This window comes from Venturia canescens, chromosome 7 (genome assembly GCF_019457755.1).
Source record: "Venturia canescens isolate UGA chromosome 7, ASM1945775v1, whole genome shotgun sequence".
Classification (NCBI taxonomy): domain Eukaryota; kingdom Metazoa; phylum Arthropoda; class Insecta; order Hymenoptera; family Ichneumonidae; genus Venturia; species Venturia canescens.
In genome coordinates, this window is record NC_057427.1 from 505439 (window position 1) to 784752 (window position 279314).

At 40.0% G+C, this 279314-nt stretch overlaps 31 protein-coding genes, 3 long non-coding RNA genes and 1 pseudogene across 73 annotated transcripts in view; 24 read left to right on the forward strand and 11 right to left on the reverse strand.

Annotated features, from left to right (window-relative positions):
- The first annotated feature begins 349 nt into the window (after positions 1 to 349).
- On the forward strand, positions 350 to 2576 carry LOC122413914 (uncharacterized). Its single transcript, XR_006261658.1, has 2 exons — positions 350 to 1137; positions 1289 to 2576. It is a non-coding gene; the product is annotated as an uncharacterized lncRNA (long non-coding RNA).
- Positions 2577 to 4960: 2384 nt separating this feature from the next.
- Positions 4961 to 33105, forward strand: ckn (CRK like proto-oncogene, adaptor protein). Of its 4 annotated transcripts, XM_043424586.1 has the most exons (8): positions 4961 to 6187; positions 6375 to 6503; positions 27418 to 27711; positions 27912 to 28238; positions 28421 to 28758; positions 28853 to 29248; positions 29393 to 29833; positions 30184 to 33105. In XM_043424586.1, exons 2-8 carry the CDS (start codon positions 6488 to 6490, stop codon positions 30484 to 30486), a joined length of 2115 nt encoding a protein of 704 aa, XP_043280521.1. In that variant the 5' UTR covers positions 4961 to 6187; positions 6375 to 6487; the 3' UTR covers positions 30487 to 33105. The 4 variants fall into 4 exon arrangements, with proteins under 4 accessions (XP_043280521.1, XP_043280520.1, XP_043280518.1 ...); XM_043424585.1 differs by having other exon boundaries at positions 4961 to 6503; XM_043424583.1 differs by lacking the exons at positions 4961 to 6187; positions 6375 to 6503 and adding an exon at positions 21086 to 21813.
- An 823-nt stretch (positions 33106 to 33928) lies between these two features.
- LOC122413913 (uncharacterized) lies at positions 33929 to 51616 on the forward strand. Of its 7 annotated transcripts, none has more exons than XM_043424597.1 (5): positions 33929 to 33945; positions 37085 to 38201; positions 43134 to 43297; positions 48055 to 48242; positions 48373 to 51616. In XM_043424597.1, the coding sequence occupies exons 2-5, from the start codon at positions 37495 to 37497 to the stop codon at positions 48670 to 48672; spliced, it is 1359 nt and encodes a 452-aa protein (XP_043280532.1). In that variant the 5' UTR covers positions 33929 to 33945; positions 37085 to 37494; the 3' UTR covers positions 48673 to 51616. The 7 variants fall into 7 exon arrangements, with proteins under 7 accessions (XP_043280532.1, XP_043280529.1, XP_043280526.1 ...); XM_043424594.1 differs by lacking the exon at positions 33929 to 33945 and adding an exon at positions 33994 to 34119; XM_043424591.1 differs by lacking the exon at positions 33929 to 33945 and adding an exon at positions 34007 to 34614.
- Positions 36050 to 39115, reverse strand: LOC122413916 (uncharacterized). Its single transcript, XR_006261659.1, has 3 exons — positions 38926 to 39115; positions 36269 to 36451; positions 36050 to 36159 (listed from the first exon to the last, which is right to left on the reverse strand). It is a non-coding gene; the product is annotated as an uncharacterized lncRNA (long non-coding RNA).
- A 78-nt stretch (positions 51617 to 51694) lies between the features above and the next one.
- Positions 51695 to 55760, reverse strand: Drp1 (dynamin related protein 1). Its single transcript, XM_043424587.1, has 7 exons — positions 55293 to 55760; positions 54544 to 55108; positions 54209 to 54456; positions 53134 to 53853; positions 52661 to 52988; positions 52334 to 52545; positions 51695 to 52042 (listed from the first exon to the last, which is right to left on the reverse strand). The coding sequence occupies exons 1-7, from the start codon at positions 55392 to 55394 to the stop codon at positions 51986 to 51988; spliced, it is 2232 nt and encodes a 743-aa protein (XP_043280522.1). The 5' UTR covers positions 55395 to 55760; the 3' UTR covers positions 51695 to 51985.
- A 4787-nt stretch (positions 55761 to 60547) lies between these two features.
- On the forward strand, positions 60548 to 65262 carry sstn (stepping stone). The gene is made up of 4 exons (XM_043423560.1): positions 60548 to 61091; positions 61369 to 61643; positions 61743 to 62049; positions 62184 to 65262. The coding sequence occupies exons 1-4, from the start codon at positions 61088 to 61090 to the stop codon at positions 64349 to 64351; spliced, it is 2754 nt and encodes a 917-aa protein (XP_043279495.1). The 5' UTR covers positions 60548 to 61087; the 3' UTR covers positions 64352 to 65262.
- A 7-nt stretch (positions 65263 to 65269) lies between these two features.
- LOC122413301 (probable E3 ubiquitin-protein ligase makorin-1) lies at positions 65270 to 69766 on the reverse strand. Of its 2 annotated transcripts, none has more exons than XM_043423570.1 (5): positions 69099 to 69766; positions 68609 to 68914; positions 68153 to 68465; positions 67437 to 67916; positions 65270 to 67167 (listed from the first exon to the last, which is right to left on the reverse strand). In XM_043423570.1, exons 1-5 carry the CDS (start codon positions 69131 to 69133, stop codon positions 67051 to 67053), a joined length of 1251 nt encoding a protein of 416 aa, XP_043279505.1. In that variant the 5' UTR covers positions 69134 to 69766; the 3' UTR covers positions 65270 to 67050. The 2 variants fall into 2 exon arrangements, with proteins under 2 accessions (XP_043279505.1, XP_043279504.1); XM_043423569.1 differs by having other exon boundaries at positions 65270 to 67170; positions 69099 to 69764.
- A 733-nt stretch (positions 69767 to 70499) lies between these two features.
- On the forward strand, positions 70500 to 76264 carry RASSF8 (ras association domain-containing protein 8). Its single transcript, XM_043423562.1, has 10 exons — positions 70500 to 71060; positions 71774 to 71884; positions 72131 to 72433; positions 72526 to 72646; positions 73322 to 73557; positions 73796 to 73954; positions 74132 to 74248; positions 74330 to 74469; positions 74550 to 74857; positions 74946 to 76264. Exons 1-10 carry the CDS (start codon positions 70989 to 70991, stop codon positions 75044 to 75046), a joined length of 1668 nt encoding a protein of 555 aa, XP_043279497.1. The 5' UTR covers positions 70500 to 70988; the 3' UTR covers positions 75047 to 76264.
- Positions 76265 to 76797: 533 nt separating this feature from the next.
- On the forward strand, positions 76798 to 78881 carry LOC122413316 (tax1-binding protein 3 homolog). The gene is made up of 3 exons (XM_043423589.1): positions 76798 to 77240; positions 77429 to 77557; positions 78050 to 78881. Exons 1-3 carry the CDS (start codon positions 77184 to 77186, stop codon positions 78236 to 78238), a joined length of 375 nt encoding a protein of 124 aa, XP_043279524.1. The 5' UTR covers positions 76798 to 77183; the 3' UTR covers positions 78239 to 78881.
- A 2289-nt stretch (positions 78882 to 81170) lies between these two features.
- LOC122413315 (basic helix-loop-helix transcription factor scleraxis-like) lies at positions 81171 to 84392 on the forward strand. The gene is made up of 3 exons (XM_043423588.1): positions 81171 to 81333; positions 81402 to 81690; positions 82840 to 84392. The coding sequence occupies exons 1-3, from the start codon at positions 81257 to 81259 to the stop codon at positions 82861 to 82863; spliced, it is 390 nt and encodes a 129-aa protein (XP_043279523.1). The 5' UTR covers positions 81171 to 81256; the 3' UTR covers positions 82864 to 84392.
- On the reverse strand, positions 81696 to 96534 carry Gug (Grunge). The gene is made up of 8 exons (XM_043423596.1): positions 96008 to 96534; positions 94505 to 94640; positions 90891 to 91250; positions 90229 to 90309; positions 86833 to 90132; positions 85659 to 86571; positions 85250 to 85448; positions 81696 to 84951 (listed from the first exon to the last, which is right to left on the reverse strand). Exons 2-8 carry the CDS (start codon positions 94550 to 94552, stop codon positions 84885 to 84887), a joined length of 4968 nt encoding a protein of 1655 aa, XP_043279531.1. The 5' UTR covers positions 94553 to 94640; positions 96008 to 96534; the 3' UTR covers positions 81696 to 84884.
- Positions 96535 to 97173: 639 nt separating this feature from the next.
- LOC122413314 (60S ribosomal protein L22-like) lies at positions 97174 to 98951 on the forward strand. The gene is made up of 4 exons (XM_043423587.1): positions 97174 to 97313; positions 97610 to 97750; positions 98258 to 98379; positions 98707 to 98951. Exons 1-4 carry the CDS (start codon positions 97305 to 97307, stop codon positions 98852 to 98854), a joined length of 420 nt encoding a protein of 139 aa, XP_043279522.1. The 5' UTR covers positions 97174 to 97304; the 3' UTR covers positions 98855 to 98951.
- A 418-nt stretch (positions 98952 to 99369) lies between these two features.
- On the forward strand, positions 99370 to 102437 carry LOC122413317 (gamma-aminobutyric acid receptor-associated protein). 5 transcript variants are annotated; one of them, XM_043423592.1, is made up of 4 exons: positions 99370 to 99738; positions 99822 to 99932; positions 101030 to 101227; positions 101435 to 102437. In XM_043423592.1, exons 2-4 carry the CDS (start codon positions 99843 to 99845, stop codon positions 101498 to 101500), a joined length of 354 nt encoding a protein of 117 aa, XP_043279527.1. In that variant the 5' UTR covers positions 99370 to 99738; positions 99822 to 99842; the 3' UTR covers positions 101501 to 102437. The 5 variants fall into 5 exon arrangements, with proteins under 5 accessions (XP_043279527.1, XP_043279528.1, XP_043279529.1 ...); XM_043423593.1 differs by having other exon boundaries at positions 99370 to 99665; XM_043423594.1 differs by having other exon boundaries at positions 99370 to 99546; positions 99790 to 99932.
- Positions 102438 to 102578: 141 nt separating this feature from the next.
- LOC122413300 (probable RNA-binding protein 46) lies at positions 102579 to 106475 on the forward strand. The gene is made up of 4 exons (XM_043423568.1): positions 102579 to 104444; positions 105071 to 105245; positions 105328 to 105647; positions 106029 to 106475. Exons 1-4 carry the CDS (start codon positions 103755 to 103757, stop codon positions 106224 to 106226), a joined length of 1383 nt encoding a protein of 460 aa, XP_043279503.1. The 5' UTR covers positions 102579 to 103754; the 3' UTR covers positions 106227 to 106475.
- On the reverse strand, positions 106462 to 108310 carry LOC122413310 (transmembrane protein 177). 2 transcript variants are annotated; one of them, XM_043423581.1, is made up of 3 exons: positions 108205 to 108310; positions 107596 to 107770; positions 106462 to 107342 (listed from the first exon to the last, which is right to left on the reverse strand). In XM_043423581.1, the coding sequence occupies exons 2-3, from the start codon at positions 107745 to 107747 to the stop codon at positions 106535 to 106537; spliced, it is 960 nt and encodes a 319-aa protein (XP_043279516.1). In that variant the 5' UTR covers positions 107748 to 107770; positions 108205 to 108310; the 3' UTR covers positions 106462 to 106534. The 2 variants fall into 2 exon arrangements, with proteins under 2 accessions (XP_043279516.1, XP_043279515.1); XM_043423580.1 differs by having other exon boundaries at positions 107953 to 108248.
- Positions 108311 to 108397: 87 nt separating this feature from the next.
- LOC122413313 (pleckstrin homology domain-containing family J member 1-like) lies at positions 108398 to 109765 on the forward strand. The gene is made up of 2 exons (XM_043423586.1): positions 108398 to 108638; positions 108864 to 109765. The coding sequence occupies exons 1-2, from the start codon at positions 108548 to 108550 to the stop codon at positions 109325 to 109327; spliced, it is 555 nt and encodes a 184-aa protein (XP_043279521.1). The 5' UTR covers positions 108398 to 108547; the 3' UTR covers positions 109328 to 109765.
- Positions 109766 to 110283: 518 nt separating this feature from the next.
- Positions 110284 to 113447, forward strand: shrb (charged multivesicular body protein shrub). 2 transcript variants are annotated; one of them, XM_043423584.1, is made up of 5 exons: positions 110284 to 110441; positions 110517 to 110722; positions 111695 to 111872; positions 112101 to 112357; positions 112444 to 113447. In XM_043423584.1, exons 2-5 carry the CDS (start codon positions 110542 to 110544, stop codon positions 112500 to 112502), a joined length of 675 nt encoding a protein of 224 aa, XP_043279519.1. In that variant the 5' UTR covers positions 110284 to 110441; positions 110517 to 110541; the 3' UTR covers positions 112503 to 113447. The 2 variants fall into 2 exon arrangements, with proteins under 2 accessions (XP_043279519.1, XP_043279520.1); XM_043423585.1 differs by having other exon boundaries at positions 110296 to 110441; positions 110503 to 110722.
- A 138-nt stretch (positions 113448 to 113585) lies between these two features.
- On the forward strand, positions 113586 to 117871 carry LOC122413309 (uncharacterized). The gene is made up of 7 exons (XM_043423579.1): positions 113586 to 114018; positions 114535 to 115026; positions 115804 to 116050; positions 116156 to 116258; positions 116378 to 116630; positions 116972 to 117131; positions 117418 to 117871. Exons 2-7 carry the CDS (start codon positions 115015 to 115017, stop codon positions 117642 to 117644), a joined length of 1002 nt encoding a protein of 333 aa, XP_043279514.1. The 5' UTR covers positions 113586 to 114018; positions 114535 to 115014; the 3' UTR covers positions 117645 to 117871.
- Positions 117872 to 118827: 956 nt separating this feature from the next.
- On the reverse strand, positions 118828 to 130707 carry LOC122413299 (splicing factor-like protein 1). Of its 4 annotated transcripts, XM_043423564.1 has the most exons (9): positions 129740 to 130583; positions 129315 to 129394; positions 128900 to 129040; positions 128108 to 128390; positions 127852 to 127987; positions 127576 to 127695; positions 127227 to 127330; positions 123595 to 124089; positions 118828 to 123371 (listed from the first exon to the last, which is right to left on the reverse strand). In XM_043423564.1, the coding sequence occupies exons 4-9, from the start codon at positions 128318 to 128320 to the stop codon at positions 122943 to 122945; spliced, it is 1497 nt and encodes a 498-aa protein (XP_043279499.1). In that variant the 5' UTR covers positions 128321 to 128390; positions 128900 to 129040; positions 129315 to 129394; positions 129740 to 130583; the 3' UTR covers positions 118828 to 122942. The 4 variants fall into 4 exon arrangements, with proteins under 4 accessions (XP_043279499.1, XP_043279500.1, XP_043279498.1 ...); XM_043423565.1 differs by lacking the exons at positions 129315 to 129394; positions 129740 to 130583 and adding an exon at positions 130599 to 130707; XM_043423563.1 differs by having other exon boundaries at positions 129315 to 130583.
- A 70-nt stretch (positions 130708 to 130777) lies between these two features.
- MED24 (mediator complex subunit 24) lies at positions 130778 to 136435 on the forward strand. Of its 5 annotated transcripts, none has more exons than XM_043423553.1 (13): positions 130778 to 131055; positions 131392 to 131598; positions 131809 to 131934; positions 132040 to 132376; positions 132713 to 133138; positions 133298 to 133484; positions 133554 to 133926; positions 134050 to 134498; positions 134598 to 134690; positions 134878 to 135168; positions 135388 to 135835; positions 135954 to 136102; positions 136215 to 136435. In XM_043423553.1, exons 2-12 carry the CDS (start codon positions 131485 to 131487, stop codon positions 136098 to 136100), a joined length of 2991 nt encoding a protein of 996 aa, XP_043279488.1. In that variant the 5' UTR covers positions 130778 to 131055; positions 131392 to 131484; the 3' UTR covers positions 136101 to 136102; positions 136215 to 136435. The 5 variants fall into 5 exon arrangements, with proteins under 5 accessions (XP_043279488.1, XP_043279487.1, XP_043279485.1 ...); XM_043423552.1 differs by having other exon boundaries at positions 130778 to 131025; XM_043423550.1 differs by having other exon boundaries at positions 130778 to 131016.
- Positions 134286 to 140003, reverse strand: LOC122413320 (uncharacterized). The gene is made up of 3 exons (XR_006261536.1): positions 139795 to 140003; positions 138917 to 138991; positions 134286 to 134418 (listed from the first exon to the last, which is right to left on the reverse strand). It is a non-coding gene; the product is annotated as an uncharacterized lncRNA (long non-coding RNA).
- P5CDh1 (delta-1-Pyrroline-5-carboxylate dehydrogenase 1) lies at positions 136694 to 146780 on the forward strand. Its single transcript, XM_043423561.1, has 7 exons — positions 136694 to 137514; positions 140416 to 140629; positions 142421 to 142855; positions 143043 to 143453; positions 143568 to 143746; positions 143827 to 144015; positions 144144 to 146780. Exons 1-7 carry the CDS (start codon positions 137471 to 137473, stop codon positions 144376 to 144378), a joined length of 1707 nt encoding a protein of 568 aa, XP_043279496.1. The 5' UTR covers positions 136694 to 137470; the 3' UTR covers positions 144379 to 146780.
- A 1302-nt stretch (positions 146781 to 148082) lies between these two features.
- On the forward strand, positions 148083 to 150992 carry LOC122413303 (odorant receptor 4-like). 2 transcript variants are annotated; one of them, XR_006261535.1, is made up of 5 exons: positions 148083 to 148409; positions 148764 to 149366; positions 150025 to 150223; positions 150359 to 150511; positions 150698 to 150992. XR_006261535.1 is itself a non-coding variant. In XM_043423572.1 (5 exons), exons 1-5 carry the CDS (start codon positions 148164 to 148166, stop codon positions 150764 to 150766), a joined length of 1170 nt encoding a protein of 389 aa, XP_043279507.1. In that variant the 5' UTR covers positions 148083 to 148163; the 3' UTR covers positions 150767 to 150992. The 2 variants fall into 2 exon arrangements, 1 of the variants encoding a protein (XP_043279507.1); XM_043423572.1 differs by having other exon boundaries at positions 150125 to 150223.
- A 3286-nt stretch (positions 150993 to 154278) lies between these two features.
- LOC122413304 (uncharacterized) lies at positions 154279 to 156853 on the forward strand. The gene is made up of 5 exons (XM_043423573.1): positions 154279 to 154524; positions 154913 to 155515; positions 156020 to 156118; positions 156200 to 156352; positions 156671 to 156853. Exons 1-5 carry the CDS (start codon positions 154279 to 154281, stop codon positions 156737 to 156739), a joined length of 1170 nt encoding a protein of 389 aa, XP_043279508.1. The 3' UTR covers positions 156740 to 156853.
- A 3326-nt stretch (positions 156854 to 160179) lies between these two features.
- LOC122413305 (odorant receptor 4-like) lies at positions 160180 to 163090 on the forward strand. Of its 2 annotated transcripts, XM_043423574.1 has the most exons (5): positions 160180 to 160461; positions 160846 to 161448; positions 162368 to 162466; positions 162614 to 162766; positions 162953 to 163090. In XM_043423574.1, the coding sequence occupies exons 1-5, from the start codon at positions 160216 to 160218 to the stop codon at positions 163019 to 163021; spliced, it is 1170 nt and encodes a 389-aa protein (XP_043279509.1). In that variant the 5' UTR covers positions 160180 to 160215; the 3' UTR covers positions 163022 to 163090. The 2 variants fall into 2 exon arrangements, with proteins under 2 accessions (XP_043279509.1, XP_043279511.1); XM_043423576.1 differs by lacking the exon at positions 162368 to 162466.
- Positions 163036 to 189704, reverse strand: LOC122413292 (uncharacterized). 7 transcript variants are annotated; one of them, XM_043423548.1, is made up of 12 exons: positions 189532 to 189704; positions 189233 to 189363; positions 186498 to 189161; positions 186087 to 186247; positions 185735 to 185939; positions 185531 to 185665; positions 185215 to 185437; positions 184258 to 184437; positions 182771 to 184148; positions 182310 to 182479; positions 168905 to 169172; positions 168328 to 168575 (listed from the first exon to the last, which is right to left on the reverse strand). In XM_043423548.1, the coding sequence occupies exons 2-7, from the start codon at positions 189361 to 189363 to the stop codon at positions 185308 to 185310; spliced, it is 3426 nt and encodes a 1141-aa protein (XP_043279483.1). In that variant the 5' UTR covers positions 189532 to 189704; the 3' UTR covers positions 168328 to 168575; positions 168905 to 169172; positions 182310 to 182479; positions 182771 to 184148; positions 184258 to 184437; positions 185215 to 185307. The 7 variants fall into 7 exon arrangements, with proteins under 7 accessions (XP_043279484.1, XP_043279483.1, XP_043279482.1 ...); XM_043423547.1 differs by lacking the exon at positions 168328 to 168575 and adding an exon at positions 170153 to 170348 and having other exon boundaries at positions 168616 to 169172; XM_043423549.1 differs by lacking the exons at positions 168328 to 168575; positions 168905 to 169172 and adding an exon at positions 163036 to 163590.
- Positions 165699 to 169405, forward strand: LOC122413308 (odorant receptor 4-like; annotated as a pseudogene).
- On the forward strand, positions 170112 to 172059 carry LOC122413319 (odorant receptor 13a-like). Its single transcript, XM_043423597.1, has 5 exons — positions 170112 to 170357; positions 170650 to 171252; positions 171324 to 171422; positions 171559 to 171711; positions 171859 to 172059. The coding sequence occupies exons 1-5, from the start codon at positions 170112 to 170114 to the stop codon at positions 171925 to 171927; spliced, it is 1170 nt and encodes a 389-aa protein (XP_043279532.1). The 3' UTR covers positions 171928 to 172059.
- LOC122413307 (uncharacterized) lies at positions 173539 to 177220 on the forward strand. Its single transcript, XM_043423578.1, has 5 exons — positions 173539 to 173784; positions 174583 to 175182; positions 176526 to 176624; positions 176733 to 176885; positions 177033 to 177220. The coding sequence occupies exons 1-5, from the start codon at positions 173539 to 173541 to the stop codon at positions 177099 to 177101; spliced, it is 1167 nt and encodes a 388-aa protein (XP_043279513.1). The 3' UTR covers positions 177102 to 177220.
- On the forward strand, positions 178709 to 182316 carry LOC122413306 (uncharacterized). The gene is made up of 5 exons (XM_043423577.1): positions 178709 to 178954; positions 180762 to 181361; positions 181494 to 181592; positions 181701 to 181853; positions 181989 to 182316. Exons 1-5 carry the CDS (start codon positions 178709 to 178711, stop codon positions 182055 to 182057), a joined length of 1167 nt encoding a protein of 388 aa, XP_043279512.1. The 3' UTR covers positions 182058 to 182316.
- A 124-nt stretch (positions 189705 to 189828) lies between the features above and the next one.
- Positions 189829 to 191615, reverse strand: LOC122413311 (protein dj-1beta-like). Its single transcript, XM_043423583.1, has 4 exons — positions 191095 to 191615; positions 190622 to 190783; positions 190353 to 190542; positions 189829 to 190274 (listed from the first exon to the last, which is right to left on the reverse strand). The coding sequence occupies exons 1-4, from the start codon at positions 191431 to 191433 to the stop codon at positions 190147 to 190149; spliced, it is 819 nt and encodes a 272-aa protein (XP_043279518.1). The 5' UTR covers positions 191434 to 191615; the 3' UTR covers positions 189829 to 190146.
- A 489-nt stretch (positions 191616 to 192104) lies between these two features.
- On the reverse strand, positions 192105 to 195582 carry Herp (Homocysteine-induced endoplasmic reticulum protein). The gene is made up of 4 exons (XM_043423571.1): positions 194950 to 195582; positions 193951 to 194288; positions 193499 to 193873; positions 192105 to 193104 (listed from the first exon to the last, which is right to left on the reverse strand). The coding sequence occupies exons 1-4, from the start codon at positions 195106 to 195108 to the stop codon at positions 192807 to 192809; spliced, it is 1170 nt and encodes a 389-aa protein (XP_043279506.1). The 5' UTR covers positions 195109 to 195582; the 3' UTR covers positions 192105 to 192806.
- Positions 195583 to 196426: 844 nt separating this feature from the next.
- Positions 196427 to 202029, forward strand: AGO3 (Argonaute 3). Of its 4 annotated transcripts, none has more exons than XM_043423556.1 (9): positions 196427 to 196703; positions 197670 to 197998; positions 198082 to 198264; positions 198635 to 198833; positions 198988 to 200165; positions 200266 to 200416; positions 200616 to 200816; positions 200962 to 201153; positions 201443 to 202029. In XM_043423556.1, the coding sequence occupies exons 1-9, from the start codon at positions 196656 to 196658 to the stop codon at positions 201770 to 201772; spliced, it is 2811 nt and encodes a 936-aa protein (XP_043279491.1). In that variant the 5' UTR covers positions 196427 to 196655; the 3' UTR covers positions 201773 to 202029. The 4 variants fall into 4 exon arrangements, with proteins under 4 accessions (XP_043279491.1, XP_043279490.1, XP_043279492.1 ...); XM_043423555.1 differs by having other exon boundaries at positions 196428 to 196703; positions 198079 to 198264; XM_043423557.1 differs by lacking the exon at positions 196427 to 196703 and adding an exon at positions 196710 to 196867 and having other exon boundaries at positions 198079 to 198264.
- A 4111-nt stretch (positions 202030 to 206140) lies between these two features.
- chico (insulin receptor substrate 1 chico) lies at positions 206141 to 219915 on the forward strand. Of its 6 annotated transcripts, XM_043423537.1 has the most exons (10): positions 206141 to 206430; positions 206974 to 209802; positions 210060 to 210199; positions 210741 to 211068; positions 211866 to 211982; positions 213228 to 213590; positions 214966 to 215381; positions 215710 to 216633; positions 216732 to 217059; positions 217517 to 219915. In XM_043423537.1, exons 2-10 carry the CDS (start codon positions 209418 to 209420, stop codon positions 219037 to 219039), a joined length of 4524 nt encoding a protein of 1507 aa, XP_043279472.1. In that variant the 5' UTR covers positions 206141 to 206430; positions 206974 to 209417; the 3' UTR covers positions 219040 to 219915. The 6 variants fall into 6 exon arrangements, with proteins under 6 accessions (XP_043279472.1, XP_043279471.1, XP_043279473.1 ...); XM_043423536.1 differs by having other exon boundaries at positions 206141 to 209802; XM_043423538.1 differs by having other exon boundaries at positions 206141 to 209802; positions 215713 to 216633.
- A 56144-nt stretch (positions 219916 to 276059) lies between these two features.
- LOC122413395 (protein sister of odd and bowel-like) overlaps positions 276060 to 279314 on the reverse strand; it is a 3330-nt gene continuing 75 nt past the window's right edge. Inside the window, exons 1-2 of the mRNA XM_043423712.1 lie at positions 277871 to 279314; positions 276060 to 277046 (exon numbers count right to left, since the gene is read on the reverse strand). The exon at positions 277871 to 279314 is cut by the window's right edge and continues 75 nt beyond it. Coding sequence (XP_043279647.1) covers positions 276686 to 277046; positions 277871 to 278907 — 1398 coding nt within the window. The 5' untranslated portion in view covers positions 278908 to 279314 and the 3' untranslated portion in view covers positions 276060 to 276685. The remainder of the gene's footprint in view (positions 277047 to 277870) is intronic.

The window sequence follows — 279314 nt, forward strand, 5'->3', positions numbered from 1 at the left end:
CATGTAATTGAATAAAAGAATCTCGTTGCTGCACTCGCATATCATTAAACAAAGCGGGTGCTGAGTATGTCGTGTACTATGCATTTTTTTAGCGACGAGTGTTTTTTCAAATTTTTCAATTCTTTCGTCGCAAGAAAAAATGACGTGTACCGTGACGCGACGCAACGTACGCAATTATAACGCACGCAACTGTATATACAATCAATATTTCGAGACCCTTGGTTTGCAGGATTCATAGTGGCCGCCGCGCGGTAAGCAAAAATATGGACCGGGACGCAAACGCAGGAGGAAAGGTGTGTACCGCTGCTCCTCAGGTAAATCAAAATGAGAGGTTTGTGTGTTTGTTTCTGCGTGAGTGGTAGTACGTCGCGTTCGCGTACGGTGCGAGCGCGACGTTCCGATCCCTCCGTCCTGTAGTAACGAATAGAATTAAACATATTTTTTAACTGTTATACATCAAAGATATCGAGACCGAAAAAGACTTTTTTTTTTTGTATAGCTGAAAATTATGATGACGAAAAATTCGAAGGAGAAAAATCTGAAAAAACCGGCAAAATTATGACAGTTCTACGATGCCATAACTAAGAACCTAGCCTTCAATACTCGTACGTCGCGCGAAGGGTGAACGAGTGGAAGTCCGGCAGCAATTGGGTTTTCTTTTTTTCTGAGGGTCGGTGTTGTTGGACGCGACGACGACGAGGAACCGCGGACGCCGTCGTCGTCGTCGTCACTATTAACAAAATAAAAACGCGATATTAGTGTTTCTTCTGTCGGGGCGGAGAACCGCCGGGCCGCATATCGTGTAGTGGCGGCCGGTGTTACATATTTCTCTCGTTATATATTCTTTCGATCGCTCAATTGCCGCAAAAAGTATAAGAATTCATGATTCGAACAAACGAATGATGAATGGGCGAAAAAGCAATCTTGAGAAAAGTCACGAATAATAGAAAATGAAACGTATTCTGAATTTATGAGACTGGTGGTTTGTAATTATCGTTGCGTCGTTTGCGCTGAGAGTGCTGAGACCGGACCACGGCTATTTGGTGCGGCGATAACCAACCATCATAACTGCAAGATCTCGGGATTGTATAGTCGTCGTCGTCGTCCTCGTGTGTTTCACGAATCTTGTAGATAGCGGTGAGTGTGCTGCAAACGTATTTGTGCTGTAAAACCAAGCAAGGAGGGGATTGATCGAACGGAGGGGAAGAATTAAAGAATACGCTCTTCAGTTTTGTAAATACAGTCGAAACTATAGGATAGCATCAAAGTTTCTTTCACCCGTTTATAGGATCGCTGTTCGGCTTCGCGGCTATTGTACCGGAGTACCGGCGCTTACTCCCACTCCCACTCACTCCTAGTCCACGAAGCCGTCGTTTCTTTCAATTTGATAATGCGACGTCGGCGTAGATCGCGCTGCGATCGCGTTATACCTGCCGCTCCGTCGATGAACCAAATTAAAATAAAAACCACATAAAAACTGACTAAAGAAGATTTTTCTATTAAAATTCGAGTAAAGAAAAGATTGAAGTTTTCCTATCACAAGTATATAACAAAGAGCAAAACGTCCAGCACAAACTTGTTCACTTAGCAGTACGAAAGGACCCCTTTCGTACAGAGTTTACACTGCGTATACACCAAAATCGGAAACTACAGCGATATGTATATAAATATATATATATATGCGTGTACATGTTACACGTACACGATTTTATCGGTAGCGGGGCAAGTGAGTGGGAGGTTGGAAGGAAAAGTCTACGAGGTCTGTTGCCATGGTGACACCCCTAAACAGCATTCGTCGACAGTTTCCCCTCATCCGCCTGATCCGCCTTCGGTCTTCGGTGCTCTTTCACTCTGCTTTTGCTGCGTGCTTTTTCTCCGTATATATAAACACCACAGTATACAGGAGGAGGACGCATTTTGTCATCCATCTTTGGTGTACGACGCGGGGACGCGCCAAGTCCTTTGCAACGTGCCTCCTGCGTTTGATATTATACTTGACTCTTGCCAGTCGAATGGCTATGCGACTTGAAAACGGTCGAGTATAGTAAGAGTAGTACGTACGACGGAGCAGTGACAAGAAGCCGCGAGGACGATATTATAATGCACGAGACAACGAGTCAATATATATATATATATTATACGAAGAGTTAAGGCTGGAGAGGGGAGAGACAGAGTATAACATTTTTTTGTTTTTTAAATGAAAGAACGAGAGAGATGCAATTATTTTTGTAAACTGTGAAACAGCATCCTTGTTCGGTAGTTCATTTTCACGGTCTTCGCTCCATAGTTTTTTTGTTTTTGGTTTTAATTTCATCAGTTTTTTGAATCTGCAGTCACGAGGCAAGCTGTGTACCCTCGAGGGAAACAATTTACCGAGAAACATGGTACAAGTAATGAATTATAATAGGATGTTGGTAGCGTGGGTAGTGAATGGGGGATAAGAGAGGATTTTCGAAGGGGACATGTGGGTAGAACCGATTTTCAACTCTTAGCGAGATATCCTCGACGGTGCCGATCCTGCTTGGACGTATGAATATACACAAAATTAAAAAAAAAAAAAACCATATTTAACGGCAGTGGATTGTCGCATTTTCTTTTATACCGATGAATCCAAGAAGGCTCCCGAGGATTAATAAACGGTTTGAAATTATTTTTATTTTTAATACCGTGAAGAAAAGTAGACAAATCAACTGCGTATACGACCCTACGCAATCACAAAAATATTTCTGCGAATAATGAATTACATCGCAGTAATCCCAATAACGATTTCCAACTTCCGAGCCGAGAGGTCATAACCCCCGAAACATGCAAATCACTGTTGCGCGCCATGTTTATATATTGCCGAAATAACATCGAGAAAGCTGTGGAGACAATGAGAACATTGTGTTGCACAATTTACTCTGCTGCTCATGGGTTATACATGCGAACGGTCTACATAGCTTGGTAATACTCTCTGCTCCAGGAGGAAATTGATGTTAATTAGTCCTATTATTCGAGCAAACCCTCGTCGACGCTGTTCAATCTCTTTCCCCCTCTTCTCCTATAACGTTCTCTCTATTTACAAAACACGTAGCATCAAATTATATCGTTCGCGTGATCACATCTTCGGAAACATTCACGGCTATCATTCCATTTTAATAATTGTCACTTCTCCTTATCAGTATTATCATTATTTTCATCGTCATCATCATCATCATCATCATGCTTTAAATGTCATAGTTTTAGGGGAAACATTAATTGCGTCGTATCATACCGGCGACGGTGCGAAAAGTATTCTTCAAGTTTATCATATCGCAAGGTCTTCGTCGAATTGAAAAAAAAAATCAAAAACATACACACGTACATGTATAAAGTACGAAAAAATAAATGAACAATACATATTATAGTCACGGACACGCGTATAGGACGTCGTCTCTTATCTAATCGCTGTCCCCGAGTTACACGGGTATCACCAGTCAAAAGAAAAGAAAAAGTTGACAAAAAGATAACAGGTGTGCGTGGGATAGCGAGAAAGAGGGGAAAATTATGGAAAAGAACGCAGTGAGAAGATGATTCAGAGGGTCCTTCGTGCGAGAGGTAAACGCTGAAAATATTCCATATGGCGATATAATTGCAGGAAAATCGGATAATAAGTGTAAGAATAAGCTACGATTAGTTTTTCATGAAAGAAAAATCGAAATTTTCAGTTGTAATCCGTTCAACCGGGGTTCGCGTTCATTATATCGTTCGTAAATCGAGAGGAAACGAAATCCATCAATATTTTTTCAACTTTGCATTTCAATTCTTATCGTGTATCAAAGCTTGGATTATTTCGTTCCACACGTGTATCGCCTCTCTCTTCGAGTCACAGCAGGTTGAGGTTATGATGACAATTCTGCGCACGCCCTCTATATATATTATCGAATATTTACTGCATAGTAGATCCACACAGATTTTTGAAAATAACAAAAAAAAAAAAAATACTGGACAAACGAAATGTGTCGCGTCAGTAATCTACGAACACGCCCAAAAAGCGTATTTTCTAAAAAATCTATTTTCGATGGTAACAACGATTTTTAGTGGGCAAACGTATCTCGTCGGGGGTGCGCGAAAAAATAATTTGAAATCGTGAAAATTGTAAAATTCAAAAACAAACCATAACTTCAAACGAACGCGCTCTGATGATTTTTTTATCTATACGAAAAAAACGGTTCTCTTATTATCCCGAGCTATCTGATAGAAATACGGTCGCGTCATCTCGCGCCATTTTTCAGAACATCGAAGCCACTGGAAAAAAGATGAAATCATGAGAGAGAGGGAGGGTGTATTCGTCGTATACGTGAAAAAAATTACGACTGCAACAACTGGCAAAAAAATTTTTTAAATCTCTCCGGTCGGTAACAATAAGTTAATGCGATGTCAGAAAAATAATGGCATAACAGCAGTTATAATTACGAGCGACATTTACATTTCGAATTGAACCGGGGAATATAAAACTCGATTGATATGACAGGTGAAAGAAAAAAATAACGAAACGAATGGAGTCGAGAGATCAATTTGGTGATAATATTGTGGCGCATTGTGTTTTTTGAGACACACGTTTTTCGTTCTATCCAGTGTCGCAATTCGATGCAGCTTTCCTTTGTTACATATCATTTCGCAATGTCTGTTATATGTATATGCATATTGTGCATATATCGCGCGTTTTCACTGCACGTTTACAAAGATGATAAAATTATGCAGTAAAAGTTAATCGAAGGCGATGGATTTGCATGGGTGGTAGATTTTGTCAATTTTTTTTGTACACCCGGTAGAACAACCGAGAGCTTTGCCCGCTAGACGACGAGGATGTGAGCAGACGAAACTGACGAGTGTAGAAAGTAGGAGGAGGAGGAGGAGGAGGATACTTATGGAGGGGGAAATGGCCTGAGCGTCAACGTCGAGGACGTCGAGGAAGGAGTAAAGTGTTACTATAGCTCCATCGTAGTATTAGAGCGTAGTATACATGTAGTATAGCTCGTAAAGCAAGGGGAATTGCGTTTGGTAGAAGGGATATCGATTCGTGAGAAAGAAAAGGGCGCAACTTGTCTGCGTTATCGAGTGAAGCTAAGGAATTCGCGCGCCATTTTGTTTGTTATCGGTCGATTCATGCGTACGTGTACGCGCGAGTTCAGGAGAGAGGAAGATAAGGCCGAGAGAGAGAGAGAGAGAGAGAGAGAGAGAGAGAGAGAGAGCGGACAATGGAACCGCCCGAGCGCTCTAGCGGCCACTAACCGAACTAATCAGTGCTGCCCGAGAGATCGGCCGTGAAGTAAAATCGCGTCCTCCGCTTTTGCTTTAACTCACACAAAACACCCGTATATTGTGTGATATATCTCGACATCCTTCAAACTTCAGCTTCGGTAATTCGAGCTTGAGTCGAACAAAATTTGATATAAATTTTCTCACAATCGTGACGAAACAGCGGTTTATTTTACTCTACTACGGTGAAACCCGGTTTTTTACGATTGTCCGCGCAGCAGTGATTACGGAGCACGAGTTTTTGCTGTGTACATATACAAGGAGACGGTTGAGTTGAACTATGCACATAAAAATGCGTACGATATAAAATCTGCGGGGTTTTCAATCTTCGAGAATGTCAGTTGCGATTTTTTTTTAAAAACGTGCAATTGTTTGAACCAAAAAAAAAACGAAATGGAATAAAAATGAGTGAGATTTGAATCGATAGAATTATTTTCGAAGGTTTCGCGTGATTTACGGTTTAACTGAGGTACGAAAAAGGTGCGTAAAACATTGCGAGATTTAAGAGCCCGCAGGAAGGAAGAAAGGGGCTTTTTTCTTCTTTTTTTTTTATATACACATAGACGGGCGCGTCGGTTTTCTCTCGTTCGCGGCTCGATCGTCCGCCGTACAGGCGGCGTTTATACATCGTACATGATACTTCGGTTCGTTCGGCTTTGCCAGCAGTCGACGTCGGGACACACGCTGTGGACGGTTGGGTGTAGGAGCGAGTTTTGAACAAAAAATGTGTGATTAGCTACGAAAGCGACAAACAAAGCGAAACACCTTCGTGCCGTTACTTTAGTTTAAACGGCCGGATGAAACGCGGGGAGAGGGCGAAATAGAAAAGCCCCAAAAAGCGCGAGTGCAAAATGGCGCGGTGGACTCGTGCGTACGCGCTTCAAACTGATTTAACTCGATTACACAGGTGATAATTTGCTACATGATCGCAATACTGTACCATAAAAACACGTAAAGTTCAACATATCGTTTCGTACGGGCAATCGCAGGTGGTTCTTTTTAATATATTTATTTTTATTGTTGTTGTTCTTGTGTTATGGTGCGTGTTACGCGTGGTTTTCTATTCCGATCGTGAACATCGTAAAAAATAATAGAGAGAGAGAGAGAGAGAGGGGGGAGGAAAAAATAATATTCGGACTTTCGATACACATAATACGTGTGAGGGTGGAACATTTTGGAACCTGGACAACCATCGGGAATATAAGAGATGAGGAGGATTAGTGGTACGTTATTCGCACTTTCATTTTTATAACCTGTACCGCTCGCTCCCATTACTATTCATTTTTTTCTTTGTACACTCGCCTGACAGCAGAAAAATTCGACTAGGTTGGAAAAAAAATAATCACCCTCTAATTTTCAATTATTTGAGACTTTATAATTAAAAATACACTCGCCGTCGATGCTCAAGTATTTTCAACCTCACTGTATTTTCATGATTTGTGATAACATCATATATTTATTCGACAATTTTCAAATCGAATTTGCCGTAAAGTTTGCACAGTTTCACACCTTCACTGTCGGAAACGAAAATAAAACTCGACTTTTGTACTCATTTGTATCTTTCCGACATTATTATTGAATTTTCGGTTTTTCTTTATTACGATAATATTTCTGTTTACTATTAACATTTTGTTGATAATAATAAATTGGTTGGAACGAATAATTCCGCAATGCACATTGTCGTTTGGCGCATGCTGGCAGCTGTTGTGTTGGGATTATATATATATATCGGGGTAAACAAACGCCGGCTAGCCGAGCCAGAATCGTGACACCCCCTCGAACTCGGAATTGCGACGAACTGTACAGTGTTTATATATATGTATAGATATTCATACATGTATGTATTTATGTATGTGGGTTGGACGACGCTGCGATGCAGCACATTGTTAGTCAGTTTGTTGGACTCGAATCGATGTTGCTTGTTACTTCCTCCATACAAAACCTATGACGAGTAGAAAGCGCGTAATTCACATCTGTACACATTGCATCTGTCGGAGAAATTTCGTTTTATCTAAATATTTACAAATTTTTTCGATGCTCGAGGTGGTTTTTTTTATTTTTTAAATTTTGACACTTTCGAAAGTTAATAGGCTGATGTGGGCGAAAAGAAAATATTCTTCGTCGGGAGTTTCGAATTTGGAAACGGTGAGGATTTCGGTACATTTCATCGAAAATGAAATATTCTTTGAATTTTGAGACATAAGATTGATTCGAGTAATAAATAGGAGTGATGGACGTTTGAAATAAAAGATTGGCTGTCACGAGGTAACGCAAATCGTTTTATGATTACTTGGCACAAGCCGGATTCGAATTTTTCGAGTACCAATAAAAGGAGTTTCGATAATTTTCGAGAGTGGCTGATTCTCGAAATTGACAGAATTTCGAGAACTCGAAACGAATCTGCATAACTCGGTAGGTTTCTTGGTGAAAAATAAAATAAAATTAGTGCCTAACTCGAGCACAGGTTTAAGAAATAATGACGAGAGGAGAAATAAAAAAACGTGTGCGTATATGTGTTTTGCATGGTCTTTACGACTCTCGAGAGTTTCGGGTGTCTCTCGCTGACGGGTTTTGGCTCCGAGCGAATTTGTTTTTTTTCCCCTCCTTTCTTTCTTTCTTTCTTTCTTTTTCCCTCACCCTCGAGCCCTCGTGTGTCTGTGTGGTGCGTGTGCGTGTGTTTGTAACATAACGATACAGTTGGCTTGGCCGCCCGAGGGTCAAGAAAGACAGACAGGGGATATAGTATGGAAAAGCGTCATTTATTAGGGGGGACACCAGAGGCGAAGTCAAGAACTGACGCTTTTGACGCGACTACTGACTTTGACGAGCTTCCGATGTTGGTCGTTATTTCTTCTCATTCTTCTCGTTTCATCCATTCGTGACTAATGCCAAAAGCTCGTAGCTCTTTTACGACCTTTCCTCATTTTCTAACTCAAACGACATTATATATATATTCGTCAAATATTCGTCACACGAATAAATTTGGAGAGAAAAATAGTATGTCCGTCCGATGAGACCCTCCCTCCGATGAACGAATTTCAATAAATCCTTTGCAGACAGATACGTTATATGACGAAGCGTCGTGAGATTCAGATCGTATCGAATTTCGTCAAGTCCTTTATCGAGTAACTGTCAAAAAAAAAAAAGGTATACGCGCGAATATTCGTGAAAAAGTGGAAAATTGCCATCATCCATGACGCGAAGAATCTTCTCGATGAGGCTGTATTTTTTCTTATAAACAAATGGAAATTTTATCATTCGATACGTTACTTTTTTCCTCAATTTGACTTGATTTTAATGAAAAAAATAAATAATTACGACAAAACAGTTTGTCGTATTTATCGTATAACGTAGATACAGATTTTAAATGATTTACAAGTATTGAAAATTTTATAAGAAATAGACGATTTGCTACAAGTTCGGATTGACAGGCGCCTTGATTTGAATATCAGTATCAGTGAAAACGCAACGTTACAAGCTGAGAATCACGTGTGTGCGCGCGCGTTCTAGTATAATATAGATCGTTCCGTGTCGCGTTTTCCCTAGCGACAGATCGAATGATAAAAGAAGACCCTGGGGGTGGATTTGGAAATCTGAGAATCTTGGCGTGCTCTTCTCTACACTCTTGGCGGAGTCCCTACCTTGCTATATAACTCGGCTCTCGGTGCAGTCGAGTGAAATAGTGTACGAGGCGAAGAGAGCGGCCGGGTGGGGGGGAAGAAAAAGGAGAAACAATGAGAGAGAGAGCGACCTCGTCGAGAATAAAAGATGTACGTATAAGCAAAAAGGAAATGGTAAAAGGAGAGATGAGGAGACGACAACGAACTCGCAGAGTTTTCAGCGAAACTAACGGTGAGAGTTCTTCTCCCTCGATCTCGTCGTCTCTCTCTCTCTTCTTTTATTATTCCTTTTCTCTCGCCTCTTCTCTTTCTCTTCTCTCCGTCTTCTTTCGATTTTTACATACATGGACGCGCGGCGGTGGCGGTGGCGGTGGCGGTGGCGGCGGCGGCGGCGGCGGCGGGATTCTCACAGGACAGGTATAAACACACTCGACTCGACGCCATCGGAGCCGCCTCGGGGAGCCGTAGAGCAGCGCCTCTCTCGGCCTCCTCCGAACACCGAACATCCTGAAGATAGCCTGATTCGTTGAGAGCCTGTCAGAATCCGTTGCGAACGATCGAAAGCCGAATTATTGTGTGCGAGCTCCCCCGGTCTCTCGTAATATTTTTCTTTCATTTACCAAACAATTAATAAGGATTAAAAGCATCATTTGTCGAGAATAAATGGCGGGAAAGTGTCTTGCCGGTTATTGTCGTCGAAGAATCCTAACCTCCGAAACCCATCGAGAGCTATCTTCGAAATTCATACATTCCTTTTCTCACCTTTTTATTAATCTCCGCAAATATCTATGTACGTACACGCGTACGTATTTCGCCTATTTACTCAACCATACAGAATATAGCAACGCGCAAACCTGGCGAGGCTATATAAACTTGAAAGCGTCGTTGCGTAAAGAGGCTTCGTCGTAAATTAAACCAGATCTCTTGCTCTTGACGCAAAGATCATCTATATACGTATAGCTTACCTACGTAAATATATATCATATTAATGTACAAGAATATATATATATTTATACATACATAGAGTTGTTGGTGGAGGTTCGCTTCGATGCTAACTCTCTGTTTGCCGGCCAAGTAATTACTAGAGCTGTATCTCGACACTCGTGTGCACTCCACCCTTTGCGCCAAACCGAGCTTTTATCCATAATACTACGATGTACGCGTATATACCGATATAAATATTTATAGTCTTTTGCATAATACGAATATAACTATATAAACGCAGACTCGAGCAGTCTGTGCCAGTGCCTGATTATTTATACAAGCTCTAGAGTCATTAATTCCCACTGGAATTTATCGAATTGCGCAATTATTATTATTAATTATATCCTCGCGTTTTAATCGCTGATTTCAATATTACATTTAACCACGAATTTTCCTTACCACCCCGAGTTTTCCTTACCGTAATTATTCTTCTATTTTTTTCCGATTACCAGGCTCTCCTATTATGAAACTACATTCGGGATTGATGATTCTCATTTCATTATACTTTTAGAGCGACCTCCTGCTCCATATATCTGACACTCGCACGATCGATGCTGAAATCGACACCAAAGAGTAAAAATGAATATCGATCCTCGTATAATTATAAAATTATTGGAAAACAAATTGAATCGTGATTCGTCCACTGATGCGCGTCAAATATAAAATGCTCTGAGAAAAAGCAAATTTTGACACTTCTCGTTGGGTAGCCAGTGACGAAATTGTAAAATTTTGTTCGGTGGTATTTTTCACAGCGTGTCCAGGATGTAATATCACACGTGTTTCTCGCTCGCGGCGAGCGTACACGTATAAAGAGTAAAGAGAGTAAAGAGTCGCCTCTGTCTGCTGCTGCTGCTGCTGCTGCTGCTGCTGGCTTCTCCCGTCGATGTGTCGCGCTGCTTCGTGCTGATTTCGCTATCTCTTTTACTTCGTGCGAGCTCGTCGTGCTGGCCATTTAAAGAGAGCGAACCAGCACGAGATCCGTGTACATATATATAGATCGTGTGTGCCCGTTTCACGGGGTTTCCAACTCGGATCTGTGAAAGATCGAGCCAAAGCGAACCGATATCCGGAGCCGTGAGACCGGTGAGAGGCTTTCCAAATGAGACAAGCACGTATACGAGAAGAACAGAGACGAAAAATGCCAATAAAAAAATCGGCAAGAGATTGCGTTTACGTGCTGCTGGGTTTGTGGTCAACCCTTGTGGACACGGCGACGACGCCGCTACCTCTGCATGCCCAAACTTTTAACATGCAAGTGAGGAATACAATTTGGAATAGAATTCAATCGCTTCCTGTTATTATGTAAGAAAGAATCATCTCTCGACGATAATTGGAAAAAAATTATCGTCTTTCGTTTTTTCTCGCTTCCGTGTACATTGGAGTAATCGATGCGGAAATATATCGTCGCGTTGTACACAACCGTAGGAATCCAGGGGCGCGCGTTCAACGGCATATATTTTTCCAACGCACATCAAATGTTGGCGATATGAGGAAACCGAGGATTGCTTCTGAGAGAAGTTTTTTATTTCATCAATATTTCATAATTCAGTCATCGAGTCAAAGAGAACGCAGCGTTCCTCAAGATTAAAAAAACGTCGCATTTCATTTCTGTCCTGTTGTTCCGTATCTTCTTCGACCTCGGGGGGAATGCGCGTAACCCGAACGATCGCGCCCAGCGAGTTTGTAGAAAAATCGAATTTTCGCAGAGTGCCAAGAAAATATTTTCGCCGAGCCTGTTGAGCTGGAAAGCAAAAAGGATGAAAAAGAAAAAAAGGTTAAAAAGCCCTTCGAGAAAGGAGAGAGGAGTGGCGGAGCCATTTGCAGCGGTGAAACGATACATTGTGCAAGCGTTTGAGTGCGCGAAAACGAAAACCGGTGTCTACTAAACAGGATATTATACGCAGGACGATTCAAAAGACGCGGACGTGGTATAAAACCGCGAAATCAATTGGATCTTCAAATTCGAGAAGGGCAAGTCCTCGTCGGTTTTTTTCAGCCGTTGCCGTGGTGTATCGCGATGATCGAGTTGCAGCCAATGCGAGGGGTTCGCCACGCCCACTTCTCTGTTGCTACTTCGAACGGTGCTTCGTATATGCGAATATCCCCAATGACTTATTTTCTTCTCGAAATGGCCCAATCCACGGATTCACAAATTTTCTTCAGTCTTACTTTTGCATTTTTGCAACGCTCTGTAGAACAACAAATTTAACTTTGGACCGGTTCGTTCGCTCTCCTCGTCGCTCTCGCTCGATCCCCCTAATGCAACAACCCTTTTTTTCTCCCCTTCTATACATCCCCGCTGATATACATAAATGATATACACACATATGTACGTGCGTAATAGGTTGTATCGTCCTTGAAACGACCTCGCACACGATCTTTGTCTCTTCTCGATCTCTCTCCGCACTACGCTCGGCTCCTTCGAGATTTGACAAAGCGCCACACTGAAGCATTCGAAGGTCGTAAACTATACTCGCATATATTGTCCGTCGCACACATACGCATCGAAAGATATTCATTTTCATTATTATGATTATTATCTTATACATTCGCTGAGCACGAACGTAAAAAATATTCGATGAGTCTTCCACTCGGCGGATATTCCTCCGTTTCGTTACTCGCTCGTCTCTCGTCGTTCATCATGTGGTAGGAATACGAGCGAGCGAGCGAGCGAGCGAGCGAGCGCGCGCCCAACACACGAGCACGCCAAACCCGTCCGCGCATAAATGTGCCCTCACAGCCGGTAGGAAAACGGCCTTAAGAGGCCTTGTGTGCAGTTCTCCGATCCGAGAACAGTGGAGAACCAGTGGAGAATGGCCTACGTGACTGCCCCTTTTATATATGTATAGGATACATTGTCGCTGCCATATGCAACCAATCGGAGTGTATTCTACCGATATTTAAATAGTATTTCTTTTATCACTCCTCTAATTATCGATTCCAATAGTATTTCAATCGTTCGACGGCGATGAGGAAAATTCCGATGCGCCGTTAAAATGCGTTTTTTCTTCTTTGTTCAGTCGCACCTCGTTGCGGAAGAAGAGCTTGGCACGAAAATTGCTCAATTTTTAATGGGTTTTTAAAATAAATTTTTGTCCTCTTGTCGCTCACTGTATTCGGGGTTTCCGAGGCATTTTCGTGGGATTTTTTTTGGGACGAAAATTGCTCGACGTTCGACACAAACTGTTTCGTGAAAAATGTGCTTGAATTTTGTGGGTGAATGCAAAGTTGAGAATAAGGTTGGTCCGGAACGGAGGGAAAAATAAAAAGGTATTGGATGTTCCAGGCAAGTTTGAATCTGCATCTTGTTACATTACGTTATATTATATACGAATGGTAACCCGGACTATGCGGAATTGAGTGGTTTTAGCTCGAAGCTATTGAAACGGGGAACTCGCTCCGGTGCGGAGACGAGAGTCCGCGAGAGAGAGAGAGACTCGCCGAGTTCTCTCCTCGTACGTATATAACCGTGCGCGCACACTGACGTCACTACTCCTCTCCTGGCACGATCCTAAGTGCACATTCGTTTCTGCTCCCACAGCCTTCGAGAATATTTCCATTTCCTCGATACTAAACACCGTGTAAAAACGTCCAGACTCACATTTACTATCGCTCTGCGTACACGTGGTTTAACGATGTAGCGCGCGCGTAGATACGAAAGTGGCATATGAAAATCATGAAAAGTCGTTTTTTTTTGTCGTTTTTAGTTGAGAAAGGAGAAAAAGAGCGAAGCAATTTTGATCGTTTCGTTAGACAATTTTCTCGATCGACGAGAAGACGATTCTTCACGCAGACCGAATGATGTGTGGAAAAATTTCATTTTCAATATTTGCAGCCATCTCTCTCTCGCACTCACGGTTGCCAAATTTCACTCAATTTTTTCTCATCCTTTCTCTTGTTGTGCTTTTCGTGAGAATATATATATATACTGACTCGAAGATTGCTCCAGACGACTCGCAGCCGTTCTTAGACACACGTCGAAAATACGACGTGTGTCTATAAGTACGAGTTTTTGTCCTCCGCAAAGATGCCCGCACACTTTGGTGCGCCAAGCGGCGACCAATTGACGGCCAACATTCGTCCCGAAAGTAAATTTCGAGTGAGATTTTCACGCCCGTGCACCAAACTCGCGGAGAAGTCGAGCTCGTAAAGCGTAACGCGCAATCTTGGCACTCGAATTTTCCTCACTTGGTCTCTCTTCGGCCCTCCACGAAAGAGGAGGAAATACGAGGCGAAAAAGAGAAGGAAAAACGGTGCTGCTCTCCTCCTCGCTAGCGACCAACGGTCTCCCTCTCGGATTCTAAACTTGTCAAGTTTCCAGCATTACGCGGATCTACGAAGTTACGGAGATGCTGCATATGCACGCGAATTTTATTTCACTTTTATATTTTTGCCTCGATTCGTCGTTCGCCGCCAATTCCGGAGATTTGAGACGTAATAGTCACGAAACACCGGGAGTCACCGTACCTGCCCGGTATCATACTATATACATGCCGTGCAATATTTTTTTCTAAAAAACGTAACCATCATCGCTTGAAAATTAGTAGCCGAATTAAGTATTCCAACCGGAAATCTTCCGCCGAAAGCCCATTTTTATGAGACTGGAATCCCTTTCGAAATACTAGCGTGTTTGATTCATTGGTTTTGTCGATCTTTCAAACTTGGTTTCTCCTCGTACCGATTTATAAATATGCTTAAGATTAATCAACTAACCTAATTTATGGCCAAATCTTGGTAGTTTTTGTCAGAATTTTCTTCCAAATTTGAATAATCTTTCCGAGGTAATGATTATAAGGAAATTAACATAAAATTCATTATCCAATGGTACTGACATTTTTCGTTTTCCGCTGTCTCGCGCCTTCGCGTCGTCTACTCGGCGGAGAATCCCTGATCCGGTGCTCCTTCCGGAGTAACTTTGATTTCTGCGAGAAAACATTGGTCCTTGATCCTTTGCCGGTAGTTTAATAGTAGCCCGCAGTCCGCTCGCAGCTCGCCGCAGCAACGTTGCACGCGTTGGTAAAACTTGGTGCGCATATATAAACAGACTTGGATCGCGCGATAACGCCGATAATGAAGCGGGGCCGGGGAATGACTCGTTGCCAAGAATTTGAGCTCCGACACACCGAGCCGATTGTGCGCATTTGCTTTCGCCCTCGCTCCTATACACCATATATATGCCATATCAAGATATTTATTCTTGAAACTTCAATATCCCAGCAGCGCCTTTAAAGCCTCATGAATTATAAAGCAATATAGGCATGCGGTTGGGAGGGATGCGAAAACTCGATTACTCCCCAGCTGAAGCATGAAAAGTTTCGGTCGGTAGGGGGAAAGGAGTTGACTCGAATGCTCAAATAAAACGCGAAACTTGCGCCTTTATTTTTTTCTCCTTTCGTCTGCTGCTCTTATTTCTAATCATGGTCGTTCATGTGTAGTATACGCATTGACTAAAAATAAATATAAAATAAACACGCCTTTTTGGAGAGGAGTTTCTTAATGGAAAAGGGAAATCGCGGGGGGCAGCGCTTTCGGTATTTCCAGCTGTATCTCATCTTGACTTTGGTACGCGCTCGGAAAAGCGTCAGTCTGCGAAGCGCAAAGCTACAGCGGGTTACTCTCTACGGATAGCCCATTATAAATGTCTATTTATAGAAATGAGAAGCGGTAAGAAGAAGAGAGGAGGAGGCGCGCAAGGAAGGAAGGAAGAAAAAGGAGGCGAGAGCTGTAGGGCGAGAATAAAAAAGAATCCCGAGAGGAGGGTATGGACGCGGGCGGCACGTGTGAGCGCGTCTTTTTTCTTTTCTTTTCTTTTTTCATTTACTCGGAGAAGCGAGAAGCCGGAAGCTGCTTCTCTACTTTTCCTCCTTTAATGCTAGTAGCCCCCTCCTCTTTTGGCATTGAACGGGAGTGAATACAATTTTGATCCATTCGTCGAATCCACGTTGAGAAATAACGCTTCTAGTATGCTCGAATGCGCGCGCGCGAAAAGATTCCGCGAAATAAAAAGCTCCGCGGCGGTCAAGCCCGCCGGATGAAACTCTCTTCCGCCTTACTTTCGTCGAGTAAGACCGAATCTTTGAATAACTTTGAAGATCAATATTCTCTTTAATCGTCCCGCTTTCTCTATACGTGCCAAGTGAAAAAAACGCTTTTCTCCGCGCTGAATCTTTGTGTGTCAGCAACCAGCCCTTTTCTCGCACAGGCGCGCAGGATTACGTGTTGTAATAATGAGAGGATGCCTGCTCGATCGCTTCTCGGCCACCCACGCACGCGACACTGCAAATTCATTAAAAGTCATGATGGTTATACTGTGACAAACACCCAGACACGCTTTTTCATTATTACGAGAGCTCTCGTGCCTGCCCAACTTCTATATGTACGTTCGCGTCGATACGGGGTGTCGTTTTTTAATCGCTCGAGCTTCTACGTTATTTCGACGAAAATTATGTCCGCGCAACCATCGCTCGATCGAATTTTTCTTTATCTTACGGCAACTCGATTCGAGTGTTGGCAACCGGAATCAGAAATTCAAAAAATGTAAACAAAAATGAACTCGAAACGATCGGAAGACCATCGAACGGGGGATGAACTTGAAATAAGACTCTCGTTACTTTTCGGACACCCTTTGGGTGCAAAAAAAAAAGTGTTGGCCTCGGTACTGGGTCGTTGCGCTACCATTCTTTCACTCCATTTTGTATGCGGTATAAACGCGTAAATAATATTACTGTATCAGGAGGGCGGCGCGAGCATCTGGTGATTCTGACAAGCAGAATCGTTCATCATTCCAGATACAGTGAGCGCGTCCTCGACGAGTCCGCCGGATCAACATTTACCTCGCACGTTATAAAACCGTCCGTATTGTATTCGCACATGCGAGGCGACCATAAAATCATCATAAAAAATCCTGCATCTCGTTAATAAGCACCGTTATGATCCAATATTGCGTCTTACGAAATTAGCTATTTTCGGTAGGAACTTTGACGAGCACGGGCTTGCCAACTCTTTTCATTTTTCTCTTTTATTTTCGATCCTGATGATGCATCCAATTTGCAACGAGAAGGAACGTCAGCTCCTCGAAAAATGAAAAATCCCGTGCAATCCGATCGGCGATTAGTGGTTCTCCGAACCAATTGCCACAGAGGTTTGATGCAGCTTCTTGTTTCGTAGAATATCCGATAAGACGATAAGACTTTCTATAGACTAAGAAATAGAGCGATGGAAACATCAATGGTATGAAACTGTTTGTAAAATAACTGTTGTTTAACTTGAAAATGCTGAGACAACGGGCAGACTGTTAGAGCTTGAGCTATTGTATTAAGGGCGAGGGAGCAGAGAAAGATCGAATTCTCTGGAGGTTCGAAGTCACGGATGTGAGGCGGATGATGTTACTGTTTGCCTGTCTCACACTGTCTTGATGCAGCAACATTGAGATAGAAGTTGAGGGCTAGTCAAGGGATGGGATGCTCAAACGCCCCGTGGGTTTTATGTATATAATCCCAAATAGCACGAGGATAGACACGCGCCAGTTATAAATAGATTGACGAGAGACGCAAGCGGATGAGATTGTATATGCGGCAAAATTTATACTTATTCCCGTGAAATTTATCCAATTTCATTCTGATAAAAAACACATGCGGCTTGTTCAATGAAAACATAAGAAAATTGGATAAATTCGCGAAGAAAAATCGGTCCGATATGTTGATCGGTGTGATATTGTAAATAATTAAAAAAAAGTCTCGTAATACTTTGCCCCGGTTGCACAGAGATTCGAATGGGGGAAAAAAAAGCCTTATCGAAATATAATAATAAAATTGGAAAAATGTCGGCGTCGACCTCGATGCACCGACTACACGATTTATTCCCCGCACTCGAGGTTCTCGTGCATGAATGTGCAACTCGGATACACGTGTGTTACGTACGTGGTGGAAGAAAATTATTGGGGAAGAATGAGAAAGGCCGAAGCGAGTGTAGGCGAGACGTCGCTCGTACGGTTCGATGTGCGAGTAGGTATACGTGTCAGCCTATGCAATATAAGGGATGAAGGAACTAACAAGTGGAAATTGAAACGTTAAGAGGGAGATAAAAAGCAGACATTGTGATCGCGTATATATATGTAGATCGATCGAGAGTCTCCGGGGCGGGCGAGAGAGAAAGACTTCTAGAGACTTCATTCGCAGCGGCGCTATTCTTCCTCGCTTTGTTTGTTCCTCTTCGTTTTTCATATTCCTTCATTACCTGCTGCTTGTTTTTTTCCTCCTAGTTTTTATATTTCTTTCATTTTCCTCTTGCCTCGTATTGTTTTATCCGCTTGTTTACTTTTTTTTGCTATAATAGACTGATTGTGAGCCAGCGGGTCGTAGCTCATTGGCCATATTTCACTTGGCGTTCGCGTCGTCAAAAGCTCGTCGAGCTTTTCCTCCTGTCTTCCGACCTCGTCTAATACGCTCCTCCTTGTTTATTTATTCTACCAGGCTCTTAAATCACCTCGAGCTCTTTCATACATTCGAACGCCATTCTCGAGAACGATTATCTTATTCTTTTTTTTTCTTTTAAGCTCACACATTTTTTCTCAACTTATTTATAATCCGTGATTCGACGTGTTCGCGTACACTCGACACATATTTTTCGCTTCCTTCCGTCGCGGTCCGCCTCTTTTACCGGAAGTTTTCCCGGCGAAAAAACAGATTTTTCAGATCCTCGCGGTAGCTAACACAGTAGCTACGAGTACGAGAGCCGATTGACCATTCGCGATTGGAAACGTTTAACGCACTCGTCGGAATAACTTAATTACGGATATACTTGTCGATTCGTTGATTAACCGAGCCAGAAACAGTCTAATCAATTGATTGATTGATAACACGCCGCGAACTAATTACTAATCAATCATGCGCGTATCCTCGTTCATTTATGATTTATTATCCGCGGGAGATCTGAATGGATACGGAAAATAAATCAATAAATAGGATCGATTGAATAACGAATCGGGCGGGTGATATAACACGAGGGAACTGCTCTGGTATATATCGTTGAAAATTCCATTGACAAGCGTTTACTTGCCGTCCCGGGGTCTTAATCATTTTCGCTCTTAAGAGAAAGACCGCGAGGGAGAGAGAACGGAGCTCTATAAATGTAAGGACGCGAATGATTTTCTTCGCGGTCGTTCAATCGAGCGTAAAGAGACGCGGGTCACGCATACCTCGTCATACAAGCGCCCGACAAATATATGCGTACGTACCGCCTATTCGCCCCGATCTATTCCTTTTTCACATACTTTTCCCTCCTCTTTTTCAACTCTCGTTGCGAAAGCCCGTCGCGGCGCCGTCGCGTCGTTTTATCAATGAAACTTGGCGGCGTGTGCCACTCGCTTTTAACCCCCCCTCCTTTCCCCGGGTCATGCACCCCTACTATACCTTTTTTCCTCTGCTCGTACACGCATCTGCCGTGCATTTTTATTTTAAACTCTCCAGATCGAAAGACTCTCGACCCATTTTTCTCGTTGTTCGATCCTCTCACACGCCCTCTCGCTCTTTTTTATTTCATCAACACCTCGATGAACAAATTCATAAATATCTTATACTCGAGTTCGCGACGTCCTTTTTTTTTTCGTTGCTTACATCAATAACGAAACTGATTCGCGGACTCGAAAACCTATGTCTTTTAAAGTGTTATCCGCGTGTTATATTTTTTAACAATAATGCTTTTCACGACTCGCGGATATAATAATTCGTTGTAATTCGTCTTTCGTTCGAAAGGCAGGAGAAAGGAACTGCGGCGCGATTCAGCTACGTGCTGGAATAATGAATTTTCATTTGGTTCGATCATGCAATTAAACTCCGTTCGCGCGATTGAATAATTCATATGCCGATTGATGAATCAACCCGCGATTCTAATGAAATCCAGGATTTTAATAATCCATTGAAAAATGAATAACGATTCGGGATAAAATAATCAGGGTCGTCCCGAAGCAGGAATACGGGCGCATGGGCCCGTTTAGTTATTCCAATTGGAATTCATTTATGTTTGAGTCTCTCCATTCGAGAGCATAGAATCTCATTTTTTTTTTTTTTTTTACGATTCTATTAAACTTCCTTTTTTCCGGACTGCCAATCGCTGTCGAATTTTTAAACTGCATGGCTGTTTTCTACTCGGCGCGCTCGCAGCTGACGAAAGAGTTTTTTCGCCTGAAATCCTACACGCGACCACGCGCGCGCATATCGAACATTTTCTTGTTGGGGGGAGTTAACCCACGCATTTCACCGACTCGTTTCACCCACCTTCGTCCTCGTCATGGCGTTTGCTCCACACTTTTTATCGTACGTTTTTTTTCAATCTCCTCCGGGGTAGGGAGATTTGGGTGGAGAATGAAAAGAAGAGAGAGAGAGAGAGAGAGAGAGAGAAAGAGGCAACATTTTATGAATGTACGTACAGACATATCTATAGACTTTATTGCCATCTCCATGCCGCTGGACCGCGAGCATAGAGGCCTGCGAAATCTGGCTGTATATATGCCTGTTTATTTTGTTTTTTCTTCTCCGTATACATTCCCAACGAGCCTCTCGCACAACGGGCGTATCATTCGATCGGCTCTTTCTCGACCGATGTCCTCCGCACTTTCCGTCAGTTCTTACCGGTCCACCGCCGTAGCATTTTCAATCGGTGCTTCTTTCGGGCGGCGACGAAACATCGATCGAGCTCGCTTGCTTTGCTTTCTAGCGCGAAAACACCTTTGAATATCGCTTAAAATTAGGAAAATCGATTTCGCTGTACGAAAGGCGAAATAATTAGTTTGAAACTACTCACGAGTTTCACAACACCCGCAACGTTCTTCTTTCTCTTCAAAATTTCTTTTCATTTCGAGGCTTTGGAAGGTTGCGTTGGAAAAAAATGGAAAAAATTATTCTTTCCAAGAGCCGCGCGTCGCCCACGAGTGAGGAATCGCGATCGTTCGATACATAACCACACACGGACGAAATAAAGAACGAGCGAGGGGGGAGGGAGGAGAGAGTTCTTTCCAAGATAAGTGAGCGACGAAGAGACGAAGGTGCAGCTCTCCGGCATGACTGTATAAGGAGCCCCTGATACTTCGGTTCGCAGCTGGCACGTGTATGCATACATGTTTTTACATACATAAATATGAGTGTACGAGAAAAAAAAACTAGTGAAAATTGAAAAAGGAACATTAGAAAAAATCATTTAATAGTAATAATGATATTTATCAAGCGACGAAAAAGTGTTTGTCGAGCAACGATAAAGTGAATTCGAAGAAGAAAGTGAACGCTATTTTACGGTACATTCGTTCGAATTGAAAAACGACGAGGCAGTGTTTGTTTTTATTTTCGGAAGATGGCAATCGTGAGCGCGGTTCCGAATTGCTTGCTTGGTCCCCCGCCCCTGCCACCCGGCAAGCGTTTTCTCTGTAAAACAACAACAACAACAAACGGCGCGAGCGTCGCAAGCGGCTCAGGTGCAGCTCGAAAAAATCAAGCGAGCATGCAGTCATCGACGTACTTGAGTTTCCGCGATCCAGCGGTCGAGTCTTGGATACCGATGGGCATCGTTGTCGCCTATCCCCGTGAAGTAATCAACAAACCACCGATAAACAACAAAAAATTAGGGAAAACCGAAAGAGCGCCAAACGGCGGGTTGATAAAAACGGCCTCGACCTCGCAAAGTCGGGGCAAAAACCGTGCTTCAAATACGTGGCGAACCAATGGCTCGTTGTCACGAGACCTCGAGGTTTCCGATTGCGACGAGATCGACGGAGCTCGCGTGATCGAAACGAATTTGTTTCGCAGCCACTCCGAAGGGAATTTACACACCTTGAGAAACAATAGAAATCGCAGACGTGCCAATAACGATCCGGTCTTTTCAACGCCTTTGGATAAATGTATCAAGAGGATTTACGGTAGCTGGAAAAATCTGCTGCAACGTAAGATTTTCAAATTTTTTTAAAAGGCATCCGATTTTTCTGTATCTCAACAAAAATTCTCAATCTCCTCTCCGTTTCTTCATTCGCAATATCGCGCGACTTTCCGAAAGGATGATCCAATTCCATTTACAATTATCGAGCACCACGACTGATTGATCGGTACGCGGAGAATTTTCTCACACCGAGAGATCGTATACAACCAAATTTGTCTGAGAGATGCTGCAATAACAGTATACATATAGTCTCGATGAATTTGGTATGGTCGTGTGCCAGATCCTCGTTAGCCAGTCGTTCATCATGGATATACCAATATATTCTCATTAATAGATACAGATATAGAGGAATAGGTAAATGGATGTTCCAAATACGTCGAATGTTCATCGGTCTATGGTCTGTGGACGAGAGAGTCGCGGTCTTAAGGAGCAGCACACATCGAGTCGTGTGTATGAGGAGAATGGATAATTAACACGCTTGGCGAGTCCGAGGTGCACGACCCTCAATCCCCGATGTACATATATATACGTAGGTGAGACCAAGCCGAAGGAGGCAGGGACATGTAGTCGGCAGAGATGTCACAGAGAGATACACGCCGAGCAGTTCTCTTTTCAATCCGAGCCCCACTATTATTTACTTGTAGACGTATATATTATTTGTATGGGAATGCGTGTGTGGTAAACCGCGCGAGCTGAGTCGCGGATACAAAGTTCCATTCGGCCGTATACACACCGCGTGTGCCAATATACAAAGAAACATCGATTCATTTTCATTTGTTTCGCGACGATTTTTTGCCTCGTTGCTCCTATTTGCTCTCCGCGAATATTCGAAACCGTGAAACGAAATTTGACACGTCGGCGATAATAGTCGAAGAGAACCGTTCGAGTTCGAATCTCCTTTTTTTTTTCTCCTTTTCCTTCTCAGCACGCGGCGCGCCAGCAGCGCGGGGACAAACCCGTTTTACCGGCGTGCCACGAAAGAGCTCTTTTTATCGTTCGACGACCGCGTAAACCACCGAGAGGAGGAGAGGAGGCCATTTTATGCTTTACGGGAGAGAGCAGAGATGCAGGGACGAGTATATTGAGAAACGAAGAAAAAAAAGGGTCAAGAGACTTACTCGTCACGAACGAGAGTATATCCCCATATATACATCATGTATATGTATAAATGGATTGGTAAATATAAGAGTCTCACTGGTCGGTCGGACTCTTTCTCTCTCTTTTTCCTTGACTCGAACCGTTTAGGCCAAGTGGCTAATTCAAACGATACGTATGAAGAAAAAGAGCTAGCGAGAGAGGGGTCTCATAAATAAGGAACTCGTCGATTCAAATGCCGGACAATTTACTGTACTTATATAATTGGTCACTTTTCTTTCATCGCGCTCGCTCCTTGTAAGAGATCTTATCTCTCTCCGAGTCTGTATCGGTGAGTCATTGAGCTCACGTGAGTTAATCGTTATGTCATGTAAACAATCTTATTTTCGACTAATTGAGGAGAAACAAATTTTTTAACATGCTCATCGCTTTAATTCATTTCCACTTGTTAGCTCGCAGTCCATCGACGACTCCGCGCGAGTAGAATTTTTTTTATGGACTCCGAAGTAGCAACGGGAATCGAATTTTTATTTGTAACACTCGAATGTTGTAATTGATTATTACTTGAAAAATAGTGGCATAGCAAATAAATGAACAACGAAATATTCCATTTGGGGCTCGAACGTTCATTTTTCGTCGCAATCATTTATTTGCGTCACCGCGTCGAGAATCGAAGTCGCGTATACTCAAGCTTTTTTTTACTCGCTAAGCACGCTGCTTCGTTAAGCCAGTAGGCTAACTCGAGTTACGTGCCCAACCGCTTGACCCAGCTCCGTTCTTAGTTTTTTCTCTTCCCTCTTGCTGCGCGTTTTTTATTTTTTACTCTTCAAATTCTTTTCTTTTTCACCCAAGCAGTTCTTTAATTTGTACCGCCGCGCGAATGCTTCATAATGTTTTTTGTCTCGCTGTCACGATGACAGTTATTATTGTTGTTACTGTCGTCGCTCTTTCTCTCGTCCTCGGGGGTACACTTTTACTACAAATTCTCACGTATTCTTACGTCACTCACTCGGACAACCCGAGCTTTTGCCTATTAAAAAAAACAACGCGTCCGATGCATCTCTTTTTCCAGTGGAAAATAATTATATGACAATGAGGAGTTGATAATTGAAAAAATATATATATATAATCAGTATCGTTGCTACAGTTCGATTCGTCGTTGTTCAGCAAATCTCATCGAATTACTGCATTTCTAGTGCCGAGCTCGGTTCCATCGATTAATCAACGAAAGTATTTGGAATTTAGATTAATCAAAGTATTTGTTATATTCGCTCGATCAAGGGGACACATCAAAGGGAACACATATTTTTATAGTCGTATACATACAAAATTTTTTGAGATATTCATCGGTGTAGAAAAAAGCCAGCGGTGGCGTAGTCACGCGAGGAAATTCGTTGAAAGGTTGTATACAAACCCTTCGTGCACTCTGATAGCCTGTTACATGTTAATACCACATTATTACACCGCAATCGTTATACTACTACATTTTTTTAACGTACTCAGAGTATCGTGTATAAGAAAAATCAACAACCTGTTGATTTCATATAACACCGCGTGAACCAAAGATGCGGACACACGAAGCAGCGAGGTCAATGAAATTGGAACTGCATGGGATCTACACGGGCCTCTGCGGGGAACGTTTCAATGCGGATCGATCGATTTTCATGCACGTTTATTCGTTCTCACTAATCGAAGCATTCGTCTCCGCAAACGTAATTCGAAACTGAATATTTTCATTTCAATGACAGTTAATTTCAGTGAAAAATCTTGACTCGTCGTTTTGAGATGACTCAAGAGAGAAAAACGAGTGATTTTATTTTCCAAACTATTTGTAGTTTCGATGGAAAATTGGAAAAATTATCAGATAAGATGATAAGGGGAAAGCTATAAATCGTAGATAAGTGCCCCGGTAGAAAAGCCAGATGGTTATTTAACGTGTCGAGTGTTTTGGCCTGTTCCATTGCACACGTATACCGTCAAATTCGACGTACTTGAGCGTTCAGCTTTATATTCACCGTTGATCCTTTGATCGGTGGAGACACACACACACACGCGCGTGATCATTCTTCCTTAATTGAGGATTGTCCCAACAGAAGAGAGCACGTGCCTTCGTATTTTCTCGACACGTTTTATTTCAGCGTATACACGCTTTTTCAAAGCGCATTTTTTATCCTTTCCTCGTCACACGTGTCCAGTTAAATTCTTCTTCGTTTGTCTCGCTACTCGTGGGGATCACGGCTTCTGCTGAGAGATAGAGAGAGAGAGTGAGTGAGTGAGTGAGTGAGTGAGTGAGTGAGTGGTGGTACACCGACGTGCATATGTTGGCAGATGTTAAGAGAGGAAACACGTGCTATGCGCGTTTTGTGTATATTTAATTTTGCTTATACACAAACGTCGAGTCTCTCTCTCTCTCTCTCGAAATTCGATTTTCCGCTGCAGGTTCGGTCATAACGAAATTCTAGAAATTCTATTGAAAAAAAAAAGAGGAAACAGAATCCGATGAATATACATAAATTATAATTTTCCTTAAGCACATGCATACGTTCGACGATACAGCTATGAATATAAAACTATTTTCCAGTGAAAGACTTTGGAATGGAAATGAAAAAATGTGGGTGTCCATAATCTCTTGAACAATCAAGATTCTTTGATGCCGCAGAAGTATCGAGCGGTCTGGAATCGAAGATCCCTCGCGGGATCGCTCACGCTTCATTTCGAGTATAATTAAAATTGAGCCAAATGCACCGCGGAGCCTCAAAATCAAACCGCGAATGCGGGCTGCAAGTGTTAATGAATCGCTGGAAAGCGTATCGGCTAGTTCGATCACGTCGATTAATTAATTCTTTCGTCTTTGGCAAATGGCTTATGACCGATGGGCTCAATAATTTTTCTTGTCTTTTTACCTATTTTCATTCGCGAGTAATGAATTTCATAATTTCTTCCACGTGTACGTTTTTGTGTTTCCGCAATGTTTTTTCTCGACACCGTACATAATAAATTGTACCCGGGAAATGCAAAAATATACTTAAAATCAGCGAATAGAAAGAAGATGCGACGCGAGAGAACGTTTTTATTAAAATATAATTAATCGGAAAAGAATTTGGGAAACTCTGGCCTGCGTATACGACTGAAGCATCGCGGGGACGTCTCTTATTCCTCGGAGTTGCTTCATATATACCCGTTCGAAAAGCTTTTGAATCGATTCGACCAAGTCTACGCCCATGAAAACCTGTTTACCCGAGTACGTAGGTATACGCTGCACTCGAGGAATAACCGGCGGTGTGTGCGTATCGTCCGTGTATAGTATACGCGCTCGTGTGTATACGTGGAACGGGGCTCGAACGCTATCTCTCCTTCTTTCGCTTCCCGCCACTTGGATACGAAGAGGACCAGAGCTTAGCTACTCGAATGCTGCTTCCTCCCCGCCGCTGCTCCGCGTGCAGCTATCTCTTTTACCTTTCTACCTCTTTTTCTTCTCTCTTTTCCTCTCCGGCGCCCTCTATCACATTTCTCTTTCTCTTCCACAATCCCACTCGCTTCTCTTCCTTTCCTTTTTTATATCTTTGTCTCCCTCTCTGGGTTGTCCCGGGCCGCGAGCAAAGTCGTCGCAAAAGCCGCGATCAAACCCGAGCCCGATATTGTTACACCGAGCGCAGTGTTCCGGTTCTCTCTTCTCCATTCTCGATTCTATATATTTAAATCGTTATGAGCTAAACGAGAAACGCTTTTTTTTTTTTTATCGAACGCGGTAAAAGGTGTGCCATCACCGCATCGTTCCAAATTCCCGTTGTGATTTGTGATCCGCGCAGGAACGAATATTTTGGAATAATAATAATAAAAAAAAAATAAAAAAAACAAACAAAGAAAGGGGAAAATATTTTTCATTCGGCTTGGGCGGGGTGGTGGTATACGTGTATATCGATGCATCGATTCGCGTAACCATATAAACTGCTGGCAGCATGCATCAGCTACGGCACCGCTGCTTCTGCGATCCCACAACTTGCTGGCTTCTCAACGATCGCGTGTAACTCACGTTCTTATTTTATATCTCGTTATATTTATTTTGTCCATTTTCGTTTTTCGATACTCTCTTCGTAGTATATTTATCGAGGAGGCGGCTCGTCGAGATGAAATCTGCCGTCGCGCGCTCGTTTCAAGGTCATTACTTGACGACGGAACGGTATATAAAGGCGATCTTAAATAATCGTTTACTTTTGGGATGTAAAAACTTTGGAAACCTCCATTTTCGTAGCTTCCCGCAATTATTTCTCGAAGCTCCGATGGAAGTAAACTGAAAAAATGCGATCGCATATTCGCCGTTCCATCGATTATTTCAATCACTTTCCTTCGCGTTTCGATCGGAAAAATGATGGTAATTCGCAGGAAGAGGAACGAACTTTCGTTGCTTCTTCGCATCTAATAACAAACGTGGGTGTGACAAACGTGAGGTCTATTTTCTCGATGAAAAACACCCCCTCGACCGGAAGAGTTTCAATTTTTATTTGCTTTGTTACAGTTGGCGGCATGAGCCGACCATCGAAAGCCGTTACTCAGGTGAAGAAGGTGGCACCACCCGCAGTGCCCGATGTATTTCGTCACTCGGGCTCGTCTTTCGGATCGGCCGGGTATGCCAGCAGCGAGGACGGCGGTTTTCTATCGAGCGGGGGTGGTAGCGCGATCGGCGCTGGATCCGCCGGTGACGATGGATCCTACGGCATGCCTTCCGGCAAAAGTCCCGGCCCAATATTCACCCACCCGGGCTTCGCCTTTCCACCTGTTGTTGGAAAATACGCGCATGCCGAGGACCAAGGTATTTTTCATTTTTTATTTCGATATTGTGCTCGAACCGTCCGTTCGTATATCGTAGAAATCGAAAAAAAATTGTTTCGATTAAAACTCAACTACGCAGGCAGCAGCATCGTTTCATTTTTACAACACACCTGAGCCTAAAAAAAAATTGTTATCGAAAAAAAAAAAAAAGTGGACCAAAGGATGATGGAACATTTGCAGGTATCGACATGACGCAGAGTCCCGGGCGCGACAGTCCCGGAAGTTCGGGTTCCGGATCTGGCTCGAGACACTCGACGGCTTCCCTCGATTCTGGGAGAGCTTCGGGCTACCATTTGGGTGGGCCGCGAGGACCCGGAGCACTCGCTTCGTCGCCCAGATGCTCGATCAGCTCATTGGGCAGCCATCCGGACAGACCGGCGGATCTCGATGTCGTACACGCTTGGCTCACGGAATTACAGTTCGACGAGTATTTTCCACTTTTTGCTTCCGCCGGCTACGATCTCGCTACCATTACTCGCATGACTCCTGAGGATTTGACAGCAATAGGTAAACCACTTGCTGTTTCTTATTGACGAGCGCAGTCAACTTTTCAAATTATAATTTCGATTTGAGCACAAGAATGACTTTTGAATGTATAATAGTAGAACGAGAAGAGAGCTGAGCAGCAGCAGCAGCAGCAATTTCGAGTATTAATCAATGTTCCATCTCCGTTTTGACAAATTTCAAAGGAATCAAAAAGCCCAATCATAGAAAGCGATTGAAAGCGGAGATCGACAATTTAAACGTCGGGGATGGATTGCCCGAGCACGTGCCAGGCTCTCTCGAGGAGTGGCTAAGATTATTGAGACTGGAAGAATATCTCGGTGCTCTTCATCAGCAAGGAATGAGGTCGGTCGAAGATGTGACGACGCTGACTTGGGAAGATCTTGAGGACATTGGTATCGTTCGTCTCGGTCATCAGAAGAAATTGCTTCTCGCTATTAAACGAGTTAAGGACATAAGAGCTGGAAAAAGAATTCAACCGTTGGATCTTGCGCGACTTCCACCTCACCCTGGTCACACGCAGGTACGTTTTTCATATAATTTCAAGTTTTTTCCGTTTATATATACATAAATATTTATTTATCATCACAACTCTTTGGGTTCGTTTTAATTCGCAGGATGTTGTGATTCAACGCGGCGGTCCGGACTTGCCGTCTCCGGATGAAGATTGTTCTTCTCCAGTTTTAAGGTCGTTTCAACGGGTCGGAAACGAGGCTACCTCAACATGGAGAAGTATGTACGCAGCTCTTCCAGGAGGTTTGGAATACAGTACTATAAATCGAGGGAGCGCTGGTTCCCGAGGTAAATCACTCGAGAGCCTCGAGGACGCTCCTCTCGTTTATCCTCCCTCGCCGGCGCCGACGTCACACGCCGATCCAATCGGTTGGCGACCGAGGTGTTTCGAGGACGGTGATTTGACGCCGACGAATGAAGCAGCGACGAGTGTCGATGCCGGGGGCGGAACTTTGCCGAGGCCGAGACATTGCCTTGTTCGTCCACGGCCCGTTGCAAAGGTAAAATAAAACCTTTCGAACTTTCGCAAATTTTCGACTCATTCGTTGAATAATCGAGTGCACAAACTTTTGATTGGCGTACATCGATTTCTTGAAATTTAAAACTGGAATGCCTGAAGACGAAATTACAATAAAAAAATGCAGTGGTTCAATCAGGTCACGGCGACACCAGGACAGTTCAAATCATTGCCACGTGACTTTGACAACAAGTATCAGTTGACTTACGGCCTCGAGAGCAGTCCGCATCTGTCAAAGAGGAGACCACCCTCCCCGCCGAGACGTCAGAGCTCGAGGGAACTCGTTGCCCCGGGTGCTAATGTAAATCCGAGCGGTGACGTTGTCATTGACTGCAGCGGTCCCGTTCCAACTGCCACCTGCGATGATCATCACATACATCATCATCTTCATCATCCTCCTCCACCGGCACCTGCCCCTGCGATGCCATCGACTCCGCAAATGAATCGACCACCCTCTTCGACGATGTCTCGCTCGTGGGGAAGCGTCAGCGTCAATGTTAACGAGGAACACGAACTTATAGCTACGCTCGCCCTTCAACATCGCAACGGTTCTGACGCCAGTTTCAAGGTAACTTTTTTTTTTCTTTTCTAAACTCACCCGATTCACCGTTAATTACAAAATTTCGTATCCAAAAACATCGGATGGGAAACGCGAATGATTTTGCCTTTATCACTTTTCGTACTCTAAACAATTGATTGGTGTTCGATGTATCATATTTTGAGCACACGGACCTACGCCAATAAATCAGTTGGGACGAAAAGACAATTTGCCGAACAATTTGTTTTGCGTTTCTTTAAAAAAACTCGTACCTATCTTTTCAATGATAAAAATGTTGAATCTATCGTTAAAAGTACGATTAGGAAAGTATAAAATATGGAAGTGAATGTATTATTATCATGTTGTTGGTTTGTCAACAGTCAAGTTCGAGCACAGAGTCGGATTCACTCCCGTTTGCAAATGAAAATGCAGGCACGATCAAGCAACGAGCCGCCCGAGTACAAGAATATGCGGGCAGTCCGGGTGGGCTTGGTTCTCACGTGATGGGTGGACATCACATGGGCGGTGGTCACAACAACGTAAATAACGGGAATAATAACGGCGAAGGTGGGGGTGGTGAGCCAGCAGACGTCCTTAATGATATTGGTAACATGCTGGCTAATTTGACAGACGAGCTTGACGCGATGCTCGAAGAGGAGAAACGCCAAGGTCTAAATTCATAATCTTCACTGCCATTTTATTATTATGAGAATCCTCGATGAAATTATTCTTCCTAGTTATCTTCCTTTTCATCGTTGATTTTCGCGCCACATTGCCATAATTTAATAATGAAGAAACGAACTGAATAGAAAAAAACGAATGAAAATAACGATAAAGGGAGTTTATCCGCATTCACGATTGGACCGCTAATCAAGAATCATGAGTTGATAAACATTCCGTCATTTTGTGACTATTATCGTGCATTAATGGATGATGAAAAAACGAAAAAACAATTACCCGGAAGAAAACCACCAATCGATCAATTTTTGTCGTTCATTACCTCCAAACAGAGTTCGTACAGTCATTACCGTTTCTTCTTCTTCTTCTCTTAACATTGGTGCACCAACTTTGCCGGAACCAATTTTTTTTTTTCCTCAAAGTCTCAAAACATACAAATGAAAAATGTGAAAAAGTTGTTAAGAGTTCGAACGTCCTTCCGACACTCGTCACGAATAATCGTATATAATATTTTATTTATAATTATCGTCGTTCATACTTTGCATTTTGTTCGCTGCTTCCCATTTTATTTGTTGTTAGTGATTTTTTTTTTTTTTTTTTTTTTTTTTTTACCAGATAAAAGACGGAAATGACCGCGCGCGCGTGATTCACGTTAGGATCACGAAACTTTTTACACAGGGTCCGCTGCACAAACGAGAGGGTGTGTGTAGCTTTAGAAAGAAAAAAAATGTTTTTTCACACGATCCGATAAACGTGTTGCTACAATTTCTGCCCTAACGAAACGGCGAAGCTATTTATAGCCCTGCGAGATGGGCTTTTTTCCAAGTCTTTTTGTATTTCTCGAACGCAGAAGCACTGTTTGCGCAATAATAAAAACTATCTTCTTTTTCTATCGAGCTTATTTTTCGACATATTTATACGTCGAATATTCGTACGATAAAGGGATGTCTCGGTTCTCCGATGTCGAAAATTCCATCGTTAATCAACGGTCAAAATTTATCATCACGAAAACTTGCGATTAAATATTTTCTAATACACCGATTTTTTTAAATTCAAATATTGCGAAAGAACATTTTGTTGCTTGCAAACTTCTATGGATTTTCAAAAGCGGTATTCTCGTTTATCGTGTTATATCGATAGTGTCGATAGAGAAAGGCTATTTCCCCGGTTTTTTGCCGAGCACAGAGACGAGACACTAAACAGACATTCCAATAAGCAACAATTTATGGAAAAAATCCATGTCATAATATTTAGTAACGCGTTCCTTCTTCCACACGTGTCCTTCGTCTTATTGAAGTCGTTAGAAAGACGGCGGAATGCAATAAATTCCAGACACAATTGTTCAACGCAGAAACATATTTCGAAATGCCAATTGCAGAGATTTTTCGTACAATAAGGAATATTTATTGATCACGCATAGGCAATTTTTACACACGATTTAATGATCCCTTTGGTTTTTTTTTTAAATATATATATCGAGGAGAAAGGAGAAAAGAGGAATTTTGTAACGATCCGGCGCGAGTTTTTTTACAGGGACTCGGTCGATCAAAATTCTTTTTTACGTTTATAAAAGAATTAAAGGACGATAAAAAAAAAGTGAGGTTTTTTAGCTCCGCTCTTTATACGTCACCGTTTCATTACGAAGTTGTCGATACGACCGCAAAAAATTTTAACTTGCGGTAGATGAGTCATTCGAAGATAACAAATTGTCATGAAAAAATTTGAAAACTCCGAAGGAGAGAATGTTTGTACATGTCCCCGCCCCCTGCCTCATAGAGGAGGAGAAACAATAAATGAAATCGATCGCGAATCGCCCCGAGACGAATAATTGAAGAAAAGAAAACGACAACCCACTACTTAAAAGTGAAGAAAAAAAAAACGATTAAAGAAATCAACTTAACGTTTAAGATTAATCTATTAAAGGATGAGAAGAGAAAAGAAAGAATAATGAAAAATTAATGAAAATACAATTTGGCTCGATTATTTCGAAGTCAGCAGACTTGTCTTGTTAACTATTGTAGGTGTATAGTTATAAATAGATGTCATGAGACAGCAGTGAATTTAGGAAGAGTGTCGATACTTGTTTTTACTTTATCGATTTTCGTTTATTTCTTTCAATGACTCTACTAATCGTAGTGTAACAAATTTTCCATTTGCACATTGTACTTACATATTTTTTGAGCTCATTTGCCCATTTTCATTCGGGCTTCCGTTCGGACCCATTGAAATTGTCAAATACACGAATGATTATAATTTTTAATGTAATTTTATTGATCCGCGACGAATCAATACGATTCAGCAGCTAATAGACATCGCCTGAAATCATTGCTTCTACATGGTGTATAAATATATATATTTATATATATAAATATATATATGTATACATATTATACTGATTATAGTTTTTGTACAAAGGTATTTTCTCCTCTCCCCTCTTCCAGCGGCGATCTCGCCTATCGAGTATCAAAATACTCGCATAAATTGTATTGTATACCGCCATCCATCGATTCTCCCCCATCCTTTCCTTCATGTTGGTTTTAATATGCATTATATTATATTATTTGGTTTAACGATTGTAAAAGAATATTATTACGATCTTGGAATAAAGCCGATTGATGCAGATACGAATGTTTATTTTGTCTGAAATTCATACTCACGGTGTACCCATTTATTGGTAACCTCAGTAGCAACTGTGGTCTCGAAAATGCACATTCTGAAATTCATATCTCTACTTTTTCACATTAACTTACTTTTGTGGCCCTCAACCTTCATTATCTTTTCAGCCGTAAGAACGTTCCTGCTCGTGTGCCATATGATGAGGCTGAATATTCACCAGGGATTTTTTTGTTTTTCCACAACGCTGAGGATGGTGCATGGATAAAATCACATTCCGTGAATATTTTTCAACGAAAAATCCGTAACACAAAGAAGCTTGAAAACAATGCCTGCCATACGTTTTTTACGGATAGATCTTGTGACGATAGAATTTTAAATAACCTGGTATTTCCTTTCTATCTGCTCTCCTCTCTCGTAGTGTAAAGTTGTGACTTTGACTACCTGCTTTGATCACCTAACATTACTATCAACAGTGTCATGCGCTGCATCACTTATTCACAGCAAAAACGATACATTCGTTATTGCACCACAAAACGCGACGGCATGCATGCTTTTTATTGTTATATTGATTATGGTTTCAACGAAATACATACAGTGAATCTGTTATATATATAGATGTTGTACGTTGTACCGTACGCCGTGCGTTCGTAGGTTTGTTTCAGCAGCGAGGTATCGACTGTTGATAATGTAGAAATTCAATCGTGTGACATAGTTTTCTAATATTTAATTCAGTAGTCCGAGGGCGTCCGAGTCGCGTACACAATAAGAGCACCGCTGCGTGTGGTGGTACTGCTCGCTTGAGAAAGAGAGTAGAGCAAGGAAAAGAGAAAGAAAACAAAGTACAAAGTGTAGGTATAGTACATAGAGAAACTCTCTCGATTCCCCCCAGTGTCAGTGTTCTATGTACTATCGTTGGACGCAGACGAGTCCACCTGTTCAGTTTCAACTCAAAATAAAAAAAATCAAAACATATCTACACTGAGAACTTGTATCGTAATCAGTTGAAAAAAAAAACCAAATTAGTAAGAAAGAATACTTTCTCTAAAGTATATCGAAGTGTTTGTTTCTGTGTGACTTATTTCCCGTTATTTTTTATCGTTTATCATTGATCTTATGGATACAAGCATGGGATACAGGATGATTTTTTCGTCCTTACGTGCGTCGCGTCGTTTTCGCATGTTGTTCCGTTGTCAGGAAAGTTTACAAGTGTAGTTGACACCACACATATATACCGGTTGAGGAAGTTATATACGGGCTTTCAAGAAAATGTGTCGCATCCTTCCTGTCAGTGTTATTTGTGCGCGCATCGGTGCATCAAGGGCTAAAAACCCAACTCGTGCATCGCCCAAAGTTTCTCTTTGATGATTTTCGTAAATTACAGGATAAAACGTGCGTGTTTTGTTTCTCTTATGGGTTTTCAGTCGTCTTTTTTACGTAAATCAAATATACGCGTGTGACAGTATATACGATAGCCAGCAAAGATATAAATCCACGAATGAGTATGGAATGATTTATAGGTAGGACATTTACAATAAAGTTGGGATTGGAGAATTCTCGAGTGTCGAGAAAAGAGCGTCGCAGTGGCTTGGCCCAGACTGCTGGACCCGCTATCTTGACACGGAGCTCTTTTTTCTCTTTCTCTCTCTTTATCCCAGTTGAGCCCGCGCGCGGTCGATTCACACAGCAGCTTCTCTATTATCTCGGATCAATCTAACGTTTATCGAATTTCTCATGATTAATGAGGGTCAAATTTTAGTTTTCATTTATTCTTATTATTTTTTTTTTCGACGTGTACCAATCGTGAGGCCTCGAACAAACCGTAGCTGGTGGTCTAAATTCTTCCAACACTATAAATTGAAACAGCAATTCTTGGATCGATTAATTTAATGTGTTTGAGTCGTGAACATACAATAAATTAACGACATAAAAATTACTTCCTAATTGCAATTTTTGATAAACGTTTTTCAATTTAACTTTTACTTTCACATATTAATTTCAATCTGCTATAGACTACGAAAGTGTCAAAAATTCATGAAATAATTTGTATTTGTACCGAAGAATGCGCACATTAGATAAATGAAAGCTCTCGATGAGAAAATTCATCAAAATTTTTTCGCGGCAGCGAAAAAATCTCAAAGAAAAATCAAATCCGTTAAAGAATAAATGAAGTCATGGAAATTTTGAAATTCGTCAAATATTCATTGCAGTCGATCGGAAAGGTGGGTTAAAACGGTTCGATCGACAAAATTCATGTGCAATCTTTACCAATACTGTAAGTTGTGTAGTTTTTTGTCCCATAATCGCCTTTTCGCTCGTACAGCTCTCTTCAGCAACTTGGTGAATTAATTCCGTGACACAGAAACGGGAGAGCATGTTCGATCCTCGTGTTTCAGACGCTTTTGCGTCTACATATACTACATACAATAGCACCGGATTCGGTGCATGTGTAGTTCCGATCGAAATTTCTGGCATCTCAACCAAAATATATGCCGTCGGTGATAATGGCATGTTGGGAGCATAAGCATCGGTGAATAACGAGAATGCGGATCGATTGATTATATCCAACAAATGTAAACATTTGTTTACCACTGTCAATCGGTAACTTTTGTGCATGGCTCTCTCTCTCTCTCCCCCTCTCTCCCACGGTCTATATTTTCAAAAGTACAATATCGAAGTTTTCTTCCGCTCGTTTGATCTCGCCCATGATCGTTTTTCATTGCAATACACCCGTTGAATTTCGGATTCTTTTAACCTGCGTACTCGCGAGGCCAAGATGCAGTTATATAGAACGTTGCAATATATACGGTTGAGCATGATGCGCGGAGAAGAGAGCGAGTAAACTCGCAATTTCTTCGACGGCCCGGGTCGGGTCTCTCTTATACTCGTAACTTTACAGTTATACGAGCAACCAAATGTACCACACTCACGGACTCGTAACGCAGTGTTCCTTTCTTCCATTTCTTTCCTTCTCTTCTTTTCACTATGTTTCATTTCATTTTTCGAAAAAAATGATTTCTCAATTTATCTCCAGTACGAACGAACCGCGCGGCTGCGGACAATTTCTGGAATTTTATTTTCAATCGCTATGTATTTTCATATATTTACTTATAAAGTTGTATGAAAAATCACTCTTGCGTAATGATGAGTAAAATGAGATTGCAGTAAACGTACGAGTCTGTTTCGACATTTTAATTCTTGCCTTCGGGACTTCTGGGATTCATTCTGATACCGACTCTACACGACGAATTTTCTCTGTCTCACGGAAATCATTCCAAAACTGAGCTTTACTTTTTACGTCACTACTGCTGCGAACTCGACTCACATCAGCGATTCTTCGGTAGCTCACAGTAGATGCTAAAAAAGAAGAAATAAAAGATGTGACAAAAAAACTTGTAAAAGCCCAGATTCATCGGCCTGCCCGAAAATCCGATTAATCTGCTCTCAAAAAACCATAAAAATACACTCGAACCGGAGAATATCGACACTCGTCTCTCGTGCAACCTCCACGGAGGGGAGCAGGTACGAATGTGAATTAAATGTGAGCGAGGAAAATCCCGGTTGAAAAAAAGTCGACGGAAAAGCGCATAAATTTTTAATTCTCATCGATTATACCCAAAGTCAAATGATTATAAAACACTCGAGAACGTTGAAAGCAGCATCGTAGCGGAGGTAATCAGGAATTAACGTCGAGCGAGTCGTAAAATTGTGCGGAAACAAAGTATATATAAAAAGTGTGTTTAGTCGTTGACGTCCCAGCAATTTTGAAAGCGGATAATTTGCTTCGTATTTTCAACTTTCATAAAATATTACCCGATGGTTTTCTTTCAAGCTTATGAATAAAAATGAAGATTCTATGTAAACATGAAATAGCGTTTCCTCGAAAACGCATTATTTCGCAAGTCATTCCCGTTCATTCTGGTATTCGTCGTACCTGTGATTCTGTGGTGGCGCGATTAAATACAAAATTGCAATACTTTTTTTTTACAGGTTCTTTATAAAAGAAACAAGCGCGATTCTCCGCGTGGAAGTGAAAGAGATTGTGACCAAGATATTCTCATAGAATCTTCAACAATGAGGGTATATTGACTGGTCCGAGGTCTTTCAAGTGGAAATAAAAAAAAAAAAAAAAAGGATGAAGAGGAGCGGCCGCACAGCGAGCGGTCCATACGTAGAAAAACAAGGAATACGCAACACCCTCGTTAAATGAACCGAACCTGTTTTTATTTGGAATAAAATAATTTTAGTATATGATTGAAAAGAAGAGATTAACGAAAAAGTGAAAAAGAAAAGAGGTCAAAGGAAAAGAGAATAATAGCGAGCGAGGAAGGAAAGAAGTGGGATCGTATCGGTGCGCGAAAAGAACCATCTCGATGCGTTGATGTAGTGGTTTAAGTAAAATGGCCGGGGCTTTGTCCGAGAACGCCCCGAGGCCTGTAAGCGTCGTGACCGTAGACGGTGCAAGTGTCCAGCCCCATTCGACACCGAGACACCAGAATCGTATCGATACGAGCGGGAATCATCAACAGCAAGATTTATTGAGCGAGTTGAGCGAGCTCCATCAGGCGGCTCGGAGCGATGAGAATCAGCCGGTAAGTCAAAGCGTTCTCGGGAACTGTCAGCCTCAAGATCAACAGGTTGACTCGAGGATTACTCAGAGATCTTTCGCCTCGACCGAAGCGCAGACCGAACTCGCGGTCGGCTCGCGCCTCCTCGAGAATCCCGGATTATTTAATCATCACCATCATCATCATCATCACCATCACTCTCAAAACAATAACAGCCAAAATACGAACGATAATCATGCCCACTCGAGCGAGGAACAACTCCGCGATGCCCGACGAAGGGAACGCAGGGTACGTCGCCATCATCGCCGCGCCATGCGGAGCTGCTCCGTGCCACCGACTTATCAAGGCGTCGTCACTTCCGGTGCCTGCATCGGCAGCGTCGCCGGCGCTAACCCCATCGCTGCTGGACACGCCGGCGGTCTCCCTCTTGTACCCCCCGTTGGTGGCTTCTTACATCCACCTCCGCCTCATCTCGGCCTCAGGGGACTCAGCCTCGGCTTACCTTTTCCGGTTCCCGCTAGTGTTTCCGCTTTCGGCAGGTCAGTTCAACCTTTTACCGTCCATTTATTTTCTGCCTCCGTTTTGTTATTGCCTTGCCTTCTCCCGACCATCCCGATTTTTCAAATATTTTTCCATCCGACAAGTACAACTATTTTTTTTATATATACTCGAAAGATTCGAATTTTTATAAGTGACGCGATACAATTTTTTTCAACATTTTTTAACTTTTCGTCGTAAAAAAAGTCGAATCTTTGGAGAGAAACAAAGAGCGACGATGCGTATTTCATCGTCACGTTTGAAATTTTCTTTTCACTTTACACTCGAACTTGAGCTCATCGGGTTGTTTTACGATACAGGCCGAAACTATAATTATTTTCGAGGAAATCTCGAGAGTCGTTCGATCGAAAGTCACTTCAGGAGTTAGGCGAGCACGATGAACAAAAACCATCGATTTCTGACCGATTATTTTCAAATAACTGAAAATATGATGAAAAAAAAAATGTAAATATAGAAGAAACAATGATTCAACGATTGCGCTAACGTTGGAGCGGCAGACGAGATTCGATCGAACGATTTCTCACGGGTTTACAACGTACGAGATCGCGCAACTCTGCTCCCGCCGCCGCGTCATTAATTCCGCGTTCCAATTATCCTCCCTCCCTGCGGGATCGTTCGCGAGACGAGTCTCACGCTATATTTATTCTACCTGCGGATCAAACGTCTTTTCTTTTACTGTTTATTGCTATTAGCATTGCTACTTACCGGACCACTCAACATTATAGTATTTCCGGACTTTGAGCGCTCCCTTCTTTCGCGATTATATTCCACACGAAGATAAATTGACAAAGATATCGATCGAATAAATGAAAACAACATAAAAAACCAAACTTCTTCAATCGACGGAAAAGACACTTTTTTATTTTTATTCGGGATTCAATATTTCTACTGGCACAAAAACATTTGTAATCAAACTGTTGCGCGATTCTTCCTTCGCTGTGTTTTATTTTGTTAAAATTTACGAAACAATAATGAATTCTATGATTGTATTTATTCGTAGAAAAAAATGATTGGCAACGGTTGTCGTCCTTGGAAAAGCTGAACAATTGAAAAAGTTTCGAGCGGCATGATACCTGAACCGAAAAGAATATCCAAGAAAAACGTTACTCAATTCCTCGTTTAATCGTCAAAGTTACTAATGACTCGCCACTGAAATTTATCATTATAATAATTTACAATAGATTACCCACCTGTGTGTTGCCACTCTGTGAAAAGAGCGTTCTCGACAAAGATCCTCGCGGCTGGATAAAGCTCGTGTGTGTTGGCTCTCGAGGATTTTCTCGATGCTCGCGCGCCACAATGCGAAGAAATAAAAATGTGTTGCTTGATTGAAGAAGGATGCGATGCGGTGAAGCAGGAGCTCGGAGCTACGTGTACACGAGATTTCCCACGTATAACTCAGATCCTAGAACTTTGTAATTTGGTACATGCATAGCTAAACATTTTCCGGGATAAAAGAGAAATATCTTATAAGCGAGTGCACATCTTACGAGTTGATTGCACACTCCCCCCCGTACCGTTCCCATTTTATATTGCGTCGTTAACCCATTTTTCAAATATCTCAAAGATTAATATCACTCGCATCCTCCGTTTCATTTCCATTTTCATTATTATATATTTATATTATTCGCAAACAAATGAATTATTATTTTCCCACATTGCACTTTCAACTGTGCCAAGTAAGCATTGTACGATATTGCGCTCACGTCTTTGCTGACATATTTTTCGCTTAATTCGTCAGTCTCTTCCCCTCTGAGTTACATGAAAAAATGTTAACAATATTATATTAGAATTTATTCATTACAATCTCGTTTTCGCGATGAAAATAAGGCGCACGAAGCTCCGTATCGGGGAGGAAAAATAGCGCTGGAAAAACGAAGGAAAACGAGTTTCCTTTAAACTCGCGCGTTTTTACCGAAATGAAAAATTGAAAAAAAAAGGAAAAGTTTTGGTCAATGAAGCGCAGGTCGGGAGCAAAGAAATAGAAGAGAAATATAAAACAAAGGTGAGGAGGAGGAGAAACGTATATTTACTTGGGGGGGAAAAGTAGTGAGAGCAAAACTTATTTCACCGAGATAAAAATAAGTGCAAAAGCTTCCTACTATTCTTCTTTCGTCCCATTCGAGGGCACATATATATAACAAACAGAGAGACCGAGAAGGTAGCAGCGCTATTCAGATTACTGGGTTATACTCCCCGAATACTCGTTTCTCGTTCTCCCCCGCATGCAGTCGTCGTTAAAGTCACGTGGCAGCTGGCATCTCCCCCGTACGAGTTGATCAGCCTTCTCAAAACAATTGAGTACAGTAATTGGCCACTTGGACGTCGAAAATAACACGCTCAAAACCGGTGCTCTTGAATCTTTTGGGAAGAGACGCGCGCACTTCCATTGGGAGTCTAAAATCGGTTTTGGCTTTTCGATATATAGAAATCGCGTCCGAATCGCGTTGCGTCGAAAATTAATAATGCTGGGAAAATGGGACGAAAATTCGAAGGAGGATCTCGTCGGTGACCAACCACTGTACCCCGAGCGCTCTCACTTTGGTTCTTCCATTCGTCATAAAAGCTTTGAGCGCGGGGAAGACGAAGAAAGAACCAAGGGAGCATAGACTCGGTGTCCCCTCGTGCGGGATTACGTTTGCCCTTACGCATACGAGGGTTGAAAAAAAAGTGTCGTCAACCCTGCTGAGGGTAAAGAAAGGGGACAGGAGAGGGAGGAAACGAGCGCATTAACAAGACTGAACTCGAACGTAGCGAAGAGCTCTTTTCTTCAGTCATCGATGGGGAGGGAGCGGAGCCTCAAACTCCGTTGCTTCCTCAACGTAATCGCTTTTCTTCTCCCCCTCCGGTCGGCGAGGCGTCGAGCCAGTACAGCCAACTTTATTTTCGTGAATCATCGGATCACGTCTGCCTGCCTATACGAGCTGGGCCAGAAGCTAAGCCTCCCCGAGGAAAGCGAGGCCAATGGCCTGGATCGATGAGCCACGAAAAATAAAATAAAATAATAATAAAAAGGGATAGGAAAGTATACGCGCGTGGCGACGGCGGCGGGTTTCCGACTGAGAATCCAGCATCTAAGCGAGACGATCTATTGCTACTCACGGATAAATCTTTTTAGGAAAAAATCATGGAAACGGAACTCGAAAGAAAGATTTTTTCAAGTCGTTGAGAAAATAGACTTTTTTCGTGAATGAAAACCTGCTTCCTGCTCGTATTGGAACGTATCGAATGAATGGTAAATGTTTCGGGGCGAGAACAGATTGAGACAAAATTCGTTCAAAAGTTTGAAACGCGTCGATAGAATAAACATTGAAGAAATACCAGCACGCTTTTATTTCGATTTGTCAAATTTTCTTCATTAGGCAACGGAGAATCGTCAACAAAAACTGAGCGTTCTTTCAAAGTGGCCAATCGCTATCCAGTTTAATGAATAACTACTTTTAATTATAGTGATTTGAGCTCGTCTCTTCCGACACATTTTTTTTCTTTCACTTTCTTCCTCTTTACGTATAGCCGGGCCCATTAGTGGTGAAACTCGTTTCTCTCGTAAATACATGACACAGCGTACAGGCACCAAGGAACTGACCCACCTTGAGGATTGCACTACCGTTTGATTAATCACTTGCCAAATTATTCGAGAGCATTTCGATTGATTTCGTCTTGCACCGAGCCTTCCAAGTTGTGACCTTCAACGAAACACCCGGGAATAAAAATTATTGTGTATCTCGACCATCTTTCATTCGGTTATTTCGATCTTTTCTTCACTCCTCGAGTATCACTATTTTTCTTCTGGACCTAATTTCGACGCTATGAAAAATAAATAAATAAAAATAAAAGTTTTGGTCACGGACTTGGCAAATTTTCGGACGCTCGCTTTGAGATACTCCTCACAACTTATCTATTATCTTGGAATGATAATAAGTATATATTAAAACGTTCTCACTATTGTGTGAAAGTTTCGTTGACGGTCTCGTTGAAGCCGCGCATATATGCGATGTACAAATGATTGTCTCGTACGTATTTATTTATGAATGTACGTATACAAATGAAGAATCCGAAGTCAAAGTGGCGTACTTTCTATTCCATTCGTCATCGTGTTTCACGCGTTCTCCTCGTTTTTTATTATTATTATTTTTTGTTTTGTATAACTACTCTCGACGACATTTATTGAAAATGTCTCAAAACTTGCTGTTCGAATTCTCGTTAAAAATAATAAATTCGTGACACAAATTACAATCCTCGTTGGATCGAAAAATTTTCTTCGTTTCAAAGTACAAATTTGGTGCATGCGACCACAATATTATCCTCTCGTTCTCTCAATTTACTCGCCGCAAGTCTCCTCCCTTCTTCGGGAACGGCATCGTCGTCGTCGTCGGCTTGAGACTCGCAGCCCGCGAAAAGAGTCCGTGTCAGTGGGTCATTTTCTTTCTTTTTATTTCCTCCTCTGTATATACATATATATATATGCATATACAGCAAATTAATGACGAGTAATTCAAGTTGGAGAAATTTAATTTCACTCGTTAAATATCTCGCATTTGCATCTCGCGATTAGTTTCATTTTGAGAAGATCGTCGCGATGTTACGATTTTCATAAAATTTTAATTTCTTTCGAAATCATGACGACTACTACTCACCTTTGTAACGATCAATGCGAAGCGATCCATATATGCTGCGAAGCTGCATGCGTCGTCGTAGTAAAATCATAACTGTGAATTGAGATTTTTAACTAGATCGAGCGTTCGTAAAAATGTAATACAAAATTTATAATGTGAATTTTTTCCGTCGTTCCTTTACCCGTCAAATATAAAATTGTTTCTTGATATTTGGTGTAATTTATTACAAGATTATATTGAACTATGTGGGGATATAGCTCGACTCAAGAGAACGTTTGTTTGTTTTTTTGTTGGCAGGGATGCTGTGCCGAAGCAATGCTGCGGCCTGGGATCGCCACCGGTTCGCTGGTCGATTCTCGGTGTCGGAATAGTTGGTCTCGTCTGCGCCGCAGCCGGAGCACTTCTCGGTGCCCTCAGGGCTACTGGCCGAGATCATATTGCCGTGTCCCTCCTCATGATCGGTAAGATAATTATGTCTAGTCGAGCAACAAAAATTTATATATTTTTAAGAGCGCGTCAAAGATAAAAGTACACCCATTACGTGTACGGATGTTCGAAAGATGCGATCGTTCCGTCGTCGAAAAGTCATAAAAAATAAATATTATTCAAAAGAGGCAAAAAAACGGGTGGGATTCAATATGTCGAATAACTGAATTGTAGAACGGTCGATATTTCGAAATTTTTAAAGTTGTGACATCAGTTTGGAGAAAAATAAGTAATTCGAAGTTCTTATTCCCGATTGACTATTCAGCAGATTGCGCGTTTAATCAAAAATTCCTTCTTTGAATTCGTATTTACCCGAAAATATATATTTCAATAGTTTTCATTTCGAATGCAATTTTAACAGACCATCCGAATGTCAAAAGTTCATATTTTCGAATTCAAAATAGAGAGTAATTGTTTTACTGACAGACCAGAATTATAGAGTAGCAAAAAATCAAAAGTGAATTTTTCGAGCCTACAAAACTTATGCGGAATAGCGATGGCTCGAAAAGGCCAAAGTCAAAATGGCGATGTTTAAAATTCGAGATCACCGGTCTGAGTGAATAAGTGAGCGAGTGAGACGCGTGTATTTGGAGCTCCACTGCATTTCTTCATTTTAATCGATCGACTTTCTAACGTTTCGCTATTTTGACTGTTCGACTTTTTGGTGTTTCAGTATTTCAACCTCAGTAATATTTGGTCTTTCGTTATTATATTTTCAAAATTGTGAATTTTCACAATATCGCTGACTGTAGTAATTTATGAATCGAAAGAGTGATAGTCGAATTTTCGAAAAATCGATATTTTAGTCATCGTCCTATGGGCGATTGTTACATTCTATTTTCGTTGTAAACGTGCTTCGAACCTTGCAGTTTCTACCTTTTATTTATTTTCGACATTCAAAGCTCTAGTCGAATTCATCTGTCTCCAAATTATCATTCGAAGTTTATAAACTCGAGATTTTAGCTGTTCGAAATTTTAGTCATTCCAACATTCGATCCCCACCCAAAAAAACAAACAGGGAAGTGTCGTTTTTCTCGTAACAATTAGTCCGATGTTTGCTCAATTATTCATCGTTATGCTAAAATTATTCCGAGTTTATTTTATAAGAAGAAACTTTTATTCTTTCCGTTGAAATAATGAACTACAATTATTTTATCGTAAAACTATTACGAGCTGATTTTCTTTCATTGCATCATTTGTTGCGAGCTTCCACGCAAATGAGGCCGCCGTTCGAACGAACAAATTTTCCGTATCCTGCCTCTCAAAGCTTATAAATACCGCATGCGAAAAGCGATTTTCATATTTATTCAAGAATTTATTGACACATTATCGATCGAAGGTTTCCAGTGTACAATTGACCATGGCACACAGAAAACTGGAACATTTGTACCAAACGGATTTGTCAGTTATCCCTGTTGAATCACCTTTCGTCACCTTAGTATCGACGTGTGTGTACGTCGATACTAAGTGGGGGGAACAAATACGGTTAGGCCTTGTTCTCACCATAGTCAACGAAACACGCTTCGTGAGGCAAATCATTGAAAGAGTTAAAAATCTCGAAAAAAAAAACTCAATAGGTTTGTTCAACAGTGAGTAGCGAGTCACTCTCGAATAGTTTTGTTATGAAAAACATTGACGAGCTCTCAGTCGATGATCGTCGATGAGAACGCGCAGGGACACTTTCACGAAGTGCGCATACTGCATTATCACGAGTCATATACGAATTTCGAAAGGATAGCATCAATTAACCACACGTAATTATTCTATGACACGTTTATGAAAAATCCAACAAACAAATTAAAAAAAAAAAAAAAAAAAAAAAAAAAAAAAAAACGAGTTTGATTTCTCCATTCGGAAAAGCGACGATTCATTGTGAAACATTTCTGCTATAACGCGATTAATTTGTATTCCACGAGGGAGTATAAAAACGACACCGAATGCGCGCAAACCTTCTTTGTGACGCGCACATACGCATTTGCTAGCTCTAGAGCCAGCTGATTTTTACGTACGACACGTGTGTTTTTATTGCGTTACTTATTACGTGAGAATTCGCTCTCTCTCTCTCTCTCTCACGCAAGTACGCGCACACACTGTTGTTCATGCTCTACGTTCCATCTTATACGTCTCCCCCGAGCGAAATTCAGCCTCGCTCAAGTTGAGTTTACCATACGAGATGGAATACGGGTACACTTGATTGTTTTAGGCATCGCTACAGCTTAGAGACCGCGACGTCATTAAGTATTTATGTGACAATCTCAAGGTGACGAATCATCAGCATTTTTTTTGTTTTCTGTCTTTAATTTCATTTTTTTATGCGGTTCTTACTACCGTGTGACTCGGGACGAGAAACTATAAAATAAACGACTCTTCGTAACGCCTGGATATTGCAATTCTTTCGTAACCGTGACAATATTATCTGAGGAAATATCGCGCGAGGGATTCTGCAAAGATTCACAGCAGTAAATGTTTTTTTCGTGCCTCTTCGTTTTTTGTTTACTCGTACTATTCACGGCCTGGTGTTTCCGAGAGGCGATCCTCTTTTTTTCCTCTCTTTCTCTGTTCATGTTTATCGACTGTGCCAAGATTTCCCCCTTGGGACGGACGGAAAGAAAACACATCGAGCTCTCGCTCGTTGCTCGTTCTTCCATGAAATTACAGAAAAGTTTTAGGAGGATCTACGACTCTTGTCTTTTTCGTTTTTATTTAATTTTCTCTGGGAATATTCTTTTAATACGCAAAACAACTGTACAATATCGCGGAACAATGATTTTTTCGAAATAACTCATTGCGCCCTCGTTGTTTATTGGATTCTTCTTATGCATTTTAATATAGGATCACACGCTTCGTCCGTTTAGAAATTTCTAAAGCATCGTAACATCCTTTCCCAAAGGCTCGACTCATCCGAATTGAATTAAATTGTAGCCCAGCGCAATTATTTTGGAAATCCAACGAATCATTTACTTTAAAATCATAAAAATAAAACTGTTTCGACTTCCACCGCTATTTTTCTCCTGAGACCCTTGTCACATTTTTGTTAATGGCTTCAGTAGAGCTTCAATAGTTGACGTGAGTTTTTTTCTCATATTTTTTGTTCGTCACGACTTCCGGAGCTCGGAAAAAAAAAAACATTTTAGACATCGGAATCGAATCGCTTCGAGTTTGCAGAAAAAAATGGCGGATCCGTAATGAACATCCTTCAATATGCCAAAGCGGTAAATAAGAAGCGAGCGAGCCTTATTTATCATCGGCTAGCACAAAAATCTATATACCAACTTCAATCTCTGTATCCTGCAATGTGTACAGCGAAGGAGAGCAAAGGAGATCGTTCTCTCGGTTGAAGCAGCGAAAGAAAGATAAAGAAGAAGAAAAAAGGAAGGAAAAAATGAGAGTCAGGCAGGCGGGCTTGCGGTCGTTTTGTACGTTACTTTCTAAACGCTAAACTCGAGCCCGAAGTTGTAGCTCGTAACCTGCGACCCGGAGAATGCGCTGCCGTTCACAATGGACACAGTCGGTGATCGCGCCTCCAGTTGCTTCGAATCGGCTTCTCTGGTGCTGCCTCCTTTTTTTTCTCTCTTTTTCCATGTATATTTTCTTTCCTTTTGTACTCCCCACCACCTTTAATCTCTCGACATATATCTCGAGACGTTGGGTTCACTGCAGCGTTGCCAATCCGTAATATGATTTTCTTACATTTACGATTATATGTGCCTCGTATGGATATCGTTTATTATGGCAACACTAATCCATACAGATTCGTACTGCCGTTGCTCTGCTTACGTTCCTTTCTCGCGAGAATGGCCAAAAGCTTGGTGAATTTTATTTTACGTGTATTATTATTTTAATTATATTTATCCCTATCTCTAATCGTTGTTCGGCGTTATAAATTTTCTTTGTTCCTTCGATCATTCGATTGACATGAGACGCGGGAGTTGATAGTCGTTTCTTAAACACCGATGAAAGAATTTTGTTCGATTTTGATCGTCGAAGATCGTCGAACACACCGAGAGCGCTCCTGAAAAAGTTTGCTCTAGACTCTCGGAAAAAACTAAAATACTGGAAATGTAAGTTCTTGAGCCGAAACAAGGTCAAGTGATTCCTTGAGCGAATTAGTTACACGCTTTTTTTCCCGCCAATCCCAAGTTTATTGTGTGGTTAAAAAGAAGGAGAAAGTCGAAAGGAAATATTATTCTATTGAGAATTCATGATTTTGAGCAAGTTTACGGTTGCCTTTCAATTTGGCCGATTAAAATTACGTTGGTAACGTTTTACGTTTACAATAAAGTCGACGAAAGTACGTATGTGTTCGGTCGCGCCTTGTGGTCGCGACTCGAATCCATGTAGATGATAGATATATACGCAGTAGAATAAAATATGATGTGTTTGGAGGAACGTACATATATTGGTATGGGTGTTCACGAAAGAGAGTGAACAGGGAGGGGGGAGGGGGGTCTCGTACAAATGTCTCAAAGCTTGGGTACACATAAGAGTACTTTGAGCCAAGTGCAAGGCGGCTCTCGTTTCTTTCACTTTGAAGGTTTTTCTCGACGATATAAAGAGTTCGTAATTACAGCGCCGAGAGAGTGGATCCTCTCCTACTCTGTCTACACTATATCTACCATTTTCTCTTAGTTTTTCACTTGTTAAAAATTTTTTGTGATTCTTTCTCACGTTTTTTACGACCGCTTGCTCGTAATGTTCTTATGTACTTTTATTTTTTTATTTTTTCACTCAGGCATAGGAGTAGTTTTGGTGACCGTCAGCGCTGTCGCATGGCGCGTTACGAGTCGAGAAAATTGTAACAGCTTCTTCGGTTTCGCGGGTATCGCAGGTCGGATACCACCTGCAGCAAGACCCATGCATCCTTACGCCGCCATGATTTATCCGGAGTTTCAGTTCAGGACGCCGCCACCCAGTTACCAGGTGAGTCATCTCGTTGTGCCATTTTTAATTATGATTTTATATTTATATCGATCAACGTTGGAGAAAATATCGAAAGAAATCGAGTTTAATATGCGCAATAAATATTTATTTTTTCTTTTAATGATTGTAGGCAAGTATGCAGGAATACAGGTTACGATTATTGTTGCTGGATCGACTGCAGCCAACATCATCGCCACCGCCAACGTACAGATCGAACGCTCCCAGTATAGTAACTCCGGCGTGTACGACGAGGGAAAGCCGACCGCCGAGTTATTGCGGTCGTGTTAACGTCACACCCACAGCGACCCTGGCAACCTCGAAGAAGGACGCAAATCTCGTAAGAATCGTACAGACTGAATCGGAACCGGTGATTTTGAGCGGCGATCAAACCCCACCGATCGCTGCTGTTGAAGTTTTGGCTCATTTGTAAACAAAAAAAAAGGAAAGAAATGGGAGAAACTTTGAGCACGAAGAGAGCACAGGAGAACGTTTGGGAGAAAAAGAAAAAATAGTCCAAGTTGACAGCCAGCGATTCTGATGGTATCAAATATGCAAACAACGTTTTTTTCCTTTTCTTTTAGCACTTTTTATCGAATAATTTGTGTAAAAAATGTTGGAAAACGTATTTTTGCCGAAGTTTGGCTGCGTTACAAGAGTCAACCGTATTTTCACCAGCAAGAGCTCTCAATAGTACTTTCTATGGCTACAAAAAATCGGGCCAATCGCATTATACCATTGAATTGGAACCGCTCGACGTATGACAGCTTGCGATAATAAATGTCCCGTCAATTTATCGACTTTTACGTAGCACAATAAAGTAAGCTCCAAGTTCGTTCACGTGCATGAATTCATGTGCAATGTTCTCATGATCGAAACGAGAAACTTTCAACACTGATCAGTTCACCGGAAACGTTATCGACCACTGGACGATTTTTTTTTTTTTTTGCTACATTGTCCATGTGTGGAAGAAGGAGGAATATTGGGAGTTTCGAAAAATAATGTTCGAAGCTCTCATAAACAATTCGCCAAAAGCTCAAGAATATCGAGAAAATTGGATAAACAAATTTCTTCCGGTACACGACAGTTTTGCACATTTCTCTTATTAATGAGACATTTGCAGGACTGCAAAAATTGCTAGACCGCGACAGTGTCATTTGTGCAATAATATTGAATCCGTTGTAATTGGAAAGCGTTTTTTCTTACTTCACGGAGGAGGAAAAAAGTAGTGTGAATTTACCGAAAGAATGTTCATTCTTCTTCTCTTTCTGACGCGTCTTCCAAGCGTGTAGAATCTGCCGAGACACGTTTCGTTAGCCATACTACTATGCTATATTTTATAGCTTATAGATAAGAGATTAATTTTTTCAGATTGAATATACTAGCCACGAATAATGTAAATATACGATAAAAGATTAGTATATTCATTTGGAGGTTAGTTAACTGAACGCGTGAAAATCCTCGAGAACAAATTGTAAACTTACAACGCGAGAGAATATTCGTTACAAATATGCATTGTGCGTGTGCGCGTGTGTGTGTAAAATATATTTTTCAAATTGAAAAGCTTGGCAATTGGTTGAAATTCGCGAAAAATCTATCCAGTTTTCTCTCTACTTATACATATATCTCTCTTTTGCCTGTCGTACATCGCGTAATTAAAAAGCGTGAATAACCGTCGCCTTCGTGCTCTCTTGTGTTCAGCGTAAAATAATACTTATCGGCCGCCGCCGGGGCGTAAACCGTGCAGTAACAACGTATAAAATTCATATTAAAACCGTATACTCTCGTTCTCGTCTCATTCATGCGAAAACGCCACTTTCAATCTTCAGATTGTATTCCCCTTTTTTTGCCGACTGACGAAAGCGAATTTTATTTACGAGATATTTAGCCATGAAATAAAAAAAAATTATTTTCAAACACTTTTGGTTTGCTTGAGATTCCTTCTCAGATATTTGAATTTTGATTCAAAAGATTCGAATCGATGAGCCATGGAACGAATCTCTTCTTTCGCTACTATTGTACTCCGCTCTCACTCTTCAAAATGCGTTTTTTCAACGGCTCTGACAAAAGAATAATTTTTTTTAGTGCTATAATAAGACGGTACACGGAGATCACTGCCCTATTTCGCTGATATCGTAAATGTACTGGTGTTTTAGAATCTAATATTCCCCTGCACCAATTTGTGTTCAATAAAATTCGTTCAAGCTATCAATTCAGTGCGAACGAACCGATGACATTTATTTTTTCGAATTCAGCTCCAACGATCAACCCTCCACTTTTTTTTTTATAGTGCAAAACACGAGTAAGGATACAATTTCGATGCTTATGGAAAATTATTTGGACAAAAACGTATGAAAAGCACGCTCGATTATGGGAACAGTAGCTTTAGGCAGGCAAAATAAAAAGGTCGAACGCCTTTTTTGGATTTATGAAAACGATGAGTGTCGAAATCGAAAATTTTTGCGATCTCTGTTACCGATAAACGTACAACGTTGATGAATAGCCACGAAAATTGTTCGAACTTGAGTAAAGTGTTATTATTATCGTATTGCATTCCGTAGAAAAATGTTCAATTGTGTTTTTTTTTCTAAGAAAAAAAAAAAATACGTAGGAAATTCTTGGCGAAGAATTCATTGCACGATTCATAAAAATGTGGAACGAAGATAAGCTTCGGGGAAATAATTTTCCCAAGCGTCACCGTTACGACAACCCCGGGAAAATTTTTCTTTGTCTCGTTTACGATTTATGTAAATTTACAACGACAATTTCAGCAGGACAATACGAAAAAAGTAGGAAAAAAGTAGGAGAGATGGGAAAATTGCGCTTCTCGTCGAAGAGATTGATATTCGAGATTTTCGCTCGTTTCTTGCAGAAACAGCATATATATATATAGACCGTGCATAAACTGCTAAAATTTGTAGATAAACAATGCCAATTTAACGCAAAGAAGTTTTATAGTGGTCGATTAACCATGACACTACGTCTCGTACAACAGCCAAGAATATTTGTGCGAGACAAAATAAAAATGATAAGTTATTTTTATAAAGTACCGATTGGGACCACACGGACGAATAACTCTCGAAAAACAAATCACTCTTTACAAAGTTTTTCGAGAAACAAAAACGAATAAGTCCCGTCTGGAACTTTGAAAAAGATCCCGGTATATTATCGAAATAAAAAAAAATAAATTATTGCAGAATGAGTAAATGAATGATGAAAACGAGAGAGAATAAACCAAACTCGCAATGTTTCGTGATACGAGAATGATTTGTCGTTACTTAAGTGATCGATCGAATAAAAGTAGTTCCTTAATATTCGTAGGACAAAAGAAACTTGTATATTGATGGAGAAATAAATTTGAAATTTTATTTCCCCAATGATTTTTGGATTATTTTTCACTCTCGCCACATCCATAAAAAAAGGAAGGAAGGAAGGAAGGAGCCAACTAATTCATCTTCATTCCGAAACATCAATGCTTTAATATTATTTTTCTCATCGTGTAGGTTGGCGCATGGAAAAAAAAAATATACAAGAGAAAAATAAAATGATAAAGCATAAGATTATGTACACTGGTCCGATGTACGTGAATCAAATGACGTGCCCGTTCAATCGTTAAAAAAGAATGAAAACGAATAAAAAGTATTTGTAACGGGTGGTGCATTGATTGGGATGGGGAAAAATTTTCAATTTATATCTAGCCTTTGACTAGCCTCCGATTGTGAGCTTCCTCGTGATCGTTGCTGCGTTCACCACATGTGCGTTTCTCGAATTTCACTGATTATATGACCAGCTTGCGTCAATGCCTGAAAAAAGTGCGATTTTAATAAAAACACAAATTTATTGACTGATTGATATGATCGAAGTCAATTATTTATTTGGTTCAATAAATTCGGTTTTGGTCGAATTCATAAAATTAATTTCTTTTCGTTTGGATACGAAGATTACTAAAAAAAAAATGAACTCGTACAATTCACAATCGATTTGTAAACTATTTTTTTTAACTCATCGCGACTATTCATATTAAACTCAGCTCGTTATTAGTTATGGGTTTGCTAGTAATAAGAAAATCGTAAAAAGTGAACGAGAATACTTACTTTGAGCATATCACCAGCTTCTTTACGTCTAACGGCAATGTGCTCGCTTTCATTGAGCAAAGCTTCGGCATGATCGGATTTGTACAGATGAGTAACAAGCTCGCTCTGCAAATTATCCTTAACAAAATTAACAAGAAAATGCATAACTGCTTTAGGCACGCTGTCCTGGATTGATTTACGAACGATGTAGAAGTAAGATTTGATCAGTCGCTCTGAAAATAAATACAAATCCATTTTCAAAATACTCTTTTTGTTGTTCAGTGATTTTTTACTGGTAGAAAAAATGGATGGATTGGGGCTCGGGAGAAGGTTCATTTTTTTTCTTACCAATAACGTCGCAATCGCGTTGTTCTCGTTCGCTCAACTTTCGTGACGTCTGCATCGGTACCTCGGGCAAAAGATTAACGGGTTTTTGCTGCGGCGAGCCTTTTTGCAACATGTCGACGGGTATGCTGTTTCCTCCTGGATAAGGCGAAACCGCACCATCACGATTCCTTACAGGTGAATTGTCGGCGGTATTGACGCTCTCGGAACGTCCTTGCGGCAAAAGATTGCTCAGGAGCCAATGGTTCTGTTGTACTTGCTGCTGCAATTGTTGCTGTTCTTTTTTTTCATCAGAAATAATTTCGTCACGACCGTTTGTCTGTTTTGCATTCTGTAGTAGAAAAGTCGGATAAGAGAAGCAATCGATCGAGTGTAAAAACCAATAATGACAGAGTTATGCTAAAAGTATGTTTACTCGAGTGAAGACAGTCAAAAAATAAGTAATCATCATGAGTAAGAGTACATAAAACACTTACATTATCATTTTGTCCAGAACTTTGTCCGGGCAAAGGCCCATTGGCATTTACCATGTGACGTCGACTTTGATGTTTCGGCAACTCGTTTTCAGCGCATTTTAGCAACGATGATACGAGAGCAGCGTCTTTGTGAAAATCGGGATGTTTAGTATTTATGTACGCCAATTCAATGGCAACGAGATTTTCAACCATTGCATTGGTCGTTGGTAAGCGACGTCGCAAAAGATGTGTTACGGTGTCGACGATCCGTTCGTGAAGTTTTGGAAATCGCAACATTTCTTGTTGCACTTCGGTGCCGCAATGTTGTATAATACGTTGCATTTCCTCGTGAACGAGCTCGACGCAACGTAATGAAGGTTCTTCGAGACGACGGATCTGACGTTTAACAAGCAATTCGAAGGAAACCTCTGGTACGAAAAGGGCGGGTCTCGGACCCGTTGCGTTTCTTATCGCCGTGAGAATGTCCATTTTCGTCAGTCCTGCCAACGGATGTATCGAATCCAAAGTTCTTCCAAATGTCTCGTGGAATATGTAACATATTCTTGCGCCACCACATAATTCTGTTGTCTCGATGTTCCTTGCTGTGCCTTCGATCGTTGAGCAATAGCTGCTCGCAAATTTCGTTATTATTTGCAACAACGTTTGGCTCTTATCCGAGACATCGTCTCCGTAAGAACTCAACAGGGTTTGAAATTGCGAGACCATTACATTCACGCGAGTCTAATGACACAAAAAATCATTCGCGTGATGTGAAATATTATTTTTATTATCGACCTTTGATCTCTACTACAAGGTCCAATACCACCCTCAATTTTCGAGTAAAAATCTTTATTTTGCCATCTTGAAACATTCCAATCCATCAAAGTTTTCATCAATCATTGTTCAGAGAATACGATTATAATACCCAACACCGTTCCTTTCGTCTTTGAAAAATCAATAAAAAGAAAAAATGGAGTACAATAAAATGTTATTATGTAGCACATAGGTTGTTTTAGACCCCGTTGTAGCATTTACGTACGCTTGATAGATTGTTGTAATTGTCCAGCATGAAAGAAAAAAAATGTCACAACAGTACCTTAAGGTCTGGAAGGCAATCTCGAATATGATGCATAAGCAGACGATTGAGAGTTTTAGCAAGATAGGGAGTCCCATTTCTGTTGGCAAGCGTAGGATATTTTCGTTGAAGAAATGCTGCCTCGTCCTTTAACGCGTCCTGTATTGTCTTATTGTTCATTATATCTTGTTGAGAACGATTCACTACTCCGATAATACCAAGTTTTACGGGTATTACACGTCCGCATAGAATATCGATTGCATCGGTTCCTGAATAATGCAAAAATTGATTATTTTTTCTTGTTAATTTAGTGCTGACTCATTTAAGTACTACCAACAATAAATTTTTTAATCTACCTGCATCCATGAGATCAAGTTTAGTTACTACAGCAAGAGTGCGTCTACCATCGGGATCAACGTCTTTGCTCAATTTTAAGCTTTCGCTGCAGGCCATGTCGGTGTTAGCAGTGACAACAGCCAGTATGATAGAATTAGGATTACAAATATATTTGAGGACCAATTGTCGAATTTGTTGTTCAATGTCCTCGGGTTGATCGCCCACAGGGACTTTGGTGATACCAGGAAGATCGATGAGTGTCAAGTTGACAACAGAGGCAGAATATATTTTGAGATTTATAGGTTCGGGACAAATGCCTTTATTGTCACCTGCCATGCGATCGGTTTCAGCATCAATTTCCCTGCGTATGTCATTGAAATCTTTATAAATACGATTTTTAGTGTGGAGAAAAGTTCCCCATTCAGCAACGTCTAAAGTTCCATCTTCGGCGCTACGATGTTCTCTGTCTTCTTTTGGCGTGTAAACTAATTGAAGAACAAGGGGTCGTCGAGTAACTATACCAGTTCCTCGAGGTAGAAAAGATCTACCAACTAGACTTTCAATGACCGAGGATTTTCCGGAACTCTGATAGACAAAAATTATTATGCAAACAGTCAAACAGACAGTCAGAGTACGTAAACATTGATGACTTAAAATTGAAATATTTTATGGTAATAAAAAATCACAAACAGCCTGCAAGTTCTATCGACATCTATTAGAATATTTCATTTGATGATAATAATATTGGCAGAGAAAATAACGAACTAACCTGAGTTCCAAGTACAACAATTTGAGGCAATTGTATAGCATCGGCACCCACAGTATTGAACACATCTTGGAGTTTGTTTATTACGGGAATAAGTGCCTCCATTGTTCTCACAGGTCAATTATTAATCGAAACGAAGGAAAAAAAATATTTTCCCTCCCCCCGTTTCGCGTCCTCACTTCTTCAACAACGATGATTTATTCGCCACTTCACTCGTTCTCTCCCCACCCTCCGTTACTTTTGCTCACACGCTCACGGTATTCTGTAGCCGAGGCAAAATTTTTCGAAACGCAAAAATTCAAAAGGTTGGTGTTGTTATACGATTTCAAATGATAGGAAAAACACAATTTGACTGGCGATATTCACTGGTGTACAGTTTAATGACCATTGAAAAAAAAGAATGTATCAAGGGGTGCGTGTGCCATGCGTGAATTCGCGACGATCCGCGCGCAAACTCAACAGGATCGCACCCCGCGCGAAAGTTCGTTTGTACATTTATTTTTTTTTTTCTTCACCTATATATATATTATACTTCTATTCCTTATTCTTATTATGTCATCCTCCTTCTGCCCTGCCGGCTGTGCTGCACACTCTAATTTAAAAATACAACGCTAGGAGGCGTTTTTAATGGTTTTCATTGCACACCAACGGTTTATGCACCATATGACAGAAATTTCGGGTAGGACGGAGATTTTCCTAAAATGGCGGAAAAATTACTAGGGCTTAAGAACATAGCCTAACGTCAGGATGTAGTTCCGGACGATAAGCAGAGATGTCACTATGGTCGTTTTTATCGGTAAAAAAGATTCAGCGGCCGACAGACGACACGGGTTCTCAACTTTGTTTAATCGGCAATTTCATAAAATTTACGGTGTGCAATTATGTTGTTATTGTATTTTTATTGAATTTTCAATATTTCATTTTCAAGAACGGGCTTATTATTTATCGTCCGTTTATTTCTTAAATTCTCTTCTTTCACTTACCTTTACAACGGTTTTCGCACTAAAAATATAATCACGAAACTAATAAGTCCTTTATTCGACTATCAATAAAGTTGAGAACCCGTGTTGCCTGTCGGCCGCTGAATCTTTTTTACCGACAAAAACGACCGTGGTGACATCTCTGTTTACCGCCCGGAACTACGGTTAGGTGGTTCTTGAGCCCTAGTGATTTTTCTTCCGCCATTTAAGGATTGAGGACAATCTCCACTACCCGAACCTGGGAAAAACACGGGCACCAGAAGAAATTGATAAAGCGGTTTTTCTTTTATAAAAATTATTCCATCATCGTGGATGCGCTGCAGATGCTTAAGATAGATAAAACTAGGATTCATTTTCAACACATGCGTCATCCATTACACCCTATTGTCTTATCATAAAAACTTTTCAACACTGAGGGCGGGTTGTTCCAACTTCTAGGTAAGCCTATCGGACAGTTAAAGATCTACAAGTCAATGCTTTTACTCGCCAGATAAGCTACCTAAAAGTTGAAACAACCCGCCCTGAATAACTCTTTCTGATTATATAATCACTGAATTTTTGGGTATGGCGCATATTACCCACCGTGCATATTCCCCATTGAAATTTTGCATTGGCTTCACTGGGCTTGAACACGAAGATTCATAGAGAGGCATGATACTAATAGAAAATATTTTTCTGTTTTATCATTCGTTATAAGTATTAATGAATATGTAGTATACAGATAGAGCGTCGGGTTGTATTTTTTTGGAGTCAGCAGCGCTGATCACTCGCTAATTCAAATATTGAAGTGCTGCATGAGCACTTGAAGAAAAAAGATACGACGACAGAGATTCTTAACTTTGTTGACAGTCGAGTAAAGACACATTTACATCTTTACCAGAAAAATTTTAACGAAAATTTGCACAACTACCACCATGTATCAACTCTGCAAAACATTCTATTCGTAAATCTATAAATCGTAACGACTGTATCATGAAAATAAATAATATGAAAATATTATATCTAACGGTTCATTATTTGAAAAAAATACTTCCATGAAATATCCAAACGTCATCCTGACGTTCACGTGTTTTGATCATTCAATCGGCAGAATGTCTACATTTGTAACATGAAAATCGTCTTTCATATTTCGCGCATTCGTATTTAAAAAAAAAAATCGTTGGTGTATGGTGTAGTTACTCACGGTTACAGGAACGAGCCTCGATCTTCTTCCTACCTTTTTCTCTCGCGATCCTTGCGATCTCCGTTTTCCTCGACGATCCTCTCCCTCTCCGTCTTCCTCCACGATCCTTTTGCTTTCCCGCCTCTGCCTCTACGACGATTCTCTTATCCTGCTCCGTGGTTCTGATCATAAAGAACTTTCCACATATTTTCAACACACTTCTCTTCCAATGTTTTTTCGTCCTCCCATGTTGCAATTTATCATTTCACCTTTAACTTTTTTTATCACTTCACCGTATCGCAGAAAATCGTAATCGCGATTCATTATCACAAAGTTATATTTCCGCTGGTCTTTTTTTCGAGAACGAACATGGGTTTTTATTCACCAAAAGTTTAACTTTATACCGACGCGAGAGAAAAAATTCGTTATTTAATTGTACGACCGATTGAATACGAAAATTAACATAAACGAAAAAAAATATCCCCATTTTCAGGGAGGGCTCTTCTTTACCTACTCTTCCCTAGGTTTTTTCCCCAGAAAACCATTTTTGCGCAAATGGATAAGCCAATATGTCGAGTAACAGCAGAAACAATTGTAGTGACAAAGACAAAACCTGTACCACCGTTTCATAGAGAATCGAGTGTGCCCGCGTGCGTGCACGCGTGGTCAGTTGCTCGCGTCCTATTGTTAGCATTTGACTAGTAAAAACTATTCGTAATGCTATACATAGCTGCGGTTATACGCGTTGCGTGCATTGCTTAGCGTGCAGCGTTTGCAACTCCGACTTATCTGCATGGAATCTTGCCTGCGCGACTTCAAAGTGATACAGAAACTGTATCGAGCTCGGAACTGTGTCAAACTATCCACTATGGAGTAGATTTACTGACTGTCCGTCTTCGCTTGCCGACAACCCCATGGCATGCATGGCTTTAGGACCGTGCGTTAGGTGCTTTGCTTTGCGTTGCGTTGCTCGGGGTATGCTTGCATCTTAGCTCGCTTGCGGACACGCGCGCGTGCGAGCATACACAAGACTCTCGAAGCTATATTACAGGCGTCACAAAACTCTTTCTGTTACTGGCCCTTGCCTCGATACTATTTTTCACGAATTACCAAAATTTTATAAATACTCATTCATGTGCAAATTTTGTAATAATAATAACATCGAGTTCGAGGACTTCCCTATCGGCTTATTTATATAGTTGCGTCAAAAAAAGGAATCTCAGAAATTAAAGAAAAAAAATGTATATTGACAAGGAGCGAATCATTATTTTTTTATTAAATTTCAACTTTAATATTCGTTACGTTGTGTTTTCGTGTCTTTTATCGATTCGCACGATCTTAAGTTCTTTTATTTTGTACTTTAGATGACCGATCAGTTGCTTCAGCGAGATTGAATTTACTGTTAAAATTATGAAATAACTGTTAAAGCTACAATAATTGATAAAATTATGACCGCTACCAATTTTTATTGGTTTCTATTTTATTTGTTTATCGATTGATTGAAAAAAATTAAATCGTAAAAAAACGATTATTTTAGTCATTCAGGATAAAGTAGGATTCCATGTGTCGTATTTCGTGCCCCGTTTTCTCAATGCACTGGAATGTACAATGCGTAGCGATAACGGCACGCTCACGTTCCGCGCCAGTCCCCACCCTACGCCTACGGGCGGTGAGTGAAGCGAAAAGCGAAACGTGTTGTGCCTCTCTCCCGGACGGAGCTCCCCCTTCCTGTGCGTGCCGAGCGGGCCGAGCGACGTCGTGAGTGAAGCGAATCATGTTGCGCCTGCGCCTCTCCCCTGTCTCGAGCTCCGCCCGGTGTCCGCCCCCCGTCTCCCCTCTCTCCCACTGGCTGACCGAACGCCTCTATACCCACTCTGCTCTGCTACTACTGCTACGCTATAGCCGCTATAGCGAATAGTCCAAACACGACCAAGCGTAACGCGTGAAAACGTAAACACGTGAAGAACGAAAACAAACTGAACGAATTATCCAAAATCCATTCGTAAAAATTCACCGATTAATTGCCATAATTATCAATGCACAAAATTGTATGTACCGAACCGTTGAATACGTTGAATAAATTATGATCATCCATTAAAATTATACATTATTTGTGGCACTCTAATATTTATATATTAAGGTATTTTTATCAAATTTTAATTAATATTTTTTTATTTGCGACATGGCGATTAGGAATTTGCGCCGTGCAAATTCCCCATCGCCATGTCTATATTATTTTGACGATTGTTTTTCCATTGATTTCTATATATTTTTTTGTCGATTGGGAATTTGGACGGCGCAAATTCCCCATAGTTCATCTTTTGTTGTTCACAGAGAGATTAATAACAACTTTTATCGTTTTGAATCTCGGCGTACACATTCGTTGAACAGAGACGCGATATCATATAGTTAAACGCAAAATTCGTGCTTCACTAGACAAAAATTCCGACAGATATACATATAATGTTATATTATATATACATGGATGTACATATGTTCAAAAATGTTTCTTGATAAACAAAAGTGAATATAAATATATTCGATTCATCAAGTCACATGCTAGTGCATAACTGATGTACGTATATGTGAATATTTATTATTCCCGTAATAAAAATCCAACGTGATTTTCTTTAATCGTACTAATTCATAATCAAGTGCTCATGCAGCACTTCAATATTTGAATTAGCGAGTGATATCAGCACTGCTGACTCCAAAAAATACAACCCGACGCTCTATCTGTACTAAATTCATTAATACTTATAACGAATGGTAAAACAGAAACATATTTTCTATCAGTATCATGCCTCTCTATGAATCTTCGTGTTCAAGCCCAGTGATGCCAATGCAAAACTTCAATGGGGAATATGCACGGTGGGTAACATGCGCCATCCCGAATTTTTGTTACATTTTATATTTCGTTTGTTTTGGAGGAGTTGTTGAAAAAAGTGGTGATGATGGTTGCTTTTTCACTTGATGAAAAAACACCTTAATTCCCTATATCCTCTTTTACGAAATTGATGATGATGGTGGTGCATGGGCCTCTACATCTCTCTCTCTCTCTCACTGCATGCGTATATGTACACAAGAGGAATGGTCAATGTGAAGATTTCCGATGGTACACTAGGGCGCTATTGTACATTTGTGTATATATTTACGGTTACGCTGAGACCGCTGAGAGCTCAAAACTTTACGAGTGTATTACTTCGTGTGTAGTACTCATAAAATATCCGTTGCTCATTTTATATATATATATACTTTTTTGTAACAAAACGTTTTAACAATAACGACGATTGTCTTTACGAGCTATATTCGTGAAGTTCCCAACGAAGTACCAGTGTTTTTTGTTGTGTATGAAATAGTGAATGAAGGAACCAAATTATCAGTTTTAACGAAACGAATAAGAGGAATTACAGTGGTCTATGGGTGGTGACGAAAAATCGCGTCAGATCTAACTCGATATATTCGTTGTGAATACATAGTAGATACAATACATATATATATATATATATTTATGTGATAAATATATAATTTTATTACACAATCATGGATCTCGCTGGACTCTATGAATCTCGCTGGATTCTATAAATGTAGAATATTTTACACATGAGACACGAGGGATACAGAGTCAGGATACTCTGACAAAACGAGCTTGTAATATGGGTAAGAAATTAATGTATACGTTCAATGTATTTTTTAGATTACAAACTGATTGCTGGAAAAAAAGAGTATAGAATTACCGTATTATAAACTCTAATATTTTTCAATTACACTATTGTTAAAAAAGTAAGAAATGCATCAATTCAACCTCAAATTATTCAAATTTCATCTACAAAAATACGTACTGCAGATGAAGAAATATTAGATTATATATTGAAAATATTACGAGGCTTAAAGAATTAAATTTTAATACAAAACAATGCTTTCTGATGGAAATTAGTGATGGCCGGTACAGCACCAAGTCCAGCAACGGATGTATCCTTATCAGCAAGGTTACAATGGCTACAACAGCGAAGAGAGCAGCTCCAAGAAAAGCTTGCTTTAAAGAACAGCGAGCTCAAAAACTTATGCCTCAGTGAGGCTGAACTGACAGGTGTATTGCCACCTGAAATACCATTAGAACCAGGAGAGAGTCCGCCAGCTTTCCGCAAAAGAGTTGGCACATGCTTAACTTATCCCCAGAATCTTATCAACAGGCTCAAGACTAATGAGGCGGTAAGTTAGATATCTAATCCACAATAGTACACTGATCATTCTCATAAAGTTGAACAGAATATTAATTAGATAATCATTACAAATTTGTAAAAATCATAGGAGGAGTCAGCGCTGGAATTGGAGCGTCAGGTCCAGGTTGACATTGCTGAAACATCACTCAGGAAATTGAATGATCTTTCGGAGAGTAAAACGGTGCGTCGTAAACATCGCTCCATATATCAACAAAGCCAGAGAAGACTGAGAGAGCTTGATGCTCGTTTGAGCTTCATACGTCAAGCTTACGGTCGTATCCAAAGACAATCGAGTACGACTCCACTCGAATCCTCCTCTTATTCCTGTGTCGACGGTGCTCAATTGAATGCTAAACACCGGACAAAAAAGCCCCGGCCACCGCTAGATAGTCCAGGTAATTCGGCGCAATGAATATTAGCCAAATTGGGCAAATATTTGATTCACAGAGGAACTTGAACTATTATCAGCTTCCAGTTCTATTCAAATGTTTTGCCAATCTGAAATAATTGTATTGATTTTTTATTCAAGGATACGACCCAAATGGTGCAAAAACGTTATCTCCTCGAAATATTCTTCAAGAGAGTGGCGTAAGTTTAAGTCCATTAGGAATAGAGACTCAGTTACAAAATCAGACATATCGACAGAATGCTTGGAGCCCGCGTAGTTACCGCACAGGATTGGTCGATGACGATTCCCCGACATTAAATTTGGCGTCAGACATTAGAAATTTCAATCACACACTGGTGGGGTCAAATTTAGATCCTCTCATCGATCGCACTCGTCGTAGAAACGTCAAATATCCAGAAAACGATTTAAACGATAATCACGATGTTTACATATTGCCAGAGCGTTATCGGCAACGGACGTATTCGCAGGGTAATAACGGGCCAATTAATCCGGTCGGCCCGAAATATTGTCAAGACACGGAGAGAACATATCGTACGATACCAAACACTTATACCGAGGAGGAACGACAAATGCGTTATCGTCAAATGCAACAAAAAAGGCATCTTGATGCACAAAATTCACGACAAAATATACCGGAACAGCAACACACAGTGCTGCTACACCAAAAGCCGCCGTTGCACCAAAGTTATTCGTCGAATTATCAACACCAACCGTATCTTGATAATCAACCTGCTTATTATCAATCGGACGAATATGTAAATCGTTTACAAAATCGTTACGCGACAATGCCGGACGAACAGAGAGCATCGCAACGTAAAAATTCGTCGCAGAGTCAAACACGTGCTAGAGACAGGAGGGAAACAGCTGCGACGCCTTTGAACAGACTGTCAAAGACAAGTTTGCAAGAATCAACAAGATCGGAGGGTCAACTCGCAGCTGGTTATTGGATACGTGAGAATGATGAGATAGTTTGGTGTCCGGAGGAACCTCGCAGCACTTCTAACGATAGATTCGGCAGTCTTGATCGTCGGAAGTACAGCGCTCAATGCAGTGCTCCTTACAATCTATTGTTACAAACAAAGGATCGTGGTGGGAGCCAAGAGGATAGAGAGAATTACGGGAGTCAGCACAATCATAATATTACAGGCACGAGAGATTATGTTTTAGGTTTGGCTGGTCCATCGAAATTTTCATCAGCATCAGCGGTAACGTCGCGTCATCCAAATTACAATTCACAGGTACATCAACAACAAATCGGTCCAAGCACGACGTCTTGCTACGAAACTATTTCACCGTCGCCACCACCACCACCAAGGGCCCTTCTAAGAACTCAATCTCTGGGAAGCGTCGAGACTTGGCAGCAACAACAGCAGAGCATCATGGGCAGCAACCCGGATGGTCTTCACCCTCGAGACATTTTACAAACGAGCAGCAGAGACGATACGATGACGCGTTCTCGTGTAAAAGAGAAAGAATGGTACGAGACCTCGATGGACTCGAGCTATTCGGCAAGTGGAACGATTCCAGCGGCTTACGAATACGTGACCGATCCGTCTCATCGAGAAATCGGACAATCACGAAAAATTATTCAACCTCCCTCCCCGCATCATGTCAAACCAATTATCGGTTCAACTCCTCCTCCAATTCCACCTCCGCTTCCTTCACCTCCATTACCATTGTCGAATTCCAGAGACATGGTCATTGGTCCGTTGGAACCTCGACCACAAAGACTTTATCCCCAACAACCACAACAACAACAGCAACCCCAGCGTCATCCTGTCTCTCCCAAAAGTCTGGAAATCCCCGCAGAGTCCAAACGACGAAACGTTCACGCTGTCGTAGACGAACAAATGATAAACACGAGCAACACGAGTGATCGCTCTCCTGACATTTGTACTATTGTACAAGCGGGTAAATATCAACCTTATCGCGAAGTTACTAAACCTTTTGAAATGTCAGATTTTTATAAATACTCAACAAAATATCGAAAAAGAAATGAAACCGCTACAACAAACAATCAAACCAGTGTTCCACCATCGAATGTCGAACCTGACGACGACGATGATGTTGCTTCGAGACGTCGTAACGAAACCGTTATCAGGGACGAAGATACTACTAATTTACTTCTTAATCCGGTACAACGTAGAATTTATGAACCTGTACAGAGAATGACTTGTCAACCTTACGGTAATTTAACGAGAAGACAGCCTATGGAAAATAATGAAGATAATGAGTGGCGAGGAACTACCATTAATCGTTCTTCTGCTGAAGATTCCACAGTTGTATAAATTAACAACAAAATCAAAAATCTTTTTTTTTTCAGTATGGGAGAGACAAATTTTGAATTTGAATGAATAGGATATGTTTTGATGATGCATCTTTAAATGCTTTGACGAGTTTTTTTTTAAGATCATACATTTCTTGCAAAATTACTATCAATAATTAGATTCCAATATAGGCGGTTCATTATTGCCGTGATAACACTGATAATCACGTTTATTAATACCAAATATGAAATTTCTTTTGATTTCAAGGTTGACAAATCTGACTTTTTTCCTCTCTCTAATTCACCACAGGATGACATCTATCTTTCTGCCTTATAAATATGTATTAATTAATTTCAACCGAGGTATCTATTAACGTGTACAATACTTACCGCTTTCTTTTGAGCCGATTTTTTCGACTCTAACATTTTTATTCAAAACGTGAATGGAAAAGAAAAGACACGTTGCCACGAAAAAGAGGCTATTTCGCGCGATTAATATATGAAAATACGTGATGACAAAAGATAGAAATTTTGGGAAAAATCATTTTCATTACGGCAACATTTTATTAAATTAAAAAAAAAAACCTTATGAACAGCCAATTCGGTGCCTTTTGATATTTTGTAGAACAGAAAAGCGTTACAAAAAAATTATTTACGTTTATGGCTAATCCCGCGTTATCATCCATAATGGATGAATAAACAATGAATTTTAGCGACTATAAATAAATATCGGACTATACATTTAAGTATATAAAAATAACATATAATTCATTCGCGAATCGAAGTGCCTTCGTTCTATGATAGACTCGTTAGAAGTGCTATGTCGTCGAAGACTGAATATTATTTCGAATGTACAAAAACCATTGTTAGAGAAACTTTTTGTCTAACGAATTTCGAAGGATATAAAATAAAGAAAACAAATGAAAAATTGTATACTGGATTTTTTTTTTTTTTTTTTTTTTTTTTAAGTTTAATACACGTCTATTCCAATAACAAAAATATATTGTTGTACGAAATGAAATCGAAGCCGGACATCGTCGAGTGGTGTGAGGTGATGAAACTTCGGGTTATTCGACCGTCGCGCTTATTCTACGTGATATAATATTGTAACAAATACACGCGAGATGACGAAAAACGAAGATTCTATTTGTATGTTGTATTACACGTAAAATTTTTGCGAAAATCTCAAATAGCCCGATTTGTGATTCAAGCAGGACACAATTGACTCTGCGGAAGCTCCTGAGTCTTCATTATTTTTTCTCTCTCGCTTTTTTCGCTTTTTTACAGTATTTCTTTTTTTTTTAACAATTAATATAAACTGGTTAACGATAAGACCGCTCCTATAATTATTCTATAAACGTCTATCGTCTTTGTCGTGGACCCTTTTTTGGGCTTTGTATCTTTTTTCTCTCAGTTTTCTTAGTAACTATTATATTTTCGCTTTTTGTATTATTTTTGGAATTTGAAAATTATCCTCACTTTTTTTTGGAACAAGACTTTTATTACTACGTTTTCCAGACGAATGAATAAATTAACGAGAAAAATAACGAAAAAAATGTCCGCAGGATACATTGCCAAATTTTTACTCTTCCCCCTTTCTTTCTGTTTCTCGCTTTTACTTTGCAGAGTGTAGCTAATGACAATAAATTGCGTGAGTGTATATTTGATAGTTAATATCGAAGTTCCTATAACATTCAAGTTGAAAGTTGACTTGTAAGTAAATTTGAGGGAAAAAAACAAGAGTTTACATTGGCCAAACTTAAACAATAATGCCGATGACTCGAAAAAATTTCATCTTTCGTTTGCTGTCTCTTTTTTTGCTAAGAGGGTTGTAAGAGTCTGTGGTTTATCGCGGCAGAAAACGACAAAAAAGCCGCGGAGCGCTCTCTATCGAACATGTAATATTGGTATTTGTTTTGTTTGGTTTTTTTTATCTTTTATAAAACTCTTACGGAGCACGATTGAGCGTTTTACAATCAGCTAGCGTGTTATAGCTAATTCTAGACGTTACAAATAGCAATTTCTTTTTTGTTGTTTTTTTCAAACTTTTTCTTTACTCTTACGAAATGCGACGGATTGCCCATTCATTTTCGGTGTTCTCTTTATTTTCACTATTCGCCCTTCTGTCCAAAAAGCGAGTTGTTTGACTGCTTTTTCTTTAATTTTTGTCAAACCCGAGATAATCATTTCCGTTTGAAAGTTTGAAGAGACGGAAGAAGAAATTATTAATGCTTATCACGCCTCATTGGCGTCTTTCCCCGAACGTGCAAAGAACTTGCCTACATTCATATAAATACCCTTCTTATTCCCGAAGAAAAACCCCTGTTGTATGGGAGGCAAAACCGCAATTAATAATCACTTGTTAACTGTGTATGTGTGTGTGTGGGCGCGCGCATTTCACGGGTGCGTGAGTGCGTTGGCTACGCGTGTTCGTATTTACGAATAAACAAGACTGCAAGCCAATATTTCCACGATTTTCAAGACTGATCAATGATCTGCCTTGCTTGTTCGATTTTCAATCCATTTGCGGCGAAAAAACTCCCAAAAAGTCAGAGCGCTTATCAATATTTTATCGCAAAGATATTTTATGATTTCTCGTTACTTAGATGAACAAGATTTTTTGTGGGTTTTGCTGCCTTTTTTGGTGGCGAATTGCATTACTCTTTTTATTTTCATTCATTTTTCAACACTTTCTAGTTTTTCCTTCTCATTTTGCCAACCTTATCCAGACCAGTCCGAATCTTCCGAGTCTGAGAACACAAAGACCACTTCATCACGGTCGTCCATCATGACCCATTGATTATCACGCACCTCCAAGAAATTCCACAACAAGATGTGCTGCTGTAAGATATTTTTTCGTCGTCATTAAAAAAATATTCAAGATAAAATTCGTAATTTGTAAAACTGTTGCAAAATCAGCCATGGTCAGATGGAATATAAAATTTTTACAATTAAAAGATTTTTATAACAATTGGAAAACGACATATTCGATTAAATACTGATATTTCAACATCAAGCTCTTTCACTTCTGAAGAAATGATTTCAATGAAACCAGGCCAAAGTTGCCACATATTATCAAGGCAATCGAGATTGGAAGCAACGTGTACCTCGTAAAAGTCCCAATCATCATCAGAGGGTGGATCTTGTCGAACTGGTGGACCAACGTCAGTTTTGGTGCCATCCGGTAGAGCATGAAGATAAAAACATTTGTTGCCAAAGGGACATTTGCCACGACCTTTGTTGAAATATTTGCAGTCCTTGAGGCTCAACGCTTCTTTGTACTCGACAATAAGTTTTTCTTTTTCCTCTTTTGTATCGACCCAATACGTACTAGGACATACAAAGTCTGATGGTACACGACACTCGGGACAGGAACGTATGATTTTATTTTCGAATTGCGTTGCTTGTCGCCATTTTCTTATGCAACCGAGACAAAAACAATGATTGCAATTCGGCAGTATACCAAATCTCTGTTCCGCCGTTGATTTCTCCATTATCACTTCAAAACAAACGCCGCAAGATTTGTCACGACTTCGTTGTATTGCGAACGAGAGCTCCATGTCTGCTTCGTGCTGTTTTATACACGCCTATCATACAAATTTAAAATACATTAATTTTGGTTCTCCCGATATATTTTATCAATTAATGTAGAAAAACAATGATAACATTGATGAAAAAAATAAAATTTTTCACAAAGTAATTACAGCTTTTTCAATATGATAAGCATGTACTGAAAATTGAATGGTTGATTGATGTAGTTTAAAGAACGGTATTGTATACAATTGAAAAAAAGTAATGAAACAGTATTTGAGGTGATATTCACATTCGTATGTTGTTGCCGCAACTCATCGTTAAACGGATGAAGCGCAGCTCTGCCACACATTTCACACATGATACCATGAAGATAAGGGCAGTCAATTTTTTTGCATATTCCACTTGCTTCCGCATAAGGACACAAAGGCTCAGAAGCTGGATTTGACGTCTGTCCCGAACTGCAAACAGCCCTGGCATAAGAAGTTGGTGCTCCTGTTTTTGACGTTGATTCTTCAGCACTAACATTCAACCCACTTGTTCCAAAAGAGGGTACGAATTCCGGTGCTTTTACCCAATCTTCGGCAAGACGTGTTCCTTCCTTACTGCAAACGCATTTATGCATTTTTATTTATAAGAAAAGCTTTTTAGCCCTTGGTAGGTTATTTTTGAATGTGCGAGATTATTCTTGAAGCACAAAATTATTATATGAACGAACCATCAATGGTAAATAAATGAAAAATCTTACGTCTTGTCTAGAACGGATTCAGAAGAGGAAGAACTTGTAGAGGCACAGTCCGAGGTACCAACAGAAGATTCACCTCTGTTCAACTTTGAATTTGTTTTGGTGGTGTCTTCCTTGGCACCGTGTGCAAAGCGACAATTTGCACCAAATTTGCAACTGCCCCATTTAAAAAATCGACAAGTGGTCGATGGGCCAGTAGTTCGAGGCGGCGTATCGTTAGTATTGCCAACAAGAGTGTCATTCGAGGCTACTCTTGCATGATTGTATCGACAATTGTCACCTTCGCGACATATGCCATTTTTGTAATATCTGAAATACGATTTTGATTTGAAAATTCATGAAGTTTCCCAATTAATAACTATTTTTGTGACGAAAATGGCCACAGTAATGGTCTGATATCTAAATCCATTTTTCAAGGTGGTTAACAAAGGAAGATCCTATAGTATCATTAATATTATCGTATGGTTGAGTGAGCACGAAAAAAAATACAAACCGGCAAATAATGCTCTGTGTCCAATTGTCGGCCATTTGTGGAAGCACCAGAGCTCACGATTTGTTGATCCTCTTCCTCTCTCGAGGACGTTTCGTGAATCGTGAGTCTTCCGATTAGCAGGATCACAGTTTGTTTTGTCGTCGTTTTTATCAAGTTTTCGCAGAAATGCAAACGGCAATGAAACACACGAGGCTCCTCGTCAGAGATCCCTTGTCACGAAAAAAAGAATTCTCGTTTCGAGGGATCTCCGAAACTCTTCGTGTGCTCTTTATCAACTTCGATGGAAATTCTTATTCTCTCCCTTCTTCGTCTTCGAATAAAAAAACGGAACTTTCCAAGATCAGATGAAATTCTTGAGGATAAGAAGCTTGAATACAATAGTAATAACGAAATCTTGATTCTTTCTTTCACCGTTTATAAATTTGGGTTTGTTTTCCCAATAATAATAAAAGGCTTTTCTTTTCTCAATCACTCTCGCAGTTCGGTTTCTCTGTTTGTTGTGTCGTCTAATAAGCGCGCGCGCACACACCACGCAACTTTTTTCCCGAGCACATACACGAGTTTCATGAATGTATACACGAATACAAACACCAGAGAGAAAGACAGAAAATGTCAGACACGAGCTCAGCACGAGCTGTTACGAAGAGCCTTGTGGCATTATTATGTACTAACTCTTACTATAGTCACTATAGTATATATAGTGGAGACTTGGTGGAGACACGGTGGACGGTGGAGACACATGGGTAGCATGGGTGGCATGGGCTCAGTCGTGTCATCGTTAAAAAAAAAAGGCCGAAGCAAGCTCTCTAGGCATATTTACTTGTAGCACTTGTAGTATGTTTCACCGATTACAAGTGATTAATTTAGATATTTAAAAATTCAAATATCAAATTATCAGCGAAGGGACGCATAATAGTCTCAATTATCAGAGTATCAACAAAGTTTAGATTCAAGTTTGATGTTGCTTCCTGCTAATAGCTATACAGGCGAGAATTGGCTCGAGTGATTTATGTATTATTTATGCTCTTCTAGACGTCACGTAAAATCATTGAGCATTGTGAAAAATGTTTGAATAATGAAATAGTATAACGCAAAGTATCAAAGAGTAACAATTAGGTAGTAGCGTGGGAATGAATAAATTTGCAGGCAACTGTCAGTTTCAGTTCGGCTGCGGCGCTCTGTGTATACCTATATACTCATCTGTGTATACCCAAAGCAACCCAAAGTAACCGTTACGAAAAAGCATTTTGTGAATTTGCGGACAATTCATATTTTTCTGAGACAACTTCATACTGTATGAAGTAATTCATTCATTGTCCGTCGCTGCCTTTCAAGGCGCCACTTATCAGAATAGCAGCATATATGTGTATATATAATCATAATTGTAAAGTACATCGAACACAATGAAACAACCGTGTCTGACAAAACCACTCAGCATTGATGCAAAACCCGATACACTACATAAAAAAAAAAAATGACAAAGAATATTTGAGTCCCCAGCTAAATTGAAATAAATTTTTTGATCGAGAAATGATGAACCAATAAACTCACTTTCCAACGAAACGAGCATTCGCTAAAAAATACTATCCACTAAAAAAGATAAGTAAAAAATATAAAGTGTTAATCTAAAAGAGCCAACTTTACGCGATTGTCAATGTGTCACTTTGACTAATGTCACCCTATGCTAATCCCCGTGCTTCGAACGCTATTTGTTTACAAAAATGTATTTCCCTTCTGTTTTTGGTTAATCACAGCATTTGTGAGTGTCAAACCCCCAACAAGTTTGTGCAATATGATACAGTGAATAAGAAAACCATTTCCGAACTTTGTTGGAAAATCAATCATGCTAATAAGTAACCAGTTACAAGGAACACATTGTTAAATAACGTAATGGAACTTAAAGTGTGGGTGGAGGGTATTCAACGAATCGTATGCGGTGTCACCGAATTAACGACCTGCCAGGTACGCCATTTTTTTCTACAATAAAAATGCGATTAACCATTTTTTCAATTTGACTCTCCATAGTTTGGAACAAATAACGAGTCTTCATATTTTTTGTCGTTTAACGTTCCTTTTTTAATCATATCGTTTTATCATTGTTCTTGTGGAACACAATCGTTTTTGGTTCAAATGCAATCAACTTGAGATAATAATATTTATTCAAAGAAATTTTTAACTACCTCTCAACTCAGAAAACACTGAAGGAATGTTATTTGCTGTAATCACAGACCTAAAATCTCTAGTTAGCATAACCGGCTATAACACATTCAAATTCATCAACTATCAATTTAACTAAAGAAAATCATATATATTTGGGAAAATATTCTTCTGTATTTTCATAGAATAGCTAAACTTTCTTTGTCAAGCATGCATCCATAAATTCTGGACGAATAGTGAAGAAATACATGGGGCAATACAATGCTATCATAATAGAATTTGAGACCTTATTCTGTTATGCAAACATTAAATATAAGGTCAACACCTTATGAGATTCATGCATATATTTTTCAAGATTTGCTAAATGTTTTTCCAAGTTTTAAGTATGACGAACAAAAGTTCAGAGCTGGAACACTTCATACTTAGTACCATGAAATCTATTTTTTTTTTTTAATGACTTGTCAGAGTGGTACGAGTCTTTCAAATACTAATTCTTCATGAGATACTATCGTTTTCAGGATGTTGTTTATGCTCTTGCCCATGCTACGGCTCAAACTGGTCGATTCACATTGATCGAACGTTGGCGTTCCAATGAACGACTGCTGGCACCCCATGAGAACCCAGTCACAGTGAGCACGATTTTTATTAGTTTTCTTTTTATTATTTATCATTATAAAATTGGAACAGAAACTATTTTTAGATAAAAAGATATCAATTGCATTCAAGGATTTCCATGCTGCCAGGACATAATGAAGAGAATGTAAAAATTTAATCTCTCGATCCTTTGAATTCTCAATGATTTTTAAATTACTCCAACAAAATTCGTGTTTATACATGTTATGAATAGTGAATAATGAGATCTAATCTTTGTTTAGATATTGATCAAATGGGGAGAATATGCATCCGAAGTCCAGTTCATACTCCGTCGATCTTCTCCACACAGCAACAAGACGCAGAATAGCTCAGTAGTCGAAGGTACTCAGGGCAACCGATTTAGTGGAATGTCCGTACATTCGATTCAAGCTTCGACAGCTGGTCACTTGCACGATGACGCAAAATCTACCACACCAGTGGTGAATGTAGATGCTGGCCAGGGTATTCAAGAACGTAACTGTGACATTCGAAAATCTTTGACTTTTAATGGACTGCATGGTAATAATGCTGATAGTAATGTTAAGGTAATGTTACTCACATGGCTACTTACAGCTGCATATAAATGTATTTTAACCTTCCAAATTATATTTGTACTATAGTTTGATTTTGATTTCAGACTCAGGTTGAAAATATCGCCATTATTCAACCTACTTTGCAATCAAAAGCTAGAGTTTCTAGCATACGAAAATCTGCTCATAAAAATGTTCCATCACCAACAGGTATCCTCTCAAATGACGGTGAGTTTCTGAGATCAAATCCCCAAATTTGAATTGGCGATCCACACTAAGCATGCGACGCCTCGCGGATTTTTCTTGAACTGCTGTTGGAGTGCAAAGCAGGTGATCTGTCACATAATATATTAATGTCGTTAAGTGGTTTTTGGAGCAGTTATCAGAAAAAATGTACACATTCGTAAATTTGTCGAAGTTTTAAGTGCGACTGGTCCATGTTTCCAATGCTAAACCATGTACAGCTGTCAAAATTATATTCCAATAGCGTTATTTTTTCGAGGAACACGAGCGCCGCCGCCATCGGTAGTGTGGATCGCCAATATTTAGTATATTACACACCTAGGGAGGGAAAGTAGACTACTTCAAACCGCGGGCAGAATTGTCACCCGAGCCGAAGGCGAGGGTGATAAGCACGCGGTTTGAGGTGGTCTAATTTCACTCCCGTGGAGTGTATACGATTTTTCTGTCCGACGCAGGCGGAAAGTGGCAACTTTCGGCCCGCTGCGCTGCGGAGGGCTGAAAATAGATTTTTTTACTAGAAGTTTTTCACTCCAAAAATCGGGGTCATAAGTCGAGTAAAAATACTGACTCATGTTGAGATCATAAAGACAGTTTGTTATAAAAATTAAATACTGGAATTTTTTCAAGCAGAATTTAGGAACCATGTTTTGTTTTCAACAGGAAACGTATACTTTTCACGCAAAAAAGTTCGAGAGTTGCCTCCTTACAGAGATCCTCCAGGTCCAACATCTCCGGTGAGGACCCTGCCACCATATCGAGAGCCACCACCACCTTCTTCAAACAGTCCCAGTCGATTACAGTATCAAGGAGAGACGAATAATTCCAGTTCACCTCATCATAAAAATAATCAATCATCACCCAGAAATTCAATGAAAATAAAGCGAAATCTCAACCAGGTATATCTTGCAGCGTACACCAATAAGTTTTCGAGAAAAACGAAAATTATAATCTGTTTTTCTTTCATCACAGAATAAAGTGCTGCTTTTTTTTCCTTGAAATATCAAACGTCTCCGATATTAAAATATGATTCTGCTTATTAGTTATTTCTCTCACATTCGTCCCACTGATGGAGCAGCGCCGTGAAGAGCAAAACATGTTGATAATTGTTAATTGTTGATATACACTTTTCTGTAGGAACTTCAAGAAACTAACGATTCTTCGCAGTCGAGTTATCCAGCTGATCAACAAACGTGTATGGTGACGGTAGCCTATACACAACGATACGTTGAACTCATTCGACTAGTCAACAGGCAACGTGATACGATCAACGCTCAGCAAGCAGATCTTACCAAGGTGATGAGCATATGGTTTCTGTTTCATGAAAAGAGTTGCTGAACAAAAATGTATTTTTGAGAATGCATTTTTAAGTCATGGCGATAGATATTGACAACATTTTTTATAGTAGTTATTCACGATAGCTTTCGATACGAAATAATGATGGATTCTTCCGATTTTATAAAAAAATTTTAGTTCGATGCGGAAATTCTATACTGGGAAACTAAAAGCCGTGAGCAGTCTCACCAGATGGATTTTATTTCACAAGAAGTAAACCGGATGGAAACAAGTGGTCGTATGATCGAGGAACATGTACGAATGAGAATTTTTCATTGATGATTCGAAATCTTTTGTTGACGATTCGTGACGGTTCGAAAACTTTGCTTCTTACAGTTAAAAGAATTGGCACACACGGAAGAGGAAAGTGAAATAGTTCGACAACAAGAAAAAACTTTGAAATCCGAAATTACACTTTTACGATCGAAGCTTGCCAACTGTGAAACCGAGTTGCTACAATGCAAGAATAAGATGAGGTAGAGAGACACTCGACTCGTTGGTCTATTTAAATGATCAGTTATGATGACGGTCTCTAAAAAAATGTTCTCTCTGTCAGGCTCGTTATAGAAGAATTGGCGTTGGAGCAACACGATGTGAATCGCGAATTGGATGAACGACAAATTATGGAACGCAAGATGATAGGGGAATTAGAACGGCTACAGGAAGAGGTCGAGCATGCTAAACAATCGGCAGAATTATCGAGTCAGTGCGCAGAAGTATTAAAGTTCGAAGTCAGTAGTCTCGAGGTTATTATCAGTGAAAAGAAAATGCAAGTTGAGCGTTTGGTAGCCGATATGAAAGAAGCCAATTTGCAAAGTCTTGCTGCTGCATCCCAAGATGATCCAGCCAAATATTTACTGGAAGGTGAAATTCAATAAGACCATAGTAAAACGTTAGAAATGCATGATTGTAGGTTGTTCTCCATTCACATGATATTTTATTTTTATTTTAGGTATACAAAAACCGGGCAGTATGCGAAAAATCATCGGCTCTCCAAGACAATTGGAGACAGCGGTTCCAACGAGCAAAAATCCGCATGGTGTCTGGGTTTAAATTCAGAGTGATCTGTCACTCACCCTAACAATCGTGGCAATCGTTTTATCGCGTTGTACTGTTACGAAAATACCCAAACTCGCCATAATAATCAGCAGTAATGTTTCATCACTTAAAAATAATAGAGAATATTTGTTTTAATTTAAAGGATATACGATTTTATATGAGTTCACTAATAAATACTGCAAAAAGTCAACATGTCGATTGCTATTGTTGATGTTAGCTTTATGAATGTTCAAAATATCAGTTTAGACGGCACTTGGATCGTAATTTTGAAGTATTCACAAATTACCGACGTTTCACGAAAATTTCAGTGATTTATGGACTCTCGGTGACTCTCCGTTATATTTTTAGCATCCTTCGTTGTTCCTGACATGAATATTCAAGATCCGGTAGACTTTGCGTAGCTCTTTATATAATTTCAAACGAAAATGTTACTAATGTGAAGTTTATTGTGCACATTTATGTAATTTTTTCAAATACCCGTGTCAGCAACGTTCGATGTTAGTAATCGATTAAGTATAATTCGTTAAAAATGCTTCTTCACATTGGATTGTTACGTTCCATAGCTCGATTGTTTATTTACACCGTGTACGTGCACATATACCTTTGATCTAAGTGTGATATGTAGAGTAGAATTTAAACAAAAATTGTAAATATTTATTTACATTTGTGTTCACTGAGCTAGGATTCATTGCTTTTTATGATATAAAATCAAAATTTTAATTAATATTTAATGAAATCTGGTCACCAAACTCGATTTGTGAGAGTTCGCAGATTCAATACTTTACAGGTAATTTTGGATTAAAAATAAATAAAAAAAACGTCATTTTGTTTGCATTTACAGCGGAGTGTCAATTTTTTTCGAGAATTTAATGAACACTTCGATCATTATATTCACTCTCAATGTCTCTTCGGAACGTCTGTCATGTTTTCGTAAAATGTACAATATCTTTTAACGACATTGGGATTACACACCCGAATACTTTATATTTGTTGCAATAGATAAAACTTTGTAATACGTACCATGACATTTATATAAACCAAAAAAACGGATGTTTTCTATAGATTCATAAACTGGATGACCAACGGAATTGATAGTACATAAACGAAATGAGAAATAAATACGCAGGGACACGTTTCTACTATATTATTTATTTGCAAACTTCAATACTTCTGTACGTGTATATTTTCAATAAAAAAATGAAGATACAATTATATCCTACGGTTTCAAGAATTCCAACAGCGCTTCGAATTTCAGAATCAGACAAAACTTTACATTCTATTTCCATTATATTCTAGCTAGTGAATTCTTTTTGTATTTATTTTCGTTCGAATTGAACATCGATATATAAGATAGTAACAATTAGATAAAAGTTCTGGAAAAAATTTCAAAATACAAGAGAATCAAAAAATTCGTTCCTATAATTATGATAGAGAAGAACGTAAAAAATTTATATAATAATACAATGTTCACACAATAGATCAAGGCGAATACTGAATAATCTTTTGAAGCTTTTTCTAAACCTCTATAGTCATTGAAATTTTTATGCAATAATATATACTGTTGGAAAAATCTGTTCCGTTTTTTTCTTTATGTTCATTATTTTATTATAACGCATTATATAATAATAATAATAATAATAATAATAATAATACATATATTATTAAAACGCAGTATATTAATAAAAATATACATAAAGAAAACGCGCAATTTATTTACCGACCGAGATCAGCTGTTTTGTGTGTGTGTCATTTTTCCTGTGTGTCATACAGCTGAAACACGCGGTGTTGAGTTTTTGAATGAAACAACATTGAGTTGCTGATTCGAACCAGAACGATTCGAATAATATAATATAACCGTGTATACGCGTATGACAGTGACGTATCTCTCTTGATAGCTACATATCTCAGACTTGATTTTTCACGCCCCGAATGACTGGAGTTTCTTTTCCATTGTATTGTTACTTATTCAACACATAACCTCTTTTTTAAATACGTAAATACACAATTACCGTGTTCAGGTGTTCACAGTGATATTTAGTGACGTTTTAGTATAATCCACGTTTGAAGACTCAAAATATATAGTATTTCATTTCATTTTGAGTACTTTGATAGACTACCAATATTATTCAAGATGTGTGCAAAAATGGCATTTCAGCACCAGGCGGGCACTGTCATGGAGTGCCTGAGTGTAAGTTGACATTCTTTTTATAAATTGAATTCTCAGACATTCCAATGATATGCATTTCCACAGTAAATTCTTTGACATACATGAGTATTTAGGATTCTTAGAGAATACTTAGCACATAAAGATCAATAGCATGTGTTAACTGAATCTTTTCACAACTTTTATACTGGCACTTTTGTCTCTAATTGCAGATACCCATAACATTACACAAAGAGAGTGAATTTAACACAAATGGTGAAGAAGTGATGAAGTGTGGTTTCAAAATTGGTGGTGGTATCGACCAAGACTTCAGAAAAAGTCCACAAGGATATACAGATAACGTACTAAAATTTTTCAGAACTTCTGTCTATATTTCCTCAGTTCAGAATGAACTGATAAAAAAAAAATACAAATTCGTAATGTCTGAATGAACAAAAATGATTTATGGAATAAGTAACTATGCGATTTACTTCTCAGCAGTTCTGCTATGAAAATTCAATAATCTTGTCTATTTATAGAAGTTTTATTTCTAGAATATCAAATGGAGTGCTTGAAAATCATTGATTCACAAATTATATCCAAAAATACTCGAAAAATTATTTTAAAATAGTTTTTAAACTCACCCAAGATTCTCAAAAATGATCCTGAATGCATTGGTTGACTGGGTCTCTTTAGGATTTACTCAAAATTCATAATTATTGAAATTTTAACTGAATTTTTGTATCATGTTTGTGGTAAATGTGACTGCTATAATTAGTTTATAAAAAAAACAAAATCGAACAAAAATTTTTGCCCTCCCTCACACCCTTAAATTTAGTAGTTCAATTTTCCAGGGGATATACGTAACAGAGGTACACGAGGGTTCTCCTGCAGCAAAGAGTGGATTGAGAATGCACGACAAGATTTTACAATGTAACGGATATGATTTTACAATGGTGACCCATAAAAAAGCTGTTGGTTACATACGCAAACATCCTGTGTTAAATCTACTAGTCGCACGTAAAGGTGTAACAAGTACTTAAAGAGCATGTTTTTGGAACATTGCTGGAATGTTGTACTGAGCGAAGTGAAAACAAAAAATCCACCGAGTGGACCTTAAACTATGAATACCGTTTATAAGCAATTGTAATTGTTCCGATTTGTCGGCTGTACATTTACAGTATTAACCAACTGTTACGGCACAATCGGCCATTTTTTCGTTTACAACAAATTATTATATAAAACCAACTGTAGTTACCTTTAAGCGTAAAACTATCGATTTTTATTCTCGGAATTCATTGTACAATAATGCACAATTGTCTATACAACACCAAATTGATTAGCATTTGATTATCCTTAACGGAGCCGAAATAATTGAACTACTACCAAAAATTTATCAACGATAAGCTGTATCGTTGTCAAAGTGTATTTTGGTTTAGATTCTGACAAGATGGGCATATCTTGAGGCATATTTATTTGATAATATAACATTTTTTTCACAATATCTGATTGTATGATAAATTATAAGTTTGCCGCTTGAATATTATTGCATCAAAGTAAGATAAGTCCCTTACTTTTAAGTAAACAAATAACATGCTTCATTTATGAACTACTCCTCATTTTCCTCTTCCAAACTTGTGGAGCGTGTGATAAACCATTTCAAATATACTCAATTATTTATCGTTATACCGATCATTACATTAATTTGCTTATTATTGATTCATCTGATAATTACATATTTCACAATTGACCACAATCGATCATAAAATTAAACATTAAGCCTATTTATAAGTTGAGTATCCATAGCTGGTTCTAAACGTTTTTTGAGCACATGAATTTTCTTATTAGACAAACATATGATGTAACAGTGGTCCGAATAAGTGATAGATATCTTGTGGAAAACTTCATTTGGACGGAACGCTTGAAAATCAATTTTATCAGTCATTGTTATTAAACCAGCTACTACATTAGCAATCCTTTCGTTGTTTTCAAGCTCACCGCCAGACTGCAATCATAGTAATTTCAGAATTCAAGATCAATTTCATTTTCAATCAAGATAGTGAACAAATATAAATCTTATTTTTCATTGTTAAGGTCTAAGCAGTTTTTATTTTTTCAAAAATAATTACATAAATTTAGAAACATTAAAAGTAGTATTTTGGATTTTCATAAATCTGGTACAGAGCAGTATCACAGATTTTTTTACAGAATGTTGTTCATCAGTTTATTAGTTTTTGTTTCAAAACCAAAAATTAGTGTTGCAGAAATCTAATTCATCCTTAAAGTTTATCATGTTAAAAATAAAATTTCTTATGATCCATGGTGATACAAAAAGTATCAGAGTTTCGTTTAATATGCCATTTATTTTTCTCTCAATTGATTTTTCACATTTAATGTTTCAAATGTAGATATCTTTACAAGTGTTTTTTTTTGTGCCTTACCGTTAATACTGCACCATCTTCTGTGAGTATCAGATATCCTAATTGATTCGGTATTTTTTCCATTGACAACATTTTTTTAAGTGTAGAATCCAAAGAATTCAGCTCAATATCTCTATGTAATAAACAGAAATTGTTAAAAATATTATCAACACAAATTTCGGTGAAGAGGTTATTATCTGACAGAAACAATTGATATTTTTATTTCTATTATCTCAAGTATCGGGTTGCGGGCTTACTATTTTTTTTATTAGCGCACCATTCGATAATATCGTTGTAGACTGGTTGTAGAATTCAATATCAATGTATTTCTGACGTTTCCGTAGCAGCAGTTTTGGTTTCACTTTACGATGATTGACGTGTGGGTCGCTGATAAAGAATCCAGTATCCAGTTGAACCGTTGAACAAAAAAACTGCGTTTATGTGATTGTTTCTACTACGTCGGTGGTTTCTATACCTATACCACCTACTGAAACTTGGCTTGAAGAAGAGTCAGTCATCGGCGGCTCGATGGCTCTCACGTGACCAGCTCACCATCGAAGTCAACACCTCTCGTGGTCGAATCTTGCAAAATTCGAATTACTCCCGCGCGGCACTAATTTTTCGTTCGAACTGCTGTCTCGTCTTTTACACATTTTTTTTGTCGTGTTTTGTTTGATTCTCGATATATTGATGCACCAACGATTTTCCAACTCAAAACGATTCTTGGGCGAGGTTCAACATTCTTCGACTGCTTCGTTTGCTCCGAAAATTCGATCTGTTGAACAATCTGGAAAGTAGTTTAGCAGCTTTTGTCCCTCGAAAAAGATTTTTCAAGCCAACCAAGAAGACAACTTCAATTATTTTTTTTCCAGTGACTTCGATAATTACAATGGCATTTTTTGTCTATATAATGTCAGTGTGTTTCGTCTGCTGCATTTTTTTTCTGTATAAGCCAGGAGTCATGATTTCCCACTAACAGAGGTTATTCCTAAGAACTCCATAGAGACTTGAAGGAAAAAATATGAAAAATACATCGGATCCACGATTGTCGCTATAGTAAACTTTAATGAGGACAAACCGAGCCCCATAGAGCTTTGATTTACATTATGAGTTGATGATTCACGATGTTCATATTTCAAGTAGTTTCTTGTAACACCAACTCGTTAGCAGATCATTTCGTTTCTCGTCATCTTCCACAGCCATCAGAGTCGTTACACTCGAAAAGTTTCGTTCATATTATATAGAGCTGATGAGATCATGTTTATGATTCATATGTGGGAGACGCAAATTGTGGGCAAGTCTGCGTGGATCGTTCGTAAAGAATTTCACAATTTAATTTCGTTACAATACGTTTTCCACTTTCAATAAGTAACAGTATTTGTTTTATTCGTCGATCTGATCACCATTGAGAGGCTTTTTTTGCGTTTGGAAAAGGAACATTTTCGGAAAATAATTGAACGTTACACAATTTTAATTGTTTTATAATTCTTCAGCATTATCATTGTTGTTGAAAGAATCTAAAAATCGAAATGGACTTTCATTTACACTATTAGTTTTTTTTTTTTTTTTTCGATGAAAAACAGAATTACTGCCATGCTTAACTGTTGATGTGCAAGAACTCTAATTGGAAATCTCATTACGATGATGGAATCTTGCAAGGCTGACAGTAGGAACCAACGTTTTGTAACGAATGCTCGTGAAAGGGATCGCAATCTGAGGTACATTCGTTATCCATCAATATTTATCACCAATTTCAAAGTACGTGTGTTAATTGTTATGAAAAAAGGAAACTTTCGTTATGCAGCGTGAATACAGCGTACACGACCCTGAGGACATTAATACCTACGGAGCCTGTCGATAGAAAACTATCGAAAATTGAAACGTTGAGATTGGCGACCGGTTACATAAGCCATTTGCATGCCATTCTCGTTGCCGAGTGCACAGAGCAACCGTGTTCGAAATTGAAAAAAAGTAGCTTCACCATTCATGAAACCAGGAACAACGACTGGACACAGTCGACGAAACAACTGAGGACTGAAGTTTGTATCTTTTGTCTCGCCATGAACAAAAAATACGTGAGTAATCAAATACTTTTAAAATTTATTGCCAAGCCATTTTTTTGATGATATAATTCGTGTCTCGAGAAATAACTTTCAAGTCATCGTTGTCTCAATTGTTTCTAATCATCCAATCGTAATTCTTCGATAAAAGGAATTTCTGAAATTTGACCATTTGAGAATGAATTATTAGTTGTCATTTTTTTCCTCGTATATTATCATTGGTCATACATTACTTGAAATAAACAAAAAAAAAATTGATCATGTTAGGTACGTTTCATTTAGACATATAGGTGTGGAATAATTTACAATTGCCTAAAAGCGTCTTGCATCCCATAAAAGAGATAACGCATTACAAACGTCTTTCATACAATTCGTAATAATCGTTCACGTTAATGTTTTATATGTTCATGGGATCATTCATAAAATAATATGTCATTCATACCTCTCGTTTAAAGTACAAATAAGATAAGATTATAAAATTTATATCTATTGTTGAAAAATAATATAAATTGAATATATACATGTATAGTTAAGTACTATTTTTTAATTAATGAAACGCAGAATAGGCACACTCGATCGATCGGAATATAACGTCTATAAATGTGCCCACGCATAAATTTCAGAGTGTGTAGATTATTCGTATTAATCATAATGAAATTCACTTGAATTCGACTTGTCAGAAAATTAAAGAATTAACATTGCCTGTTGTTAAGTCTAAATTTGACTAAAAAGTTTAGTCTTTATACAGTTTTACTACTGCACAATCCACGTACTTTCACAATGGGTGTGACTGGGGGAAAAAAAAAAAAAAAAAAAAAAAAAATTAGAAACTCAGTAAAACTGGTGATAATTGATTTTGCAAAAACAGGCTATATGTATTTGACGTTATTGACTTTATACACGTGCATATATAAAATGAAAACTAAGCTTTGACCTTATCAAACGTCGCGTTGCGTTGATACTTTTGATGAATTAAAATTCGTAACACTGCTACAATAACTATTTTAATTGGTTGACTTATTATGATAAATTACAACCTGTATACGACGTCGTTCATGAACTTTTCTTTTTTTTTCCATTATTTCATGTTGAACGAATAAAATAAGATTCATTTTAATAATAATCCACATGTAAAAATATTTTTGACACAGTGATTTGTTGCAGGCATCAACGTTGCCGAGTGTATGAAGCATGGGATTAAATGTCAGCTTTAAAAAAACTTGCAAGTACCGTTCTTCGAAATCTTCTACAAAAATTGAAAGGTGGATTTTACAAAGCACCATTCGAAAGAATTGGTCTTCGAAATTGCTTTTTCTTCGTAATTTTGGATACAATCACGCGTACTGGGGATTCTCAACATAGCCAAAAGTACAAGTGCAATCGCTTACAATTTCAGCTTCAGTTAAAAGTAGGTCATTAACCATAAACTGAGGGTAAAAAATTATATACTCCTAATTAATTTTTTATGTTGGAACAATTCTCGGGAAAAAAATTTACTTAAAAAAATGAGATGTTGCGTAAATGAGAAAATTTCGATGCTTAATATAACGCAATTATTGATAACACATAAAATGAACATTAAAATTTGGCATTTGTTTACGGATATTAAAAAGGATGGAAGATTTTTTACAAACACCTTCCAGTTTTCTTGTCAATTCATATTCGCAGAGAATAACATAAGAAGCCTCATTCAAAACGAACGAATAAATTTCCTGTCTCTGAAAGACGAGCATTTAAAAGTTAAGTGTTTCCCCATGAATTATAGTTTATTCTATTTTATCCTTATATAGAAAAAATTGGAACGGAAAAAAATTATCCTTGAGAAAAACATTTACAAACTTTTCAAGTAAAATTCCATTTGTAATTGATTTATCCAACGGGCTAATACAAATAGCCTCTTCATCTTTTCAAATATATTTCGAGTGCCTGTCGTGGTTGCTTCCAAATATGAGTCTGCGATGATGATAATAGTAAACAAAAATAAAAATAAATGAGCAACTGCTCAAATATTAACGAAGCATTTTTTATGCAGTTTTTTTTCTTTTTACGTTCGAGACAAAATCGCACACGTAACAGCAGCTGCAAACCGTCGTCCATCTTCCTCTTTTCGAATTATCTCTTAGAATATTAGTATTTCATATAAGTAATGAGAAATACATCATTTTTTCTTAGTCGAACACAACGCGTTTTCTTTCTTTCACAATGAAGATATGATTTAGAAAAATATTTGAAACAACGAAAGAAACAAGTGTTTGTAATCACGACTGCAGATACGATGTAAGATTTTGCCTGAGGTACGAGCAGTTCCGAGTATGAGAAAACTTCAAGATATCAAACAATTGCCAAAGCAGAAAAGTAAAAACTCTATTTTTTCTACTCAATATTGAAAAGATAGATAAAAAAATGCGTAATCGAAATTTCGAGGAAGCAGTACGCGGACCGTATGAAAAAGCAAATTTGTCGATTCACAAATTTTTACATTTTTACAATGAGGGCTATGTTATTTCTGCAAGATGGATTAATTGAAACACAATTTTATGTTTTCTTGTTTTGATTCTATAGTTACACCGCTATAAAATGTTTAATACCTAATCGAAAATAATCCGCTATGCCGTTGCGAATTTTTTTTCACATTGTTGCACGCCATTTTACACACGCATCGAAGACTACTCTCAAAACGCTTACTTCCCTTCAACTCTGACTATATACAATAATGTTCTGTTTCGTGAGAATCGCGTAACGTCTCAAGCAAAAATTCGGAATTCCGTCTTCATCGCCTGTCGCAATCTTTTTTTCGATAAAAACTCATAGAAAGCTACAAAAAGTCGATATGTTTTTTGTCTTGTCTCTAACGGCGATATAAAACAAAATTGAATTGTAAACGAGCACAAAATTCGTAAGAACTCTTGTCAATGTAATTGCAGCGATAAAATAGAAATGTTTGCGCTTAAATTTCATAGGGTCGTCACAAAGAGCTTTCGAGAAAGGCGTAAATGCATGTACTAGTCTTTGAAAATGACAAATAAAAAGGAAATAAAGGTTGGAACTTACGAGATGATTTGATAAGGGACGAAGGAATTAAAAATACTGATCTCAAAAAGTGAAGCCTGATCGGACACGCATCGTGACCAGCCGGCAACGACGAATTATCTATATAAATATATAATATTAGTAATAATATTTCTATAAATTAGTAATTAAGGTCGTGCTTAAGGTCGGGTCCCACGTGCCGCTTCTTCCAGTGCTCGGACCTTAAGCTCACGATCGCGTTGTTGTCTAAAAATAAAAGAAACGAATGGTTTTTCAGCAACATTTCAAGCGCTGTCTAGTAACTCGTGTTTTGTGTTTTTTTTTTTTTTAAATCCCGACATCGGAGAACCTTGCGCCACTTTTTTAGCATGTACTTTTTCTTTTCTTTTTGTTTTAATTCAAAAGAATTTGTTTTTACGAACGAAGACGGAGCAAAGTCAAAACGGTGACAGAAAAACGTCATACTTGGTTTTCTTTTTCGTCGACGTTTCGAGGTTTAGAAAAATGTGTAAATGTACGAAAAAAATGTAATTACAAATAGCACCTCAGATATTCTTCGTGCTGAGCAACTAAAGAAGCGTGAGGCGGAAACCGCTCTCGTTCCATGATCAAGTGACGTTGGAGCTGTTCGTGGTGTGCGGCCATGTCCGCGTAAGGACGTCCAAGAAGCTCCGCGGGATGAAGCGCGAGTGTCGGGTCCCTCGGCATCATACCTGGTCTAGGATAATTGGCCCCAGCTGCCGCTGTATGATAAACATTAATAAATTGTAGGTGGAAATACGTGCACATATTGAAGGGGATGCTTCGCGTGAACATACGATATTTAAAAATGAAAACAGATTGAAGGTTGATGTGAGACAAAGTGCGAATCGAATTGGCTCGATGCTAAGGTCGAATTAAGGTGTATCAAGGACGGATAAATATGAATTAAGCAATAATAACATAAAGATTACCTAATCGTTCAAGGCGGTCCCGATCAAGTTGACTGGGTCCGGGGGGAGCGCCGTAAAGCCCAAATTGATGAAGGCCTTGTGGGGGTCCTGAAGGGCCGGGGGTGAGGCCGGCAGCGGCATATCGTCTATGAATTTCGAGCCAATGTGGATCGACGGGAGTGGCCATGGGTCTGGGGGTGCCTTTGAGTAATTCCTCTTTGAGTCTGTCATTCAGTTCTCGCTCTCGGAGTTCTCTGATTTCTCGTTCTCTTTTCTCTCTTTCCAAATGTTCCAGTTCGAGTCGTTCGCGAGCACCAGGTCCATACATGTAGTGAAGCATAGGATCGGGAGGTGCCGAATGTCGTGCAGGAGAAAAGGCCGCGTGCGGCCTAGCATATTCTGAAAGTTGTCTCAACGCCGGAGTATCGGCATAAGAACCAGACCTGGCAGTGGCGTATCGATCGTAAGGTGAAACGACAGGCTCGAGGGGTCCTCTGCTGGGAGGTTTACAGCTTTCCATTTGTTTTTCAGGAGTCGTCATTTTCCTTGCTTGTTGAGTAGCGGCAGCGACACGATCACGTTCTTCTCTTTCTCTCTCGGCCTGTTTTCTTAACCTCTCCTCGCGCTTTCTTGCCAGTTTTGAATCCGGTACAGGTTTGAAGGTCAGATCAGTTCTCGTGCAAGAATTATTTTCCCCTCTATTCCAATGTCGAAGGAAAATAGCGGATTGTGATCTGTGGCATTCGCAGTCCTCGATTCTGGGTTCAGGGGATGGGCCGCGAGGGCTCGGAGTCTCTTCGGGTTCGGGTTCGATGATTTCTTGTTCCATTTTCAATTCAGGAACTTGAATAGTTTGTTGCTGCAATTGCTGAGGTGGTGGCGGTGGTGGCGGTGGTGGTTGTTGATGATGATGAGATTGTTGGTGATGGTGATGCTGTTGTTGTAATTGCTGTTGTTGTTGCAGTTGCTGTTGTTGGTGTTGCTGATGTTGTTGCTGATGTTGCTGTTGTTGCTGCTGCTGCTGTTGTTGTTGTTGTTGTTGCTGCTGCTGCTGCTGCTGCTGTTGTTGTTGCTGCTGTTGTTGTTGTTGCTGCTGCTGCTGTTGTTGTTGTTGTTGTTGTTGCTGCTGCTGCTGCTGTTGTTGCTGCTGCTGCTGCTGCTGTTGATGGGGACGATGCTGGTGATGATGCAATACGGAACTCGTAGACATCAAGCACGAGGAAACGAGGGGTTTTCTTTGAGAACTCGAATGAACGGTCGACGAATGACCGTGGGAACTGTGCGACGAAATAGTCATCAATTTATCATGGTGGAGGGTAGCGGCTTGATGCATGGACGATTGATGGTGATGCGTCGCTACCAAATTTTCACCCTCGTCCCGAGAAGTCGAAACGCTCGATGAGCTTGTACTCGAATGATGGGCCGCCATCATCGTCGTACTATCTTGACTTCGTTGCGACGAAGGCGGTGGTATAGCGTGTGGCACAGGCCCGTACGGATACGGTGTAAATGAAGGGTAACCGGCGACCGGAGGATAACCGGGATAAGCGTGCGGATGGTAAGGATGCATCGCTGCAAATAGGGAATGATGCATCAATGTGTGGTGGGGATGGAAAGGATGCGTCATGTGAGGACTCGGCTGTTGCGACGGGTGCATTACCGGCTGGGGAATAGAAGTTGGGGGAGGCGGCAAACCCGGCTGTGGGGACGCGGCGACTGATTGAACTTGAGCAACTTGTTGATTTTGCTGTTGGTGATGATGATGCTGCATCGATTGCTGCGATTGAGAATTCGAGTGCGAATGCTTGCTGGGAGTCGGAGGTTTACCCGCGTCCGGATCTTTCTTAATGTTATCGAGTGTGGGGCCTGGGTAACTACCTTGGAAACCCGGGACTTTGACTTCTTTGAGACTCTGTAGCGGATCCGGCTCGGAGAGGACTGATTCTTGTTTGATTTTCAAATTCTGGGGCTCCATGGGCGGCGTTCCCGGCATCGAGTACAACGGTCCGATTGCTTTTTCAGAGTTCAACGAGGCAGGGACTCCCGGCGACGGGGGAATCGGTTGGAACATATTGACCGGTGGCTCCGACCTCTCCAAACGAGCTTCGTCGGAACTGTTGTTCAATGAGTTATCCATCACGCGATCCGACATGACTCGCTCGTTGTGTCTACCGTCGACTATTATCCTTGAGTCACGCATTCGATCGACGTTCTGATGCATCGATCGCACATCTTCCTCGCGCATTCTCTCCGACAATCGATTGTTCTGTTGTTGATGCTGTTGAGAAACGACTGCGAGCGGCACCGGCTGGGGGGATACCGAAGATAATTGCGATATGTTGGTTGATAGGTTCTGGGCTATGTTCAAATTCAAGGCTGGAACGGAAATCGCAGCAGCTGGGTTCAAACCATTTGTTATTGCGTCCCCGTGATTCGTAAGATTTTGAGGTGTTAAAATGTTGTTTGCGTGATCGCGCACCGGTGGTCCTAATATCGTAGGAGGTCCTAATACAGGCCCTAAGCTACTCGAAATTTGCATGTTATGGGGTAAGTCTCGCGACGACAAACCTTGCGGATTTTGTGGCTGCAAGCCGGGATATTGCATATTAAGTTGATGCATTTGAGGGCCCTGAGGTGGTAACTGTATCTGTTGCGGTACACTATTCGGTTGACTAATTTGAGGTCCGCTTATCAATCCGGAAGTTAATGGCTGCGATATGGGAAGCGGATTCGGTGGGCAGTTGCCAGGATTCGTAATAAGCGGTTGCTGATTTACACTACGTGGTATCGCTTGGGTAAGATCGCTAACTGTCATCGACGTTGCTATTGGAATGCCCAAATTTTGGGGCGGCATTTGTTGGATATTTGGTTGTGCGTGGTCCACTAATTCTTTCGAATCTTCTTGCTCCGGAGACATCTCAGGCTCGAGAGGAGCAGGCTCCATTTTCAAGTGAATTGGTTCTTGTTGTTCTCGCATTGAAACGATTACCGCTGATGAGGAAGACGTTTCTTCATTTTCAACTTTGATTTTCGGTGAGGGAGTAGGCGCATTTCCTACAATGTCGTTATGAGAGGAGTTTGGATCCAAAGAAATAATGACAGTGGAATTGGCAGGATGATTCTGGATCGTTGGAGGCGCGGGCGTTGACACCGGCGTAGGTTCAGAAGGTTCTTCTTCAGCTGCGGCAGCAGCCACGGGGCTTACCGGTTCCTCCGGTATAATGCATGATCCGGGCGGTGCTAGTGGTATTTCGGGATTCGTCGTCACTAGATTCTCGCCGGTTTCGGGTTCAGTCTCGCGCTCACCCTCGTCCATGAGGGAATTGCTATCCGTCGTCAAAGATTCGGCTGGACTTTCTGGCCTGTCACCAGTGGCGCCACCGGTTGTACCTCTCTTTCGTTTTTGAGGATCTTTCTCCTCGTCGAGATCTTCTGCTGGCATTCTCTTTTGTCCTTTTTTCGGTGTCTCGTGCTTTGTCGAATTAGGACCATTGGCCACGGTGCCGGTGCCGGTGCCGGTACCGCTGCCACCACCGCTGCCGCCGCCGCCGCCGCCGCTGCTGCTGCTGCTGCTGCTACTACTGCCCGATTTCACTTTTTTCGTTTTATCCGCAGATTGTGTGCTCAAAGAGTCGCGCAGTGGCTGCGATTCTCGGGTTTGAGAATCACGCTGCTGGGCCTGTTGTTGCTGTTCGCTGCTGCGCGATTTTTGATCGTTCTCCGGTGTTTCGGTACCACCGCCTAACCGTCTCGGTCTAGATGACCTCGGTGATTCTTTCACCTTATTGTTCCGTGTTCTCATTCTACTAGGACTGTCAGGCGATTCCGCTGGGACCGGCCTGAATATATACGGCGGTACTGGCGGCAATTCCCCAGTCTTTTTCGAATGCGCGCGGCATTCTGCGCACAACAATAATCTATCTTTACCCGATACTTGATAATCCTTCGAGTTGGTTGAAAAACAATGCTGACACGATGGCAAGCCCGGACCGTTCGTATTTGTGTCACGCGAATCGCTGTCCTCCTCGGAATTGTCGTCCTCTGTCACGGAACTTATCTCGCCCCCGGGATTGCTGTTGCTGTTATTGTTGTTACCGTTTGCGTTGCTGTTACTATTTGAATTATTTGTGTTTGTAGCGCCTGAGTTATTTCCACCCGTGGAAACACTTCCGCTGGTCGGCGTCGTTTCGGACTCTGAGACTGCCGCCTCTTTGGTTTCACGATTGCCACGAGCCTCTCCGCTACTCGCTCTTGTTTCGCCGTTTCCAACACCCGTGGATGTACTATCTTTACCCGAAACCGTAGATTGTTGTTGTTGTTGCTGCTGCTGCTGCTGCTGCTGTGACGTTGAAACCTCTTCTTTTGGCGTGCCAGCTCGTGAATTGCGCGTATTACGGATTCGCCGCAAGGAGCCTTGGCGACGACGACGGTGGGGACGATTGTTGTTCGCACCTGGAGTCTTTTTCCAAAGATAATAGAACTCGACGAGTTCCGGCTGTTTCACAATAGAATCGTAGTAGAGAGTATTTTTTGGAGTTTCTTTCTTTGTATTTTACTAAAAAAAAAATAACTTCAAGCAAAGCATATTCACCGTGTCTTTGTGGGGCAACAGATCTTTTCTAATTCGCGAAAAGTTTTTTCCAAACTGACGTAAACCTTTGACGAAACGTTTCTGCAAAATAAATTAATTGATTAAAATTTGTAGAGTACCAACTGAAATAAAAAAACGAGATAAATAATTGCTACTGAACGTAACTATCCAAGACCGGATCTGTCTACACATGATCAAAAAATCGGCTTCCATATATATTAAAGAGTGAAATTATATCTCAAGTTTTATCGACACAAGTAGATTGAGGTATAAATCGATACTCGATAAGGTGAGCGCTTAGCTAAACTCGCGTATCATCATCATCATCATCATCATCATCATCGTCATCGTCATCGTCATCATCATCATCATCATCATCATCGTCATCATCATCATCATCATCGTCATCATCATCATCATCATCATTACCATCATTACCATTATCATCATCATCATTACTATTATTATCATCATTATTATCATCATCATCATCATCATCATCATCACCACCATCACCATCACCATCACCATCACCATCACCATCACCATCATCATCATCATCATCATCATCATCATCATCATCATCATCATCATCATCATCATCATCATAAGCAGTATGATAAGAGCCCCTGGGTTAAACATGAATGAAAAGATCGACTCACAGTCTCTTCCTCGGACCATTTCTTATCGATGCCTTTGGGTACTGGACACTTGACAAGGGCTTGTAATGCTCTGCCTGGATCATATCCAGAATCGTGGAGTATGTCAAGAGCGTTAATGGTTGTATCGTCTCGAGATGCGGCAACACAGCCATCGTCCGGTGAGCCTCCATCACACATACCAGCGAACGCGGCCATTGATCGAGCCGCCCTTAGATACATTAGAAGATCGCCATCCAATGACATTGCCGGAATCCATCTTAATTCCTCGCGCTCCTTGGAGAACTCAGGATCGGGCAGCAGGTCAGCGGTCGGCACGCCCGGCCGATAGTCAGGCAAACGGGCCTGACAAGAAACCAATTCCTGTACACCAGAATTATCCAAATTCCGCCCCGTTAACACCAACTCTTAATTGCACTAAGAAACTATCGTAACAAGTTTCTTCCTTTAAATTACATTTTTGAATATTCTCTTAGACCTTCAGATGTTTGAGCACTTTTTTCATTGAGTATATTCACGCGTTATTTCTTCATCTATTCGAATATCCTAAATAAATGGTGGTCCCCTAGGACCCCGCGCTTTTCTATTACAACCTTAATCACATTCCATTTCATTAGCAATGTTTCATTCAATGAATAATCACACAGATTGTAATGATTCCTGTATATTCAGCATGAACTATTAAATTAAATTCTCGATTATCTACTTTCTATTTTGAGTGATATATTTCACACGTTTTCGAAAATATTTATCGCTAATGTTGATTTACTTGCTCTTCCTCTATTATTGAGCATAATAAAACACGATAGTTCGGCATGCGTCTACTGAAAAAGCTGTAAAAAGCATGGCGTGCATGAGGAAATGAATTAATGATTCCGAGTCGAGTTTCATGCTTCTGTTTAATGATTCTTTGACGAATGATATTTAAAATTGACTGGGTAATTAATTTAAGAAAATAGGGTATTACACCTTTTTTGAAAACTGTTTTAAAATAATCCTGTGATCGTAATAAACCAGTAGAATTTTTATTTCAATTTTATAAGACCGAAAACTGTCTTGAAAACTATTTTTTATTTATAATTTTCAATTTTCGCGCGGAAACGCTAGCCGCCATGTTTTTTCGGTTTGTGACGTCACTCCGTTAGTAAACAATACAATTGCGAAAGACCAAGTAATAAGATTTGTAAAAATAATGAGTTATAGTGGTATATCATTGGTGTCTCGTGCCTGAATGCAATAATACAAGTGTAAAAATGCCACAAAAATTGTGTATTCATCGCCACCATCGACATATTTATCATTGGTAGATTTGTTCTATCTGCTTTCACAAAACCGTTTTCCATAATGCGATTTTAATCAAATGAATGATAAAAGTCCACAAACTTGCATAATAGCTTGTAAAATTTCAAAATAACACAGAGCGCACAATAAGAATCTAGATTGTTTACTATCGGAGTGACGTCACGTTGGAATCCAATATGGCGGATGGCGTTTTCGACATTTGAAAAACAGTTGAAAAAAGACGATTTTTAAAATTGAATTATAAAATTTACATTGCATTTTTATGAATAAATATTGACGTTTCTCGTTTACTTTTTACGAAATCTATCATAATCATGCATTTTTATATATTTTTTTACATAGTGTAAAATACCCTATTCGTTCGAGTTTCGCCTTAACTGAAATTCAAAAGAATCTACAAAAAAAAAGTAACGGTTGATGAACACACTTGACGTACGAAAAAAAAAGTATTTTTGATTAAATAATCGTTTGCATGGATAAATGAGAATTTTTGGATTCTATCTCAACAAAGAAGCTTTGTGCCACTTGTATAAACTCTCTCTCCTCTAGCCATGACGCAATATTATTCGAATACCTACGTTGCCACCAGTATTTTTGATCGAAAAAAACCGAGGCAACGCCCAAAGTGCCACATTTTCGTCACAACAATTGATTATGAAGTCAAAGTTATTTTTAATAGCAAGACATTTGGTCGACGAAACCTATCAAAACCTAAAGAACCAGAATTATTTTTTAATTCGTTATCGAGGCGAAGTCGTTTCGAGTCGATTGATCATCAAATTTCACGATTGAAAGGTCCTATTTTTTAAATAGCTATGTTAAGTATAATTAAAAATTAGAATTTTTTATTTTTTGTTTGTTTCAACTCACTTTCGGCACTCGAACTTAAACTTTGGCACGACCAAGCGTTGAATTCTTGACCTCGATTATCTTAAAAAAAAACCATGATCTATGGTACACACGAGATACATGTTGTTAAATATGAAAGGTCAAAAGTGAAAAACACGACGTGACGTTTTGAAAAAAACTTCCGCAGCAAAGTGCATGCGAGCCACGTTATTTTTACCTTCATAGCCCTTTTTATAGTCTACAAGTTTTACGAGGATTTTTTATGCTTTCAGAAATTATCACCCGAAATTCAATTACTAGTTTATTAAACCGTTGCAAGGCTCGTTGCAAAGCTTATGTACGATTCATTACTTTGAAAAGTAAAAAAAAAAAAAAAACCCAAGCACCTCGAAAATAACAGTTTGCAGAAAAATCATTTTTTCTCACTTTGCTCCTTTTGTTAAATCATTCGTTCGTCTGTTTCAACGTAAATGGAGTACTAAATCAAATTATGAAGAATTATGTGAGCAAACCTATTGGCACTCGTTTATTCCCGATTATAAATTCGCTTATACCGCGTCATGGCTGGACTGACAAACTTTGGAAACACTGCGTGAACTTTCCAATCAATTCTGCTGCTTGTCGAATATATGTCGAAACTGGACTAAGATGATTTTTGAAGAAATATTATGGGGCACTTCTAGAACATTCTTAGCTCTTAAGTCTTTAACTAATGAATTCCATCTCCCAGAGCTACGGAGAATTGCGATCGACAATTAATTGTTGACTATTTGATTTAAAGTCGTGGCTATAAAAATATAGCAGTGTAATAACATCTTTGTTTGTTGTTAGGACCGAGGATTCGCCTAGTTTCGAATCCTCTCCAACCAACGTAACAAACAGTAAATTATTTTTCAATCATATCTAACTCGTTAAGCAAGCTCTTGTAGCCTGAGGGAAACACCACTGTGACCGTTCAAGATAATTTGGAACCTTCTTGACACATTCTTATGTGTGCACCTACAAGAAGTAGCGCTATTTTATTCGCTACTGCGGTACATTCCTGACATGTCCGAATAGAAGTGGAAAACGGCTGAATGGTTTAATCATAAATTAAGGATACCAAAGATTTGTTCCAACTATAAGAAATTGTGACCAAATTCTGCTCTGTTTAAATGCAGTTTCTTAGTGTAAATATTGGAGCTGTAACATTGCGTGAAAATTTTAAAAGAAACAAACAATTTCAAGACAAGGAGGGAAAGATGATTTCTAGATAAGTACATGCACAAATGGTTGAAAATTTTCCTAATCACAAACGATTGAAAAAGAGAATTTAGCCCATAGTATGACAAACCGTGCGGTACATTCACTTTTTGAGCCCAGTCACAAAAACTTTCTTTTCTTTTTATTTTTTACTGTCGTTGTTGTTTTGATTTGGAAGGTTGCATCCATACATATGATGTTTGTTTCAAGAAAAATTGGCAAACCTGGTGCGATGAACCGATCCGAATCTCCCCCTGAGTGCCGGTGGACATCTCCCCCTCCTCCGAAGCTCCACCGTCTTTCTCCAGCGTATTGACTGGCTGCGATCTTCAGTTCCCAGTAAAATCCTACCATCCACCCCTGAACCATATAGTCACTCTATCAGAACTGATATTATTCAAAATGTTTCATTTTGCTCATTATAACAATGACAATAATACAGTAGAACTTGGATTATCCAGCCTTGCTACGCATCTCAGTGTTACATATAAGTGTCATAAACTATCATCAAACAACTCCTATTGCTGTGAGAAAAAGTACCAAGTTTCAGGAAACGAAGGAATTAGCATCCGATACTAGACTCGCTTCAGTGCAGATTTTGTCTACAAATATTTTCAATTTGCTAATATTTTCCGCCGAGTTAGATAATCGAGTTTCTACTGTAAACGCAAATATTGAAATGGAATCAAAAAAATTACGAGAAAAATGTAACAATAATGATGATAATAACGATAATAATGCTGCTGATGACGATGAAGATTATGAGGAGCAATTGATTGAAATCGAAAACAACAATGGTGGTAATAGAGATATAAACATCTCTGTTCAAAAACCCACACTATATCAATCAACACGATTGTTGACTCATTTACTAAAGTGTTTCCTATAGACAGAAACAAAATTTTTTTTTCCCCATTTCATTTCAGAGCAATGTTTCTCAAAGAGACCTGTACAAAACAATCGTGAAAACTCATGATAATTGGCAAACTAAACTGCTGAGCATATCAAGATATGCGTCGAACACATTTGACATTTGCTGATTCGAAAAGCTTGAATCATCCGTATTCGGAGAATGTCAAATGTCTCTAGAGTATGAATGGAAATCCCTTAAGAAGATACAGAGATTTTGCTTTTTCCATTTTTCAAGTTACAACGTCACAATGATGTTTCCCTCGATATACAACGGCTAAAACGATTCAAACGTTCAACGGTTCAAAAGACCCAGAGAAAGATACTTTGCTTTAGACTTCGTCGATACTACAATGTTGCTTTTTTCCTGCCGATATGAACTTGCGCAACTTTTACATGCCACAATTTTCTTCATGAACAAGAACAAAATTCTAAAGTTATAGTTATATTCAGAACTGAAGTTAATAAGAATAGTTGAATGCTCGTTACATCTCAAGTGTCCAAATAATTTTTTTTCCATACAAAATATCTAGCTAAAGTGTATAATGAAAAAAAAAAAAAAAAAAAAAAAAAAAAAAAAAAAAAAAAAAAAAACTGGTTAACGTCGTGATCCCGGTACAAGAATAGTTCTGCCAGGTTGAAATGCTCGATCAACAAATAAAGGATGTGCTGAACACTACTGTTTTTTTAATGGTTACCATAGGCAATGGAAATATAGAAATTATGAAAATGTTAGTATAAAATGGTAACTAAACAAGAAAAAAAATGAAAAAATGTTGAAAAACCAAGAAATATATAGTTTAATGTTCATTACTCACCACAACCTCAATTTTATTTCAGCGTTGTAAGCGAGGCATTTGTAATGTTTATTTGTTTGTATAATTCGAGCCACCTCTCACCTCACCCCTTAACTCGTGTTAATTGCTTTAAACTGAGCTTCTTTTGCCCTTTTCACAGTTTTATTAACCAAGTGTATATTCCCTAATCCCGCGTATTCGCGTCACCTTTTTCCACTCGATGATTATAGATACTCGTGAGAATTCTATCCACTTGGCCGCCGCCGCATGTAACCATTTATTATATAGTCCGAAATCTTTTAAACCCTTAACTTCTAAACGAACACTTTTAGATAATTTTGATAAATTAACTATGAATTATTTGTCTATATGGCTTTTTTATCTTTGCCTTGACAGCCTTTGTTGCTATTATTTGGTAAGCGCGGATTCATCAGCAGCCACAACACCCATACGCAGCCATCTTGTAGTCTACCTTCTGCTTTACTTTGTTTTGTGTGGGTGCGGTTCGTGTTCCACACGTTCCACAACTTTATTGTTGGTGCGAACTATATGAAAACAACTTAAAAATATATCGCTTTTATTATTGCATGATAATATTTTTGCATTTGTTTAGGTTTGATACAATAATTTTTGCATAAATTGATCACCATGTTCAATCATGCTTTGCTCGCATAAGCGCGCATATATACATAACATTTGCATTGCGTATCAAAACTTATTTCCTCGAGAAACTTGCATTCGTGATAATACTCGGTAAATATTCATTAGCGAACATGATTCTTTCACAGTTTCTGAAAACTGTTATACGAAAGTTTTAACCGATCAGGTCAATTTGAGATGAGTTTCTATTTTTTGCATCGCGCACACCAACTCACAGGATATGTATATTTTTTCAAAACAATTGTTTCAAATCCCATGAAAAAATGATAAATAATTATCGCTCCGATGAATTAAAATTTTTTTAAGAAATATCAGCAAAAACAACACAAAAACATTACAATTCAAAGTCAAGTGACTAAGTTCACATGAGTATAAGAATGTGTTAATAACTACGTTTACACGGCCCTCTTATTCCGGTTTAGTTATATCAATATAGATATACAAAATACATATCTATTAATATATATAAATATACCCGTCCATATATACAAAACCGGAATAAAAGCACCGTGTAAACGTAGTCAGCGTTATCAGCGCGTCGGAAGCCTTCTATTGGCGAGCGAATACCCAATCAGCTGAGAGTAAACTGGCGTGCAGTGTCGCCCTCAAGTAGTCATTTCTTTCTTTTATCTTTCACCGCGAGTCGGCGATACGCAACATGGCTCCTGTAAGTTTGTTATTTTGCGAAAAAGTGAAAAATATTTATATAATTGTTTATTTGCGCAAAATGAAACTATCACAGTGGTTCCCGCATACTTTATTCACCACTTTGAACTAATGCGACGAGTGTAAATTTGATGATGTTAGAGATACGAATGGCTCCTCGGAGGCATTGATTGAGGAGCATTTTTGTGGTGTACGAACGATCCCGCATGGGTCTCGAGTCAACCTAAATTGTGGAATAACAATAATATAAAAAATCCATATTCGCAATGTTTGTTACTTGGATAATGTTTTGTGCAGGTACCAGCGAAAAGGGCAAAAGGTACGATGGGCAAAAAACAGCACCTCCGAGGTAAGGGCCAGAAAAAAAAGGTTGCCCTTAAATTTACCATCGACTGTACCCATCCAGTTGAAGACAACATTATGGATGTTGCCAATTTCGTAAGTATTCCTCATATTCATTCAGACCGATAATCTACAAATTTTAAATCATTCAATAAGCTTGTTCTAAAAGTGTATTCTGCTGAATGATTTCTGTAATATTTTGTTGTGCAGACTAAAATCTCTACAGGAGCAATTCGTTTAAACTATATAAAAAGATGGTTCAACTAGACTCGAATACTGAATTTCAATGACACTTTTTTTTATTACCGCTAAGGAGAAATATTGTATTTAAGTAAATTATTCATTGAAACTCGATTGCTAACACAAAAAAATTTTTTAATCACTGTAATAATTGTAAATTAAATTCCATTGCACAGCCATTAGCTGTTTTTGGCTGGTTTTTATTAGTTATTATAAAGTAGTGTACAATATGGAGGGTTGAACATTTTTCAAATGTTTCCTATACTTCTGCTGTTCAATGTAACTGAACTAGGACAGGTTGAGCGATAGATTGACAAACTTAGTTTTTCCTTATCAAAATACATACGATTTTTCTATTAATAGGAAAAATACCTTCAAGAGAGAATTAAGGTCAATGGCAAAACTGGCAACTTTGGAAACAATGTTACCTTGGAACGCAACAAGATGAAATTGTCTGTCAACAGTGATGTCGACTTTTCCAAAAGGTAAGTATTAATTTTAGTCACCCAGCATAATTGAATTTTACGAGAATAGATGGAAAGAGATTGAACATACGGTTGATATTAGGTAAAAAGGAACTTCTAATTCATTGATTTTTTTACTGCAACCGCGACGATACTAAATTCACGATTTTTACTATTCATCTATTTCTTTGGCACCATTGAATATTGTAATCGTGTAATACTAGAATGAATATCTATCAAAGTAGTATCTGAATTGAAGAAAACTTTGATATTCTGAAATGATAATTTTCCTATATACCAAGTACTCTGGAAGTAATGTCGTCATTCTAACAAGAACATTTTTTTTAGGTACCTCAAGTATTTGACGAAAAAATACTTGAAGAAGAACAAGTTGCGTGATTGGCTCAGAGTGGTCTCTAAGGACAGAGATACCTATGAACTCAGGTACTTCCAAATAACAAGTCAGGAAGATGACGATGAAGAAGATGCAGAATAAGTGATTTTCACTTTCACTACGTTTATTAGCTCGATGCTAACTGAAGCTATTTTCTGTGAAATACGTGAATTAATAAATGACATCTCTTATACTGTTAGATTCAGTTTTTTTTTTAGCTTTTTCATTGAGCACAAATTTTACAGATCTTTCATCCCATAGGTCCTTTTTTCCTACCTCCAACACGAATCGTTTAAATAAATTTATAAATGTCTGAAGTTTTAAGGACTCAACCCCGATATTTTATTTTCAATATATATTTGTCGAGTTTTTTTTTATGTAGTTTCTTATATTGTTGAAAAATTTCGTTTATCGATTTAAAAATTTAGGTGCATAGCGAGCAGAATTTAATTTTTCCAAAAGTCTCACTAAAATTTTATGGTTCTGTTTAAAGAAGAATCTAATAGCTGATATGACGAGTAGTTAGATTATCTTCAAAAGTTAACCACTCCCACCACGTAGATGATTGTGGCTAGTTTCCCGACCTGTATATAAGTGTTAGTCCCATGGCCACCCACTAACAGTTTTCGACGACCGAAAGGAGAAGAAGCAGCTACTATCAGCGAAGTTGCTAACGCGCAAGCGCGTTCGTGCACGGAGATTGTTGTGACAGACGCGAATAGTCTGACAAACAAGGAACAAAACGTTACTGTATCCGATTTCGTACTGCTGAGTCAAGCCATCCTAACGACGCAGTTGGTATCATTCAAAATAAAAGTGGAGTAGAGAGTTTACCTTGATTTGCAATAAAACAGAGTGAAGAAGCGTTACGATTCAGATTCGTGGAAAAATACGAAACAAAATAATCTAAGTGGTACGAAGTGTAGTAGACATTGCTTTTCGATTCGTCGAAATTTCATTATTATAAAAACAGAAAAAAAACGAAGGTGTGACAACGAAATAAAAGAACGTATATTCATTTATTTATCCGTTGACAGATACCAAATTTTTCTTTTTCTCATTCGAAAAGATCATCTCCGCGACTAACACTATGAAGTTCCAATACAAAGAAGAACATCCGTTCGAGAAGCGAAAGGCAGAAGGCGAAAAAATACGTCGAAAGTATCCTGATCGAGTGCCAGTGAGTATCAATATATGGGGTTAATGATGATAACACATTACTATTGCTTGCGTAATTTTTAAAGGACTTATAAAACTTATCGTCTAAATATTAGAAAGATGATGGGAATTTGTAGAGTCGTCCATTCGCTTACCTGATCAACTGATAACAATTTTTTTATCGGATCATTGAAAAACTCTGAATTCGCGACTATCTTTCTTCAAGATATATATTTTATATGCATTTTTTCATAAACCATTACGATCATGATCGGTAAAACAGCAGAAAAATATATTATACGAAGAGGGCTTGTTATAATTTCAATCTTTCCTGTATATTCGGTACATAAAGAAAACTTGATCAAAGTATGGATCATTTGTTATAGGCAAAATACATTGAGACAAAACTAAAATTATCATAAATCAACCACCTCAAAATTATTTCACCAAACTGCGAAAGAGGCTGAGTTTGCAGACTCCGTTCCTGGCGCACCTTCTTATTTGTTTCTCATCTAAAGTTTGCTGGAACCCAGAGAAACCTAAATATAAAATGTCATGAAAAAATTATCAATGTCCAGCAACATTATGTAAATTGTTGAAAAAAACTCAAATTAATAATTTTAAAACTTCATGTCAACTTATATTTCATGTTTTACAGAATTTTTATGCAATTCTAACCTTTTTATGTACACAAAATTGAGGCTTTTAACATTTCAATTTTTTCCATAAATATCACCTAAAAATATTGAGCAATATTTATAGAAATTATTGTGTTCGTAAATTTGTAAATTCTATACTGATAGATAATTAACATTTTGCTGACGTGTGTAGCAACTAATAGCATATTATTTTCATTCTTTCTCGACTTGGAATATTTCATGGTTTTTTCATAGGTGAGAAGTAAATGAGTTGTAAATTAATCAAAATAACATCTGTTCAAAATTAATCAAAACAACACATAATTTGAAATTTTGCAAAAAATCCGTTAACAGCTGGAATATTTTATTAGAACATAGATTCATTGATAAATTTACCACTCACTGCAGGAGAAAAAAAAAATGAGTAATAATTGGCTATCCTGAGATGATTTTGGTAAAAAATATTTCAAAATTATTCCAGGTAATTGTTGAAAAAGCACCGAAAGCGAAAATCAGTGATCTCGACAAACAAAAATATCTCGTTCCATCGGATTTGACGGTTGGACAATTTTATTTCCTCATCCGAAAACGAATCCACCTTCGTCCCGAAGATGCATTGTTCTTCTTCGTTAACAACATTATCCCTCCCACGAGTGCAACCATGGGTTCTCTCTATCAGGTATGTTAAAAAACGATATTGATGTTGTGATAAACAAAATGTTGAGAGTAAAATGTGATCCTCATATTTTAATCTCTAAAAATCTATTCTACTATTTAAGAAATTATTGCATTTGTAGTAGGTTTTTCAAGAAAAAGAGAGACAAAATTCTTGCACATATATTTTCTCGGACACAATAGAGAAAATCTGAAATGTTAATAATTTCAGGAACACCATGAGGAAGACTTCTTCCTGTACATTGCTTATAGTGACGAGAACGTGTATGGGCGCTAGAAAAAAAATGCCTCGCGGAAGAGTATGAACCTCCCTGGAAAAAATATGAGCAACATAAAAAACGATTAAACATATGAGAAAGAAATAGCAGACGATATAAAATCCTCGAATCATTCGCAGCAACGGCACCATTTATAAATTAGGCTGAACACGTGCATAAATCTATGAATGAGAAGTGAAAGCTATGATTGCTCATTCAATGTAATCCGCAAATTTAGTAAAAAAAGGGAAGAGTAAGAGGGATCTCGGTTGAAGTAATTTTTTGTCGATTATCTGAATAAAACTTAAAACAGGCATAATCTTTCGAATTTAATCAGGTTTATATTAATATTGTTGCTGGACAAAAAGATATTCCTCATTTATTTTATTATTTCGTTCCTTAATTATGTTCAATAAGTACTGGCATCACTGTAAATTTTTACATATGGTTATGAAATGAGGGATTTTGTCATATTTGACAGAGCATTTATGCTGTCGATTGGAATGGGTTCTCCAGTTAATCGAATTTAAAAATAAATTCATATTCTTGCTTCAAGATTGTGAATTGTTTCTTGATACTAACCGTCAAATCTTCAATAAAATTAATGAAAACAACACAAGTAGTATCACATAGAATAATGGAAATGAATTTATCCGTCTCTGAACACTGTTCGATGAGTTTAAAAAGACAGTAACTATTTATGTTGATCTTTTCTTTCATTTACATATTTTCTTGTCAGATTTTCAAAATACAGACGATAATTTTTCTGGAAAAATTCTTTCAACATTTGACAACTCTTCACACATTTTTCGATCAAATTCGAAGCTAATAAGTTCGAAATTATTATTGGAATCGTGCTAAATTGAATCTTCGAGTCACAACGTTTTAAACATGTTACATAAAGATATCTGTAACGTTGGATGTGAGTTCGTCAATAAAAATATAATATAGAACTGATGACCGTACTTAAAATAAACAATTTGTCCTGTCCTTTTTTTATTATCATACATTTTAGGATCGATCCCAATGTCATTGTACTTTAGTCGATAAGGTTTGATTGGCTAATCGTAAAAGTGAAGGGAAATCAAAATTACATAACAAATATGAACATGAACTGCTTCGCTGTTTCGTCAAGTTGATTATTTCGTGCTACTTTTCAAGGTTTTTTTTAATAAAACATGACAAGAAATAGTTTCCATTCGTCAGCAGAGTGTCTCTCCAGGTTCAACTGTAAACAGTGGAGTTTTCTCAATCAGACCTTTTAGTCTATGCCAAGGTTTCCATGACAAGATCTAAATAAAATTTTATTTTCATGAAAATTTAATGAAAAACTTTCTCCATTGATGATCTAACAAAAATCGTCAAGATTTCAAAAACCTTTGAAAATACTGTTATTAAAATATAAGGATGAAAAATAGGAGCAGCCAGCATTTTTTTCTCAATTTTCGCAATCGATTCGACCACTATTTTATTCAAGCTTGGTCTGACAATAAAAAATTGAAATAAATTTTAAGAATTGTTCTACTCTTTGTTATGATATTCATTTTTGAATAATGAAAATATTTTAAAAAATTAGCTATTTTCGAAACATGATTTCGAGTGTATAAGCATGAATAAAAATATGACAAGATCTTCAATACCTTACGAGGTTTTGCACTAGAATTTTTTTATTCTGTTCTTTTTCTGTGAAGACTGCACACTTTCCGAGAACTGCCGCTTGAAAAATTTGATGTGTTTGTTTATATTGAAGTTTTTTTCAAGTCCGCCCTATTGAAAATAAACTAAAATATCTTTAAGTTGATAATCGATCCGTGTCGAGATGTTATACCTCAAAATCGAAAAATGTGGAAAAAGAAATTAGTTGTGGGGGGAAATTTCTGGATTTTGCATCATTCCGTTTTCAATTCGTGGATTGAGATCGAATTCTTGGATTTCGAACACCTAGATGCCAAGCCAAAAGCAGTACAATACCCTTCCACTTTTCGCCGAATTAGGCACGCCTACTGATACCCCGCTCTCCCTCTACTTCACGATGTATACAAACTTCACCACTTCGTTTTCGAACTTCAAGCGGTCAAGTGGACAGAGTTCTGTTGATGCAAACACAAGCGTTTTTTTTACTATATATAATAATAATAATAATTTAAGAGTTCGAATATTGGTTTCGTTGACATTTATTTCGTGCAATTCTGACTTAAACTATAGGCAATTATAAATATATAATAAACGAAAAGAATAGATCGAGGTGCTGGTATAAAAAATAAATTGAGAAAAATGTCATCGGCAAGTGGATCCGGAAATCTTCACGAGTCTCAACTAACAAAGAGGCTTCTTGACTTGACACGAGCGACTAATTACGAACTTGTCCAAGAGAATGGACAACGGCGTTTGACAGCCCCGGAGTTTACCATCGAGATGAAAGAGAAATTGAAAGGTTCCGAAATATTCATCGGTCGTTTACCGCGCGATTGTTACGAGGACGAGATCATGCCGATTTTGCAAAACATTGGTCGACTCCTAGAGCTTCGATTAATGCTTGATTTTTCGGGCTCGACGAGGGGATATGCTTTCGCACTTTTTGAGAGTCCGGCAATCGCTCGTCAAGCTTGCCGAGCCCTCGATGGCTACGAGATACGTCCGGGTCGTAAAATCGGGGTTGTTACATCGATCGATAATTGCCGTTTATTTTTTGGCGGAGTTCCCAAGGACAAAACCAAAGAAGATTTTCTCAATGAACTTGGAAAGCTACTGGATGGTATTACGAACATCTATGTGTATCCTAATTCTCAGGATAAAACGCAGAACAGAGGATTTATCTTTGTGGAATTCAAAGATCATCGGGCCGCCGCTATGGCACGACGCAAACTCATACCTGGTAGAGTGATTTTGTGGAACCACGAAATCGCAGTTGATTGGGCTGATCCTGAGCCGGGAGAACCTATTGATAATTACCTTATGGAAACGGTGAGTTCGCATCTACGGATTATATATATACGAGACGATTGTTTATAGGTTGTTTGATCTTTAAAATGGCAGGTTTCGCCAAAAAATTGATATTTTCAATTTTCGCACGCAATTCCAGACTATATACGTAAATAAGTATATAAAAATATTTAACAATGATAATTAATTCCGTCTTTCAATTTCCTTGTTCCATATTGTTTTTATTTTTTTATTTTTACCAAAAATTTCTCCGTGTTTGAACGTTTTTCGTTGATTTTCATTTCTGTACTGAGTTTTTCCACTGAGATACTTTTATATGGATACATCATCGAAGAGCACGGGGAATCCGTGGGGCAAAAATCCGGTATAAGATTTTTCTTTCAACCGAGATATCGAAAAAACTACGGGAAATTATATTCATGCGTCCCCACTTCCAATTCCCTTCAATAAATTCAATCTTTTTAACCGATTATTAAAATGAAAGAGTCAAAAGAGTACTTTTGAGAAGTGATTATTTTAAGGTTTCCTCACAACGTATTTAGTTCAAAAACAAATCATTATTGGTGTATCTCGATTGAAATAATTATAAAACAAGAATATTTGAAAATATTATATCTGTACGCGAGTGTCATATTTATTGATCATAGATTTCTGCACTGTTTGTTCGCAATCTCGCGTTGGATGCTCACCATCATCGCATCCGAGAAATTTTTCAAAAAGCTACGAACATACCGATATTGAAAGTGAAGAAAATAAATCACTTCGCTTTTGTACACTACGAAAATCGTCAGCAGGCTCAAAGCGTCCTCGACACGATGACAAGTAAGTAGCAACGTACATTTTCGATTAAACTGATTTTTCAAAGTGATTATCCAATTAACGACATTTATATGCTTTTATATAGAACCAGGTGGAATCGCTGAACAAAATCAGTGGGAGATTCGCTGGGCTAAGCCATTAAATTCGTACAAATCGACCGAACGTCGAAATTTTACGAATGTTGCGATCACTGGTGGGAATGCCGATGCGCCAAAACGCTCAATATTTGGCTCTAAAATAATAGATCACAAAAAATCTCTTAGAAAAATAAATCAAGAAAAAATTGCAATGGATTTTATCAGATATGCCAATTATCCACTACTTTTGACGAAATTCGTCGCTGAGAAGTTCAATGCGGTGTGTTCTTTCCAATGTTACCCTAACCAGGATGGGTTTATTTGCAAGGTCAGTCCAATCTGCGTAGAGCATCAGCATTTGAACGAAAATCGCAAATTCACGTTTGCTATGTGAATTATTTTGGTTTCTTTACTCGTGAAATTTCAGAAGAATCTAACAGTTTTTCAAATGGTTTTTGCTTTTAAAATTGTTTGATGTTTCAAAATATAGAAAAATCGTAGAAAAACCAAAGCAATTCACCTGAGAAAACACCTATGTTTTTCTAACTCATTTTCCTTTTCCAAATTAAATGCAAATAATTGTTTTGGTTTTCTCATCTCAAAAACTGAAAATTCTATCAGTTTTTGAGATAATTCCTTAAAGAGAGTTCTCAGTAAAACCGATACTAGCGCATTTGGAACAACGAATGAACTGATCATCATTTTTCAGGTGACCGGTACAAGAGGATCGGAGGTTATTTTTGTGTTTGAAAGTCAAAGATTCCCATCTGAAAAAATGGCATTTGAGTACGGTGCCTTCGATATATTTCATCACATGAATGATGCTGTTGAAAACTTCAAGCTGCAACCACTCACCGAATGCAATGAAAGGGGTCCACTTTACAAATTCGAGGCATGTCGAAGCTAAACATCGTATTTACATACTTTTGTCTTTCTATGAAAATTTTTGAATTCTGCTATCCCTCAAAAATTCTTTTTGATTGAATTTTTTATTTTATTTCTAGCCTCTGAGATTAGCATTGTTTTTATAAAATGTTTGTGATTGAACCACGCAACTTTTTTTTTACTGATGACCTAAAATTTCATTGTAAATTAATGTAATGATACAAAAACGTCAATTTGATAATAATACTAAGCCAAAATTTTATAATCGTAATGGAATCTTTATTAAATTCCTTACCGACTTCATCAAACATATCACAATTAATTACATGGTTACGTATTATTGTTGGTCAACACCTCCTTCTTCTGTTTAATTTCAACGAGTTTATTCTCGAAGAAAGATTTTCTCTCTTGAAGAGACATTCTTGGCTGTCTGAATAGGAAATTTTCATTACCAGATCTGGTAAAGGTGCTCGGACCCTCAGTGCCAAGGAGTGATCGTAGGGCAATATTCCTGCTCATAGTTTTCGTATAAAATTCAATTGCTCCTTTTGTGTATCGCTCGTCTAGTTGAGCGAGGTACTCATCAGCATCTTTTTCTCGTTGTACGTTCAATATATCGATTTGTGCTGCCCAAATGCCGAAGCTGAAGAAACAGCACAGGAAATAGCAAAATCCTCGTACAAATAAAGGACGATCGAATAGTTTGAAATTCTCATTGACTTTTTGACTCAAAAGATAATTCGTGGAAACCACAAACGCTGTGATTCCCGAATTGATCAAGGGCGTGTTTTTTCTTAACATCAACATTTCTCTCGCGATAGCGTATCGTTTAGCATCTTCCGAAAGTACCAAAGTTTCGAGCAAGTCACGCGCATCCTGACGATTCCAATTAACGGGCTCGTTATTCACGAGAATCGGTGTTGGATCTAATGTCGAAACGGACTCGTAAGTGAAATTTATTGGGATACCAACTATTGCACCATATTTCGAGCGCACGGTACCCGCGTGAAACAAATCGAAACCAAAAACCATGAATGGCTCCAAATATTTGGTTTGGTAATCGGGTAAACTTAGATCTGTTATTGCTTCGTTCCAAACTTTCATTATACGCTCGGGTACAGGAACCATTTTGCCAGATCTGAAATTTTTTAGAATTCCTCGACATTGAAATTTTTCTCATTCGACTAATTTAGCATAATAATGTTTTTAAAAATTCCTCTATAGAAAAACTATTATTACGCCAAATGAAAAGAATTTGTTAACATTTCATATTATGACAGAAATAAGAATATTTACATGAATAGTGGTTGCTTTGGGAACTAGTTTTGCTAAATGAGAACAGAATCTGAAAGTTTGTACTGATAAAAAAAGTATAATTTAAAGATACTCACTGATACATCGCTACAATTTCCTTGTATTTATATAACAAATAAGTATGCGGACAATATTGCAAACCAAAGGCTGTGATTGCGGTTGCACTCATAAAACCAAGAGAAAATTTTCGGCCTGTGCTCGTCGCAAACCATGCCAGCCGACTTGTCATTTTCCAAAGAAGCTTTTTGTTAACTGAAAAGTATTTTCAATGAAAATTTGTGAAGGATTTTAAAGTAAATGATAAAAAGATAAAAATAATGTCAAGTATGACTAACATTAATTAATGTTAAGAAGGATTATATGCTATAACGAAAAAGAGTTCATCAATCATTTTTTTAATTATTTTAATTTATGTTTGTGAGTTTCTCTCTTACATTATTGCGAGAAAAAAACTGACTCCTATTGATTTGCAGAATTATATTACGGTTGCTGAACGAAGGTTAGGTTTTTGAAAACTTATTCAGATTTTCATTTCATTTGTTATAAATAATAACACGTCTGTATGATTTCATTATATAGGACGTGGAAGAATTTCAACAAATAAATGCGTGAAATGTATTTGTTCGGCGACCTCTTTTTCTAATCTTCCAACACACGTGTGAAATCGAAGAACATTTATTTATTACATGAATCAACCAGGAATCAACAATGGGTGTGCACTCTCTCTCTCTCTCTCTCTCTCTCTCTCTCTCTCTCTCTCTCTCTCTCAATAGAGTTCGGGGGGGTCCAGCGGTTCTTTATCTTTCTTGAGTTATTTTAGTACGGACCTCACTCACAATAAGCGCTGCTTGCACGAGGAGATTACTACTCCAACTCCAAATCGATTACCCTTTCTCCGAGTCAGAGTTCTCAGTTTTCATGTTATTATGCTGTATGTATATTATTATTTTGGTGCCGCCGTGTCGTCGTTGGTGATAAGTTAGGAGGTGTCATTGAAAATTATAGATCAAATTAAATAATGATTCGATTATGAAATTCAATGAGAAACAATTAGCGAATGCAGGACAAGGGCCGGCTGATATCGAAGGCCGTTTAAATCATAGACGTGCTCACAAATCTGGTTAGTATATTTGTTCAGTTTCATTTTTTTAGGTTGTAATTTGCGCAAGTGTCAAAAATATAAAATTATTGAATGCCAAAGAAAGCGATAGTTTGCGCCCAAAGTCTAAATTTTGAAATTCAAAAATATAAATCATCTTGCTGTATAGAAATCGGTACGTCGAACCTATAGAAAATTCCTTCAAGGTCTGCATTGAAACATTACTGAATATCATTTTCATTACAGTTTTCAAAGAACGATGGTTCAAATTGAGATGCAATCTTCTCTTCTATTTCAACATCAACGAATTAGGCCAGATTGAAACCAAGCCGAGTGGAATGATAATTTTGGAAAACTATACAGTCAAAACGGATGGAGCAATGGAAGGAGAATTTGCGTTCAGTATTATTTTTCGTGGTGAGCATGAAAAGCGGCATATTCTTACGGGTCGTTCGGAGATGCAAGTCGACGAATGGGTGGCGGCATTGAGATGCGCCAGTTACGAATTCTGGCGATCTAAATTAGTTGTTTTACAAAAGAATTTGTGCATTAAGACCGGGAAAGATCCACTTTTGATGGTTCCGAGAAATCAAGGTTCTGTAAGAGATGGAATTTGGGAAACTCCGAGCTTTCGTTCTCATGTTGGGTTTACACAATTTACTGAAAATAAGGAACCCAGTCAAGAAGTTGACCTTATAGATTTTTCGTGAAGACAATATTCAATGAATGATTAGAGTGCGACCATCGTTTGGTTATTTTATAACAAAAATGAGAAATAAATTTGAGAGATGGTACTTTTGTTCCGTGTCTATGAACTGATTGCTGCTAGAAACAAATTGTATATTGAAGGAGATTTTGTACTCTGTACAACTGTTATAATTGTAAAAGAAAAATATATTTATACACAGATAAACTTTGAGAAATCAAGCCAGCTGTCAATGAGATTGATGTTCCAAAGGAACTCTTTGAATCTCTTGAATCACATCACATAACACCAAAAAGCTGATTCATAATTATTTTTAAAAGAGGGTATGGGAATTCATTGTGACTTTCATGAATGTTCCTGGAGTCATGCAACTCATATGGTATTAAATCATCAGATTATGTAACTTTACACGCTAATAAAAAGAGATGTATTTTAACTGAAATCTAGTAACAAAGTCTTGTTGTTTCTGACTACTCGAATAATTTATCGAAATTGAAATCGTGGAAAGGTTAACCATGATAATTTTAGCTGCGATTTTTCATCATTTTTGCTGAACCCGTTCAGTCAATTTTTTTGAAGAATTTTGATCAGTTTATTTAATACTTCATTCTTTTTCAAGTAATTTTATCAAAATTAACTTTCATCTAAAAAATGAATATTATAGATGGTTTCAAAGTAAAAAAATACAAATAGATAATAATTATATCATTGGCAGATTTTTTACTTACCCACCGAAAGGTGGTAAATTTGGATGAACCGTCGGTAATCTCGCGATCGATGCCTATAAACCCGCTGGTCAATTAATGTGTCGATTAGATTCGAGCCAATTCGAGCACACCGATGATATATCGACCTATCGAACAGCGCTACGGTGGCTGGGGTCAGCACTAAGCGGACCTCAGTACTAAGTGGCCCAGCTTTGTGTTTCCATGCCCAACCTGTAAATCTATGTTCTCTGGTATGATGTCTGGATGTCTGCTTCGAATCTAATACTGGTGAAGTTCATGTTCTTGTCGTTTTATTAGTCATTCGCAATAATACTCCTGTCATTTGGCTCGGGAAAGTAGTGAGACACAACGAATTTTTGCAAATACTTGGTAGTCCATTGTATCCACTAAGTGAGTTTGCTTTAAAATAAACAAACGTGTATGGATAATAAAGAACGTATGAAATAAATAGTTTATCGTAAATAGGGGATTCTCGGGGACGATAGGAACAATGAATTTCTTCAGTAAAGTATTCGGCGGTAAGGAGAAGGTCTCGGCACCAACGACTGCCGAGGCGATCCAAAAATTACGCGAGACCGAAGATATGCTCGGTAAAAAACAGGCCTTTCTTGAAGGTAAAATCGAACAGGAAATCGTTATTGCGAGAAAAAATGGCACTAAAAATAAACGAGGTAAGAGATTGGTCCGAATACTTATCAAAACCACAAGTCCTCTTTGCACTCATTAATTTCGATCAATTTCAATCATCGTTATTCTTAAATTCCTACGTCAGATTGACACTTATCATTCGCTTTTATTCATGCCGTTAACAATTTGTGTTATACTCGTGTCTCTTTTGCTGCAATCGCAGCGTCATTTAAAAACTTTTGTTTTGAGGAAAATGTAATAGTAAACGCACTTGATCTTTAAATGTAGGGTTGGTGAAACTTTCGTTTATTCAATAAAGTTTTAGTTCATTTTTTACGTATTAACAAAAAATAGATTAATCCTCTGACTTCAGAAATTTCCCATATCCATGGAGGTATCAAAATGATTTATGGTTAAAAACACAATAAATTTGCACAAAATTAATAAGTTTAGAGAGAAATTGTAAAGTTGCTGAGTATCTATTTCCTGAATTGTACTGTTTCCATACCAAAGTTACCACATCTGACTCAAGGTCATTGCGGCTGTAAACAAGAAAAGTAATTCCTGGCATTTTGCAATATTTGTAAACCATTGAATTGTTTTGTTGTTAACGATTAATAGTAGGAATAACAAAGAGAGTATCAGGAAATATAGATTTTATTTTCTTTTCTTAAATAAATTACCATACCATTTCAAACCTGTTGAGATTTAGCAATATGTTCTCAATAGTTTTTAATTTACTACCATACTCGTGTCCATTCAAAAATTGTAGTAAGGTATACTTATTTATAAGCAAGGTTTAGAATAAATAGAAAAATATACATTATTTATTGAACAGTTATTGTCCTCTTGACTCTTGTCATTGCTGCTTGGATCCTAATTGTAAAATATAATGTATTTGTTGCTTTGAAAAAATAATTATAATCGATGATTTGAACTTTGTAGCTTTCCTTATGCGGTTTGTTTTCTGCTGATTTCACTCGTACACAGACAAAATTAATTCTCAAACATTTCAGCTGCTATACAGGCTCTCAAAAGAAAAAAGCGATATGAAAAGCAGTTGGCGCAAATCGATGGGACATTGTCGACAATTGAGTTGCAAAGAGAAGCTTTGGAAAGCGCAAACACAAACACCGCTGTTCTTTCAAACATGAAAACCGCGGCTGATGCGCTCAAAGTAGCTCATCAATACATGTACGTTTTCAAATGGTTTACATGCAATCAAATAATGAGCAACGAAAGCAACTTCAATGTCAAAGGCAATTAATCGATTCGAAGATGAATTGAACAAAAAAATAACCATATGTCTCCCTTGATACAAATGAACATAATTTCTCAAGTAGTTTCAAAGCTTTACCAATCCTTTCCTGGATTTTTTGTTTGCATCCATTTTGAAACATTATGTTTTTTTTTTTTGAACAGGGATGTGGATCAGGTACACGACATGATGGACGACATAGCGGAACAACAAGTTGTGGCGAAAGAAATATCGGATGCGATATCAAATCCTGACGCATTTGGCCAGGATGTGGATGAGGATGAACTGGAGAGAGAGCTCGAGATGCTCGAACAGGAGCAACTGGATAAGGAATTGTTGGGTATTGAAAGTACAGGTGAAGAGTTACCAGCGGTTCCTCCCACATCTGTGCCCGAAGCTCCCGTCGCGAAAGCCCGATCAAGTGAGTTGAATAATTAAAAAATTTGGACATAAAAAGTGATTGAAATCGTCAGCTATATTGATGAATAAACGAAAATTCCGTTTCAGAACCAAAACCCGTGGACGAAGATCCCGACCTGAAAGAATTGGAAGCGTGGGCTTCGTAATTCGTTAAATAATTGTTCGTTAAAACAAAACAAAAAGCTAATATTATCCGTACATCAAATTTGCATAATTGGTTACTCACGACACCGAGGTGAAAATAATTCGGTCGCAACGTTTTAGCGCCTCTTCAAAGGGCTTCATAGATATTTCCATGAACTTTGAAGATCGTGCAGAAATATTAGGCTTATTGTAAAAAAACATACCCTCGGTAATAACCGTACAATCAACGTAACTAAAAAAATAAATTTGTTATCATTGAATTCTTTATTAACGACGTGAAAAGTACGCTGTATGATGACACAAAAAAATGGTTCTGGGCACTTTTTTTTTGTCAGATTTCAACAAAAAGCATAATTAAGCAGGACAAATCCAATGCGAATGCCTGACGTGTAGTTTCTTACATTGTATACTATCCTTTACGCTTTTCAAAATGTCTATTTTATAATAATATAACATTAGCATTGAATTCTTATTAAAATAGTTCTACTTTCTAATGGATTTCGACAATATCCCGGACCTGCGAGGAATTTATGAAATCTTGTTTACCAAAAACGGTTCAGACGGTTTCGTTCGGGTGATAAAATCATACCGTTGAATGAAATGAAGCTCGAGTTTGTGCTTTCTTTGAATTTATTCCTTCTCCTGTCATACAATAACTGTATTCTTCAAAGGGATTCCCAGTTTTCCCAGATTACCAATAGATAGAAAAATAATCATAAGAAGCAGCGTTGATTAATATTTTTTCTATCGTAAGATTCTAACTCGTGGTGCTATTTCAATTGTACACTATCAGGAGCCTGATGTATGCCATTCTATTTTTTTTGCCCTTACCTGTATCTGTCTTACTCTCATTGAAATTATTGAAAATGTTGACGTCTCCTTATTCTATGAGGATTTTGAGACTTTGTTGCATTCCTGAAAAATAAATATATCGCAAGTAACGTGTATTGAGAGTGTTAGCGATTCTGGCTATCCTTCCGGAAGCTGACAATCGAATTTCGAGCTGAAATTTGGCACGCAGCTTTGTTTTCATATTAAAAAGTCCCTCCGAAGTCAATATTTTCCGAGCCAACGAATTTTAAATCCCACTTTTTAGCAAGACAGAGTTTGGTGTCCCACGCGTCAAATATTCCTTTGCTCCCACAATGATGGATGTTCCGGACCCGCCAACGATTCCACACACGTCGGAAGATGTTCCAGACTCACCCAATCATTTTTACGTGTTAAAGATCCCGCTGTAAATGCGCGCGCGCGTGTGCGGTCAAAGGGTAAAGTAGAAAGAATATGATCCCATATATAGATATACTTGATGATGTTAAAAAGCGATTTTCAAAATCCGATATCTCGGAAAATATTCAGCCGCATTAAAAATCCTTTGAAGTAAAGTCTTAAGTATATCAAAAGGGTTCGGACAATGTAGCAAAAAATAGACGACCGTTGAATCTGTCCTGAGTCTTGAGTCTTGGAGATAGCAAGAGAGCAAAATTTTTTGGTGATGTACAAAAGGATTGACGAAAAGTAAGTAAGCAGGGACAAATAAATTGGCTTTAGTTATTCATCTGTTATGGTTCATTCTTTGATGAATTTTATAAATAAAATTGACAAAAATTTCTTTCGAAGGTTTCCATTTATCTGCAATTTTTTTTTCAGAACAAGTGGATTCAACAACTCAGTCGTTTTTTTTTTGTTTGTCATGATTTTTTTTCGAGATCGCAAAGCGTTTCATTTGAAATGGAAATACTTTAGATTTTGAAGAAAAGAGAATTGAATTTAAGAAAAAAAAAACATTTGCTTCTCTATTGTTGTAGTAGAATCAATCGTCTTGATTTCGGTTCGTAATGGCGGATTTAATATTCAAATATAATTATTTTGGAGCTTAAAAGTTTTAAATCGAACAATTCGACGAAAAAATAAAAAAAAACGTAATTACGATCTATGTAAAATTCAGTTAATTCAGTAAAAAGTCAGTTAATTGTGGAAAGGCGACATAGTTGAAAAATTTTTAATATGATTTGTGAACGATTTTTTTTCCAGGATACAACGCACTGCGTCAGCGCCAAAATGCGTTCAATATTTGCGCGCTTGCGCCCCGCGCAGTGTCCAGTACAAGTAGCTGTCGTGAGCCGCTTAGTACTTAGTTTCCAGTATTAAAAGAAGTTTTTCGAAAAATTACGCGACGCGGTTTGTCGTCGTCATATAGATCTCTTTGCAACAAGCGAGCTCAACGAGAACATTCGAACTATTCGAATTGTGACAGCTCGTATGAATAGATAATAAAATTGCATTGCGATCGCATATAAACAGTGCGTGATCGTAATGGCGATTTCTGTAAACATTTGAGCTGGTGCATTATTCAAAAATAAATGTTCGCAATAAAGTTTGACGCAATTATTCGATGTTAGAAATCTTCAAATAAGAAGTGAACCGATAGTCCCGAGAGCTTGATTGATTTTGATGGATTGACACTTCCTTCAAACTTATCGAGTTGTACAACCGCCTCCATTCGAATACACCATGTCCCTGCATGTAAGTATAGCCCACGGCTTGTTGGATGATTGACTAAAACAGATAAATGCAATTGATTCCTGAATTTAACTTTTATTGGAGTATCTTTCCCCCGTGAGGGGGAGGATAATGGAGGATGGATGACAAAGTTATATCCGCTCGCGAAGCAGCACTTTACGCCTCGGACGGGCGGCCCTCAAAAACCGGGTAGTTTTTCTTGGCGCTCAGATCCAAACTACACTAGCGATTTAAATTTACAGCAGACGACTTTTGCAGCAGGAAAATTCTATTCTTTCGCATTCTAGCTGTCTCAAATGTTTAGCAAAAAGTCGCCCTTACATTTGGCTCTTAATATGATTCGCCCAGGAGTCAAAGAACTTATTCTTCTATGCTCGAAAGAGAAAAAAAAATTTGTAGAAAGATGCAAGATCCTTCAGGAATCATAAGCGTTCGAGTTGTACTTTTGGGGTTACTCCGAAAGCACACGTGAAATTTTAATATTAAATATATCGATAGTAAACTCTGATTATTGATGTCGATTATAATCGAAATCGAAGTATATGGGACTGGATAACACTGAAGCTACACCTCACGAAGAACTCACGAAAACGCGTTGGATTGTTTTTTCATTCGTTTAAAATTTTTATTCGTTATTTTCTTAATGGATGTATTCTGAAGGGAACGCTTAATTATGCAATAACGCGGGGGCTGTGAGCAAAAAATAAAAAAGTGATGGGTTTTCGGACTATATATATATATATATATATATATTGAAATGTTGGTGCATGCATTTTTCAGACTGCTGGCATCGATATAGTAGCGTCCGTTGTGAACGAGAGCTGCTTTCGTTGTGGTTCAGGGCCACCGCCGAATTCAATTTTGCACATTCCACCACCACCGATACCAACGTTTTTACAATATGGATCGAACGTGTATTCGAACGCAGGAGTGCTCATAAATTTGGCTTACTTGAACAACAGCCTGTGCAAGCACTCCTGTAACTGGCGAACCGAGGGTGTTCAATACGTTGAAATGCCACACAAAGGTAAATTGAAATAATTCATTTGAATTCGATACTCATCTTATTGTTATCAACCGCATCGTAAACAGCGATCTCCAGCGATTTTATTTTCGGAATCGGTTGTTTCAGGAACACTTCTCGACGACACTTGGCTCCCCATACTCATATCCTCTTGCGTCGGTGTTATATTTGTCGGTTTAGTCTTAGCAGCCTTCGTATTGAGATACAAATTGTGAGTCGATTTTCAGAGGCATTTTCCACGGTTCCTAGACACAATTGAAACAATAGAAAAAGTTTGCATGGAGCAACAACTATTTTGCATCTAATAATAATTTACGATCGAAATTTTAGCAGTGGGAGCGTGAAGAACAGCTCGATGTCAATAACCCCGCCAACATCGTGCACCGAATCAAAAAATGGACGAATGCAAAGTGAAACGATCCTTTATCCCTGCGCTGTGGATAACATCCAAGACAGCCGTTTAATGTGGGCGACTCTGACACCTCGCGGGACAATGCGACATTATCTCGAAGAGCACACGTACGAAACAATCGCCAACGGATCATCCCATAAGCATAACTACTCGCCGGCTTCGACCGAACATGTAAAGCTGCGGGCACTTTAATATATCAAAAGTATCGTGTCACGCGGCATCGAAATCATGATATTCGACAAGAAATCGTGGCCGCGATTAACAGTAAATTGACGAACAACTCACGTAGTAGTATCGATTAACTAATAATGTACTCGGATCAAAAGAATTTAAGCAAAAAAAAAACGATTATATATATTCACGTTTTCAACTTTCTTTCGTCTAATGTTTTTAAATAATATGTTAAATTTAATAAGAACGATCTTTTATAGGCAGCATATTACATGCAATCGTACATTCGATTTTCCATCCGAATCAAAAAGCATATATCATCGTTATTATTTCTCGTTTAGATGTACACCCAGCCATCTAGCTTGCAGCCAGTTCACCGACGTTCCAAAGCAGAGGACAAATCCTTCGATAATACAGCATTCATCGATTACGAGGAACCCTTATCGTTGAATTCCGAGAATTATCAGCCTACCGATGACGATAGAGAATCGGTTGAAGCAGGTACACATATCCATAAATAATCAATATTTTATAAACAGCTCGCCGTGTCTCGAAATTTTGGCCCAATCACGGATGAGGAGCCCACGTTGAACTCTCCCCAATATGTCGTTTCTATTCCCTATAGAAAAAGAAAAAAAAATCCTAGTCGGTCGATCGTTGAATCGATTGAAAATACAAAAAAGTCATCGAACGCCGGTCATTCGAATAGATGAATTTCTGCAAGGACGCCAAATTTTTCGTTTGATATATATATATATAGAATTTTTGTGATGTTGCGTTGTTGCAGAGCTGAATGGAACACAAAAGTCGTCTACTTTACGTCCACGAGTAAGCTCTCCAACGAGAATTGAGCATCCGAATTTACCCCCGCTAAACTTATATCCAAAGAAGTACGGATCGTTCAAGCCTCCTGGGAACCATCAACAAACGTCAGATACATTATTCAAGGGCAACGGCGTGCACGCAGCGAAATCTTCACCGACCGGTGAATCGCACAAACAAGTTACGTTTTAATAATGAAATTAATCGAAAAATACATGCTACCGTGTCATTATCATGGCAAGCGTTTCGCGTACTACAAAAAAAAAGTACTGATCTCAAGTACGGAGAAACTCTCGTACGTAACATTATCGTCATAGGATTTCAGTAAGCTTTCATAATCATTATACAAAAAGTGATAAAGCTATATGTATAGGTGTCATGTGCAATTTAAATACAAAAATATCATATGCTACCCACAAGAATGTGTTATTTTTTATATCGACCAAAGCGACTCTGTGTTGTAATGACTCCCAAAAAAATTCAAATTTTCGCACAAACTTCTCGATAAACGATTATTTATCAATAAGACTGTAGACGAAAGTGGAAAAAAATACAGGTCTGCGGCATAAACTTTTTTTCTTCTCTTTCAATAATTATATTATTCTTTTGAATATCTATGTATATAAAATTAAAATACAGCTTCGTTTGTTTTCTAGCACATCGAGATTTATTTGTATTGATGACACGCGTGTTTTAGAATTTTTTAACAATTTTAACGAAAAACAAAAATTAATGAATTCAAAATTAAATATTGAATTGGAAAACCTACAGTATTAGTTAAAAAAACAATCGTTTGTATGATTTTGCGGTTCCATCCACCAAGCCATTGGAGTTTTCAAAATAAAAGAATGTTTTTCCCCCCGTGACCATTTACGTAGTTCACGAACACAAGTTCAACACATTTTATGCAGCACCCATTTCTTGTTATACAACAAAAGTTATCAAGAGAATTAACACATTTGCGAGAAACCATTTGTCTTATTTATTACCACACAAAAATCACCAAAATATCGTACCACAATCATTAAATCGTAAAATGATTTTAATCACGACGAACAACAATGACTAATGAGGGTAGATGAATATTTAAATATCATCAGTTCGGTATCGTTAGCGTGCACTATTCTCGAAGAAAATGAACGTTAACGTAATGGATTTAAAAAAATTCTTTCGCAGCTTAGTACCTAATATATCTACGAAAATTGCTAATTAGTTTTTTAAGGGGAAAACCATCGCGGACCTGTGAAATTAATTCAGCAGAAAGTGGTAGTTTTTACCTGGTTCAAAACGATCCAATATGCGGTAACTCGATCACAATCGGAATGTATACGTACTGGACTCTCGCATGTGTGTACACACGTAAGAAAAACAGTAGTCCATATTTATAGTGGAATTTATTTGACGGAGGAACAAATCAGATCATACATTTTCGTACAGCTGCTTTTTCACAAATAATTATACGTGAAAACGGTTTTCATTTGTTTTTTCGCTTTTTTTTTTATTCTTTTTCAACAATCTTATCAAGCATGCTTCGCATTCTTTATTATTGTGAAGATCTTTCGATTCAGCTATGTTTTCGCAATGCGATATGAGCAGTTACACCGCAATTTATTAGATATTTTGTCTATTCACTTTTCGGTTGTCACTTTTTTTGTTTCGTACACATTTCTTGGTTTTTTTAAATATATTCGACAGTTATAAATATCTTTGAATATGAGTTAATAGATATATATATATATATATATATATATATATATGTATGTATATATATTCAGTAAAGGGAAATTGGTGGCTCGAAAATTACCGACGAGGCTAACCGTACATTCGGTAAACAACAATGGTAGCTCTCTTTTTTTGCTTCGTATTTCTCTTTCGTCTATTCTAAATTTATTCATCAACAATGTATAAGTAACCGGTATTCGAGAATTTCCATCGTCTACATATTATTTTACAATTTTATTATCAAGAGACTTCATCATTTTCTCTCGTGTAAAAGTATTATTTTAAACGCATGATTTTCGTGGCATTCGGAGTTTGATCTCAACAGTGGACTTGAGATTAAGAAAAAATACGAGTTGTTAGTTTATTTCATCTTCGTTTGTTGCTCGAAATAATTATAATTGAAATAATAATATTCTCTTCCCCATAACATATTTTAAACGAGAAATCGTTTTTGTTTGCAGAACATCTAACCTCTTAGGCACAGAATTTTGAATCAGAATTTATTTTTAATATGATTTTTCGAGTTCCTCTCCCTGGGAACTCTAGAAATATATTAAAAACAATACCCAATATTGAACACGTACGTATCGCTTAAAAGAATATTTCGTAGGTCTCATTGTCATCATTGGGGGCCATTGTTCGTTTAATCTTTTCCATTAAAACTTTAAACGCTTCGTCATCGTAACATTCTCCCATTACCCTATTCATTCCTTCTAATTTTGTTTCCAGTAACCCTTTGTAGGCTCTTGAAACCATAACTCAACAAATTTTCATAAATTCAACAATGAAAACAAATAGAAGGCACTCTTATAATATATATAACTCTTTCCTCCTCTCGTTTATCTATTTATTCCAGCTATTATATCGTCCACTCCTGTTTCTCTGTTTTTCTTTTTTTTATCCTTCATCTTTTTTAATATCTCACATCATAAATAAAACAACATTACTTATTCCAGTCGATGAATCAACAACGCCCTAAGTGACTAGCAACAATCTATGTGACGTTTCTTTCATTATTTTTAGAGAGAACGTGTTTTGTCTTTTCCCTGCTTTTTCTCGTACTCTCCGGCATTCTCATCTAATTTTCGACTTTGTTTATTATTTATTTGAAACAATATTTTCTCGTTTTTCGTCTACTTCTTTCACATCCATATAATTTTGTTCATTCAAAGAAAATGAAGAAAATAAATTGTGTGCGCCGCCGATAATGGATACATTTTGTTTTTCTTTCCGATACAGAAAGGTAAGGAATGATTCAACAATTTCTTTTTTTTTCAATTATATCAACAGTTTTACATCTACAATTATTGTAGTTGGTATCTCGTATTTTTTTTTTTTCCTTATAAACCTCTTATATGTATATGCATGCACAATATTTGTTTATTTTAATTATTATAATATTCTTCCCTCGTTATCTAATTTTTGTCTTTTTCGTTCCATGCAGCACGAGGCTTAATCTTGTGCTCATGATATTTATTAATGAATTAGTTATTGTTATTTGCTTGGAAGCTCACAGCCGACACTTTTTTCTCTTTTTTTTTTATAATTCATTATTATATTAATGCGTCTGCTCTTTCGTGATTATATATATGTAGGTGTATGTGTGTATATATATATATATATATATATATATATATATTTATATGCGTGTATTTTTAAATATATTCTAATTTTTATTTCTCCTTATTGCTAACATTCCCCGTATTCATTTATTCAAACTTCACTCAAACTTTTAGATCTATTTTTCTAAACCTTCTAAAACGAATCAACGACTTTGAGAATTTATAGAAGGATCGATACATACAAAAAACAATATTTTAACTTGAGACTGACTCGTTTTTACCCCGTTTATTATTGGAAATGACAGTTTTGATGCGAACGATTGAAAGGTGGCCACGTGATATTGACACACGTACTGAAAGAACGTGAAACATTGAAATAAGGCAATTGCGTAGTGACTTGAAGATAAACTTGGAATAAATGAAGCTCGGGCACCCCAATTACCGTGTCGTATAACTGATCGAATCATTATTGATGGCGAAACGAGATATCATTTGACAATCAAGATGAAACAATACGAGGAGTTAACGATAAAAAAAAAAAAAAAAACAGTTGTGGCAGTGCCTTGATCTTCCGTACAATAATGACAATTGTAAATTCACTCAGATGTTTCAAATAATCTCACAATAATCGCACATATTATCAATATCACATATAAGTCTCTCTTATCTACTGTCACTTCGAGTGTCAATTGAGTACAGTCATGAATTTCTTTAAATGCAGGTCATCATAACAATAAACTCAACTTTTAACCCGTAACTGTTTTCTTTTCTCAGAAGGATCTTAATTCTAAACATCAATTTAAATATATTATAGTTTTTTCTTCTTTCCTTTTCAATACGCTGAAAATCTACTCAAGGGTTTTTCCTAGAACTATTCAATATTAGAGCAATCCAATAATCATTCAATATATCGTTTCAAAAACTGTCTTCCGTCGTATTTTCTCCTACAGTGCCTTCCTGCATTTCTTTCTTTAGTCATTTCTTCTTTCAAAAATTCTTGTAATACACATAAATATCGTTGATATAGTTTATATTATTAACAATTTTTTGTTTTTGTTATACGATGAGATATTCGTTTCTTGTTGTTTTTGTGTCTGTTCACAATATACCTTAATTCACTATCGGTTTATACGTCGATCCGAACATCTTTTTCCTCAAAAAGTTTCACCCAAGTTATATTATTTATAATATTAAATTTTTGTCTTATCCTCGGTATTTTTATTTTTTATTTATCCTCAAAGGTCGTTCGCTCTTGTTTCACACCCAATCACACTCGGGTTTTCTAAGTTTTTCTATATCGGAATCGATGCCATCGAATCTCATATGTATTTTTTCCGGCGGTATCTAGTTTGCACAAACCATGCGTTGGCATGGTTAGAAATTAAGTATCCTTGGGTTTTGGCGTATGGACTTAATGACAGCTCCGAGTAAGACAGTTTTTTATTTTCTCTTTACTCGTAATCGTAATTGCTAATTAAACGATTTCTAGGTCCATCAATAATTGTATGTATCGTTGGGTCGAATTTCATCAACTCAGTGTGTGTGTGCTACAATTGTTTGGAGATTGGTAATTAATTGTAATTTTTCTCTACTCCGTTCGAATAAGGTTGATTTTTTGAACGTTTATACTGATATTATCTTTGCGTGAATTGCATGCGATTACGATTTCAAATACACGTTCCATCGACACAAGACCGATTCAGATCTGATAGGTTATGAAAATTTCACCGAAATTATTCAATTTCAAATAATTCGTTTTTAAGCTCCAATATTATTCACATATTCGTTTCGGCTCTATATCAGTACCAAGTCTGTGTACTATAAATATTAAAAATAAGATATTTCTTTGTTTCATATTAAAGCGTCAAGTTGTAACGATAACGTACAAACAATACGAGTAAACACGATTATTAGTTGTCACTTAAAGAATGACGAATGAACAGAAATAAGGATTTTATTTTTTTTATTTCGAAACAAATAATCGTGGTGATAATTGAAACAAAAGAGTTTCATAGTACGATGAGAAAGCTAATTTTTTTACCGCGGTTGCTGACTCTTATGTATCTGTGATGGATCGATTCGTATTTCATTTCATTCGAATTAAAGGACAATTCATCGATGTGTATTAATCTGCGGTGAATCAATTCACGATATTATTTATATAACATATTTCACTGGATTTGTTGTGTGTAATGTAAGATTAGATTTATAAGACCAAAGCCTGCATCTGATGGCACGCATCGTTAATCGGTTTAGTATTGCCGTTGATAGAGTTGTTAACACTATCGACGATTTTCACACTACGAGTTCTAGGAGTAGCTGGTGGAGTGATTGGCAACATAGTTACCATGTTCGAGCCAGCCGCGTCACCTCCACCTCCCAGACAATGCTCATCTTGCATTTTACAGACGACTCCTCCCTGCGCGATGACCTTTACTTTGACCTTGGGTCTTCGCAAATTCTCACTGGAGGCTTGTCCAGTTTGTGTACCGCATCCGGGAAGTTTCCTGCCGGGAGTAATCGCTTGCCCTACTCCCGGAAGTCGTCGATGTCTCACGAGTTGCTGCTGTTGATGAAACATTTGTTGCTGATGGTATTGGGACTGAATTTGCAGTCCCGAAGAGTAAATCTGGACCTGAGAAATGGGAGGAAAAATATTAAGAGCAGGATTTATAATTTTTAACCGTAGAGCCTGGCATCGTTACTGTTAATTTTTATAACTTTTCGTATGGCCAACGCCATTGTGAGCAATCGATTTTATGATTTTATAATTAAACTAATTGACATAATTCTTTTCTTTGTGATCACAAAACCGTAGGAAAATGGGAAAAAATGTTATATACGAAAAATCATGTTACCTCTTGACCGGGAGCCTGATTATCAGAGACGGAAACTAAGTGCTGACAGCTGGAAGGATCGGTCGTATATAAAAGAAGTTGTTGATCACCGATCGTTTGATGTTGTGACTGCGGTGGTGGAATTTGAGGTGGGCCAGGTGCCGCGAGTGAATAATATATATTATCCATCTGTGGTGGAGGTGGCAAAGAGTTGGATGCCATCGGTGGATGATGATGATGGTGAAGATGACGGGACGGCGGTATCGGAGCACTGTGAGTATAAAAGTGATTCGATGGTGGGAGTGATGAACCGAGATTCAACGGGCTGGAAGTGCTCGTCGCGCTCCCTCCACCGATTCCAGTATTACTTCCACCGTTATTTCCACTGACGCAGCCATTGCTTTGCCCTTGTTGGGACTGTTGTTGATCGTGCGAATTTGTGCTGTTGTTGGGTGTTGGGTACAACGAATATGGTGATGGACCACCTCCGGCAACTGCTGCGTAATATGGCTCGTACTGAAAACAATAAAATCAAAGATTAGTTGTCATTGCGGCTCGTATACCAACCTCAGCAATGTTTGTCAAACATCCAGCGTAATGTACAATGCAGCGCCTGCAAAATGTCAAGTATTTACTTGACGACCTCGTCAATGGGTTGACTTTCCACTCGAAGCATCCACCAAATATCTCATCCAATTATTTATTAATTTTATTGTTAATTTATCGTTTGAGCTGGGTTTAAATGATATTGCGAAATTGCGTCGTCCGGCAGTATTCTGCAAGTCCTCACTGGAGACTGAAAGCTCTACGATCGACTGCAGTCGTCGGAATATAAACAATTAGTACACAAATCAGTTATCGTGAAATTTTTTTTTCTACGCAAATTTGCAAAACTCAGCTTATACATTTTTGATGAAATCATCTTTCGAATTCAATGCATTTTCTTGCGAAAACTTTACAATTTTTTATGCTGAAATTTTCAGCGTTTCCCATTTTCTAAGGAATTTTTCACATTTCTCGTTATAAATTTGAAACTTGTCTACAGATTTTTGTTCCAAAAATTCTCAATTACGGGGGGAGCGATGTGACACGAAGTTTGTTGTACAAAAACTGATTCTGTGTGTTCAGTTTCGAAGCTACGGCGGTAGTAAATTAAAGTGTTAATTACTAAAACTCTAAACTGCGTAAATTTTTGTTGTCAAAGATTTTTTCGAATGTTCGAACATGGGTAATCTTTTGAGCATCATTGGAGGGAGACAATTATTTTTTTTATCGATGCTTTGTTAGGGGAGATTTTATTATTAGGAAATAGTGTGAACGTCACCGCGATATGCGTGGTGAAATAATGAAACGTTGATTTTGGGGACGACAGGTGAGCCTAACACTTTATAAAACGAAATCTTCTCGAACCAGAGTGCCGCACTCGTTCGAATCCGTATCAGAGCCTCGTCTACAACAAGAATGGTAAACCTTCTGCATAAAAAGTGTAATTCGTTGCAAAAGCGATGAAAAGTGTGTCCAGCTAGCTGCAGCCGTAACGAATGATTGAGAAGCTGTCAATGCCGCTTGGCAATGACGTTATTTCTGATTCCAGCCAATAGTCATAACGAAAAAAATATACTTTGAATACCGTGAAAACTCAATCGCTCAACTCATCTCTGCTTTGCAGCAGAGAACCTTTATTTAAAATATTCGTGAAACCGAAAACCTTGGTGAAGATGTTGCTGAAAAAATAGCTGCACGACTAAACCCAAACCAACATCCTCGTTCTCAGAACAGCTTGCAAAACGATCCAGCCAACGAAGAACAACAATTTTCATCATGCAAATAATGAAATCATGCGCCAGGATAGAACAAATAATTGAAAATAGCAACACGCATGAACGGTAATTAGAAGACAGCATGATTGTACCTTCAGATCTCAATACTGTATGCCATCGAGAAGCACGTAAGTAGGCATTTGTTGAGGATTGGGTAGAAGCACCGGTGGTGTTACTTCCCCCATTAGACCGTTTGTCTGCCAAAAATCCCAACCGACACATTGATACAAACATTTTTTGTACATTTCGAATCCATTCGTTGGTTTTGAATCATTAGCATGTGCAATTACATTCATTTAATCGATTCGACGAAATATATTTAAAACAGCGATCACAAAATCAAATCTCAAGTGAACATAAAGAATAAGGGAAACACTAAGAACATCGAGTCTGTGAATAAAGATAAATGATGCCATAGAATTAATAGCCTCAAAAATAAGGTATTACCAAATACTCTACATATCTTTCAAAACTATTGGCCAATACTTATTTTCGTACACATCAATCGTCTACTTTCGAAGGAACGATTTTTAAAACAAGTGCTGCGGATATGAGGGAAATAACATTTCGTAAACGTCATTTACGCCACTAAAGCTTCAATTATCGTAATCATTTTCATCCACGATTCATTCTACGACAAAATCCGACAGAGTTACAAGGAACCTGACACTGGATTCTTTCAATACCTCAATAGCCATGCCTCAATGTTGCGTACAATAATCCGAAAATATATTTAAGTAATTTATTCTGAAAATAATTGGTCCTAGCGATTGAATGAATTACTGGAGTAGATTTTCGAAAGGATTTTCGGACCCAAATTTCTGATGTTTCGAATTGGAAAAATTTTTGAAAATATTTAGTAATTTTTCAAGTTTTACCCACATTGATTTTCAGTAATTGTTGTGTTTTCTCTAGAAACAGTCAGAGAGAGAGAGAGAGAGAGAGAGGAATGAAAAATTCCCTAAAAATTTTCCCGATTTTCAAGTGCGTAAGGTCGTTTATACACTAACATCAGAATCCATGAGTTTTCGTAGCAAAAATAATCTAACGAGAGTTTTCTAATTCCGAATCATATTATGGGTCTCAAACGAATAGAGACTGCAGGATAAAACCTAACAATCTGTTTATTTTCAATGTACCACTTTTCCTCAACTTGCCCAAATTCTGTCAAATTTTTTTCTGTCAATGACGAACTCTACCAGACACATCGCTACCCGTCCTGAATCAGTCAATCAATCAACACTTGAAATTCCGTCAATTTCGTATCGTTGATTGATTCCTTGGGATTCGTCTTTGGTTGAGATGGATCTTACCAGATGTTCCTGATAGAGTTCGTTCTTGATAGAGTTGTCAGGTGTCGGGAAAATTGCTGAGTAATGAAAAAAATGCGCATTCGTAATATCCAAAATATTTTTTCCCGGGAACCTGGTAAGTTGGAATTCTCTAGTATCGTTAAAAATACGAATGTACCGATAATCTGAGATCATGAAGAAAACAAAATGTATAATACACATTCGAAAACGTTTGCAACCCTGAAGTGTTGTTTGTCAGTAAATGAAAAGGAATCAGAGTATTTGGTCAAGCGAGACGTGTATAAAAATGACGAATGTTTTTTTTGCAGCATCACAGTTATTAAGACTCAACGTTCTTAGTACCTCGAATGTGATTGATGGTTTATTCAATGCTTACTTTAGTGCGTGGTAATCACTTTTACTGCATCCCCCCTATATTTACGTTTTACATTTACTCAGTCATTAAAGCACTGATTCAAAAGCTAACAATTTAGCAATCATCACAAAATCATTGCAATAGTGGGTGGAAAAAAATGCTTACCGTTACCGGAGGATACGGAAACTGTTGTGGCATGTAGAGCGATGGTGTGGGACACGAATACATTATCGGTGACAAAGGTTGATGACCGGAAGTAGCTTGTGGACCTATATTGATAGAAATCAGTGTGTAAATAAAGAAAAAAACAAAAGAAATACCTTGAGAGCAAATAATTCATAACGTTTCAACCGAAGGAAGAGTATTTTCGTGACCCAATCTTCATTCTTCACAAAAATTTTCAATAAATAATGCATCAATTTGAATTCATACATTTTTCGATAAACGCAAATCGAAAGAAAAGAATGATTGCTAGAATTGTAATCGATCAACGATTAAATAAAGATTAACTAACCGAAAATTCCGGCGGTTTGATAAATCGTAGTTGAATCAGTCGGTGTAGCTATAGGAGTACCGGGCGCCGCAGCTCCGGTATTGTAGAATGTCAATCCCCCCTGATACGTCAGTCCCAATCCTTAATGAGCAAACGAATTTTCAATTTTTATGCGATCAGTGTTATTATAAGTGATTTGAATTTTTTTTTTATGTGCATTCAGACACGTGTTCAAAGAAATAGGGGCTGTTTTAATGGCTGCAAAGTAATAAACTGAAATGTTGCAATTTCACTCACCGTTTGTGTAATAGTAGGCATTGTTGGGTACGGTAGATGGCAAATCTGAAGCGCCGTCAAACAGTCGATTAAACGGTTGTTTTTTTATTGCTGGTGCAATATTTAGTTTTCTTTCTCTCAGGATTATACATTCGGACTGCAATTATTTGAAAATCAGACGTATGAATTACAAAATAAATTTAATCAATTCTATGAAATGTTGAGTAGTCGAGATATTAAATTTTCGGTATCCCAATGAGAAATATGAATTTTTTACCTCTTGTTGAAGTCTTCGTGCTTCCTCATCAGTTTCAAAAGTAACGAATCCATAACCTTTTGAAACCCCAGCTCTGTCGGAAATTATTTTTGTGGCTTTGACATTACCATAGGCCGAAAAGAGTTGAGTAAGTTCAGCTTCGCTTGTGCTCGCTGATATTCCACCAACAAATATACGATTCGGTACTAAGGTCCCAAACTTTGGAGCCGCCATTCCGGAGACGAATGCTGAAGTTGTACTTTATTGTCGAATAAACCACACTGCGGTTGTTTAGAATTCCAATCTATTTTCAAGCAATGAAACAAAGTTTGATATTCAATAAAGAAATGAAATTGGAATAATTAATTGATCAACAGATTTGAATATTATAAATGAAGCGTTCAACAATGTTCTATCATTATTGTTGATATATATTATTAGTATTGAACTTTATGTTTATAATTACTTGTATTATTATTCATTAAAGGAAATCTTTCAAAATAAAAAGATGAGAAATTGAAGTTAATTTTCTTTTGAATGTCAGAAATTTTGAGCTTTTATCATTTTCAAAGAATTCATTCAAACTGATTGGGTTTTTCTGTTACAAAAAATGAGAAAGTGCCACCATTTTTTAAGAACAATTTATGAAGCAAGAAATACTGGGATGTGACAGTTGTGAAATAATAGATTTGTTCTGTTCAAGGATAGACGGTATTATAGACAAACTCAATGAGTCAAGGCAAAGTTTATAATTGGTAAATAACTATCTGAAAAAAAAATGTTAATGAAATCACTAGATGATTGTCGGCACACCTTCAACAAGGAATCTTGGAGTTATTTGGCAAAGCGGAGAGAAGAGACCATGTGCTTGAGCTTACAGGTTGAGTTTCGTATACAGCGTTGCTAGGGACAAAAAACATAATCCAAGCAAACACAACACTGGACCTGGGAAATCTGAAAAAAAAAAAATAAATAAAAACAAGTGCAAGGAACTCAAATTTTTTATTGGAAAAAAAGCACCAGTCACTCCAAGCTATATACATAAAAAAAAGTTTTTTACAACAAAAGAAATGCTAGTCATAATGTTGGAGGGAATGATGAAATTTTTTAAATTGAATAAAAACATTAGCAACCACATGGTAATAGTGAAGATCATAATGACAAAAATGAAAACATTCGGAATGCATTATTTGGTTCACCAATGTCAAAAACGATTTCGTATATGTACCTATGATTGTGTCACTCCTCGAAAAATCTATCATTCAGAAACGTCTAAGATCGATCACTTCAGCACAAAATACCTAACCACTATAATGATTTGAAAAATCTAAATTCCCGAAGGTCCCGAAGTCAGAAAAAATAATTGTATATTCTTCTACTTCTTTATCCAATTTGGCAGGGACCGCCATGAGCCGCGAGGAAGCACAGAGGTGGAGAGCAGGAAGGGGCGACCTTGTGGTTCCTGGCAACTGGGACGCTAGTTTGTTAACTTCCCCTCCTCTTCCCATATCTTTTTTATGATTTTTTGTTGCGAATGGTTTGTTACGATTGTCAGATTGTATCGAAGGTGTGTCAAAAAAAATTACAAAAATTACATAAAATCGAAATGTATCGAATATTCGCTTGACAGTTTTTATTTTTTATTTTATTTACGTTTGTGAGAGCAGGCTCAATCCCACGCGCATGACTTTTGTCACTGTCCGTATATGTGATGGTCGTTATATTATGATGGAGAATTTAACAGATACGCATTCTTTTCACACATTTTTTTTTTTCATTATAAAATGACAGTCTAACAGTCCTGGATGAGGTTTCGTGTACAAAAAAGTTTTCTTGTTTGAGATTCTGAGATATCGATGTACAAAACATATAATGCAATAATGAAAAGGTGTCGTTCTGGAGGAAAACGCCTCGATATTATATCCCGAGCAAGTTATTCTAGATGTCGCAAATGATAACAAAATTCGTATTCTACAATATTTATTACTGTCGATGTCTTCTCATATGTATACAAGGAAAATAAACATTTTTCCCGAATTATGTAGATACTTATAGTGCTCATTGCCTTATAACAGCTCGAACTATGGCAGAAACTCAATTTTATATTATGTAGTAATTTTGTTTTTGCAATTTTTCAAAGTTTTTTTATAATCAACAGTTTTCTTATACATATTTTCAATGAATGTTTTTGGAATTTTTTGAACGTATACCGCGATATTTGCGGTTAGGTTCACTGCGAAAGTGACATCACAGAGGCAGACACGATGTGGTTCGACTACAAACTAAATTTTCGAGACCCACTATACATATGAGCTTGGGCGAATGCATGCAGAAAATGGACCATGTATATAGAGGTTTCGTTATTGTTTGATGTTCTGTCCTTCTTTATATTATATATTTTGCCGTTGCGGCCGTTGCTGCGGGCTGCGGGCGGCGTACAGACTATATAGCTGCTGGCTGGACCGTACCGACCGTACCAACAACCCTACCGTAAAAATATGTTATCGTCTACCTTCGTGAACTTGGCCAATTGAGTTTGGATTTTTGACTTTTTTTTAATGAAAATTTGATGGATGTTCTTATGATGACGACTATGGCTGTGTTCCGATATTGACTGTGAGTACTGCGAGTACGTGCTAGGGTTTACAGCAGTACTCGCACAGTCAATATCGAAACACACGGCTCACAATAGCGGTCTTTTTATCAGCGGCCAGGCTAGCTTCACGGATTTTCACGTGACGCCAGCACGCTAGCCAAATTGGAAGTAGAAGAAGAAGAAGACAGACAGCGTCAATCGTTGACTTTGCAGACTTTGACTTTTAACTACGTTCTACGTCAGTAGCGTTAGTAGCAACTGGTAGCAACACAAGCAACACAAGCAACGAGAACCTGAAATTGGAAAAAAGATTATCGGGGGTGCCGGTATTCATGTATGGACTGTAATTGATCGAAAATAATTTTATTTACGAGTGCGAATGAGTCCATTTGTTATTTTTAATCGATGGAAAAATAAACAAATTTCAGAATTCCTCTCTACATTACAATTGGAGCCAATATTCTGAAACACATTTAACCTCACTCAAGTCAATTTTTCACTCAAGTTTATGTAAAAATTATGAATTTACATTGAAATTATCTTACACGTTTATGTTATAAAAGAACTCCCACTTATTAAAAATAATTTCAATGGCTTTCAACAGGGTAGTTGAATATTCTATGGTATAATGAAATTTCCATAAACGAGACATTAAGAAAGCTAGTTACTGATAAATCCATATATGGCTTTATTCATTACCTTTTTGCAGGTGTACGAGAAATATGGAAACCAAATAAAATGTGTGATGTGTCAGGACCAAACAATTATGCTGAGGTTAGATAAATAAATATATTTCAGTTCGATGTCCACCATGGAGACGAAAGTAACAAGTAAGACTAGCAGTTTGAAAGCTTTATTACTGCGGGCATGGCGAGAACGATGGAGTGATTTACAATGGGGGATTAACATCAAAACTGTGAGTAAAAGTTATTCTCAATTGAAGTTTAAATGTTATTCTTACACAAGTGAATTTATAAATATCAGTTTTTAGACACTTTTAGTATTTTCATGTAATTTTTGGCAAAATATTATTCCGAAGGTTCTATCACTACCTAGCAGAACCTACATCCTGTTTCTAACAACAATTAAAGAATACCATGATTAATTTATATAAACAAATTGCTAGATATTACCAAGGGGTGTCAGCGGAGATGTTTACAACTTGGCAGATTGTATACTGCAGCAAGCTCTAGTCGGTCCGGGGCCAAATCATTTGGTCTTGTCGTATTTGAAGCACTCGCTGAGCTCTCAGGTTGGTGAAATTATTAATTTCCTTTATTAATTAAAATGCTGTAGTGTTCATAGAAAATAGTAGTCTGAAAGAATGAAAATGTATTTTATGGTTTTTGCTCTGCAGTTAGTGTCTTACGCTGCTGTTCTTCAGAGGATAAGCAAATACGATGCTTTTCACAAACCGCATTGCGTAGTATGTCTTCTCGAATTCTTAGAAACGATTCAAGAAGGAATAACATGTCGTGGAAAACCAGAAGAGGATTTGCTTGCAGCATCAGTACTTTCTATAGTACATTGGTTGCTCCAGTGTTACTTGCACACTTTAACCAAAATGCCACAGGCGAACTCTGTACCAGCACACACATTTGAGCTGATCAACAAGCCGGCTAGTATCCTCAAACAAATGCTCAGCTCGGATTTCATCTATGCTATGATGTATTTAGCAAAACACGATGATAGAGGTGACAATTATTTTAATTTAACACCGATTATAAACAGAAATCACACATGGAGTTATAGTTATTTTTCCAGTTTAAAATGGAAATTCCAGTAAAAAATTAATCCAAATTGAAGTGAAAAATGTTAACGAAAAAAAATTGGAAATCTTAGTAGCGTTCATGCTCTAGGACTGTTCGGTACAATTAAGAATAGGAGTGTTGTTCTCAAATCATCTCATCGAATAGTCAAAGCCAAAAATGATTATAAATATTAACGACTTTTGGTACAAAAATAAGATGTTGATTATAAGAGAAGTGCACAAAATAAATTTTTAACAATATAATTTTCTGTCATTGCAGACCTCTATTTCGACGTAGTGAAAAAGTGTCAAGATATCGAAGCACTGCACAAGACAAACAACAATTTAAAACCAACACCCCCGATCGAAGATTCCTTGAAAAAATTGTTGAATCTCGAAATTGACAGCATGTATTCAAGTTCTGCAAGCGTTCCGATGGAACCGATAACATATTGCCTTCAGCCGTTGTTAGCTGTACAAGTGCTTCTCAATCCTAGTACCGAGACGGCAGTATTCGTGAATCAGTTGCTTATGATCCAACGATTGAAGGGCTACACGAATGCAAGACTGTACAGTGAAGTTATGAGAGCGTGTTTAATGTGCCTTCACAATGTCACTGGAACGGTTAAAGAATCGCAATGGGGTGCTGTGACTTTTCTCAAAGTTCCTTTCATATTAAAAGAACTTCATCAAACGACGTTGAGTGGTTTGTTTTCCATGTTTATACTTTTGTTGATTGATTCAAAACTGCAATACAGACAAACGACATTTTCCGAAAAACAAATTAGTCCAGACTAATCCTTGTTGAATTATCGCCAACGAGTGATTTCTCCAAATTTGATACATTGTATTCGTGGTTTTGCAGCCGCTGATGAAAAGTACGAGTATTCGCAAGACATGATTGATGCTTTTGAGCTCCTTTTACAATTCAAACCCCTCCTAGACATCATGGATGCTACTTGTTCTTGTAATAGTGTTGAGTGTCTTTTGAACGAATTTCAAAAAGTGAATCTCGTTACTGAGAAGCACGTTAAGCAGCTGAGCAGTAGAAGGTAATTGAAAAAGTTCCTAGAGAGAACGTAGCTTAATAAGTTGTATTTATTTATTTTATTATTTTACAGAGAGGGGGTTGCAGCAGTATTACAGAAATTAGAATCGTCGAGTTCACCGACTTCATCAATAATGAAAGTAATTGTTAGAGCAGAGCCAACTTTAGCTGGTATTCTTAAAACTCTAGACGCCGATTATGTTAAAATTCAGGAAGCTCTCCTGAGCATGTTGTGTCAAGTATTGAATGGCAAAAGTTTGGACCTTATGCTCGCGGTCGCTACTGTTGAGGGTCAACTTAAAAATTTCGTTATGAAACTCATCAAATTTAACGAGTGTAGCAAAATGAACGAACCGGTACCTGGAAAGAATGCAGCTATACCGGCGATGCTTTTCGACATATCATTTCTCATTTTATGTTCGATCGTGCAGAATTATGGATCGGATGTGAGTTATTCGTAAACAATCGTAAACATTCATTATTTTTTTCTTCATGAAACTTGTACTGTTCCCAACTGATTTCTGTCGTAATATATAAACGTAAATAATAAAAATATAAATATTTTACAGATTGTTTTGGACGAAGGTGGTGACTCTTTTTTCGAACAATGGGCTCGTGAATGTATGCCAGAACGAGACAAGCCAAAATCGCCTCAAAAGATGTTGCAGGTGGTCGATCCGTCGCGGGTAGATGCTCTTCTCAGTCAAATCAATTCTGGTGATCCAGACGGCAAGTTGAGTAACGTCGAGTGGCACATGACTTGCCAAAGTGCAATGGGAGTAGTGAAAGAATTGCTCTGCGCCTGGGAGAGCGGAGTTGTTGGAGCATGCGATGTAAAGTGTGCTTTGGACGGCTTACGATCGACAGCTTGCTGTTTACCAGTTTGCGCAGCTGCTTGGCTCTGTGCCCATATGAGTATCACGCATCAGGATGCTCTCCTGAAACCCATGAACATGGTTCAACAGTTCGTTACGCCGTTAGCGACCGATGAAATGCAAGATAATTTCAAACATGACACGTTAGTATATTTAACATTGTGCTGGATTTTAAGACATTTTTACAAAGAAAATCTTTAGTTTTGGTAAAACGATACGATGTAGACTATATTTCTTTTCAGGTCCAGTTTGATGTTTCAAATAATACGGAAAATGCAGTACGATGTTCACCCACCAACTCAATCAAAAACGAAAGCCCTTTCAATGGCTCACAAGTAATCAAATTTTCAATAAATATGCGAAACCCATTCTCAAGATATCAAGAGACTCGGTAGTAATATATTCTATATGGATTTTCACACCGATCGAAATACTTTTGAAAAATGCATAGTTTTTTTTTAAATAACACTTATCCCCAACATAAAATTTTTGGTCTGCCTACTTATAAAATTTTTTCTTCAGCATTATATCTCGGCAGCCGATATTAGAACAATTGAAAAGTGTCTGGCTGGACATTCAACAACGAGGATGGGTCAACATTCAATCGACTCAAGCTCTTGAGTCTTTGCTCAACACAGGTGGATCCGCGTGGTTCGTCTCAAACCTCGTTAAGGAAGGTCTCAAATACAGATATCAAGAAGAATTGAATCAGGCGGTAGACTTGATATTTGCAATATTTCATCTTGACATTGAAAATTGTACGCTCGATCTTCTCAATCACGTAGTACCTCGATACCTATACAATTCTGTACAGTAAGTTGATTCGTTAGTCTGTTATTGTATTATTCCATAATCATATACTGCAAGAAATTTCCATTAAAAAAAAATCACATTTGCTTATAACTTTGGGTAATAATATTTTGTATGACTTTGAGCTAACGATTTATAAAAGCCTCAATTATTCCGAACTCTGGAATTCATCATAGAAAACAAAAAAATTACAAAAATCATTCGATCTTCCTTATTTTACAGAAGCGAAGAACTGATAGAGCCTCAGTCATCGGAACTTGCCAAGCTCTGTGTCTACTGTATCCTTTCGAGTCTCGAGTACAGTAATTCCATTCCACCACGAAGTAACAGCAGAAAACGAACGCGCGGTGAACTCGAGGCCGAAGAGCTAGAAACTCTGTGTGGTCCAGCGAACAAAATTTTACGATTAAACGAATCGGGCGACACAAATCCCATATTCAGCGCAAATTCACCTCAGGCCCAAACTCCAACGAATAATCAACGATCCATTGTTCTTCGTGAACCTCTTTCGACAGCTCTCAACGAACTTTTCAAATCTTTCACTTTCCTGGCTGGAAGAGATGGGGATGTTTCTCAACAGACTCATTTCATTCTTCAATTTTTGCAACTTATGGTGCAATGTGGGAAGGATAGGACCAGAGTTGTTCTTGAGGGAATGCCACAGACTTTGGTAAATACTTTGTTCATTTCTTTTACTCATGAATTAATTTTTTTTCATCTCTTGGGTTTTAGTGACCCAGCGCGCGCGGATAGAAAATCGCTAAATCATTCATATTTTTCAATTACAGGTACCTTGTTTACTAAAAGCACTGCCTGAACTATTCACGACTGAGTTATTACTTAAGTTATACGACATCCAAACATTACCTGGTCGCAAAGCTACAGCTCGAGATCTTTGCATGTTAAGAAATATCAACCTTAAACCGACAAAATAACGGTGAGAATACAACAGACGATTGAATGAATTCCACGTTGTTACCTGGCTCCTGATTCATAAATTTTCGAGGTACCATGGCGATAAATCATAATTTTGTTTTAATATATTGCAGGTTTCCTCGGTGAAGATACGAGTGATCATTCGGTGACAATATTTTAGAAATTGGAGTTTCGATTGAATGTACAGTCTTCAAAATTGCAAAACAATGTTAAGAGCTATATATAGTTTAGAGATAAATAAACATATTTTATGTGATACGTCGAACAGCAACGGAGCATGAAGATAGTGAAGGCATCAGCAAGAACAAAATAAAAAAAGATTTGAACTTTGCAACTTTTTTAAAATCTAGTTTCATTTTTTTTACAATTTGTTCTGCTGTTCCATATTACAGATTGAATAAATTTCAACGTTTTTTTTTCTTCGTATCGTACAATTTCAATTTAAGGCAATTCTTTTTGCACAAGTTAAACAAACGTTCGAGCACTATTGCTAGATTTTACATTTTATTTAGCGTTAAAGCGATACCGTAAACGCGCGTCATCGGCGGTCATGAGTAAAAATGAAATTTCTGGTAATATATAAATACGTCAAAATGGTAAGAAAACAAAAGACATTTAATTCAGAAGAGAGTAGTATATAAATAAAGTTGCTTATGACAGTATTGATATTATACATTCGAAATTTCATGTGGGTTGTTTCAAACAGCTGATCGTCATGAACCGTTATTTTTTTATTCAAGCGCCAGTTGCTGCTAAAGAAAACCCAAGTCAAAAGAATTTCATTTTCCCGTTATTTTTATACCATGCATATACGTATACCTAAGAATCAGAAAATAGAGTATTTTTGTATAGCGTTTATTATTCACAGAATTTGGCTGTGGTAGTGACATATGCTCCCAGTAGTCCTACGTGCATAGCGTAAAAATATAACAGACACAAAACCGCACATGCTCGATTGGATCGCAGGTATTATTCGCGACCTTATACGACATTGGTAAAAAAAAGGAGAAAAAAAGATTGAACCGGCGCGCAGGCGCAGAGGGAAAAACATAATTCCACCATTGCTACGGTTTGGCTACGGTGGTCGGTGGTGGCTGATCGCTGTCGTTTCTTCCGGCACGTCAAAACGACAATCGTTTAGTTCAACCGAGTTCTTCGAATTCGCGATTATTCATTCAATTCGTCCGTTTACGAAAATAAAAAGAAAAAACCAAACAGGTTTTCGAGCGTTCGATCACGTTGTCAAGTTAAAAATAAGCATTAGCTACGGATAACCGAACGTGTAACGTGAAATCAAAAGTGTCGATAATAATTGAAAATAAAACAGATCCAGTGAATTTGAGCGGACAATTCTTTTAATAATTTCGACATGTTGAGTTTTTGTCGACAGGCCTTTCTCGTCAACAGTCAAAAGTAAGTATAATGAGGATATTTTGAACTCCATTATCACACGCTCAGTAAGCACGGCCTTGTGCTACACTACTTTTTTTTTCCCTTTTACCATAATGGCTCTGTTGCCTATTGTAGACCAAATTAATGAATCAAGAGTTATTGCTACGAAGGGGAAAATTTACTGTCGCGGCGAAATTGTTATAATTTGGGGAATTTATAGGTACCACCGTTTTATTATAGACTTATTATATACATCGATCGAAAATACTTCTGAACCAATCAATAATTCAAAATATCTTAGAAATTAGGCTATCACTTGAGTTTTCGCTCGAAAGATTCATTCGAGAACCTATTTTGAAGTTTTCTTTCATTTTAGTAATTCGTCAACAGTTGCATCAGTCAATGAACTCACAGACCACTGGATGAGCTAACCAAACCGACCTATTTTTCAGTTTTACACATTTGCATGCATAGACACATATATATACTTACCTGTCTGCCAAACAGAATATCCATTACAAGGACAGACTTAACTTTTACCAACCACCCACTTAAACGAGTATTTAGCATCTATATGTGAAATTGATTGAAAAAACTGCTCTCTCAATTTGTTAATGTAAATATGTTGGAGAACATTTTTTCCTCTTAAAAATATTACATCGATCATTTACGGACAGTGGAGACATTGACGCTTCAATCAATTTATCATGAAACCCATTCTTTTTTAATTTCCAGACAGCTATTCTCATATGGTTATCTAAAGTATGTACCGAAGACCGTCTGAAAGCCATTCAGTGGTTTAATAAATGTTCTTTGAAAGCTTATCAGCTGAAAAAATTATTAGGGAAATAATTTTTATACATTTTGTAACTTTTTCTTTTATCCTTTATATCTTACCAAGGCCTTTTGTCGATTATTGTTAGGACATGTATGTTGTTACAACGGACGACGCTGAAGTTTCCAACGTTGGAGTCCAACGAAATAAACGAAAAAAACGTTTGTAATTCACCAATTTTTTATTTCACGAATCGTTGGTGCAGCTTGAAAAACTACGAATCGCAAATTTGGCGCAAATAGGAGAATTACTGGAATTATTGGAGAGTTTTTTTCAATCATTTCGTTGGACTCCAACGTTGGAAACTTCAGCATCATTTACAACGGATATGTTCGACAATTTAATTGTAGTAGTAATATTTCTTAACTATGATAACATTTTTTAATTAAATATTTTTATACCGTTAACAACATAGAAAAAAAACTTTTTAGAATTCCAATAATGTTCGGCTGTACTTTTGACAACTTATGTGAAGAATTTCTTGAAAAATTGCTGTACAGTTGGTACGACACCCAGAATTGTCTTTTAAGAAAAATTGTTTGTTTTTACATTTATCATTTCTTCGGTGTCAACATTATTTTTACTTACTCAACCAGGCAGTTTGTAACAGAGTCCCACAATAAGTTGGCATAGTATTCGCATAGCTTGTATTTTTAAGAAACTCTGAAAGTCACAGGAAAAAAAAATTTGGCTAAAATCCAACGGTGCAAGCACTAACGTCATAAGTCATTGTCGACAGACAGGAGAACTCAATTTGCACAACGTTTCTATAAAATAATTACACGTAACAGAAAAAAAATGCAATCGATCAAGTAGTGTCTCAATATTATAAATAAAAGTATGAAAATAGATAAAAAATTTTTGGTCAATAGAGAAAATTGACAAGCTCACTCGAGGGAAAGAGTAAAAAATTCTTTTTCACAATGGTAATTTACACATTTGTTTGGAAAATTGTGATTCAGAATCTCTTTAGTGAAATAATAAACAGTTTCTTAAATTGGCTGCTATGGAAATGTATATTTGTTGCAAAGGTTATGATACCGCATTCTTGAGCAGATTTTTCAAAGACATTTGGAATGAACGTTGCAACGTTTGCTTCTTCAAATTATGAGATTACATGAATACCATGACCATCATTTTTTAGGAGCCTATCAATAAGCATCTCATGTGTAATAATTTACAGATCCACCATTACCGATGCTTATAAAAGTGCTCTCTGAGCTTGTCTGTGTTACTCGTATTGAGAAAAATGATTAAATAACTCAACATAAATCTGTACCGTGTCATTTGAACTACTTGATTGGTGGTATACTTCAGTCTCTTGGGTGATTTCAGAAGAAAGGTCAATTTCGTTTTTAAATAATTTTCAATCATTTTTAAAATGAAATATTGAAATTTTGTTACATGGTTCATCAATTGTACACGATGAATGTATATTTCAAGCAAAGATCATTTTTATCACTTACCATACGTAGATTCGATGATAGAAAACCTCAATAATCACGAGGTGCACGATTGTGGATCAATAAACAGAAAATAGCATCGAAAATGATCGAAACTTACGTAATAATTACGATTTCGAAATTTAAACAACACGTTAATGCAAATTCGTATATGCGAGGATCCGCTCGATAAGAACTGATTTAAAATTTATGTAACCACGAAGAACGTGATAGGCTGGTTAATGCGGAGTGTGAATGATTTTGAGCTCAAGCAGCTCATCATCACGGAACATGCAGCGGTGGAATAGGGCTGATAACGGTTGATAAGACGGGAGATTCGAAATACTCCTGTCGATAAAGCTGTGAAAAGGAACATGGAAAGAGAAAAATCAGAATTTCTCTTGTGCCTAAACATTTTTTTCCATTATCCATAAAGTTATTTTTTAAAATATTTTATCATCACTTTCGAGGAACCGGTTATTTGAAAAAGAAGGAGCAGGAACATTTGAGAAATAGTGTAATTTCAAGAATTTTAGTTCCTCTCATATTTCTTTAATTTCTGACAGTTTTAATTTTACCAACATATCCCTTCAAAAAGAGATAAATCGAAAATTTAAAATGACCGTTTTTTTTTTTTCGAAACAGAATCGGAGCAAGATGCTTGGGGAGCATCGTACCACTTTCGAAGCCCCCGGACATCCCGTTGGAAAACGAGCCAGTTTTGTCGTACAAAAAAGGGAGCAAGGAACGGGCTGACCTCCAAAAAGTTTTGGACAAAATGTCAAACGAGTGTGAAGAAGTGCCTTTAGTTATTGGAGGCGAGGAGATCTGTACCGGAGACGTCAAGTATCAAGTCATGGTGAGCAATGTTGTGTACAAGTTCAGGAGTCTTGAAGCATTAAAAAATTTCAAACGAAGAATTTTTCGTCACGGTTCCATGAATCGGCATTATATCGTGGTAAAAAATGAAAATACTTGGAATGATCGACGTTATAAATAAAATAAATTTGTCGGAAAAAATGTATCGTAAGAATTCTGTAATTATGCTCCACGAATAGGCGCGTCCCATTGATGAATTCATGTTGCTTTTAGTTTTTTATTTTTCTTAAAAATTTTGAAGAATGTCTGCTATGCGCATGTTGTTTTTCTTCTTTTATTTAACGACGCAACAACTTTTGTTCCCCCAGTGAGAACCGAACTGCTTTGGGGGTAAATCGCATTTATGGAAGATACTGTTGTTATTGGTGTCGATAACAGTCGATCCACTCAATTCGCGTCGCAGGTGTCGCGATATGTGCTTGGAGCCACGTGGAATCAAAATATTTATTCGCGAGCGAGACGATGCTGTTTGAGCTTCCGGGACCTTCCAATCCATTGCTTTGAGGGTATATTCTACTGTGACTGCTCTTAAATTAATCTCTGAGTAATCGTTTTCTTTTCAGGAAGATGTTCAATTCAATTTTACTTGACTACAGTTTCACACGATTTATTGGCTTCCAAAGACACCGATTAACGTCCTTGAAAACACTGGAAAATTTTCTAATCCATTTGCGAAGCTTGTATTCTTTCCAGGAACAATACAAATTTCGACAAAGTACATACGCTTCTCTCAAAATGGTGAATTACGATTGTATTTTCAAACAGGCCTTATTACAGTTAATAAACTGTTATCTCAAAACTCTATTGTCAATAACGAAAAAGAGTTCAATTGAATTCAATACTATTCCACAGTAGAATATGCGCCCAAAGTCCACTGCTTTTTTTTTTTTTCTACAATCGATGGAAAACCCTGCACTCATTTTTGAATTTAGGAGACGATAATATGACGATGGTTTTGTTTGGGAAACTATTCATATCGATTATTTGCCAAGTATCGACGATTTTCGACGATTTTGAGTGTACCTTTCGTGACTAATCCCGCATTTCAGAGAATTCCAAATGACACGGGAAACTTGTTAACTTTTCGTATCGTTGACGTCATCACGTTTGTCATTCAGCGATTGCAGCATTTCTCTTTCATGCTCAATACTGTGAAAAATGCACATTTAGCAGGTCATATGAATGAATCGCTGACGGGTATCGGTGAATTGAATGATTCGGGACTGAACAATTATGAATTTCTCATGTTGTAGGAGTCAATAGATTAACTGGTTTCCATAGGGATCAATCGAAATTTCACTTTAATGAAGCCGAGGCTCGGAAGGAAACAACTTTATTATCAGCTGTTGAACAAATGCTTTTGAGGAGAGTTTTCTATTAGAAGCAAATAGATAAAAGCAGTCGCGTTTATCTGTATTGTGTACAAAACAAATATAAAATATACGACCTTGAACGCAATGCCCGGAAACGAGTGAAAAATATTTTTCTTTTAGATAAGCTTTGTGAAGAGTCCGAATCTCTACTACCAGATTGCAACGAAGCATATGAAAGAAATATGCCCCATGACAACGATTCGTGATTTTTTGAAAATTTATCATTCAAGCCCTCCTCAAAGTATATTAACCAGCGTTAAATTCAATGGACTCGATGTGCTAAATCATGTCGCGTTTTCAGGCGTTGTCTGAATCGGTTGTCCATTTATGTAAATATCTGTGATTACCGTGAGTTTAGAAAGAAATTACTGAGAAAAAAATGTTGAATATCGTTTTAGCCCCACGACCACAAAGCTAAAGTGGCAAAATATCATTGGGCATCGCCAAAGCTTATAAAAAAGGCAATCGACGTTGCGACCAAGGCTCAACGAGATTGGGAAAAGGTTCCAATTGAGAAACGTTTGGAAATATGGCTCAGGGCTGCGGATCTCATGGCTAACAAATATCGACAACATCTTAATGCAGCAACGATGCTGGGACAAAGTAAAACTGTAATACAGGCTGAAATCGACAGTGCAGCCGAACTCGTCGATTTCTTCAAGATTCACTCGTATTTTGTCAAAGAGGCGCTCAAATACCAACCCATTTCACCAAACTCAAAAGAAACACTCAATTCCATGAGGTATCGTGGCATGGACGGTTTCGTTGCTGCCGTCTCACCTTTCAACTTTACCGCAATCGGCGGTAATCTCAGTTATACACCAGCCCTGATGGTTCGCATTATTACTTTTTCTACATTTGTCTAAATCTCGATCTCACGAATTCTATCATCAAAATTTTACCGAGAATTTGATTTTTCAATTATTATTCATTTCGCAGTAATTTTCGAATGTTCAATGCGAGTCACGAAAAAAATTCGTAAAGTGTGAATTTGATCATGATTTGTTTGTTTATTTGTAGGGTAACGGAGTCCTATGGAAACCTTCGGACACCGCGATACTTTCAAACTGGTGGATATTCAAGATTTGTCGAGAGGCCGGAGTGCCACCGGGCGTGGTGAATTTTGTGCCAGCCCACGGGCCCGATTTCGGTGACACAATTACCGCCTCACCTTATTTATCTGGTATTAATTTTACTGGCTCAGTACCAACCTTCAACCGCCTCTGGAGTCAAGTTGGAAAAAATATCAACAACTACAAGAATTATCCAAAATTGATCGGCGAGTGCGGTGGCAAGAACTTTCACTTTGTCCATCCGAGTGCCGATCCCGATAGCGTCATTGTTAGTACAATAAAAAGTGCATTCGAATTCAATGGACAAAAGTGTTCTGCCTGCAGTAGAATGTATTGTCCAGAATCTTTGTGGCCTCAGGTAAAAATATTATCAAAATTTTTCTTCGTTCCATGTGTTCCTTTACATTTTAATACCTTCTTCATTCAAGTTTTATGCAGTGTCAATATATTTTTTTTTCATTATCTTTTCCAGATCAAAGAAGGCCTGTTGAAGATTCGGGATCAACTAAAGATTGGTGACGTCAAAGACTTTACGGTTTTCACGGGAGCGGTGATCGATGCTGTGGCTTTCAAAAGGATTACTGGTTACATTGAGCATGCAAAGAAATCATCCAATCTCGAAATCATCGGCGGTGGTGGCTACGATGATTCGTACGTCTTAATTCAATTATACTAGTAGCAAATATAAAATGTAAGGGAATATGTCCAATAATTGAATGGTTCTCCAACAGTTGTGGCTACTTCATCGAACCGACGATCGTCCAGAGTAAAGATCCGGTAGACAAAATCATGACGGAGGAAATCTTTGGACCTGTATTGACGATTTATGTTTACAAAGATTCGAAGTTAAACGACACGATGAAGCTAGTTGAGAGTTCGACACCTTACGCCCTCACTGGAGCTATATTCGCTCAGGATTTGTAAGTTTTGCAGCCCACGTAATTTTTCATGATGTGAGAAATATCGATTCAAGATCGATTTCGGAGATCTAGCATATTTCAAGTTTGACATATATTTAAAAAAAAAAACTATATTCTTTGTTTGCTAGGAATTGGGCAAAAATTGCTCTGGAAGAGTTCAAATACACCGCAGGCAATTTTTACGTAAACGATAAGTCTACTGGTTCGGTTGTTGGGCAGCAACCGTTTGGTGGAAGTAGAATGTCGGGCACAAACGATAAAGCCGGTGGTCCTCATTATGCTCTGCGTTGGGCATCGCCACAATCGATAAAAGAAACGTTCGTACCCATACAGGGTTGGAAATATGAGTACATGAGTTCCTGAATGCATTTACTTTTGATGACTCGTACATGAGGATGTAAAACAAGAATTGGTAGATACAATTGAATAGCAAACCAGGAGAAAAAATATCGAATGAACAGAAAATTATCACGGATTTCAGAAATCTGATGAACAAAAAAACATACTATACGACTTGTAAAAGTCTGCGCCGCTTTGTCCTGTCAATTATCATTTGCATTACTCGTCAATTCATCATTTACCCGATATAAAAATCGTTTATTTCGATATACTATTCAATTCTGTATGTTTTACAAAGCAGAAATATATTAACCGTGTATAAGATGTAAAGACAGTTTAACGAATTCGCAGCTTGCTGGCTGAGTATGCAAATAGTAGATTTAAACATTCATACTTTTGTTAAAAAGCAAAAATACGATAGAAACCAAAGCCGCAGTTGAAAAATATGTCGAGCACTAGAATGTTCGAGTCGACATAAACTTCGGTTTGCATGAACAATAGATTATTTCGTCCATCTTTTCGTCAATCAAACACGGTAAAACGGTATTGAAAGAAAAACAGATTTGCATGATTTGGTTGAAAAATCATACGAAGAACAGGAGACTCGTAACTCGTTATTCATATTGATTTCTGTATCGGTTTCTACAGTTAATTAGATTTAAGCCTTGCGCCATTTTATTTTTTTGATCCTTTTCTTAAGTATTAGTATCTTGAATTCCTCAAAAGGTTTGTTCCTCAGAGGCCTACTATTTGTCACTGCCTGCGCATGATCGTTCTCGACAGACAGTTGTGAAATACAGATTAAATTATCTCCAGATGTCCGATGGGAAGAGTTTTTGTTTAGGAAAGAGGAAGAGATGGGTAAAGAATTGACGAGTCGGTCGTTGAAAATTGAAAAATTCCGTTTAAATTTAAAAAAAGGTTTCAAACTCAGGATAAAAAGATTTTTGGCTTTTCCTTACTATGTTTTACCCTCTGGTGTGATGAAGTCTCTTGAAACTTCCGGGCTTTGTATACATATTTTGAATTAACGCTGCTCATTATTTCTACAACCGAATGAATAATATTATCTTTACAAAATACTACGTTAAGTTAAATATTTTACGTTTGTTATAATATATTTCATCGAAGATGATCACAAAAAATTTGCGTAGGAAAAAAATGCAAATCCCATTCTTTAACGAATTGGCGAAAAACCCGATGCAGACAATTTATTTAAAACGTCATAGATATTTTTCTCTCATTGACCTGTTAACAGACAATACGCTACGTCGAAAGCTCTGGGGGGCTGGAGGCGTAAAAAGAAACGAAGAAATAAACAGAACTGGAAAACATTTCGAAAAGAGTTCTGTCGAAAATGCATTTTCACTACATTTTTATTTTTTAATCCTCTTTCAGGAACACTTGTTATTACGAGCTTGTTAGAGCTTATTATTTGCGTTTTTTTTTTCTACAACGCTTCGAATTTCTCGAAAACGGTGTACTGACGTGAATAGCATGTACGTCGTACTATAGTTCAAGAAAAAAAATGAGGAAATGTTTTTTTTTTTTTTTTTTATTATTTACTTTTATATAGAGGATTTAGTGCTCGTGAAAAGAAGCAAACGAGAGTAATCGAAGCGGAATTGTAATTAAATTTGAAAATCATTGAAATTCCCAGAAAGAAGAATATTTAAAGCCTTGGGAAATTTTCGTTGTAAAATAACTCGAATATTCTGGGCTTTTTTTTCGATTTCCTGTTAAACTATTACAAAGGTTTAGTTTGGTTTCAAAATGGAATCTGAAACGAGATAAAAAAAATGAGTCGAACGGGTTCGTTCCTTGTCGATGTGAAAATTTGCTCCGTTCTGCATTTGTTTCTTTCATTTTATCATTATCATTTGAAATGTCTATAATCGACAGCATCGTATAACTAAATGTATGAAAAATGATGAATTATTGTGACCGCGGTTGATGCAAACAAGTTAACCGATTGTGTAAATACGATCGTAATGTTTTCCGCTTTAAAGCAATGCGCCATTTGTACAATTGTGCATAAGAAATATCAAGCTCAAGGATTATTAGATTTTTAGATGAGCCATGGTAAAAATGCGAGAAATTTCATGAGATACCGGTAGACAAAAACGAGAAAAGGATCGAATGGAAAACACGCACGGGGGTCACGGATCATCGAAGAAACGAAAAAGAGAACGAGAGATCACAGAATTTGAAAACGTTAGAACAATGTGGCATTATGCTGTTTTCCATCTATTCATTTTCAGGTTCTGTGAACAGCTGTCCAGCTGTGATCAGAAATCTCAGCAAGTATGAGAGAACTATAACCGGTTTTATCGCATAAACAATTATAGTGTGACCCCATTATTTATTTATATCAATAGTATTTATTTAATTGTATAATAGCAATAAAATAATACGTGTATCCTGTGTTTTCGTCTTTTTGATTCTCATAGTATGTCAGTAGAGTGCTTTTCTCGTTTGTATATATAAATAAATTTTGCTCTATACTTGTGAACACGACGCTGGACCGTAACTTATTACTACAGAAAAGTTGAAGCGTGCGTAAAAATTGTTATTTTGAAGGAGCTACAAATTTTATCTTACTCCGACGCTCGATATTGATTTTAGTATCATCTCAACCGTGCTTACGCATAAGACAATAATTTGTGTGGTTGAAACATGAAAAATGGGATCTATCTTAATGGGTACAAAAATATGATAAATGTTCGTAAGGGAAATAAACGTTTAAAATCAATTTCAAAGTACACGTCGATTCAATGCACCGATATATTTTTTTCCACGTTTCCCCAGCACAACTTCATTGGACTCAGAAATTATTTTAGTATTCCGTAAAAGAAAACAACATGCCTCGGGCGGTTTGGGAAAAAAATTGAAAATAATTGTGTTTCAACGGTGACGACGACAATGAATCTTTTCGCGAATGACGAAAACTGAAAATTTCACAGATCTTACCTAATCGGCTGGGGAATGCTTCGAGAAACGTCGAACGTGTCACTCGAAAAAAAGCTTTTCGGAGCTGCTTATACACGCGCGATGATCGGGACAGTAAGAATGCTTGTGTTGTTTCGACGGTGGTTCGAATGAAAATGAAAATTCAGCTCGATAAAGAACGAAGCGGGCAACGAACTCGTTGACAATAAAAGCAACGCGCGGGTTCGATGCCTCCCTGCAAAATTGCCAACAATTGCTACCCCCTTTGAAAATTCACTTAAAAACGTTCGCGGTGAAGAGCGATAACAATGAGAAGCGAGGGGAAAAGGCGCAGAATACTTGATACATTAATGACGATCGAATAATGTTCCGAACTGCGAGTGCTGGCTACCGATTAAATCCATTTATGGAGATGAATTATAAAAATAATTGGACGTCGAGGGCGCGGGTCTGTTGCTTCACGTTGGGAAAGGTTTATTAAAAAAATTGTTACCTACTGTGTAATCGCTCGAGGTTCGTTTTGAAAAAGAGGTAAAGAAAGGCGAAATTGCAACTTCACTGGAAAATGTTGGAGGAAAAGCGTAAACGTTAATCGATATAATCCGAAAGCAGGTATCGAAACTTGCATCGTTGTTCATCGAGTTCAAGAGAATTATTATTGCGCGCATTATCTCGTTAATAATGAACGACAGAGGGGAAATTCCCGGTTATACGACAAATTTTTTGCGGCAAGCAATTTCAGTCACAGTAGTTTGTCTCGTTGCGCGAATTAACTGCTTGTTTTTTGTTTCCTGCGGTCTTAGCAGTCTCCGAGGATAAACTGCGGGAATAAAAATACTTTTATATAGAAGCGGTTGAATATGTCGGAGCAATTTGACAAGTATCATTTGTACGCCGGTGTCATAAAACGACTATTACTCTTCACAGGACTGTTGCCAACCAGGAAGCCGAGTACGCTTTATCGACTGGTCACCTTCGTCCACGGTTCGGCTTTGTTCCTAGTCTGTTGTGCTATCCTCAATTTTTGCTATCAACACATTGCCCATCTCCATCTCTTCTTGAAAGGACTCAGTTGGGCTCTGAGTTTTTTAACTAGTTTACAAAAAGTAATGAGAGTTTTTTAGCGTAATGCGTACGGGGGTGTTGGTAGTACGCGAAGTAAATTAAGACTATGGATCAGTCGACGACTAACCTCACCTGGAATTTTCAAAATCGAAATTCTTTGACACAGTTTGACCGATTAAAAAAAGGCTCTGTCAGCCTACGCGGGACCGATGGCAAAAATCGGCAAAGAATTTCGATTTTGAAAATTCCAGGAGAGGTTAGTCGACTACTGATTCATCCTCTTAATACATCTCGTTTGCTCGAGCGTGCTGACGCGTTCCCTAGGCATCAAATTAGAACCAGATATAATCAGCTCAGTTGCAAATTTCGAATGCGCTTTAATAATATTCGCGAAGATGTCTTGTTTTTTGCTTTACCGAGGCCATCTGGTCGAGCTTCATGCCGAGCTCGCGATGACATTCGAATTGGATTTGTACGACGTTGAGCTGCGTCCGATTCTGTTATCGTCTCTGCAATCGTTCTATTTGCCTTCGTTGTCCCTGTCAACGATGACGGGTGTGGTGGTAGGCTTGCAATTGATTACGCCAATACTCTTGATAATAATTCAAGTGGCTCATGGAGCGGACGTGCTCAAGCTCATCCAACCATTTCCGTCCTCGTATCCCTGGCAGCCAAGCGCCAATACCTGGCTCTACTTGAGTCACTACACCTTCGAAATCTACGCGGGAGTGTCCCTCTACATTTTCACCTCGTTGATCGACGGGCTTTTTGGTTATTACATTTTTCAAATTACTGGACAACTCCGCACGTTGGCGCATCGCATAAGGAATTTCAACTGTAGTGACAATTATCGGAAAGTCATTAGCGAGTGCATAAAAAGACATTACATTCTTACGAAATGTCAAAAACATCTCGAACAAATATATGTACCCATGGTCCTCTGGATGCTCGTCGCTAATGCGTTAGTCATGTGCGCTCTCATGTATCAAGCTACTCAGGTAAGTCCCATCTATTTACCTGGACACGCACCCGAGAATAAATATTCGAACAGCGGTAAAAAGAATTGTTTTATTTCTCCCAGCAAAAAGACCAATACCCATACTTTTTACTCAAAACACTCAAAAGTTTTTTTCACAATAAGAACAGTAAAAAATGTTAAAAAAAAAAAACGATATTTATGGTAAAATGTCACACGTATTCGGTAGTATACATTGGTGCCTTTATCTATGCATTATGACAGTCTATACTGTACTGACGGTAAACATTTGTCATTTACAATAAATTTTCATTTATCAGTAAATGCTAGTCTGACATGATAGTTAACACTCGAAAATAAAACGAAATATAGTTCTCACGTGCATCACTTTTTGCTTTAAAGGACGAAAAATTCAAAAAAATACTATGCTCTTTGTAATCGATGCCTAAGTACTTTGAAAATTGTTAAAAAATAAAATATATTCCTTACTACTAGATAAAACGAATCCGTTTTCTCCGTGTAATTTTGTATCCCCGAAAGGTGCAAGTACTTCATTCAAGTTCCGCGTTACGTTGATGTTTTTTTAATTATTGCGTCACTTCCATCATTACGATTGCAAAAGTTTATCGTTTATTTCGTACAGTTGTTTTTCATCCTGCTGTTTGATATTTCTGTGATAGGACAAAATAATTTATGACCAAGTCTTGATTCTGAAACTCAGCTGTTGCGCCATTCAATCCGAATATGATTTTTTTGTGCTCGTACTCGAATTGTGTTCAGGTGCCTCCATCCAAGATGGCGCTGATCGTGGGTTACGTGATTATGAAATCAATGCAAACTTTGGTTTATGGATGGTTTGGAACATCTTTAGAAATCGAGGTACTTTTTAATCAATTGCGACGAATGTAAAAAGAAAGTGGGAAAGTGAAATAAAAGATATGCTAGAAAATCAGTCGTATCTGATAATATGAATAAGGCAAGTCCTGTAAGGATTATTTTTTCTCATTCTATCAGAACGACATGTTTCGAGAATCGATATACGCGAGCGATTGGCCAGGTTCTGGAGAAAAACGTCTTATGACCGATGTCCTAATCATGATGTCGTATAAGCCGCTCGTACTCAAGGCATGCTCTCTGTCAAACATATCCATCGACATGTTCGTTGCTGTAAGGCCCATACGCGAGAATAGCATTAGACGAAATAATACTAAAAAATCTTTAATCAATTTGTCAACCCATTTTTAACAAATACGTTACGTATTCATTCAAAAATTTTCATTACCGCGGCATCGGCGGTTCTATATCAACGTTTTGCGTTTATAAATTTCTGTGCACACTCCTTTGTTTTTTTAGGTTTCCAACACTGCTATCTCGTACTTCTTTCTTCTACGGACGTTGGAGGACAAGGACAACGATTCTTAGAGGCTTGAGTCTCGTACCATTTCCGATTTTTTCTCGTGGCAAACGGAAAAATTTACAAATTTCATAAATGTACAAATTAAGTCACTTCTTTAACTTTATTTCGTACATCAAGAAGTTTTCTTTCAATGTTGCGCACGTTTCACATGCTGCATTACAAAAAAAAATGCTTCAAAATAATGTTTTTTGGAGGCTTTTTTCAAGTAATAAATTATTGTTATTTCATCCTCATTCTCATTTCGTCAAATTCATCAACTTATAGAAAAATTTCTATTGAGTATGAGTCAAGAGTGGAGTGAGTGTTTTATTCCGCAAATGACGTCAACGAGGGGTGAAAAAGTTGCACGGCGGGTCTCACCTGATCAGACGAGAACATACATCCTCAAATATCGTTCTTGTTATCGCGGGAGCATAGTTCGATAGAAAATGGAATTTCTCGGCTCGACACCGAGCGAAGAGGACGGTGAACCCGCGCTCGAAAAACCACACACTGACAATTCGATGCCGTTCGAACGAGTTGGCGACAATCGGACACCACTTCAAAATTTTTTGTACATTTTCGTAGCAAAAAGAAACTACGAAATAGAAAATAAGACAAAAACACGTAAAAGACTCTGCGCATGCGATACTGCGTACTAAATTATTCTTGAAACCGAATAGCGACGGGTTGGAAGGCTTTTGCGGGAGTGTAAGAAAAATGTTGGAGGTATGGAAGTAAAATTATTGCATAGTGCATAAGAATTCGGTGCATACGGTACCGAATTGTACAAGAAGAAGAAAGAAAATGAAAAGGGGAAAAAATGCTACGAGAGCACACACGTTGAATTATTCCTCTGACCGAATGGTTATATCTTCGACGTCTCTTTTGCGGAAGAATTATCAAAGACAAAAGTTGGAAGTAGGGTAGCCGCGAATAATTGCACACCACATTGTATTTCTCTTAGACATGGTGGCTCGTGGGTGAAAAACTACAAAAGAAAGAGACGAATGCACGAGCCTAAATAACCCTTGGTGATAGTACGCGATGAATTATTCTCCACACCGAATGACTACGCGATCCGAGTCTATTTAAAAATGGAGTAATTTCGTATGTGATCAGGTGTAGACTTGCAGATATGAAGCTTTCAACCCAAAATGCCAATCGCAAACATGGCGTGGAAATATCAAGTCAAGAGACGCGGTAGCGGCTCGACGCCAAGTATTAAAAGAAAAACTGCAGCGCAAAAGAAAAGCCAGCGCGAGCCCTGCCGCTACTCTTATATACGCGAATATGCCGGTTTTATGACGTCACAGAATTTTCAAACGGCTCTCACAAACAAACCATTTTATGAAAGAAACTGAATGAAAGAAGAAGGTGATGATTTTTTTTTTATTTTTCCCTTTCCATTGGTGTTTATTGCCAGTAAATCCGTCCAGTCGATCCTGAGATATGTAACGTTAGTGATTTCCACCATGTCGGGAACTTTAATTTCTTAGAGACAGACGGGCGTAAGTTAAGCATGCTTACATTTGGACTTAAGTCCTTTGCACGATTTCTTACGTTTTGACACACGCTACGTCACGCACTACGCTGAACGCGGCTACCCCCTCTCCTTATGTGTCGCTGAGCGAGAGAGACAGAGAATGTGCGCACAGCGGGGGCAATACTAGCTCCTGGTTTGCGGCATAACATATGTATATATTTATATTATATATACTACATATATATATATATTATATTATACAATATATAGTATAAAATAATAATAATATAAAAAAATAAAAAAATATAAAATCCTGGTCGACGCCGCTGAATTTTTCGAGGATGTCTAGGGCACGGTCTTACATACAGGTCTGGAAACTCTGCCCAAATTTTGGTGGTGGGGGTAGGTCTCTTACGCATGAAAATTTTTGTCAAAAATCGACACCACGCGCCGTTGAGATCTTGCCTACCGGATAATCATAACCTTAAAATCTAACTGAACGTGACGTATAAACAAACACGAATTATTTATATCGCATTAAATCGTTGAAAGAAAAAAAATGTCGATTGTTTGCGTCATTGTGTATTGTTATTTATTTACCCATAAATATTAACGTATAACATCGGCCAATAAATTTATTGCAAAAAAATATCTATTCAATAACTTATTCGAACTTTTTACATTGATTGCTATTCAACTATATAGTATAGGCTCTTGTGAAAAAGCATTTCAAAATTGAATTAAATTATCACAATATTGGAAAGAATGAATAGTACTGTCAACAGATTTTAATTAAATAAAAATGAATCAGCATCACGTTTCAAAAATTGGGGTTGAATGTGACGGATATAGGCAGATGTGGGATTGCGGTTACTAGTGCTGTCTTTGTTCAACACCTTCATTACCCCCGCACCGCCCCGCGCCGTCGTGATTAATAAGATAGCTGCGCCTCTAGCGGTCAATGTAGTAAAAAAATTTCGTCAATAAGAGACCCTCCGAATCTGGCCGAGTTTCCAGACCTGTACGTAAGACCGTGGTCTAGGGCGATAGCTCATGGGTTTTGGAGGACTAGGTTTAGGTACATTCTATCGCGATTTTCGATTTCTAGGTCGACGACCCCATAGTTTTTTATGTGCATATTGGAAATAATTTTGTTCCAACGGTGACGACGACAATGAATCTTTTCGCGAATGACGAAAACTGAAAATTTCACAGATCTTACCTAATCGGCTGGGGAATGCTTCGAGAAACGTCGAATGTGTCACTCGAAAAAAAAACTTTTCGAAGCTGTTTACACCCGCGATGATCGGGACAGTAAGAATAATACTCGCGTTGTTTGGACGGTGGTTCGAATGAAAATGAAAATTCAGCTCGATAAAGAACGAAGCGGGCAACGAACTCGTTGACAATAAAAGCAACGCGCGGGTTCGATGCCCCCCCTGCAAAATTGCCAACAAATGCTACTTCCTTTGAAAATTCATTTAAAAACGTTCGCGGTGAAGAGCGATAACAATGAGAAGCGAGGGGAAAAGGCGCAGAATACTTGACACAATAATGACGATCGAATAACATTCCGAACTGCGAGTGCTGGCTACCGATTAAATCCATTTATGGAGATGAATTATAAAAGTAATTGGACGTCGAGGTCGCGGGTCTGTTGCTTCACGTTGGGAAAGGTCTATTAAAAAAATTCTTACCTTCTGTGTAATCGCTCGACGTCCGTTTTGAAAAAGAGGTGAAATTGCAACTTCACTGGAAAATGTTGGAGGAAAAGCGTAAACGATAATCGATATAATCCGAAAGCAGGTACCGAAACTTGCATCGTTGTTCATCGAGTCCAAGAGAATTATTATTGCGCGCATTATCTCGTTAATAATGAACGACAGAGAGGAAATTCCCGGTTATACGACAAATTTTTTGCGGGAAGTAATTTCAGTTACAGTAGTTTGTCTCGTTGCGCGAATTAACTGCTTGTTTTTTGTTCCCTGCGTTCTTAGCAGTCTCCGAGGATAAACTGGGAATAAAAATACTTTTATATAGAAGCGGTTGAATATGTTGGAGCAATTTGACAAGTATCATTTGTACGCCGGTGTCATAAAACGACTATTACTCGTCTCAGGACTGTTGCCGAGCAGGAAGCCGAGTACGCTTTATCGACTAGTCACCTTCGTCCACGGTTCGGCTTCGTTCTACGTCTGTTGTGCTATCCTAAATTTTTGCTATCAACACATCGACCAACTCCATCTCTTCTTGAAAGGACTCAGTTGGGCTCTGAGTTTTTTAACTGGTTTACTAAAAGTAATGAGATTTTTTTAGCGTAGTGCGTACGGTGGTGTTGGTAGTGGTATTTTTATCTCTCCACTTTGTCATATGTTCCTTTACGCCAAGTAAATTAAGACTATGGATCAGTCGACTAACCTCACCTGGAATTTTCAAAATCGAAATTCTTTGACACAGTTTGACCGATTAAAAAAGGCTGTCAGACTACGCGGGACCGATGGCAAAAATCGGCAAAGAATTTCGATTTTGAAAATTCCAGATGAGGTTAGTCGACTACTGGTCCATCCTCTTAATACATCTCGTTTGCTCGAGCGTGCTGACGCGTTCCTTAGGCATCAAATCAGAACCATATAGAATCAGCTCATCAGTTGCAAATTTCGAATGCCCTTTAATAATTTTCGCGAAGATGTCTTGTTTTTTGCTTTACCGAGGCCGTCTGGTCGAGCTTCATGCCGAGCTCGCGAGGACATTCGAATTAGATTTGTACGACGTTGAGCTGCGTCCGATTCTGTTATCGTCTCTGCAATCGTTCTATTCGCCTTCGTTGACCCTGTCAATGGTGACGGGTACGGTGATAGGCCGGCAATTGATTACGCCAATACTCTTGATAATAATTCAACTGGCTCATGGAGTGGACGTGCTCCAGCTCATCCAACCATTTCCGACCTCTTATCCTTGGCGGCCAAGCGCCAATACCTGGCTCTACTTGAGTCACTACACCATCGAATCTTACGCGGGAATGTGCCTCTACCTTTTCACCTCGTTGATCGACGCGCTTTTTGGTTATTACATTTTCCAAATTGTTGGACAACTCCGCACGTTGGCGCAACGCATAAGGAATTTCAACTGTAGTGACAATTATCGCAGAGTCATTAGCGAGTGCATCAAAAGACATTACATTCTTATGAAATGTCAAAAACATCTCGAACAAATATATGGACCCATAGTCCTCTGGATGCTCGTCACTAATGCGATGGTCATGTGCGCCCTCATCTATCAAGTTGCTCACGTAAGCCCCATTTTTTCTTGCACACACATCCGAGAATAAATAATTGTCCAATCGACCATATACGGCTTCATAAAATACGTTCGACGGAAGCATATTTTATTGCGCCGATTCAATTGAATTCATTCGGTTGATTTATTTCGTGTAGAAAAAATCTCGTGGGCATATTTCGTTCGGGTTCGTCGATTTTTATTTCTTTACTTTTTTTCACACAGACACACTCGCGATGTCACGTTTTATTTTACTTTTGAATACGCGGTGCCAAGACGCTGCGACGTTTTTAGATAAATATACTTTAAGCAATTGGACAGTTAGCGAGAATGAACGGAATATTTTATTCGACGTGTGTTTTACGAAGTTGTTCAAAACCCACAACTTTTAATCTAAAGTGCAGCTTTAACTATTTTGTCAAAAACCTTTAAATTGCGCAGACTTTGACGGTGACTCGTGAAATCTTCATTTAAACATATAGCTTTTTTGTATCCTTGCGTACAACTTTTTATTCAGGCTAGTCCGAAAAAAGCTGCGTTTATCGCACTGTATATAGTCCTCAAATCTGTACAAACCTTGGCCTACGGATGGTTCGGAACATTTCTAGAAAACGAGGTACTTTTATCCGTTCGTGAACTAAAGATTATATCTGGAATACGAAATACAAGAGTATAATTCCATTTTCTATTCTGACAGAATAACATGTTCCGGGAAGCGATATACGCGAGTGGTTGGCCAGGCTCCGGAGAAAAGTGTTTGATGACCGATGTGCTCATTATGATGACGTATAAGCCGTTCGTTCTCAGGGCGTGTTCACTCTCAAACATTTCCATCGACATGTTTGTTACTGTAAGTCGCAATCAAAAATCGGGTCGAGCTCGAAAACGAACAAAAAATTTAACGGAATTCTTAATCCACCGGTCGGAAGGACTCGGTACGCAAACATCAGACTATTTCAGTGGCAATTTTTCATTCAGAAAAATAATAAATTCACAGCCCTTCCTATCGTGTTTCGAGCTGAGGTGTTCTTTTATTTTCGGAACATTCCGCCTTTGTTCAAACGTGCTCTGAGAAAGATATATTTATAATCATAATTCGCTACTGGAACAATTATTATGAATAATTCCTCCTTCAAATGTAAGAAATGACTTGAACCTTTTTTGACAGGTTTCGAATACCGCTATCTCGTATTACTTCATGTTACGGACGCTGGAGGAGCAGAACGGAAATTCTTGAAGGCAGCAAGCACGCGTGCACGATGTCTAATTCTTCTTTGTGCTATAATCGATAAGAATTGAAAAACGTAATGACAAATTTCCAAATATACCTTTGCAAACTTGGTTCAAAATATCACCGGGGTTTCTCTCAGTCTCTTCTCCCCCTGACACGGACCCAGAAAGAGACTGATCAAAATCAGAGATGAAACCTGCTTAGGCGGTGCAGATTTCTAAGAACTTTTCTTTCAAGCTTCCTTTCAAGGCTTGACGGTATGTGCCAAAGAAGGTGCGTTTATGAGTGCTGGTGAACTGCACAGATCTGATCTTTTCGAGGATAGATAGAATGAGTCTGCTCTGGGAGTCTCGAAAACGAAATCCGGTCAGGTCAAAGGGCCACGCGGTGTTACCGGTAGCGAGGTTCGAAGGCGATTGAAAATTTGCAGTTCGAGATAAAAAAAGTTCATAACAAGTATGGAATAGTGGCGACTAGATGGCGATTTGTTAAATTGGCCAGTTAAAAGCGGAGCACTGCTTCATAAAACCAGGATGCAAATCTAAGCAGTGGAAAAGCTACAAAGTGACGTGCGTCGGGAGCCGGGGCGCTAGGGATTGTTGTTGAAACATCTATCGAATGCCGAGCGAGTAGCTACGATTAGAGTTCTATATCAACGTTTTGCGTTTATAATTTTTTGTGCACACACTCCTTTGTGTTTTTAGGTTTCCAACACTGCTATCTCGTACTTCCTTCTTCTACGGACGTTGGAGGACAAGGACAACGATTCTTAGAGGCTTGAGTCTCGTACCATTTCCGATTTTTTCTTGTGGCAAACGAAAAAATTTACAAATTTCATAAATGTACAAATGAAGTCACTTCGTTAACTTTATTTCGTACATCAAGAAGTTTTCTTTCAATGTTGCGCACGTTTCACATATGCTGCATTACAAAAAAAATTCTTCAAAATAATGTTTTTTTGGAGGTTTTTTTCAAGTGATAAATTATTGTTATTTCATCCTCATTCTCAATTCGTCAAATTCATCAACTTATAGAAAAATTTCTGATGAGTATGAGTCAAGAGTGGAGTGAGTGCTTTATTCCGCAAATAATGTCAACGAGGGGTGAAAAAGTTGTACGGCGGGTCTCACCTGATCAGACGAGAACATAGATCCTCAAATATCGTTCTTGTTATCGCGGGAGCATAGTTCGATAGAAAATGGAATTTCTCGGCTCGACACCGAGCGAAGAGGACGGTGAACCTGCGCTCGAAAAACAGCACACTGACAATTCGATGCCGTTCAAACGAGTTGGCGACAATCGGACACCACTTGAAAATTTTTTGTACATTTTCGTAGCAAAAAGAAAATACGAAATAGAAAATAAGACAAAAACACGTAAAAGACTCTGCGCATGCGATACTGCGTACTAAATTATTCTTGAAACCGAATGGCGACGCGTTGGAAGGCTTTTGCGAGAGTGTAAGAAAATGTTGGAGGTATGAAAGTAAAATTATTGCATAGTGCATAAGAATTCGGTGCATTCGGTATTGTACAAGAAGAAGAAAGAAAATGAAAAGGGGAAAAATGCTACGAGAGCACACACGTTGAATTATTCCTCTCACCGAATGGTTATATTTTCGACGTCTCTTTTGGGGAAGAATTATCAAAGACAAAAGTTGGAAGTAGGGTGGCCGCGAATAATTGCACACCACATTGTGTTTCTCTTAGACATGGTGGCTCGTGGGTGAAAAACTACAAAAGAAAGAGACGAATGCACGAGCCTAAATAACCCTTGGTGATAGTACGCGATGAATTATTCTCCACACCGAATGACTACGCGATCCGAGCCTATTTAAAAATGGAGTAATTTCGTATGTCTCGATGGTTACACGCAGACAAAATATTTGATCACATTCAAAAATGATCAGGTGTAGACTTGCAGATATGAAGCTTTCAACCCAAAATGCCAATCGCAAACATGGCGTGGAAATATCAAGTCAAGAGACGCGGTAGCGGCTCGACGCCAAGTATTAGACTGGGCTAACTCTGGGGTTTTTTTCTTTTAAATTTCATCTCCCCGGCGCGAAGCGCCTCGCTATATCTTTGAAAAAAGGCTATATCTCTGAAACTATAAAAGACTCCCACTTATAATTACCCATAAAATTGCTCGGGAGAACGCCCAGAATAACATATAAAATAATTGGCACGATCGGAGGTGAGGCCTGTATTCTGAATATTTACCAAGAAAAAATTAGGGGTAAGACGTACTGGAAATAAAAGCACTAGCGGAGTGAGGAGTGGGGATACCGACCGAGCGAAACAAGAGATATAGATATACTTGCTCGGGTTAAAATAGCAACTTAAAAATTCAATTTCTCAATAAATATTGCCAGTCGCCAAAAGTCCTTTTAGGGTAAGTCTTATATTGTTATAAAGAAGCGGTATGCAAAATTTCAGCTCAAAATTCGGTTTCCGCTTTTCGGAAGCTTATCCCGATAGCTGATGGGTTTTGGAGGACTAGGTTTAGGTACATTCTATCGCGATTTTCGATTTCTAGGTCGACGACCCCATAGTTTTTTATGTCCATATTGGAAATAATTTTGTTCCAACGGTGACGACGACAATGAATCTTTTCGCGAATGACGAAAACTGAAAATTTATTTCACAGATCTTACCTAATCGGCTGGGGAATGCTTCGAGAAACGTCGAATGTGTCACTCGAAAAAAAACTTTTCGAAGCTGTTTACACCCGCGATGATCGGGACAGTAAGAATACTCGTGTTGTTTGGACGATGGTTCGAATGAAAATGAAAATCCAGCTCGATAAAGAACGAAGCGGGCAACGAACTCGTTGACAATAAAAGCAACGCGCGGGTTCGATGCCCCCCTGCAAAATTGCCAACAATTGCTACACCCCCTTTGAAAATTCATTTAAAAACGTTCGCGGTGAAGAGCGATAACAATGAGAAGCGAGGGGAAAAGGCGCAGAATACTTGATACATTAATGACGATCGAATAACATTCCGAACTGCGAGTGCTGGCTACCGATTAAATCCATTTATGGAGATGAATTATAAAAGTAATTGGACGTCGAGGTCGCGGGTCTGTTGCTTCACGTTGGGAAAGGTCTATTAAAAAATTATTACCTTCTGTGTAATCGCTCGACGTCCGTTTTGAAAAAGAGGTGAAATTGCAACTTCACTGGAAAATGTTGGAGGAAAAGCGTAAACGACAATCGATATAATCCGAAAGCAGGTACCGAAACTTGCATCGTTGTTCATCGAGTCCAAGAGAATTATTATTGCGCGCATTATCTCGTTAATAATGAACGACAGAGAGGAAATTCCCGGTTATACGACAAATTTTTTGCAGGAAGCAATTCCAGTCACAGTAGTTTGTCTCATTGCGCGAATTAACTGCTTGTTTTTTATTCTCTGCGTTCTTAGCAGTCTCCGAGGATAAACTGGGAATAAAAATACTTTTATATAGAAGCGGTTGAATATGTCGGAGCAATTTGACAAGTATCATTTCTACGCCGGTGTCATAAAACGACTATTACTCTTCACAGGACTGTTGCCAACCAGGAAGCCGAGTACGCTTTATCGACTAGTCACCTTCGTCCACGGTTCGGTTTCGTTCCTCGTCTGTAGTGCTATCCTAAATTTTTGCTATCAACACATCACCCATCTCCATCTCTTCTTGAAAGGACTCAGTTGGGCTCTGAGTTTTTTAACTGGTTTACAAAAAGTAATGAGATTTTTTTAGCGTAGTGCGTACGGGGGTGTTGGTAGTGGTATTTTTATCTCTCCACTTTGTCATATTTACGCCAAGTAAATTAAGACTATGGATCAGTCGACTAACCTCACTTGGAATTTTCAAAATCGAAATTCTTTGACACAGTTTGACCGATTAAAAAAGGATCTGTCAGCCTACGCGGGACCGATGGCAAAAAGCGGCAAAGAATTTCGATTTTGAAAATTCCAGGTGAGGTTAGTCGATTACTGATCCATCCACTTAATATATCTCGCTTTCTCGAGCATGCTGACGCGTTCCCTAGGCATCAAATCAGAACCAGATAGAATCAGCTCATCAGTAGCAAATTTCGGATGCGCTTTAATAATATTCGCGAAGATGTCTTGTTTTTTGCTTTACCGAGGCCGTCTGGTCGAGCTTCATGCCGAGCTCGCGATGACATTCGAATTGGATTTGTACGACGTTGAGCTGCGTCCGATTCTGTTATCGTCTCTGCAATCGTTCTATTTGCCTTCGTTGTCTCTGTCAACGATGACGGGTGCGGTGATAGCCTTGCAATTGATTACGCCAATACTCTTGATAATAATTCAACTGGCTCATGGATCGGATGTACTCAAGCTCATCCTACCATTTCCGGCCTCTTATCCCTGGCGGCCAAGCGCCAATACCTGGCTCTACTTGAGTCACTACACCATCGAAATTTACGCGGGAGTGTGCCTCTACCTTTTCACCTCGTTGATCGACGCGCTTTTTGGTTATTACATTTTCCAAATTACTGGACAACTCCGCGCGTTGGCGCATCGCATAAGGAATTTCAACTGTAGTGACAATTATCGGAAAGTCATTAGCGAGTGCATCAAAAGACATTACATTCTTACGAAATGTCAAAAACATCTCGGACGAATATATGGACCCATAGTCCTCTGGATGCTCGTCGCTAATGCGTTAGTCATGTGCGCTCTCATGTATCAAGCTACTCAGGTAAGTCCCATTTATATTTACCTGGACACGCACCCGAGAATAAATATTCGAACAGCGGTAAAAAGAATTGTTTTATTTCTCATAGCGGGGCGGGGTTGAAATTCCGAACGGTGATAAATCAGAAGGCTCAAAAGTCCGACAACCGCGCTAGTGCGATATATCTATATATTTCGAGTCCCAGCTAGATTTTCGGACTTTTGAGCCTTCTGATTTCTCACCGTTCGGAATTTCAACTCCGCCCCCTCATAGCAAAAAGACCAATACCCATACTTTTTACTCAAAACACTCAAAAGTTTTTTTCACTATAAGAACAGTAAAAAATGTTAAAAAAAAAACGATATTTATGGTAAAAAGTCACACGTATTCGGTAGTATACATTGGTGCATTTATCTATGCATTATGACAGTCTATACTGTTCTGACGGTAAACATTTGTCATTTACAATAAATTTTCATTTACCAGTAAATGCTAGTCTGACATATGATAAATAACACTCGAAAACTAAACAAAATATAGTTCTCACGTGCATCACTTTTTGCTTTAAAGGACGAAAAATTCAAAAAAATACTATGCTCTTTGTAATCGATGCCTAAGTACTTTGATAATTGTTGAAAAATAAAATATATTCCTTACTACTAGATAAAACGAATCCGTTTTCTCCGTGTAATTTTGTATCCCCGAAAGGTGCAAGCACTTCATTCAAGTTCCGCGTTACGTTAATGCTTTTTATTGCGTCACTTCCATCATGACGATTGCAAAAGTTTATCGTTTATTTCGTACAGTTGTTTTTCATCCTGTTGCTTGCTATTTCTGCGACAGGACAAAATAATTTATGACCAAGTCTTGATTTTGAAACTCAGCTGTTGCGCCATTCAATCCGAATATGATTTTTTTGTGCTCGTACTCGAATTGTGTTCAGGTGCCTCCATCCAAGATGGCGGTGATCGTGGTTTACGTGATTATGAAATCAATGCAAACTTTGGTTTATGGATGGTTTGGAACATCTTTAGAAATCGAGGTACTTTTTAATCAATTGCGACGAATGTAAAAAGAAAATGGGAAAGTGAAATAAAAGATATGCTAGAAAAACAGTCGTGTCTGATAATATGAAATTGTGAGACAATAAGGCAAGTCCTGTAAGGATTATTTTTTCTCATTCTATCAGAAGGACATGTTTCGGGAATCGATATACGCGAGCGATTGGCCAGGTTCTGGAGAAAAGCGTCTTATGACCGATGTCCTAATCATGATGTCGTATAAGCCGCTCGTACTCAAGGCATGCTCTCTGTCAAACATATCCATCGACATGTTCGTTGCTGTAAGGCCCATACGTGAGAATAGCATTAGACGAAATAATACTAAAAAATCTTTAATCAATTTTTCAACACATTTTTAACAAATACGTTATGTATTCATTCAAAATTTTTCATTATCTCGGCATGGGCGGTTCTATATCAATGTTTTGCGTTTATAAATTTCTGTGCACACTCCTTTGTTTTTTTAGGTTTCCAACACTGCTATCTCGTACTTCTTTCTTCTACGGACGTTGGAGGACAAGGACAACGATTCATAGAGGCTTGAGTCTCGTACCATTTCCGATTTTTTCTTGTGGCAAACGGAAAAATTTACAAATTTCATAAATGTACAAATGGAGTCACTTCGTTAACTTTATTTCGTACATCAAGAAGTTTTCTTTCAATGTTGCGCACGATTCACATGCTGCAATACAAAAAAAATTCGTCAAAATAATGTTTTTTGGAGGCTTTTTTCAAGTGATAAATTATTGTTATTTCATCCTCATTCTCATTTCGTCAAATTCATCAACTTATAGAAAAATTTCTATTGAGTATGAGTCAAGAGTGGAGTGAGTGTTTTATTCCGCAAATGACGTCAACGAGGGGTGAAAAAGTTGTACGGCGGGTCTCACCTGATCAGACGAGAACATACATCCTCAAATATCGTTCTTGTTATCGCGGGAGCATAGTTCGATAGAAAATGGAATTTCTCGGCTCGATACCGAGCGAAGAGGACGGTGAACCCGCTCGAAAAACCACACACTGATAATTGGATGCCGTCCGAACGAGTTGGCGACAATCGGACACCACTTCAAAATTTTTTGTACATTTTCGTAGCAAAAAGAAACTACAAAATAGAAAATAAGACAAAAACACGTAAAAGACTCTGCGCATGCGATACTGCGTACTAAATTATTCTTGAAACCGAATGGCGACGGGTCGGAAGGCTTTTGCGGGAGTGTAAGAAAATGTTGGAGGTATGGAAGTAAAATTATTGCAAAGTGCATAAGAATTCGGTGCATACGGTATTGTACAAGAAGAAGAAAGAAAATGAAAAGGGAAAAAAATGCTACAAGAGCACACACGTTGAATTATTCCTCTCACCGAATGGTTATATCTTCGACGTCTCTTTTGGGGGAGAATTATCAAAGACAAAAGTTGGAAGTAGGGTTGCCGCAAATACTTGCACACCACATTGTGTTTCTCTTAGACATGGTGGCTCGTGAGTGAAAAACTACAAAAGAAAGAGACGAATGCACGAGCCTAAATAACCCTTGGTGATAGTACGCGATCAATTATTCTCCACACCGAATGACTACGCGATCCGAGCCTATTTAAAAATGGAGTAATTTCGTATGTCTCGATGGTTATACGCAGACAAAATATTTGATCGCATTCAAAAATGATCAGGTGTAGACTTGCAGATATGAAGTTTTCAACTCAAAATTTCAATCGCAAACATGGCGTGGAAATATTCATAATATACATGTCGCTACGTCACATTGTCAAACTTTAGAGGTGTCCATTGCATTTCGAAGATACAAATTTTGATATCATGAGAAACAAAGCACCCAATGACTTATTGAAATAAATTTCCAAATTCTTTATGTAACTACTCAAGTGAATACGTATGTACGGATACTGCCGTACAATTTCGTTCTTTTATGATTGATTTTTATTTGAAGGAAAAATTTCAATGAAAAGTAATGGGCCGGACAAGTACATTTAACACATATTTAAACATAATTTGTACATATCTGTACGCTTTATATGATTTTTTTGACACTTTAAAAAATAATAACAGATTTGTATTCTTTTTAAATATGATGTTTTTTCATGATTTGTAAAACTCTTTTCGAATTGGTGTGTTGAAATTATTTACAGTTGGTTTCATCATTTTTTTTTTCGAATTTTGTTTTTACATTTTTCGTGCTATGATCAGGAAACACGAGACCATCAATGTACTTGCCCCAATCTTTTTTCCCTAGGGCTTTAATATTCCGTAAAAGAAAACATGCCTCGGGCGGTTGGCAAAAAAATTGGAAATAATTTTGTTCCAACGGTGACGACGACAATGAATCTTTTCGCGAATGACGAAAACTGAAAATTTCACAGATCTTACCTATTCGGCTGGGGAATGCTTCGAGAAACGTCGAATGTGTCACTCGAAAAAAAGCTTTTCGAAGCAGCTTACACGCGCGATGATCGGGACAGTACAATGCTCGTGTTGTTTGGACGGTGGTTCGAATGAAAATGAAAATTCAGCTCGATAAAGAACGAAGCGGGCAACGAACTCGTTGACAATAAAAACAACGCGCGGGTTCGATGCCCCCCTGCAAAATTGCCAACAATTGCTATCCCCTTTGAAAATTCACTTAAAAACGTTCGCGGTGAAGAGCGATAACAATGAGAAGCGAGGAGAAAAGGCGCAGAATACTTGACACAATAATGACGATCGAATAACATTCCGAACTGCGAGTGCTGACTATCGATTAAATCCATTTATGGAGATGAATTATAAAAACAATTGGACGTCGAGGTCGTGGGTCTGTTGCTTCATGTTGGGAAAGGTCTATTAAAAAAATTATTACCTACTGTGAATCGATCGAGGTCCGTTTTGAAAAAGAGGTAGAGAAAGGCGAAATTGCAGCTTCACTGGAAAATGTTGGAGGAAAAGCGTAAACGATAATCGATATAATCCGAAAGCAGGTACCGAAACTTGCATCGTTGTTCATCGAGTCCAAGAGAATTATTATTGCGCGCATTATCTCGTTAATAATGAACGACAGAGAGGAAATTCCCGGTTATACGACAAATTTTTTGCGGGAAGCAATTTCAGTCACAGTAATTTTTCTCGTTGCGCGAATTAACTGCTTGTTTTCTGTTCCCTGCATTCTTAGCAGTCCCCGAGGATAAACTGGGAATAAAAATAATTTTATATAGAAGCGGTTGAATATGTCGGAGCAATTTGACAAGTATCATTTGTACGCCGGTGTCATAAAACGACTATTACTCTTCACAGGACTGTTGCCAAGCAGAAAGCCGAGTACGCTTTATCGACTGGTCACCTTCGTCCACGGTTCGGCTACGTTCCTCCTCTGTTGTGCTATCCTAAATTTTTGCTATCAACACATCGCCCATCTCCATCTCTTCTTGAAAGGACTCAGTTGGGCTCTGAGTTTTTTAACTGGTTTACAAAAAGTAATGAGAGTTTTTTAGCGTAGTGCGTACGGGGGTGTTGGTAGTGGTATTTTTATCTCTCCACTTTGTTGTATGTTCCTTACGCCAAGTAAATTAAGAGGATGGATCAGTAGTCGACTAACCTCACCTGGAATTTTCAAAATCGAAATTCTTTGACACAGTTTGACCGATTGAAAAAAGGCTCTGTCAGCCTACGCGGGACCAATGGCAAAAATCAGCAAAGAATTTCGATTTTGAAAATTCCAGGTGAGGTTAGTCGACTACTGATCCATCTTCTTAATATATCTCATTCGTGTTACGAACTTTGCTCCTCGGACAAAATATCCGCGACAAAAGAACCGCGACAAAATAACCGTAGCTAAAATAACCGCGGATAAAATAACCATGCATAAAAATCCCGCACACACATTGAAAGTGCTCTGCACCCACCCAACGATCCCGCACACACATCGAAAGTGCTCTGCATCCACCCAACGATCCCGCACACACATCGAATGGAAGGTAGCGGATATTTTATACATGGTTATTTTATCTAAGGTTATTTTACCCGCAGTTATTTTTTCTGCGGTTATTTTGTCGTGGATATTTTGTCCGAGGAGCAAACATTACGGAACCATCTCGTTTGCTCGAGCAGCGTGGTGACGCATGCCCTAGGCATCAAATCAGAACCAGATAGAATCAGCTCAGTAGCAAATTTCGAATGCGCTTTAATAATATTCGCGAAGATGTCTTGTTTTTTGCTTTACCGAGGCCGTCTGGTCGAGCTTCATGCCGAGCTCGCGATGACATTCGAATTGGATTTGTACGACGTTGAACTGCGTCCGGTTCTGTTATCGTCTCTGCAATCGATCTATTCACCTTCGTTGTCCCTGTCAACGATGACGGGTGCGGTAGTAGGCTTGCAATTGATTACGCCAATACTCTTGATAATAATTCAACTATCTCATGGAGCGGACGTGCTCAAGCTCATCCAACCATTTCCGTCCTCGTATCCCTGGCAGCCAAGCGCTAATACCTGACTCTACTTGAGTCACTACACCTTCGAAATCTACGCGGGAGTGTCCCTTTACCTTTTCACCACGTTGATCGACGCGCTTTTTGGTTATTACATTTTCCAAATTACTGGACAACTCCGCACGTTGTCGCATCGCGTAAGGAAATTAAACTGTAGTGACAATTATCGCAGAGTCATTAGCGAGTGCATCAAAAGACATTACATTCTTACGAAATGTCAAAAACATCTCGGACAAATATATGGACCCATAGTCCTCTGGATGCTCGTCGCTAATGCGTTAGTCATATGCGCTCTCATGTATCAAGCTACTCAGGTAAGTCCCATTTATATTTACCTGGACACGCACCTGAGAATAAATATTCGCAGAGCAGTAAAAAGAATTGTTTTATTTCTCATAGCAAAAAGACCAATACCCATACTTTTTATTCAAAAGACTCAAAAGTTTTTTTCACTATAAGAACAGTAAAAAATGTTAAAAAAAAACGATATTTATTGTAAAATGATAAATAACACTCGAAAACAAAACAAAATATAGTTCTCACGTGCATCACTTTTTGCTTTAAGGGACGAAAAATTAAAAAAAAAATACTATGCTCGTTGTAATCGATGCCTAAATACTTTGAAAATTGTTGAAAAATAAAATATATTCCTTACTAGATAAAACGAATCCGCTTTCTCCGTGTAATTTTGTATCCCCGAAAGGTGCAAGTACTTCATTCAAGTTCCGCGTTACGTTAATGCTTTTTGCGTCACTTCCATCATTACGATTGCAAAAGTTTATCATTTATTTCGTACAGTTGTTTTTCATCCTGTTGCTTGATATTTCTGCGACAGGACAAAATAATTTATGACCAAGTCTTGATTTTCAAACTCAGCAGTTACGCCATTTAATCCGAATATGATTTTTTTGTGCTTGTACTCGATTTGTGTTCAGGTGCCTCCATCCAAGATGGCGCTGATCGTGGTTTACGTAGTTATGAAATCAATGCAAACTTTGGCTTATGGATGGTTTGGAACATATTTAGAAATCGAGGTACTTTTTAATCAATTGCGACGAATGTAAAAAGAAAATGGGAAAGTGAAATAAAAGATATGCTAGAAAAACAGCCCTGTCTGATAATATGAAAGTGTGAGACAATAAAGCAAGTCCTGTAAGGATTATTTTTTCTCATTCTATCAGAACGACATGTTTCGGGAATCGATATACGCGAGCGATTGGCCAGGTTCTGGAGAAAAGCGTCTTATGACCGATGTCCTAATCATGATGTCGTATAAGCCGCTCATACTCAAGGCATGCTCTCTGTCAAACATATCCATCGACATGTTCGTTGCTGTAAGGCCCATACGTGAGAATAGCATTAGACGAAATAATACTAAAAAATCTTTAATTCATTTTTCAACACATTTTTAACAAATACGTTACGTATTCATTCAAAAATTTTCATTATCGCGGCATCGGCGGTTCTATATCAACGTTTTGCGTTTATAAATTTCTGTGCACACTCTTTTGTTTTTTTAGGTTTCCAACACTGCTATCTCGTACTTCTTTCTTCTACGGACGTTGGAGGACAAGGACAACGATTCTTAGAGGCTTGAGTCTCGTACCATTTCCGATTCTTTCTTGTGGCAAACAAAAAAATTTACAAATTTCATAAATGTACAAATGGAGTCACTTCGTTAACTTTATTTCATACATCAAGAAGTTTTCTTTCAATGTTGCGCACGTTTCACATATGCTGCATTACAAAAAAAATTCTTCAAAATAATGTTTTTTTGAAGGTTTTTTTCATGGGATAAATTATTGTTATTTTATCCTCATTCTCGTTTCGTCGAATTCATCAACTTATAGAAAAATTTCTGTTGACCAAGAGTCAAGGGTGGAGCAAGTGCTTCATTCCGCAAATGACGTCAACGAGGGGTAAGAAAGTTGTACGGCGGGTCTCACCTGATCGGACGAGAACATAGATCCTCAAATATCAGTCTTGATGTTTACACTTTGATTTAGTCATACAGGCCTGACTGCGGAGCATCCGTGATGTTATCGGGAGCGTAGTTCGATAGAAAATGGAATTTCTCGTCTCGACACCGAGCGAAGAGGACGGTGAACCCGCTCGAAAAACAGCACACTGACAATTGGATGCCGTTCGAACGAGTTGGCGACAATCGGACACCACTTGAAAATTTCTTGTACATCTTCGTAGCAAAAAAAGAAACTACGAAATAGAAAATAAGACAAAAACACGTAAAAGACTCTGCGCATGCAATATTGCGTGCTAAATTATTCTTGAAACCGAATGGCGGCGCGTTGGAAGGCTTTTACGGGAGTGTAAGAAAATGTTGGAGGTATGGAAGTAGAATAATTACAAAGTGCATAAGAATTCGGTGCATACGGTATTGTACAAAAAGAACAAAGAAAATGGAAAGCGAGAAAAACGCTACGAAAGCACACGCGTAGAATTATTCCTGTGACCGAACGGTTATACCTTCGAAGCCTTTTTTTGGGAGAGAATTATCAAAGACATAAGTTGGAGGTAGGGTGGTCGCGAATAATTGCCACCACTTTGTATTTCTCTTAGGGCAGGGTATCACCTGGCGGCCCGTGAGTGAAAAACTACGAAAGAAATGCACGAGCCTAAATAACCCTTCGCGTAGCGGGCAGAAAGGTTGAAGACCTTTTGCTGAACAATTGAGAATAAAAAATTTGCGTGCAACCACTCGAATTTTAGAGCCCTCACTTTCAGCAAGGGTATTTTTTTATGACCATGCTGTTTTCATAATTATGCGACGACGAACTCTTGAAATTGAGACTGATCTGTGAAAACCGAATTGCAATTCGACTGACGAATATTGGAGAGGGGAAACGTAATTATTAATCAATATAGAGATCGCCGCGAACGAGTGAAGGTACGCTGAAAAATTTGCGTCGTTTGAAAAGTATGGTTATTATTGGGTATTACGTTGTTGATAATAAATGAAGATGCGCATAAAGTCTTCGCTCGAAGAGTGAATTTTTCAGCGTGCAATTTCATTCCTCGTATAAGCTCTCTCGGTTACGTGAATTTAATTCTTCCATCAATTTGCATGTCCCCACGTTGTTCGGTGAATGCTCGAGACATTTGACGGAAATAAAAATTCGCGTATAAAGTCTGAATATGCGGGATCAATGGAAGACGTATCGTTTGTACGCTAATACCATAAAACGACTGCTGCTCTTCACAGGGTTGTGGCCAAGCAGGAGACCGAGTACGTTTTATCGACTGGTCACCGTTGTTCATGGTTTTGCTTCATTTCTGACGTGCTGTGCTTTACTCAATTTTGCCTATCAACATATCGAAACTCTCCCTCTTTTCTTCAAAGGATTTGGTTCGGCTCTGAGTTTCCTAACGATCCTACAAAAAGTAATAGAGCGAGTTAAGCTTTTGAGCGCGTTTACAAAGTCTCGGAAGTGTTACTCTCATATCCGAATGACGTTTATTTCCTAAATAATGTCCAAATAATGCAACTACTTCGTTCAAGCCCCTTTCCTCATTCTCAAATGTTTGAATTTTTAAAATACAGTCGTATCCTGTACGCAATACGATAGAAAATTGGCTTTTTGTTACAAAGTAGTTGAACCATTTGGATTAGAAATGTCATCGATTGTAAAAATGGAAAAAAATCGATTGAAAAGATATGATTATTTTCGTAAAGATGATTTGTTTGACGTTTTATCGACGGCGTCTGGTGAAACTGCACGACGATCTCGCAACGACGTTTGATTTGGATCTGAACGATATTGAACTGCGGCCCGTTCTGCTGTCACCTCTCCTGTCGTTCTACGAACCCTCCTTGACACTTTCGACAGTAACATACATGACGATCGCGGTGCACTGGGTAACACCGATTCTCTTCCTGGGCATTCAGATTGCCCACGGAGTTCAAGTCCTCAAATTTATCCTGCCATATCCGACCGCGTATCCCTGGCAAGCGAATGCCAATATGTGGCTCTACTTGAGCCACTACGCGTTTGAAATCTACGCCGGTATATGCGTCGTCACTTTCACATCGTTGATCGACGCCCTTTTCGGTTTTTATATCTTTCAAATCTGTGGACAACTCCGTACGTTGTCCTGTCGTCTACGGAATTTTAAATCAACTGCGAATTATCGACAAGTTCTACGCGAGTGTATCGACAGACATCAAATTTTAACGAGATGCCAAAATCATCTGGAACGTATTTATGGGCCGATAGTCCTCTGGATGCTGGTGACCAACGCGATGCTCATGTGCGCTCTCATTTATCAAGCTACCCACGTGAGTCATTAAAAAGCCATCCCAACATTCAACTCCGCACAAATTGCATGTTTTTTCTTCATTTTTAATAGGTCAGTCCGACAAAAGCTGCGGTCGCCGTGACTTACATAGTCATGAAATCTGTGCAAACATTAACTTATGGATGGTTCGGATCACTGTTGGAACACGAAGTATAATTTTGAGTTTATTTATCTGCCAAAATCTCGCATGAAACGAGAAACGACTACGACAATAAAAGAATATGGATCGTCGGACGATTCGGAGATCGCATGTTCAACACTTTCGTTTTTTCTTGAATTCTATCAGAACGGAATGTTTCGGGAAGCGATATACGCGAGTGATTGGCCAGGTTCCGGTGAAAAGCGACTCATGACCGATGTGCTCATTATGATGACGTATAAACCGTTCGTTCTCAAGGCATGCTCCCTGTCGAACATATCCATCGATATGTTTGTTACTGTGAGTCCAACAATATTTGAGCAATAATAATACACAAACGGGGAAAAAACATCTCCTGCGCAGACGTCAAAAGAATTTTAGTCACATCGACTTCTCCGGAAAACACCTCGCAAGTATGCTCATTTACGTCAAAATTGCTCTTTTTAGGTTTGCAATACTGCCATTTCGTATTACTTGCTGTTAAAAACGCTCGAGGAACCCAGCCACAACCGATGAAATCAACAAGTCATAAAACTTTGGTGCCGAATATTATTCTTCACCAGTTCAAACAAAAACTTGACAACCAATACATCCAACTTTCGAAATGTTTTTCGATGCGTCTCAATTGATTTTATCAGCACAGTTCACTACTGGGTAACGATTGAAAACGAAAAAATACATTTATTGAATAAATTTTTCGTCTTGTTTTCATGAAAATGTTGTTACGAAAACAGACCGGTATTTCGCGCCCAAACAGTAGAAGATGTTGCATTAACCGCGCGGTCTCCGAAATCGGAGTCCTCGATATTATGATATTGGTGCATTTTACGTTTGATTACTGCCAAAAAATTAGGCAACCAATCAACGAAACATTACCGAATTCGGAATTAATTTGGTCGTGCTATGGAAGTGAAGCCAAAGGCTCGGGAGGAAGCGGATAAGATTTTTTGGGAAAATGCTTCGAAGAAATTGAGTTCATTTAATGTTTGAATGTTGAATTTTTTTGGGTCATGCTTTATTACACAAATGATGTTTACGAGTACCTGATCGAACGGAGATGTAAATCCAGGGGAGCGTCCGTGGTGTTATCGAGAGCGTAGTTCGATAGAAAATGCAATTTCTCAGCTCGACACCGAGCGAAGAGAACGATGAACCCGTTTGAAAAACATGCAGAACAGTCACAATTACGTCTTCGTAGTAAAAAAAAAAAACCCTATGAAATAAAAAAAGTGAGAAAAACACGGGAAAAGTTCTGGGATACCGTGCGTATTAAATTATTTTTGAAACCGAATAGCCACGCGATCAAAGGTTTTTGCGGGAGCGTCAAAAAATGTTGGAGGTAGAGAATTAGGATGATCGCAGAGTGCACTGGAATAATCCGGTGATACATTTTTGTATAAAAAGAGCAACGCGATGGTGGGAAGCGAGAGAAACCGTACGAGAGCACGTGTTAAATAATTCCACGAACCAAACGGTTGCACTTACAATGTCTGTTGGGGGTGAATGATCGAAAAAAGCTCCAGTTATAAGAAGACCTCATAATTGCACATCACTTTGTACTTCTTTTAGTCATAGAAAGAACATAAAAGTACGATAACAGCTCTTCGATAATGGATGATAAATAATTGGACGAGCCGAGTTGAGAGTTTTTTTTCGGGGTCAATTACCAAAAAAAGTCGAAGATAGGGAAGTCGATGACCCTTTGCTCCTCGTCAGGCGTTAACTCACGTAAAGTGTAAAAAAGTATGAGACCGATCGCAAGAATTCCTGAATACTTTTCGCAGGTATACGTGACATTTTTTTCTGACAATGCTTTCCCTAGAATTAGCCTACCCCCGAATTTTTTCCGAGTACAACCGGTTGATAAAAACCAAACGCCATATGAGCCGATGAATACCAAAGTACGAGGATAAACGTTAATCGATGGAAAGCGAACGTTGTGCAACAAAACAAGTATCAACGTGTGTACGATGAAAAACTTGAATCGTTCAGAAGGTATATAGATGTCATTGCACATTATCTCGTAAATAATAAACGAAGAATGCTTTCATCCCGATCGTTTCGGATCAGGCGCGCCTAAGGGTCTATGACTCCACTGCGCGAGCAGCTCTTGTAGAAGATCCAAATATGTCGAGTCAATTTGACAAGTATCATGTTTACGGCGGTACGATAAAACGGCTGGTGCGCTTTACGGGATTTTGGCCGAATCCGAATCCGAGTTTCCTCTATCGGTTGCTCCCCGTTGTTCACGGTTTAGCTGCGCTTCTCATGTGTTCGGCGACACTTAATTTTTGTCATCAACACAATTCGAATCTTCACCTCTTTTTAAAAGGACTCGGTTTGGCTCTGAGTTTCCTCACGATCATACAAAAAGTAACGTAAACTTCATTGCAGTGAATTTTAAAAGTTTCGCGTGCTACTCGGGTCTCCGAGTGAAGTCCCTTTTGCTCAAATCGTGCAAACCTTTCGTTCGGCTCCGCGAAAGAATGCCGAACGACAAAAGGCCGGCGACTATACGCCGAGCGACAATATCACAAATAACACTCTCCTCACACACATATATAATAAAATAATATAAGTATAAATAATTCAAGTATACAATATGTTATATGCTTTTCACAACATTCATTTTCATTCGTAACTGTCGATAGAATATATTTACTTTTTTTATTGTTTGAAGCACTCTCGATGTATCTGAGGTATTTTGTCGCCGGCGTTTAGTCGCTCGACGTTTTCGAATCGGCGTTTTGTCCTGTCACCCTTTTGTTCGCATTCCTACTGCGCGTCATTCGAAGCGATTTCAAATCGGCATGGAAATATCAGAAAACAGAGTTCGTCGATTTTCCCAACTCGAAACAAACTTTTTCTAAACACATAATTCTTATGACATGCAAACTGTTGCATTGTATTTCATCACTAGAAATTTTCATTTCTAGAAAATGGAAAGAATCGATCTTAAAATGTAATGGAAATTCGTAATAATAGCTGAAAATTAAAAATGTTGAGTTCGACTCGTTCGTACAGCTGTTTTTGAAAACGAAAGGAGAAAAAATGATATTGGAAACGAATCGAGTTGCACCATTTGATTGAGAAATGTCGCGTCGTTTGAAAATCTCTAGCAATAAACGTTTCATAACTTGTCGAATGTACGCGGTGATGATTGTTGTGAAGATGTCTTGTTTGACGTTTTACCGAGAACGTCTGATGAAACTTCATACCGATCTCGCAATCTCATTTGATTTGGATATGAATGACACTCAACTGCGTCCGATTCTACTGTCACCTCTGCAATCGTTTTATTCGCCATCATTGATACTGTCGATGGTGACGTACACGACGATCGGGATGTATTGGATTACGCCGATTCTATTGATAGTGATCCAGCTGGCGCATGGGGTCGATCACGTTAAATACCTTACACCATTTCCGACCGCGTATCCTTGGCGCATCGATGCCAATACCTGGCTGTATTTGAGCATGTACGCGTTCGAAATTTATGGTGGAATAGTTGCCTCATTCACCTCTTCGTTCGATGCCCTTTTTGGTTATTATGTATTTCAAATTACCGGACAACTTCGCACGTTGTCCTATCGCATTACGAATTTAAAATCGAACGAAAACTATCGCAAAGTGATAAGCGAGTGTATCAGCAGGCATCAGGTTTTAACGAAATGTCAAGATTATCTCGAACAAGTTTATGGACCCATTGTCATCTGGATGTTAGTGAGCAATGCGATGGTCATGTGCACCCTCATTTATCAAGCTGCACACGTAAGTCTTCAGTTTAAGCTTTGTAAGGGTTCTATTGATGTATTTCTCTAGCCGAGAGTTTTCGATGCCTGAATACTCCATTGTGTAACGCTACCCTGGCGGATCGCGACACCGTATCGTTTGACACATTTTTAACCGAAATATTTCGGTATCGATACCGATTTGACCGAAAACAGTATTGATACCGTTACAAAACGGTATATATCCCAATTTGATTCTATTTGGTATCGATACCGAAATTTTTCGGTAAACAACCAATCTGGAAGCCACGCAGATTCAATATCGATACGAAACAGAATCGATATAAATCCTGATTCAGAACCCACGCAAAAACTATCGTTGTTGCATTTAAGGCCCGCTACACACGGTCAATAATATTGCACAGTAATATTGCACAATAAGTTTGTATGGTGTGTAGTGCGCCATAAATTTAAGATAGCTGAAACTTCTGTTCAATGATTGCGCGCAATGTTTCAATACTACATCTACACGTTGTTCAATAATATTGTACAATCACCTATATTGAGCAATATTATTGACCGTGTGTAGCAGGCCTAAAAGTCGAAAAAAACCAGATCATCCGAGGGAGACTCCAACCCGGGACCCTCGGAGTTCGAGTCTGGTGCGCGATCCACTACGCCACCAAATATCTTATATCCAAGGACTAACGGAACTCACATATAAACCGTGATTCAGAATTTATATACGAGTCCAGTTGTTTCTTGAATAAAAGTTGTCTGGTAGCGTAGTAAGATAGCGCACTTGATTCAAACTCCGATGGCCCCGTGTTCCAGTCTGCCTCAAATGATTTGGTTTTTTCCGGATTTTACATGCAGCAGCGCTGATCTTTGCGTATCGACTCTGTTTCGTGTCTATACCAAAGCTGCGTGGGTTCCGGACTGGTAGTCATACCGAAAAGTTTCGGTACCGATACCGAAGCGATGTGAGTTCCAAACCGGTACTTATACCGAAAATTTTTGGTTTAGATTCTGCATATCTATATACGCATATATAGATATACAGAATGCCTGTTCGCTATTTTAGGTCTTCTAACTTTTGAGCGCCACCCTAGAGATGCCAAAGTCGCGTGGGTTCCGAATCGGTAGTCCTACCGAAAAGTTTCAGTATCGATACTGAAGCTGCATGGATTCCGAATTAGTAGTCGTACCGAATCTCTTCGGTATCGATACCAATGTTGCGTGGGTTCCGAATCGGCAATCATACCGATAAATTTCGGAAAAAAAGTATCAACCGATACCGATACCGGATACCGAAATTTTATGTCATTGCGATCAGCCAGGCTATTTTTCTGTTATCCACAAATAACCAAGAATTTTGTCCAGGTGAGCCCGGAGATAGCCCTTATTATCGTGTTCTACATGGTCTTGAAATCTGTGCAAACGTTGACTTATGGATGGTTCGGATCGTTTTTAGAATCCGAGGTACGAAGAAGATCGAAACTGAACGAAAAATGAGAGGTCGTCGACACTATCAAATCTGTCTATTGAAATAGAACCCGTCACCTTTATTTTCGCTTTAATTCCGAGCAGAAAAACAAGTTCCGGGAAGCTATATACGGGAGTGACTGGGCAGGTTCTGGCGAAAAGCGACTCATGACCGACGTGCTCATTATGATGACGTACAAACCGTTCGTCCTCAAGGCCTGCTGTCTGTCAAATATATCGATCGATATGTTTATTCCTGTAAGTCCAGCAATATTTGAGCAACAATAATACACAAACGGGGAAAAAACGTCTCCTGCGCAGACGTCAAAAGAATTTTAGTCACATCGACTTCTCCGGAAAACACCTCGCAAATATGCTCATTTACGTCAAAATTGCTCTTTTCAGGTTTGCAATACTGCCGTTTCGTATTACTTGCTGTTACAAACGCTAGAGGAAACCAGCCACAAACGATGATATCAGCAAGTCATAAGACTTTGGTGCCGAATATTATTCTTCACCAGTTCAAACAAAAACTTGACAACCAACACATCCAACTTTCGAAATGTTTTTCGATGCGTCTCAATTGATTTTATCAGCACAGTTCACTACTGGGTCACGATTGAAAATGAAAAAATACATTTATTGAATAAATTTTTTGTCTTGTTTTCATGAAAATGTTGTTACGAAAACAGACCGGTATTTCGCGCCCAAACAGTAGATGATGTTGCATTAACCGCGCGGTCTCCGAAATCGGAGTCCTCGATATTATAATATTGGTGCATTTTACGTTTGATTACTGCCAAAAAATTAGGCAACCAATCAACGAAACATTACCGAATCCGGAATTAATTTGGTCGTGCTATGGAAGCGAAGCCAAAGGCTCGGGAGGAAGCGGATAAGATTTTTTGGGAAAATGCTTCGAAGAAATTGAGTTCATTTAATGTTTGAATGTTGAATTTTTTTTGGGTCATGCTTTATTACAAAAATGATGTTTACGAGTACCTGATCGAACGGAGATGTAAATCCAGGGGAGCGTCCGTGGTGTTATCGAGAGCGTAGTTCGATAGAAAATGCAATTTCTCAGCTCGACACCGAGCGAAGAGGACGATGAACCCGTTTGAAAAACATGCAGAACAGTCACAATTACGTCTTCGTAGTAAAAAAAACCCTATGAAATAAAAAAAGTGAGAAAAACACGGGAAAAGTTCTGGGATACCGTGCGTATTAAATTATTTTTGAAACCGAATAGCCACGCGATCAAAGGTTTTTGCGGGAGCGTCAAAAAATGTTGGAGGTAGAGAATTAGGATGATCGCAGAGTGCACTGGAATAATCCGGTGATACATTTTTGTATAAAAAGAGCAACGCGATGGTGGGAAGCGAGAGAAACCGTACGAGAGCACGTGTTAAATAATTCCACGAACCAAACGGTTGCACTTACAATGTCTGTTGGGGGTGAATGATCGAAAAAAGCTCCAGTTATAAGAAGACCTCATAATTGCACATCACTTTGTACTTCTTTTAGTCATAGAAAGAACATGAAAGTACGATAACAGCTCTTCGATAATGGATGATAAATAATTTGACGAGCCGAGTTGAGTTTTTTTCGGGGTCAATTATTACCAAAAAAAGTCGAAGATAAGGGAAGTCGATGACCCTTTGCTCCTTGTCAGGCGTTAGCTCACGTAAAGTGTAAAAAAATATGAGACCGATCGCAAGAATTCCTGAATACTTTTCGCAGGTATACGTGACATTTTTTTCGGACAATGCTTTCCCTATAATTAGCCTACCCCCGAATTTTTTCCGAGTACAACCGGTTGATAAAAACCAAACGCCATATGAGCCGATGAATACCAAAGTACGAGGATAAACGTTAATCGATGGAAAGCGAACGTTGTGCAACAAAACAAGTATCAACGTGTGTACGATGAAAAACTTGAATCGTTCAGAAGGTATAGATATCATTGCACATTATCTCGTAAATAATAAACGAAGAATGCTTCCATCCCAATCGTTTCGGATCGGGCGCGCCTAAGGGTCTATGACTCCACTGCGCGAGCAGCTCTCGTAGAAGATCCAAATATGTCGAGTCAATTTGACAAGTATCATGTTTACGACGGTACGATAAAACGGCTGGTGCGCTTTACGGGATTTTGGCCGAATCCGAATCCGAGTTTCCTCTATCGGTTGCTCCCCGTTGTTCACGGTTTAGCTGCGCTTATCTTGTGTTCGGCGACACTTAATTTTTGTCATCGATACAACTCGAATCTTCATCTCTTCTTAAAAGGACTCTGCTTGGCTCTGAGTTTCCTCACGATCATACAAAAAGTAACGTAAACTTGATCGCAGTGAATTTTAAAAGTTTCGCGTGCTACTCGGGTCTCCGAGTGAAGTCCCTTTTGCTCAAATCGTGCAAACCTTTCGTTCGACTCCGCGAAAGAATGCCGAACGACAAAGGCCGGTGAATATATGCCGAGCGACAATATCACAAATAACACTCTCCCCACACACATATAATAAAATAATATAGGGTAGTACGGGGCAAATTGAACACTTAAGGATTTAAGCAAGTTTCATTAATGAGCATATGGTCTTTCAACTATTTTTGAATCCCAAAATTGATGCCCAGTTCTTGTTTCCCGAATTTTGCAAAAAAAAAAATTTTGACGCAATACGGATGCGCCCCTCAGAGGCATAAAAATCGAAAAACCGACATTGTTCCCGAATAGAATGTCAATTCGGTAATACGGGAAAAGAAATGGGATTACTCAGGCTCCATTCCTTGCATGTAAATGAAAAGAAATGAGTCTAATCTTGTATCCCATTTCTGTCATGTTTTTGAGGAATGCAAAAAATCAACTTTGGGTCCATCGTGCTGGGGTACACTTCGTGTTCGCACTATATCGGAGTCCCACCATTGATTCATGGCCCTAGTTTCCGGAATGTCTTCAAAAAAAATTTCCGGAACACAACGGACACAGCCTCCGAGACGCATAAAAATCGAAATATCGACATTTTTCGAAATTTAGCAGACAGAAAAAAAGATCACCAAGACAGCCAAGTCCTCGTCTTTTGAAGACGTTTGTTGCATTTTTGCGAAGGGTTACATTCGTTCGTTGTCCTCTGAAGATTGGATTTACCGTGTAACATGCAAAAAATGGGCTCACACCTTGTGTATAAGTGTTAAAGACGAAGATGTCAGCTATGAGTGCGATTTTTGTAAAAAATGAAAACAAAACCATTTTTCCTTATTCGTACTTTGATTACTATTGTGGTTTTTAAAAATAAGTCAAAAAAGCGAATAGATAGTGAGAATGTAGTTTGGGATCTATTTTGCTCTGAAACTTGATTTGGAACCGAAAAAAAAATTTTATGCATTTTATGAAATTTCAGTTTCGGGAAAGTCCATTTTGCCCCATATTACCCTACATTTGTTCGTCCAGATACGAAAACAGAAAATAATGTAACCGGATTAATAAAATGAATCTGGTCGTCCGGAATAATGTTGTATTTCCAGATTCCAGGTTCATAGGAAAGCACATATTCATATAAATTATCAAGTATAACGGGAAATATTCATATATAGAAATTGTTAACTAACATGGGACTTTAAATCAGACATTTATCAACGAATTATTTATTTGTACTAATAATATTGTTGTATTATTGTGTGATATTTTTGTATGTTTTTTTACTTTTTATTTATGTTTTTAATGCCCGCCCCGACCAGCAAAACTTCGGCTTCGCCTCGGTCCTGCAAGAGTCGAGCGGGCGCCCCCCCCCCCTCCTCCACGATTGCTAGTAATTATTGAACGTACTTTCGGCTACGGGATCAAGAAATAGTATATTACACTACAAGAGCAGAAAGTTTGATATTTCTGCACTGCGCGTCACAATGCCCGAGGCGAAGCCGATGATTATGCCGATGATCATGGAAATTCATAATAACAGCTGAACATTAAAAATTTTGAGTTCGACTCGTTCGTACGGCTGCTTTTGAAAACGAAAGGAGAAAAAATGACATTGGAAACGAATCGAGTTGCACCATTTGATTGAGAAATGTCGTTGTTTGAAAACCTCTAGCAATAAGCGTTTCAAAACTTGTCGAATGTACGCGGTGATGATTGTTGTGAAGATGTCTTGTTTGACGTTTTACCGAGAACGTCTGATGAAACTTCATACCGATCTCGCAATCTCATTTGATTTGGATATGAATGACACTCAACTGCGTCCGATTCTACTGTCACCTCTGCAATCGTTTTATTCGCCATCATTGATACTGTCGATGGTGACGTACACGACGATCGGGATGTCTTCGATTACGCCGATTCTATTGATAGTGATCCAGCTGGCGCATGGGGTCGATCACGTTAAATACTTTACACCATTTCCGACCGCGTATCCTTGGCGCATCGATGCCAATACCTGGCTGTATTTGAGCATATACGCGTTCGAAATTTATGGTGGAATAGTTGCCTCATTCACCTCTTCGTTCGATGCCCTTTTTGGTTATTATGTATTTCAAATTACCGGACAATTTCGCACGTTGTCCTATCGCATTACGAATTTAAAATCGAACGAAAACTATCGCAAAGTGATAAGCGAGTGTATCAACAGGCATCAGGTTTTAACGAAATGTCAAGATTATCTCGAACAAGTTTATGGACCCATTGTCATCTGGATGTTAGTGAGCAATGCGATGGTCATGTGCACCCTCATTTATCAAGCTGCACACGTAAGTCTTCAGTTTAAGCTTTGTAAGGGCTCTATTGATGTATTTCTCTAGCCGAGAGTTTTCGATGCCTGAATACTCCATTGGGTAACGCTATTTTTCTGTTATCCACAAATAACCAACAATTTTGTCCAGGTGAGCCCGGAGAAAGCCCTGATTACCGTGTTCTACATGGTCTTGAAATCTGTGCAAACGTTGACTTATGGATGGTTCGGATCGTTTTTAGAATCCGAGGTACGAAGAAGATCGAAACTGAACGAAAAATGAGAGATCGTCGACACTATCGAATCTGTCTATCAAAATGGAATCCTTCATCTCTATTTTCGCTTTAATTCCGAGCAGAAAAACAAGTTCCGGGAAGCCATATACGGGAGTGACTGGGCAGGTTCTGGCGAAAAGTCTCTTATGACCGATGTGCTGATAATGATGACGTACAAACCGTTCGTCCTCAAGGCCTGCTCTCTATCAAACATATCAATCGACATATTCGTTGCTGTAAGTTTCTCATTGAAAACAAAAGTATCGAGCATTACGTCGCATGTTGATTCACAGATTGTTGTTACAAATAGCGACGATTTTATGAACATTCGGGGAGTTTGAATTAACAAGAAAAATGTTTCTTTTATTCAGGTTTCTAATACTGCTATCTCGTACTACTTCATGTTAAGAACATTGGAGCAGAAGGATACCAACTCGTAAAGAGAATAATAGTCTATCGAAAATCTTTCTGACCTCTTAATGAAAAACATTTAAAAGTTTTCTTTTAATTTTTTGTAAAATTCAGATACTAAGCCATAGGAAAAAAAGCACATGGGCATGAAAAAAATTATGGAATCTTCATTGAATATCAATCCTTGCTCTATCGCAAAGCACTTCGTGGAGTGAAGAAATGAGGAGCGGTTTGTGCTGAGAATGATGTTTATGAGTGCTGAATAATTATACAGGTCTAACCTCATCCGATGAAGATGCGAATCCATTGATATGTTCCTTGAAAACCGCATTGAGGTTGAGCGAAGTGAGGAATTTTTGGAACGTGGCAGTGTTGTTCGAAACGTCATTCGAGAGAGTCTGGGAGCTCGGCTCGATAAAAAAACGTCGCGGACAGTGACCTCCTCTGATAGCTGAAACAATGACGTTTAGACAGTGATTTATAAAATTGGTAGTAATTGTCGGCCTCTCTGAGATCCAGCTATAAATGTTTGCAGTGGAAATCATGAGAATAGGAAATAAAAGGGAAACAAGTGAACGACTCGACGACGATAATAATTGATCATTTTTCAAACTGCGAGTAGGCACGTGAAGACCTTTCGAGATGAAATGTAAAAGAAAAATAGAGAAAGGAAGGTCGAAGACCTTTCGTCAGACGATCCGAACTAACTATTATATAGAAGAATGATATAGAGAGTTCGTACCTGATCTGATGAACTTGTAAATATTCACGTCGAGTCTGGATTTTTTTTAATGACCACCTTTTTCTTCGTAATTGCCTCCCATCGAGTCCCTTCCGGTAATGACGGTCGATGACATCCGAATTGCAATTCGAGTGCAAAGTACTAGAGAGCATAAAGCATAAGCGTTGATCGATCGAAACTCAATGCTTCGTGGTAAGTTCTCGAGCTCCCGTATCATCTGCAAAATACAGCGGGTTCATTATCGTATATTATCGGATGAATAATGAAGAAAGGCGAGCGGAAATTCTTGGTTCAAAATGATCCCTCCGAGGTAAAATTTCATTGACGCATATTTTGTTACGGAAACTAGATTCTGCCATTATTTCCTCCCGACGATGCTCAGTGTCTGATGATTTTCTGCGAATTAGATTTTCTCGTGTAAAATCTGAAAATGTTAAATCAATTCGAGAAATATCAGTCGTACATCATAAAACGACTTTTACTCTTCACCGGGTTGTGGCCAAGCACAAATCCCAGTACTCTTTATCGAACGGTCATCGTTATTCACGATTCGGCTGCACTTGTCATGAGCTGTGCCTTACTCAATTTTTCCTATCAACACATTGCGAGTCTCTCTTCATTTTTCAAAGGATTCAGTGCAGCCCTAAGTTTCCTCACCGTCATACAAAAAGTAATAAAAAGTTGTTCACTATTCTGCTTTTTCAAGTTTCGGTGTGCTCTCCTCTGACTGTGCAAATGGTGCAAGAACGCTTCGTTGAAACTTTATATTGTGAATGAAAAAATGGGCCAGTTCGATGATTTCATAGATGCCGAAAACGTGTATTGAGGGGTATGGATTTTTCAATTATTCCAAGTTCGTTGTAGATAGAAAGAAAAAATTTCTTTTCTGAAAATCGGATGATCGAGCTATAAAAAAATTGATGCCCGAAAACATCATATTCGAATGAGAAAGCTGATTTTTATATAAAAAACGAGCGAGAATTCCGAATTTTTTATACAAAGTAGTTGCACCATTTGAACGAGGGATATTGTCGCAGTTGAAAATTTTCGTGAATGAAAATGATTGTTGTAAAGATGTCTTGTTTGACGTATTATCGAGAACGTCTGGTCGAACTTCATATCGAGCTCGGAACAACATTTGATTCGGATCTGAATGATATTGAACTGCGTCCCATTCTACTATCACCTCTGCTGTCGTTTTATCGACCCTCGTTGATTCTCTCGACAATATCATATATGGCAGTCAGAATGTATTTGATCACACCAATAATATTCATAATAATTCAACTGACTCGTGGAGTCGATGTCTTTAAATTCATTCTACCCTATCCGGGATCATACCCAAATTTGTGGGCAACTCCGAACGTTATCGCATCGTCTACGAAATTTAAGATCACAAGTTAATTATCATAAAGTAATAAGCGAATGTATAAGCAGACATCAAATTCTAACGAGATGTCAAGATCATCTTGAACAGATATACGGACCCATAGTCCTTTGGATGTTAGTGACCAATTCGATGGTCATGTGCGCTCTTATTTATCAAGCTGCACACGTAAGTCGTTCATCTTCAACCTTGTACTAGGTCTGTAGGTATGATTTCATTGAGCCAATGCATTTTTCGATGGTCCAACTTTCGCACACTGACAGTATGTTTTGCTTCTCATCTGTGAATTAAAAGATATTCTTTTATCGTGTTTATTATACAACTTTCTTTAGTTGAGTCCGGGAAAAGCAATGACTGTTTCTATCTACATAGCCTTGAAATTCGCGCAAATATTAGTTTACGGATGGTTCGGATCATTTTTAGAAACCGAGGTATCGTCGACTCGTTGCATGAAAGAAAATAAGTTAATAACAGAAATAATGATATTGCTCATCATGCTGAAACGTTCGATCTTTTTCTCGTTTTCATTTCATCAGCACGACATGTTCCGAGAAGCGATATACGGAAGTGATTGGGCAGGTTCTGGAGAAAAGTCTCTTATGACTGATATTCTAATTATGATGACTTATAAGCCGTTCGTTCTCAGAGCATGCTCTTTGGCAAACATATCCATAGACATGTTTGTTGCTGTAAGTTCTGCTGTATTCAAGATTTCGCATCGTCCGAAACCATTCGTTTTATCATGGGAAATTGTATGCTTTCCAGGTTTCCAATACTGCCATATCGTACTACTTTATGGTACGTACGTTAGAAGAGTAAGACAAGAAAACCTGAATGACAATGTAAATGGAAAAAGTATAGGTTGACTTCTGTAATGGTAGTCGAAAAAGAACAATAAAAAATAACATCCGTTATGGCTCGGGAAGTTTCCTTCTATATGGGATAAGAAATATATTTTTACATACTTTTTGGATGGTAAAATTAAATAAATGAATACGAATGAACACAAATATTTATTACTTTAAGTAAAAGCTAATTCATCAAAGTAACGCATTACCTCGTATTTCGTGGTTTCTTTACAAATTATGGAAATTTTATAGTAGATTATAATTTCTCAATAAAACGATGGCACGTTGAGTGGTTTGACAATTTATACAATTGCAGTTCGAGCGCCCGTTTCCTCTGACAAATCAAGATAATGCTGCACATCGTTCATGTACAGCTGAAGGAAATGTTGATCTCTTTTTATGTTCATGACTAATTGTTGAATATCCGATTTCCTGGATGAAAAAATACGATAATTTAGAGACGTTGTTGAGGTGGGAATTTTACAAATTGTTCACCAATTCAAATATCGAATATTTTCTGCTTACTTGATTTTTTCACCTCCCAGCAAACATACAACGGTTATGTCGTTGGGATTTATTTCTTTGAACTGTTTCATTTCTATAATAACGTTCACCATAATCCCTCCTTTTATATCTCTGGTGTCAGCGAGAAAAGTTAATCTGAAACGAAAACAAAAGACGTAGACGCTGTTCGAAAATTTACTGCGAGAGATAATGTTGTTCGTTTACCGATTCCCTTCGAATTCCATTACGTTATGGTTTCGCAAATGATCTAGCGAAAACTGGAACTCCATTCCCACTTTCACACGGCTCGACACGTCTTCCAATAACTGAGGTATTTCCTCGTATGTTTTAAATAATTGCGACAAAGAAGCAGCGTCCAGTTCTCCCAGCACCAAATCGTGAGTCAACGTTAAGCCGGGATCTGCTTCCTCTGTTTTTTTTTTTTTTTTTTTTGACAGAATTTAACCAATACAAGAGAATATGAAAGATGTTTCGCGGTTTGGATTGAAAAATTTGATTTTCTTCGTGCTCAACCGCAACACTCTACATTTTTCAACATTACTCCAGGCATACTCACTTCTAACCAATTGTGATAAGAATTCAATACGTTTGATAGTTCCTGTGACCTCTGGATCTGAGATTTGCTCTAACCGAACCACAAGGACGATTGCTTTGGACAAAAAATTAAAAGCCACAACTTTTTCGTCCATTCGTTTTATGCTCCAGATGGTCTCTGACCTAAAATTTTACATGTTGGTTTTCAAATATTAGATGATTTTTCCGGATCAGTAGATTAGAGAGGCGAAGCTGCGTGACTTGTGAAAAATTACTGTTACAGGTGAAAACCGGAAAAGAGCGAAAAGCTGTTGGATTTTCTGTGCAGAAGGAAAAATTGTACTATTTTCGTGGTAAAAAAACAAATTCTGTACTAGATGAAAATGAACTCTCTCTTAATAGCATTCAAAATTTAGAACACATTTGAACAAACCTTTTTGATAAATTTTCAATAGTTTCTTTCAAGATGCTAAAAGAATCAGGTTTGAGCGGTTCACGTTCCACGATTAATCTGCCTGGATTTCCTACTTCCTTCGATTCAGAAGAATTGATGTGTGGATTCGAAACTTCAGTCGCTATTGACGCATCCGAAACTGAACATCCCAAAATAAGATAACTGCCATCGATGTCTTGAACTACCATATGGCCATTCGAACAGCTTTGATTGATTTTCGTAGTCATTATATTTTCATTATTTTGCTGATCAACATTCTCGATGGACATGGAAACGTTACAAGTTTCATTTTGCAAGGATAACTCCTCATTTTCATGTAATTTTATAGCAGCAGAATGTAATTTATCGAAACTTTCGGAAGCAGAAAGTAGAGAATTACTCGACTTAGTACTCATGTTCTCAGTAGAAACGAATGACGCTTCTTTCCTCGAATACAAATCTGCAGTTGGCATTTGTTCGTCGAAGTTTTCATGATCGTTTTCTGAGCAAAACGGTGGAACGTCACTGATATCAAAGTTGGGACAAACCTGCGAAAAATGCCTTTTCTCTAGTAATTTATCCGAAAAATCAAGATCGTATTTTGAAGGTGAACTCTCAATTACAGTTAGCTCCATGTTCTCATTCCCAATAATGATTGATTCAGGATTCATTTGTGCATTTTTTTCCAACGACATTTGAATTCCGGGCGACAAAGGTTTAGCACTCATTCCGGAAACATTGTCGGGTGAACGTTTTCTCATCACATACATTCCTGAAGGTAAAAATTCCTTTTTATTGCTAATATCGTTGTTACTTTCTTGGTTTTTTTCCACTCCGATTCCTCCCACTTCAATATTCTCAAAATTGGAATGCGATTTAAGGATAGATGTTGGTATTGGCGATGTAAATTCCATTTCATCGCTCGTGAGCATCGCGCTACCTCTTTTTTCACTATTTTCAGACCGAACTATATTGGAAGTTGGATGCTCGTGTACTCTAGATAAAGGTTTAATCCCACTCATGTCTGCCAAATCACCGGAACAGCATGTTTCTCGAGATTTACTCGAATCTTTATACACTTGTTTACAATGCTCCGAGTCCGGAAATTTGAGAATTTGAATACTTTTGATCCGAGGCTTTCGAATTTCAGTGCCTCGAGAACACATTTTTGTATGACCTGGGAAATAATTCTCCTTATCTACGGGACAATGTTCTTCGTCCAACAAAACTGAATTTTTTTGAGGAATATTTTCTTTATCTTCCAAATGCACTGGACCAAGAAATCGATAATTTTCATGATTTTCTGGTGCGATTTGAGAAGAGACTGCAGCGGTGAATTCCATTGAATCGTCAGGAAAAACTTTAGTTTTTTGTGTGGCTTCTAGCATATTTACATTTTGACAATTCGTTGCGGTAGAGAAATCTGCAATCGAATCTTCTTTGGACTGAGGCGAAGCGAGAAGAGTATTTGAATTTTCAGAGATATTCATTAATTTTCGATTTTGTATCGCGCCAGTGAAATCCACAGATTCATCATGAAAGATCATTGTTTTTTCGGTATTTTCTTTATTACGAATGACACTTTGATGCTTCTCAAAACTCGGCACGTTGGACGCGACGACTTCAGTAAAATCCACTGATTTATCATGAAAGATTGTTGTTTTTTCTGGATTTTCTTTTTCATAAATCATATTTCGATGCCCATGAATTTCCGAAACATTGCGTACGACTTTAGTAAAATCCATTGATTCATCATGAAAAATCGTTGTCTTGGTGGTATTTTCATTCTCATAAATCACATTTCGATACCCATCAAGTTTCGGAACACTGTGGACGACTTCAGTAAAATCCATTGATTTGTCACGAAAAATCGTTGTTTTCGTGATGTTTTCTTTTTCGTAAATCATATTCCGATGATCGTCACGTTCTGCAGCATTGCAAACAACTTCAGTAAAATCCATTGATTTGTCACGAAAAATCGTTGTTTTCGTGATGTTTTCTTTTTCGTAAATCATATTCCGATGATCATCACGTTCTGCAGCATTGCAAACAGCTTCAGTAAAATCCATTGGTTCGTCTCGGAATATTGCTGTTTTGGTTGTATTTCCTTGATCATAAAGTATATTTTGATGCTTCTCAAAGTTCGAAACATGGTGTGCGGCTCTGGTAAAATCCATAGATATATCATGGTAAATTGTTACTTTTTCAAGCGATTCGTTAGTGCCCTCCCTATTAGACAGCAAATTTGAATCGTTGGCTGCTGATTGCAAAAGTGAGGAGACTGGTGCTGTTTCATCCATTTCGGTTGAAGTATCTTTCAAAATATCATTGAACTTTTTTGTATTGCGAGTTTCAGGTGAACTACCTATTCCACTCACCGATGTATGTCTCATATCTTCCCATTTTTTCACTGTCCTTTCCACCCTTTCGAGTTCAGTATCAATATTAAATGGCGATCCTTGTTGAATAACATTAGAGTCACCAATCTGTGGGAACGGCTGTACAGATTTATTGCCATATTGATTCAATGGTTCAGAACCTTGTTCTCCAACATTTGTTTGCTCACAGTTATTTGAATTGTGGCTGTTCTTTATTTGGCTCGAATCAGTTTCCTCGTAGGTATTATCCCACAGTGTACCTTGTTCCACCGAATCACAAAATTCTCTGAAAATAAGGCTCTATGACATTCAATGATATTTTAGGTTTTAAGACAAATGAATGAAGAGGATATTTACTTGACATGTTTTTTGTTGGCAAAGCTAACACGCCGAGTTTTTATCGTCATAGTCGCTGGACTACTCTCATTGCTCGCTTCATTAGACTGAGCACTCGCGAGAGATTGCCGCAAGTTAGATGATTTGCGCATCTGAAATTTAATTTTTTCAATAAGTGGTACGCTGTTCAAGGGAAATCGCTGCTTGATCACAGATTTTGTAATAATTTATTCGTTTTAGAATAAGTGCATCTCGTAAACTTTCTGAAAAAGTTCTCCATGTAAAAAATTAAGTATCACCGTATCACTACGCGGGATAACCTTTATATTTCTTCGAAAAGCCAGTTGTTTGATGTCAATTTAATTTCAATCTTCCAAACACGCTGATTATGACATTGCTGGAATTATAACGATCAATATTTAATAATGCTGCTACAGAACTGTTTTCCATACACGCATCAATAAAATACACATAATAAAAACAAGGAAACTTCAAAAGTTTAAACCGTGAAAAAACGGTTAAAATGCTATTTCTTTTGAACGCCTTTCGAATGATGGCGCTTCATAAGCGAGCGAGCAGCTATACAACTATAATACAAAAATGTCAAAACTACTCGGTCGGGATTGCAGTAATCTTTATTTTGCTGTTGACATATATATTCATGTGCGGCGGATACATAAGACAAAAAAAACGATGACTTTTTCCATCAAAGTATATTTTCAAACTGTGAAAATAATTTTGATTCCCAGAGTATTGAATGAATTTGAACAAAAGATTATAATTCAAGAATTTTTGTAAATGAAATAGTGACAATTTCTCCTTCGAATCTCCATTATTATACCATTTTTAATTGATCAGTTTACTATTTGTAAATCCAGAAATATTAATAGCAATACATCGTTTGAACGATACGTTGATTCAAATCGACCTTTTAGTTACTTATAATCTCCGAACAGTAGACCTGAGGCCACTTTTAGCGCTGTTTCTTTATTCAATAATTTTTCAACGATTGCTAGTCCAAAGTTGTAAGCAGTAGCTGGTCCTTGGCTAGTAATCAAATTACCTGTAGAAAATCAATATTCATTGATAAATGACGAATTTTTTGAAAAAAGATGTAAGCATTACAAAAGAGCTATTTTACCATCAACTACAACTTTTTCAGACAAGTATTGGTAATCCTCGGTTAATTGCTCCTTCATAGATGGATATGACGTTATTTTTTTTCCTTTTGCAATTCCATGAGCTTTCAAAGCAGTTGGTGCTGCACAAATTGCAGCGATAATGCGATTTTCCTTTTCTTGAGCTTTTAGGAGAGTCCCTACTTCTGTAGACTGTAGATTAAATCAGTTTTTTCGATAATTCAGTTCCCATTCAATGTTGTCGATAAATTTATTAGTTAATGAAAAATACTTTAGCAAGGGCTTTGGATCCTTCTAGACCACCAGGGAGAATAACAACATCGTATTTTCTATCCTTTATCGCTGCATCGAACTTGGCATCAGCTACTATGGTAACATTTCGACTGCATTTTACAGATTCATTTCCAGTGATGCTGGCAATCATAACATCAATCTGAAATGCAAGTTAGTGAGATCTTGATGGAACGCAGCATTCAATGTCATCAAAGTATAAGGATTATTGAATTTTGGACATGCCGAAACTCTCATTTATTTGAAGTTTGAAAAATTTGGCATATCATAAGCGTTATTCATTTACATAAACGAATAGTAACCATGTACTGTCAGCGGAGTGTTAGGATTTACGAGTCGATGTATTCAACCGTCGTAAACCATCGGAACGTAAAACAATCGACTCCCAGTGTAGCTTATAACTCGAACTTTTGAGGTTATATTATCTGTTACAACTCAACGGACTGAACTTACACCGGCTCGACGTAAAACATCGGCAGTTATAACTGCTTCCATTTCTTCAGCACCGTCAGCCAGTAGTAAAATGGCACTTTTCGTTGCCATTGTCTCACCGGCGAGTGATATAAAAGATTTGAATGAACTTTTAAACAAGAAATACAGACAAAATTGGCGAGTTTCTGGAAAAAGCGGTCGCGATTTGATGTTTGCAGCAGACCAGTGCAGATAATTTTTTTGCGCTGTTGTGATCGAGCTGATCCCCCCACCGTTGAAATATTTACGAGGAAGAATCACCGATGATGAGAAACTCACTGTCACATACGATCTTAATTTATTGAAATGAATTTTCATCATTTTTCATGATGCAAATTTATTACCATATTACGTGAATCTCTTTGTTTTTTACATCAGAATCGCGCTACAAAACCTCATCCCTACTTTCTGTGTTTTTACCGCCATTACTTTTGGCGATTCGAACATGTCTATTACCAAACTTTTGCACTTTTTTTATTCTGCGCATTTACGCCTTCAACTGATGTCATAAACATAAATTCATTTCATTCCTTCTTGATAAAATTTCAATAACTATAATCATTCACCATGAATTTTAATATAACTTTTCAATAAGAATTCCGTCGAATTATTACAATTTTTGATAAGACGTTAATTAATGCGTTCATTTGTTATCTAACAAAAACGTCAATTCATCTCTTTGCCGTCTATAATACGGTAACTGAAACGGTCGAACAAAGCTGAAACATCTAAAAAAGCAAATAAATTTATTTCTCACAAATTTTTAACAACTAAAAACTTGCAACTTAATGCACGATTTCCGTGGATTCAATAATGATTTTCAGGGTATTTTTTTTATCCCACAAGTCAAGCAATCCCCTACGATTTTGTCGCTCGTACCTTCTGAACATAAAATTAATTGGTTGCAACCGTTAAAATGGCTCTGTTGCGGTTATAAAAAAAAGACCAAATACTGATCAAGATTCATCATGTTTTAAATAATCGAGGCACAATTACGGAACTGCGTTTATTGCACAAAGACTCTCACTTATTAATAATGCGAACTGTAGCCATTACATAATTACTCTTATTAACTCTATACACATATTTCCCAAACGAAATTGAAAGATCCTAGCAATTCTATACAGTATTTATTCAACATTCTTTTGGATATATACATATACATATACACACAAAGATTATAATAATATTTCATCTCCCTGGAATAATGTCAACTTGTCCGTTGACGCATAATCTTTTTCATTTTCAACGTTGCACGGATACGTTTTATAAATATATACGTATAAATAATCTATATACATATACATCGAACGTATCCATGATGTAATCAATCATATCGTAGAGAGAAATGTGAAAAATATTAGTCATTTGAAATATATTGAAAAATCTGTGAAGAAGGTTCGCGAGTACGTACAATTTCCAAACGGAATCAGCAAAACGAAAGCGTATAAAGCGCTTGAATAAATTCGCATTGATAGAAATTTTTCCACATGACAAAATATTTCGATAACACAAACAATATAATACAGTATTTTCAACTGGATTTCCCGAACGAATATTGCTGCTCAATACTCGTACAAAATGGATATCACCAACGGCAACGGACGTACGATTCACAAGCTTTTGGGGGCTGGAATAATTGACAATAAAAAATAAACGGAATAATTTTTCTTTTAATTGAAATTTTATAGTGATTAAATAACGTTCGGTTGATCAGGTATAAGCGACGCGAAGAAGGAACTGAAAAATGTCCAAGTAAAAGCCCAAGCACCAGGCCTCTCGTTTTCCTCGTTCAAATTCGTCCTCGTTTCCGCTTGCTCATCACCACCGGAAACCAAAGTCGGTTGTACTCGATGAATCGGCGTTGGGGCTTGTTCAGCAGGTGGAGCAGCATCATTTTGCCGAACTTGATTATTGTTATTCGGAATCCGGGCATTGTTATTTTCAGCAGGAAGGAAACCGGGTTGAGCTCTGAAGAATCCACCTTGAATTCTGGGAAGAATTTAAAAAATTCAATTCAAATGCAAAAAGCAAAATAAATTCTAAATTATCACGTCTAACTTATGTTGGCCTGCTATATCTTTTGACTTTACAAAAGGTCACCACCCTTATCTATAAACATCAGAAGTTATTTTGTTCTTAATAGAATAATCTCCTGCAAATATCAATCGCTGCCAAAGTTATGAGTAGCCGTCTGAGTCATACAGACCCGAAAATAAAAATATTTATATCAACTTTGACCCGAATTTCGTGAAAAAGGAATTTTCTATGCAGTGATTAATCGAAAAAGTCTTTTAAAAAAAATCAAGAATTTTTTCATGTCGAATTTTGAAAATTCTCCTACGAAGTAGGGATTGATTGGTATAATACCAAAATGAAAACTTACAGATAAATGGCGAATCCGAGAAAAGTCACTACGAGAAAACGAGAGGGCGAAGAATAAAAATACACGATGCTCGAAAGAACAACAATCCTGGAAAGCATGTCGAATATATCGAGCCAATCACGATTCAGAGCGGCAGCATCATTTGCCGGCCCATTGTTATTATCATTGTTGGCATCTGCTTCAGGTTGACCAACAAGGCCACCTCCAATTCGAGCGAGTTCTGGACGCTGATCGACTTCGTTATTGTTTTGAATATTGTTGTGGTTGTTTGCCGTTATGTTAACATTATTGTACATGCTTTCGGTTGCTCTGGTGTTATCATTGGTCTGCATGAACATTGGATTGCTTTCGACTTGTATCCCTTGAGCAGCCATACTAAAACCCCAATAGAAAAACAAAGATCATTTGTTGAAATAAATTTGTTTTTTCTCATATTTCATTCGTGCACTCACATTTGCATATACCGGGTGAAATAATGCGCGTACGCTTGTTGCATCCATGCTATTTGTTGTTTGCTAAGCTGACTGTAATATTGCTCTAGCACCGAAGGTTCGACGAATCTCGATCCTGCCGTAACATGTGCTGAACCTTCGCTATTGGTGTCCACCGAATCGTTACTTCCACATGACTTCTCTTGATCTGGCAATGATGTTCGCTCATCATTTCTACATACTAAATGAATTATTAATAAATTGCTTTCCATGCTGTGCTCTGGATGCAAAACATCTCTCAATATCATTGAGTCGTTGAGTAGTCGGCCCATCAATATTATGTTTTGCTCTTCTACTTTCTGAAAATTGAGAGGAAAAGAAAAATGTGTATCATAACCGATGGTTTTTAAACATAATCTATTCTTAGTGCTTTAAATTAGAATTCCGCTAAGTTAAAATATTAATTCCATTGAACCAGCAAAACTTTGGAATGGCTGAAAGGAATGGCTTGATGTCCCTACTTAAGACAAATTTGTTATCAGTAATCAATTTTGTATCATATCCATTATCAATGTTCCCTCTACTGCTTTTAGAGGAGCTCAATTTTTGGACTTTTGCTTTGCGAAACACTTGAAAAATATTTAGCTAATCTGAAAATAATAGTCTATCTATAGTATTACTGTTTACATTCTAATTTCCTTAATCTTTCTTTTCAATTACCATGATCACCAATATAAAAATGTAATTTGTCAAAGAAATTCCCACTGGTATAATGGAATACCATTTTTCAACAAAATTTGCACTTGATTTTATTCTGGGACAATGTATATAAAAACTGAGGGTTGTACCAATGAATTTAAAAAGAAAAAAAAAACCCACTGGAGAAGTGGCAAAGCTACAAATTTTCGATAGCAGAGAAATAGAATGACAACAAAGGGAAACAGAAGCTACTTTTTGATTATGGAATAAATATATAAGTATTGATTAAATCAACAAATAACGAGAAAGAGAAAGTCTTACGGGTTTGGTTGGATAAACTTGAAAAAGATGATCCTTGAGTCTGGCGACAGTCCATTCGAGTGTACACTCAATGATTTGATCTTGGATTTCCTGATTTGGGGCTTTTACAATGAGCTTGACATGGTTATCGTCACTATTTCCGTATCTCGTTGGTTCCATCCTCCGAACTTGTTCAACAGCTGCTTTAAGTTTTTACTTGTCCAATTGAATGAGTAGGTTGATTTTTCCTTGATTAACGATCGTTATGATCATACGACGGTGTGACTACAAAAACTTAATTTTCACATGCACTAATAACACTGAATCAATTATTTATTTAACTGTACGAAGTGACAGCAAAAAACGACGGAAAAATACGATCCGTGTCAGTTCTTTAAATGTTTCAGCAATTGGCTGCTTGCCCGAACTCAAGTAGCTTTCAATAGTGTGATAAACTAACAAAACCTTCCTGATAACACCCTCCTCGCCCCTCTCTCTAGCAACTCTTTATCTCTATTATTCCTGTTTTACGCCTCAAATTTACAGATAGCGCGCGTCACGAGTGACAGACACGGAAACGTTTCTTATCGTTGATTTTTTACTTAAAATGTTAAAAAAATGTTATGATGAGAGCGAAGATAGATTGCCATGGAACAACAAATTCTAAAGACGTGTTCTGTCAAGCCTGTCGAGCATTCTACGATCAATCAAGTACCAACCTCAATCGCTAGGAGCGCTATACATGCAAGATAGAACACATGCTCAGTTCGCGGGGTTCGCGGAGTTTTCATTTCATTAAAACATTAAAAACGAAGGTTGGTCTCTGTTACTTTGTTATCTGACCTTGATAAAAAAAATGTTATAGCGTTATAGTTTTGAATATTCCCATGCGATACAAAAGTACAGATACAAATACACAGTCTTCTGTATGCAAACGGCACAAAAGTTAAGGGCGGGTTGTTTCAATTTCTAGGTAGCTTATTTGGCGGGTAAAAGCATTCTTGTAGACCTTTAACTGTCAGATAGGCTTACCTAGAACCTGCTAGAAGTTAGAACAATCTGTTGGTTCGGTCGCCTGCTGCCTCATTTACCAATCGGTCACTCGCTGTTCAACCGGTAAATGAAAGAAAGAAAAATATGAGGATAGAGCGGCTAGAATGGCTCACCATGCACTTCTTTCCTCTTGCATGTATATAGTTATACGTTTTTATAAAAATGTCGGCTTATCGACGTGAAAATCGTTTACTGATTACTCTTTAAGTGAATATTTTATTTTTGTTCGTACTTAAATTATATTTGCATGCAGAATTTCTATAAAAATAAACCGCTATTCGCTCTGTGCACGTGGGCGAAGCAAAAAATCTAATACTATTGCACTAATAGTATTAGTGTATTCATGCATACTGCGGGCGCCACCATACGGGGACTCCGGCGTTTTTGGGGGAATACGTATACACAACACACGCTCACTTTCAAAGTAGTATGTGTACGCGCACAGAGCGAATACGTATGCAATTTGTGTCTAGTTGGGATGCTTTTTACATACATGGATATTCAGAATCAATTCTTACCAGTTAGTTAAAATTGATAAATAATTTAATTCAAATAATGAAAGTGAATTTGGTGGTAGTTTAGTGCGGTCGTTTTTTTGAAGAGAAACAAAAAAATGGTGTTCCATGATTGACCACCATGAGGACGAAAAAAGCGCTGCGGAAACAGACTAACCAATGGAAAGCCCCTGTTTCTTCGCTCATCAGAAATCTGAGACCTGCGCTGTACGTTGTGCTTCGGACGTCTCAGCTTCGAATTTCGTAGCTGTTGCGTCTTTGTCTTTTCTTCGAAAATTTTCATTCTTTTTGTCTTTGCAGCAGCAAACACATTTTTTTCTTATTCGCGTTTATTATAGTTTTCTTCTTTTATTGCAACCATCCAAGAAAACGTAAGTAATTTAATATTTCAAAAGTTTTTCAAAAGAAATAAAAATTTTGTAGGTCAAATCAACGTGTAGAATGTCTCAATGAAAACAAACAAACATTGAAGAACAAAGGACACGCACGAGTTCCTCGCTTCGACAAACTTTTTTTTTCGTGTTCTCGTATTGTCGCATCCGGGTGGAAAAACATCTCATATTCGTCAGTGAATTGTTTTAAATAAAATTTATTCGAAAATCATTGCATTTTTTCGAGAATCTAGTTTATCGTTTATACCGGTCTAGTAAAAGAAAGGCTGGAAGCAAAAAAAAAACTGTCTTTTGTAACAACACTACATACACTCCTTTGTGACCTCTATCCCGCTTAGAACAAAAGAATTTTTCACATTTTTTCCCCAGAATTCCCTCTATTAAAATCCTGATAGATAAATTTTAAAAATTATTTGAGAATAAGGTTGCTATTTTGTAGAAAATTTTTCAAAGCCAAATAATAAGTAACTTTTCGTGCAAGGAAAAACGAATAAAAAAATGATCATCGGTAGAATGTTGGAACAAGAAAAATAAAAACGATTTTGAAGAGAACATGCTTTCAATTTGACTACATTTAAAATGAGCTGTAGATATTCAAAGGGTGATTGATTAGCTAAACAATATTAATTACATTCCACTGCTCTTAGAGAATTGTTTACTAGTTGATCAATGAAGAATATACTGTTAATCGTTATAACAATATGAACAAAGAAAATAGTCATTTTTTGCAAAACATTTGTAAGCTTGCATACTCAATAATTCGCGACCTATGGATATTTAGACCATGGACGGTGCATCGAACCCTGGTATCGGACGCGGCCGCGGCTCCCTACTTTTGGACATGGTGAAAAAGAAACAAGCAGCTGTTGGATCCACAGATGATAGTTCAGAACAGTCTGCAGGACCTTTAACTTCTCCAGAACAGCCTACGAGAATAGAATCCGCTCCATCTGTGACCAGTAGCGGCATGGGAAGCAGCATCTGTTTTGGGAGAGGTAACTTGTTGCAATTTGCTCAAAAATCTCAGAGTCCGCAACCTTCGCAGACACCTTCGCCTCTACCCCTGAGCTCGGGTCGGGGATCATTGCTGAGCTTTGCACAAAAATTCTCGTGAGTTTCAAAGATTCATTTTATTTCTTTTGATATTGATTTTAGCATAACAGAAGGCTTTTTCTTTCATTTTTTCTTAGTAGCGATTCAGGGGGTTTAAACAGTCCGTCATCTGTTGGCGAATCTGTTCACGCTGTGCCAAAACTTACTACATCTGGTGATGGTGCTGGTGTCTTGGGACCATTGTCCCAACTCACAATGGATGACAGATCACAGGGTACAACTGATTCCGAACCTATCTCTCGGCAAGGCGAAACTGGCAAAAGGCAAGTAGTTCTTTATTTTATGAGATTTCGATAACGCTTATTTTCATATAATTGTTTTCCCAATGGCCATTGCCAAATTAGTTTCATCCTTGACCACCTCACGATTTTTTTCAAGAATATGATGAAATTTCATTTTTCTGGCTTTTTAATTATTTCTCAGACTCGAGCAACTGATAGATCGTTGTGGGTGATATAGAGTCTCTATATTCTGAAAATGAAATTAAACAACGCACTATTTCCGTCTACATGTTTTATTTTCTTGGTCATTCTACAGTAGATCGAATATTGATTGAATTATTGTTATAAGATGTGTTTAATATATTAAAAAAGTAGTTTTCTAAAGTTTTTCGTTTTTTACTGTATCAAACAGAGTCGAAATGACAGCAAACTATATAGACTTGAAGGTAGAACATGGCAAAGGACTATTTCGGTACGAAGTCAAGTTTTCCCCTGAAATTGACTCTGTTTCTCTTCGTCGTAAACTGCTCAACCAGCATGCCGAGACGTTTGGGAACACCAGAACTTTTGATGGTGCACTTCTCTACTTGCCCTCTAAACTTCCACAATCGGTGAGTTAAAAAATCATGTTCTTTAGCTACGATATACGTATTTTCTATTTTCTTGCTCTTATGTCGAATTTGCAAAAAATTACAGATAATCGTGGTAAATTGTCTTATGCCGATACACCGTAGCAAAAATGATAAGAATTATGAATATTTTTAGCAAACGGTGTACAAATCATTGCACCCCGCGGATGGTTCGAGCGTCAACGTAACTCTTATTTATCAAGCGCAAATGAAGTTGTCAGATAGTATCCACTTTTTCAATAATTTATTGGGGAGAGTAATGAGAGCGTTGAGTTTAGTCCGGATTGGTCGAGACAATTATAATCCTCGTTGTGCACATGCCGTGCCGCAACACAAGATGGAATTATGGCCAGGATACGTAACCGCCATAGATGAATACGAGGGTGGATTAAAGTTGAACATCAACGCGTCTCATAGAGTTATGAGAACAGACACCGTGAGAGACCTGTTAGGGGAGATTCAGAAAAATACTCGTTCTGATTTTCGTGCCGCGGTTACCGCAGAAATTCTCGGTTTGACCGTATTGACGCGTTACAACAACCGCACTTATCGTATAGACGATATAGATTGGGATAAAAATCCATTATTTTCGTTCGATCGGAAAGGCGAGAAAGTCGTTGTGCAGGATTATTACAAAAGCCATTGGAACATCGAAATAAAAGATTTGCATCAACCTTTGCTGGTGAATCGTCGCAAAGAAAAAACATCGACCGGCGAAACGAAAGAAGTTGTCTCGCTGTTGATCCCTGAGCTTTGTTACCTGTCAGGATTGACCGACAAATTACGTTCTGATTTTCGAGTCATGCGCGACCTGGCGTCCGTCACTCAGGTTGGGCCTGAAGCACGTCGGAACGTCATTCTACGCTTTGTTCAAGATGTTAAAAACACTCCCGTAGCGAATGACATTTTGGAAGGATGGGGTCTGAGAATGGCCGAAAATACGACACGATTTGAGGGACGTGTTTTGCCCCCGGAAATTTTGACCTTCGGCCAAGAGAGAACATTCAAAAGTGAAAAAGCTGACTGGGGTGGAGCTGTTGTTAAAAATCCTATGCTTCGCACTCCGCACATGCGATGCTGGTGTATACTGGCCACAGATCGAGATGCTCGAACCGCTGGTGAATTCGTTTCTATGCTTCGACGTGTTGGACGCAACATGACCATGGAAATCACCGAACCGATTTATATTAAACTACAGAACGATCGGGTTGAAACTTATCTTTCCGAGATACGCAAAGTTATTAATCCAAACCTTGAAATGGTCGTAGCGGTTTGTCCGACCAACAGAAATGATCGTTACGCTGCAATCAAAAAGTTAGCATTCTTCATTTGTCATATTTTTAAATAAATAAGTACTTGGATACAACGTGAAGAACCTCGTGATTAATCGTTGGAAAATAACATTTCGTTCTAGGCTCTGCTGTGTCGAAGCTCCCGTACGATCGCAAGTGATAGTTACGAAAACTATTTCACGAAGTGACAAGTTGAAAAGCGTTTCGGAAAAAATAGCTCTACAGCTAAACTGCAAACTGGGTGGGGCACTCTGGGCCCTTGAAATTCCTTTCGTAAGTTCCTTTTTATATCATTTATAGAGGCAATAATATAAGTTCATGAACATTTAAGCGATAATATTTTAAAATGATTATTTTTACAAATCCTCGTGGAACAGATATTTTCATAATGATTAATGCAATGAATTTTATTGATCAGTAGAATATAAGCCAATAAAGCATAAATGAAAAAATTGATATTTGCATTCGGTAGAAAAACTGTATGATTTGCGGCGTTGACGTTTACCACGCTGGGCCTGGAGAAAAATCCAAGGGAAGTGTCGCTGCCTTTGTCGCGAGTACCGACAAATCGTTGACGTCGTGGTACAGCCGAATTTGCCTTCAACGCCCTAATCAGGAATTGGTTGACTTGCTCAAAATATGTCTTGTCGCCGCTATCAAAGCATATAGTAAGGTAAGCCACCATGAAATCGACCGCTTCGAAACCGATTCAGTTTTAATTTACGAATTTGGTTGAATAAATGTTCTTATATGAGTCAATGTAATTGATCAAATACCGATATATTGATCTCGTTTCTAATATCATTTTCTCATTGAAGATCAATGGGTGCAATCCGCAAAGGATATTTATTTATCGAGATGGAGTCGGCGATGGGCAGCTCGACATTGTGGCAAATTACGAGGTTAAACAACTATTGGATGCTTTCACGTCTATTGATTCAACGTATCAGCCAAAACTCACTTTCATTGTTGTGCAGAAACGTATCAACACTCGCCTATTGGCTGTTGTAGTAAGTAGTTTTATTTGTTGTCCCTAAAAATCACTTCAAAATAAAGTACGTCAATTAAATCAATATAAACTTGGACATGATAACTGAATAAACTATTGTTTTCGACCAACAGTTACCATGAAAAAATTGAGTCGATAAGAATGGATTTATTGAAAAGAAAAAAAATCTATAACGATAACGATCGGTATAAAAAATCTTAGTTGACGGAAATACAAAACAGTAAAGCATTCAATTATATCTGGAGAATGAATGAAAAAACATTTTTTATAATATCCTTCATTTTTTTCAGCGCGGCAGAATGGAAAATCCATCACCGGGGACGATAGTTGACAGTATGGTAACTCGTCGTAATTGGTACGATTTTTTCTTGGTCCCGCAAACGTCGCATCAGGGAACGGTATCACCAACCCATTACATCGTGATTTATGATGCGGCGGAGATGAAAGCCGATTACATCCAGCGTCTTTCGTTTAAACTGTGCCATTTGTATTACAATTGGCCAGGAACTGTAAGAGTTCCGGCTCCGTGCCAGTACGCACATAAACTTGCGTACCTAGTGGGTCAGAGTATTGGAACGCAGCCTTCCGACAGTCTAGCAAATTCTCTTTACTATCTTTAAATCTATCATTCTCGACGCAACAATTTTCGTCTTTGATGTGAAAAAAAAATCCGTTTTTTTTTTAAGTTACATTTTCTTTCTTTTTGTGAGTTCATCAACCTAAGGAAAAAAACGTTCGACTTCCTTGGCTTTCCTGAATTATGAAGATTTTCTTAACTGTCGTACACAAAATATACAGAATGTGAACAAACAATCGTACTAATATTATAGTATTAACACACCTCCGAAGTAATAAAGATAATATTTTTTCTAACTTGTTTCATTGAGTTTCGTGTCTATGATTGTCTCAACTGAATTTAAACTTCAACTCGAGAACGAAACTCGATAATTTTCAGAAAATTTGATCACGCTGTTACCTATTTTTTCATTTAACCTAGGATGTCGTCCTTATATTCTGGCGTAATTAATTACATGGATACCTTTGTTGCGTTACAATTCTTCCAAGCTTGAGGATATTCATAAACGAATAAAATATTTTGAGATTATGTTTTGTATTTGAAGTGTACCTGAAGACGCGAAAAGGAAGAGTTAAGTATTTTGACCAGTCAGATTCGGATTGGGTGACAGTTGTAAGAAGATTAGGAGGTATGGACTCCATATTTTTTTTTGCATTTCCGGTAATTCTTATCACCCTTTATGTGTTTGCTTCTAGTTTATTTGTTAAGCGGTCGAATAAACTAATAGCACAAAAAATGAAATAAATTTTGATTTATTTTTTTTATATCGGAAAAAGTGATTTCCCGGTTTCGTTCCTGGTCATAGTATCGATTAAGAGCATGACGGTCTTGGTGTCACCACGTTAGGAGGGTCCCAATCCGACTCTAGCTAAACGCTCAGTAGTGTCGATTTTGATAGTCATTATTCGATGGCGAATGGAATATGTATAATATTGTGGCCAGCTGGAAGACTGGGCATTTAATCGGTGTCGGTGTCGAACTGGGACCATTAGGATTCGCCATCGTATTAATATAGTCACTGATTACATAAGTATCTAGCGATTGTTGGCCGCCATATTGTCTGATCAATTCATCTACGTGGATTTTTATATTCATTGAAATTTTTTACATTCATGCTGTTATTGTTCCAAATTATAAATTTGTAAAATTCTTTTTTCATTAGTTTTAATCTACTTTATTTAGCGGTGCAGTTAAAATGTGCATTTTGTAATGAAGAAAAGTAGCAAAACTCATGCAGAGCCTGAGTCAAAGCTTAGAGGTTAACTGTCACCGATGTGCATTTTTAATTATCGTATCGACGATGCTACATCCACGGTTTAAATTTTTTGGTTTTATGCGGTTTGATCAGCTCCTTTCAATGTCACGATGGGCAGAGCCCTCGCGCTCGAAATATTACAGCACTGCTCTAAAGGTGTTTTTTCGATGAATACATATACTCTTAAGGTATTCCTTTCACGAACCCAAAATCCCTACAAAAAATTGATTTTAATTTACAGTAAAGTACAACTGCATCCGAATAGATTGGCGAAATTTCAGGTCAGGTTATCGCGACCATTTAATAAAGAATTCAAATGTCAAAAATCGTAAAATTTATACGGGCGGAGCTTATGGACAATCGCAACAATAAAAATAAAGGGTTATCGAATGTTTAAAAAAGATATCAACGATAGAAGTTGGAAAAATTGCAGAAGCAGCGGCTTTTCCCATATAACAGCGACTTCTCAGAGGTTAGAAATCAGTAAAAATTTCGAGTGCCCTAGTTTGCGACATCAAAAAATACGGCCCTGCGAAAGGAATACCTTAAAGAGTCTCTATTATTCCTTATCAACTTTCATGATGGAAGATATCGTATAGGACAATATTTTCGAGTTTGTTCGTGCGTCATACACAGTTGATGAATATTCTCAAAACAAATGACACGATACACGTGTTTCCTACAAAGAGAGAATCGTATTCACCGAAGGAATATTCGTAAATCTAAAAATATGCTTAATCTTTTTAATCTAAGATTTATTCATTCCGTTAGTATGCTGGGTTACAGAATGGTATACAAAATTCGATTTTTTGTCATTAAAAACCGCGCAGTAACGAAGATACTCTTGCTGATTGCAGCCAATAAAAAGCGAAGAGCAATATGTATGCAGTGAAGTAGAGGTTATGATTACATATTTCGTCAATTTCGTCGAAAAAATTTTTTTATTCCAAGAGGGTTGATCAATAAATTTATAGAGGATGGTTTTATATCGGAGAGGAGGATCTTGCGAATTCACGTTTTTCCATCTATAGGGATTGACAAAATAGTTTCATTTTTACCGGTTGATCGCGTCTTAAAATTTTCTCGTATCAGAGAGCAGATTAAGCATGCGATCCTTTTCATGCCCCATTCCCATTGGTCAATCGTTCTCTATTTATATCTCCTCACTTGGGCGGGTTGTTCCAACTTCTAGGTAAGCCTATCTGACAGTTAAAGGTCTACAAGTCAATGCTTTTACCCGCCAGATAAGCTACCTAGAAGTTGGAACAACCCGCCCTAAAACGTGAAATATTTAGTCTTTCGCTTATTTACAGCGCTTCTCGTATATTCTATTCATTGTTTGCTCTAGTTTGTCGTGTGCAGTCATGTGTGTCAGCCACGTGTCAGCGGAGTCAAGAATGGAGGGGGTTTTGACGCAAGAGAACGGATTTATTTGGTAGATTTGGTACGATGTTCGAGTGGACGCACAGGAAAGACGACTGTATTACCGAAAGAGCAGGGAGATTTGCTCCGAAAGAGTTCGAGAGTTCTCCGTCGTAGCGCTTTTTCGTCAACTTGTTGGCTCCGAGGGCTTTGAGGAATGCCAAAAAAAGAAGAATGAAAGGTGGGAGCTGGACCATGACCGAGTGACTGATCAGAATATATTTTTGTAATTCTTGGTCTATTTTGAGACGCGTTATTAAAATAGTACGACAAAATTTATTTCCGTGGTCATAGAAGCGTGGCTTTTTGTTTAATATTGACGGTTTGGAATGGAATCCTCAAGCGTATTATTCACGTTAATAACATAGTTTATATTTGTGCACCATGATTGCATAAACTCTGAAACATACCTCTTACAAGATTTGAGATCGATTATGAAAAATGGATCGAATTACAAAGTACACCGATACTATACGAAGAAACTTTCGCGTAATATTCAAATATTCAAACGCAGTGGAAAAATGTGATCACCGTGACATCTATCGGTGACGACGGATGTTTTCTTAATTATTAGTGCCGGCGGGGCTCGCTGGCTCTGTCTTGTGAAAGACCGTCGGTTAAGCCGATGAAAGTAACGACACGTTACTTGAGGATTCGGGGCATGGTGTTATTCCATGTTTTTAGTTTTCTTGTGAATTACAGATGTAATAGAGATGCTTTTGAAACAATGGTTTATGCAAAAGAAGTTGTTTATTTTTCAATTACAGAGAGAAAAGAGCGTCAGAAACAACGTTTAGATCTGTAGTAGTCTTTCTGCGCAATATTGCGCCAGATGGGCGTCGCGACGCTCCATCTACGTTTTCTACGTACATACACGAGGAGTATATAGCTATATATATACGATCGTGTATATAGATATACAAGCGTGCAGCAGAGAGCATGTATATACGGACTGCTGACGCATGCGCAAAACTTGTTTACAACTGCGGAGCTTTTACCATACACACATGACCTTTCCAAGATGGACACGAGAGCCAGTTCCTTACGTACGGTGCGTGTGATTTTCCGTCTACATTTTCACGTTGCACGCTCGTAAAAATCTAAATTTATAATTGAAAAATCATTCAGTGACGGGATCTTGTTACAATCTTTTCGGAATTTTTGTTTCAATACGTACAAAGATCGCGTTGAAGTTGACGCGTGTTCAGTTTTCAACGTGCCAAAGGAGCACCGAATCAAACGAATGTGTCGTGAAAAGTGAAACAGAAAGAAAAAAAAAACTACAAAAAAAACTGTATGAGTTACGATACGAATAAGGGGATGGAAAATTGAAAAAAAAAAAAGAACGTGACGAAGATTCTTTCGCACACGCCTTCTCGTTGCGCGCGCGTGTTCTTTAGTGTATTGCGTCCGTGGACTCGTTCATGCATGTGTTGTATGCTGCGCCGCGCTCGGGCGTGTATATGTGTGTTTATGTCGGTGACTTTCTGCGTGTCGTCGCAATATTTACGCTGCTGATAGAACTTGAAACGAACAGAATAAAACAACGTAATTCATTTCTGTCTAGGGCAACTTGCAGATTTTCCAATCGTTCGAAGAAATCTTTAATTCTGCTTTCGTAGTTTTGTTAAAGGAAAAAATCTTGATCAGGGTGTTGCGCGCGCGTGTGCCTGTGTGGTGTACGTGCGTTCCTTTTCTTCCGTTTATTCTCATTCGCAAGTGTGCTCCGAGGGATAGTACACTGGGAAAAGAGTGAGAAAGAGAAAAGAAGCAGCGAGGAGTTGGCGCGTGTGTGAGAAGTTACTTACGAATCTCCGCCAGGGGGTAAATGCGTATTTGTCGTACTTTCATCGTGGAAAACAGATAACGTGTTACGTGGGTGAGACTAGCGAAGAAATTTTTTTTTAAATCATGAAGAATACGTATTCGGGCGGCAAAATTGAATTTGTCTTATTTTGATTGTTCGGTTTCTCCTAAGAAATATATTGGACATCATCGTATACGATTCAACAAATAAACAGCGAGTACGGATTAGTATAAAATAGAATAATCGAGAAATAATCACAGAAATAAAAGAAAAACAACCACATCGCTACGAGTTTAGTGACTATAATAAATAAACAGGAGTGTGATTTGGTTGCGCATGCGCGTGTCCTTAGAACGAGAAGTGGGAGAATAAGAGAGCGCTGCGGCGGAGGCTGGAACGCTGCTGCGGCGTGTCGCCTTCCCCTCATTTCCTTTTCCGTGCCCCTCGGTTCCTCGTGTGTTGTTTTCTTTACCGTCTTTACTTTCACCCTGCCTCGCCACCCTTCTCAATCCGCCTTTACCCCCCTTTCATCTTTTTTTTAACCAAACTTCTCTCTCTCTCTCTCACTCCCTCCTCCTGTCGTACTTTTCTTCGGATGTACAATTATTATTTAGTCGCGTATCCTCTTTTCCTTTACGCTGCGTATGAGCTATCAGATACGCACGAGGGAAACGAGTGAGGGGGAGAGAGAGAGAGAGAGAGAGCGAACAAGAAGATAGAAGAGAAAATAAAAAAGGACACGTTGATTTTTTTTTCGTAGTGCGCGTTTATCGTTTTGTCCGCATGATACTGGCAACTACGTGCGACGTTAAACATTTTTGAGAGAGAGAGAGAAAGCGTTAAAGTTTACGTGTGCCTAAAAAGAATACAAAGAATAAATATAAGAGAAAAGAAAGAGGAGAAATAAAATTTAAAAAAACAAGAGAGAAAATCGACACCAAGGTGTCACTCTGACCAATCGGCCATCGACCCTGAGACGCTCCCCTCCAGCCCTCCCCGAGCTCCACTGTGCGCCGCACACACCAACTATCGAAGAAATTCCACGCGAGTTTGTTTTCTTGTTACGTTTTTTTCCCTCTACTTCCCTCGTTCCATCTATTTCTCTCTCTCTCTCCCCCCCCCCCCCCTTCCTCTCTTTCTCGCGCGCGCGTTGTCGTTACGTCTACGACCGAGAGAGTACAGTTCCTCTCGTGGTCTTAATAACTCCACGAGGATAAAAACAGAACAATTGTAACTAACAAGGAAAAACTTTCGCGGCTCGAGTACGAGGAAAATTCATATAAGCGGGAAATCGAAGAGCTAAATATAAAAACACGCCCACCTGTGAGCAAAAAGCCAAAAAAATCTTCGGTGCTAAAATATATATTTGTGATACGTACACGCCCGCCTGTGCGTGTATAACGTTTGCGTGTGTTTTTCGTCGCATGAGAACGTTGTAAAGTCGAACGTGCCGTAATATATACACAGGTGTATAAAAGAAGAAAAAGTGTATGCGTGAGCGAGCGAGCGAGAGAGAACGACGAAACACAAACGCATGTTTACGCCCCCTAGTGCGTATTACGGTGTGTACCGTGCATGTGAAGGTTCTCGAGATGATGCGTGTCCTGTGAGTTTAACGCGATACGAGGCTACGGAAAAACATAATAAATAAAAGGGAAAGAAAACCAATATAAACAACATCGACGCAACACTGTGACTTCGCGGTACGAAAATATATAAATAAACACGCGGATACCCTATATTTGTGGACGTGAATCTTTCGTAAAAACAGAAGACAATAATTAATACAAGTTTTCAGCGGCGTACCGAAATAAAAATCGAGAGAAGAAAAAAAAACGACAAAACGAGTATTCGACAATTCGAAATGAGGACAATGACAAACTCGTGCAAACGATCGGGAGAACTACGCAGATAAATACACGAAGCCGAAACGAATTTATATACGAGGAATCGAGACGAAAAAAAAACGTCGGGGCACATATATATTTATAACACATATAAATATATATTTTTTGACCTGGAAGAGTGTCAAGGGTGGGAGGGGAACAGAGCTGAACACCCTTAGTGCATTCCTAGTACAAACGCACTCGTGCTACGGCGCATCGCGCGCGTTTCTCCCCAAAGTACCGTTGAACGGAGCAACAAGGACGAATATATAAACAGTGCGATGCGAATGAGACTCGTCGAGGGCAGTGAAAGCTGAGAACGAGAGAACGCAAAAGAACTAAAAAGAGGGTGGGGAGCGGCGAAATACTCGCCCTCAAAGTCTCGTTTTTCTGATATCACCAAATTTCATGACAACACGAAAAAATATAATTGATATATTTTCGTGTTCGATAAAACGATCAATCACGAGGATTATAAATAAGCAAGTGCGCATTATTATTTTCCAAGGATAACGTATAATTTTTTGACAAAAAAAAAAAAAATACGTAGCGTCGTTTCATAGGAAATTTTCGATATCGAAAAAGTGTTCGTCTCCTTAGTTTTTTCTGTGGTATTATTCATCGAATTCGTGGATTTTCTTAGTCGACCTTGCGCGCACGACGTACACGCGACGAATGAACCACCGAGGACCGAAGCCGCCATTGACGGGCTATACGGGAGTGAACATCCACGAGAAAGAGAGACGGCGAGTGCTTGGCTCGTGCAAGTCCGAGCGGACAAAAACAATAACACACCGTTGCGCGTGAGCATAAAAAGTAATAATAACAATAGTAATAATAATAATAAAAAAAAGTCGAAGAAAAGACGCAAATAGTGGGAAAAACAACTCTAGAGATCCATCGGATTCGAGTGAGAAAGAATCATTCGTTGGAAATATATACCGCGCACAAGTTTCGAATTTCCGAGAAAGAGAAAGAGAATAAATATTTTGGGAATCATTGAATCGACGTAATTATTAATATTTATCGAGGAGAGAATCGTTGCTCGTTGAAACTTTTGGTTCGATTTACCTCGGAAACGCACACCCGTCCGTGACATTCTCAAGGTTGTTCGATTTAAAATATTTAAATGCGTTATCGGTTGTTTTCCTCGATTTTTTAATCTCCCGTCGGATTTATGCCTCGTTACGATTGACCGTCAAGGCTGGCTACTTCCGGCGATTCGGCGGTGCCGCTGCCATGTGAACAGCCACTGCGCGGCTTTCTCGTGAGCGTAGGCGACAAATTTGCAACCACGTGTTTCCTAACGTCGGTTGTAATGTCGTCGAGCAGCCGCGGACAGGTCTCATTTTCGGGTGGACCCGTCGTACGCTGCGGACACCTTCGGAAATTCAAGACCTTGAAGAAAAAGTATTTTGTACTGAGAGCCGATGCACCCGGACAACCGGCCTGTCTCGAATACTACGATAGCAAAAAGAAGTTCGACAACCGACAACCTCCCAAGAGATCCATTTCTATGCGGAGCTGCTTCAATATCAATCGTCGACTCGATACCAAACACTCTCATGTTATTGCCCTTTACACCAAGGACGAATGCTTCTCTCTCATACTGGACAACGAACGCGAGCTCGAACAATGGCTCAATGCCATGTTGCTACTCTCCGGCGATGTACCGGATGGCGAACAACCCAGACCGACTTTCGGTAATCACTCTTCTCACTGGCCCTTTGCTCTAATTCCGATTTACTTCGAAAACATCCAGCTTCACGGATAATTGTTAAAATACTTTAAAATAATTTTTATTCGTTGGATGCCTTTCGCATTAATGTATGTCGAGCCTCGTCAATCTCCGCCTCCAATTGTCTTTATTTACATTTGGTTGGTCAACGACTAAATTTATAACTCGGTCAGTGCTTCTACCAAGCTCTTGTCATGAGTTTTCTTTTTATTTTTTTCGCAGAGCACGTGTGGCAAGTGACGATGCAAAAGAAGGGCCTCGGCGAGCGAAAGAACATTCACGGTCTTTACAGACTTTGCTTGACCGATCGCACACTCAGTCTCGTTAAGGTCGGCGATCATTCGGATTCCATCGAGTTTTCGGTAATTATCTTATCCAAAATAAACATTAATGAAACATTTTTATCGATGACGTGTCCTACATCATCGATAAAACGTGCTTGAAACTTCTCGAAATGAAACACGACTTTCGAGTAAAAAAACTTTTTCATCTTCAGTCTCGTGCTTATAATAGAAAAGTCTTGAAAAATTGCCTTCATTTTTATCGTTCCATTTTTAGTTTCCAAGAAAAAAGAGCAAAGTTTAAGTCATAAATACTGTTCCAAAGGTATTTTGGGGTTCCTATTCATAAAATGGAGCATTCGAAACTTCATGTATAAGAAAACGTCTTATCGCGCGCTTTCTAGGCCGTAAGCGGTGGGATCGTTAGCGGGAGTTTGAATAATACAAAAATTATAATGAGATTCCTATCGTGTACAGGGCGGGCCAGAATTTCACATCGTATAGATTCAAATTTCATGGGAATATGATTTTTAACGTTTCTTAGGAGATGTCAGTTTTTTTTACACCGAGATTAAACTTTAGTTTCTTATGTTTTATACAATGCAATGGTATACCGTTACAGTTGGTCTCCATACGTCGATGCGGTTACATGGATCGAATATTTTACATGGAAGTGGGTAGATCAGCGGTAACGGGAGGCGGTGATTTGTGGATGGAGGCGGAAGACAACAACATAGCGTACAACATGCACTCGGCGATATTGAGTGCGATGAGTAGCAGCAGCAGCAGTGGTAATAACACGACGAGCGTGACCGGAAACAATTCGAGCAAGGATGACGTTGGTCCACGTCAGAGAGGTCGAAGTTCTTCGGCGAACGAGGCGAGCAAACCAATATCGGTTTTGCAGCGAAGACACACGGGCGCCAAGCTTCACGGTTTTTCACCGCTGGGTAAGAAGCAACGATTCGTAATAAGAAGAATGAGAAAGCGTCGAGTCGTAAGCTGAAAACGGCAAGAAAGCGTTTTTTTTCCGGTCTGCTTTAACGAAGCGCAGATCACTTGCTTGAGGGAGACAATTTTGCGGAGCCTTCCCTTCCAAGCGAGATTGCCCTGATGCGAGAAAAAACACGAATAGAAAGCGACGAAATGTAGAATAACGAGAGAGCGCGGATTCCTGTTTCGCGATTCGGAACATTTTTATTTTTAAATATTCGCCAAAGTTTTTTTTTTGACCGAGCTGAGCTGTTCTATGAAACTGCTACGAGTTGGTCAATGAGTCACGGCATTTGTATCAAAGTGTGGATTTGATTCGAACGGAAGGAATGTGAATCAAAAAAAGAAAAAAGAAAAAAGAAAAAAGAAAAATCCGCGCATCAATGATTCATAGTAGAAAATGCCTAACGATTGCCACTCATGACGCAACAAAATTTCCATCTACTTCATTATATTTCATCAAACGAACTACAACTCTTTCAAGAGTCCAAACACAGCTGCTAATCACCCGGTGCGATTAGATATCGCACTTATACATTATTCTACCGTATTTTCCCCCTCTAGTACGTTCAATCTTTTTCTTCCGTTTTATTGATTTACGTGTTTTTTCCCCATTTTGTTATTTGTTCCTTCGTTATTCATGTCTCATTGGCACACGTGTTGTTTACGCTAGTGTACGATCTTGCGAAAGAAAACCTTCGAGATTGTTCCTATGTAGAGAGTGTATAACACACGTGGGTTGCGGGCTTTACAGAGGAACAGAGCAACACCGAGGAACAAATGGATTCATTGCGGGAGCAAAACATCACTGCATCCGCCCCCTCACAGTGTAGCCAATCACAGAGTATCTCCTCCTCAAATACACTTACGGGTCTGTTCTCTATCACTGTAGTCTTGTTACGCTTCCTCTATTATTACATCATGTGTTATCTCTCTTTTCTCGCCCTCTCTCTCTCTCTCTCTTTCTCGTATCATTCGTCCCTTCACACTTCCTTACAATTGGAAAACACCGACACCTCGCTTTTTCTTCGGAATTGAAATTTTCGGTGCGACACCTGGCGCGAAACGCTTCTAAATGCTTCCATTTTTCGGTTATAGTCGCTCCGATAGTCGTGTTATTACTTCTTTCTTCGGTAGCTCCTTTATCGCCCTTTCATTTTGCGGTTTATACGCCTTTGAACACTTTTTTTATTTTCACGCTTTGGCCAAATTCGGTGTTACATGGAATGTCATCTCTGTGCATTTGACGTCGATAAATATCCATCGCAATTCAAATCTTTATTTTTTCGTTTTCGGAATCTGGTAATTCGGCATATCGAGCCTTTCTCCAAATTCTATTTCACGCTACAAGCGAAATCTATCAAAAGTCTTTCAACTTTTTCGTCTGAGACGATTCTGGGATAATTTAAATAATTATTCATCAACTTTTTTCCTATGGAATCTTGAATGTTTGAAATTTTTACCAAATTCCGAGTATTTTTTTTTTTTTTTTTTGGGGCGAATTTTCTATACGATGTATCATTCTTGAACATTCATATGGATGTACGACTTTCTCCATTAATGTATAGTGTTTGGAAAGTCGATGGTATCATTCCCGATCAATACGTTTTGGGTGTTCAATGTTTAATTAACGCTATTACCGCAAAGATTGGTTTACTCCGCGAGAAACTTTCGACGGTCATTCTCGGAAAAAAGTAACTGCAATTAGAGAGCTTGGTAAAGTAATTTCGGTACTAATTTTCTGTTAATTACGCGTATGGATCCGTACGGAGAATTGTTTGAGAATGTTATTTTAAGTGCTCGATAATTGCAGTGAGAATAAATGAGCCTGGCCGAGAGTTTTTGGGCGCCGAAAAACCTTTGAGGTATTAGGGTTGTTAATTGCTGGTCTTTATGTTAAATGGAATTCTAGCAAGCAAAGTGGCGAGGCTCTTTAAAGTTAAGGAACTTTTCAAATGCCTTTCTCGTCTCTGGTGAAACGAGCAATTTTGCATTACTTTATTTTTTCATGGGTTTGATTTCTTTGGGGGTTACAAATGTTGGGGGTCGATAAGTAAAAGCGGCGAGCGGTTAGATCTTATCAGCTACAACGGAGAGCCTGGTGAATGGTTCGCAGCTGTTCGAGGTACTGGAAAATTGGGGACTAATGCAGTTTGCAGCGACAGCGTGATCGTCGTCATCGGCGGTAAAGAGAACAGCAGCAACGGCGACAGCAGCAGCGCTGCTGCCACTGCAAAAAGGCGTCGTCATTCGGTAGCGAGTCATCCCCATATCACAAATAATCCCCAATCCGTAAATCCAATCACAATGACAACAACAACAACAACAACACCAACAACAAGTACTACCACAACAGCATCAACAACAACGCCAAAAGCGGCAACAACAGCGACAAAATCGCATCAGAGAACCTTGTCGCTGCCGTTGGCTGAAGTTGTAGTCAATCAAACGCAATCATCCAAAAGATCCGTTTTACGCTGTATGTATTTCAGTTCGAACGACGCCTCTCTATTATTCCATCTCTAAAAGCGAACAACAAAAAACTGATGATCGATCCTTGGTTTTTTTTGACCCCTTTTGTTTTTATTTTTCAAGCCTCTTAGACTGGACTAAACACTAAACCGTTGAACGCACGCGACGGAGAAAATACATATACACCTTTTTAATATACGTATGAGCTCTATACGCTTGCCAGGCATATGTACGAATAAAGGGGGAGACGAGCTTCGTTGTTTCGCTCTCCCTGTCGGTGGCGCCGCTGCTGTACCTTTTCTTTTCTATTTTTTTTGCTTCGACCGAGATTTCGTTAAGATCTGCAAAACAGCACGACAAAATCCTCTCTTTTCTCTCTATCGGATGAAAGAAATCTCATGCTTTTTCAATCTTTCCTCCATATTTATTTTATCGCATGGCGCCTGACGTTTTCGGGACCGTTGTCTCGACGAAGATTGCGCACCGTTTTTCGTACGGGCGCAATCAGGATGCAGCATCGACGAAGGCTTTTTTACACGAATATTGCGTGTGCGCGCGCGAGTGTGTTCGCGTGCGTGTGTGGATGTTTTTTTTTTCCCCACTTTAAGCTGTATCTATAACGTCGGTATTCGCTCTTGTATTTCGGCATGTGGCGTCATTTGCTCGTGGGAATTACGATACTCGTGCAACACTGATTGGACGTTAATAACAAAAAAAGAAAGAAGTTACTGACCGTTGCGTCAGATATTACTGAAAATTCCCACGATCAGTGGTGTCCTGTTTCTCGCTCGTGCTCGAACTCAGCAATGTTCGATCATCATGATTCGAACGATAAGAAACTAAGGAGGAAACGAAAGAAAAAAACACTGTTTGTGGAATACGAACATACTAACCACGCTGTCTTGATGGTTTGCTGGTGGGACGTTTTTCGGCTTCTATATGAATACTCTCGGGTCAATTGGCCGTTTTATCTGTTTTGTTTTGTTTTTTTTTCCGCGCTCTTGCCTTACTCTTATCACTGGCTTCACAAATATGATTTCCGCTTGTCGGTTGATTCGTATGGTTGCTGATGGTAAAGTGATCAGAAAACAAGTCGAAAACGTCAAAATGTTTCGTATTTGAACAAAAAAAGATGTTTTATTTTTTGTGTTCATATGCTTATATAAGAGTGATGGAAAAATTTTATTTTCATGAGAAACGCATTTGGAAGGCTAAAAAATGTTGCGAAACAGGTTTGAAGTTTGAAGGAAATCTTGTCTGATTATTTTCAACAGTAACCCCAATCGACGATGGGAAAATCGTCTCTTTCTTTGATTTATTCCTCTTTTTCTTTTTTATTGTCTGGATATTGGTGTAATTTTGGTGTAACGTTCGATTTGCAGGTGCTACAGGACGCGACAGGTGCGATAGTTTGCCTTCAAGGGCTCGAACGACGAGCGAAGGACATCCGACACCGCTCGTTCTAGGGCATCCTCGAAACGGTCATTTGGCGCCACATGTTCCCCGACCGCACTCAATGTACGGCCGAGGATTGTCTTATTCACCGCCGGTATCGTCGATGCCCATTAGTCCTGCTTCCGGCGCGTGCTCCACTGATTCAGCAGGCTCGTCGCTCTCGATGGATGACGGTACTGAAAATATCCTCGAGGAGGGAACTGCCTCATCAAGATACGGTCACTCTTTGACCCCCGACGAGCCTGTCATCCTCGAGGAAAATCCTGATGACTATGCGCCGTGGTCGGGATCTCACCCGCATCACAAATACTCCCCGAATTTCAAATCGCACTCTCCTTCCCAGGTGCGTTAGAAAACTGAGTATTCGGACCAGCATCAAATTCGGTTATTACCGTTCAATGAGTCGTACCCAAGTTGAATCGAAATCTTTTTTACTGACGGGAAATTTTTAATAATTTTTCATGCTGTTAACCCTCCATGTTCGTAGTTTATTTTAATTTCGAACTCAACTAAAATTCGATTGAAAATTGATTCCTTTTGAAGATTTGCATTTGAAATATCAGGATATTATTGACTCTTGATTCCGGCATTCGGAAAATTCAATTTAACCTTTTAACAATGAAAAAAATCAACTATAAATTAATAACTGATCGACAAAAATGATTTTGCAGCAGAGTTGCTACGTCGACATGTACAGTCCTTGCGGTTCGAGCCCGGGTCGCGGTGGCATCTCGGCTTACATGCCAATGAGTCCAGCGACAGGTGCAGTGCAGCAGCAGCAGCAGCCGCAGCTGCAGCTGCAGCCGCAGCACAGTCACTCGCGTGCATCATCCTTGGTCGAGGAAGCAACATTGCCGGATGGTTATGTGCCGATGGCGCCCATGGGTGACGATGGTTACGTAGACATGGATCCGTCGAACAGTTCTTCGCACCACAATCACAATGGTCACTTTCCGGACGACATGTCGCAGCACGGTGGTAGTTCATGTTCCGTGACGTCGGGTACGCCAAGTACGGATCTACGTTTTTCGGAGTATCATTTGGACAAGGTGACGAGTTATTTAGCCCCGGGCGAGGAGAATTCGGCGCGACCAACGCGAGCGTATTCGGTTGGTTCGAGGCCGGAGCCAGCGAGTAGACAGCGAAAAAATCGTTTCGACATAGCGCAACAAGAGTCCAGTAGAGTGCGAGCATTCTCAGTTGGTAGTCGTTCAAAAAGGCCGGAAATCATAGGTCGACTCGCAAGTGTAATTGCGTCGAGATTACCATCCGGTATAATCGACGGTTCCAATTCTAACAAATCGAATTCGGCACCTCTGTTGTCGAGCTCTTGGGGTCACAATTCTGGATGCTCCGTAACATCGGAGCGAATGGAAGATCTCATGGAGCTTGATTTCACGAGACCGAATCCGACTCCGGAAACAGTTAATTCACCACCTTCTTCCTCGTGCTCGCACTCACAATCTTACTCCACTGCCACGGATACGAGTTCCTACGTCGACATGTTACCTGGACAGCCGCACTCTTCCACTTCGACTATACCTACGGCTACCACTGTTACTGCCCCTTACGTGGATATGAGTGGCATCAATAAGGTTGGCATGCCTCTCTCTTTTGTCTCAAACTCATCGATTTATTTTTTCTCCAAATCGCTTCGCCTTTTTAATTGCCTTTTTCTTCCTTTCTTTCGCAGATTAATCGTAACAATAATAACTATAACAACAACACCATCAACAACAACAACCACAACCACAACAACAACAACAACAACAACAACGCCAACAATAATAATAACAACAACAATCCGACCACTGCCAATCACAATCATAATCAAGCGACGACATCTGTATCGTTGATCGTTCATAAACCGGTTATCAAAACGCTCAAACCGGTCGAGGAAACAGAGGGTGCCTATATGAGAATGGAAAGGTCCATTGAGGACTGGTCCAGAGCTGGCACTAGTCCCAAACAAGCACCCTCGCCCATGCAGGATGATTATATGCAGATGAATGGACCCCCAGGTCAATATGTTTGCCTCGTATTAACCCCGCCGCCTTGCAACGACTCCAATTTGTTGGAGTCGTTGCACAATAATATCTAATTCCGATTGATTTGAAAATTCCTCATTGTAACTTTGAAACCCGACAAAAGTTTTTTTTTTTTTCCATATTTTATCTGACAAAGTTTTTTTTTGACTGGAAAGATAATCACTGAACCTGACTGTTCTGAGACGACTACGTGAAATAGAATATTTCATTCGAAATATTCGGAAACAATTATTTTGTTTACAGCGACTGAATGTCTAACTTTATTGTAAGACTTGACCGTTGAAGACAAACTTGATCGCGTTGCTTTTAACATTTTAGAATAACTGGTAACTGATTAGGTTTGATTGGTTTGCACTATGGCCTCCTGAAATGATTTCTACGATATTTATAGTGACTGGTCGAATAAAATGGTTGTTTAACATTGGTACAGGTGGAACGCGAACCGCACCAGTCGATTTGCCTCAACCGCGACGTCCCCCAGAAGGCTACGTCGAGATGTCCTTCAAATCTCGTCCCAGTCTCGAGCAAGAATACATAAATATGAGTATGGGAAGTGGTAGCTCGACAGGTTCAGGGTCAACGGGTTCGACTCGCACGAGGACACGGAGACAACGTCCAGGAAGTCGTACAGAAATGTCACAACGATCTAAGCCAATAGCTATACAAACGTCGAGCAAAACGACGGAAATACCGAGTTTCTTACCGTTGAACGGTAGTCCAACATCGGAGAGTTTGGCGAGTACTCCGGTATCGCCCCCGCGTGCTACACCAACCGGTTCCAACGCGACGATATTTCCCTTTTCGTTGAACAGTCCTCAATCCCCCATAAAGCCTTTCAAAAGCGCTGTCCCGATGGCGGTGATGAGTCAAGAGGACTGCGGGCCGATTATTGGCTCAACGACAACTCTGACAACGTCCGCATCAGGAACGATTCCCGCTGATTACGCGATGATGACGCCAGCAATTCCATCGGGTTCTGGCACAAGCGACACAACTTCCCTTCAAATGCCAATCCCGCAGACGCCCAATCACGACGAAGTAACGCAATTGTCCTCCAGCTCGGTTAATACTTTGCACGACCACCAAGTACCGCAAAGCCCGTTGACAAAGAGGCTCGCCGAGCTGACTCTTTCGCGCACGAATATCAGTCGGAATCCCTGCAATCTCACTGCGAGTGTTCCCCCAAAGGAAGGAGGGGAAATTAATCCTGTTGAGAAAACTCCTATAAATTTGGTCGAGAATATGACTTCGGGTTTTCGATTGCCCAGTCCATCGAGTGATCTCTCCCAGAGCCCTGTCACCAAGAGACGCGGTGGCGAAATAACCTTTTCCAAAATTAAAACTTGCCGTGCGAGCTATCCCAAGGACGAGACGAATCTTCCGTCCACTTCCTCGTCGCACACGGGCAAAACGATTCTTGTTAATAATTGCGATACCAACAACGATCTTCACGGAACTGCTGCAACCGCAACAACGACGACAAGTACGACGTGTCTCGGACAAAATTCACAGTCGGAATTGCCTACCAGTCCACCACTTACTAAAAGACTGTGCGATCTCAGCGTCGCCAAAACTAAATTTGTTCAGCCCTCTCCAAATACGAGTCCTACCCTTTCGGCTGGATTCAAAATCATTCAGGTCACACCGAAAAGCCTAAATAGCGGTACTAGCGTCACCGACGAGGATCGGAGCGGCGGTACAACGCCCACGACAACGCCAACGCCAACCCCGACTCCAACCCCAACCCCAACCCCAACCCCAACCCCGACCCCGACCCCGAGTCCTCTCGACTCGGAGGGTTACGAAAAACTTCAGCCCGGTGCAACGATACTCCACTACGCGAGTCTCGACCTCCCGGAAGTCGTTGGTCCACCACCTCCAGTTTCGCCGACCCCGGTTATCGAAGCGTTCAGTTATGCGGAAATCGATTTTGCTAAACTCAAGCAAAATTAATGATTCTCTCGATAATCTTGGGCAAAATAAAAGAGATAATTGAACGAACGAATGAAAAAATAGGACGAAGCAGAAAGACCATAGCGAAACAACGATCTTGAGAAAATTCTCGCGTTCGTGTAAATAGAAACGGTTTTGTTCCGAAAATAATAGATAAATAAAGAGGCAAGAAAAACAAACTCCTTAACTTTTTCAAGAGCTCCGAAGAGCTGCTATGAGGAAAGAAGAAGACTTTAGCGGCGATCGGTAATGGCGAAGAAAAAAAATCCGATCGTACGAATCTCCTCTGCTCCGCCTGCCCGCACTGTAAATAGTAGATTGAACAGAAAAATTCAAAATTAGAACGGCCAAATCCCCTTGTTACTTTCATTTTCGTCGCGCATTTTTCAAGTTTTTCTTTTTCCTTTCCGTCTTCAATGGTTCTCGACTGCGAAAAGTAGCCGAGAGAACTTTTCCATTTTGCCGCTAGAAAGCGTTACCATTCGCGGTTGACGGATCCCCAACGTCGCAACGAGAAAACTACGAATAGTTCCTGCCTCCTGTATTGCAATTGGAATTGCATCGCTTTTTCGTTTCCTATTATTCGTAAATGCATGAAGAAAAAAAAAAAAGACAAACGATGAAAAATTTGAAAATTGTACCGTTGAACGAATGAAATTTAACGAAGGATTCGGAGAGAGAAGTCTAGATCACTTGACAGTGAAAATCACTATACATACTATACATACGATGCATATAGCTCTAAGTTATTATAGCTTCGAATTTACGAGTAAAACTATATATATGTGTATATGCGTATATATATTAATATAAATATATAAATATACATGATGAACATAACAATATTAACAGTAAATAAACACATAGTTCAATGACCTTTGCGTTTGTTTTTTATTCTCTACTGCGTAATACCGAAAAAAAATAAAATAAAAAATACGTCAACTTATAGTATTCTCTGAAGTACTGTAATTATTTAATTATTAAAGAAACGAATTTTGAAAATTTTCGAAAACAATTGGAAAGGCTATCGCTCCTGTAGACTCGCTGCCGCGACTCTAGATAGGAAAGATTTTTGAAAATTTTTGTAAGACTCGATTCTTTGGGCGCGGAATATCTTTCGGACGCATTACTTATTGGAGCTGTTACGACTCCACGTTCCAGTTACAGAGTGTTTCAGAGTTGCTTGGTATTTTTGACAATACCCTCAAGTTTTTGCTCTTTAGTTGTGTTTTTTCTTTTCGATAATCGATGTATTTGAACGATGTTCCGTTTGCGGAATACAACGGTTTGCGGCCATACGAAATTGTGAATTGTTCGTTTGAACTCTTCCCGTGTGTAATAGGTTTCGAATATGATTTACTGTGAAAATTTGGAAATTATTTCGATTTCGAGGATCCACGAGCTGTCCGCATGTTCGGATTTTGCCGTTTTTGTTTTCCTAAAGCTGAGTCTCCGGTTGGGTAGAGAATTCCGTGAGTGCGAGAGAGATAGCTGCAAATTTCGAAATCGAAATTCTTTGACACAGTTTAACTGATCAAAAAAAGGCTCTGTCAGTCGATTTTTGCCATCGTTCTGCGTAGGCTGACAGAGCCTTTTTTTAATCGGTCAAACTGTGTCAGAGAATTTCAATTTCGAAAATTCCAAGTGAGGTTAGTTGACTGATCCATACTCTTAAAGAATTATCCGGTCGTTATTAATGTAAAATTGTGTTCAAAGAAGCATAATCGTTGAGTTTAATCGCGCTCGAAGATGACAAAGAATAAAAAAACTCTTGTGCGGAGCGACGAAATGAGTTTGTCCCGAAGTCGGTTTTATTCCGCAACATAAATACGCACGTACTCGCTCGACGTTGATAGGGGATGAGTTACGCGTGCGGTATTCTCTTATTCCGTGAAAATTTCGGCATGAGCCAAAAGCGGAGACAAACATGGGCGTGTTCTTTGAGCAAAAAGAAGAAAAGAGCGAGAGGGAGAGAAAGTGAGGAGAAGAGAAGGAGGATCGCGTCCTCGGTAAATCCAGTTAAGGCGAGAAGCGGCATAAACTCGGTCACCGCGATATTGTTTGAGCACATAAGCCCACAGTCTTCGCTTCTTAAGTTGTGCCGCTCTTTTTATCTATATTTATACACATCTATATACATGGGCGAATCCACGAAAAGATCGTGCCTAATCCAAAGCGTTTCGATGTTCATTTCTTCTTCAATATTATTTCGAGCGCCAAAAAATGTGGCTGAGGAGCCGCGACGATCGTTTCATTGCTTCGTTCTTTCGTAGCGATGCTGGTTCGAAGACGATTTTGTCTTTCGTCCCTTTTCGAGAGGTTGAGGGGCGGGCAAATAAATATTGGGAGTTCTAAAAATTGGGACGAGAGTCGAGGTGAGATAACTCGTGCGAGATACACCTCGAAACTCTCGAATCACTTTTCAGAGAGTATTCGCGTATAGCTGTGCGTATATATTCGCGAGGTAAAAAGGATTGATGCTCGGGGGAGTGTGAGAGACAGCAGCTTTCGAGAGCAACAGAAGTGGGGTTTTCGTTTATGAATGATTGCTTACTCGGGATCTCGTATTCCTCTGATTATATCGTTGAGCAACTCCTTTTCGTGTTTTTTTTAATTTTTTTTATTTTTGTTGCTCAAGGCGTGGTTCGCATACATCAAAATAGAGGCTGGTCGGGCTGATTGAGAGAAAAGTAGGTTTGGCTTGGTTTTTCAGTGGGTTTCATTCATATTAAAATATTCTTTAAAGCTAAATTTACAACGGAAAATCGATTTTCCAATATTTTTGTTAATTCCATGCGAAAAAGAGGCTTCGTCGTATCGAATATGATAAGATCGATTTTTTTCACGAGTTCGATCGGGCCGCATTTTATTCCAGTCCCACATTCCCACGCACTCGTTCCCCTTCGTTCTGTGTCACTCGATCGATTAAAGTGTCTATTGCAAGCGTCAATTTGTGCGATCTGTTCCCAGTGAATATAGAGGATAGTTCAGCACTTATTAACGATCCCTCGTTCACTCGAGTCGTCACCGAAGGTGCGTCGCAAGGCTCTGGAGGCGAGGCCGCGTGCAATAATTGCGAGAAAACGATGCATTTCAAGACCCGAATAACCGGAGTAACTGGCCGATAACACGGCCGTGTGCTCGTTAAGCAAGCCTAAATTTCTCAGCAAGCAAATTCCCCCGTATATCTGAAAATATTGAAGCAAATCGAATATCTCTGAATCGCGAATAAGGAGCTTTCGTTTCCGCTTGTTTTCATTGTAGCAAAAGTCCACAGATCCATAGACGTATACGTACACAGATGCGATGTCCATTTCGAGATGCGATATGCAAAAGCGTGAAAGGTGCGGCAGGCCAGGACCGTCCGAGCGTATATACGGTCTCGCTGAATCTTCCCCGGTTAGCCACCCTCTGCCGGGCTTATACGTCGTATCTTATACGACTCGCGTCTCTTTCTTCGGCTCATTGTGAGCGCAAGGAAAGCGCATATAGCTCCTCCAATATCTATCTACACGCGTACAAATGTCTACATACATATATGCACATGAGAATTGTTGGCTTTGATGTAAGCCGACGTTGCGGGGGACAGATATTATCGTTGTGGCGAACGCCGAGAGAAGTTCCCGCCCACCCCGTATCCTTATTTCTCCTTCTCTATTTTTCCTTTATTCCTATGTCTCAGCCTCTCTTTCTCTCTCTCTCTCTTTAGTAGCTCGCGGTGACGAGAGGTACACGCGGCTATAGAGAATGACATGTCTGTGGGACATGCGACCTCCCGCTTCCTAAAGCTACGAAAGAATTCTTCTAATTTTTCCTCTCTCATTTTTCTTTCATCGTTTCCCTTCGATATGTTTGCTTCTCTTCTGCGCGTACGTCGATCAACGATCTTCCGGCATATTCAGCCCGAGTGCGAGTACCAATGACTCGATGAATTTGATGGCTCGGTGCTGCTGCCGTGGCGACGATTCACTCTTTTATGTACGCATAGCGATCTTAACATTTTTTATCTTAACATTTTTAGCTCACGCTGCGATCATGACTTTATATAGTAACTCATATCGATACTTTTATATTCTCTCTCGATTCCCGACTCAACCAATCGCAATATGTATGATATTCATCCTGAATTAATGCTGCTTCGTACGGAATTCGGTCCGTACGGACCGAGTCGACGACTCCGAACATCACCGTTGATCTCGCGATCCTGGAAAATATGCTGCGATGCTCCAAAATGCTTGAAAAATGGTAAAAACGTGTGAAGCGTCGCGATGCTCTTTTCTTTTGGTTTCGGTCTTCGATTGCCGTCATGATTTGTCGTAAAATCAACCGAAATTTCTCGTTTTCAGGAAAAAAGTAAGGCGGAGATAAAAACTTATATATGTTTGCGTGACAACGAGCTTAGCTTTTTTCGGTAACACTCGCGGTGCGCTTCTTATTTGTGCGGTCTCCGATATTACGGTTCGGATCCTTGGCAAACGAGCCGCCAAGGATATGAATGATAACTTATCATTCATTTGAATGTATAACTTTCCACTTAGAGCAAAAGCCCATCGAGATAAATGGGATGAAGAAACAAAAATATTATTTTTCCTTCATCTCCGTTTTTCCTAATCTCCGTGTAAGCGTGGTCGACCATTGTTATTGAGTAGATAATTGTGAAAAAAAAAAAAAAAACAGTATTCGTGAAACGAAAAGTCATTTCGCGATGGATCTTTCCGTCCGGAAATGTTTCAAATGAGACAATATTTGTCGCGAATTTTTCCACTGATCTTAAATTTGTATTCTCTCTCTTCATTGTCACATGCTGTACGCCAGAAAACATGGAGGGAAAGAGAGGCAGAGAGAGAGAGGCATATCCGTATTTACTTGGAGCGAAAAAAAAAAAAAATTGTGCGCCACAGAGTTTTCATAGGAGACCGCCGAGGCCTCTGCGGACATCAGTGCCACACGAAGACGACGATAAAATGAGAACGACTATACGAGACGATCCCTATTTACCGAGGCTTTGTTTCCGCCAGTTTCCGTTTCCTACGCGGTGCTGCTATCGCAACAGACTCTTTCTCTCTTTCTTCCACTTTTCTAAACTCTGGACAAACATCGCGGCGTTCTCTGTGATCATCGAGCGTCCAGGTTTTGTATGTATACCGATTCGAACGTCGCAGTATTCTCCATTTTCTCTATATATATATAGTGAATGCAGACGCGTGTGGACGTGGCTTATATTGCATTTGTTTGGAGTTATATGTGGCGCAGCAGGTCGCGTGTGCTGGTATTTTTGAATTTTTGATGGAAGCTAAAAGCCTCTCGACAATATACTCCATTCTCGCGATGTTTTATTCTTTTCTCGAGAGTCTTTCTTATCTCATTCATTTGTTTGTCATGTGTCATTGCCTCGTCACAGCATTATTGACTGTCATTTCGTCGTGGGGCACGAAATTTCCGTGCCTCGCGACTCGCATGACTCATCGCACGTGTCCGCGCGTGCGTAACCTCTTTGCATTTCTTATGAGCATTTTTTTCATGCAGCTGCGAAGAATATCTCGTTCTTCGACGAGGTATCTCATTCCATCGGAACGATGCGGAAGTTGATTATAACTGCGGTTTGATGAATTTGTTGGAAGTGAAAAGTCGGCGAGTCGAGCAACGAGCTTCTCGCGAGAACGTTGAAAATGCGGCGTCCTTCCAAAAGTAGTCTCTTATGTTAACCGCCATATTTTCATGAACCTCGTAAGTTGGAATTAGTCGGCGTTAGGGGCTCTTTCCACATTTGCATGTGTAAAGAGCAACGTGGAATTCAATGGCGCTTGAAGGATGAGCACACGAGCATGGGTATATACGAAATATTTGGCGGAGGAAATATATAACGCGTGGAATAACCGTGACGCAAAAACCCCACGGCGTCGTCGAATGGATTAGATATTCCCATATAGCGGACGAGGAGGAGTCAGAACGTGTATTAAAGTCCCGGGGGAAGGGAAGGATAGCGAGAGAAAGAGAAAGAATAAAAAGGAAAGAACGGAGGTTCATTACGCGAGACGTCGTGGTCACGTCGCGGTGAACCGGGTGGCGGGGGTGGCGCAGTTTCTTTCGCCAAGTTCCCAACCTCGGAAGGTCTGGATGCAGACGCGGCAGTAAAAAAAGACGGGATGAGAGAATATGCATAGAGAAAGGAAGAGAGCGAGGAAACAGAGGGCAATGGCGGCCCTTGGTTGGGCAACCCACGCTCGACTCTTCATCACAATCATCAGCGTCGTCATCTCCGCGTCATCATGGTCTTCCCTGATGATGACGATCATGAGCGCATTGTCGTCGTCGTCGTCGTCGTCGTCGCTCAGCTCGTGATTCGCCTTATCTTGACCCGGGACCCTGAGACATTAACTGTTGGCTTTTCCCGTCGCGCATGCAGCCTCGCGAGCGCGCGCGGGCACCCTCGCGCGAAAGCTCGCATGCGGTGGAGGAGAAAATTAAAAAAAATTAAGTATAGCCCCGTGCAGGCGCAGCAGCGAAAGAAGAGAAGAGCGAAGATGAAGAGATGCGGAGCTGGAAAAGGGTTCAACGAAGGAGCATGAGAATACAAGGTATATACGCGGCGCGCGAGTATATACGAGAAGGTATGAGCTATAGGATGAGAACTCGCTCTCGGAGTTTGAGGACCAACGAAGCTCGCGATATTTCTCCTCTGATGTCAATACGTCGCGAAGCGTAGGAGGCGATCTTTCGTAGCTGTATTCGTCCAATGAAACGATAGGGAGCGATCTCGGTAGGCGTGTCCTGCTGTGTTCGGCGGAGCCCCCCTCGTCGTACCGGCGATCGTGAATCGTCTCCCGCGAGTCGCGAACACGCGAGTCTTACGAGAGAGAGAGAGAGAGAGAGAGATTGCCGCACGAGTGGTGGGGAATCCCGGCGAGTCTTCGCTTCATCCAGCGCCACCACCGCCGTCCGATTTAAACGCCGGCATATAGACACAACTATATATAGTCTTAAGGTCTGCTGGCGTAGCGCTGCTCGTGATGCTCAACTTCCCCTGAAGCGAGAAGAAGCGAGAGAGCGAATAGGCGGAGAAGTAGGGGCAAGAGTGCGGATCCCGCGGGGCCCGCACCGCGCTGACTACTGTGCATTTCCCACGTGCCCTGGGAACCCTTGCGGCACTATGTCGGCCCCCGCAATGACTTACACACCCACAGAGAGAGAAGGAGAGAGTCATTCAGCTCTTTCACTCGCCCTCGCTCGTTCCACACGATCCGGCCCAGCAGTTTCTCTTTCTTACTCGGCTCATTCTATGCCTTTGTGTCCGTTCGGCTCTTGTTCGCTCGCTCCTTTAACTCCCACTTGAGAATCGACGCACGAAAGTCACTGGTGAGAAGGAAGATGATGCTCCGCTGGAAGAAGAGCGAGAGGGAAAAGCACGCGTCCGAACGTGAAACCTTTCCGCACCGTAACTACTACTACTACTACTACTACTAGCCTAGCACATGAGCCGCGTCATCATCCAGTCTATACATGATAATACTCGCTGACGCCCGAACTCGCTAAAGGAGTTAAGGACCGTGCCTCGCTTGCTTCATCTTCCGCGCTCCACCAAATCTATATCGCCTTTTTTTTTCTCTCTCACTCTCTCATTCTTTTCGTTCGTTACGTTTCCTTTCCAATCGAATGTAGGTGTACACTCGCATTGTCAGTCTCGCGGACAATGATTAATTGTGTCAGTACATTAAATGGACAATATTATTTTTTGTACACATGGGCGGCTTTGTCAGTTGTCGCTCTGTTGGCTTACTCTCCTACAATCTATCCATCTTGATTTCATCTCACCGCGCTTCTCAGTCATGATATACTCGCGTGGCGCACAAATGAGGATTGAGCACAGAATGTAGCTACAGCTGTAATCGAGTTCTCCGAAGCTCGAGCAGCGCGCGAGGCTAGTTCGTCTTACGCTGAAAGACAAAAGATTACGAGAGAGAGAGAGAGAGAGACCGGGTGGCGCGGATGTCCCGGCGGATATAGAACGTATATTACGACGGTGAACAATGCTCACTTTGATTTACGATTGTATTCCCATTCAAATTTGTAATTCATCTTGTCTGTTTAGTGAAACTTTGAGCTTGTAACTGCGTCGGAATTGCGCCGGGATTCGGGACAAGATTATTCTTTGCGAAGGAGAGTTGCGAACTCGAAGTCTGGGAACTGAATTGCGAAGAATTTGAGTATAGCAATTAAGCTGCGAACATAGATCTCGCCGGTAGGCAGTGTCGCGTTGCTTTGACTTGGCGCCGTCATTGAGAAAGCTACCGCCCCTGCGGGAGGGCGAAGAATAGTCGCCTGGGTAGCCCGTGATCGCGGCGGGCTCTCCTTCCCTCTCTCCTCGGATGAGCAGTACGTTGAAAAAGAGGGATGCTGCGGGGGTACCTCTGGGTGTAGGCGAAGCACGCGAGCGTGGGTGTTGGTGTCGTCGTTCGAAGAGGCAGGAGGGCGGTCCTTGAAGCGCAGGAAGAGGGAAAATTGAGGGACGGAGGGGAAGAGGAGGAGAGAGAGAGGAGATGCGGAAGAAAGAGAAGAATGAATGGGGTTAAGGGTTGGTGGAGAGGGGGCGCTGCGTGCCTCCGAATCGTAGCTGCTGCTGCTGGATGTGTATCGTGTGGCCCATGCAGGGATCCGAAGGACCGGTGAGAGGGTGTGCGCTGGCGGAGGAGCAAGTCGGCGCGAAGGTAGACCCCGCTGGGACCGAGGGGGATAAGATGAGCTACCACACTTGCTCGGATGCTAGCGCTATCGTAGTAGGGATGAGAAGCGCGCTGCGGCACATATATCGACCGCAAGTCGCAAGAGCCACCGGTCCTATCTGGGCGCGAACAACGACGATCGAGGAATAAAAGGTGGGAGAAAACGAGTGACCGCGAAGGAAAGAGAGAAGCGAAAGAGAAATAAGGCGTTGGGGAATGGGGGGGCATGGCAGAGGGGCTACGAAGCGGAAAGCCGAGCGAGATGGAATGATGTATTTCCGTCAATGTGTGTGTGCGCGCGCGCGCGCGCGTGTGGGTGCTGGTCGAGTTCGGTAGGGAGGTCCCAGGGACTCCTGTCCTCCAACCAGAAGAAGCGAAGCCGAACGACGCCGCGCCGGTGGCTGTTGAAGAGACCAGCCGAGAGCCCGCGTTACACGCACCGTATATACCCGAGGGGACCCCTAGGAACCTTCTACCGTCTTCGGGATATCGCTGCTTATAGAACCGCTTTACTATATTCGGGCTACCACCGTTGTATATACCAACAACCGGAGTACCCGTCCGCACGCTTTGGTACAGCAGCTTGGAGAACCACCATCAGAAGCATCAGGAGCACCACCGGCAGCACCACCAGCAGCAAAGGAGCAGCAACAGCCACCAGCCCCAGAACTCTGAGACCAACGACCAACGAGACGCGGCATATATCCAAGTGTGGCAAACCCAACGAGGAACCGAAACGCTCCGGCCGAAGGTTCAGTCGAGTCCGCGCACCCAAACGGTCCAGACCTGCCGAGAGCTTGTGCCCTCTCTCGTGATCCTCGATCATCAACCGATCACCGTTTTTTTTCTCTTTTCTCAACGAGTCTCGACACTCCTTTCGACATAACCGAATATTTTGTCACTTTTCGCGCGAGTTCGACATTCGTACGAATCAACGTTACTTTTGTCCTTTCGGCCCTCAACATTTTCAGTTCGATCGTGTCCGATCACTCCCACTCATCGACTGCGTGAAATTATTAATTTTTTTTTTCGCTACGTGCCGGAAGATTGTAAAGAAGACATTTATCGAGGAATTTTCATTTCTTCGCACACCGAAGATCATCGCTCATCGATCTTCAACGGTAAGTCCATTTTTTGACACTCCTCTCCCAAGTACATTCTTATTTTATTATACGAATCGTATCGAATTCAGTGATCCCCTTGTTGTTTGCATTTCGATTTGGTAAAGATATAGTGACCTCAGGACTGAAAAGAATTCGCGATTCCTCCATAACCGAACCGTCCTTATTTGCCTCATCGATGATGTATATCGCCGGTTTTTGTTTTGAATTCGTCGCAAAGAAGTTTCACCGCGCGCGGTCTTCTAGTCCTAATAATTGGCTGAGTGAGCTCGTAATTCTTATATAAAAATGATGCTGAATTTCTAAGGCCTCTAGTACGAAATTAATAGTCGGGAGATGACTCGACGTCTCAGAGTTATCGGATTTAAATCTGCTCGCGGGATTCTCCGCGGAGGGGACTCGAGTCGATCATCGACGGTGGAAGGAACGTTCGCGATAGGGTGAGATTCGCCCTCCATTTTATAGCGAAGGAATAAAACGGAAGGCGGATCACGAAGGGTCCAATGGGCTTTTGGTCGCGCGGCAGGAAGAATGAGTTCCCGTTTGGGGAGCCCGGTAGCACGAGTGGGAATACAAAAAGAGAGAGAGAGAGAGAGAGAAAGAAATAAAGGAGGTAAGCGACAAGGATATGTGTGCGCAAGCGGAGAGTCGAGTGCAGTTGAGATGGTTTTGGGGTGGGGATAAGGAGTGCTACCGGTGATACGCTCAGCGAGAGAGCTTCGGAGGGCCCGGGGAAACGAACCGGGATCGCAGGTTGCGCGTTGTTCACGGTTGGTCTGACTCGACGAGCCAGTTCTTCTCTGGAATAAAAAGGGGAATGAAAAAAAAAAAAAAAAAAAAATAAAAAAATAAAAACAGAAGAAGACGAAGAGGAAGAAGAACAACGCCAGTTGGCGTGCCTCCTTTAGGTGTATGGGTTTTAGCGTAGGGCGGTGCACAGTAGCAGCTCATTGGTTGGCGGCCAAGCGTCCTCGAGTCGTCGCGGTTCACGGCGCGTGCTTCCTCATCTTTCTCTCTCGCACTCTCTTTTTTGCTGCTTCTTCTTTCATTCATGGACCGTGCGTGCGTCTTATCGGCACGCATACTCGAGCTCCGGTTATTCGTTCCCTCGGAGCGAATCAACGAGTTCATTCTCAATGGCGAACAAACAAAAAAGCAGGATGAGCACAGCCAAATGAGAAAGACAAATTTGTGGTTCAGGGGAGTAAAAATTAGAGTGGTGGTAAGAGCCGGGCGGGAAAAAGAGAGAGTCGGTGGCGTCGCGCGTAACACGGCTCCCCAATTAGTGGCCTCGGGGCCTTTTAGACTCGCTAACAAACCGGGCTACGCCCCAGCTCCACGCGCGCTTATTACTCATTCGGACACGCCACTTTATTCAAGCTCCGCGTTGTATACTCTCGCGGCTCTCCTCGTGCCTCTTTCTACCTTGGCAATATTCCTGATTATATGGCCAGTGTATGGGACAAAGTAAATGGACCGTAATAACGACCTCGATCTTTTGGATAACGCGTACCTTTTGTAACCATTGTTTTAAGCAGCCCTTTTCGATTACAATTGTTTGCACCGCACGAACGAGGGGCTTACGTAGCTTCGTCGTCGTCGTCGTCGTCGTGACCGCGGGACATGTTTCTCGAACACTGACTTTAAAGAGCTACTATTACTATAATTATATTTTCGAATTCACCGTAGAATCCTTCTTTTCATATCCGACCGCGCGGAGGAGTCTATGAAGCGATGCCTCTTCTTCCTGTGAATTCCTATGAGCAACCGGCGAAAATTCCTTTACCTCCGATCTACTCGTAAAATCACACGACACCGGCCACTTTCTGAATCATAGCATCCGTTCCTTCCTCTTTTCTCTCTCTCTCTCTTTCTCTCTCCGCGCAGACCGCAGAATCCTATGAATCTTAGCTCGCGGTTAGCGCTGCGAGAGTCGTTTTATTTTTCCGATGATCTCAAAGGTGCGATCGCGCGTGCGAGAAAACAGTGGGCTCCGGCGAAGAGAGAAAATTCCCGGCGATCGAGGCGGAGTATCTTATCGGTGAATCGGGTGTTGGGAACGATCACGTAAATTTGTTTTCGCGTGTGAACGCAAGTATAACGATCGCATCAACCGGTGTCTTTATTTAGTACGGCTGTGACACACCCGCTATACGTAGGATTAATCGAGAATGGATTCCGGAGCCGCGCGGCTCAGCCCGTCATAAATCGCGGGGCGATATAATCTTCTCGCAGGACTTCCGATTCCAGTCCTTTTTAAGCTTAGACTCTTCTGATTCGCATCTCGGCTGTGCAATAACCCGCGCCGCCCTCTACCGGCGGTCATCCTTCGCCGCGGCGAGCACCATTCGCACGAGTGACAAGACGGGGCGAGAGATCGAGCGGGAATGCGCGACGCGATCGATCATGCGCGCGCCACGAACGCGGCTTAGATCAAACCTTGTTCCGCGTGTGTCGTGCGCGCGTTCCTCCAAACCTATATACAAGTTTCTAACTCAACCGCTCCTTTCCGAGTATACCGAACGCGAGATATTCCTGCACAGCAGCACAAAAACAACGGCATGATCCTTCGACGAGCGTACACTCTGTGGAAATAATCGATCATTCTACCAGACTTCCTACGTTATTCCTGCGCACAATAATCATCATCAATCTTGTATACAACCAAGAGCTTATCGCTCGTGTCGTCGTTGTTCGAACGGATCCCTCGACCACGAGTTACCATTACAATTACAATAGAATCGATGTTTTGTTAAACGCCGCCGGGGAGCCGGGGGAGGAAAACGTTGAGACAAAAGCGAGCGATTTGAACGAGTAGCTGTATTTATTCGCGGTGTTTAATTAACAAATTGCATGCGTATTTCGACTTTTCATTGTATTTCGGATCAACGAAAATTAATAGGTATATATTTGAGGTTAATTCGCCAAATGTTTCTTTCGATGCTCGATAAATAATTTTGTTTTTCTTTGTACACGCGTATTTTTGAACTTGCAAGTGCCAAGGTGCGAGATCTCGGTGATTGCAAAAAGTCTTTCCTATACCGATGTTCCCTTTCAATCACGATAGCATTGACCTTGAAAGTAGTCCAAGCACCCACGAGTATGATTTATCGATGTTCCGCGAGCGAAAATCGTTAACGCTTCTAGTTTCGATCGGTTATAAATCTTTTTGAGTGTTACCAATTATCGCTGTCGATCTTCGTAACAGCAGCAATATCAATGTTCGCAGGTAGGAAATCACATGGTCGTGATTCCGTAAAGGGGAGTTTGAGAGAGGAATAAGAAAAAGAAAAGGAGAAATAGGGGAAAAGAGAGGAGCGGGACGGAGAGACAGCGAGCGAGCCAGCGAGCGAGCGAGAAAGAGGCAACGATCGGTGGAAGAAACGATTCCCCGTCGCGCCGAGTCAAACGTCGAAGTAGTGGATAAAAGGCGAGGGAGGAGAATCACCCGAGTGCCTCCGAGCTGAGGAAAGAAGAGGAAGAAGAAGAAGAAGAAGAAGAAGAAGAAGAAGAAGAAGAAGAAGAAGAAGACGAAGTGGAGGGAGTCCGGAGAGCCTGAGGGCAAGAGAAAGAGAGAGAGAGAGAGAGAGGTCGTATAGTCAGCAAGCAAGAGGGAGCGGTGGGAATTTATAAGGATGTTCGCGATAATGCCAATGGAGACAGAGGGGCACGGCAGGGAGTTCGGCCGGCGGCAGAAGATGCGCGGCAAGTGCACCGTCGAGTTCACGTGCAAGTACTGCCAGAGACGCTTCACCAAATCCTACAACCTCATGATACACGAACGCAGCCACAAGGACAACGTCTCGTTCACGTGTGAGGTCTGCGGAAAATCCTTCAAACGACAGGACTATCTCAAGCAGCACAGGTACCGTTCAAAAAACTTGTTTATTCCTTTTTCATTAATTAATAACCCTTCGGTTCCAAACACTCAAACGATCCTCCATACCGTCCACTCTGATTTAACAAAGTCCTCGTCGCCTTTTAACCAAAAGATCCAGCACGAAATTCCATTTCGATAGGCCCAAAAATAGTCAACTGTCATAACGAGTGGTTCGCGCTTTTTTGCTTAACAAAATTACTCACTTTTGTCGGAAAATAATATGCGCATTCACTTTTTTTTCCTCGCTACGACGTTATTTTGCTTCCGCGTTATTTCCGCCCAAAATGCTTTCCGAAGTATTCAGTGTTTTATTTTTTTAACTTTTTATTCTTTTCAAATTTTACTCGCGTTAATGCGTGATTGCAAGTTGCCTCGTCGTAAATTTCCGTGCAAAAAGTTCTACAAGTTCGCATCGCGAAAGGTGTATTCAGAGTGAATCGAAATATTGACAGCAGTGCGACGGGTCCGTGAAAACGTTGTCAGCCGACGGTAAAAACTTGTCTTTACGCGTTCGAATTCCGTCGACCGTCGCTATACGCAGTCGAAGACCGATCTTCGAGTTCTAAAAATGCACAATTCGGCGATTATAACGAATTTCCAGAGTAATAAATTTTCGTTGGAAAAAAAAATCACTTTGATCCTGATTCCTAATTTTCCCATTTTTTCATCTTTTTACCTATTTATAAATAAACTTGGATATTTGCACGAATACACGGGATGACGGAGGAACAAACAAAAATGAATAATCCGTATAGATGTAAACGAGGCACTTGCACGCAGCGGCAAAAACACGACAAGGCACATAATAATTAATAATAATCAATAATAGTATGGAGAAGAAAAGAGACGAGATCGAAATACACGTAGGTAAAGAGTAAAATAAAATCGTTGAATGAGATTTGGCATGAATTAATGAATCGTATATAAATATATAAATAGCGGCGTATCGAGCACGTATAGAGATTGATCGGCACATCCGAATCAGCAACTCTACGGATACTTCGTAGACGCAAGCAGGATTAATAATTAATCTAACGAAACGACTCACCGAATAATAATAATAATAATAATAATAATAATAATAATAATAATAATAATGAAGAGAGACGATTTTTTGATGTAGTCTTCGTTAAGCTTGTCGACCATTTATAATCACAAATGACGGCGATAAAATTTAAATTGATGAAGAAAGAGGAAAGAAAAAAGAATAATAATGAATGAAATAATTGAGTGAAAATAGATTGAATTGTTGATGGATATGAAAAGAGTATTAGGCTCGTCGGTGTCCGCGGGTGTGCGCGGATTGAAAAAAGCGCAAACCTGCTCTGCGTGTAACAAACATCTCGGACAAGGCAATTGGATAACTTGTATGTAACGTCAGTGGTCTTGTTTTTCTTGTTCTGTTGTAGATGTGGGTGGCGGTGAACGGGAGCGAACTCCGTACCCCCTGCACCACCACACAACAAATCAACCACAACAACTATTTTCGCCACTCAAACGTTCCCGACTGTCTTCGGACCTCGATATTTATCCGACTATCATTGTCAATCCTGCTGCTACTATCATTGCACGTTGCCTAAAAGACCCGATGAAAGAAAAGAAAAGAAAAGAAAAGAAAAGAAAAGAAAAACAAGCCCGATCATAGAGCATGCAGTGACGCGAGCATTGCGAATCAGCACTCTATTCTTATTCCCATTCCTCTGATCCGCGCAGCATGAATAATCCAATATTTGAATAACTAACAGATGAAACAAAAAAAGACGTTGAAAAGCACGCAAATATACAGAGACTATAGAATGAGGGTACAGAAATAATGTAATGCTGGGCGAGGAATGAAAGTGATAATGGGTGTTGGATGCTAATATGGGGAAGGATCGAGGATTTAGTGCGTGAGAAAGTTAGATAAAGACGTAAAAGAAAAATAAATGAATTGACGTAACGACAACCTGACACGACGATTTCGGCAATCTCTGTTACAGGAGCATCATACATTCGATACCCTACAAGGGCTCCAACGGCTACTCGAATGGCTATTCGAATGGCTACTCTAGGTACTAAAGAAGCCGTCGCAATCCGGCCGACCCCGACATCCTCTAGACGTCTTACAAAAACAAACAAATATAAACGTTGCACACGCCACGCACACACGACAACGCACACCCGTACACGAGAAGACAGGAAACACGAGAAATCCTCGCAAATCTCATTTAGAATTGTAGAATCTTATCTTTCCTATCGCCGCATTGACTTTTCCCGCGGTTTCCCGGGGTGGTGGGACGGAGGCTTTCGGTCTCTCAATAAAAGCATGAAGCGACGTCTCCAAATTAAACAAGTCGATCCACCACGCGAGAGACGACCAACCGGATGACGACACCAAACTGCCACCTTCCGCAAAAGCTCCTCTCGCTTATCGCCAACGACACAAAGCAAACTTTCCCCGACGAGACTACTCCCCCTTTCTTATCTTTTTTCTTCATCCGCCCCTCCTCCCTTCTCCTCGTCTCTTCAATCTTTCCACCTTTGTCTCCCGATCTACGAGAATCCGTAAAACAAAAATATCATAACAAAAAGAAAAGAAAGAATACAAAAAACATCGCCGAAAATTCCTCGTACCTTCGAGATAACTCAAGAAAATTGGACTGCGTAATGATCCCGGCCAAGAAACTAATGGTGGACTACCGTGGGCGAGCAAAACGTTGTTCGTTGCTGCTTCCAATGGGGAACTACCACGCCCAGGCCCCGGGCGACACATCAACCGCCTCAGCTTCTTATGGCTACCGCTAAAACCACCGCTCATCCAACATCTCGTCCTGGTTCTTCGACCCGCGTGCTGGAAACCGCTACCGTATTCGCCAACCACTCCGGGTTGTGGGATCAAAGTGCTCTCAAACGCGGGCTCAAGCATGCTTCGCACTTGGAATTCGTTGCACCTGAACGAGCTTCTTCTTTCGGTTAATCGTCAATCTATTATCGGACCCTCGCACGTGCGGAGCTTCAGTCGGAAAATCGCGTGGATCGAACAATGCTCTTGATCGAGTTTAACGCTGGCATTTCAGAATTAACCAGCACCGTAACAACGTCGGCTTCTCGCGATCAAGCTGAAAAGCTCGAGGAACGATGAAAACATCAAAATCGGCATCATCGCGATCCTGAGATATTCACCAACAATTATTCCGCTGGAATCTTTAATAAGTTCAACGAGGACTCGATCGACCGCTGCGCATGAGTGGATATTCTTCTGCGGCGTGTCGGGACGACGGTTTCTCTCGAGAGAATTTCGCGAGCAACTGCTCGCACGGCCGGGGAACGAAATAGCAGCATGTTCGTTTCGGTGAAGCGCGGACGTGTCCTAATCAAGGAGAAAGCTGAGATCGAGGACATTCGAGCGGTATTGTATGCGTACATTGTGCGATCGAGAAATCTCGAGAATTGACAAGCACGCGTGAGACTGACGCCATCGGATTTTTTCTGTACAAGGCGCAACGCTGCTTTTTTTTTGCGTCACATTCGGTGCTCTTTGTTTGCGCGCGCGTCTTTCGTAATTCCCGGCTGAATTCGCCGCTCTTTAAACAAAATGGCGACCGCGCAAGGTGATTCACGAAGGTATATCGAGTGGATTCGACGAGTCTCGTGCTATTATCGGTAAACTTTCTGCGGACCGAACGGCATTCGCTGGAATATATACGGTTTTTGCATGATTTTCAAAACATTCGCGACTCACAATAAGTTGTAAATAAACGAATCGGGAATCGAGCTCGTACTGATATCGAACCGCTCGTTAGGATCGGCTAAAAATTTCAATCTGTCAAAGCTCATCGTATTGGGGAGACAATTCGATTGGAAAGACGACAAAAAAATAGTGCCCAAAACAGAAAGGATCGTACGCGGTTGGGAGGAGAGTAGAATGTTAAGAACGAACGGAGAGACTGGTTTGGTAATCGATGCTCGCGCGCGGGGAACACACCGGACGACCTTGCTCGTAGGCAGAAAATCTGCCAATCGTACATGACGCCGATCCCCCATGGTGATCTCGTTATAACGTGAGTTCGTGTCCGCTACCACGGTCCAGTTTCCACTGGGTTAACATGCGCATAGTCGGGGCTCGGGCTTGTCACTTTGCTTTAGCCTTCCGTCCTGTTCGACGTCCGAACCGATCGTGTACGAAGCCACTAATCATTAATTGCATTTCAATATGACTGAGAAAAAAAAAACGAGATGATCGTTAGGGAGCGAAGCGAGACACTCGAAATTGAAAAATTATCCCGAAGGAAATGAGGCATTTTAGCGGAATCGATACGAAGGGGGGGGGGGGGGGGGGCAAGAAATTATTACTACTCGAACCCGCTTTTTCTCGATAAAATGGGACTTGAAAAAACAAGCCCTCGAAAAAATCTACCAACAACAAATCCCTCTCTTGTATTCTATTAATTTATTACCTCGATGACTTTGTGACAAGTATTGTATACTAAGAGGACATCAGAAATCCACACTTTGATATATATTTATATATAATATATAATGTATACATACATATGCGGACAAGACAAAAATTTACTCGATTGATTCTTCAACACAGTCGAGGAAACATCGCCCATTTAATTTATCGGGCGAAGAGAGAGAAGATTTACGAAAAAAAGAGGAAAAAACACACAAAAAACAAGTTTGTATCGTACATCAACTCTGGTGAAATAATGTTCTTATACGCGGCTACGGCGACTCGAATTCATATCGAGACTTTGTGCTTGCTCAGCCAGTTTTTGAATGCATAAATTATTCTTGTTACGATATTTGGATTGTGGCGTATCGGGCCACACGCCGAGGCACTTATTTGCCCAAAAAAATACTAAATTCTATGAGAAGCGATGAAGAAGAAAAATACGAAAAGAACAAAGACACGAATTTCCATCGGTGCGTGCCTTTGCTCTGCGATTTTCTTTCCGTCTCTCGTCCTCATGTTTTCTTTTCGTAATGTGAAATTTTTATTTTGTGAGACTGCAGTCGAGCTTTGTACATAGCTTTTCCTCCTTACTATGTTTTTAATATTATTATTATTATTATTATTATATTATTATTTTATATTATATAAATACGACGGAAATAGATGCTAGTGATAGTCGAGCACGACACGGAAAAACATACACAAACATATGGACACACTCGATGAAGGAAAAAAATCGTTTGAACGAGAGACGTATTAGAACCCCAAATGTACGCAGTACAAGCGGAGTGATAATAATTTAATAAATAAACGATTATTGTAACGCGATTCTCGCATATATCTTGTTTCGCTAGCTTTAGAATTGAACGACGGAGCTTGAAGTTGAAAAATTAAAAAATATACATATATATGAATATATAAATGTACATTTTTCCTTTACGCATACGTACAAGCATATACATATATATATGTATATATGTATATATTTTATTGTTTCTCTTGAAAAAAAGAATTCTGCGCTCAAACTTCTTCTCCTCCGGACGCACGACAAAATATAATTGTTTTTTTTTCTCGATTCTTATTCGTTCACGCGATCTTACGAGATTTTGCATTGAGAAAAGCAAAGTAAAAGATATAATAAAAAAAAAAAATTATGTAAAAAAGAGAGAAAAAAAAAGAAAGAAACGAACGAAAATTGAGTCGAACGTCGTGCGCCCGTGTGTTCTTTGCCTTCGAGGAATCGCAATGTACTGTGGGGCGACCCGCCAGTTCGGCCTACCCAATAAATTCGCCAAGTCGTAAAAAACCCGCTGCAGCGATTCTCGTTTTTGTTCTGCGTTTTTTTGTCAATTTCATTTTCGTTTTCTTTCCTTACCTATTCTTCGTCCTCTTCCCATCCTTCTCACCTTCTTTCTCATTCATTTCTTCGGACACGCTTCATTTTCTTCGTATCCTCGAAACGACGGCCAATCTTTAAATCGTTTTCATCTTCGCCTCGTTGGTTTCATTGCTCCGCGCTCTCCTCATCGACGGAAATTCGTCTCGTATCTGCAGCCTGCTCGTGAGCTCTCGATAAAAATTGCATAGATCCTGGAAGCTTGCACTCCAAATGGTAAGATATCGAATTCCGAACGACTCGCGAATATCGAAGCTGAGCATTCTTGTCCCGAAAACGTCGCACGAAAGGAACCACATAAATGCAAACGAGCAGCTTCGCAGCGTATATTGCTTCGAGATTCTTAAGGCTCTGGCCGCGCGTTTAAACACCTCGTCTCATCGGTGTCCTCGAAACAGTATCAGGACCGGATGTCAACCCGACAATTGGCCATCGAGAACGGAGCCGCATCAATATTTAATTGCGCGCAGCTCCACCATCTATGCGGCGAATCTTTATTTACAGACATCACGTTCATCGCACTCTAAAAATAGCAAAACAATTCAAAACCGCAGTCATATCTCCCGGGCGTTACACGGTAACGATTGAGAAATAATGTTTTCTGCTCTTCGCGTTCGTTAAAAATCGATAAAATCGAAATTAAAATAAAAACAGTTGCGGCATCGTCGTACTCGAGAATTTTTCTGAAAATCAGTTTATGCGGATGGAACGATTGGAAGAACGAGATCCGCGGGGAGGAGAAAACAGCATTAACAATAATAATAATAATAACGTTAAGAACAAGGAGCTGAGAAGCTGCGTGTACAGTTGTCGAGAGGTGCGGATGGGAATGATCTCCTGCTGCGGCGGAGCAAGCTACGAAGAGCTGCATCACTCTCGAGCAGGGCGATTGCATTAAATGCATTTATCTCTGTCTCAATGTTTAACACTCATTTTGGTACGGCGGGTTTGAGCCAGAGAGATCTGTAGCCATGCACTCCCCAAATGCCATTTGCCGAGTTCTGTTTCGTTGTAAAACACAGAGAGAGAGAGAGAGAGAGAGAAAGAGAGACGGGCTCGCACACCTCGAATCGCGTGATTAACTACTCTTACGTTTAATTAACGTTACGCAATGATTGCACGCTCCGCTTGTGTACGAATAGCCACGAAAAGGAAAAAAAGGAGAGAAAAACAAGCTACATATAGCTACTGGTATATATCCGCGTGAAGAGATTTAAACGCTCGCAGCGGAGGAGCTACCGAGGTGGTAATTTAGCCGCCGTATTGGCTTATTATGCGATCGATACACGCGAGCCTTGAGATCTTCAATTGCGTGACTCATTTATTGAATATTTTTAAGCATCTGTTTCATAAGGCTCCTAACAATCAAATTCTTTTTGTTCTTCATTCAGATTTTTCCTCTTTTCTTTCGTAATAATAACCTTAAAAGTACTACTCGTCATTTGAAAAAACATTGGTTAATGAATATAATATTGAATAAGGAATGTCGAGAAAAATGATGATTTTGGCTGCCTTTTATATCCAGTCATAAAACTTACTCAATCGTTTGAAATGGAGAATGAATTGCTCCAAAAAATTAAAAAAAAAAAAAAAATGTTCCCTCACAAAATGGTCCATATCCCAACATGCGCCGGGGACACAAATAATATTTTATCGAGACGCGTGGGTGTCGATGAGAAGTTGTGTGGTAGCGGCGATCAGAAGCGAACGGTAAATCGTAAAACAACGAGATTATTTATAGCGTAAAGAGTATGCGGCGGGGATACCGCGAAGAAGATATTTGTGGACGAATGTTGAGAATCCCACGATCAAAGAGACCAAACACGTGTAAGTATGAGTGTAGGTATGAGTATATTTACGTCGAGGAGTTGGAGAATCGATTGACTAAGCGCACAAACTTGATAGAGCCAAGTTTATGGGTTGATAATACTTTTTTATTGGTATATGAGCAACGGTGGCAATTCTCAAGAATCATCGCACCGTTGTGAAACAACATGGGGCAACCACCGTAACTTTTCTTCTTCTATGCTTGCTTTTTTAACCGATTACGCGGAGGCGCACAACCGTCTGGCAACAGTTCGATCGCGACTATATTATTAGTTCAACTTACGTAATTATGCTAATTTTTATTACGGAAAATTGTAAAAACCGCGAGTTCCGAAAGTATCGACGGAAATGAAATACATTTGAAATAAAAGTTATTTCGTTCCGGGAGCGCATGAAATTACGCACCTGTCAATTTGACATTTGAAATACTGCAATTTAATACTTTTGTGATGATATTTGACCGAGTTATGACTTCCCGAAGTGAAATCAGCGTTCCGATCAATATTTTCATGGAACAGCCCGTACATTCGTCCACATGAATTCATATATATGTCATACGTTACGGTAAATGTGCATATGGGATATATACAAGTATTACCAAGTTCTAGAAGCCCGACGGGAAAATAGAAACTCGTGCGGGCGTTAAGGTAGCGGGCAGAAGCTTCCCATGGACTCTCACCTCCCCGGGCGCCTTATGAACTTCGCTTATAGACGGGATAACATACCCACTGCTGCCACTGATATGCTCGCCTCTGGTGGCCGCATGATCCCCTCGCACGAGGTCCCACAGGTCAAATAATCATAATATCTATAATAACAATAACAATAATAATAAATAAATAAACGGCAATCGACTCGACTAATAGCTCCAATGCCAATGGCTCAAACGATCTTTTGCTTTCACTACGGAAGAGTACTGCTCTGCTCCGCAACTGATATATTCTTCGACACGTCCTCCACAGACCAGCGCTGCCGACTTCGCAATTTTCATCTATTTCGATGAGTTTGAAAATCTTATCGTTTTATCAAATATTTTTGTTGCGAGGCAAGAAAATTTTTAATATTACGACAAAGCAGCATTAGCCTGCATGGAAGAAAACTTGATTGTGGACCGAATATTTTGTTAAACATATATTCAATGAGAAGAAAGAAAAGTAATGATCGTTTTGTTGGATAAATTCGCTATTTCAGTACTGAAAAAGACACGATGCGGATAATAATCTGAAATTGTAAGGATCGAAAGCAGCAGGTGATATTTTTTTCAACTGTGAAACTATGATTATTTAAATGATACGAACGTACGTGTAGGAAAGATCATTTATTATTATATTGGTGATGCTGTTATATTAAATGGATCTGGTAGTCGGAGAGAGAAGATTGGGTATAAGTATAGTTAAGTTACATGTATTTATAGTTTGTAAATGTAAAGCATCATAGCCAGGCTAGAGAATCGACACCCGGCGCTCCTCGGCTCGATGCCAAGCCCGAACAGCACGCTTATAACTGTCTGTGGGAGCCCAACAGCCTTTCACCTAATTGTTGGCACAATATGTGAATACGGAGGCACCACAGTTCCCAGCAATCGACTTCTGGAGGGCTCCTTCGGGCTATAGCACTCCCCTGTATCGGACCCGGCAATCGCCTACGCTATTATCACTAAAACCGTGACGGGTGTCCCTTCGAATCGAGATGACATCTTCTTCCCTCTGCGACATTCTTATATTCATCTTCGAGGCTTTGTTTTTTTAATTAATAAATGGATATCATTTGATGATGGAAAATGATTTTTTATAGTTTGTCCTTCGGTTTTTCCAATATTTCGTAAAAAATTATTTCATGAATATGCAAAGTGTTTGTGAAAAATTATCATTTTGAAATAGCAGCCAAATGATTTCGGGCTCGGGCTCAGTGATGCGTTGGGGAATAAGTTGGATCGTAGGTGGTCGAATCGTCAACAGTAGCCAGCTCTGATTCATAAAAGCCCTACAAAGTCTTTCGAAATACTGAAATTTAGTAAATTTCATCTCCTCCTAAAAACCACTATTTATCATTCATATATTATTATTTTACGGCCGAAGCAGCGGAGATGTGAAAAGTTCTACATATGCCGAATACCCAGTATACGACAGACTTTCGCGTTCTCGATTATTCATAGCTTTTTATTTTTCAATTGTTTTCTTTTTCTCTCAGCGTTCTCGACGCAATGATAAACCATGAAATTGAGCATGTTTTCCCAAATGGGGGGCTCTTTCTAGAACGAAAAGAAACGAATAAACCTCGCGAACCCCTTTTGAAGATCTGGACCGTATTTTCGACACGCCACTCAACGTTCCGCCTCTACATTGATTAGACTCGCTTCTTACGATGCCTGCCAACTTTTTATTTTAATACAATATTTTGAAAAAAATCTGTTGCTGCCGTTTTTTGAGAGCCTCATATTTCCTCATGATTTTTCCGTATTTTGTGAAATATTTAAAAAAAAACGTATTAAAATGTCTTTCTTTTCGATTTCATACGCCGGAGAATATATATTTTCAATATAATTAAAAATGTGACTTGTAACATAAACGTGAGAATCGTTTGGATCGGGAGAATTATGAGGGGAATTTATTTTTTGAATATGCAATCAAAAATGCGCGCGCCGGACTCTGGCACGTTATTCGAATGATAAATAGGCCATAAGAAGAAGAAGAAGAAGAAGAAGAAGTCAAATAGTTTACTGCACCGTTTCTTTCGGGTGCTTCGATACCTGGGATTTTGAAAGGTGGGAAATAAATGGATCAAAAGACGCAACGCTAAAAGGGAGATGGAATTTTCTGGAGTCGCGGATATCAGAATTTCTCGAAAGGATTACTAATAAAATATCGAGATCGATAGTATGCGAGAATGAAGCAAAAGTGAGTAAAAATTTTGGATTGGTTGATCGAAAATGTGTCAGGCTGGAGCCAAGAGGATCCTTTGTCCTTTCTCATTTAACCGAAGAGCTACGGATCACAACGCGCTTAAAGGTCAGCCGTTGCAGCGAGAACACTCCGAAGTTCCAGCGTGCATCATATAACTTTGATGTACGAGTAAACTCGTACAGAAACATTTGTTAAGGGGGAGGACCTTTGGAGCGAAGGATCAAGAAGAGAGCCTCAATCTCGGCTCGGTGGCTGGGTATCGGCCGTGGCACACTTACGTGATGATCGTGAGGACTCTCCAAGCTACCGCTTCGATCGGCAACTCGCACTCGCTTATGCAAATCTTATTAGCCGCATGCATGTGTCTATATATCGTGTACACAGGGTGTCCCGGCTCGAATGATTGGAAAACCCTGAAATAAATTTCTCGATCGAAATCCAAGCCGGGAATCGAACACTGTGTTTTTTTAAATTCGGCTTCTCCCGGTTGAATCATTGTCAAAGTTGACGGAGCGGCGCTCGCGCTTCGAGAACTTCAAGCTTGAGAGCTTGAACCGAGTTTCTGATACTTGCGCCGAGAAACGAAAGCCACCTGCTGAGTCGATTTTTGCCAAATTCTGAATCTAAAAGCGGTCGGAAACTGAACAAAAGTACACACTTTTGAGGCGCGCAAAGTCTCTTCTCACAAGGCAAGTAAACATTGGATTGAGGCGATCGAACCTACACAAGAGAACTTGTATATAAAACAGCGCATATGGGTTATTCTGGATTCCCGAGTTGCTTCTGCAGGTCGTGCTTGCTATTCACATACGTTATATGTGCCGCATATACAAAACGTGTGTGGAGGCCAAGAAAAGGATCTGTTATTTGTGGGCTTCGTTTTGTCGAAATTTATTGCACCACTCTAAGCCAGAGTCCATGGCATCCCGCCGTGGACTTATCCGCGTAAAGTCCCCAGAATGCCAACGCGTGACTTCTTCGCCTCGCTTCACGTGTGTCCGTGCGTGTGCGTGTGTGTGTGTGTGCTATATCGAGAGAGATTCCTGCTTTTTTTTTCATACTTCGTTCGGGCTCCTTCCTAAGCCCTAAGCGCAGGGGACTCTATCACCGGCAGCTCTTCGTCCGCCCACCTTCACAGCAAGATACCAAACCATAGATATTTTATATTCTCTCTGCGTAATGATTATTATATTTTTATTTATGTTTATTATATATACTTTTTGAGCACATTCAGCTATACATATATTCATGCCTGATTGTTTCCATATCATATAATATACGCAGCATCTTCACAAGGACAATGTAGACGCGAGGTCTTTCGTTCCGAAATTTGGACTTCTGGTCAATATAAAAGTTGACAAATCCTTTGGACCGTTGCTCCCTCCTCCTCCCCGGGTCGGTGGTTTTCCTTCTTTTTGCAGGCTCGCCAGAAAAAAAGTGCTTCTGTCGTCGATCCTTTTGTACGATCTCTCCGCAGCTTCCGCGGTGATAATATTCGCGGGAATTTTAGTATTTATTGAGCGAGGTAATACGAGCGGGTTCGGAGGGAAGTAAAATGCGGAGTTTTACCAAACCTCTCAAACGAGTTTCTTCGAGAATAGATGAACTTGAAGTCAAGACAGGGTCGCGGGAAGGACCAAAAGTAGGCTTGAGCGCATGGCCCGTTAAAAATAAGAGAAAAAATTGTATTTAAAAAAAGGTGAATTTTGTTATTATTCGCGCACGAAATTACGCCTTCGTCGCAAAGTCGTGCTGCTCGAGAGATACAATCGAGAAGCGATTTTCTCCGCTGATCTGTAAAATTTTTAGTGAAAATTCCCGTTTACCGGAATAATCGTTCAAGACCGATTAGGCCTTTGGGCTTCCGGTTCTGAGCACCGTTGGTGTGCACCGCGGTATGGGGCGCGAGCTCGAGTTCAAAAGATCGCGTGTTCGCGTGAGCCTAATAGTATAACTGGCGAAGTAAGAGAAGCTGGCAGCGCGCTTCCTAATCGTCCTTCCTCGCCACGCGTGAATGAAATATTATTTCGGTAGCACTCCAAGTTTTACGTTGTTGCCGCACGATATACGCGCGGACCTGACCAACCGCAATTTTCGGTCCACTTCGGTCCATACAGATCCAAACGCAAACTCAACAAATAATTGGCCGTGGTAGTTGGATTATGAGAAGGAAAGAGTAAAAAGAGAGTCATAGATGAAGGATCTTTTGATTTTATTCCTTTTAACAAAGTTTCAAAAGTCCGTCAGCCGAAGCAATAATCCGCGCGAGGATATTTGTGAGCGTCGAAACTCGTAAAATGTTTGTACAAGTCAATTAAACATTGTTTACAGGATAATGGGGATGTAAGAGAGTGTTATAACTCGTCAAATTACCAGGTTGGATAATTTATCGTAGTTAATAAGGTGGAAAGGCATTCGCGAGGATATAATGGAGTTTGAAATGCACGGGGGAAAATGTGGTATATGTGGGATGATAATGGCGTGGAAGATGACGTTGTTTCGCAGCAACAAGAAATATCAAGGGGTAAAAAAAAATACGCGGCGTATTAAAAGACGGTTGGAGTTTCTTAATTGGGAGTTCCAGGACACGTCCCAGATTCCAACAATTTTCGTTGACGAGTCCTTGAGGTCGCTGCGAAGGGAAGTCCCGGGTAATATACTTTGATTAAGCGCGTGTATACGTACGCGAGTACGTACAGTCGAGAGTGGCTATACACAGAGAGAGTAACTGCGAGCCTGAGGCATCATCGTTTCGCATGACGAGACCTCTCTGTGGAAAAAAAAAAAAAAAACATAAAAAGAGGAGAAAAAAACGGTGCCGGTACAAAGTACTACAACTCGTTTTCACTTACGAATAAGGAATACTGTAATCTTCCGTACAGTTAGCCCGTAACGAAACAACGAAAAAGGGAGATAAAGAGAAGAGGGGAGGCGAAGGAAGGAGAGAAATAGAGATTTAGTTGGACGAGAACGGCGTCGGTATAATATATCACGGAAGTTGCGAAGATCCATGAAAAGGTGAACGACCCTTGGTTGGCGCCAACGCAAAATCGCCTCTCTTTACTTTTCCATCATCCCCACGTTCCCCAACATATTTTCTTTCCTTTCTTCTTTTTGTTCGTTATTCTTTCGGTCCTGTAACAACGCACTCGTCCTTCTAAACGATCTCTCGAGATCCCAATCGTAATCGCAAGTAAATTCAAATTCAAATCACGCATTCGTTTGGGCTCGCTCGCTCCGCGGCGAGACAATGATTGATACAGGCGAATTCCCATGTTTTATTCTCTATGCCTACCATCTTGCGAACATCGAAAACTTTCAAAACTCGAATAAATGCTCGCGCAACTAAACATTTATTTTGAATAAATTCGTCTGGTAGATCATACGAGTGATTTTTTTTCGTCTCACATTCGCAACACTTTTCTTGCACGCCTTTTCTGTTCGATCAATACGCGCGCGCGCGCGAACTGTCATTTCCAGCACGAGTTGTTTCGATCGATAAGTATTTAATTGACAAATAAAGAGGAGGAATTCAATTGTTTTCCATTTCGTAGGCCCCACCTTAAAAACGGAATTATAATGTCTAGAGCGACGCGAGCGCGCGCGCGCGCGTGTGCGTGTGTGTCTGTGACAATAGACAATAAACACATTTTAATAAATCATAAAAGATCGTCAACGCGGGGTTGGTGTTGGCACTAATCACAACGTAGCTTATGACGCGAGAGCGTTTTTTGCCGTTCTATTGAGCTTGAGTGAAACTCGTTTCATCTTGAGTCCGAATCGAGTGAAGAAGGGAATTGTAGGTTGTTAGCGATCCACCCGGTTGCTGTTAATACTTAGTTATAACACGAGAATGGAGTGTTGTCACAATCAAGTGACTCGAGTGATTTGCTGTTCTGCTCGAGAAAGACGGAGAGACGACGCGAAGAAAAAAAGGAGAGAGAGTGAGAGTGAGGAGTCGCGATGGTCTTTGATTATTCGTAGGTGGAGCTCCGAAGGTGGTCCTATGCTCGACGTTGTATTTATCGGTACGGTGATCTGGTCTCGTCATCGGGGAATGTGGGAGTGTTGTACGACTGTGATGTTGCTAAAATAAAAGAAAATTAAAAAAAGCACACTCGTACATATGCGAGAGGACAACAAATGTCTATCTTGTTGTTCGAGTTGGTATCAGTCGTGCCAGGTGTCGTGTGGGGGCGCAGACCGAACGTCAGGTGTCACACACTTCGCGTCGTCGCTCGTCGCCGACTGTCACAGCATCCTGACTCGTATTTCCGAGTCCGACGAGGTCTTGTTTCAGCTTCCGCCGCTAAAACCCGCATTCTGGCGAATTCGTCATATTGCGAAAAAAAAATATCAAATAACGAAGGTTACGACTTTTTTTCTTCGTCCTTTCTTTATTTGTTGTTCTCGTGATAATTTGTTACATCTATAAATGTTTATACGGCGTATATAATCATCGGTGTGTCTAGGCACAATAAATAATGAGGCATTTTAATCGAGAAACCATGCTGTCTTCGCCGCCCAAATGAGACGGTCACATACTCAACGTATTAGATCCTGAGTCTCATCATCAACGAGAGAATCGTTTCTCAACTCTCTCCGTTAACGTATAAAAGTTCCCCTCGAATAATTCCAGTTTGTCAGACTGTCTGTCCCAAATTAGGGAAAAATATGATATCTAAAATAGCCGTGATGATCTATAAATTCATAATTTTACCAGTGTTGAAACGTCACGACGATTTGGACGAAATATAACGAAGGAGAGAAGAAGGACCAAAGTCGTCTGACAATGAGTCACGATTTTTGCAAGCCCGGCGATTCGTTTTTTGGGGGTTGAAACTCAGCGCGGATATTCGAGCTCTCTGCGAGGTTCTCTCTCCACAGTGGCTACGCGTGGCGACGTTTTTCGTCGAGTGTTGAGTTCTTCCAAGCTTTGCCAATTTAATAAGGTCTTTTGGATAGAAATTTGTTCTGAGGTAGCTCTTGTTGACTTATTGCCCCTCGAAATTAAAGTTCCTAGCCCGAAGATCGCGACTGTTTCCATTGTGGTATCGAAATGAGAGAGAGAGAGGAAAAACGAAGGAGGGAACGACGTCGGCGTCTCGGTGGCTTGGGCGAAGCCTCAGCAGGGGTACGGAGGGGTACGCCAACCGCGGGTCTCCCATTATCCCATGCTAATTCTCGGCCGCGGCTGTCATTGCCTCGGGGCCATGAGGGGGCCCCTCCTGACAAGTAACACCTCTTGGCTCGTGTTCCTTCGGCGTAGGAGTCTCTGGAGTCCTTTCCTGCTGCTGTTTCTTCTTCTTCTTCTTCTTCTTCGCCTTCGAGACACTCGACCACAACTTTGACCCGTTCTTTCTTGCATATGTTCGTTCAAGTTGGGAGAAAGGGAGGTGGGGGCGAAAAGAGTGTTCGAGAGAGAAGCAGCAGAGTGGAGAAGCTGCGTGCAGTCCGAAAATCAACTCGTCATGCTCCCTTCATTTTCTCTCGGACATAAAACAGCCATTTGTTAGGTTGTGTCAAGGGGGCCCAGCAGCGAGAGTCGCGCATCGCGGGGTTCCTCAGCTCGAGACTCTCGTCTTCAAATTTTTTCTGGTTTTTGTTGTTGTTTTTTTTTTTTAATATTTTCTACAGGTAGGATGCCTGATTCGATAAAAGTATATAAGAGATTGGCAATTCATTCGATCGTGCCCGCGATAATAAATATTAGCTCATAGTTCAAGTCCGGCAAGGCTGGCGTATACACGGAAGGTTGGATATCGGTAAGATACAAGTGTTGCGCCTCGTTGCTGCCGCTGCTGCTGCTGCTGCTGCTCCGTTGCTCCCGCTGAGGATTAACGATGCCAAGTTGGGCTTAGACAAAGGAGCATAGCGCCGATTATATCTGGTCAGGCTTCCCCCCACCATCGACGCACAAGCGATCGCCACTTTGCAAAGCAAAATATACGAAGAACGAATTTCGTATGCCATAGTCGACCTTTCCTAACACCGAGAGCAACTTCCATTTATTCATGTGGCACACCGGGAGCTTGGGATCGGCCCTACGGAATTCCTCATGAGATGAGACTCCCATTTCGTTTCAACGCTCTTTTCTCGTGACAGTTTGCATTCGTTATTGGCTCAAACGATCTCTCACAGGACTGTCCACGTATTCGAGCGACGTAAACCAGCACGTGCGATACACACGCGAGTCCTGAGATTTATTGGAAGCTTTAATGGCGCCACCTATGTTTGTCAACAGGCATAATGCAGCCACTATCACTTTGTTCGCCAACTTTCGTCTAGGGAGCCAAACTTTTACGGCGGTTTAGTAATCTCTATGGTTTTCATCGATGTCGAGGATCACAATTTGATCGTTAATTGCTAATGAAAAGTCATTCGCCGCGGAGCCGTGACATCATCCGCAGCAGGATCGTCAAGGATCGTTGAGCCACCGCTAATCCTCGTGTACGACAACCTGACGAATTTCGCAAAGTCAAACCGTCGAGGAATAATGGTGACATTAAGATGGCACATCTTATTCGCTTGTTCGTCACAGAGGGCGTGACGACATGTGTCATTCAATGAATTTTATCTACTTGTTAACGCGTGTGTGGTCTCCCTGGTCAGGGTTCTTAAATTGCCACCATCGTGGACCGCCGAACTCCTCTCCCCGGCTATAAAAGATGAAAGCTTTCATTTCGGCAAAACTTGGCTGCGACTTCCTCCGCGGTCATATCCCCGTTTTTTATATTTTTTTCATCGGACCCCACCGTACGTTTATACGTCAAGGCATTCCGCAAGATATATATATACATGTTATTTCGGTTATTTATTCGTAAAAGAGTAACATATGAGGATCCATGATCTTCGGCGGTCAAAGGCGATGATGAGAACTAGAAAGATCCCGATGCCGTGGAACATCCCGTGTGCGAAGACAAGTCACGATTATTCATTGGCCGCGGCGATTGCGCGCGTCGGTTTCACAATTAGGTAACGCGGCTAAAAAGAAAAACAGAGGAGAGGATACGCTCGTGTGTGTCTTTCGAGAGAACGAGATGAGCGAGAGGTGGGACATAGCGTCGAGAGGACTAACGTTATTTCGTATAAATCAAGCCCCTTTTTCGAGCACACGAGTCTCCGCAGGAGGCCGAGCGCGAGTGCGGTGGCTTTTCTTTCGTGCTAACAGCCCGGTTATCGTGACCTTGGTGACTTTAAATCTTGATGCTTCTGCGTTCAAAGGCGGCCCGGGGAACGACGTACAAAGGAGTCCACCAGGAGTCGCAGCACCTATGGGAAGCAGGGCGAGAAAATAATTATCAAATTATCGATGCTAGTTTGTAAGCGAGCATCTCCTTATTCGGGATTGTCTAAGAGTTTTCCGGTTCGAACAGGACAACCAATAAAAAGAGATGTTTGTTTTTCTATCATCGAGTAACGCGCCGTTGACTCGAATCTTGATCGAGAAAATCGTCTCAATATTGATCGTATACCGCGCGCTCGCCTCGCCCGCCTCTCGCGTATTTTCGTTCTTTATTTTCAAGGCTAGATAAGGCCAATGAATATTCTGCCCCATATGGCTGGCCACCCGAACAATCTTCCTATCTCGAGTTGTACCGATCCTCCAGCCTTTATTTTCCACTGCGATGCGTGAGAGGGAGAAAGGAAGCTCGCGAAAGGATGCCCCCCGCTTTACAAGCCAGTGAAAGCTTATACCGGCCACAAAGTAGAAGCTTCGGTACTGTTGGCCTCTTCTCGTTGGGACATACGTACCCAGCAAATACAGTATCGCAATGATGGTGTCTCGGGATATGGTGTTGGTATTTGTGGTGCGAGTTGAAACGAGCTCGGGCACGACCGATACTCCACGAGAGAAAGAGACCCCACACGCCAGCGAACTTCAGGCCCCGCAGCTAGCAGGACACTAAAACTCATTTTCATTTTATGCAACGTTCGAACGAACGTTGGTGGTCGCCAGACCGGGATAAGATTTATCGCTGTCGTACACCACTTTATTTATTTTTCATTTTATTTTCCTCAAGCACACACGGATCCTCTCCTATTGTGCAACTTGCACTTATGATCCTTCCATCATTCGCTTCTCTTATAATCCCTCACGATTAATTCTCTCGTCGAATCATCGTTCCTCTGTTTAGCCCACAATTGGATTAACTCCTTCTCACCCTGTGTGCTCGAGTTTACGAAATACGGTATTGATTCTTTGGAAGACTGCTCAAGCTCCGATATATATCGTGGTCGACACAACGCTTCGTAGTTTTGCCGCGTCAGCGATCCATAATTTACCGCTCCATGAAGCTCGTAAGCCCGAGAGCCTGTTTGCTTCTAATTTATGTGTTTTTAAAGATACGAGGAGGAGTAGCGAGCTGAAGAAGAAGAAGAAGAAGCAGAAGAAGAGGAAGAAGCAAGACCGAGAAAAGGACTTTGACTGCCCTCTTGTCCTCGCACCTACGACTCTCTATACTTGAACTTGTTCAAAATGGTGCTGCGCTGCCGCTCGATCGAATCTTCTGGGAGCTCCGAGGCCTCGAAAAAGTCCGCATTTTTATCGTTTGGAAAACAGGAGCGCCATATTGGGCCGTTTTATATTAAAACTTCCTTTTCTATACGAGGAAGCCTCGCTAATTAAGTCGGGGTTTCTTCAAAATGTTTGAACCCGTGTGATATATACCTACATCTGTTTCGTGGGACTTGAGCGCTATTTAATAACGCAAGCGTTATACGATAGGCATTTGGGTGGTTGGTTAGCGAGAGGCGGATACTTCTCTTTTACTTCTGTGTAGCGAGGACAGCTTGGGAATAATAATTGGGAAAAACTGGTGGACCCTGGTAGAAGAAGACGAAGAAGAGGGAATAAAAGAGGCTGGAAGTCTCCGCTATACGAGATTCTATTTCCAGAATCGCTAGGAGCAAACTTGACGCGCGTATAATTGGGGCTTCTCTTCTTCTTCTTCGGGGGGCAAAGTTGAGTGCGAGAGAGAAAGAATAAAAGCTGCGGAAGCCTCGGGGCATTATTTTGGGACTGAACTCGACGAGCACCCGTTAAACGTCTCGTTCTCATCCTTCCCTCGCGCGCTATAAGTCGTAAAAGCCCATCTCTGACTCGAGCACCGTATTCCTATCGTTTCTGGGTAAAATATATGTAGGTATCCAGCACGTCCATCTGCGTCAGAAAATTTTAAGGCATTTATAACGCTCTCCATATAGAATGTAAAAAAAAAAAAAAAAAACGATGGTCCCTGCGTGGTTGCCGAAAGGGACTGTGCCAAGGCGTTTGTAAGGGTTTTTTATAGAGTAGCCAATTAAAACTTGCCGAGGTCCAATTTTGTGGACGAAGCGTCACGAGAATCGGCTCGATCCTCAAACAAAAATAATCTCAGGAATCAGAGAAATCGCTCGAGTGTGAAAATCGCTGGAGGAAAAACAGCTCTTGACATTTTCCTAGTCTTCCTGCTGCTGCTTCTGCATGATCGATTTTTCAATTCCGAGTTCCGAACGTCATTTTTCGGAAAATTTAGATCCCCCATTGGATGGCTAGCGTGAGATTTTAGAGGTGTCCCGCGATCTGCAGTGGGCGATTGATCCTCGTGTTTTTTCTTCTAGTTTCCTCGGGCCGGCACGTGATTCCGTGACTCGATAACTTTACGACGGGGGTAACTCGATAAGGATCGGTGACGGGTTGAAGAGCTTTTTGCACATTCTTGCCCTCGGACTGGCCGTATCCTCGCTTTTTCTTCCTTCCGCCGCAACTTTACGACGAACCTATGTAGTAAAGTGAGACGAGAGAGAGAGAGGGAGCAGCGAGTTGTCTCGCGGGTGGGAGAGTTCTCGGTGTCGTAGCGGTCTTTGGCAGAAGCGAGTCTTTCGTACGGCTCCCATATTTCTTCGGTGCAACACTTTAAGGGCCCCCCCATTGTCCCGCGGTCACGTTCCTATTACGCGTATTATGTGGGTTATTGGCTCTCGAGTCGAGTTTTGCCAGGGCGAAGATCAAGGGTTGTACCCGTGAGCCATGACACCGGCATCGGTTTTAACGGGCCAAAGACTTTGCAACGGAGAAGCTGGAGGAGAGGAAAGAGGACGAGAATTCTCTCTTCCGTTTGTAAATATAGGGGGCGCGCAAAAGCAGTAAGAAGAGAGCGAGATTATTTCGGGAATTGAGAGAGAACGTGGAATTCTATCGGAGAGGATGGCAACGCCGTCAAAACACTCGTCCGCCTGTCTTCTTCGACGGATCATATAGCACTTATTCTTGAATTTGAGCTGCTGCTTCTTCTTTTTCCTTTACAGCGGACGTTTTCCGAGGAGCCACGCGCGTTCGACTCCAATCTTCTTGTAACGAGTTATGCCCTGGGATAACTATGATTATTTCATTAGAAACCTCGCTTGGAAAGGCATCGAGCGTGGTACCTGGCTGCTCGGTGGCTTCCATATCTTTTCAAAGCTGCTGGGCAATGGTCCATTTTTCGGTAGATTACTCAAGGAGTAGCAGACGCTCGGGGAGACGCGGCACCGGGGGAACACGACCGAAGAGAATTCTCAAAGATTTATCGCGGGGGCAATTACACTCGGCTTGCCTGCTAGTTTGGGACGTGGTGCAGGATACAGAAACGAGAAAAATGAGATAAAAAAATGGTCGCGCTTTACGATACGTCTATAATTATCGGTGATTTCGAGGAAACATAGCTGCGGGATCCAGGCTGTGTCTCTTCTTTGTGCTCGCATGTAGCGCCCTCCGCTGCTGGCTATACGATCTGTGGGAATGCGTGAACAGAATTCTCGTGATATCGCGCGTAAATCCAGCAGTTTTGAGGATCTTCCTTCGAACGGGGGCCGGCTCTCCGTCCCGCCGTAGCAATTAATCGGCATTCGACGCTTCGCGCTTTAATTGCCAATCTGATTTCCGAGAATGACGGTTCGATCGCGACTGACACATGATTATTTGAGATCCAGCGGGAGCCCGATTAGAAATTGCGTAGAAGCCAAGACTCTGCTGGAGAATGATTGCCCGGCTGAGACATATTTTTTGGGTATATCGAAACTCGGGACTCGATGCCGAGGATTACGCGCGGGCGGGGAAAGGCCCGAGAACGCCACGATAAATCCCACACGTGATTTTCACTCCTCCGCTTTGCTCCGTGGCCCCTCCTACCCCCTTACGCGTCGTTTCAACGATCGCGCTTATAACGTCGAATCCCATTCCTACGAAATTGCCTTCAATTTAGCAATTAAAAAGAGAAGAGGGCTAATAGGAGGGTAGCTAGACATCGAGAGTTTGAGTGACAGCAGCTCTGAACTCTCCCACAAGCGATCTTCGAGTCTCCCTCGATCCACCAACGAGCAAATCTTTCTCGATATCTTGCACAGAACTCACGATCTCGTTGCTCGATCTTCTGCCACTTCAGATCCCGCGTCTCCATGCACGCTTCATTCAGAGATCAACGGGGTCACAGTGCACGCGAACTTTATCGCCCGATCCACCACCTTCGTGCACATACTTGTCTTCTCTTCCCTCTGTTCGCCCGCCCTTCATCCCCCTTCGCGCCTTCCTTCGCATGCGCACATGTGCTTTTCCATCCCATCAACCGCAATCACATTTTTAACTTTCACCAACGAAACCAGCACGCTGCGAGCGAAAGACTCTGCAATACAGTCCTATAATTAATGTCAAGCCTCGAACGAGACCCACGGTGTATGCTGGATTTATTATACGGATGACAAGTTAACAGAATAAGTCCCTACGATCATTACTTTTACCTTCGTGAAACTTCAAAGGGAACACAGACGTTTGACGATCGTACTCACTCTTAAATTTAACGATTTACGTTTGTTACGCTATTTTTGTTTTGTTTTGTTTTTTTTTTTTTACTTCTAGAAGCGAAAGAACCTTTGGTCACCGTGCCCACTTAAATGAGTTTGAATTATTTTTGCCTTCGCGACTGTTGAGCAATACGAGAGTATAAAGTTGAGTCATTAAAAACGAACTCCGTAGCAATAATGCTTCCAAAGTCCTTTCGTAACAAAGAATGTTAAGATAGAAACTCTGCTGGGTGGACTAACTCACGAGAACTTGAGATCTCGTGCGTCGAGACGACCGTTTCAGGGCTTTTCTTTTCCTCGATTCGCCCCAATGCAGAGACAGATTTTCATTTCGTGGAAAATCCCATCAAATTTTTGGCTCTCCAGAGTCTGGACAAAGAGTTTCGGGGCAGAGGACCTAGAATACGACAATAACGGCAAACATATGACCACAAGTGTACTCCACCGAGCATGCTCTCTTTTCACTGTCGTATTGTATACATGCGGTGAGATATGGAGCGGGCGTGTTGGTGTACTTGAGAAGCAAATACGAAAATTGCGTCTTTAGTTTGTGTATCGCGACAATGGGAAACGGGAGTGGTGAACAGCAGCAAAAAGTATAAATCTCTCTCGTGGAAATGTCACGGTGGTCTGGTTCGTGGATAGGCCAATGTCGGCGACACTATAGGGATCGGTGCTACCGTTTGCCTTCGCCACGGGGGAGCTTGACCTGCCTTTTTTCTCTCTCGTCTTTCTTCTCTTCTTTCCACTTCTCCATTCGCAAGGAATTCTCTCTGGTTCCGTATCTTTTTCACCTAAATTATAATAAGAAAGATGAGAAAAAATTCACAATGAATAAACTGCTTCAACTGCCAGCGGTCGCATCTTTAGAGGTTTCACCAACTTTCAAGTATCTCAAAAAGCGTGTCGAATTTCGGAAGTTGAGTCAAGAGCGGACTCGAGGGCTTTTCTAGTGCGTGACCAGTGACTTGGGTTCTCAATAGGCGGCGGTATTCCGCTCTTCTCTCACGAGTTTACCGGGCAATTGAATTCCCCTTAAGAATTAATGTCATCGGTATATTGATTCTTTGGGTTCGAAGAGAGAGAGAGAGAGAGAGAGTTCTTAGGACCAATTCATCAACGTGCCAAAGGGTTCCATTGATCTCAAATTGCGCGAGGTGTGAAAGATCCTTCATATCATGCGCGCGGTGCCCGCTTAAACTAATTCATCAACTTTTTCTTGCCAAGAGACTTTCTATTTTTCTCCGGTTCGTTTTATTTATAGGTATTATTGCTTTTCAAAGTGGTTTTTCCGAAGCCGGTTTCATGGTGAATCATCGCGGCATCGGTGTATGATACAGCGGGGTTTCGATGATTAGCATTAAGCGAGGACTGAGAGATGAATGTGATTGTCGTGTCCCGACGGCGGCATATGCGTGTGCTCCGTGGTACGTCGCTCGAGCAGCGTCGGCCGCGAGAGCAGGAGAATGACGACGACACAAAACTCGAGCTATGCTAAGCACGCGTCCCTCTTTCTTTCCGCATCCTCGCTACAGGGGGATGCTGCGTGCTTATATTTATAATGGCGATTACTAACTGCGGCATTCAAGGGCTTCTCGGGCCTTTCAAAGGCCTTCTTTTCCTCGGGCCACACTATATTGTCGTTCGACTTGATTTAGCGAGGAGGAAAATGTTGCTCGCTCACGAAGGATCCACCAGAAATATAAAGGAGGCGCACGTTGCGACACGAGGGTTGAATACGAGGGTGAAACGTGGCCAGGGTTTACCGTCACCCACAGAGGATCAGGGAAACGGACCTCTCTCTGCACGACGAGACCTCGTAAAACCAGAGAAACTCAGTGGGAAAGAGAGGGAGAGAGAAAAATGTAAGATTAAGATCTAAGAGTCCCACGGCCACCCACTCCGATGATCAAACCGTAAAGCCAAGAGACAGGATTCTTCGCTTCAACTAACCGCTCATTCTCATCCTACTCACTTTTTCCTCGTGTATAACTTCTTGCTGGCAATTAACCGGACTAATTTCGGATACGCGTGTCCCCTCATATTCTCACTCTCGCGACATCCTCTTGTGTGTTCCAACCGGCGTTTCCACATTCGAGAGAAATTATTCCTCACCGTGTTTTATGCGGATCCTAGTAACGATAGAGGACGATTCGTATAGCCTTTTCATTGAGAAATCAGTGGCGAATCGGAATCCGAGCTCGGCCGATCGATTAAACTTTATTTCTCAATCGGACACTCTTTTTCATTTTTTGACTGGCCGGATGAAGAACCCACTGGCTCGGTTGGGAATTATACAAGTTCGAAAGCGAGCCACAAAATCGATGTATAGGGTCGTATCATCGGAGTGTCCCTGCGTGCGAGGTTGACAGATTTCGACTCGTCAATGAACTTGTGAATTTAATTCTCCGAGTTTCCCGGGCGATGAAAATCATTACCGAGTCATTCTAAAAAGGTGACAATAAATACGGAAGTTTGTTTTGTTCACTCGAAAGTCTAAATATGCCATTTAAAGAGGAGAAAAAGATAAGGCAGAAATTTTCACGCGGTAAGGCCATTAAATCTCATTGCCCCGATGAATAATGAATTCAGGGGGTGGACGAAGAGGTCGACACATAAGAATTCTGGGTGGTTGGCACTCGGCACGGAACGTACGTGCTCGGAGTGCCGAAAGAGAGTACAAAAAAGAAGTGAAAAGAGCAAATTCGTATATGAAAAACGGGGAGAGAGAAAAGAGCCGAGAAAGAAACACGCTAAGAACTGAGGCGCGCGCCCGCGCCTGGTGCAACCTTCCAGAATATTTGCGCCGAAAGCGTAGCGTCGGCATGAGCACCAGATTGACGGGGGACCACCCCGTATCGGACTCGCGTCGTCGCGAGAGAAAGAGGAAAAAAAGCCGCGAAAATATAATAAATAAAAGAGAGAGGAGGAGAAATCGCGCCATCTCTCGTTGTTTTTTGTTGTCTACTTTGCAGCTATACGTTCTTGTTGTTCACTGCGAAAACCTGCTCATTCCGATCTTTTGGTTTTCGGAGGTCCAAAGTGGAAAGTACGAATGTTACATTTCTCTCCCTCGCGCGCGCGCTCTCTCTCTCTCTCGCTCACTATATGTGTATATGTACACAATTTTTTTTTCCGACCAAACAGATCTTGATCCCTCTTATTTTGAGGAGCCAGCATGCGTGATAAAGACTTGCCGTAGTGTGTATGGACCCGAGCCGTGTTCTCATGCGGTATAATCGTGGCTGCTCGAAAGATAGAACGAAAAAAAGAAAGAAAAAAGAAGGAAAGACGGGAAGAAAAGAAAGACTTGGAATAAGAAGAACGCACCGAAAGAAAGAGATCTCACGGGAGAACTTACTCGATTACCTTCTCTGCCCACTCGATTTCACGAGATTCCAATGGAAAAAATGAGAAAGAGAGAGAGAGAGAGAGCAGAAAAAAATGAAAGTCTGGTGTCACGACAACGTGCGAAGCACCGAAGGTAAGTACACGTGCGAGAAAATTTATATGTATATACAATGTTTCGTGTTACGTTGACGCCCTGGGAGAAAGAGAGGAAGAGACATGATCGGGACAAAAAAATAACGTACCGTATGTAGAGAGGTGAGACTGAGTTTAGACGCGCTTTGGCTGCGCGTGGGGTGCGGGGCATCCTCGCGGAATACGAGCCAAGCCATCTTTATACCAAAGTTAACGTATCCGTGACAAGAGGAACTAGAGAGAGAAAAAGAGATTCACGCTTTGGCACGTTTATAAGGACCACACGCACACTGGATTTCGCGTGAAATGGAATAACGCATATAAACCCATCTGCTCGCTATATATGTGTTGTACATCCTTTTGTATCTACGTATATATAGGTTCGAGGCTCGCGAAGACTAAGGAAAAGACAAGCTGCTGTTGTCGCTGAGTGCGAAAAACAGCCAAAAACGAAGAACCCGAACCGAGAATAGGAGAAAAAAGGTATCAAAAGCACTGACGATGTACGAGTGACCCAAAGCTGTACGGCTGATATCTCTTCGACCGCCGGAACCCGCTGAATTATTGCGGCGAGGAAAGCCAATGTGTGCCATCTATTTTTCGCTGGATCGATGAAAGGTTATATGAACTCGATGAAAATACGATTGAGCGACGAGCCTATTTTTCAATTTTTTCTTAACGATCAACCGCTCGCAGAGAGAAGTGATAACAAGTTATTTAGCTTGCACGATGAATTGCACATTTGTCTACTTTTTGTTTTCTTTCAAAAGATAATGGTTGTGGAAAACAGAAGCTTTTTTCACGAATCCTAATGAATTGAATGTTATACACGGAGCTGACAGAGCGGGCTGGAAGGTGCCCAGGAATGGTGAAAAGTTTGAAGAGAGGGTTTCGTCAAAAAACGTTTTATCAGGATATCCCGATCGGTCTGACAAGCCGACGAGCCGCGGTGCCAAGAGGGATCAGGCCTCTGGTTTGACACCCTGAGAACTCGCTCCGCGAGAGGGTCGTCCCCCCTCGGCGTCTGTCTTTCGCGAAAAAAAGAGGAAAAAGGAAGATCGAGAAAAAAATGTGTGTTCGGTGAGAAAGATCGAAAAAAGGGGAGCGACGAAAAAGCAACACGAAGGGAAGAATTCGGGAAGAGGAGAGATGAAGAGAGAAAAACAAAAAAAACGCTTTCGCCAGAGTGCGGAGACGAAAAGTCTTGAAACTTTCTTGCCAGAGAAGAGAATCGAAAAAAGTCTTCCAGGTGAGGCAGCTTCTTCGTGTTCTTTCGGTGAGGCGCGATCATCTCCGCATTTCTATATAACACGAGCCTGAGGATTACAGGTTTGCGGATAGAGAGAGACATCGAGAGAGAGAGAGAGAGAGAAGATCGAGATCCGGGCCCCTTTTCTTACCCCTTGTCTGCTCAGGGATGCGAGGATTTTTTCTCTCGCTCAGCCCCCACCACTTTTTCCCGCTCCAAGATCCTCTCTCTCTCTCTCTCTGTCTCTCCGACGACGAAAGAACGGACGAGGGAGGCAAAAGACGAAACGGCTGAACGAACCGAAGAGAGAGAAGCGTCGCTCCGGTTCCCACACGCCGTTAATTGATCGATTCGAAAATCTTGGTGATCGACCAAGTGATCCCGACAAGAGAATTTTTAACAAAACCCAAAAAGCGAGAGTCCTCGGTTCTTATACCAATCTGAGGCTCTTTGCGTGTATATCTATACATGGATATATTCGTGAGAGAGGATCAATCGGGATTCTTCGGCACCTTCCTGCGTGGTCCGCGTCGTCTCGTCGTCATCATTTGGCAGTCAGGAGCCTGCGTGGATGCTCGGCTCCGTGGCCCAGCATCCTTCGACGTAGTACTATGTAATCGCTGCTCCGGGACGAAAGAGCGCGCGGAAAAGAGAAGAAGAAAATAAAACATTGGAGTAAAATTAAAAAGAAGAATAATCGTGGGGGAGAAGGCACGAGGAGGAAGAGGGAAATGAGGAAGAAGATGCGCGAGAAAGGACAGCCGAAATATTTCTCAAGATTATGACGTCAGGCTGCCAGTTAGTCCCGGCTTACTGGTGTAATCCTTCTCGTAATGCTCCTCATTTCTCTCTCTCTCTCCCTCTTCCTTTTCGAAGACAGCCAAGACGTTCCTCTTTTTCTTCTCCTCTTTCCATCTTCTTCACTGAAATACCTAACAGTGAATAACTGGCATGAATGTTAAGACGTGGGAAGAGGGCGCTCGGTGAAGGGGACCATCGCAGGGCGATCAACACCACGAGCGCGCAGAGAGTCCCAAAATACTCGCGCTCTCATCCTATTGTTAATATCTTTCTTCGCTCGACACACTCTCCCCTCCCTTGGACTCAATACACGCTTTTCTTTTCTCTTCTCTCTGCGCTTCACTTCTTCTACATTTTTTTCGTCTCTTTTTTGTTCCTCCTCCTCTTCCGAGACTCCTACAAACGACTCAATCTTCATGTTCACGGATCATATTCGGTCTATTATAGGCTCATTAACGCGATAGGTCACGCTCTATCCTCGCCTCCAATTACCGAGCTGATTTCAGCCATGAAACCACCCGGATATAAATATTACGTGATTTGTTCTCTTCGAAACGGTGAAAATCAATTGTTGAAAACGTTTTGACCATCGTTTTTCATCTACGCTCTCTTTAATGAGGCTGAACTTTATGAAAGGATTTTAGTGGGAATTTCATCATGAGTCACTACATTTTTATTCTTTATTTATATAGCCACTATTCAAATCAATTTCCAGCAATATCAGTTTCGAATCGTTCGCGGTATGATTGATTTTTTTTTAATACGACGTACAGATGAGAATAATTCCTTTTAAATGCGGTCTACATTTGCATGCACATACTTCGACGAGGGTTTAAATAATGAAAATTGATCCCACCGGGCCGATCAATCGATTGGCGAATAGATCAAGGAGTTTTAATCAATTCCGCCAAATTATCGGTTTAACTAAGGGGCCCCGAATGTTCTAAATCGCTACAGATATTGCCACACGCGAGGAGAAAGTGACAGGCGTGAAAAGAAGAAAAAAACATTCCACACAGATAAACGCGTCCGTATGCTGAGGGCGCCAAAAGCGTATATAATATACTTAATTATTCTTGTACGGCCCGCCCGTCGGATTGAAATTTGGCACACGCGTTGGGCAATCGCTCGTTAGTGACGGCGTTGAAATTGATGCGGGTACTTCAGATTTTATCCTGGATAGTGGATAAAAAAAGTCTAACGCGCTTGTCTCTCGAAGAGTCACTTTTTTTTTTTCAAATTCGTTGCCGCGTTAGAAATTAGGGTCAAGCCACGAAACAAGTTCGTTTTTGTAAGTCTTCTCTCGCTCGAAATAAACTTTCGAGTATTTATATTATTTTATAATCGCGATTAACTGCTGGTTTCAATTATTTCTGCCCATATTTGTTGGCTGGAATTCGTTTTTCAATGCTTTTATTTACGAAAAAAGATCTTCGAAAATGCATCAAACGAAGGTAAATAGAAAAAGGGTAAACCGGGGGAGTGCGCCCGGCGCCTTTGCGCGAAAGGTCTCGCCGCACCCTTCTCCATCGTCTTCTCTTCTCATTCTCTCTTTATTCTTTCATACATTCTGCGAGGTTCGTGTGCGTCGCTTCACCGAGAAGTCTCTTCGGCGAGGATTCTCTTCTGGGTCGGTGCACACACCAGAGCTGATTATTAATAACTGCCCCGAGGGGCCTTATACGTGGGCACGACGGACTCTCGCGAGCTCGGTAAAAGAGAAAAACGAAGAATAATAAAAAATAAATAAATAAAATTGAAAAAAGAAACGAGGAAAAAATGGGGAAGAAGCAACGCGTCGTGTTTTCTCAGGTTCGAAGGAGTATCATCACTGTGCACACCTCCTAGTCGCGCGTGTTGTACAAGCGTCTCGTGTGATTGCCACGATCATTGCCCGATGACCTTTTCCATACGCCTGGTCGCTTCTGCTCCACAGTTTGTAACCAGCATCAATGCTGATGGCGAGTGCCAAGTATCATCCGTGGAATCTCCGTACATCGAAGCAGGGAGAAAGAGAAAAAGGACAAAAATTATTAAGGGAGAGGCTTTTTAAACTTCAAACTACTCTAATGTACAAAATAATCTTGTCAAATTCTGTGTCATATCCAAATCTGAGTACAGATTATTTTGGCTCTTTCTTTTATTGCATTAAAAACATTTCGTTACAAATGAGATTTTTTATTTCCTATATATTGTGTAATATTACAAGTGACATTTGAATCGAGAGCGATTTGGATTCTGGGAAGGAATAAAAAGTCTCGATAAATACCTCGCTCGTAATACCAGGTAAATATGCATACTCTCAGTGATTAGTGGCAGGACCTTGCAAATTATCAATTAAATAGTCCGTTAACTCGAGTAAATTTAAATTGACGATATACCGTTATTGGCCATTGCAGCATCGTAAATATTTTACCCGCATCTAATAAACGTCTTTGCTGATAAAAAAAGGCGCGTTGATATCCCGCGCGTCGGATACCTGAGAACAGGCAGAAATAACCAATAAACGTTTCGCAATGCAGATTTATACTTTGTAAGAAATTTACAATTGAACCGGCACGTTGCACTGAAATTTAAATATTACTATTCTGAGAGCCTGCGAGTATCAAATGTCTGGACTGTCTACCCAGAGAAGCTCATTCTTTTAGGCCTAACTCCCTGGGAATATGAACGTATGAATATGAATTCTTAATGATCGTAAAAAAGGAATCGTGAAATGAGAGAAATTACTGTTGCTCTTTCGACCATGCGAGCATGGTTTAAATAACAACGATATTTTGAGGAATTCAGCAGGCCTGATTCGCACAAGCTCGTTTATCGAGCGCAATCGTTGGTCCAGAAAACCAAAAAAAAAAACGCTTCGATTTGAACGTACGTTTGAAAAGTAACAAAATGAACGCGGTTTCATTACGAACGATGCGAGAACGTAATTCTCTTTCTTCCGGTCGGTTGACATTTTCGTGTGCGATTTTCACGAGTTGTGACACGACCGTTTGCCGCGTATTGCGAGGGGTGGAAAATGTTGGCATCAAAGAGATCGTGGAAGAGGTGGAGGAGGATGAAAAAATGTGCGGAGAAGACGATGAAAGAGGAAAAAAGGAGGAGAGCAGGAGAAGGAAGGAAGGAAGAAAGATTTTCGCGTGGGTGTCGCTCGGTGGGCGTCGCGTCTGCCTCGTCGAGAGTACCGCTGACCTGTGACCTCTCTCCCCATGGTTTGCATCGTTGCTTGTATTCTCTACACTGCTGGTGAATCTGCCCGTGCTCTCGCGAGATCTCTCTCGTGACTCGAGAGTCCTTTCTCGAGTGCATGCAGATCATTCTCTCTCTCTCTCTCTCTCGCTCTCTTCCTTTTGCCGAGAAAGCGCAATACGTACGTACACGTACGGTTACGTGGCGCACGAACGCGATTCTACGGAGCGAACACCAACTATCTATATACGTATGCACTTACTCATGTATGTACGTATAGATATGTATGTAAGGGCGCGTGCAATTATCGTACGCGCGCGTGGGTGACCCCTCTCTCCTTTAGCATCGTCTCAGTTCTGCAGAGGGCACATATCAGTGAAGAGAAAACAAAAACACTAAAGAAATCGATTCTATTTTGCTATTCGTCCTGAGAAGCAGGCAAAATTATTTCGATTTATCGTCTCTCGGAACTTGAGATTTCGATCTTCGAATGGAGGATGTCGATTTTTGTTGAACCAACGGCTCGTAGAATGCATCTATATTCATAAGTATTGAAAACTCAAGTGTACGTTAACGGCGACGTAATTCATGCGTAGAATCAAACGTATACTTGGAAGGAGTGGAAAATCCGCGTATAAACACTTTTGTATACTCGTTCTCACAAACAAGTGCGAAAAAAAAATATTGATTTTCCACTCGATTTCATACTTAAGAGTCCCCTTTAACGGGCATTTTGTTTTGAATTACTTAACTTTGGGGTTTCCGAGGGTTGAAAATTCGGGGGTCGAAAAACGAGAGACAGAGGGCGCGAGCGCGCGCGACGGTCCAAATTTGCACCGAACTCGAGCATATCAGGCCCACGAGGAAGACAATACGATGTGAGAGAAAACGAATTCAGCGAGTGAAGATTATTATAATAATTTGAAAAAGGCGAGCCATGATCCCAGTCGCGGTCTGAGACTGCACGTAATAATGGGTTACGACTTTTTCCCTTCTCTCCCTCTCTTTCTCTTTCTCGGCTCATCCGGATGATTTTTCGGGACCGAAAAGTTTTTGCGAGCCGTGACACACGGCGACAAAAAGATCTCTCGTTCGCGAGTCCCTTTCGCAGCCTCCGGTACCGGATCCTCCTACTCGAAGGCTTCGAAGGTTTTTTTCTTTCTTATTCATATTTGTGCACTGGGAGCACGGGGCACATAATTAATATCTTGGGATCGCTCTCGCCACTCCCACTATCTTGGTTATTTGCTTCTGCCGCCCTCGTACAATGATCCTGACCCCCTTGCCCTTTTTCCCTTCAGGTTCGAACAATATGTTAACCTTTTGGTTTGATCAAAGGACCAAAAAGCGCGCACCGGATGGCTCCTCTTCCGCCAACGATTTCGCAATACACGCGTTCACGATCCACGCCATCGACGTAGTTGAAATACTTTTTATACTCGCGCATCAGTCTCTGACGCAAATAAACTTTTCCGCTGACAATTTATGCGCGGTACGAGCTCGAGTTGTTATTGTTATGTAAGAAAAAGATGAGAAGAATGATGTTGAAGTTACAAGAGTTACCGGCGAGAGAGTGCCGTGAAACGACGACGAGTTTCGGAAGAATGGAAAACGGCCTAAGAACGTTTTTGGGTGGTCATTTTTATTTCCAGTGTTTTCATTTTTTCTTCGTTTTCTTTTGGTGAACGTCCCTGTGCGGCTGGTGTCAAGACGTGTCAGTAGTGGGAACACGGTAGAGCCATTCGTGTCTCGAGTCAATTAACCGAAGCTCTGGAAGAATGAAGAGTACACAAAAGGTAAGAGAGATCAGAAAATGAGCCTCGTCTTTATTTACGAGTCGTCGGGTGTCACAGGACTCGAAGAAAAACGAAAACGGAGAAGAAGGAGGAGGCGAGCGAGAGGGAGGACACGCGAGACGCCTTTTTTCTGCTTAATCGCGATCGATATATCTCGACACTTCCGGAAGCTGTCCGTCTCTTTCTCGGCTCTTTCAACCTTCGACGACCTTAAGTCTCTAACGCCGTCTCTCAAGAATCCTTAAATCTGCCTGAAAAAGAGGCTCGAAAATACACGAAAAAGAAGATTCCTATCGTCGAATTTTTCGAGTCGCCGAACACCCTGCGCGCTCCCTGGCCAACGATTACGATCGCATCTTTTTTTCAACCTTCCTTCGTGCCTCGACAAGATTCATCAGTGAAAGCCACTAATTGTCCGTCAAGCAACAAAACTCCGGGGCAAACAAACAAAAGCAACCATTTTGTTCGTCCTAAGACTGGCGCGAATAAAGAACATTTTTTGACGCCACTCCTAGAATATCCACCCTCGAGGGTCAGTATTATACCGTGGAAACTAAAATGTAGATTACCCACTTAAAGCAGATCCCTGATTAGAGTTTGGATAAAACAAACGAGCAGCCCCGCCGGAGGTCCAACCAGCTTCCGGCAATTACCTTTCTTCAGCACTATTTTTTATTCTTTTGTTCTCGCTTGGCTCTGCTGTAAAAGTTGGCGTCTATTTTGTGTTAGGCGCCCTCATTTTCCATTCTTTCATCGAGATAACTGGAAAACCATGCCCAATTTTATCCCCAATATCTCTTGCGAATGTTCTTGCGACAATGGAAACTTGAAATCGCTCCAAACCCTTCGAAAAAAGGCACGTTCGTGGCAATTTTTCGATACGAAAAACCGAATCGCTTTCGAATGTATGACAGAAATTTTGACTCGAAAAGTCGTCGATTCGAAATGCTGTAAATCTCATAAAATACTCGGAAAAACGTTATCCTCGTTTGAAGCCCCCCTGGGAGCGCCACCAGAGTCGAATTATTGAGAAGATAAAAAAAAGGTTGTCTAGCTCGAAAATGACGACATTATTTCCTCGTAAATTTGACTATGTAGGGTTGCCTCTGATCAGATACGAGCCTATGACGAAGTCATCAGAAGAAAACGGTGTGTTCCGTGGCCAAGAGATTCGTGATAAAGTGACAAGTGTGAGCAGAGACTAATATACGGATTTAAATTCCATATGATTAATCTTCCAGATGAAAAAGTGAATAATACGAGAAGCACGCATGACGGTATTCGAAAAAGTAGCTCCGACGTTGTATGACATAATTTAAAGAGATTCAAACTGGAATGTCCGACGAGTAATCTCCGATTACAATAATTACGAAAGTTGAATGGAACGTGAGTTACGGTCAAGGTTCATTACCGCCGGGAATCGAATATGCCGGAGTCTCGGATTGCGACGTTGTAAAGGGCATTTTCAATCCTACTGTACGTTGCTTTTTATTCTGGAAGGTGTCCGACGGATCGTTAATTTATCCTTATACATTTGATCCTTCTTTTATTTTTCTCATTTGATTATTCTTATTTCTTTTCTTTATTTCTCGTACATTTATCTTTATCAAGGATGCTGGGGTGGCCTGCGGAATAACGAAAGCAATCTGGGAGACACGGGCGCATTTAACACGAAAAAAACAAAAAAAACTCGCGTGTATCTCAAAAAGGGTGTGAGAAAGTGTCACCGACATTTTTATGACTTTCGAGAAAGCCACACAAAGTGCGTGCGAGTAGCCATGAGAAGAAGCGAGGAGAAGAAACGCCGGCTAACTGATATAGCAAGAGGGACAAGGAGGAAAAGACAAAATCTCACTTTATAGCTTTCTTTCTCTTTCTTTCCTGAAGATGTTAGCCTCGAATGGAAGGAAGAACAAGAAAATTCATGAACGAAGAATCGAATGAAACGAGCTTATCGCACAAGTGAGTGGATCTTGCGAACGGGAAAGGATGCTGAGGCTAAAGATAGAGGGAGAGAGAGAGAGAGAGAGAGAGAGAGGAGAGATACAGAAGGATTGGTGAGCGAGGAGCTGCCGTACCTGCAAAGTGTCGTCTTCGTTCTTCTCATAGGTTTTCGTGTTGGCTGAAAACGGTCACGGGAGATTTGACCGAGAGATCTTTGAATGGAGATAGCTGGAGGAGGGGCGGGGAAAGGAGCCAAAGCTCGTCGTTTCATCGCGTCGAGGATCGTAGAGGTTTTCTCCCTCCTGGAGCAATGTCGCGCGCGCCGCTCTTTCGATGCTTCGGGGAGTAATTTGTCGTGCGACCACCTCGGGGAATGTTTAAATGAATTGCTCGAACGTGCAGCCAAGAAACACACGTATACGCACACTGACGGATAGTGGTCCTTTGGATTCCAAAAGTTTTGTCACCCTCTCTCGCCCCCTCCCTTCCCTTTTTAGGAAAAGATCCCCGCGGAGGAGCAAAGGGGGATTTTATCGGCGCGACATCTTGTACGGGAATGCGGGCCGACGGGGCAAGCAGACTCTTTCTTTACCCATTCGGATACGTATCGAGATGGACCAAACGGAGATTTTTTCTCCCCCTTTTTTTTTAGCTTTTTTCGGCTCCGAGGCGTTTCGATGTCGTGCACGGCAGCCTCCTCGTACTTTCCTTTCTCCTCTCTCTCTTTTTCCCTTTATTGCTTTTACTTTCCTTCTTTTTCCCTCCCCCCTCCTCCTCCTCCTCCTCCTCTTGATATCTCTTCACTGCTCGCGCTTCGTGAATCTTTCCACTAAAAAAATCGAGAAAAAAGAACAGCCAACTTCTTTACTTCCCAGTTGGTTTATTGCTCAATCCGCCCTCGTGGCTAATGGATTCGTCTCCCCACCTCTTTCCATCTTCCAACCTCCCTTCTTATTATTCTTCTTCAGCCCTCTTCTCTTCTCTTCTCTCTCTCTCTCTCTTTCTCTGTCGTATCTCTCCCTCTTTCTATACAATCAATATATTTTTGCATCCTTTTTCATCCCTGCTGTTTAAAAATTGTCATTCGTCCCCGATGCGGCTCGATCACCTCCTCGCAATTATTCTCCTTGCGAGTTTCAAAATTTTCCAGCAAACTTTCGAGAGCACGAAAAAGGGTGTTTTTCGGACTTTAGAAGATGAATTTTTAGGGAGAGAGAAGTGTGAGGGAAAGAAAAATGCGGAGTCCCCGTAGTGGCCGAAGCGGCGCCATCGGACGCACGACGCCAGTATAGAGACTGCAAGAAAATATTGGCGGAAACAAGTTCAAAGAAGGGAATGAAATATCTGTTGCCTCCGCATACAAAGTGACGGTCGCCAGCAGTCGAATGTATTTCCCTGAACAAAGCGGAGGGTGCTGGGTCCAGGTGGAGAGACATATATCGGAATTATTTGGCTGTTTATGCGCGCGTAGGAGTGTCGTCGACGGCATTGGTTCTGGGATGGGTATGGAAGTGGTGACTGGCGATTCTGCCTGCCTGTCTCGGAGAAAAAAGCCGCACGATCCAAAGACTCGTATAAATAAAAATATGAGAGTGAGAGAGAGAGAGAGAGAGAGAAAGAGGGAAGACGAAGGGATGTTGAATATAAAAAAGAAAATGTTCAATGGCGTAGAGAAATAAGCGAGGGGTGTGTCGTGGGGGATAGCGGCCGCGTGCCAGAAGAGCGACGCTTCACGGGGGGTTCTTCTCTCGGCGTCATCCGCCGCTTCGTCGTCTCTCCTTGTCCTCGAGAAAGAAATAGAAAAGAGCTTTAACGTTAAATATCTTGAGAGGAAGAGAGAGAGAGAGAGAGGGAGAGAGATAAAAGGAACGAGAAGAAAAGAGATGCCCTCCCGTTGAGAGACGACGACGAGGAACCGACAACCATGTCATATTATTACCATATCTGGATACACACGCGAATGCCTCTTCGTGAAGTTGATTACGAATGGCGGCACTGTCGTCGCAGGTGTCATGCCTGTTTTTATATTTCGAGGTTAACCAACGACCCTCCGAAACGTTTAACCCGCACAAATACCTAATTATATTTTTCTCTGGCGGACACGCTTCCCAGCTTCATACATGCAGATTTGTCTGTAGCGACCAACACTTTTTTAACTTATTCCCGCACCGACACCCACGCCGGTTTACAAATCATTGCTCGCTCTTTTTTTTTTTTTTCTAAGTTCTTCTCCATTTTTAACGAGCAGTATCTCTTTGATTTTCAATGAATTCTTTCTGTTTTTAAGCACATTCTTGAGAGACTTTTTCGGACGGTTATAGTGCCTTTCGTGAGCAGCACAATTCATGCGCTGGAAAGCTCATCGATAAAAATTCCTCATTAAAATGATGAAATCATCCGGAGAAAGGTTATCCGAAGGGTGGAACGGGATTCCAATGAAAGTATGAACAAGCCTGCTGAGGGAGGCGAATTTTGCACTAATTAAAAGGGGACTGCTGCGGATATTCATAAATATCGATGCCAACGGATTTGACTTTTTGGGAATTGGCGTCGTTTGTCGTTCTCCGCTGTATCGAAAGTGCAAAAAATCTTCGGTCCATAAAATATACAGCGAAACTTCAAATTCTTCTAGGCATTTAATTTATGCACAAAACTTCTACTCCTACTTTCCTCGTTTGCTGATAATAATGTCGTTACTTCGAGTGGACAAATTTTCAGTTTCTCGTATTGATATATTTATTGGTCAAATTTGAGGAGACTCTGAAAGTCAAAAGCCGAGGGGGACGAGAAAAAAAGCGAAGAAAAAGAGGCAGCTAACGATACTTCTTGACTGTACAAATATATATATATATATATATATATATATTAGCTCGGTAAATCCCCACGGCGCTTACGGGCGTAGGAAGTATTCTCAGGTGAATTTATTCAACGGGTTTTACGAAGTGATGACGCGGTGAAACATCTATAATCGCGTGGCTCGTGGCCGGTGCTTTTATCTCTCTTCTTCCTTCCCTCTCGATCTCTCTTTATTCTTATTCTGATCTATCGTTTTCTTTCTCTCTCTCTCTCTCTCTCGCTTCCTCTTTTTTTCTCTTTCTCGAAAGATCATTGTAATATAAATAGGAATTTATCGACGTCGCGCGGGCGTTAGGTTAAAAGGTTTACATTTATTAATTTTGCGCTAATCCCGTTGCGAGTGTCCCGTCGACTTGGAAACTTGAAAAAAAAGCATATTATTATATGTGTGTATACATAAATGTACTCCGGTAGAGAATGACGCGGTAATATTGGCCTGCCGCGGTTCCCAATGGCGCCTAATGAAATGAGAATTCACAAGCACCGGTAGAGACATCTTCTTTACAGTCCTCGAATGTAAGCACATTTACATTTTGATGATTCGATACTTGCGGCTAAAATCGTTTAATTAATATCGGCGAAACGATTTCGGAGAAAGGAAAAAAAAATTCGGTTCGCGCGCAATAAGCTGAGAAAAAAAGCGGCGGAGGGAACTATCCGGAGTTGAAATCTATTAAAAAGCGACAGGCTCGACACGAAAGGAAACACGTTAAAACGAAAATTGTCACGCGTTCAGAAATGTTGACTTTCGTTTTCACGGGGATATAACTGATAAGAAAACGAGCCGAGTTTCATCTCGTCTAATTAATCTTTGCTTCTCGCCCGGCGCGAATATAACCGTTCACACTTTCCGAGAGAGGGTCCTTGTAAATAATCGAATGGCTCACCAAACAGCGAGCCATTATCTTCGTGGTTATTGCCGCGTCCGGGAGTAGTCGATACATCCTCAAAAAAATCTCTCGCCCGTTCACACGCAAACGTGACGGAGATAACGTTATCGTTTTTCTCTCTCGCTTCCTCGCTCAATCTCTTTCACTCACTTTTTCTCTCGCTTCCAAGAGTTTCAAAGATTCCAGAAAGCAGGGGCAACTTTAGTGAAACTGGAATCGACGATCGAAGCTATAACAAGGCTGAGTCACAGTGACCACCTCGACAGAATCTTCTTGTGTGTGCACGGAAACTTCAACTCTCTTTCTCTCCATCATTCCCGCCGGTATTAAATCGAACTTTATTTTAAATGCTAGTCGAATTTCAAGAACCAAATGCGAGTCTCGGATTCCTATAAGTGCTATAACTCACTCATGACTCATTTATCAAGTCTTCTCTCTTAATGCGACATTTCATTCATTCATTCATTCACTCGTTCATTCATTCGTTGGAGGATTAGAAAGGTAGAGTGTGTATAAAAAAAATTTGTCACGAGTGTGTCGATTATTTTTCACGGTAAAAATGCATTTTTTTTCGGTGCTAACCCGGAGCGAAAAATCATTGGGAATTGGTTAAATCATCGAATGATTATTTTTCAGCAGGAGTGAGCGACGAAATGGGGCAATTCAGCAGGACATGCAAAGAGCGAACCGCAGAACGTATTGCGGATGAATCGCTCACGGGTATACATACGAAGAGTGCGATTCCTCCTTTGTTGTTGTCATTTTAATTTTTTTTTTGTTATATGCCTCGTGTGTGTTTGTTTTGTTTTCCCCCTAAGGCGAAATTCGCGTTGGTTTCGCAAAAAAAGTGAGAGGTATGGGTGTCTCTCGATTTTTTGCGGTCCTGCGGCTGCCCTCGGGAACACCAAAAACCGTGGCAGGCACGCAGAAAGAACGGATCCAATAAATAAAATCTTGCTCGGTGGTGTGCGAGGACGAAAGAGAGTGTTGTGCTTTTTTTTGTTTTTTCGCCACCAAGAAGTTTGTAGCGGTGGTTGCTTTTCTGTCCCGCTCGATCCTCCCGCATCGTCAAAACGTATTTGTATACGAGAGCGAGAGGAAAAAAGCGAGCCCAAGAGCGAGAGAGAAAGAGGAAAACATATCTCTACCCTTTTTTTCTACCATAGGAACGTTGAAAAGCAAGCAAGTTCAAGTGCGTGGGCGCATCGAGTGTTGGCCCGTGTCGCACGAGTCACCACTCTTGGTTGGACCCCGAGGCCTCACGCCGTCCGTCATCCTGTCCGCCCGTTCGTATATTTCGTACATCTCTTCTCTTCCTTTCCCTCTCTCTTCTTATTCACTCTGGACCATTTCTATACCTGTGATCCATACCGAGAGCTACATAGACGCACCTACGCTCCTCTTTCATCGCCAAATTCCTTTATTTCCTTTTTTTCCTCTCTTAATCGCGTTGTCTCAACTTTATTTTGCCATTGCAAAAAACATAACTGGGTTACCGATGTGGGCTTCGGACGTTTGCAATGACAATAAAACCCGAAAGGACTGTCATCCGCGCGATCCCCCAAACATATTATATGCGATTCGAAATTCTCACATTTATTCATTTCGCTCTCATTATTCACTCGCTATCCATTTTCATTTCAACCAAGATTATTCGCGTCAACAACAATAAAAATTATAAAAAATTACGAAAAATTCATTTTTGACCAATGCTCAACCGAATATTATCGAGTTCAATCCCATGAGAATTCATGTCGCCGTAGATTATCCATAATTTCCTGAATGAACCACGCACGCGCGCGCGCGCGATGTATGAAGAATAATTTTGCCTTTTATTACCCGGCGTTGAATTCACCCGATAATATATAACAAGCCATAGAGTATCGCGCGCGGGTGGTCACTCTCGAAAGCGTTAAGGAAACGATTCTTCTTCCCCCTTTAACTTCTCAACGTACGGCCGATCGTATATCGGCAGGTACAACTTCGTTTTGAACTCGTATGGAGACGTCATACATATCTCCCTCCCTCTCTATTGCACTTTTTTTTCGAGTGTGCAAAATATACGAAGCCCGAACGAGATACGGCATTACGTGTCGGATAAACTCGAGTTATACGATGTTTTAGTATGGGATGATATGACAGGGGAAGAGTTAAAGAGACGAGAAATGATGAATGGATGCGCGTTGGTCATACTTTTCTGATTAATAAATTTGACCATCGTTTCATGAGTCGAATGTAACTATGCTGGGAATTATCGGAATGTATTATTTCTGGTCCACTACTCGAATTTTCCCACACATTTATAATTCATCAGGTTTTTCAATTTTTCTTAAGGCGAATGGTGAAAGATTTAGTACAGAAGAATGATTTTTTGCTGATGGGAATTCTTCGGAAATTACTGTGTTTCCGAATAACACCGTCATAACTTTCCTCACTGTTTATTCTATCATATATGTTCTCCTCGGCATTTTCATACGCAGTTTGGTAGTCGATCCTGCTGGGATTTATTTTTTCCTTCATTTTTATAGCTCGACTTATATCCTCGTAATCCGCCGCTCACGGTTTTTCCTGTTCTTCTGCATTTCTCCTCCGACGACCTGTCTATTTTTTGTTTCATCGAGCGAGCCTTCATAAAATATTCTACGCATTCTCTCTTCCCATTTTCTTCCACTGTTTCCTAATGACTTTTTTTTCATCTCTTAAAATTTTTATCAAACACGTGCTTTGGTTTTATTCCTGCTATTCTTAGGCATTTCCATCTGTCAGCGATTGCGCCTACTTTTCCCACCACCTTTCCAGCTCCGAGCCCCGAGCTTTGATTCCTTCGAAAATGAGCTAAAAAAGAGATTTCGTCTCGTGAAAATCATTCCAAACGAATCGTCCCAGCAACCCGATTAGAGATTCCTATGCTATGCTGGCAATCAAGGTGCGGACAAAAGCCGAGGTGGGATAAAGTACGAGAATAGAGGAAAGAATGGAGGGATGCGGAGCGTACAACGTTAAGGGAGTAACCAAAAATCGTGCGAGACTGGAAAAGGAGAAAAAGGAGAGCGAGAGATGTACAGAGAGAAAGGAAGAGAGAGGCAAAGTGTCGAGTGGGTCCCGTGGACGGAAGAAGAGAGGGAGAAACGATCGAAGGGAACAGGAAAGAAGGGCGGCGGCGGCGCAGGGGGGGGGGGGGGGGAGAGTCCCAGAGGTCTGTGGGACTCACGGTGATCCAGTGATGCGAAGAGGAGGAAGGGAAGGGGCGGGAGGGGGGGGGGGATGCTGCGACAACGGGGACCACACGCACGCGCCGCCCACAGATACCGTATCACTTGGGCTACAAACTCGACGTGATCTGCATGCGCATGTCCTCCTTCATCACCGAAAAAAAAGTCTGAAAAGTTAGAGCCAGCTTGAACACAAGAGAGGAAGAGGAAGAGGGATAAGAAGAAGAAGAAGAAGAAGAAGAAGAAGAAGAAGGAGGAAGGTGCTCGCTTTAAGGAGAAGATATAATTCTCCTCTAACTTTTCTTCCCGTTCTTTTCTCGCCGCAAAATATCCTCGCTCGACTTCCACCACAGACCAGGCAATACACTCGATCTTTCTTTGCTCTTCCCTATCTTCTTCGTCTTCGCGTATTCTACTTCGTCTTCGTGGTCAACTACCCACAAGCTTTTGCTACGTTTTTCCGCCTAGGATTGATTTGTCGCGGTGCTTTTCTCCCATGCAACGCGCACGATAAAACTCAAATTATTTTTCAATGTATATAGTTATTCCACACATTTTCCCGTAGAATCGTATTAATTTTGATGAAATAACGACCTCGCGACCGATCACTTTGTCGATTTATCGTTCCGGTTAACATCGTTCCGGTCTCCCAATTGCGATAGAGAAACTATTTTTTCATTTATCAAGCATTTAATTGGTATAATTAATGAATAATCGATTAGCATTGATAATGAACAAAAAATGATGATGGAGGACTCATTTGATTTAATATGAAGATGATAATAACAATCATCATTCTCTGGAACAACTTAAATTGCGGAATCTTTGACTTTTGCATGGACATTTTGATTCTTGACGATGGCGAGTTTGACCAACGGGAGTATATTTATGGTTGTTCGAGGGTGAAAAACTGGAGAGGTATCAGTGACAAGGTTGCCCGAGGTTAACGAGCCCATCGCGGTCCCAACAGCTCAGAATATCGACGTCTTTTTTCCAATGTTTCAACAGCAAACAAATCCTCGAGGAAAGAATCGGAGGAGAAAAAAGATAGAGGGAGAATGAGAGTTAAGGTCCATTGAGCTCCCTTATCGTCGTTTTTTCTTTTCGACGATTCCCTCGTTGTGGCGTTCCGCAACTCGATAATTGCGTCTTCCTCTCTCCTCCTTTATTCGTCTGGTTGTCAGAAGATGCTGAGAATTTCGAAAATGTAACTTTAGACGATCGGAGATCTGGTCAAGGTGACGCTGCTCAGAGCCATCCGGCGGTGGAATCGTCTTTGAAACACGAGATCACCCTCTTTCTCGATCTGATTCCCCGGAGGCTACGTTTTTTTGCACTCAACACCATCGAAAATTTCTCCTCGGTAACGAGCTTCAACCAATTGATAAAAACTGGCGTTATCTTGGCGTTGAAACACTCGAAAAATCATCTTCTCGCTTTTGTCTTTCTCGATTTCATTTGCAGGGCTAATAAAACGCAGTTTTTTCCCACAACGTAAAAAATAATAATACGAAACTTTATTATACATGCGTACATTGGAGATGTACATCGTACGCGCGGTGTTGTCAACACCTCAGATCACACAACTTAAAATTCTTATTATTTGTAGTACGTGCCTTGTTTTTTTTTTTTTTATACATTCCCTTAACGGCGATTCCATAAATATACACTGCATAGGCTGCTCGCATAGAGATAATATCAATAACGGTAGTGATTTTTGATTTTCCAAAATTCAACGCTCAGCATAGTTGACGAATTTTCATTTCAATTTTATCGTAAGCTGGTCTCGCCTTTGCGAGCCATGACTATCGTAAGTTCACGTTTATATTCATTATTCATATTGACACAATATTTACAAGTTGCAACTAAGAACCGCGGCATCACCGGTAAAAAAAAAGGTTGAAACACCTTTCCCAATATCGTTATCGAGTTCGTCAGTCACGCTGGAAGGTTGGTGAGAATTTGTTGAAACGCGCGAGAGCTTACAATCGTGTGTAAGCACGCGAGAGGATGATTTTTTGTGAAGAATCACAGATAAAAATGGTGAAATTCAATAAAAAATGAAAAATAATGATAATTAGAGTGGGGATGAAAGAACGAGATAGTTTTCCAGGGAAAGAGCTAAGATGCGTCCTGAAGAAGAGCATCCCCGCTCGGTCCAGCCACCGATATTCCTGTCGATTGTCTCTGCGGGGGTGGCGAGGATGCTGCACCGAGATTGTGCGTCAGCGAGTGACGTCTGAGATCGCAATTCCTTCGAAAAACTTTACCGCAAGAGACGCAGTGATACGGCTTTATGTCGGTGTGCGTCAAGAGATGCGTTTTCAGGTTACTTCGTTGATTGAAGCTTCTCGCGCATACCGGACATTTGTGGGGCGATTCCTCCATGTGGAGTATTTTGTGAACTGCCAAAGTTCTACTCTGACAGAAACCTTTGCCGCACTCGGCACACTTGAACGGCTTTTCTTTGCTGTGAATGTACCTGCGAAAAACCAGACATTTTTTTGTTAGTTTATCATTATTTGATTCACCATTTGCATTTGCGTTCACAATCGTTGTTCCACTTTGAGTGCTTAAATTTCTTTCAATCGATTGTAGAAACAATGATATGCTGCTGTACGGGCTGTCGAGAAAATTACTTTCGTGTTGAACGATTAAGCGAGCTCCGTTGCTGCTTTCGAATCGTGAAAAAATGAAAATATTCTCACGAGGACGAATTCAATAGAGTTGAGTCCGATTGAAAAGGAAAAATCGAAATATTGACTAGAAGCTTTGATGAAAATGAAGCGATGGAACGAACCATGCACGTAGTGAAAGCTCCGAATCTCACGGGTCGCTCGATACATATAAGTCAGAAGTGTACGATACAGGCTCAAGAAATATAAATGGAAAGTCTCGTGTGCTCCGTAACGAGCCGAGAGTAAATCGATTCGACGCGGATCATAAAAAGAGGCAAGATCGTATAGTCGCGTGGAGCAAACTTTCTCGCTACGCGGGTGTTTGCGGATTCAGGATGAACATTCCTTTTTCAACTTGAAAATGCGCTGACAGGACTTCTCTGCCGCTATTTCAATCTTGCATTGGATTTTTCAAACGAACGTTTCATGCGCTGTTTTCTGAATGTATATCGAATTCTTAAATTTATTTTATTAGCACCGTTCGATAAAATCAAAAGAATGGTCGGATTTTTCCGAGAGGGTCGAATAAAGGAAAATAATAAAGGCTGTGAAAGTTCAATTGGTCAGCACTCGAGGATATTTTGGTTAAGAAAATAGTGGAATTAGGAAGAGCGAAACGAATTCGAACCTGTGATCCCGTAGATGATCTTGCCGGCGGAAAGCTTTGCCGCAAATGTCGCACGAGTAGGGCCTTTCGTCGGTGTGAGTTCTCTCGTGGATGAGCAAATTGTAGGATTTCGTGAATTGTCGGCTGCAGAATTTGCAGATGAATTGTTTTTTAGGTCGGGATGAGCGGCAGGTACGCGGAAGGTTGATGTCACTGGAAGTCGATGTGGCTTGAACGGTCGATAGGGAGGAAGAAGAGGGCGAGGAGGTGGACGAGGTGCAGGTGGCAGTGAGAGGTACGGAGGTGATATTGAGAGAAGAGGACTCATGAGAGTCGTTGATGCGTTGTAAAAGAGGATCGTGATTTCCGATGGTGGTGGTGGTGGTGGTGGTGATGGTGGTGGTGGTTGGAATCGGAGAGCAGGTGTTGGCCGAGACTGATGAATTATCTCGCAAAATGGCGGCGGCTTCCTCGTCCTCTAAGAGAGCGAGATCCTCTTCCGGATCGGTGACGAATTCGAGATGAGAGACGTCCTCGTCGTCGTCATCGTCGAGGGTGGTGGCTCGAATGGCTTCGAGGCTCAAATGGTGTTCGCTCTTCAAGGTCGTTTGTTTGTTGCCCGAAGTTGAGATGACGAGGTGGTTGGCGGAGCTCGTTGAGACGTTAGTGGACGAGCAATTGTCATTGGCCAGAGAGCCAGGACGTTGAGGAGAATTTGCGAGGTTGGGCAAATTGCCGATTTGATTGGCGGTCGAGGAGGTTACGTTCGCAGTGGCACCACTCGCGTGAAGACGATGCAGAGTCAAGTAAGTTTGAAGAGCTTGAAAATTGAGGGCCGGAGCGTCCGCATGACCGGGCGGCAAGGAAGCGACCCTGTGCAGCGCGGCTAAAAGAGCACCCTGGAGTCCGAGAGCAACGCTCTGAATCGTGAGGTTCGGCAGAACCGAGTCAATCATCGTGATCGATTCGGTGGAGGATTCAGCCTCGCGAAGACGCTCCGTATTCTCGTTCCGGTTCGAGGGATCCTCAGCTTGTGATTGTTTATCCTGCTGCATCATCCGCGAAACTTATACCCCCCTCTACTTTCGAAACACACTTTTGTTTTATTCGTCCTCGAAACACCGGCTCCTTTCGAGTTCACTGTCACCCGAATTCCCGCGCGATACACTAACGAATCGAATACGAATCCCGTACGAATGCGTTCATGAGTTTCACTTGCGAAATAGAATCAACTCGAGTCAATACTTTTCATCGTCCTTGTAGCCATTTCGAAGGATTTGTCACTGGCCACTTCGGTCCTCGATCGAAATACCGCCCTAGTTCCTTGCTGTCCCGAACCCCCCTTTTTCCTTTATTCGTTTCACACCGTTTCTACCACCGATCGACTCACTCGTTTGGCCCCAAATCCCAGATTTTCACATCTCCGCACTCCCTCAACATTTTATTTCTCTTCTTTTCTACCGCC

Bases quoted from the DNA above. Each gene is read 5' to 3' on its own strand.
- ckn (XM_043424583.1), top strand. From the start codon at position 21,228: ATGGCAATCGTGAGCGCGGTTCCGAATTGCTTGCTTGGTCCCCCGCCC. The intron at 28,759-28,852 runs GTACGTTTTTCA...TTTAATTCGCAG, and splicing joins CTCACCCTGGTCACACGCAG to GATGTTGTGATTCAACGCGG. The intron at 29,834-30,183 runs GTAACTTTTTTT...GTTTGTCAACAG, and splicing joins GTTCTGACGCCAGTTTCAAG to TCAAGTTCGAGCACAGAGTC.
- LOC122413913 (XM_043424597.1), top strand. From the start codon at position 37,495: ATGGCCGGGGCTTTGTCCGAGAACGCCCCGAGGCCTGTAAGCGTCGTG. The intron at 38,202-43,133 runs GTCAGTTCAACC...TTTTGTTGGCAG, and splicing joins AGTGTTTCCGCTTTCGGCAG to GGATGCTGTGCCGAAGCAAT. The intron at 48,243-48,372 runs GTGAGTCATCTC...TAATGATTGTAG, and splicing joins CGCCGCCACCCAGTTACCAG to GCAAGTATGCAGGAATACAG.
- Drp1 (XM_043424587.1), bottom strand. From the start codon at position 55,394: ATGGAGGCACTTATTCCCGTAATAAACAAACTCCAAGATGTGTTCAAT. The intron at 53,854-54,208 runs GTACTGTTGTGA...TTGTGTCATTAG, and splicing joins ATTGCCTTCCAGACCTTAAG to ACTCGCGTGAATGTAATGGT. The intron at 52,043-52,333 runs GTAAGTATTCTC...CACTTTTTTCAG, and splicing joins AAGCTGGTGATATGCTCAAA to GCATTGACGCAAGCTGGTCA.
- sstn (XM_043423560.1), top strand. The intron at 61,644-61,742 runs GTAAGTTAGATA...TAAAAATCATAG, and splicing joins GGCTCAAGACTAATGAGGCG to GAGGAGTCAGCGCTGGAATT. The intron at 62,050-62,183 runs GTAATTCGGCGC...TTTTTATTCAAG, and splicing joins GCCACCGCTAGATAGTCCAG to GATACGACCCAAATGGTGCA.
- LOC122413301 (XM_043423569.1), bottom strand. From the start codon at position 69,133: ATGGCCGACAATTGGACACAGAGCATTATTTGCCG. The intron at 68,915-69,098 runs GTTTGTATTTTT...ATCGTATTTCAG, and splicing joins ACACAGAGCATTATTTGCCG to ATATTACAAAAATGGCATAT. The intron at 67,171-67,436 runs GTACACGTTGCT...AATATCTTACAG, and splicing joins ATGATTGGGACTTTTACGAG to CAGCACATCTTGTTGTGGAA.
- RASSF8 (XM_043423562.1), top strand. From the start codon at position 70,989: ATGGAACTTAAAGTGTGGGTGGAGGGTATTCAACGAATCGTATGCGGT. The intron at 73,558-73,795 runs GTATATCTTGCA...ACTTTTCTGTAG, and splicing joins TAAAGCGAAATCTCAACCAG to GAACTTCAAGAAACTAACGA. The intron at 73,955-74,131 runs GTGATGAGCATA...AAAAAATTTTAG, and splicing joins AGCAAGCAGATCTTACCAAG to TTCGATGCGGAAATTCTATA.
- LOC122413316 (XM_043423589.1), top strand. From the start codon at position 77,184: ATGTGTGCAAAAATGGCATTTCAGCACCAGGCGGGCACTGTCATGGAG. The intron at 77,241-77,428 runs GTAAGTTGACAT...CTCTAATTGCAG, and splicing joins CTGTCATGGAGTGCCTGAGT to ATACCCATAACATTACACAA. The intron at 77,558-78,049 runs GTACTAAAATTT...TCAATTTTCCAG, and splicing joins CACAAGGATATACAGATAAC to GGGATATACGTAACAGAGGT.
- LOC122413315 (XM_043423588.1), top strand. From the start codon at position 81,257: ATGATGGAATCTTGCAAGGCTGACAGTAGGAACCAACGTTTTGTAACG. The intron at 81,334-81,401 runs GTACATTCGTTA...TTATGAAAAAAG, and splicing joins GAAAGGGATCGCAATCTGAG to GAAACTTTCGTTATGCAGCG. The intron at 81,691-82,839 runs GTGAGTAATCAA...GATTTGTTGCAG, and splicing joins TCGCCATGAACAAAAAATAC to GCATCAACGTTGCCGAGTGT.
- Gug (XM_043423596.1), bottom strand. From the start codon at position 94,552: ATGTCCACCGGCACTCAGGGGGAGATTCGGATCGGTTCATCGCACCAG. The intron at 90,310-90,890 runs GTGAGTCGATCT...TTTATTTTGCAG, and splicing joins AATGGTCCGAGGAAGAGACT to AAACGTTTCGTCAAAGGTTT. The intron at 85,449-85,658 runs GTAATCTTTATG...TTTATCATACAG, and splicing joins GGACCGCCTTGAACGATTAG to CGGCAGCTGGGGCCAATTAT.
- LOC122413314 (XM_043423587.1), top strand. The intron at 97,751-98,257 runs GTAAGTATTCCT...TTCTATTAATAG, and splicing joins TTATGGATGTTGCCAATTTC to GAAAAATACCTTCAAGAGAG. The intron at 98,380-98,706 runs GTAAGTATTAAT...CATTTTTTTTAG, and splicing joins GATGTCGACTTTTCCAAAAG to GTACCTCAAGTATTTGACGA.
- LOC122413317 (XM_043423592.1), top strand. From the start codon at position 99,843: ATGAAGTTCCAATACAAAGAAGAACATCCGTTCGAGAAGCGAAAGGCA. The intron at 99,933-101,029 runs GTGAGTATCAAT...AAATTATTCCAG, and splicing joins AGTATCCTGATCGAGTGCCA to GTAATTGTTGAAAAAGCACC. The intron at 101,228-101,434 runs GTATGTTAAAAA...TAATAATTTCAG, and splicing joins CCATGGGTTCTCTCTATCAG to GAACACCATGAGGAAGACTT.
- LOC122413300 (XM_043423568.1), top strand. From the start codon at position 103,755: ATGTCATCGGCAAGTGGATCCGGAAATCTTCACGAGTCTCAACTAACA. The intron at 104,445-105,070 runs GTGAGTTCGCAT...TATTGATCATAG, and splicing joins ATAATTACCTTATGGAAACG to ATTTCTGCACTGTTTGTTCG. The intron at 105,648-106,028 runs GTCAGTCCAATC...ATCATTTTTCAG, and splicing joins AGGATGGGTTTATTTGCAAG to GTGACCGGTACAAGAGGATC.
- LOC122413310 (XM_043423581.1), bottom strand. From the start codon at position 107,747: ATGACAAGTCGGCTGGCATGGTTTGCGACGAGCACAGGCCGAAAATTT. The intron at 107,343-107,595 runs GTGAGTATCTTT...AAAAAATTTCAG, and splicing joins GAAATTGTAGCGATGTATCA to ATCTGGCAAAATGGTTCCTG.
- LOC122413313 (XM_043423586.1), top strand. From the start codon at position 108,548: ATGAAATTCAATGAGAAACAATTAGCGAATGCAGGACAAGGGCCGGCT. The intron at 108,639-108,863 runs GTTAGTATATTT...TTTTCATTACAG, and splicing joins TAGACGTGCTCACAAATCTG to TTTTCAAAGAACGATGGTTC.
- shrb (XM_043423584.1), top strand. From the start codon at position 110,542: ATGAATTTCTTCAGTAAAGTATTCGGCGGTAAGGAGAAGGTCTCGGCA. The intron at 110,723-111,694 runs GTAAGAGATTGG...CAAACATTTCAG, and splicing joins TGGCACTAAAAATAAACGAG to CTGCTATACAGGCTCTCAAA. The intron at 112,358-112,443 runs GTGAGTTGAATA...ATTCCGTTTCAG, and splicing joins CGTCGCGAAAGCCCGATCAA to AACCAAAACCCGTGGACGAA.
- LOC122413309 (XM_043423579.1), top strand. The intron at 116,631-116,971 runs GTAAAGCTGCGG...TTTCTCGTTTAG, and splicing joins CGCCGGCTTCGACCGAACAT to ATGTACACCCAGCCATCTAG. The intron at 117,132-117,417 runs GTACACATATCC...GCGTTGTTGCAG, and splicing joins TAGAGAATCGGTTGAAGCAG to AGCTGAATGGAACACAAAAG.
- LOC122413299 (XM_043423565.1), bottom strand. From the start codon at position 128,320: ATGGCGGCTCCAAAGTTTGGGACCTTAGTACCGAATCGTATATTTGTT. The intron at 127,988-128,107 runs GTAAAAAATTCA...AAATAATTGCAG, and splicing joins CACGAAGACTTCAACAAGAG to TCCGAATGTATAATCCTGAG. The intron at 127,331-127,575 runs GTTAGTTAATCT...CTATCAATATAG, and splicing joins TCAAACCGCCGGAATTTTCG to GTCCACAAGCTACTTCCGGT.
- MED24 (XM_043423553.1), top strand. From the start codon at position 131,485: ATGTCCACCATGGAGACGAAAGTAACAAGTAAGACTAGCAGTTTGAAA. The intron at 132,377-132,712 runs GTGACAATTATT...CTGTCATTGCAG, and splicing joins AGCAAAACACGATGATAGAG to ACCTCTATTTCGACGTAGTG. The intron at 134,691-134,877 runs GTAATCAAATTT...TTTTTTCTTCAG, and splicing joins GCCCTTTCAATGGCTCACAA to CATTATATCTCGGCAGCCGA.
- P5CDh1 (XM_043423561.1), top strand. From the start codon at position 137,471: ATGTTGAGTTTTTGTCGACAGGCCTTTCTCGTCAACAGTCAAAA. The intron at 140,630-142,420 runs GTGAGCAATGTT...ATATCGTTTTAG, and splicing joins ACGTCAAGTATCAAGTCATG to CCCCACGACCACAAAGCTAA. The intron at 143,454-143,567 runs GTAAAAATATTA...TATCTTTTCCAG, and splicing joins CAGAATCTTTGTGGCCTCAG to ATCAAAGAAGGCCTGTTGAA.
- LOC122413303 (XM_043423572.1), top strand. From the start codon at position 148,164: ATGTCGGAGCAATTTGACAAGTATCATTTGTACGCCGGTGTCATAAAA. The intron at 148,410-148,763 runs GTAATGAGAGTT...ATATTCGCGAAG, and splicing joins TTTTAACTAGTTTACAAAAA to ATGTCTTGTTTTTTGCTTTA. The intron at 150,224-150,358 runs GTACTTTTTAAT...TCATTCTATCAG, and splicing joins GAACATCTTTAGAAATCGAG to AACGACATGTTTCGAGAATC.
- LOC122413304 (XM_043423573.1), top strand. From the start codon at position 154,279: ATGTTGGAGCAATTTGACAAGTATCATTTGTACGCCGGTGTCATAAAA. The intron at 156,119-156,199 runs GTACTTTTATCC...CTATTCTGACAG, and splicing joins GAACATTTCTAGAAAACGAG to AATAACATGTTCCGGGAAGC. The intron at 156,353-156,670 runs GTAAGTCGCAAT...CTTTTTTGACAG, and splicing joins CCATCGACATGTTTGTTACT to GTTTCGAATACCGCTATCTC.
- LOC122413305 (XM_043423574.1), top strand. From the start codon at position 160,216: ATGTCGGAGCAATTTGACAAGTATCATTTCTACGCCGGTGTCATAAAA. The intron at 162,467-162,613 runs GTACTTTTTAAT...TCATTCTATCAG, and splicing joins GAACATCTTTAGAAATCGAG to AAGGACATGTTTCGGGAATC. The intron at 162,767-162,952 runs GTAAGGCCCATA...TTGTTTTTTTAG, and splicing joins CCATCGACATGTTCGTTGCT to GTTTCCAACACTGCTATCTC.
- LOC122413319 (XM_043423597.1), top strand. From the start codon at position 170,112: ATGCGGGATCAATGGAAGACGTATCGTTTGTACGCTAATACCATAAAA. The intron at 170,358-170,649 runs GTAATAGAGCGA...ATTTTCGTAAAG, and splicing joins TCCTAACGATCCTACAAAAA to ATGATTTGTTTGACGTTTTA. The intron at 171,712-171,858 runs GTGAGTCCAACA...TGCTCTTTTTAG, and splicing joins CCATCGATATGTTTGTTACT to GTTTGCAATACTGCCATTTC.
- LOC122413307 (XM_043423578.1), top strand. From the start codon at position 173,539: ATGTCGAGTCAATTTGACAAGTATCATGTTTACGGCGGTACGATAAAA. The intron at 173,785-174,582 runs GTAACGTAAACT...ATTGTTGTGAAG, and splicing joins TCCTCACGATCATACAAAAA to ATGTCTTGTTTGACGTTTTA. The intron at 175,183-176,525 runs GTAAGTCTTCAG...AATTTTGTCCAG, and splicing joins TCATTTATCAAGCTGCACAC to GTGAGCCCGGAGATAGCCCT.
- LOC122413306 (XM_043423577.1), top strand. From the start codon at position 178,709: ATGTCGAGTCAATTTGACAAGTATCATGTTTACGACGGTACGATAAAA. The intron at 178,955-180,761 runs GTAACGTAAACT...ATTGTTGTGAAG, and splicing joins TCCTCACGATCATACAAAAA to ATGTCTTGTTTGACGTTTTA. The intron at 181,854-181,988 runs GTAAGTTTCTCA...TCTTTTATTCAG, and splicing joins CAATCGACATATTCGTTGCT to GTTTCTAATACTGCTATCTC.
- LOC122413292 (XM_043423549.1), bottom strand. From the start codon at position 189,363: ATGCGCAAATCATCTAACTTGCGGCAATCTCTCGCGAGTGCTCAGTCT. The intron at 185,940-186,086 runs GTGAGTATGCCT...AAAAAAAAACAG, and splicing joins CTTATCACAATTGGTTAGAA to AGGAAGCAGATCCCGGCTTA. The intron at 185,438-185,530 runs GTAAGCAGAAAA...TTTTTCATCCAG, and splicing joins CTGGGAGGTGAAAAAATCAA to GAAATCGGATATTCAACAAT.
- LOC122413311 (XM_043423583.1), bottom strand. From the start codon at position 191,433: ATGATGAAAATTCATTTCAATAAATTAAGATCGTATGTGACAGTGAGT. The intron at 190,784-191,094 runs GTAAGTTCAGTC...CTTGCATTTCAG, and splicing joins ATGTTTTACGTCGAGCCGGT to ATTGATGTTATGATTGCCAG. The intron at 190,275-190,352 runs GTAAAATAGCTC...GATTTTCTACAG, and splicing joins TGAAAAAGTTGTAGTTGATG to GTAATTTGATTACTAGCCAA.
- Herp (XM_043423571.1), bottom strand. From the start codon at position 195,108: ATGGAACCAACGAGATACGGAAATAGTGACGATAACCATGTCAAGCTC. The intron at 194,289-194,949 runs GTAAGACTTTCT...CTCAATTTTCAG, and splicing joins AAGTTTATCCAACCAAACCC to AAAGTAGAAGAGCAAAACAT. The intron at 193,874-193,950 runs GTGAGTGCACGA...TTGGGGTTTTAG, and splicing joins TTCACCCGGTATATGCAAAT to TATGGCTGCTCAAGGGATAC.
- AGO3 (XM_043423555.1), top strand. From the start codon at position 196,656: ATGGAAAGCCCCTGTTTCTTCGCTCATCAGAAATCTGAGACCTGCGCT. The intron at 198,265-198,634 runs GCAAGTAGTTCT...TGTATCAAACAG, and splicing joins CAAGGCGAAACTGGCAAAAG to AGTCGAAATGACAGCAAACT. The intron at 198,834-198,987 runs GTGAGTTAAAAA...GAATATTTTTAG, and splicing joins CCTCTAAACTTCCACAATCG to CAAACGGTGTACAAATCATT.
- chico (XM_043423536.1), top strand. From the start codon at position 209,418: ATGTCGTCGAGCAGCCGCGGACAGGTCTCATTTTCGGGTGGACCCGTC. The intron at 209,803-210,059 runs GTAATCACTCTT...TTTTTTTCGCAG, and splicing joins ACAACCCAGACCGACTTTCG to AGCACGTGTGGCAAGTGACG. The intron at 210,200-210,740 runs GTAATTATCTTA...ATACCGTTACAG, and splicing joins CGGATTCCATCGAGTTTTCG to TTGGTCTCCATACGTCGATG.